The sequence below is a fragment of the Microtus oregoni genome, unplaced genomic scaffold (genome assembly GCF_018167655.1).
Source record: "Microtus oregoni isolate MIOR12 unplaced genomic scaffold, Mior012 000002F_ref0000024, whole genome shotgun sequence".
NCBI classification, from domain to species: Eukaryota; Metazoa; Chordata; class Mammalia; order Rodentia; family Cricetidae; genus Microtus; species Microtus oregoni.
Genome location: NW_024543061.1, coordinates 64,704,242 through 64,977,350, shown reverse-complemented (window position 1 = coordinate 64,977,350; position 273,109 = coordinate 64,704,242). Strand labels below are relative to the sequence as shown.

The 273,109-nt window shown below is 47.8% G+C and overlaps 11 protein-coding genes, 2 long non-coding RNA genes, 3 other non-coding genes and 1 pseudogene across 36 annotated transcripts in view; 7 read left to right on the top strand and 10 right to left on the bottom strand.

Annotated features, from left to right (window-relative positions):
* The first annotated feature begins 7,748 nt into the window (after positions 1-7,748).
* Ltbr (lymphotoxin beta receptor) lies at positions 7,749-14,794 on the top strand. Of its 2 annotated transcripts, none has more exons than XM_041638433.1 (10): positions 7,749-8,113; positions 8,206-8,302; positions 8,546-8,671; positions 8,768-8,920; positions 9,263-9,359; positions 9,529-9,608; positions 11,642-11,749; positions 11,987-12,012; positions 12,745-12,961; positions 13,343-14,794. In XM_041638433.1, the coding sequence occupies exons 1-10, from the start codon at positions 7,991-7,993 to the stop codon at positions 13,582-13,584; spliced, it is 1,269 nt and encodes a 422-aa protein (XP_041494367.1). In that variant the 5' UTR covers positions 7,749-7,990; the 3' UTR covers positions 13,585-14,794. The 2 variants fall into 2 exon arrangements, with proteins under 2 accessions (XP_041494367.1, XP_041494375.1); XM_041638441.1 differs by having other exon boundaries at positions 7,751-8,083; positions 13,343-14,793.
* A 30,155-nt stretch (positions 14,795-44,949) lies between these two features.
* Positions 44,950-54,117, bottom strand: LOC121465871 (tubulin alpha-3 chain). Its single transcript, XM_041679291.1, has 5 exons — positions 54,097-54,117; positions 49,210-49,432; positions 48,809-48,957; positions 47,359-48,039; positions 44,950-45,332 (listed from the first exon to the last, which is right to left on the bottom strand). Exons 1-5 carry the CDS (start codon positions 54,097-54,099, stop codon positions 45,036-45,038), a joined length of 1,353 nt encoding a protein of 450 aa, XP_041535225.1. The 5' UTR covers positions 54,100-54,117; the 3' UTR covers positions 44,950-45,035.
* Positions 53,448-65,775, top strand: LOC121465860 (annotated as a pseudogene).
* A 9,155-nt stretch (positions 65,776-74,930) lies between these two features.
* On the bottom strand, positions 74,931-80,897 carry LOC121443473. The gene is made up of 4 exons (XR_005973669.1): positions 80,685-80,897; positions 80,027-80,273; positions 76,846-77,003; positions 74,931-74,972 (listed from the first exon to the last, which is right to left on the bottom strand). It is a non-coding gene; the product is annotated as an uncharacterized LOC121443473 (long non-coding RNA).
* A 1,309-nt stretch (positions 80,898-82,206) lies between these two features.
* On the top strand, positions 82,207-82,343 carry LOC121443914. The gene has a single exon (XR_005973725.1). It is a non-coding gene; the product is annotated as a small nucleolar RNA SNORA70 (small nucleolar RNA).
* Positions 82,344-93,907: 11,564 nt separating this feature from the next.
* On the top strand, positions 93,908-110,384 carry Cd27 (CD27 molecule). The gene is made up of 9 exons (XM_041678758.1): positions 93,908-93,933; positions 94,195-94,378; positions 99,645-99,861; positions 102,872-103,429; positions 103,583-103,714; positions 108,868-109,047; positions 109,271-109,348; positions 109,825-109,944; positions 110,134-110,384. Exons 4-9 carry the CDS (start codon positions 103,294-103,296, stop codon positions 110,253-110,255), a joined length of 768 nt encoding a protein of 255 aa, XP_041534692.1. The 5' UTR covers positions 93,908-93,933; positions 94,195-94,378; positions 99,645-99,861; positions 102,872-103,293; the 3' UTR covers positions 110,256-110,384.
* Positions 110,385-111,504: 1,120 nt separating this feature from the next.
* Positions 111,505-119,731, top strand: Tapbpl (TAP binding protein like). Its single transcript, XM_041678624.1, has 7 exons — positions 111,505-111,999; positions 112,714-112,944; positions 113,078-113,350; positions 115,633-115,971; positions 117,407-117,712; positions 119,123-119,206; positions 119,377-119,731. The coding sequence occupies exons 1-7, from the start codon at positions 111,936-111,938 to the stop codon at positions 119,385-119,387; spliced, it is 1,308 nt and encodes a 435-aa protein (XP_041534558.1). The 5' UTR covers positions 111,505-111,935; the 3' UTR covers positions 119,388-119,731.
* A 2,415-nt stretch (positions 119,732-122,146) lies between these two features.
* Positions 122,147-129,283, bottom strand: Vamp1 (vesicle associated membrane protein 1). Its single transcript, XM_041643736.1, has 5 exons — positions 129,130-129,283; positions 125,804-125,930; positions 125,447-125,605; positions 124,939-124,990; positions 122,147-124,527 (listed from the first exon to the last, which is right to left on the bottom strand). Coding segments are annotated over exons 1-5 (357 nt in total). The 5' UTR covers positions 129,132-129,283; the 3' UTR covers positions 122,147-124,510.
* Positions 129,284-154,411: 25,128 nt separating this feature from the next.
* Mrpl51 (mitochondrial ribosomal protein L51) lies at positions 154,412-156,369 on the bottom strand. The gene is made up of 3 exons (XM_041637339.1): positions 155,911-156,369; positions 155,710-155,820; positions 154,412-155,144 (listed from the first exon to the last, which is right to left on the bottom strand). Exons 1-3 carry the CDS (start codon positions 155,987-155,989, stop codon positions 154,948-154,950), a joined length of 387 nt encoding a protein of 128 aa, XP_041493273.1. The 5' UTR covers positions 155,990-156,369; the 3' UTR covers positions 154,412-154,947.
* A 295-nt stretch (positions 156,370-156,664) lies between these two features.
* Ncapd2 (non-SMC condensin I complex subunit D2) lies at positions 156,665-181,444 on the top strand. Of its 2 annotated transcripts, none has more exons than XM_041637330.1 (31): positions 156,665-156,881; positions 158,169-158,315; positions 161,407-161,482; positions 161,744-161,802; positions 162,266-162,447; positions 162,726-162,868; positions 164,785-164,912; positions 164,989-165,112; positions 165,293-165,440; positions 167,909-168,106; positions 169,217-169,351; positions 169,445-169,532; positions 169,623-169,797; positions 171,901-172,016; positions 172,233-172,457; positions 173,158-173,332; positions 173,552-173,636; positions 175,209-175,342; positions 175,630-175,762; positions 175,854-176,103; positions 176,311-176,483; positions 177,448-177,559; positions 177,633-177,756; positions 177,840-177,995; positions 178,329-178,506; positions 178,595-178,689; positions 179,222-179,302; positions 179,414-179,597; positions 180,537-180,663; positions 180,778-180,933; positions 181,127-181,444. In XM_041637330.1, the coding sequence occupies exons 2-31, from the start codon at positions 158,189-158,191 to the stop codon at positions 181,210-181,212; spliced, it is 4,173 nt and encodes a 1,390-aa protein (XP_041493264.1). In that variant the 5' UTR covers positions 156,665-156,881; positions 158,169-158,188; the 3' UTR covers positions 181,213-181,444. The 2 variants fall into 2 exon arrangements, with proteins under 2 accessions (XP_041493264.1, XP_041493269.1); XM_041637335.1 differs by lacking the exon at positions 156,665-156,881 and adding an exon at positions 156,929-156,983.
* Positions 161,872-162,188, top strand: LOC121443676. Its single transcript, XR_005973684.1, has one exon. It is a non-coding gene; the product is annotated as a small nucleolar RNA U85 (small nucleolar RNA).
* A 2-nt stretch (positions 181,445-181,446) lies between the features above and the next one.
* Positions 181,447-182,897, bottom strand: LOC121437472. Of its 2 annotated transcripts, none has more exons than XR_005972970.1 (3): positions 182,825-182,897; positions 182,117-182,270; positions 181,447-181,615 (listed from the first exon to the last, which is right to left on the bottom strand). It is a non-coding gene; the product is annotated as an uncharacterized LOC121437472 (long non-coding RNA). The 2 variants fall into 2 exon arrangements; XR_005972969.1 differs by having other exon boundaries at positions 181,451-181,599.
* A 5,032-nt stretch (positions 182,898-187,929) lies between these two features.
* On the bottom strand, positions 187,930-203,777 carry Iffo1 (intermediate filament family orphan 1). Of its 11 annotated transcripts, none has more exons than XM_041643090.1 (10): positions 202,998-203,777; positions 199,370-199,430; positions 199,142-199,237; positions 197,968-198,108; positions 197,690-197,698; positions 196,714-196,898; positions 196,376-196,496; positions 196,021-196,119; positions 190,471-190,601; positions 187,930-188,892 (listed from the first exon to the last, which is right to left on the bottom strand). In XM_041643090.1, exons 1-10 carry the CDS (start codon positions 203,774-203,776, stop codon positions 188,787-188,789), a joined length of 1,728 nt encoding a protein of 575 aa, XP_041499024.1. In that variant the 5' UTR covers position 203,777; the 3' UTR covers positions 187,930-188,786. The 11 variants fall into 11 exon arrangements, with proteins under 11 accessions (XP_041499024.1, XP_041499051.1, XP_041499033.1 ...); XM_041643117.1 differs by having other exon boundaries at positions 187,930-188,888; XM_041643099.1 differs by having other exon boundaries at positions 196,021-196,116.
* A 520-nt stretch (positions 203,778-204,297) lies between these two features.
* On the bottom strand, positions 204,298-214,809 carry Nop2 (NOP2 nucleolar protein). Of its 2 annotated transcripts, none has more exons than XM_041636969.1 (16): positions 214,720-214,809; positions 214,373-214,482; positions 213,280-213,325; positions 213,039-213,127; positions 212,055-212,239; positions 210,424-210,479; positions 210,177-210,331; positions 209,882-210,081; positions 209,664-209,753; positions 207,807-207,894; positions 207,593-207,733; positions 206,734-206,873; positions 206,514-206,603; positions 206,276-206,398; positions 205,925-206,153; positions 204,298-205,007 (listed from the first exon to the last, which is right to left on the bottom strand). In XM_041636969.1, the coding sequence occupies exons 2-16, from the start codon at positions 214,476-214,478 to the stop codon at positions 204,385-204,387; spliced, it is 2,361 nt and encodes a 786-aa protein (XP_041492903.1). In that variant the 5' UTR covers positions 214,479-214,482; positions 214,720-214,809; the 3' UTR covers positions 204,298-204,384. The 2 variants fall into 2 exon arrangements, with proteins under 2 accessions (XP_041492903.1, XP_041492909.1); XM_041636975.1 differs by having other exon boundaries at positions 214,698-214,760.
* A 1,100-nt stretch (positions 214,810-215,909) lies between these two features.
* On the bottom strand, positions 215,910-252,681 carry Chd4 (chromodomain helicase DNA binding protein 4). 7 transcript variants are annotated; one of them, XM_041631695.1, is made up of 40 exons: positions 252,530-252,681; positions 251,534-251,712; positions 247,626-247,747; positions 247,217-247,432; positions 246,886-247,004; positions 246,504-246,745; positions 246,171-246,298; positions 245,833-245,968; positions 245,518-245,696; positions 245,083-245,322; positions 242,047-242,250; positions 241,730-241,935; positions 241,287-241,418; positions 241,113-241,209; positions 239,926-240,117; positions 238,795-238,995; positions 238,466-238,603; positions 238,089-238,210; positions 237,789-237,962; positions 237,159-237,300; positions 236,936-237,067; positions 236,707-236,824; positions 233,146-233,270; positions 232,596-232,833; positions 231,712-231,887; positions 226,463-226,643; positions 226,292-226,378; positions 226,116-226,204; positions 225,872-226,005; positions 225,481-225,625; positions 225,205-225,370; positions 224,856-224,953; positions 224,595-224,760; positions 224,267-224,338; positions 223,662-223,799; positions 223,234-223,342; positions 223,000-223,132; positions 217,641-217,839; positions 216,618-216,781; positions 215,910-216,523 (listed from the first exon to the last, which is right to left on the bottom strand). In XM_041631695.1, exons 2-40 carry the CDS (start codon positions 251,631-251,633, stop codon positions 216,506-216,508), a joined length of 5,778 nt encoding a protein of 1,925 aa, XP_041487629.1. In that variant the 5' UTR covers positions 251,634-251,712; positions 252,530-252,681; the 3' UTR covers positions 215,910-216,505. The 7 variants fall into 7 exon arrangements, with proteins under 7 accessions (XP_041487629.1, XP_041487645.1, XP_041487670.1 ...); XM_041631711.1 differs by having other exon boundaries at positions 226,463-226,640; XM_041631736.1 differs by having other exon boundaries at positions 245,518-245,657.
* On the bottom strand, positions 225,026-225,161 carry LOC121443951. The gene has a single exon (XR_005973734.1).
* Positions 252,682-267,606: 14,925 nt separating the features above from the next.
* Positions 267,607-273,109, bottom strand: part of Lpar5 (lysophosphatidic acid receptor 5) — a 12,764-nt gene continuing 7,261 nt past the window's right edge. The window contains exon 2 of the mRNA XM_041641410.1: positions 267,607-270,048. Coding sequence (XP_041497344.1) covers positions 268,716-269,873 — 1,158 coding nt within the window. The 5' untranslated portion in view covers positions 269,874-270,048 and the 3' untranslated portion in view covers positions 267,607-268,715. The remainder of the gene's footprint in view (positions 270,049-273,109) is intronic.

Below are 273,109 nucleotides of genomic sequence, written 5' to 3'. Positions count from 1 at the left end.
GGCACACTGTCCTAGAAGGGAGAAAAGACTACTTCACCAGGGATGTGTTTTTCTCCAAAACCCCCCTCTCCACCTAACCCAGCAATCGGAGAGAGATGCAAGCATCAGGTAGTAAGCAGACAAGTTTGAAACCTCAGATGCTCAGACCCCAAAATAGGAGGTGGGAGGAGTCGTAGGAGAGCCTTTCGCATGGTGCAGGCTCTGCACAGTTTGCTGGTGATAACCAGTGAGAGCCAAGCTTGAGCCCTGTGGAAGGCAGCCCCGGTGCCCCGGTGCCCCGGTGCCCTCACATACCCTCTCTCCGGCAGCACCAGATGTAAGTGTTCTCTGTGCCGCAGACCTGCAGACACAGACCTGAGCGCCCACAGAAGCTCATGGGAGAGCTGGGTCTGCAGAACAAGCAGTTGAAATACGGTGAGATAAGGACTCTGGGGGCAGAGATAAGAAGCAAGGGCTGGGAGACCCTGGGGGAGGCAGGAGGAGGGACACATTTCAAATGATGCCCTGGCATAGCAGAAGGATCTTGAAGAACAAGGGGTTTACCAGACAAAGAAGAGGGTCCACCTCCCCTCATCCTTAAAACAAGAGCCTGTGGACCAGGGTTCCACCTGCTAGCTAAGCTGTTGGACAGGTGGCTTGAGACACGTTCATGAAACCTCCCGTAAGAAGAGGGAGGCTGGCTCTTTCTTCATTTTTCAGTTCATGAAGAAAGTGACCCTCCAAAACAAGAACCCAGTTCTCTGAAATCTCAGAGCCAGACAGCAGCAGTGATAAGCAGAATCCAAAAAGCTTCTCGTCTGAGGTTGCCTCCTGCCCTTTACCTTCTGAGACAGACCAGCCGTAGACTCCTAGGGAACCAGACCTCCAGGAGGGACTCAGCCATTCCCACACAAAGCCCATGGATCCATCAGCTCGTGAGGCACTGTCTCCTTGGCTGTGTGTCCCTGAACTGGTCCCACCCCTCCACACCCTCAGCTACCCTTAGGAGAAACTCCATTCTTCCTTGCATCGAGCCCCTAAACTAGTGTCCTACAGGCAAGCTGCCCAGGTGCCCTGGCTGTTTGATCTGTGAGGTTCTGAGAAGCTAACTCCTCCCTGCCTCTTCTGTTTGCTAACTGAGCCTGAAACCCGAGTACTGGCTGAAGGCAGCCTGACAAATAGTTTTCCTCTCAAGGACTCTGTGAGAAAGTCTGATCTGAAGAGCGTGGTGACTCTGGCAAGTCCTGACAGAGTCCAAGAGTGGCTTGGCTTGGAGACCACAGTATTAGGGATCTGGAATGGGCCAGGGCAAACCTGTTGTGAAAAACGGTATTGAGGACTATACTTTGGTCAGAGCCCCATCTCAAATATTACACACACACACACACACACACACACACACACACACACACACTTTCCCTCCCAAACCAGGGGATCCTTCTGTAGCCTATGCTATCCTGGAACTCACAGTGGTGCTCCTGCCTCAGCTTTCCAAGTGCTGGGACTGTGGATACATTGTTGTCATGGTATGGTTTCCCAGCAGGGCAGAAGTACCTAAAACAGCAAAAGCTTCCTGTTGTCCCATTTCTTTCCTTCCCCAGCCCAGAGGGGACCCATTATGACTTGTTCATCGGTTCCATCTCTTTCTATGTGTCTTTTAGACTTACATGTTTGTGGTGTTGTATATTGAGACAGGGTTTCAATGTATAGCCAACCTAAACTTGCTTTATAACTCAGGCTGGCCTTGAATTCATGATCCTCCTGCCTTGGCCTCTTAAGTGCTATGATTACAGATATATATACCTTGCCGGTTTGCACGTATTTCCAAAAAAGAAAAAAAAACTTTAAAAGATCCTATGTGTGACTTATCATATCATAGGCATCACTCTTGGACTTCCATTTTTGTTTGTTTGTTTATTCATTGGTTTGGTTTTGTTTCATTTTTTTCTAGACAAGGCTTCTTTATGTAACAGCTCTGGCTGTCTTGGAACGCCCTTTGTAGACCAGGCTGGCCTCGAATTCACAAGGGATCCACCTTCTTCTGCTTCCCGAGTGCTGGGATAAAAGGCGTGCACCGCCACAGCCTGGTTCCATTTTTGTTTTTAGACTGTTTGTCTTTGAAAGGCACTTTAAAATATATATATATATATATATATATATATATATAATGTATACAATATTCTGTGTGTATGCCTGCAGGCCAGAAGAAGGCACCAGATCCCATTATAGATGGTTGTGAGCTCAGGACCTTTGGAAGAGCAGGCAATGCTCTTAACCTCTGAGCCATCTCTCCAGCCCCTGAAAGGCACTTTTAAGCTGGGCATAGTGGTGCATCCCTTAGAGGCAGGTGAATCTCTATGAGTGGTGTGTCAGGCTGCCTCTTTACAAAGGCCCTGCCCCTGTCTACATCCACCCCGCGCTGGGTACATGGGGGATCGAAGGCCTCAGGACCACCCACGGTTGAGGTGAGTTGTTTCCCAAGTCTGAGGCTCCTTTCCTGACTTCCAGAAGAGTAGACTCTTGTCTGGCATGTCAGGGACATTTTTTTTTTTTTACCTTGTCTCAGAAAGATCCACTTCCCAGGGCTTCCTGTTGCCTCTCCCAGAGCTTCCAAACCATCCCTTAAGTAAGGGGCTGCCTTCCCTGCCCCATGCCAGCCACCCACCAACAGTTAGTTTGGCCATAAACTATGCTGTGGCTAAAGGGGAAGAAGTGAGCCTTCAGGGTCTGCAGGGGGTGGGCATTAGGATTGACAGCTTGTCCTGCCTCTTTATCCCAGAGACAGAAGACTAGATGGAATCACTGTCTCCTCCACACTTCCAAGGAAAGCCTAGCTCAACACCTCCTGATGTTTACTGTTAAGGAACTGGCCCACATGTGCTCCTGTGTTTACATGCACATGCCTACATGTGTGTAGATCATTTCACGAGTTCTTCCAGGACAAGCACCAGGTTAATTTATCTCAGTGACTTCTGTGACTTGTGATTGTTGTTTTTGTTTTGCTTCTGAGATACTTACCGTGGGGCCCACACTACTCTCAAATTCCTGATCCTCCTGCCTCATCCTCCAAGTGCGAAAGTTACAAATGTATGCCTCCCTGCCCAACTTAATGGTCACTACTTGTTGACCCACTCTGCAGATCTTGGCTAGGATCCAAGGTTTATCTTTGACAGAGAGGCTTGTGCACTGGAAAACATCAAACACCTTGACTTCCTCAGATAGCACATTGATTTGTGGTATTTTTTATTGTTTTTATTGAGCTATATGTTTTTCTTCCCTTATTCCTAGATGGAATCACTGTCTTCACTCCCCTCCCTTATTCCCCTCTCCCCTTCTACCCTCTTCCATGATCCCCACGCTCCCAATTTACTCAGGAGATCTTGTCTTTTTTTCCTTCCTATGTAGATCCATGTATGTCTCTCTCTTTGGGTTCTCTTTGTTGCCTGGGTTCTCTAGGGTTGTGGATTATAGGCTGGTGTTTCTTTGCTTTATGTTTAAAAACCACTTATGAGTGAGAACATATATTTGTCTTTCTGGATCTGGGTTACCTTACTCAATATGTTTTTTTTTCTTTTTCTTTTTTTCAAGACAGGGTTTCTCTGGAGCTTTTGGAGCCTGTCCTGGAACTAGCTCTTGTAGACCAGATTGGCCTCGAACTCAAGAGATCTGCCTGCCTCTGCCTCCCAAGTGCTGGGATTAAAGGCGTGAGCCACCACCGCCCAGCTTCAATGTTTTTTTTCTAGATCCATCCATTTGCCTGCAAATTTCAAAATGTCATTATTTTTTACCTCTGTGTAATACTCCTTTGTGTAAATATACCACATTTTCTTTATCCATTCTTCAGCTGAGAGGCATCTAGGTTGTTTCCAGGTTCTGGCTATGACAAATAATGCTGCTATAAACATGGTTGAGCACATGTCCTTGTGGTGTGATTGAGTGTCTTTTGGGTATATACACAAGAGCAGTAGTGCTGGGTCTTGAGGTAGATTGTTTTGATTTGTGGTATGTTAATTTATTGAAATTTCCTCTACTTTTCCCTTTTCAGCTTTTATGCTTTCTAGTATAAAAACAAGTCATTTAAGAACCCCTTTACTCTTAGATTTAGTTCTAACTACAAGGCTGTCTACTATGGCAAAGAGCATCCTTTTTTGCTCCATTATGTGTATAAACCCAATGTGATGGTCCAGAAGATTTCTCTCTGCCGTCCTCAGTTTAGTGACCTGGAAAGATGCTTAGGAGTTCCCTTCGGTCAGTACAGGGCTTAACAACTTCAGCGCTGCTGGCATTCCTAGCCGTGCAACTCCTTGCTGTCTGGGCCTGTCTTGCACTGCAGGTCACAGCAATACCACTGGTCTCTCTGCACTAGGTGACAGTGGGAATTCCAAGCACCTGCAACCTAAGATGTCTTAAGATATTGCCAAATGTCTTCTGGGGAGCAAAGTTACCAAGACTGAGAATAACTAGGTAAGGCTTTGTCCAAACACTGAGACAGTCCACTTCTATGTGCTACATTCATTTCTCAGTGTCTCCCAGCCCAACTGGGTTGACTAAGGGCATCAGTTGGCTAATGGAAGTGTGATGAAGAAGACAGGAGTGTTTGGAGGGACTCATGGGCTGCGGGGAGAAGGGTAGTTCAGTAAGCCTCCGTGAAGAAGGCCTGGGAGAAGAGCCCTTCATGCCTTCTGGGAGTCTCCCCATCTGGTGTGTCCAGTGGACATCGATCAAAGTTTCCAGGAGGTAGGAAAACGCAGAAGAGGAAAGAACAAAGATGATGCGGTGCTCGCTAAGAATTGGAGGGTTTCTCACCCTGAAGTCTCCGCCCTCCTGAAGAAGGTCGGAGGGGCAGTGTAATAACCATTTTGTATTAAGTCCCTGTAGGCTGCCAGGTCTGGTAGCATCTCCCCACCTTTCCGAGTTCTGATTGGGAAAGTGTCCATAGTCCCACATTTACTTGTAGTGATAATTTGTTTGTGTTTTAACAAATCAAGCTTCCCTGGAGATCAGAGTGCAGAGTTAAACCACTAGAGGCCAGCCGTGGTGGCACACACATTTAATCCCAGGAGTTGGGAGACAGATGCAGGTGAATCTGTTTGTTCTAGGCCGCCCTGGGCTCCACGAAATCGATCCAGTCTTTAAGAGAAACAGCTCACAGAAAGCTGGTTCCAGCACTTGGGATCCCGCGGGAAGAGACAGGAGGAGTTCTTTGCAGTCTGAGGTAGCAGTCTGGGGAGGCAGTCTGAGGACAGCATTGCCTGTTTGGTTTCAGGATTCGGAAGAGGTAAAAGGTCTCTAGTGGCTGGCTGCACAGCGTCTCTGATCTCTCAACTTTCACCCCTTAATACCCAACTCCGGTTTTTATTATTAAGACCAATTAGAATTGTGTTACGCTTGCTATATACACATACAAATAAATAAGTAAAAAAATTCAAGTGAAAATCCACTCATCTGTATGTGAAGACTGACAAGCTTTAAGATGCGCACACTATGTGAAGGAGGAAGACCGGCCGTGAGTTAAAGCTAGGTAATGACCACAAGGAGAACCCCAATACTATTTGATCTCTTTTTGGATAGTACATGGGAAGTTTTCTTAATAAAACATAAAAAGAAGAGTGGAATTTACCTAAGACTGCTACATACCTGTTCCTTTATGTTACAGAGAGATCCAAGTGAGTCTAGTCCCTACCCCAGCTCCCTTGGCCTAGAAGGAAGAGAAGCCAGAGCTGGTCTGCTATTAGGTATCTCTTCCCTCACGCCTGGTGGCCTTGGTCTTGGACTACTTGCTAACGGCAGTTGCCAGCAGAGTGTAGCTACTGGGCCTACACCCTGTGAGGAGACAGGGTGACATAAATCCCAGGTAGGTTCCCTCAGTCTTTTCTTTCTTTTTAAATATTTATTTATTTATTATGTATACAATATTCTGTCTGTGTGATCAAGGAACTCAGGACCGCGAGGGGTGCACCCACACACTGAGACAATGGGGATGTTCTATCGGGAACCCACCAAGGCCAGCTGGCCTGGATCTGAAAAAGCCTGGGATAAAACCAGACTCGCTGAACATAGCGGACAATGAGGACTACTGAGAACTCAAGAACAATGGCAATGGGTTTTTGATCCTACTGCACGTACTGGCTTTGTGGGAGCCTAGGCAGTTTGGATGCTCACCTTACTAGACCTGGATGGAGGTGGGGGTTCCTTGGACTTCCCACAGGGCAGGGAACCCTGATTGCTCTTTGGGCTGACGAGGGAGGGGGACTTGATTGGGGGAGGAGGAGGGAAATGGGAGGAGGTGGTGGGGAAGAGACAGAAATCTTTAATAAATAAATAAATTTAAAAAAAAATTCTGTCTGCGTGTATATGCCTGCAGGCCAGAAGAGGGCACCAGATCTCATTACAGATGGTTGTGAGCCACCATGTAGTTGCTGTGAATTGAACTCAGGACCTTTGGAAGAGCAGGCAATGCTCTTAAGAGCAATGGCTCTCTGAGTCACCTCTCAGCCCCCCCCCCTCCCCCAGTCTTTTCTACAACTCACTCCTGTTCCCGAGTCACATGTCTCCCGAAAGCCTGTCTGGATACCTGATCTGCCATGAAGACAGCCAGTTCTCAGGTGAAGACCTCCCCTCGTCCCAAGGAAGTCAGGATGGATGCTGACCTGAGCTGGGATCTGAAATTCAGGCCTGACTGCAGGTAGGTTCTGCCAGAGTAGCCTAGTGTGGACAGCCTTCATTTATTCCCTGAATGTGGACCTGGCATGTGGCCTAAGCCAGATCATGCTAACCTCTGTGAGCCCAGACTCAACATCCTAACCAGGCAATAGGCCAGTCCATAGCCTCACAGGGAGCAGACAGACGGCACAAAGCAGACATTAGTCTTCCTTGAGGGCTCTGTAGCTGCTTCCTGGAAGCGCGGACTGGAATTTGGAGAGTGTGTTGGGTGGGGCTTGGGGGTGTCAGCCAGTGGAAGGGGGAAGAGGGGGCCTCACAAAACTGCAAGCAGCTCTGGGCTAATAAGAGTGGGAAGAAAAAGCCACAACCTTGGAACTGCACTCCTCTGCCTGGCACCCTGAGCAGGTCTTCTCCAGAGGGAAGGCTGGCCTCTCAGGTACAGGCTTATGGGCATGCAAGCTGGAATTGGGCTACCCAGCCCCAGCCCAGAGGTCCCCAACTCACCAGGACCTAGGTTTTCACATCTTTCCCCATTCTCCCTTTAGGAGAGATCCCCAGAGGACAGAAGGACAGGTCCAGGGCCAGCTGCACTCTCTCCAATGTCTTGTGGTGTGCCCAATAGTGTGTGATGTGGGTGGGCCAGCAGGGTGGAGGCCCAGCGGCTTCTTACTGTGGTAGCTTTTCTCTAAAATACAGAGTGGAGCAGGCCCTCAGTTTCTGCCAAGTGGGATGATGGGCCAGGCTCTGCATCTGCTAGCCACCTCTGGGTGTCTCCACCGGGTGCTCTGTCAATCCCTGGTGCATCCGCTTTGCAAATCTGGCACCCAGCTGCCCACTGCTCTGCCTCAACATCCATGTGTTCCCAGGTCAGCTCTGCCCCAGGCTGTCGGTGGTCGGCTTGACAGACGGCGGCTAGTTACGGACTCTGCCGCCCCTTTTCCGCCAGCGGGTGTTCCTGATCTGCAGCCCCTCTGAGGGCCAGGCTTAAGAAGAAAGGTGGAGGCCCGGGTTCCGGGCCTGCAGCTCTCACGTGCTTTCCCGGCCACCCCCCTCCCGCCCTGCGTCGAGGCGGCCAAGCCTGTTCCTCTTCCCCGGTCGCGATTGCGACAGGCCGGCCTCTGCTCCCAGAGCTCCCTGCCCCCGCCCCCGGCCGGCTCTCTCCACTCCCACTTCCTGAGCCCGGCGCTGGAGCCCTGGAGGCCAGGCCCGGCCGCTCCCGGCCCCCGGGGGCACGTCGGCCCAGCCGCCAGGCTTGGGAAGTCGTGGCCAACGCTGCTCAGGACGTCCGGGCTTCCCACCTTCCTCCCAGGCCTCCACCCGGTCTGGTCAGCCGACCCGAAAGGCCGCCATGCGCCTGCCTGGGGCCTCTCCCTGCGGCCTGGTCTGGGGGCCACTTCTGCTGGGACTCTGCGGGATCCTGATGGCAGCCCAGCCCCTGCTGGTGAGGGAGGGGCTAGGTGGGATGGGCCAGGTGAGAAAGAGGGCCTGGGCAAATTTCTCTCCAGCCCTTCTTCCCACAGAGCTGACCCTGCCTTGTTCTCTGTCTCCGCCTCCCCCTGGAAGGTGCCCCCGTATCGCATAGAAAACCAAACTTGCTGGGATCAGGAGAAGGAATACTACGAGCCTAAGCATCAAGTCTGCTGCTCCCGCTGTCCCCCAGGTGAGAACAGTGGCCCCAGGAAGCCCGGGTGGTAGAGGTGGGTCCGAATGACACCAACACTGGTAAACCTAGATGGGAGAGAGAGACGGGAGAAGCATTAGCCATTGTCACACGGCCACTGAGACTTGAAGAGGTGGCTGCATAGCCATGAAGACGGGATGGGGACAAAGAGGCCAAGGAGGGGCTCTGTGGCGTGCAGCGAGTGGCGGAGATAGACTCCTGATACCCCTCTTCCCCTCCCAGGCAAGTTTGTCTCCGCTGTATGCAGCCACAGCCAAGACACAGCTTGCGAGACTTGCCCCGATAATTACTACAATGAATACTGGAACCATCTCTCCATCTGCCAGCTCTGCCGCTCTTGTGACGCTGGTGAGTGGGGATCCACCTGGATGATGGATACAGCTGCGACCCCGGCCCCTCTCTGCCCCAGTCCCTCTCTGACTCTCCCTCTCCTCTCCCTCCCAGTGCTGGGCTTCGAGGAGGTTGCCGCTTGCGCCAGTGATCGAAAACCTGAGTGTCGCTGTAAGCCAGGGATGACCTGTGTGTATCTGGACAATGAGTGTGTGCACTGCGAGCAACCTGTAGTGTGCCAGCCTGGCACCGAAGCCGAGGTTACAGGTCAGAGGTCACTGAAGGCAGCCAGTGAAAGGAGGCTAGGAGCTCTGCAAGGTGTCCTTTGGGGACTCCCCACTGGAGTTCTCTTTGACAGAAAATATCGTTCCTTGCAAAAGGCTCACAGGCTGGGGTCTGCCAAGTCATGAATTGGGACAGGTGTGAGGTACTTAGAAGGTGGCTCCTGTCAGCATTGGGGAAGCCTGGGGAAATGGGCAGGCTAAAGCCAAGCTGGGAAGGTAACAGTTATATTGGCATGAAGGCTTGGCATGAAGGAGGCATCAAGAAGCCCACAGCTAGGCTCACACTTGTCCACTCACTCTGACTGGCCTGCCTTTCTTTTGCCAGATGAAGCTATGGATACTGACATCGCCTGTGTCCCCTGCAAGCCAGGATATTTCCAGAACACTTCTTCCCCTACAGCCCGCTGCCAACCCCATACCAGGTGAGAGTGCCCCTTCCCAGACTTCCACCCAACTCCAGGAAGCCCTACTGTTGTCATTCCCGTCATCTTTGGCTTCATATGCTCGCCTGGCCATTCCCACACCATGTGTTCCTAGAGCACCAGGTACCAAGGAGAACAGCAAGAGCTCACAGTCCTGTTTCCTCCACAGATGTGAGACCCAGGGCCTGGTGGAGGTGGCTCCAGGCAGTGCCAGCTCTGACACCATCTGTAGAAATCCATCAGAGCCAGGTGAGAGGTGGGGCTGAGGTCCAAAAGGCAGGATCTGGGGGAAACGCCTCGTCTTCCTCATCCAGAAAAACGGGGAAATGTGCATCTTTCCTCCCAGGATTAGGTCAAGAAAGAAACATTCCTTCTAAAGCCATTGGAGGAGGCTGGCATAGTGGCAGGGTGCTTGCCTGGGATGCATGAGGCCCTAGGTTTGAACCTAAGTGCCACCTAAAGAAGAAACAAGACTTGGAAAGCTAGGTGTGGTGGCATACCCATTTCATCCCCAGCACTTAGAGGATCGAGGCAGGAGGATCAAGAGTTTGGGGGCAGCCTGGGCTCCTGAGTGAGACTGTCTCGGGGGTGGGAATAGACTATATTCTTACACACTATAAAAATTACATCTGCTATGCTAGGAAACGCCCGTGTGCTGCGATGTAATTCCGGCTGACTCTGTCATTATCCTGAAGTCCCTTCCATTCTCGGCCTCCCCGCAGGATTCCTTTCCTAACCGAATACCTCATTGTTCAGTTACACACGATGAGGAGTCATGCTCCTCATCTGACTCTTTCTAGGTTTCTCTTGGTTTCCCGTCTTCTAGGAAGCTCACGGGTTTCCCAGCCTGGTGGCTGACTGAGGGTTGTTCTGAAGACTGTAACCATTGCTAACTGGCAGAATGGAGTAGCATTTCTGAATGGGCAGAGATTTGTGGTTATAGCTTCCAGGTATTGCGAGCTACCCCGAGCCCCTCAGTGATCCCACTTACTCTGCTCAATAATTCTGTAAAGTGGAGTTGTTCACCCTCACCGATGGGAAGAGGAAACTGAGGCATTAAATGGTTTGCCTGAGATCACCCCCCGGGGTAGGGGTGGGGTGTAAATCTTGTGATTTGCGTCTGTGTCTGAGTCTTTCTCACATGGGGCCCGTTTATAAGGTACACGTGCTATAAAACTTTTTGAGAATGTGTCCCAGGTGTGGTGGCACATGCCTGTCACCCCTGCACTGGGAGGTGGAGGCAGGACTTTGAGGTTGGGCCTGATGAGACCTGATCTCTGAGAGAGGGAGCAGGGAGAGAGGATAAAAATTAACTAAACTTCACCCACTGAACTTAGAGCCCTTCTCCTCTTACGTCTCCGTCTGGCTCCGTTCCTATGCATTTCTAGTTGTATATTTTTTTTTCTTTACTAAGAGTGGAGTAATAAAAGTGTTTATCATGTGACATTTTTTGAGGGGGGAGTTGACACACGTTGAGTAGATGCGAACCGCTGAGCTATCCCCCATCGCCTATATCCTAGCCTTTTAGTTAACAGTGATCATAAATATTTTCCTATGACCTCTCAGAAATTCTCAACTCTGCATCAAATGTCAAGGACAGACATCACTGTCACTAGCATTCCAGAGCTAGGGTTTTAGCCAGTGGGTCTGTTAACTGCTTCTTTTACATCTGACAGACCAGTGCTTGAATAGGCAAACTGACTTAAAAGACAGGCTCCTAGGTGTGCAGACTCCTGGTTCAGTTTCTCTCCGTGACTTGGCATTCTTCCCTCCCTTCAGCCACAGCTGTGGGTGAATCAGTGTGGGCAAGCCTGGGAAACCAAAGTCCTCTCTCTCTGCCGCTTTCCTTCCTGAGCCCCGCCATGTGCAAAGGAGTGGGCAGCTTGGAACTCTTACTCTCCCCGAGAGCCATAGACTGGGCTCAGAAGTAAGGTTCTCACAGGCGCAATCTCAGGTCCGGTTACAGAACCGGGGCTCTCCCCCTTAGACCCAAACTCCACCTCCCCTCCCTGCTGCCTTTCACATACTTCTGGCCTTGAAAACCAGCAGTCAAAGCATCCTTCATGTACTGACTGCAAGCGTTCTAGACATCACCACTCAGGGCAGTCCCTCATGTGGTCAAGAGATCCTTCCCGAAGTCAGCCTCCGTCCCTTGTCACAGTAAATGGCTCCAAAGAGGGAAAAGGCTGCCTGATGTCTGGGAGAAGCACCCCCCATCCTCACCCCCTACCTCCCCCACCCCCGTCCTCTGGTGGCCTCACTCTTGTCTGCCTTCCTGGCAGGAACAATGCTGCTGCTGGCCGTTCTGCTGCCACTGGTCTGTCTTCTGCTCTTCAGCACCACCCTGGCCTGCACCTGGATGAGGCACCCCTCTCTCTGCAGAAAGCTGGGTAGGAAGGAGACACGTGGAGGTGGCAGTGGAGGGGAGGGATATTCAAGGACAAACTCTGGTGCACAAGGCTCTTGGGTGCTGGATACTCTCTCTAGCCTCTCATGCCGAGGCTAGAGATGAGGGTAGCTGTACTGACTTCCGCTAGGACCCTAGGGTTGGCAGCACACGGTGGTGGGGACAGGGGTTGAAGGTTAGGAACTGCAGGCCTCTCAACCCGTTTTGGTTTTCATTTCAGGTACTCTGCTCAAGCGACATCCAGAGGTAAAGGAGTAGAAGAACTCAGCAAGGAGGGGCGGGGCGGCGAGGTCAGGAAGGTGTACTCCGTTCATTCCACTGATTGCTTGCTGAGAGGCCTTGTTCCAGCCGCCATGCCTGGCACCAGCATACAGGCTGAGGAAGAGCCTCCCTCCCTGGAGTCTGCGAAAGAATAAAATTCAAAGGCTGGGATGTTAGGGCCCTTAGCTAGCATGTACAAGGACCTGGGCTCCGTTGCCAGTATCACCGAGGGGTGGCACAATCACAATTGTACCATCACGGCACTTGGAGACTGAGACAGAAGGCTCACCATGAGTTTGTGGCCAGCCTGGGGTTCTATAGTGAAATTCAGGGCAGCCTGGGCTAGAATAAGAGCCTGTCTCAAACACAACAAAACCATGACAGCAATAATAATGATATATAAAGAATAATTGTGTATCAGGTGGCAGCCGTAATGAAAGTGAGCTGGCCAGTGAGTGGCAGGTGGGCAGGGAAGGCCTCTCGGATGCACTGGTGACTCGAGCAGGGAGTTGAAGAAATAAGGGAGCTAACGAGGGGACTCTTGAAGAAAGTGCTCTAGGAACTGGAGAAGCATCGAGTGCAAAGGTCCTGAGGCATGGTGAGGCACAGATGCAGACAACGAATGCATTGCCAGAACACAAGGGAAAGGGCGTGGGGACTAAGGTACAATGAAGTCTAGCCTCTGATGTCGGCTGCTTCTCTCTTTCTCTTCTACAGGGAGAAGAATCTCCCCCCTGCCCCCCTCCAAGAGCCAACCCAGATTTCCCTGACCTGGCCGAGCCACTACTACCCACATCTGGGGACTTGTCCCCAGCCCCTGCTGGACCCCCAGTTACCCCAGTCTTGGAGGAAGTGGTGCTTCAACAGCAGAGTCCCCTGGTCCAGGCTAGGGAGCTGGAGACTGAGCCCGGGGAACACAGCCAGGTGGCCCACGGTGAGCTGGACAAGCCATGGGGAGAAAGGAGTGTGGGGAGGAAGGGAGGGATGGCAGTGGTTGACAGGGAAAAAGAATAAGGTCCAGATGAAATAAAAAGATCCAGAGGCAAAACAGAAGGGAAGAGTCTGAGAGAAACAGAGGAGTGTGTTCAGCACCTCAGAGAGCTATAGAGAAGCTGGGATGTGGGCACACCTGCATCCCCAGCACTGGAAACAGGAGGACCAGGATATCAGAGCCATCCTTCACTACACAGCCATTTTAGGCCAGCCTGGGCTATGTGAGACTCTGACTCAGAGGAAGGAATAGCAAATGAGAGGTGGAATTGCGAGGAAGGAGAATTCCGGAAATACCCTTCTCATTTCGCCTTCTCTCCCACAGGTGCAAATGGCATTCATGTGACCGGAGGTTCCGTGACTGTCACTGGCAATATCTATATATACAATGGGCCAGTGCTGGGGGGAACACGGGGTCCTGGAGATCCCCCCGCTTCCCCTGACCCTCCATACCCCACTCCTGAAGAAGGAGCCCCTGATCCTTCTGTGCTCTCCACACCTTACCAGGAAGATGGCAAAGCTTGGCATCTGGCTGAGACAGAGACACTAGGGTGCCATGCCCTCTGACAGGGCCGAGGAACCTACATGCCGCCTGATGCCTGATGGTATCTGAGAAAGGCAAGGAGGACAGAGAGTCCAGCACCTTCTCCTCGAGGCTGCTCTACCCACCAGAACTCACAGGGTCTGGGGAGGCTCTGAGAAGCAGAAGCCTAAGAGACTAAGCCTCAGACACCTCTTCAGAGCAGAACCGGACACTGGCAAGGCACAGTGCCTGCCCAGGACTGACTACTGTCTGAGCGAGACTGAGACTTTGTGGCGGACCCACCAGTCCCAGAGGCTGCACACATTCAGCCTCAGACACAGGCAAGGCTTGTGACCCTAGCCGCTGCCCACCATGCCTCCCTGCCCCTTAAACATGGCAAAGGAGGGAACAGGTCACAGGGTCAGTGGCAAGGACATCCCCGGGACCTTGCAAGGCTTCATGGTGCTCATCCTCAACTTTCACAGGCCTTGAGGACTCATACCATGTGGACCAAGACAGACCCTGGGTGAAGATAAAGCCACGTGGAGGAGCATCCCTCCCTTGCTCCTGGGGGAGAGGATGGTGAGACAGTGAGAGTGGGGGGTTGGGTATCGTTATCAGGTATCCAGGAGAACAGGAGAAAAATGGCAAGTGTATTTATAAATTGTAACCACCTGCAAATAAAGTCAAGATTGAGAGCCTTTCTCGGGTTTTATAGAGAAACACTAGACCATTAGGACAAAATCAACGGCAAAGTTGAAGACACAAAAATATCGTCCTTCAAAGGTGCTCCTGGAAGGGGTCCCTAGGATTGGTTCAGAGAGTGTCCATATTAAGCACCAGTGTCTGAGTATTTGCAGAGAAATATTGTAGGCATTCAAAACACCTACAATATGGACCGACTTGGTCCTCTCAGAAACCGAGGCATGTACTCCCTTGACACAGGAGAAGACAGACTCAGAGGGAGTCATTTGTGCAAGTCAGCTGCAAATGGCAAGGGGTTTGTGCCCAAGTAGCCCTGCATAAATGTCTTTCAGTGGTCCTGTCTTTCACAGGCAGCAAATCTCAGCACACACCCAAACATCCAGCTGTGCACAGTGGAAATCAGGGTTGGCGGAAAGGATTAATTGGGTGCTCTATATCCACCGTGAGGGAGGCCAACTTCAGCTCAATTGGAGAACAGAAATCTGGGCTAGCTGAATCCTTTTAGCTCAGAGGGAGCAGTCAGTGTGTGTGTGTGTGTGTGTGTGTGTGTGTGTGTGTGTGTTTATTAAAAATTAATAATAAAAAACTGTAATGTCTCTTGCCCCTTCATTGGTAAATGCTTGCTGCTCATGTATGTATCCACCATACCACCCGGCAGAGGTGACCCAGAGCCTGACAGATTGCTCAGAGCTGACTGTTCCTTCCATAAAAGGCAACTCTTGTGGATCCAAGTGTTAGGAGCTCAGTGGCTGGCCTTCATCAAGACGGTATGGCAAGAAAACACACATCCCAGGAGTCTGAGTGGATGGGTTATTTAAGGTTGACTATGAGAACTGGATCCAACTTCCTTCTGCACAGAGCAATGCTTGGCCACATCGTCACCAAGATAAATCTCTGTCATGCTGGAGCCGGATGACACTGATCCTTAATAATCATTCCAATGTGTTAGATTTTTAAAATTACTACAAGCTGTTCAATAAAATTAAGTGGGGGAGGACTCAAAGAAATAGTATTCCTGGGCCATCAGGACGGCTCAGCAGGTAAGGGCGCTGGATGCCAAGGATGCCAAGCCTGATGACCAACTCTGATCTGCAGAACCCGCATGGTAAAAGTAGAGAAACGGACTCCTAAAAACCGTTCTCTAATCTCCATGTTCTCTCTCTCTCTCTCTCTCTCACACACACACACACACACACACACACACACACACACTGAGGGCTACACACACACACACACAGAGGACTATGCCTGTCTACACTGTACTAGTAAGGAACAAACTCTTGTTGGTTGGTTTCCGAATTGAGTATACAGATTGATTAGGAAAAGCCGACATCTTCGTGGGGTTGGCTCTTCCTGTCAGAAATGCAACACACCTGTCTGTCTGCTGGTTCTTTTCTGTTTGCATCCGACAGTAGCACCTCGGTCCTTCCTCACCTCCTCTTGTCTTGTTCATTCCTAGGTGTGTTTATCATTATTAAGTACTATAGAAATGAGACAATTCAATTTATTTTTTGTTTTGACATTTTGATTGATTGATTGGTTGGTTGGTTGGTTGGTTGATTGGTTGGTTTTTCAAGACAAGGTTTCTCTGTGTAACCCATGACTGTCCTGGAACTCACAGAGATCCTCCTGCTTCTGCCTCCTGAGCGATGGAATTAAAGATGTGCACCTCCACCACCCTGTTTGGAAAGAGGGAGTCTTAATTGAGAAAACGTCTCCATAAGATTGGTCTGTAGGTAAGTCTGTGTGGCATTTTCTTAGGAGGGCCCAGCGTACTGTGGGCGGTACACCTTTGGGCAGGTGGCCCCGGAGAGCATAAGCAAGCAGGCTGTATTGGCCATGGAACAAGCCAGGAAGGCAGCGCTCCTCCATGGCCTCTGCTCCAGATCCTGCCTCTAGGTCCCTGCCCTGAGTTCCTGCCCTGACTTCCCTCAAGGATGGATTTATGAGCTGTAAGTTGAAAAAACCTTTTCCTCCCAAGTTGCTTTTGGTCATGATGTTTTATCAAAGTAAGAGAATCCTAACTGGGACAAACAACAAAAACAAGAATAAACCAAAACCAACCAACAAAAAGCATATACTTTGGGACTACCGATAAGGCTCGACTGTTGAGAACACTTGCTATGCTTGCAGAAGACCCAGGTTTAATTCCAAGCACCTACATCAGGCAGCTCACCACGGCCTGTTACCCTTGCTCTAGCGGATTGGATGCCTTCTTTTGGCCTCCATGGACACTGCATGCACATGGGACACATACAGACAAGCAAGCACTCAAGCATATACATAAATAAGAAGAATTTTTTTAAAATGTAAGCACACACTTATGTAAGCACATACTTGTTCATGTTTGTTCCACCACGACCCTCGCGTTTAGCATGTTCTCATTCAATGGGAATTTAAACAGATGTATTGGTTTTGCTATATTAAGGAAGTATCCATGTCTTAGCATTTTATCCAAATCAGACGGCCAGCGAATGAGGAGAGACTGGGCAGAAGCTACTGGATCAGGGGTGTTGGTGAGAGGAGATTTTGGGGTGCCCTGTGCAGAGAGAGTCAGCAGGACGTGCTGATGAGCTGGCATCCCGGCTCTCTCTCACTCACGGACTGGGCCTGGTGGATTGTTAAACGAATCTGAGCCGCACTTTCAAAGTTCACATTTGGAAAGCATTAAGTGCTTTCTATGTAGCAGTCGTTTTAAGATAAAATAGCCAACAAAACAAACTTGGTTGAGGACTTCCTGGAGTTTGTGTAATAACTGCAGAGAGATAAGCACTGAGAAGCACAGGACTGGGATTTGATGGAGGCCGGAAGGTCAGGAAATGCCTGGTAGAGCCTGCTAGAGGCATGAACCCGAACCCGCATCCCCGCAACCCCGAGAGTAATGAAAGGGCTCACCGGGGAGAGCCATGAAGGAGAGGAGGGAATGGCTGGTGAAGGCCCTGGGACGGAAGGAACCATCTGCCTGGCGCTGGGGAGCTTGGTTCCAGGGAGCTGAAGCGGGAAAGGTAAACAGGAAGCAGGTTGCCCAGACAGACAAACTGTAATAAGAGTTTGGGACTTTACCCTGGGAGCAGTAAGAAGACACTGAACTTTTCCCCCAATGTAGTAAAATGTAGAAAGTGTACAGTGTTCAAGTTAGAGCCTGAAAGGCTGCTGACACTGGTTTAGGCAGCTAAAACACTTGTTTTGTATCTTCCTAGCCACTGAGCCGTTTCTCTAGCCCCTCATAAAAGAAAATGTAATGTAAAAAACTATAAAGACTGTTTCAAGGTTATATTCATGTAAGTATTCTAGAAGATACGATTTCATGCCCCCTGATACCCAGTAATTCCTTTTTTCCCCCAGGCAGAGTTTTTCTGTGTAACAACTCTGGCTGTCCTGGAACTTTGTAGACCAGACTGACTTTGAACACACAGAGATCTGCGTGGCTCTCTTAGGGTGTAAAGGCATGTGCTACCACTGCCTGGCTCAATAACTCTTTTAAGATTAAAAAAATGATGATTTTTAATTCTGTGTAGGTGTGTGTGTCTGCATGTGGGCACCCACTTAGACCAGAGACCCTGGATTCCCTGGGCTGGAACCACAAGTGATTGTGAGCCCCCTGACATGGATGCGGAGAACCAAACTTGGGTCTTCTGGAAAAGCAGCCAGAGCTCTTACCTTCTGAGCTGTCTCTCCAGCCCAATCCCTCAATAGTTCTCATTGCTGGGACCCCAGTTTATATTCCAGCAGACATGTGATATTTGGGATTTAGGGTAGCCCACAGAGAGATCTGCTTTCTCTCTTCATCTAGTACTGAGGATGGAATCCAGGTTGCATGCTAAAGAAAACATTCCACCACTGAGTTCCAACCCTACCTTGGCGACTTTTTAAAGTTTTAATATTATCATTAAATTGCCCAACTAGTTTCAAATGTGTGGTCTTCCTGCCTCGGTCTCCTGAGAGCTAGAAAGGTGTGCCACCCCTTCAAGGTTTTAAAATTCATTTCACTTATTTTTATTTATTATTATTTTTACACACAGTGTGGTCATTCGACAACTTTGTGGATCTGGTTCTCTCCTACTTTTTTATGCGGGTTCCAGGGATGGGACTCAGGTTGGCAGGCACCAGGCATATTCGGCAAGTGGTTTAACCTGTCAAGCTATCTGCTGGCCCTTTATTTTCATTTTTTTATTACTTCAAAAACTATTTATTAAGAAACCAGGGAGATGGTTTAGTGGGTAAAGGCACTTGCCACCAAGACTGGTGACGAGGCTTTGATCCTTAGAACCCACATTGTGTATAGAGAGAATCAACTTCCATAGGTTGCCCTCTTATCTCTACATGCACGCACACACACACACACACACACACACACACACACCAAACAAATGGGTACTTTTTTTAAAGGAAAAGGAAAAAATAGGTACTGTGTTGCTGCAGACTGAAGAGATCCTTGTGCATGAAAGAAAGCAGTCTGCAGCCGGGCAATAGTGCACACCTTCAACCTCAGTGCCCTGAGACACAAACAGGCGGATCTGTGAGTTCAAGGCCAGCCTGGTCTACAGAGTGAGTTCCAGGGGAGTCAAGGGTGCACAGTGAAACCCTGTCACACACACACACACACAACCCACAGCCGGGCAATAGTGCACACCTTCAACCTCAGTGCCCTGAGACACAAACAGGCGGATCTGTGAGTTCAAGGCCAGCCTGGTCTACAGAGTGAGTTCCAGGGGAGTCAAGGGTGCACAGTGAAACCCTCTCACACACACACACACACAACCCACAGCCGGGCAATAGTGCACACCTTCAACCTCAGTGCCCTGAGACACAAACAGGCGGATCTGTGAGTTCAAGGCCAGCCTGGTCTACAGAGTGAGTTCCAGGGGAGTCAAGGGTGCACAGTGAAACCCTGTCACACACACACACACACAACCCACAGCCGGGCAATAGTGCACACCTTCAACCTCAGTGCCCTGAGACACAAACAGGCGGATCTGTGAGTTCAAGGCCAGCCTGGTCTACAGAGTGAGTTCCAGGGGAGTCAAGGGTGCACAGTGAAACCCTGTCACACACACACACACACAACCCACAGCCGGGCAATAGTGCACACCTTCAATCTCAGTGCCCTGAGACACAAACAGGCGGATCTGTGAGTTCAAGGCCAGCCTGGTCTACAGAGTGAGTTCCAGGGGAGTCAAGGGTGCACAGTGAAACCCTGTCACACACACACACACACAACCCACAATCTGAGCTATATCCAGGCTGGCCCCAGTCCCTACTCCCACCCCACCTCTTTTATTAAAACTATTTGACTTCTATCTCATCAGTTTTGCTTACATATGAAGTCCAGATAAATAAAATCATAAATTAGTTATTGTATTTATTTTTTATTTTTATTTTTTAGACAGGACCTAAGATTCAAACTTGTAACCACCTTTTTGTTTCTGCTGGGACTATAGAGGTGTGTGTGTGTGTGTGTGTGTGTGTGTGTGTGTGTGTGTGTGTTGGTGTGTGTGTTGCTGAGATTACATATAGGTCTCAAACATGCTGGGCAAACTCTATCACTGAACACTGCAGTTCTATGTATTTTACTTTATGAACCTTTATAACTTTTATTATGTTTATTTATTGGGAGGTGTTCGTTGTGTGATAAGACTTTTCCTGGAGAGACACAACACACAGGTCTACTCACCCCAGACTTGAGTCCACCGCAGACAAAAGTACAGCTATCACCAAAGTCCAACTTGATGAATCAATGAGTTTTATTGGGGTCACTTACAGGAGCAGAAATGACTGAAAGACAGCCACATCTGCAAAGCCTACCCCAGGATGAATGACAGCTCACAAAATCTGGAAACCTGGAGCCCAGTCAGCTCAACAGGCTGTCCAGGGTCCTTTCCAGACGGCACTGTTAGGCTAAAGCTCTTCTTTGCAGCTTGACGTACCCGAGAATGACTTTCAGCAGTCTTTACTGTTTTCTCTGGGAGCGAGAGGCCTAGTGAATCTGGTCAGGTTCAGGGTCATCCAGAAGCTATTTTGAGTTGTTTACCTTCTGCTTTAGGGAGCTTCCCTGCAAGATGGAATGTTTCAATCACAGAGAAAAGAGCTACCTAAGTGTGCCGAGTGCCTGTCATGGCGTAGATATGGAGGTCGGCCAACCACTTGTGGGAGTCACCGCTCTTCTTCCACCATGTGGGTCCCAGGGACAAAACTTAGGTCATCAGGCTTGGCAGCAAGCCCCTTACCTGCCGAGCCTGCTCACTGACAACTTTTATTATGATTATTATTTAGCTCTAAAGTGCTGCAAAATATGAAAGGAGTTTTAAGATTTATATTATTTTATATGTGTGAATATTTTGCTGGCATGTGTGTCTGTGCACTATGTATATACCTGGTGCCCTCGGAAGTCAGAAGAGGGCACTGGATCCCCTAGACCTGGAGTTACAGGTGCCTGTGAGCCACTGTGTGAGTGCTGGGAATCAAATCAGGATCATAAACAAGAGCAAAAAGACTTTTTTTTGAGACAGTTGTATTTTTATTTTGGAGGTGTTGCTGAGGGCAGAAGCCAAGGACATGAGTACACTAGGCAAATTCTCTACCACTAAACAACAGTTTTAGGCTCTTGTATTAATCCTACCTCCATTTTAAAAAAGATAAGCCCTTGCTGTGCTCAAGATAAGTCAAGCTGGCTCAGACTCTCGCTGCTGCAGCCCCCACCTCCCGAGTGCGGGGATGAAAGATGTGTACCACCAAGCCCAGCTTCAGGTTCATCTTTGGTGAGTTTAACTTTCAGCCCTGGGCCAGAAGGCCTAGAAGATTAGAGGAAGAAAATTTTTTTTCCTTCTCTTATAGAAGGAAGTCAGAAAAGAAAAGATACAGCATAGTTCATTCACACAGTTGGAAACGCCTAAACTATACTATTTAAAGGTTCGTATGTAAGCAGTGGACAGATAACAACACCCCAGGGAATAGAATCATTCAGGTCGCATAGCTTCAGGAAGGAGGAAGTTAGTTATGATCCCAGAGGGCTGTGGGGGTGAGTTCTGAGCTTCAGACAATGTCCCTTTCTTGGTCTAGGTAGTAATTGCAGTCATTTCACTTCACCATTGCTCCGTGAACCAGACAACTGTCAGCAGGTTCAGGTTTACTGCTAGGGTGTACACTCTTTACAGACACTAAAACAAAGAAGACGGACTTGAACTAAACGGGGAGAGGTCTGAATGAGTCACTTCTGAGCGTGGAGAAACAAATGGACGAGAGACATACCTTCAGAGTGCTACACACTGTGGGGATTTGAATAGGAATGGCCCCCGTAGACCCGAGTGTTTGAGTGCTTGGCCTGTAGGAGACGGCACTATTAGGAGGTGTGGCCCTTTTGGAGAAACTGTTTCACTGTGGGGCAGGCTTTAATGTCTCGTATGCTTAGCTATGCCCACTGTGGGACACAGTTCACTCTCTTCCTGTTGCCTGTGGATCAAGATGTAGAATTCTCCAGCACCATGTCTGTCTGCACGCTGCTATGATGATAATGGAATAAGCCCCTGAAATTGTTAAGTCTGCCCCAATTAAATGTTTTCCTTTATAAGAGTTACCATGGTCATGGTGTCTCTTCAAATCAATAGTAATGAGCTGGAGAGGTGGCTCAGTGGTTAAGAGCATTGCTTGCTCTTCCAAAGGTCCTGAGTTCAATTCCCAGTAACCACATGGTGGCTCACAACCATCTGTAATGAGGTCTGGCGCCCTCTACTGGCCTGCAGGGACATACACAAGCAGACCATTGTTTACACAATAAATAAATATTAAAAAAAAAACAATAGAAACCCTGACTAAGACAGACATCTAGGTGTTAAATGAAGGACCATAGATAAAGCTACCTACAGAATATGAGGGTGACAAGAGAAAGGCCTGAGCTGAAGCCATGTGGATCCCCACATTCAACAGATGGGCAGATGGCAAACTAAGAAATGATCTTGAGAAGGAAAATAGAAATAGGTTAATTTAACATGTAAAAGTTAGTTAATACGAAGCCTGAGCTAATGGGCCAAACAATGTTGTAATTAATATGGTTTCTATGTGATTATCCACGTCTGGGTGACCGAGAAACAGGGCATGGCCTCTGTCCACAGAAAAGCCAAACATGGAGGAAGAAAAGCTGGTTTCTGGAGGAAAAAAAAAATGCTTTTGTAGAAGGGAGTGGTCAGCATCCCAACAGCTCTGAGGGGAAAGGTTTCCCCGGTGGAAGGGCTGCAGCTCTGAACGCACAGGTATCCTGGCAGTCTGGAGCCAAGGAATACCACAACGTCACGACACACAGCAAACCTCACACAAGCAATTTTTGGGAAAGACACAAAGAGCAGCTGCCTTGCTTGGGTAAGAAGCAGCAAAGAGCTAGTGGAAGGCAGGCAGGAAGAAGATTTCTTGGGGGCAGAGTTTACCAGGGTGGAAATTTGCAGGGTGGGGACCAGTGGGATTTCAAGTCCTGAACGTGGCTCAGGGATTGGTGGGTTTGCAAAATCCAGAAGTAAGCGCAGACTTTTATCCTACACCAATATTACCGAGAATTCAAACAGGATGAAGATGGACGAGTGTCGTCAAGGCTCAAAAAATGAGACCACTGGCCTTAGCCAGAGGTGTTGGATGAAAAGATGGAGACGTAATGGGGTGAAGACTTGCTGGGGGGCAACCTGGACTGGCACGCTGCACGATTCCAGAAGGCAGCTTTCAGCTCATGGACCAGGAGGCATCATTAAGAAGGCAGTGTCAGTCCGGCCTGGTGACAAATGCCTGTCATCCTAGCACTCTGGAGGCAGAAGCAGGTGGGTCTCTGTGAGTCTGAGGTCAGTTTTGTCAACACAAGGAGCTCCAGAACAGCCAGGGTTATGTAAGAGAGTGTCTCATCATCATCATCATCATCATCATCATCATCATCATCATGAAATAAACACAAAAATAGAAATAAAAAGGCTGCAGTGTCCCCAGAGCCACACCACAAAGAGAACCTGGTGAGGACAAAACGCCCCCGAGTGGAGCAATTTAGTAGCACCGCCTCCAGAATGGAACCGCTCATGCTCAGACTCTGGTTCTGCTTGTAAATGACAATGTACACTTGGGCTGAGGTTAGCTCAGTGGCAGGGGATTTGCCCGGCAGACTGCCTGCACCCAAAGGATGTGAACTTGATCAAGTTACTGCAGCCTTTTACGTGTCCAAATCTGTAAAAATAGGAATTTTTCTTTTTATAGGAATTTTTTCTTTTTAAGATTTATTGAGCTCGTGTGTGTGTTTGTGTGTGTGTGTGTGTGTGTGTGTGTGTGTGTGTGTGTGCCCAAGGAGGTCAGAAAAGGGCCTCAGGTTCCCTGGAGTTTGAATTATAGGCAATTGCAAGCCATGTGAGTACTGAGAGCTGAGCGCCAGCCCTCTGGAAAAGCCACAAATGCTCCGAACCCTGAGCCATCTCTTCATTTCTCTCTTCATTCCTTAAAGACAGAATCTTCCTGTGAAGTCTTCCTGTGTCCTCGAACGCATGAACCTTCTGCCTCAGCATCCAGACAGTGGGGTTAAAGGTATACGCCACCATATGCAGTTTGGCAACAGTAGGAACCTTGTGGGCAGCAAACAAAACAGACTAACTGAGGCTGGGACCGCGGCTCAGGAGGTTGAGGCAAGGGGCTGATAAATTAAAGGCCAGCCTGGTGGATTTAGTAAGGCATTCTCAAAATCAATAAAAAGTGAACAGAAGGCTGGGGTGTAGCTCGGTGGTGGTCTAGCATGTTCAGGCCCTAGGTTTCAGCACCAGAAGAATTTTTAAAAGTCTCCATCAAGTTTTTGCTGCACAGTAGACATCCAATAAATAGAAATCATCTATTTCTGTTTGACTTAGATATTTTTTCTATTGTTGCTAGTTATTTTTCATTGATTCTGTTTTGGTTTTCTTCTCTCTCTCTCTCTCTCTCTTCTCTCTCTCTCTCTCTCTCTCTCTTTCTCTCTCTCTCTCTCTCTCTCTCTCTCTCTCTCTCTCTCTCTCTTTTAGAGACAGGGTTTCAGGGCTTCAGGGTATCCCTGGCTGGCCTAGAACTTACTATGTAGACTAGGCTGGCCTTATACTCACAGAGATCCCCCTACTTCTGCCTCCCAAGTGCAGGGATTAAAGGCGTTTGTCACCATGCCTGACTGAGGTACTTTTAAAAGCATCTACCAAACAAACCACTTGGTATTCACTCTGCGAAGAGAGTAAGAAGCTTGACGGTGACATAAGTAACGGCTGGCGTCGGCTATGGAGAGAAAGCAAAGCGGGATATCCGTGTTTGAGGTTTGTTGTTTGATGTTGAGTTTGACAGTGTAGAGACTGAACCAGGGCCTCATGCATGCTAGGCAAGTGCTCTTGGCCTGTCTGTATCCCCAGGTCTAGTTTTTCTTTTCTTAAATGAAAGACTGTGCCAGGTATGGCGGCCAGCCTGGTCTACAGAGTGACTTCCAGGACAGCCAGGGCTACACTGAGAAACCCTGTCTCAAAAAGCCAAAGCTGGGGGGAAAAAAGAAGAAAAGAAAGACTGTTGCTGGGGTTTGTTTTCCATAGAAGCTTTAGGCTCCTGGAAACTATGCACAGAGTACAGCGATCTCTCATGCTCCTTCTGCTCCGTCTCCACACAGCTTCCACATTTACTAGCTTGGTCCAGTGATGCAAAACATTTGCTCCAGCTGACACACGGCGGAGTTTACACTAAGGCTCTTATGCTGTGCAGCTCTGAGGATCTTGAAACACGTATAATGTCATGAACCACAGGAGTCGTTTCGCCACCCGAAAAATCCCTTCTAGCCTCCGGTTTACTTTCCCTTTCTCCACACTCTTGGAAGTATCTAATTTTTTTAAAAAAAATGTTTTTTAAAGTTTTTATTTATGTGTATATGTATGTCCGTATACAATACTCATGCAGGCACTCTTAAAAGGCCAAGAGAGGCCTTGGATCCCCTCGTGCAGGAGTTAACGGTCAGCTGTAAGACAGGCATGGCAGATGTTGGGAGCCAAACCAGAGCCTCTACAAGAGCAGCTGGGAGCTCCTAATGTTGATGGAGGAAGGTCATTGGCTAATAAAGGCACTGCCCTGGCCCATTTTATTGGTTAGAGGATAGGTGGGAGGAGAAAACAGGACAGAACACTGGGAGGAAGAGGAAGTGAGGTCGGAGTCTCCACAGCTTTCCTCTCAGGAGCAGACGCCTGAGAGAGACGCCATGCCCCGCTCCCGGCATGAAGACCCAGGATGGACTAGGCTAGAATCTTCCCGGTAAGACCGGTTCTCACAGATTATTAGAGATGGGTTGATCGGGATGTGAGAATTAGCCAGTAAGGGCTAGGGCTAAAGGGCCAAGCAGTGATTAAAAGAATACAGTGTCTGTGTAATTATTTTGGGCATAAGCTAGCCGGGCAGGCGGCCGGGGGTGCTGAGAACGCAGCCACCGCTGCCCTAATTATTACATATGGCGCCCACAAGGACAACTGAATCCACAGAAAGCCTGAAAAAGCTTGGGAAAGAGTAAAGCATGTTTTCTTGATAGTGACAATTTCTCGGATCTACTCTGCTTGCTAGAGGCAAGCAAGCGCCTCATCTGAGAGAGGCTTCCTGACTCAGCTTTAGCTGCAAAACCCTGCAGCTCATCAAGAGGTCCTGCCACGAAACACTTAAACTGTGTTGACGAAAAGCTGAACGCATGCTTTTCGGTTTTCAGCCATAGCAGGAAAAAAGCTGCGCCGTTTAAAAATGCCGGCTTTCTGGGCCATCCTGCCAGGGCAAACTCTGACTGTTTGAGGCAGGAGGGCCGGCTACCGAGAGAGGACTTGAGTGTTGTCTGTTGTAGCTCACTTGCTGGCAGGGACCTTGAAATGCCATACACAGTTGTTGCAGTAAACATGGCTACAGCCTGTATATCCGCCACGAGGCTGGAAAGCTAAGGAATGGACTGGATCCAGCCTGCAAAGCCACGCCTTTAATCCTACTGATATTGCTTGGTAAATTAAAGACTCGTGTGGTCAGAAAAAGAGAGATATACAGTAAAGAGAGATTCAAAGACAGAGAAAATTTCTGAATGGTTTACAGTGTGTTAAAAATATATGCAGACTAAAAGTTGAAGTTCTTGAAGTAAAAAACAAAAAAAGGAAGAGAGTTGTTATGTGTGGTAGCACACGCCTTTAATCCCAGTACCTAGAAGGCAGAGGCAAACAGATCTCTGTGAGTTCGTTCAAGGTGTAGTAGTGTACACCTTTAATCCCGAATGCCTGGGAGGCAGAGACAGGCGGATCTCTGAGAGTTCAAAGACAGCCTGGTTTACAGAGTTACTTCAGGTCAAAGATACAGAGAACCTGTCTCAAAAAACAAAGAGTTAAAAGTAAAAATAAACTAAATAGAGGTTAAAACAAAGCTGCACAAAGATGGAAAATACACAGAGACTTTTGATACTGTATGCTATTATGCTCTCTTTGAATTGTTTAAATGCTGAGGAAGGAGCAACAGATGCTAAAAGATATTTATTTATAAATGCTGCTGAGCTAATCCAACATAGATATTTTGATGCCTTGAATTTGAAATTTGGATCTAAGGACATGATGCTTTGGAAAGGAGTTTCTTATTTTGTTTTCACAGAGGATGAGACCCTGTTCATTTCTTCTATTCCGATTTGGTATGATGGACCACGCCCTCCTGAAGGGTTGCAGTGAACATCTTCAGAAAATTTACTTCGCTCAACTGCCAACTGAGATGAAACTAGCACACAGGTTATACCATGAAAGACCTAATTAACAACGCCCCCATTCAGCAGGAAGCAGTTTGGAGAGAAATAACTGCGCCCATGTTCCCAAATATGGTTTATAAACGTTCTTTTACATTTAAAGGGGGATATGATATAGGTATGAATAATTTGCATTAGTATAGATTTTGCTTTATTGATAGAGATTTAAGGTCAATTTTGTTATATGTATAAGTATTTCTGATTTTGATTAAGGTATTGTGATTGTGTAGTTCATTTAAATATGTACTGTATAATTAAGAAATATAGGTTGTTAATGGATAATCATCGATAATAGTAAAGATTATAGTCATGTTAGTTAGATTTTCTAGATATATAGAGATATATTTTAGATAGACATTCTTCATGTCTTTCAAAGATTACAGAATAGGACATTTAATGTTTTAATAACTGAGGACTTTTCATGACAATGAGACACGTCTGCTCCTGGCAGCACCAATCTACTTCAAGAGGAAGATGGGCATCGAAGAGGCACCTTATGGAGTTTGATAGCCATTTGGGCAAGAAACTGCTCTTGCCTGGACTATTGCATAAACTGGACACAGAGAACCCGCAGAGAGAGGACTACTGAACTTGCCTAAGGTGAGATGATCTTTCGGGGTTCCTGATTCATTTTGAAAGAGTCTGCGAGACATTCTGCAGGACACAACAGATAGTGACTGAACTGACTTTGAATTTTCCTGCTTTATGGAAATGTCTGCTGGATACCATGGGCCTGAAGGCTGAAGATGGATGCCCCAACGGTACAAAAGAACGTTGGGTGACTGTCCAGGCAGCGAGATGTCTTTGTCATTTCTAGAACTAAGTTTCTTAGTTCTTGTTTACTTAGGTAATATATCTTTCTGGAGTCTTTGATGGAGTTAAGAATAGTTAGTTATAGTTATAGTTTTCCTTAGTTATGATAAAGATTATTGTAACTTTTACTTGATAACTGTTTTGTTATATGTAATTTTGCTATGTTAAAGCCTTTTTTTTTTGTTTAAACCGAAAAAGGGGAAATGATGGAGGAAGGTCATTGGCTAATAAAGGCACTGCCCTGGCCCATTTTATTGGTTAGAGGATAGGTGGGAGGAGAAAACAGGACAGAACACTGGGAGAAAGAGGAAGTGAGGTCGGAGTCTCCACAGCTTTCCTCTCAGGAGCAGACGCCTGAGAGAGACGCCATGCCCCGCTCCCGGCATGAAGACCCAGGATGGACTAGGCTAGAATCTTCCCGGTAAGACCGGTTCTCACAGATTATTAGAGATGGGTTGATCGGGATGTGAGAATTAGCCAGTAAGGGCTAGGGCTAAAGGGCCAAGCAGTGATTAAAAGAATACAGTGTCTGTGTAATTATTTTGGGCATAAGCTAGCCGGGCAGGCGGCCGGGGGTGCTGAGAACGCAGCCACCGCTGCCCTAATTATTACATAATGTGTTTAGTGTCTGTATAGTTTTGCTTTTTCCAGAAGGTCCCAAAGTCGGAACCATAGGGTATGTAGCCTTTCAGACTGGCTTCTTTCACTTAGCAATACACATTTGTGGTTCCTTCCTAGTTCCCATTGCTTGTCAGCCATTTCTTTGAGCTGAATGGTCTCCCGTCACCTGGACAATTCACAGCTCACCTCTCGAAGGATATCTTGGTTGCTTCCAAATTCATAATTCTCAAAATTATGAATAAACCTGATAAAACTTGTATGGGTGAGATTTTGTTCAGACTTAGTTTTCAATTTATTTGGGCAAATACCAAGTAGTGCAGTTGCAGGGCAGAGGGTAAGGTGATGGTGACCGGCAAGCTGCCTTCCGGAGAGGCTGCATCCGTGTGCATTCCAGCAGGCAGTAGATGAGAGCTCCGTTAGCTCCTCCCCCGTTAGCTTATGGCAGTGTCAGCTCTCTGGACTTTGACGCCTCTGATAGATGTGCCGTTGTGGCTCACTGTTTTCATCTGTACGTCCCTGATAGTCTACGGTATGAAGAGACTCTTCCTTTCGAGTGTAATGGTACGGGCTTTGATCCACTTTCCAGCCAGGCTGTTTTCTTATTGTTGTTCTGAGAGTGCTTTGTGTGTCCTTCAGTGTCAGATCCAAGAAGTCATCTAGAGTTTCTGTTGTCCTTCAGTTCTATACTTTGTGTCTCAGAATGTTCGTTAGTGTGCCACTGTGAGGTTTTCATTAAGAGTCAGTCCTCGTGAGTGCCCAGCAGATCTAACAGTTGAAAGGCTGGCTTCTCCCCTCATGCTGCTGTTGCTCCTTGGTTGAATCGTGTTTCGGTGAGTCTGCTCCCGGGCTCTGTGTCCCGTTACCACCACTATGCTACCATTTTGATGACTACAGCTTTCTACAAAACTTGGGTCTTCTCGGTCCCCCAACCTGTCCTGTGGTGTTGTATCAGTGCTTGTATTTGCCACTTTTCTCATTGCTATGATAAAGACTTCTGATAAGAAGCAGCCTAGGGGAAGAGAGATTTCCTTCAGGCTTACTTACAGTCAGGGGATACAGGCCATGATGGCAGGGAAGGCATGCTGTCACGAAGGTGACAAAGCTGACCACGATGCCTCCAGTCGGGAAGCGGAGTGCTGAATGCTGTGACCTGGCAGACTTGCTTTTTTTCCCCCCTGCAGTGCAGGACTCCAGGATCTTCACAGATAAGGTGAGTCTCCCCACTAGTTACCTGGGACAATGAGGGAGGTGCCCTGAGAGCAAGAGTCCAACCCATAGAAAGCTCAAACTTGTGAAGATGCAAATTTATTTGAAAGTAGAAAATCCAAACTAAGATGGGTTGAAGGGGCTCCCTGCTGAAGAACCCAAGAGAAGATTACAATAGCCTTAGACTGAAGTGGGCCGGCTCCTTCCGGATCTGGCAGAACCTGGGAGTGTCAGCCACACGGTACTGGTTAGGGTGCACGCTTGAGGGGTCATGAAGTCAGGCCACAATTCCAGAGAGGCACTGAGGCCGGGAAATAGGGAAGACAGGGCTGGAATCCCTGCAGAAAGGCCATGAGGGGCTACTGCATGAAGTCTGTGTAGGGGGAAGCTTCTGGAAACACCAGGATGTTAGCTATTCTAAGATCATGGGATATCCATCCAAGAAAGCAACGAATGAAGCTGGCCCAAGGAAGAGGCTATGTTTACCGTGGGTAGCAGAGCTAGATTGGCAGGGCTACTCCAAGCCTTGTGAAGCCTAGATAATCCCATCAGGAACCCCAGAAGCGAGACATGGAGCTACAGGAATCAGTACGATGTCTGCCTGCTGGGTTTCAGTCTTTCTTTAGCCTGAAGCCTGGCTCCTTTGCACCACAGTTGCATCAGCTTCTGCGTAGTGACTCCGGGTCACTGGGCTCCACCTTCCTAATGCTGCGACCCTTTAGTACAGTTCCTTTCGCTGTGGTGACCCCCAACCGTAAATTATTTTATTGCTACTTTGTAACTACAGTTTTGTTACTATTATGAATCATAATGTAAATATCTGAAATGAAGGATATTTGATATAAAACCCCCAAAGGGGTCAGGACCCACAAGTTGAGAACTGTGGCTCTAGAGAAGCACTTGCCCAGGAGCTGCTGTCAGGCAGGGAAGCTTTTTAGCGGCCTTTTCAGTTGAGGCTCTCATTTCGATTTCAATTGCATTTTCACATAACGGCGTGGCGGGGGGGGGGGGGGCGAGACTTGCTCTAGCAGACTGTTTTCCAGGGTCCTGGGACAGAGCCCCAGGTTTCTCTTCAATGGGAGCGACCTCTTTAACAATTACAACTGCTTTCAAATCTGACTCGTCTGCCACGTTAAAGTCGCAGTCTTTCCCAGACTGCACGCTTCGTCTCTCTGCCCCACTTATTCTCTCTCCTTCACTGTGGAAAGGGGCCATCATAAGGAAGAGAGGCAGAAGGGAGAGGGTGCAGTAGGGTGATTTATGTTTCTAGAGTGCGGGGAATTGAGCATGCCCACACTGAGTGGGGTAGAGGGCGGATGGGGGAGACGATGCAGAGAGCAGTCCCGAAGGAAACTGGGTATGAAATAGCACAGAAATGCCCACAGCTGTGCAATCAGATAAGAAAAGGAACAAAGTCACAGGAGGGCACGAGGTCCACACGCTCACAGATAAGAGCTGGAGAAACCAGAAATGTAAAACACACGTGCTTTATTCTTCAACGGAAGGAACTGACACCTGTTCACCGGGAAGGCTGCAATGAATGCTGGTTAGTAACCTGCTGATCTTTTGCTATTCTATGGAGCCAGGCTTTGCCCGAATCCCCCAGGCTTCTTCACAGTCAATATAACCCATGCTTATGCTTATAGCAAACTCTTCCTCCCGCTGGAGAGATGGCTCGGCCGTTAAGAGCACTGATTGCTCTTCCAGAGGTCTCTGGTTTAATTCCATGGTGGCTCACAACCATCCATAGTGGGATCTGATGCCCTCTTCTGACATAAAGTACCACACAGATAGAACACTCATATACATAAATAAATCTTTTTTTATTTAATTTGTATACAATATTCTGTCTGCATGTATGCTTACAGGCCAAAAGAGGGCACCAGAACCCATTACAGATGGTTGTAAGCCACCATGTGGTTGCTGGGAATTGAACTCAGAACCTTTGGAAGAGCAGGCAATGCTCTTAACCACTGAGCCTTCTGTCCAGCCCCCATAAATAAATATTTAACACAAACCCTTCCTTCCTAAGCTCTTATTCTGAGGATTATTTTTTAGTCATCAGAACCCATTCTTGTGGAAGATGTCACATGTACTTTGCAAAGGAATTTCAATTCAGTCATGCCTTAAGCCTTATTGTGATAATTGTCATGAGCTGTAGAAGGGGACTGATCATTCATTCCCAGGCACCCAAGACCGGAATAATCACACAGAAACTATGTTAATTACAACAGTGTTTGGCCAATGACTCTAGCGTATTCCTAGCTAGCTCTTACATCTTAAATTAACCCATTTCTATTGATCTGTGTATCAGCACAAGGTTGTGTCTTACTGGTAAGGGTCTGGCATCTGTCTCCTTTGGCAGCTACATGATGTCTCTCCTCTACCTACTTTCTCTTTATATCTCTGTTCAAATTTCCTGCCTGACTTTACTAAGTCATTGGCCAAAAAACTTTTTAAATAACCATTGGTAATAAAACATGTTCATAGCATACAGAGGAAACTTTATCATATCAATGAGGAAACTTTTCCCCAAAGTTTTACTGTGTTTAAATATGTAAAAAATAAACCACTTGGACCCAGACTCCAGAAGTTTGAATCAGTCCAGCTAACTAAAGTGCTCCTGAACCGACTTCAGTCCTACCTCTCTGAAGATCATTTCACTGCCAGCCATGACACTTTCAAGGAACCCCAATGCTAAGTCTGGAGAGTAGCCCCAGCCCCTGGCATCCATCCCAGTCCTCTAGCATGGGAATTGCATTAGTCTGGACTCCAAATCCCAGCATGCCTCCTGGGAGAGGGTCAGGACCATTCCCACAGGGTATTTAAGTGGGTTCCCAGAGGAGAAACACGTGGTTCCAGGTTTGCATGTGCTCCCTGCTTTCCTGTCTCCCGGCCATGTGCTCAGCAACCCAAGATCACTGTATTTAATAAAACAATGGACATTTTAATTTGGTTTGATCTGACCTAATTGGATTTCTTTGTGCCGACGCAGCCGCCCCTCTTATTATTTTTTCCTAACACCGAACACAAAGTCCTTTCGAAAACACAAGGCCTTGCAGAACCAGGATCCCTCTGGCGTGAAATCAACCTGGCACTTCTGGAGTCAGCAGCTCATGGCCTGCAATATCTCTAGAGGGGTCCCTCTGGGGACACTGAAAGTTCTGGTGACCTTGGTAGACAAAATACAAAGAGACGTGTCAGAGGCCATGGGAGTATACAGCAGGTGACAACTAGCGTTCCACAGGCCGACCTACCAGATGAGTGACTCTCTGGTGGGGAGCCCCACCTGGGAAGGCTGTGGGATCACTGGCTGTAGATAACTGTTTATCTCTGTACTTTTTCTCACGTGCCACTAATGGCTCTGGGTATTATTCCCACTGCTTGTGTGTTTATCTCGTGAAACTATCCCATCGACTGGGCACACATACAGCTATGGATGGCCAGGAAGATTATTTCTGCTTAAGTTTTATGATTCTGGTGAATAGAATAGGATATTTTTCATTACTCAGTTTGACATGAGAAAGCAATAGTATTCTCAGTCACTAAGACAGCTGATTTTAGACTTCAGAACAAATTCAAAGCAACCTGGCTGCCCCTGGAGATGAATATCTGGTTGTCCTATAGACAAACACATGAGGTCAGTTTCCCAGATGATTATTGTTAATCCAAGGTCAAAACATGCAGCAACTTTAGCAGACATAACTTTCTCAGCAATGGGCTTTCTGCACCTATTCCCCACCCTCAAGGATCAGCCAGCTGTTTCAGTCCTGAATGTCAACATCACTTTCTGTCTGGGAACCCTGACTACTTACTTTACTCCCTGGCTGGTCAGGGCGACCTCCTTAGCCTGAGAGAAACTGCAGTCAGTTTGGCTCTGTTTCTTGTTGTTCATTCAAGTAGCGCTGTGACCCTGGAGATGTGGTTCATAGCTGTCCAGAGGCTTTGGCTGTGAGGAGAAGCAAGAGAGATGATGTGGGAGTGATTTCTTATTAATAAAGAAACTGCCTAGACCCATTTGATAGGCCAACCCTTAGGTAGGCGGAGTAAACAGAAGAGAATGCTGGGAGAAAGAAGCTGAGTCAAGGAATCACCATGATTCTCCCACTCCAGGCAGATGCAGGTTAAGATTATTCCTGGTAAGCCAGCTCGTGGGCTACACAGATTAATAGAAATGGGTTAGATCGATATGTAAGAGCTAGCCAATAAGAAACTGAAACTAATGGGTCAGGCAGTGTTTAAAAGAATACAGTTTCCGTGTAATTATTTTGGGTAAAGCTAGCCGTGCGGGTGGCCGGGTGCCGGGGACGCAGCCCCGCTGCCCTTATTACAACAGAGTGGTGCCCACCGTGGTAATGAACTCCACGTAAAACCTGAGAGAGCTTAATTTTAATCAGAGAAAAAAAACAGAGTTTAACACAGATTTTTGCTGTTTGTTGGTGGCATGCTGTAGAGAGATTTCCTGATTCGGCAACAGCAGCAGAAAAAACGCTGTGTCATTTTAAAGCGCAGCTTCTTGGGGCTGTGCTGCCAGTGTAAACTCTGGCTTCAAAGCATTTCAATGGATTTTATGGGACTGGATGTTTGTGTTCCCTCTTGGGATGGAAAGGAGAGTGCTCTGAGACCGTGCCAATGGCTCAGCGCTCCCCGCCTGCACCTGGGCAGACTGCAGAATCAGGCTCAGGCAGGCGGCTCTGCGTGTCAGATTTGGCTGTAACTTGGATGAAAAGAATTTCTGTGCTGCACGCTCAGTCTCAGAATTAAAGTGCTGAGTGCCGCTCCTACCTGGCGGCCCCAGAGCTAGCACAAAATGGTACGTCCTCCATTTTGAAATTTTCCTGACTCAGCAGCAGGAAAAAACTGGCTGTTTTAAAATGCTGGCTTTCTGGGATGTGCCGCCATTGCAATCTCTGTCTGGCTCCTGCGGGAGACAGAGCTTTTGAATGGAGCATTTGGAGTAAAGTGCTACGATTTGTTTGATGGCAACTAGACTGCTGTGTGCCTAAAAGGAGGACATTGTGTGCTGCAGCTCAGAGGCACAAGCAGCTCCGCCATGCTAGTGGTGCAATGTGCAAGGATCAGAGGCACGAGTGGCTCCGCCATGTTGGACTGGGCGGGACAAGCAGGCAGTACCTGTTTTTGACCTAGGAATGTCACAGCTTAGATTCTTAAGCACCTAGTGATTTAAAGGCACAAATCAAAAGTGCTCCTGGATAGTAAAAAATTGCAGAATCACAATAGGACAGATTCAGACCACTAAATGAGTCACACTGTTGGATGAATGTACGTAGGCTTGGGAGAGAGAAGAAAAAGAATATAGAGAATAAAGTTAATGGTTTAAAAAAAAAAGGTAAAGTCTTTAAAGAGACAGAGTACAGATAGTTAAGAGATTAAAAGAAATAAAGAAAAATAAGCCATGTAAAATGGAAAATTCACAGAGAGTCTGGATTATGTGCATTGTGTTTTCTTTAACATTTTTGACTGTGAAGGAGCTAAGTACAGAGAGACATTTCATTACATGGGCTGCCAAGCTAAACCAGAATGGATATAAGGGTATCACGATTTCAAAATTTGGGTCTAAGGATATGATGCTTTGGAGAGGGTATTCTTTTGTTTTCACAGAGGACCAGACCCTGTGGATTGCATCTATCCCGATATGGTATGATAGACCACAACCTCCCGAAAAGTTCCTGTGAACACCCTCAAAAAATTACTTCACTCAACTGCCAACTGAGATAAACCTGGCACACAGGTTACACCCTAAATGATCTGATTAACAGCGCCCCCATTCAGCAGGAAGCAGTTTGGAGAGAAAAAACTGCGCCCATGTTCCCAAAAGATTGTTTATAAATGTTCTTTCACATTTAAAGGGGGAAATGATATAGGTATGAATAATTTGCATTGGTATGGATTTTAAAGTCAATTTTGTTATATGTATATGTATTTCTGATATTGATTAAGGTATTGTGATTGTGTAGTTCATTTTAAAATGTACTGTATAATTAAGAAATATAGGTTGTTAATGGATAGTCATTGATAATAGTAAAGCTTGTAGTCATGTTACGTAGATTTTCTAGATATATAGAGATATATTTCAGATAGGCATTCTTCATATCTCTCAAAGGCTGCAGAATATGGCATTTAAAATATTTTAATAACTTAGGACTTTTCATGACAATGAGACATGTCTGCTCCTGGCAGCACCAATCTACTTCGAGAGGAAGATGGGCATCGAAGAGGATCGTTATGGAGTTTGATAGCCATTTGGGCAAGAAACTGCTCTTGCCTGGACTGATGCATAAACTGGACACAAAGAACCCTCAGAGAGAGGACTGCTGAACTTGCCTAAAGGTGAGATGGTCTTTCAGGGTTCCTGACTCATGAAAGAGTCTGCGAGACATTCTTCAAGGACACAGCAGAAAGTGACTGAACTGTCTTTGGAATTTCCTGCTTGATGAAAATGTCTACTGGATACTATGGGCCTGAAGGCTGAAGATGGATGCCACAACAGTACAAAAGAACTTTGGGTGACTGTCCAGGCAGCGAGATGTCTCTGTCATTTCTAGAGCTTTGGATTTCTTGTTTGCTTAGGTAATATTATATCCTTCTGGAGTCTTTGATGGAGTTGAAAAATGGTTAGCTATAGTTATAATTTTCCTTAGTTATGATAAAAGATAAAATAGATATAAATATTGTAACTGTAATTCTTGCTTGATAACTGTTTTGCTATGTGTAATTTTACTATGTTAAAATGAAAGCCTTCTTTTTTGTTTAAACAGAAAAAGGGGAAATGATGTGGGAGTGATTTCTTATTAATAAAGAAACTGCCTAGACCCATTTGATAGGCCAACCCTTAGGTAGGCGGAGTAAACAGAAGAGAATGCTGGGAGAAAGAAGCTGAGTCAAGGAGTTGCCATGATTCTCCCACTCCAGGCAGACGCAGGTTAAGATCATTCCTGGTAAGCCAGCTCGTGGGCTACACAGATTAATAGAAATGGGTTAGATCGATATGTAAGAGCTAGCCAATAAGAAACTGAAATTAATGGGTCAGGCAGTGTTTAAAAGAATACAGTTTCCGTGTAATTATTTTGGGTAAAGCTAGCCGTGCGGGCGGCCGGGTGCCGGGGACGCAGCCCTGCTGCCCTTATTTCAACAGAGAGATGTAGGAGAAAACGTGAGAGAAGTGTGTGTGTGTGTGTGTGTGTGTGTGTGTGTGTGTGTGTGTTGGTAGGAAGGTGTAGCTGAGTGTGCAGAGAGAGAAATGTGAGGGAGAAGTAGGGGAGATGAGAGATTGTATGGGTGCGTACATGTGTGTGTGTGCATGTGTGTGCACGCGTGTGTGCATATGTGTGTGCGCATGTGTGTGTAGAAGGAATGTGAAGAGGGAGAAGTGTGAGGGAGGAGTAAGGGAGATGAGAGGTTGTATGGGTACGTACATGTGTGTGTGCATGTGTGTGTGCATGTGTGTGTGCATGCGTGTGCGCTGAAGGAACGTGCAGAAGGAGAAGTGTGAGGGATGTGAGGAGAACTGTGAAGGAAGTGTGGAGAGACGCAGCTGAGTGGGTGGAGCTACAGAGACGCAGAGTATAGAGAGAGGTGTGTGTAGGAGAGACGCGCGTGACGAAGAAGCACATGGCTGTGTGGGGAGAGAGATGTGACTGTGTGAAGAGATTATCAAGTAGGAGATTATTTAAGTTGGAGGGAAAGAGAAGGTTAGCATTGGGAAAGCGTGCGCTTGTTCCTTTAGGTTACCACTGGAAAGCCTGTGTTTTCTTGTTACCCTCAGATAGAAAAAGTCTAATCTTCAGAGAGTGGATTTTCTTTTTTTCTTTTTTCTTTCTTTTTTTTTTTTTTTTTGGTTTTTTTGGTTTTTCGAGACAGGGTTTCTCTGTGGTTTTGGAGCCTGTTCTGGAACTAGCTCTTGTAGACCAGGCTGGTCTCGAACTCATAAAGATCCGCCTGCCTCTGCCTCCCAAGTGCTGGAATTAAAGGCGTTTGCCACCACCGCCCGGCTCAGAGAGCGAATTTTCAAGATGCAGTAATAAAGAAAGTTACCTTCAGAACATGGGACCGTTTTCCTAAAGATCCTTAGATAGAGAACCCTCGCTACTTTGAAGAATTCCTTACTGCAACCCTGGGTGCAGCCTGGGAGCTGGTATCCCTGGGCTGAAACATTCTGGCCCCGGAAACAGGAACTGCAATGGTATTCAGAAGACTTGCAACTGGCAATCCCAGACTCTGCTTTCAAAAGGCAAAATGTAGCCTCATTTTTGGAAGGTAACTTCTCATTATTCACTAGCTAAAAAACTGCCCAGACGATTGACTCACCTGTCTACAGAAATAACCAGAGAAGCACGGGTTCCTGCTATCGCTGTGACAAACACCTTGACCAAAAACAACTAATAGGAGGAAATGATTTATTCAGCTAACACTTCTGGGTCACAGTCCATTGAGGAGGAAAGTCAGGGCAGGAACCCAAGCAGGAACTTGAAGGAGAGACCAGGAAGGAACACTCCTCCTTGGACACTCATACTTTGCTCTGCTAGATTTCCTTATGCAGTCCAGGACCCTTCTGTCCTGGGAAATAGTTTCGCAAATAGAGGGTGGGGCCCTTCTACACCAGTCATCCATTAAGACAGTCCCCCACAGGACCCCTAGCAGTGGGACCAGGACCTGCCCTTGGTACATGGACTAGCTTTTTGGAACCCATTCCCTGTGGTGGGATGCCTCGCTCAGCCTTGATGTTGGAGTTTGGTCCTGCCTCAACTTGATATGCCTTGCTTTTTGTTGATTCCCATGGGAAGCTTGACCCTTTCTGAAGGGAGATGGAGGAGTGGATGGGGTGGGTAGAAGGGAGGTAAAGGGAGGGAATATGAGAGGAGGGAGGGGAAACTGTAGTAGGTATGTAAGATAAATTTTAAAGTTTCATTAAAATTATAAAAAAAAAGATAATCCCCCACAGGTATGCTCATAGGCAGATCTGACCTGAGCAATCCCTAGATTGACATTCCCTTCTCAGGTCACTGTTAGGACACATGGGAAGATGGCTGCCTACTGACCCAGAACATAGGTCAGAAAGTAAAGTGCTTGCCTGCTGTGAAGGACGCACTGGGTTTGATCCCCAGCACCACAGAAACTGAGCCTGGCTATACAGCTTCATATTACTAGCAATTGGGAGAGAGAGGTAAGAGGATCAAAAGTTTTAGCTAACCTGGGCTGCATAACAACTCCAAGGCCAGCCTGGACACATGGGACCCTGACTCACAAAACATACATACACACATACATACATACACACATACATACATACATACAAAGCTTTCTCATCAAGACAGACTGTACCTTCAAACTGTGAGCCAAACCGGATGCTCCTTTCCTTAAATGAATTACAAATACGTTGTGGAGGCACAGCTGTGGCCCCAACTATTCAGGAGATCAGAGGAGGAGCCCAGATTGAGCCCAGAAGCACACATTAAAAGAGGTAAATTATAGAGTAGGGCATTAAATCTCAAGAACATGGCTTTAAAACCATGTTTGAAACATGGAAAACTGTTGAAATTGCAGGTCAAAGACAAGTTGACCCAGCGATTACAGAAAGTGCACAGCAGACTCAGCCTTCAGAATACCCAGGAGCAGAGACTCAGGAGACTGCAGCTGGCTTCAACACTGTGTTCTAAAAGAGCCAGTGAGGTGAGAAGCCTGCGGCTGGCGGCGAGCACAATAAACCATGAGCCAGGGGCTTCTCTCCCTCAGAGCCTCCCTTAGCCCAGCACCCGGAGGAGACAGAATTCCAGCAAGGCCAGCAGGCTGCCTCGTTCACGCCGCTGCTCTCTCGCAGCTGTTATTAACTGAAAGTTAACTAACACGGCACCCAAGAACAGAAGCCTAGAAGAGTTCTTGGAATGTCACAGTTCTGGTGGTTCAAGCCATGCCCAGAATCCGGGACCCTCTTCAACAGTGGGAAGGATGATAGTTTGAATTTCTGTGCACTTAGTATATGTTAAATGTGCTCTAGTAGTTTCTAAAGTTTTATGCAAATGAAACAATTCAATAGCAAGCAGTTACATCATTCTAACCCCCCAGAGAGCGGCTCCTGCACCATTAACTAATCTCATCGAGTATGTCTATTCCACTATGTAGACACATTATTCTTATCTTAGACTTAAGACAGTCGGGCTCATGGAAAGTAACATTTCCTAAACTATGAAAATAGTTGTGATATTTTGTTTGTGATCTAACACATAAAGCTTGCCTGAAGACCAGAGTGCAGAGCTAAGCCACTAGTTAGCCATAAAGGCCAGGCAGTGGTGGCACACACCTTGAATCCCAGCGCTCAGGAAACTGAGGCTGATGGATCTCTGTGAGTTCAAGGCCACCTTGGGCTACACGAGATTGAATCTGTCTAAAAGAGAAACAGAGCTCACACAAAGATGATCCCAGCAGCTGGGATCACATACCTTTAATCCCAGCACTCGGGAGGTAGAGACAGACATGATATGGCTGGGCATCTAGAGGAAAGTAAGCCGAGAGGAGACAGGAGTTCAGATGCAGTCTGAGGATTCATAGAGATAGAATTTCCCCTTTGGTCTGAGCATTGGTAGAGGTAAGAACTCTCTAGTTGCTGGTTGCTCTGCTTCTCTGATCTTTCAGCATTAACCCCTATATCTGACTCAGGGTTTTTATTATTAAGAACAATTAGAACTCACGCTACAAATAGTTATTGGGATTAATCCTCACATGCGTCTCATTGCTAAGCTACGTGGATCTCAACACCTACCTGTCAGGAGAGACTGCCATTTGGGGTATATTAACAGGGAAAGGTAGCTGCTATAGGGGTCCCAAAGGGCAGCCCTGCGCCCCTCTAGAGCTACTGCGGGCAAGCTGCTGAGGGCTCCAGAAGAGCTGAGTTGACCACGCCAGAAGGATCCTGCTTCTGCAAGGACTTTGTTTTTTTTTCTGTCTGATTCCACGGCTGTGGACATCTTCGTGTTGCTTTTATAGCTAATTTCCTTCAGGACTGTTCTCTGCATTGGTCCTTTGCTTTTCTCTATTCTCCCTCTCCACCCACCCTCTTTTCCACTCCATACATGCATACTCAACCACAGTCTATTAAAAAAATTCAGCCACAAGCACACTCTAGTTCTGGCTCTCTTCCTCATGGTGGCCCCATTTCTGTGCTAATTATGTGCAGCCTCTTCCTAAGACGTGGCTGCCTCCCTGTTCATAAATCAGCTCTTTACTTTGTTCTTCTTTGTTTCCCTTTTTTTTTTTTTTTTTTTTGGGTTTTGGTTTTTTGAGACGGGGTTTCTCTGTGTATCTTCCTGGCACTCACTCTGTAGCCCAGATTGGCCTTGAACTCTCAGAGATCCCCCTGCCTCCCAAATGCTGGGACTAAAGGTGTGGGCCTCCACTGCCCAACAATCATTATTTTTCATTTGTTTTTGAACTCCATTGTAGTTGGTCGTTCTTTATTTTTTTTTTTTTTTATTTTACACACTCTTTACTCTTTTGGTCTTTGCCACCCAGATCCCAAATAAATCCCACAGGGGCTTATTACTTATGAATGCCCAGGCTTATCTTGGATTTTTCTAGCACCTTTCCTTCCTTACATTACCCATTTACCTTTTGCCTCTGGGCTTTTTTCTTTCTCTATTTCTGTATACCTTCCTTTCCTTTTTACTCCGTGGCTTGCTGTGTAGCTGGGTGGCCCCTGATGTCCTCCTCTCTTCCTTTTCTTGCTCCCCAAACCTTTCTTCCCAAATTTCTCCTCCTATTTATTCTCTCTGCCTACCAGCCAGCCCTGCCTATCCTTTCGTCTGCCTAGCTATTGGCTGTTCAGCTCTTTATTAGACCAAGCAGGTGTTATAGACAGGCAAAGTAACACAGCTTGACAGGGTTAACCAAATTTAATATAAAAGAATGCAACACATCTTTGCATCATTAGATAATTACCCCAACATAAACAAATGTTACACAAATTCAGCTGATATTCCACAACATTTCATTGCTATGTTTTTCTCCACAGTTGACTCTTGTTGTGGGAGCTGCGGGCCTGCTTTTCATTCCGCCCGGCTCCCGCACAGCTAGCTTTACCCGAAATAACAACACACAAATTGTATTCTTTTAAACACTGCTTGGCCCATTAGCTCTAGCCCTTACTGGCTAATTCTCATATCCCGATCAACCCATCTCTAATAAACTGTGTAGCATCAGTCTTCAGCATGTCTGACCTGGCAGCTTGCTTCATGGCATCTCTGAGCTCACTTCCTCTTCCTCCCAGCATTCTGTTCTGTTTACTCCTCCCACCTATGTTTTAACCTATCAGGGCCAAGCAGTTTCTTTATTGCTTAACCAATGAAATCAACAGATTGATATATGACATTCCCACATCAGACTCTAAATATTCTCAATAATTTTCATGATGTGGGATAGTAATTGCCTTTGTTTGGAGGACAATGGGCATGAAAGGGACTACACAGCATTCACCATGGAAACCGTGTTGCAAGTCATCATCCACACACATCCCTGTTTATTTTCTCTCCTAAACCTCATATTAACCTTGATATGTGTGCCTGCCACCAGAAGGAGGCACCAGATCTCATGACAGATGGTTGTGAGCCACCATGTGCATGCTGGGAATTGAACTCAGGACCTCTAAAAGAGAAGTCAGCACACTTAACTTCTGAGCTATCTCTGCAGCCCACGATATTGTTTTTGTCATCAAAATTATCACTGTCAATTAAAATTTAGGAACCAGGTTGAGGATAGTCAGTTAAAATAGCTTATCTAACTGAAACTTAGTTCTAAAAACTAAAAAAAAAAAATTAATTATATAAAGAGGTAATGGTGAGATAGAAGAAAAGAGGGGGGCACACACCCAAGGGCCAAGGGGCTCCTCATTTCGGATAACATGGATAGGGCAGCCCTATTCTCACCTCCAAGGGCATGGCTCCATGGAGAATGCGGTACTATGGGTTAGGGAAAGGAAAGGAGTGAGCACTGAACGAGAGTCCACTTGGCACAGCTGGCCCTTGAACTCCCTGCCGAGCGGGGAGACAGAGAGATGTGCATTCACGCCGGGTAACACTCAGTGAGAAAGTAGATCTGTTGGGCCTAAACGTAGAACGTCTGAGTGAGGATGAGTGGAGAGGTGGGCAGAGCTGAGCCTTCGCTAGGGGCTGCAAAACCAGAGGAGGAAAACAGCATTGTGTGTGTGTGTTTGTGTGTGTGTGTGTGTGTGTGTGAGAGAGAGAGAGAGAGAGAGAGAGAGAGAGAGAGAGAGAGAGTTCACGTGAAACTGGGGACTTAGAAAACAGTGGCAAAGCCCACATCATGTGCAAAGTTTGTATTTATTAGAAGTTTCAGGTGAAGAGTCAGGGTTAGAAGAGGCAGGGTGGTTTGCACCTGAATCCCAGCACATGGAAGAAGCAGGAAGTAGAGTTTAAAGTCAGGCTGGGCAGATCACCCAGCTCCTTCTATGCTCTCTCTTCCTCCTCTTACTGCCTCAGATCTGGGCCACTTTGTGCCTGCAGCCAGTCTTACATAGTGCTGACTGGAGAACTGGCGGCTAAATGCCTGCCTGCCCCTCGCTAAGAGGCTTCCTCTTGTAATACAGGGAGTGAGCTTTACAACTGGAAAGCAGAATCAGTGCCCTGGGCTCCTAGGGCATCTGTGCTCACCCTGGGTGCTCGAGGCCTTCCTCATCAGGACACAGCGCTGCCTTCCAGTTGCGTGCCCACCTAGTTAAGGCAATTCTCAAGGTGCTGAGCAGAGGTACTTAGAAGCCAGGCCTGAGTCCTGATCTCTGACAGAAAGGCAGCCAAGAGCAACCTCGGCTTGCTTGTCTTGGGAAGTCTGCAGAGGCACAAATCTGTGCTGATAAAGAGGGAAGACAAACTTCCTGCAGTTCCTTCAAATATGCCACCTGCTTGAGAAAGGAGAAACTGAGGCCTGGAGAAGGAAAAGCCGTTTGACCAGCATTAGCTCCACCTGGAGACACTGGTCTTCTGCTGAGCCCGAGACCACCTGGACCCTCTCACAGAAGCTTCATTTTGACCCCAAGGAGGCACCAGTCATTCTGGAAGATCCAGGCCATCATTGTCTGTGTGGTTCATTTGTGCATCTAAGCCTAGCTGCTGGTTGACTAGGACGGAGCCACTGCATGTGGGTCTATGTGGGCCGGTACCAGAATCTTCTACAAGGTTACGTTCCTGGGAAGCCCTTGGCTGAAAAAGAGCCTCCACCAAGAAAAGTCTGGGTTCTTGCATAAAAGAACCTACCAGACCAGTGCTCACTCAACACTCAGTCCACACCAGGAACAAGGGTTTGACAGACGGTGACCGGAGCACAATACAGCCATGCGATGGTGGGTGGTTCTGGTTCCCTCCAACAGCAAAGCAACACCAGGGGAGGACAGCTAATAATTCAGTGGAAATGAAGCCTCAGGCACTGAGCCCCCACAGCCCCAGGACCACACCTGAGGCCCAGGGGCCCCTTCCCCAGCAGCCCAAGGAAGGGTCCATTCCTCAGCCGCTTGAGCACCACTGGAAAACACCTTATCCTGATGTTCTTAGAACTTAAGACCAGACAGACAGACACATTTGCCATTTCTTAGGGAAAACTGCTATGTTTTCCCCAGAGAATTTACTTGGGAAAGGCTGGTATCTAGAATGTTGTTAGAAAGTACAGCACATTGTCCTTGGTGTCTCATCAGCCCTCATTGTTCGCCATGTTCAGAGAGTCCGGTTTTATCCCATGCTTTTTCGGTCACAGTCCAGCTGGCCTTGGTGAGCTCCCCGTAGATCAGCTCCACTGTCTCAGTGGGTGGATGCACGCCTCGTGGATCCTACTTAATGTGCTGGCTTTGTGGGAGCCTAGCCAGTTTGGATGTTCACCTTCCTAGATATGGACGGAGGGGGGAGGACCTAGGACTTACCACGGGGCAGGGAACCTGGACTGCTCTGTGGACTGGAGAGGGAGGGGGGGAGAGGAGTGGGGGGAGGGGGAGAAGGGTGGGAGGAGGGGGAGAAGGGTGGGAGGAGGGGAAGGGAAATGGGAGGCTGGGAGGAGGTGGAAACTTGTTTTTTGTTTATGTTTTTTTTCTTCTTTTCGCAATAAAAAAAAATTAAAAAAAGAAAAAAGAAAAAAAACACCACACAGGTGTGCCCAGAAAGTTGGGTTTAGTTCATTCCAGATGTAGTCAAGTTGACAACCAAGAATAGCCTTCACAGTAAGGTGGATTGAACAAGCCATATAAGAAAAAAAAAAAAAAAAAGGACAGCACACAGGGAAGGCAATGCCTCAATACAGAAATTTTATTAAGTAAATAGACCCTTCAGTTTCAATGGTGGGGAAGAGATAAATGCCCGGCTGCCAGCCAGACCCATACACTCAGTATTCTTCCCCTTCCTCTGCCTCTGCTTCCACGGAATCCACGCCCACCTCTTCATAATCCTTCTCCAGCGCTGCCAGGTCCTCCCGGGCCTCTGAGAACTCCCCTTCCTCCATGCCTTCTCCCACGTACCAGTGCACGAAGGCCCGCTTGGCGTACATGAGGTCAAACTTGTGGTCCAGGCGGGCCCAGGCCTCTGCGATGGCAGTGGTGTTGCTCAGCATGCACACGGCCCTCTGCACCTTGGCCAGGTCTCCCCCAGGCACCACGGTGGGGGGCTGGTAGTTGATACCCACCTGCCAGAGAAGGAGAACACCAGTCGAGTTTATAATAGCCTCAGAAATACGACAGTTCACTAGCTCGGGAGCTGCGGGCCCAGGTCAAGCTGCAGATACTCACGCCGTACTTCGGGGAATAATCAACTACACAACACATATAAGATCTCAAAGTCCTTACTTAAACACGAATGGACAAACTGGAACAACAAGGGCAAAGAACGAGAACCCTACCCACGGTATACTGTGTGCTTAGCTAAAACGAAGCCGGCTGGAATCCTTGTATTCGCTATAGGAAACCCTGTGTAGCAGTGACCTCTAGCAAGAACTCTTGGAGCTGAACGAGGATAAATTTAGGAAGGCAGATTCTTTGCTGCTCTCTTCTGGCCTGTCACCCAACATCACTCGTGTTAGAGGCAGAATATATCTGTAATATGCAGAGACTGCCTCCTGTTTTGTAGGAACAAAAAGCTTCGGGGGCAGAGAATTCAGCTCTCCGACTTCCACAGTTAATATATTAATATTATTTAAATTATAGTATTTAGATATTATTAAATACTATTATTTAAAGGTAAGTTAATATTTCAGCCTTCCTTTAAAATATTTGGTATATTTTCTTATAATTTAAAGGCTCTAAAAATTATTTCAAAATACCACTGTGGCCACAAACTCTGCGGCCAAGGCTGAACTTGAACTTACTTTGGTGCTGTGAATGTCCAGATAAAACAGTTTCTAAACATGGAAACTAGTGTGGCCCAGCCATGGTTGTAACCAAACCCATGCTGACACAAAGAGACCCATAGCACAGAGACTAAGCAGGTGCACATGGAGTTGGCAGACTCTGTAGGGCCAGAGCTGCCCCTAACTTAGGCCTCCGCACAGGCCTGCTCTTTACTGCAGACCTACAGGTGCAGCAGGGGACATTTGGGAGAGGCACAGCGTTCCCAGCCCCTTTCCACAGAGACCCCTCCCTTGGAAGTCTTTGTCTTCTTAGTGTCTCACTGATGCTTGAGGCCAGGTGGTGGTGGCGCACACCTTTAACCCCAGCCCTCGGGAGGCAGATCTCCGTGAGTTTGAGAACTGCCTGGTCTACAGAGTGAGTTTCAGGACAGCCAGGGCTACAAAGAGAAACCCTGTTTCTCAAAACCAACCAAACAACCCAAATCAAAAACAAGCAAGCAAGCAAACAAACAAGAAATAAAGTTTGGCCGGGCGGTGGTGGCACACATCTTTAATCCCAGCACTCGGGAGGCAGAGGCAGGTGGATCTCGGTGAGTTTGAGGCCAGCCTGGTCTAGATGAGCTAGTTCCAGGACAGGAACCAAAAAGCTACAGAGAAACCCTGTCTCGAAAATAAATTTAAAAAGAAAAAAAAGAAAAGAAAGAAAGAAATAAGGTTTGGTACTTGGTGATTGTAAGAATAGAGTTCCCAAACCAAAGCAAGCTGGACTGGGTCTGAAAAAGCATGAGATAAAACCGGACTCGCTGAACATAGCAGACAATGAGGACTGCTGAGAAGTCAAGAACAATGGCACTTAAAAAAAAAAAAAAAAAAAAAAAAAAAAAAAAAAAAAAAAAAAAGAACAATGGCACTGGGTTTTGATCCTACTGCACGTACTGGCTTTGTGGGAGCCTAGGCTGTTTGGATGCTCACCTTACTAGACCTGGAAGGAGGTGGGAGGTCCTTGGACTCCCCACAGGGCAGGGAACCCTGACTCCTCTTTGGGCTGAGGAGGGAGGAGGAGTTGATTGGGGGAGGGGGAGGGAAATGGGAGGTGGTGGCGGGGAGGAGACAGAAATCTTTAATAAATAAATAAATAAATAAATAAATAAAAATTTTTCAAGAAAGATTGGAAAAAAAAAAAAGAATAGAGTTCCCAGTATCATTTGGATACTAGGAAGCATTAAGTCACTTAGCAATTTAACTCCTTACTGTACATGCATTTTTGGAACCTGACATGGAAAGGGGGATTCTTCCCAAAGCTACGGCCCTGAGACAGGAGCTGTTGCTTGCTGGCAGATACGACTGTCCCAGCACCCAATCCTACCTTAAATCCAGTCGGACACCAATCCACAAACTGGATGGTGCGCTTGGTCTTGATGGTAGCAATAGCCGCATTGACATCTTTGGGAACCACATCCCCCCTGTACAACATGCAGCAGGCCATGTATTTGCCGTGGCGAGGGTCACACTTGACCATCTGATTGGCTGGCTCAAAGCAAGCATTGGTGATCTCTGCCACGGACAGCTGCTCATGGTACGCCTTCTCAGCTGAGATGACGGGGGCGTAGGTGGCCAGCGGGAAGTGGATGCGAGGGTATGGCACCAGGTTGGTCTGGAATTCCGTGAGATCCACATTCAGAGCCCCATCAAACCTCAGGGAGGCTGTGATGGAGGACACGATCTGCCCGATCAGACGGTTCAGGTTGGTGTATGTGGGGCGTTCAATATCCAGGTTGCGCCGACAGATGTCGTAGATGGCTTCGTTGTCCACCATGAAGGCGCAGTCAGAATGCTCCAGTGTCGTGTGTGTGGTCAGGATGGAGTTGTAGGGTTCCACCACGGCTGTGGAAACCTGGGGGGCTGGGTAAATGGCGAATTCCAGTTTGGACTTCTTGCCATAGTCCACTGAAAGCCGTTCCATGAGCAGAGATGCGAACCCAGATCCTGTGCCCCCTCCAAAGCTGTGGAAGATGAGGAAGCCCTGCAGTCCTGTGCACAGATCTGCCTGTGGGAAGCCAGAGTATGTAAGCCAGTGCCTACAGCGTCACGCCCCAGCCTCCAAGCCCCACACTCACCACTTCCACTTCTGCAAACTGAGACAAATCAGACTGTCTATAACACACACTCTGCACTTTGACCTTAATGACCCATGGCTTCATCTCAGCAGCGTCCGCGTAGTAAGAGATTTTGGTAAACTCAACTAGATTCCTGATTCTAAGAATTGTCAAAAATGACTGGGCTTGAAATTTTATGTCAACTTGACACAAGATAAAGTCTTTCATCTGGGAGAAGGAACCTCAATTAAGAAAAGAACTCCTAAGGTTGTGGTAGCTTATGCCTTTCATCCCAGCACTTGGAAGCCAAGACAGACAGATCTCTATGAGTTTGAGGCCACCCTATTCTACAAGAGCTTGTTCCAGGGCAGCTAGGACAGTTGCACAGAGAAACCCTGTCTTGAAAAACCAAAAACAATAAATAAATAAATAAATGAATGAATAAATAAATAAGTAAATAAATAAATAACCTTCATAAGACCAGGTTGCAGGCAAGCCTTCAGGGAGTTTTCTTAGTTACTGATTGATTGGCCCCAGACTGTTGTGGGTGGGGCCGTCCCTGGGCTGGTGCTTCTGGGATTTGTAAGAAAGAAGGCTGAGCAAGCCAGTAAGTAGCACCCTCCAATGGCCTCAGCACCAGGTCCTGCCTCCAGGTTCCTGCCCTGTTTGAGTTTCTCTCCTGATGTCCACCACAAGAAGCCTCCTCTGCAATCCACTTACCAGTTTTCGGATCCGGTCCAGGACCAGGTCTACTATCTCCTTGCCAATGGTATAATGACCTCTGGCATAATTATTGGCCGCATCTTCCTTCCCAGTGATCAGCTGCTCTGGGTGGAAGAGTTGCCTGTAGGTTCCAGTGCGCACTTCATCTGGAGAGAGAGTATTCACACCGTGAGTCTTTAGGGCAGGGACATTCAAGTCCACTGAGCGTGTTGGTCGAGAGCATCTTCTAAGCATTGTCTGTGCACACACAAACCACCCACACAACCCTTTCAGTCTCTTCCCCAACAGAGTCACAAGCACACATTTAGACATCAGGTCTACTCTGCAGAGATGTCAGCAGGTTTTCCTGAGAAGCTCTGCTATCCCAGGAAAGCTGCCACCCTGGCCCAGGCACCTACCGACCACAGTGGGCTCCAGGTCCACAAACACTGCTCTGGGCACATGCTTGCCAGCTCCGGTTTCACTGAAGAATGTGTTGAAGGAGTCGTCCCCGCCACCGATGGTTTTGTCGCTTGGCATCTGACCATCAGGTTGAATGCCATGTTCAAGGCAGTACAGTTCCCAGCAGGCATTGCCGATCTGGACACCTGCCTGCCCCACGTGGATAGAGATACACTCACGCTGGAACCCAGAACAGAGACATGGCATTCGTTCAACTGAAACCGCATGGAATACCAACGTATCTTTGTGTCGTGCCAAGTGTCTATTTCCAAACTTCATCCACAATCGCAAGAGAGGGTGGCAGAGTGGTTTGCGGAGAGGAATTTTGTTTCCTTTCTGACACCAGTGAGGAAAGTGCCAGTGACTGAGCCCAAAGAGCCTTCATTCAGAATTTTAAGACCATCTCATAGCTCCTGTTAGTCTCATGTTGGTCCCGAGCTCTCTTTGGGAAGAGGCCCTTGAACTCCTGGAAGACCCGCCCTGCCCCCTGAGTCGGGGTCACAGGAGTTTGTCACTAGCTTCACCCCGTTTCCCAAAGAACTTTCATGGGGTTTGCGACTCCTGCCAAACCTGACGACCTGTGTTGATCTCTGGGACCCGTTTAGTGGAAGCAAAGAATCACCTCCAGCAAGTGGTCATCTGATCTCACTGGCTGCATGTACACATTTGTGCAAATAAATGTAATTAAAAAAAAATAAAGCCAATAAAGTCCCTTACTTGAGCCATCTTGCCAGCCCCATTTTTGCTTTTATTAAAAAAAAACTCGTGGCTAAGCATAGTGGTGTATGCCTTTAATCCTAGCACTTGGGAGGCAAAAGAAGGTGTGTATTTGTGAGCTTGAGTCTGCCAGAGTTATGAGGTGATGCCCTGTCTCAAAACAGAAAGGCTTCAAAGATAAACAGAATTCATCAAAAGCAAAATTATGGAGATTCTTCAAGGAAACAGATGATGGATTTTTGAGGCACAGAGTAAGATGTTACTTGCTACTTAATCTGCAGGTAAATTGCCAATGTTTTCAAAGGTTAATTTGAAAAGACACATGCGAAACATTCTGCTGGTTAGCCAGGTTCACCTGACAAACTGGAGTCACCTGGGGAGAGGTGACATGTGTGTCTGCAGGCATTTTCTCCATTTATGATTGATGTGCTGCAGTGGGATAATCCTTCTGTAGACTGGGAATACGTTTTACTCTCATTGGTTAATAAAAAAGCCGATTTGGCCTATAGCAAGGCAGAATAAGGCTAGGCATAAAGCCAAACTGAAAATCAGAGAGAAGGGCAGAGTCAGAGAGATAGGAGTCACCTCTCAGAGGGTCAAGACATGCTAGATGCTTGGTGGCTAGCTTAGGAGAGCTGAGGACCCAACTCAGGGCTTTATGCTTGCTGGGCAAACACTCTACTATGGAGCTGAATCCCCCGCCCCCGGAGGGCACTCCTCATGCCAGACCAGAGTCTCCTGACCAGACAGACTCACAACTGCCTGTGAGTTCTGCTCTCTTGTGGCCTCTCTGGGGAACTGCACTCAGGAACACGCACCTCTCACTGACATACACACACAACCATGTCAGACAATGAAAAAAACTTAAAAGAGTTTCTTAGTTTTGCTTTTTTTTTTTCCTGAAGACAAGTTCTTGTAGTAGCCTATGCTGGCCTCAAATTTGCTCAGATTAGTCCTGAAATCCAATTTTCCTGCCTCAGCCCACCTGGGGCTTGGGACTGCAGCTTGGCAAGGCAAGTATCTCAGATTTACTTTCTTGTGTGAACAAACTATCCCACGTAAGCACACAACATAAAAAACAGCGCTAGTCACAAACCACATAAAAGTCCTTGGCAAACTCCCGTGATCCCCACGCGGAAGGGGCAGAGGGCGGGCCTTCCACGAGTTCAAGGGCGTATCCCCATAGACAGCTCAGGACCAACACGAGACAAACACGGGCTACAAGACTGTCTTAAAATTTCAAACGAAGGCTCTTTGGACTCCGACACTTTCACTTTCCTCACTGGTATAGGAAACGGAACAAAATCCCTCTGCACAATCTAATCCGCCACCCTCTCTAGTTGTATTTTCTAGAGACCAGAGTCCTATGAGGCTGGGGTTGGCCTCCAACTTCTGTCCTCTGCAGGGCTAGGACTCCAGACGGGAGCTCTATCCCACCATCCTGGATCTTCACTGCGAGCTAAGACAAGGGGCATCTCTCTCGCACTTGTCTTGTGAGGAGTCAGGAGGAAACTGCGGCCTCAGAGATGGCTATGCCCCCACTCACCCTCGCGGGAGCCTGGTCTCCGAGGAAACAGCAAGTCTCTCTCCCGTGGAGCCCACCCTCAGAGGTCCTGAGCCCCGCCACCCCAGCCCGGGCCTGCTCTCACCATCCTCCACTCTGCAGACCAGCTCAGCTGTTCCTCAGCACTGGTCCTCAACTGCCTCTTGCCCGCACTCAACTGTCCAGGCCGGATACGGAAATAAATGCAAATATCTAGGGGCTTATTGGTCCAGAGTGTTTCCGGGGCGGGCCTAGGCTCCACACTCCAGTGATGATTGGATGGTGCTCAATTTGAAGTGCTGGCACTTTCTGATTGGACGTGGCTTTGGCGGGAAGGCTCTGGAGTGGCTGGAGGGGATTAGCATCTGGAGACTGGGGAAGTCTGCACTCCCTGGACGTCCAGCTCAGCAGGACAAGTTAGATTGACATTCCAGTCTCAGGTCACTATAGGCCGTGCTAAGTTGACAGTTAAAGCTAGCTAGGATGCATGGGAAGATGGCTGGTACTGACCCAGAACATAAAGTGCTTGCCTTCCATGAAAGACGCACTGAGTTTGATCCCCAGCACCACAGAAACTGAGCCTGGCTATACAGCTTTATGTTACTAGCAACTGGGAGGGAGGGGTAAGAGGATCAAAAGTTTTAGGCTAACCTGGGCTGCATAACAACTTCAAGGCTAGCCTGGACACATGGGACCCTGACTCACAAAACATATATACAGACAGACAGACGGACATAATACATACATACTGGGAGCCAAGCCGAATGCTCCTTTCCTTAAACAAATTACAACTGCAGTGTGGAGGCACAGCTGTGTTCCCAGCTACTCAGGGGACCAAAGGAGGAGCATAGATTGAACTCAGAGGTTCCTGAGTTAATGTAATCACACACACTAAAAGAGGTAAATTTTAGAGTAGGGCATTAAATCTCAAGAACGTGGCTTTAAAACCCTGTTTGAAACATGGAAAACTGTTGAAATTGCAGGTCAAAGACAAGTTGACCCAGCGATTACAGAAAGTGCACAGCAGACTCAGCCTTCAGAATACCCAGGAGCAGAGACTCAGGAGACTGCAGCTGGCTTCAACACTGTGTTCTAAAAGAGCCAGTGAGGTGAGAAGCCTGCGGCTGGCGGCAAGCACAATAAACCATGAGCCAGGGGCTTCTCTCCCTCAGAGCCTCCTTTTGCCTGGCCCCAGAGGAGACAGAATTCCAGCAAGGCCAGCAGATGGCCTCGTTCACACTGCTGCTCACTTGCAGCTGTTATCGGTAGCTGAGCTTGCTTTCTGTGTGCTGAAACTGGCATACATGAAGGAATATATTTATTCATTATGATATGGATAGAAATCAACCAATTTTCAAATGCATAGAGACCAAATCAGATCCTCAACAACAAATTGCAGCAAGAGGGATGGAGAGATGGCTCAGTGGTTATGAACACTGCCTGCTCTTCCTGAGGATCCAGGTTCAATTCCCAGCACCTTCATGGCAGCTTACAACTGTAACTTCCACAGACATATATACAGGCAAATCACCAATGCACATAAAAAATAAAAATAAAATATAAAATTGCTGCAAAAGATACTTTTAAAATATTTATTATAGAATACAAAAAAAATCTTGTTTGATTGTAATTGCAGAAAGCATAAATGTAGCTGGCCTGTGGTGGTGTGCACCTTTCATCTCAGTACTTGGGACGCAGAGGCAGGCATATCCCTGTAAGTTTGAGGCCAGCCTGATCTACAGAGCTAGTTCTAGGACAGCCAGGGCTACACTGAGAAAACCTGTCCCCCAAAAGTAATAAATGTATGCATAAATTGAAGAAAGGTGCAGCTGAACAGATTCTCTCTAGCTTTTACAGCTGTTGACTTTCCATTTCATTTCTGCCTTTCCCCACTTTTCTATTCCGAGTGTGTTAATTTTATAATCAGAAAAAAAAATGTTTTTTAAAAACACAGTATTGGGTGCTAGGTTGTAGCTGGGTTTGGCAGAGTGCTCACTGATGTGGGATTCCCTTCTGTATGATGTGAATACCACTGGTTAATAAAGAAGCTGCTTTGGGCCTGTTGATAGGACAGAACTTAGGTAAATGGGGAAAACTAAACTGAATGCTGGGAGAAAAGAGGCAGAGTCATGGAGAAGCCATGTATCCCTACCAGAGACAGACATGCTGAAACTTTGCCAGTAAGTCACTACCATGTGACGATATACAGATTAATAGAAATGGATTAAATTAATATGTAAGAGTTAGCCAATAAGAAGCTAGAGCTAATGGGCCAGGCAGTGGTTTAATAATATGGTGATTTAAATAATATGGTTTCTGTGTGGTTATTTCAGGGCTAAGCAGCCTCCTTAGTACAAATTGGTGCCAACGTGGTGGACTAAATCCATGTAAAACCTGAGAAAGCTTAAAAAGGAATCCTAGACACAAAAGAACAGAGTTAAGCATGGTTTGGTAGCGGCATTTTCTTGGGTGGACTCTGTTTGCTAGAAGCAAGCAGAGGCATGGCTCCTTTAAGAGAGATTTTCCTGATTCAGTGGTAGCAGGAAAAAAAGCCACATTGTTTTGAAATACTGGCTTTCTGGGCCATGTTGCCAACCCCTCTGGCTCTTTCAGGAAGCTGAACATTTAATAGGGTTTGTAAGCAGTGATGTTACAAACTGCTAAATGGCTCAACATAGACCTGCTGCATACCTGGAACTGGGGTGTTGTGTATGGCTCAGAGTCAGTGAACAGACCTCCTCTGCCGTGTCAGACTGGGCAGAACAAGCAGGCAAAGCCATATATACCCTAGTAATGCCAAAGCCTAAGTTTTTTAGAAGTGCTTAGCATTTTAAGAAGCATTCCTGGACAGTAAAGAATTACAGATCTACAATAGGACAGATTCAGACATAAAAGACCTCTAAGTGAGTCACAGTGTTGGATAAATGTACGTAGGCTTCAGAGACAAGAAAAATAGTATAGACAGTAATAAAAAGAAGTAAATGGTTTTGAAAAAAGGTAAAGTCTTTAAAAAGACAGTCATCGATTAAAAGAAGTAAAAAAGAATAAGCCACATAAAGATGGAATATACACAGAGAGTCTTATTATGTATATTATTCTGTTTTCTTTGAATTTTTGACTGCAGAGAGACATTTGATGCTGGGGACTGATAAGTCAAGCCAACATATATATTTTAAAGATTTCTTGAATTCAAAATATGGGTCTAAGGATATGTTGCTTTGAAAAAGAGGTTCTTCTTTTGTTTCTACAGAGAATGAGAACCTGTGGATTGTTTCCAGACTATTGTGGTTTGATGCACCAAGACCTCCTGAAATGACACCTGTGAACACCCCTCAAAAATTACTTCACCCAACAAAATCAGGAAGCAGTTTGGAGAAAAACTATGCCCATATTCCCAAATATTGTTTATAAATGGTTGTTTATCTTTAAAGGGGGATATGTTATAGAGATTTGCATTGGTATGGATTTTGATTTATTGGTACAAATTTAAGTTCAATTTTGTTATATGTCTATTTCTGCTCTTGATTAAGATATTGTGTTTGTATAGCTCATTTAAAAATGTAATGTATAATTAATAAATGTAGGTTAATAGATAATCCCTTTAGCTAGATTTTCTAGAAGTACAGAGATGTATTTCAGATGGAAAGGCTTTCTTCAAACATCTCAAAGACTACAGAATATGGCATTTAAAATGTTTAAGGACTGATGTATGTGGACCTTCTACTTTCATTGGTTAATAAAGAAACTGCCTTGGCCCTTTCATAGGACAGAAAATGTATATAGGTTGTTAATGGATAATCATTAATAATAGTCAAGTTTATAGTTATGTTAGTTAGATTTTCTAGATATATAGATATATATTTCAGTTAGATAGGCATTCTTCATATCTTTCATAGACTATGAAATATGCTACTTAATGTTTTAATAACTTAGGGTTTTTCATGACAATGAGACATGTCTGCTCCTGGCAGCACCAATCTACTTCAAGAAGAAGATGGGCATCGAGGATCCTTATGGAGTTTGATAGCCATTTGGGCAAGAAAACTGCTCTTGCCTGGACTATTGCATAAACTGGACACAGAACCCGCAGAGAGAGGATTACTGAACTTGCCTAAAGGTGAGATGATCTTTCGGGGTTACTGATTCATGAAAGAGTCTGCAAGACATTCTTCAGGACAAGCAGATAGTGACTGCCTTTGAAATTTCCTGCTTCATGGAAATCTCTGGATACTATGGGCCTGTAGGCCAAAGATGGATGCCCCAATGGTACAGAGGAACTTTGGGTGACTGTCCAGGCAGCGAGATGTCTCTGTCATTTCTAGAGTTTGAAAGTTGCTTATTTCTTGTTTGCTTAGGTAATATTGTATCTTTCTGGAGTCTTTGATGGAGTTGAAGAATAGTTAGTTATAGTTATAGTTTTCCTTAGTTATGATAAAGATTATTGTAATTTTTACTTGATAACTGTTTTGTTATATGTAATTTTGCTATGTTAAGTTAAAGCCTTCCTTTTTTTTTGTTTAAACAGTAAAAGGGGAAATGATGGAGGAAGGTCATTGGTTAATTATAATAAAGAAACTGCTTGGCCCTCACAGGTTAAAACATAGGTGGGAGGAGTAAACAGAACAGAATGCTGGGAGGAAGAGGAAGTGAGCTCAGAGGCCATGCTCCCCTCTCCCAGGCAGACACAATGCAGCCAGCCACCAGGTCAGACATGCTGAATCTTTCCTGGTAAGCACACCTAGTGGTGCTACTCAGATTATTAGAAATGGGTTAGGCAAAATATGAGAATTAGCCCATAAGAGGCTAGAGCTAGTGGGCCAAGCAGTGTTTAAATGAACTATACAATCACAATACCTTAATCAAGATCAGAAACACATATACATATAACAAAATTGACCTTAAATTTAAATCACTAAACAAAATCCATGTCAATGTAAATTATTCATACCTATATCATATCCCGCTTTAAATGTAAAAGAACATTTATAAACAATATTTGGGAATATGGGCACAGTTATTTCTCTCCAAACTGCTTCCTGCTGGATGGGGCATTGTTAATTAGGTCTTTCATGGTATAACCTGTGTGCTAGTTTCATCTCAGTTGGCAGTTGAGCGAAGCAATTTTCTGAAGGTGTTCACAGCAACCCTTCAGGAAAGCGTGGTCCATCATACCATATTGGGAGTTCGAGGCCAGCCAGGCGGTGGTGGCGCACGCCAACAGAATGGCGCCCAGACGTGTGGACAACTGAATCCATAGAAAGCCTGAGAAATCTTGGGAAAGAATAGAGTAAAGCATGTTTTCTTGGTAGCAGCAATTTCTCGGGTCTGCTCTGCTTGCTAGAGGCAAGCAAGCGCTCTCGTCTAAGAGAGGCTTCCTGACTCAGCTTGAGCTGCAAAACCCTGCAGCTCTTAAGAGGTCCTGCCACGAAACACTTAAATGGTGTTGATAAAAGCCGACTGAATGCTGAATCTTTCCCGGTAAGCCACCACCTCATGGTGCTACACAGATTATTAGAAATGGGTTAATCAAGATGTGAGAGTTAGCCAGTAAAAGGCTAGGACTAATGGGCCAGGTAGTGTTTAAATTAGTACAATTTGTGTGTTGTTATTTCGGGTGTAAAGCTAACCATGCGGGAGCCGGGCGGGATGAAAAGCAGGTCTGCTCGCTCCATCACTACAAAGGACTTAGAACTTTTCATGACGAGACACATCTGCTTCTGGCAGCACCAATAACTTCAAGACGAAGATGGGCATCAAAGAGGCTCCTTATGAAGTTTGTTAGCCATTTAGGCAAACAAACAAACAAACAACAACAACAAAAAAAAACCTTGCTCTTTCCTGGACTGTTTGATGAACTAGACATGTAGAACCCACAGAGGAATGACTACTAAACTTACCTAAAGGTGAGACAATCCTTCGGGGTTCCTGCTTCATGAAAAAGTCTTCCAGACATTCTGCAGGACACAGAAGAAAGTGACTGGCAAACTGCCAATATAGGCAGAACTGTCTTTGAAATTTCCTGCTTTGTGGAAAAGTCTTCTGGATACTATGGGCCTGTAGGCTGAAGATGGATGCCCCAAGGGTACAGAAGAACTTTGGGTGACTGTCCAGGCAGCAAGATGTCTCTGACAATTCCAGAGTTTTGGAAGTTGCTTACATGCACTTCCTGTTTACTTAGGTAATATTATATTCTTCTGGAGTCTTTGATGGAATTAAAGAATTTATAGTTATAGTTTTCCATAGTTATGATAAAAGATAAAGTAGATATAAATATTTTAATTATAATTATTGCTTGATAACTGTTTTGTTATATGTAATTTTACTATGTTAAATAGAAAACCGTCCTTCTCATTTAAACAGAAAAGGGGAGGTGATGTGCTATTCCCCTCTGTATGCTGTGAATAGCATTGGTTAATAAAGAAGCTGCTTTGGGCCTGTTGATAGGGCAGAACTAAGGTAGCTGGGGAAAACTAAACTGAATGCTGGGAGAAAGGAGGCAGAGTCAGGGAGAAGTCATGGAGCCCTGACAGAGACAGACATGCTGTAACTTTGCCAGTACGCCAAATAAATTAATATGTAAGGGTTAGCCAATTAGAATCTCGATCTAATGGGCCAAGCAGTGTTTTAAATAATATGGTTTCTGTGTGATTATTTCGGGGCTGAGCAGCTGGGAACAAAACAAGTGGCCTCTTTACTACAGTTCGGCACATATATCCAAAGAAGTGGGTTTGGCCCTCAGTACTCTAATGCTGGGTTTGAAAGGCACTTAGTGGGTAGAGACCAGAGAATCTGAAGTTCAAATCCATACCTGGTTACAAGAGCAGTCAAACCAAGATGGGATACACAAGACGATGCAAAAATAAATAAATAAATAAACAAACAACAACAATAATAATCCACAGTATGGCACAGCCTGCAATTCAATTGCGTGCAGTCAGATATCCTGAGGAAGTAAAACTATGTCTATTATTCTGCAAAACTGCAGATTGAAGGAAGGTCTGATCCCCACCACGCACTGTGCATATCGATAGCCTCAGCTCTGAGGCATGCTGAGACAGGGCTTCTATTTGTGCAAGCCTGGGCGACAAAGACTTGGAGGTCACCTGAGCTGTATAACCAACAGCTTTCAACACCCTCGGAAAATGATTTCATGATAGATGACTGTTCACATAGACTTCCAAAAGGAAGTGCCCAGATAAGGATGTCTGTCTGAAGAAGGGCTATCTGCAGGCTTCCTAACGCAGCTGAACAATTTTTCTGCACCAAGTGAGGTAAGGTGGTGGGAGGTGCCCTGAGCGCTGAGAGATGCTGAGTGTGCAAGGCACCACCCCACTTGTCCTGCTAAGCTGCACCAGGGAGGTACAGACAACCCCAGGATCCAGATGCTCATCCCTTCCAGCCACTCCAGAGCCTTCACGCCAAAGCCACGTCCAATCAGAAAGTGCCAGCACTTCAAATTGAGCACCATCCAATCATCACTGGAGTGTGGAGCCTAGGCCCGCCCCGGAAACACTCTGGACCAATAAGCCCCTAGATATTTGCATTTATTTCCGTATCCGGCCTGGACAGTTGAGTGCGGGCAAGAGGCAGTTGAGGACCAGTGCTGAGGAACAGCTGAGCTGGTCTGCAGAGTGGAGGATGGTGAGAGCAGGCCCGGGCTGGGGTGGCGGGGCTCAGGACCTCTGAGGGTGGGCTCCACGGGAGAGAGACTTGCTGTTTCCTCGGAGACCAGGCTCCCGCGAGGGTGAGTGGGGGCATAGCCATCTCTGAGGCCGCAGTTTCCTCCTGACTCCTCACAAGGCAAGTGCGAGAGAGATGCCCCTTGTCTTAGCTCGCAGTGAAGATCCAGGATGGTGAGATAGAGCTCCCGTCTGGAGTCCTAGCCCTGCAGAGGACAGAAGTTGGAGGCCAACCCCAGCCTCATAGGACTCTGGTCTCTAGAAAATACAACTAGAGAGGGTGGCGGATTAGATTGTGCAGAGGGATTTTGTTCCGTTTCCTATACCAGTGAGGAAAGTGAAAGTGTCGGAGTCCAAAGAGCCTTCGTTTGAAATTTTAAGACAGTCTTGTAGCCCGTGTTTGTCTCGTGTTGGTCCTGAGCTGTCTATGGGGATACGCCCTTGAACTCGTGGAAGGCCCGCCCTCTGCCCCTTCCGCATGGGGATCACGGGAGTTTGCCAAGGACTTTTATGTGGTTTGTGACTAGCGCTGTTTTTTATGTTGTGTGCTTACGTGGGATAGTTTGTTCACACAAGAAAGTAAATCTGAGATACTTGCCTTGCCAAGCTGCAGTCCCAAGCCCCAGGTGGGCTGAGGCAGGAAAATTGGATTTCAGGACTAATCTGAGCAAATTTGAGGCCAGCATAGGCTACTACAAGAACTTGTCTTCAGGAAAAAAAAAAAAAGCAAAACTAAGAAGCTCTTTTAAGTTTTTTTCATTGTCTGACATGGTTGTGTGTGTATGTCAGTGAGAGGTGCGTGTTCCTGAGTGCAGTTCCCCAGAGAGGCCACAAGAGAGCAGAACTCACAGGCAGTTGTGAGTCTGTCTGGTCAGGAGACTCTGGTCTGGCATGAGGAGTGCCCTCCGGGGGCGGGGGATTCAGCTCCATGGTAGAGTGTTTGCCCAGCAAGCATAAAGCCCTGAGTTGGGTCCTCAGCTCTCCTAAGCTAGCCACCAAGCATCTAGCATGTCTTGACCCTCTGAGAGGTGACTCCTATCTCTCTGACTCTGCCCTTCTCTCTGATTTTCAGTTTGGCTTTATGCCTAGCCTTATTCTGCCTTGCTATAGGCCAAATCGGCTTTTTTATTAACCAATGAGAGTAAAACGTATTCCCAGTCTACAGAAGGATTATCCCACTGCAGCACATCAATCATAAATGGAGAAAATGCCTGCAGACACACATGTCACCTCTCCCCAGGTGACTCCAGTTTGTCAGGTGAACCTGGCTAACCAGCAGAATGTTTCGCATGTGTCTTTTCAAATTAACCTTTGAAAACATTGGCAATTTACCTGCAGATTAAGTAGCAAGTAACATCTTACTCTGTGCCTCAAAAATCCATCATCTGTTTCCTTGAAGAATCTCCATAATTTTGCTTTTGATGAATTCTGTTTATCTTTGAAGCCTTTCTGTTTTGAGACAGGGCATCACCTCATAACTCTGGCAGACTCAAGCTCACAAATACACACCTTCTTTTGCCTCCCAAGTGCTAGGATTAAAGGCATACACCACTATGCTTAGCCACGAGTTTTTTTTTAATAAAAGCAAAAATGGGGCTGGCAAGATGGCTCAAGTAAGGGACTTTATTGGCTTTATTTTTTTTTAATTACATTTATTTGCACAAATGTGTACATGCAGCCAGTGAGATCAGATGACCACTTGCTGGAGGTGATTCTTTGCTTCCACTAAACGGGTCCCAGAGATCAACACAGGTCGTCAGGTTTGGCAGGAGTCGCAAACCCCATGAAAGTTCTTTGGGAAACGGGGTGAAGCTAGTGACAAACTCCTGTGACCTCGACTCAGGGGGCAGGGCGGGTCTTCCAGGAGTTCAAGGGCCTCTTCCCAAAGAGAGCTCGGGACCAACATGAGACTAACAGGAGCTATGAGATGGTCTTAAAATTCTGAATGAAGGCTCTTTGGGCTCAGTCACTGGCACTTTCCTCACTGGCGTCAGAAAGGAAACAAAATTCCTCTCCGCAAACCACTCTGCCACCCTCTCTTGCGATTGTGGATGAAGTTTGGAAATAGACACTTGGCACAACACAAAGATACGTTGGTATTCCATGCGGTTTCAGTTGAACGAATGCCATGTCTCTGTTCTGGGTTCCAGCGTGAGTGTATCTCTATCCACGTGGGGCAGGCAGGTGTCCAGATCGGCAATGCCTGCTGGGAACTGTACTGCCTTGAACATGGCATTCAACCTGACGGTCAGATGCCAAGCGACAAAACCATCGGTGGCGGGGACGACTCCTTCAACACATTCTTCAGTGAAACCGGAGCTGGCAAGCATGTGCCCAGAGCAGTGTTTGTGGACCTGGAGCCCACTGTGGTCGGTAGGTGCCTGGGCCAGGGTGGCAGCTTTCCTGGGATAGCAGAGCTTCTCAGGAAAACCTGCTGACATCTCTGCAGAGTAGACCTGATGTCTAAATGTGTGCTTGTGACTCTGTTGGGGAAGAGACTGAAAGGGTTGTGTGGGTGGTTTGTGTGTGCACAGACAATGCTTAGAAGATGCTCTCGACCAACACGCTCAGTGGACTTGAATGTCCCTGCCCTAAAGACTCACGGTGTGAATACTCTCTCTCCAGATGAAGTGCGCACTGGAACCTACAGGCAACTCTTCCACCCAGAGCAGCTGATCACTGGGAAGGAAGATGCGGCCAATAATTATGCCAGAGGTCATTATACCATTGGCAAGGAGATAGTAGACCTGGTCCTGGACCGGATCCGAAAACTGGTAAGTGGATTGCAGAGGAGGCTTCTTGTGGTGGACATCAGGAGAGAAACTCAAACAGGGCAGGAACCTGGAGGCAGGACCTGGTGCTGAGGCCATTGGAGGGTGCTACTTACTGGCTTGCTCAGCCTTCTTTCTTACAAATCCCAGAAGCACCAGCCCAGGGACGGCCCCACCCACAACAGTCTGGGGCCAATCAATCAGTAACTAAGAAAACTCCCTGAAGGCTTGCCTGCAACCTGGTCTTATGAAGGTTATTTATTTATTTACTTATTTATTTATTCATTCATTCATTTATTTATTTATTTATTAATTGTTTTTGGTTTTTCAAGACAGGGTTTCTCTGTGCAACTGTCCTAGCTGCCCTGGAACAAGCTCTTGTAGAATAGGGTGGCCTCAAACTCATAGAGATCTGTCTGTCTTGGCTTCCAAGTGCTGGGATGAAAGGCATAAGCTACCACAACCTTAGGAGTTCTTTTCTTAATTGAGGTTCCTTCTCCCAGATGAAAGACTTTATCTTGTGTCAAGTTGACATAAAATTTCAAGCCCAGTCATTTTTGACAATTCTTAGAATCAGGAATCTAGTTGAGTTTACCAAAATCTCTTACTACGCGGACGCTGCTGAGATGAAGCCATGGGTCATTAAGGTCAAAGTGCAGAGTGTGTGTTATAGACAGTCTGATTTGTCTCAGTTTGCAGAAGTGGAAGTGGTGAGTGTGGGGCTTGGAGGCTGGGGCGTGACGCTGTAGGCACTGGCTTACATACTCTGGCTTCCCACAGGCAGATCTGTGCACAGGACTGCAGGGCTTCCTCATCTTCCACAGCTTTGGAGGGGGCACAGGATCTGGGTTCGCATCTCTGCTCATGGAACGGCTTTCAGTGGACTATGGCAAGAAGTCCAAACTGGAATTCGCCATTTACCCAGCCCCCCAGGTCTCCACAGCCGTGGTGGAACCCTACAACTCCATCCTGACCACACACACGACACTGGAGCATTCTGACTGCGCCTTCATGGTGGACAACGAAGCCATCTACGACATCTGTCGGCGCAACCTGGATATTGAACGCCCCACATACACCAACCTGAACCGTCTGATCGGGCAGATCGTGTCCTCCATCACAGCCTCCCTGAGGTTTGATGGGGCTCTGAATGTGGATCTCACGGAATTCCAGACCAACCTGGTGCCATACCCTCGCATCCACTTCCCGCTGGCCACCTACGCCCCCGTCATCTCAGCTGAGAAGGCGTACCATGAGCAGCTGTCCGTGGCAGAGATCACCAATGCTTGCTTCGAGCCAGCCAATCAGATGGTCAAGTGTGACCCTCGCCACGGCAAATACATGGCCTGCTGCATGTTGTACAGGGGGGATGTGGTTCCCAAAGATGTCAATGCGGCTATTGCTACCATCAAGACCAAGCGCACCATCCAGTTTGTGGATTGGTGTCCGACTGGATTTAAGGTAGGATTGGGTGCTGGGACAGTCGTATCTGCCAGCAAGCAACAGCTCCTGTCTCAGGGCCTTAGCTTTGGGTAGAATCCCCCTTTCCATGTCAGGTTCCAAAAATGCATGTACAGTAAGGAGTTAAATTGCTAAGTGACTTAATGCTTCCTAGTATCCAAATGATACTGGGAACTCTATTCTTTTTTTTTTTCCAATCTTTCTTGAAAAATTTTTATTTATTTATTTATTTATTTATTTATTAAAGATTTCTGTCTCCTCCCCACCACCACCTCCCATTTCCCTCCCCCTCCCCCAATCAACTCCTCCTTTCTCCTCAGCCCAAAGAGGAGTCAGGGTTCCCTGCCCTGTGGGGAGTCCAAGGACCTCCCACCTCCTTCCAGGTCTAGTAAGGTGAGCATCCAAACAGCCTAGGCTCCCACAAAGCCAGTACGTGCAGTAGGATCAAAACCCAGTGCCATTGTTCTTGACTTCTCAGCAGTCCTCATTGTCTGCTATGTTCAGCGAGTCCGGTTTTATCTCATGCTTTTTCAGACCCAGTCCAGCTTGCCTTGGTGTGGGAACTCTATTCTTACAATCACCAAGTACCAAACCTTATTTCTTTCTTTCTTTTCTTTTTTTTCTTTTTAAATTTATTTTCGAGACAGGGTTTCTCTGTAGCTTTTTGGTTCCTGTCCTGGAACTAGCTCATCTAGACCAGGCTGGCCTCAAACTCACCGAGATCCACCTGCCTCTGCCTCCCGAGTGCTGGGATTAAAGATGTGTGCCACCACCGCCCGGCCAAACTTTATTTCTTGTTTGTTTGCTTGCTTGCTTGTTTTTGATTTGGGTTGTTTGGTTGGTTTTGAGAAACAGGGTTTCTCTTTGTAGCCCTGGCTGTCCTGAAACTCACTCTGTAGACCAGGCAGTTCTCAAACTCACGGAGATCTGCCTCCCGAGGGCTGGGGTTAAAGGTGTGCGCCACCACCACCTGGCCTCAAGCATCAGTGAGACACTAAGGAGACAAAGACTTCCAAGGGAGGGGTCTCTGTGGAAAGGGGCTGGGAACGCTGTGCCTCTCCCAAATGTCCCCTGCTGCACCTGTAGGTCTGCAGTAAAGAGCAGGCCTGTGCGGAGGCCTAAGTTAGGGGCAGCTCTGGCCCTACAGAGTCTGCCAACTCCAGGTGCACCCGCTTAGTCTCTGTGCTATGGGTCCCTTTGTGTCACCATGGGTTTGGTTACAACCATGGCTGGGCCACACTAGTTTCCATGTTTAGAAACAGTGTTTTATCTGGACATTCACAGCACCAAAGTACGTTCAAGATCAGCCTTGGCCGCAGAGTTTGTGGCCACAGTGGTATTTTGAAATAATTTTTAGAGCCTTTAAATTATAAGAAAATATACCAAATATTTTAAAGGAAGGCTGAAATATTAACTTACCTTTAAATAATAGTATTTAATAATATCTAAATACTATAATTTAAATAATATTAATATATTAACTGTGGAAGTCGGAGAGCTGAATTCTCTGCCCCCGAAGCTTTTTGTTCCTACAAAACAGGAGGCAGTCTCTGCATATTACAGATATATTCTGCCTCTAACACGAGTGATGTTGGGTGACAGGCCAGAAGAGAGCAGCAAAGAATCTGCCTTCCTAAATTTATCCTCGTTCAGCTCCAAGAGTTCTTGCTAGAGGTCACTGCTACACAGGGTTTCCTATAGCGAATACAAGGATTCCAGCCGGCTTCGTTTTAGCTAAGCACACAGTATACCGTGGGTAGGGTTCTCGTTCTTTGCCCTTGTTGTTCCAGTTTGTCCATTCGTGTTTAAGTAAGGACTTTGAGATCTTATATGTGTTGTGTAGTTGATTATTCCCCGAAGTACGGCGTGAGTATCTGCAGCTTGACCTGGGCCCGCAGCTCCCGAGCTAGTGAACTGTCGTATTTCTGAGGCTATTATAAACTCGACTGGTGTTCTCCTTCTCTGGCAGGTGGGTATCAACTACCAGCCCCCCACCGTGGTGCCTGGGGGAGACCTGGCCAAGGTGCAGAGGGCCGTGTGCATGCTGAGCAACACCACTGCCATCGCAGAGGCCTGGGCCCGCCTGGACCACAAGTTTGACCTCATGTACGCCAAGCGGGCCTTCGTGCACTGGTACGTGGGAGAAGGCATGGAGGAAGGGGAGTTCTCAGAGGCCCGGGAGGACCTGGCAGCGCTGGAGAAGGATTATGAAGAGGTGGGCGTGGATTCCGTGGAAGCAGAGGCAGAGGAAGGGGAAGAATACTGAGTGTATGGGTCTGGCTGGCAGCCGGGCATTTATCTCTTCCCCACCATTGAAACTGAAGGGTCTATTTACTTAATAAAATTTCTGTATTGAGGCATTGCCTTCCCTGTGTGCTGTACTTTCTAACAACATTCTAGATACCGGCCTTTCCCAAGTAAATTCTCTGGGGAAAACAGCAGTTTTCCCTAAGAAATGGCAAATGTGTCTGTCTGTCCGGTCTTAAGTTCTAAGAACATCAGGATAAGGTGTTTTCCATTGGTGCTCAAGCGGCTGAGGAATGGACCCTTCCTTAGGCTGCTGGGGAAGGGGCCCCTGGGCCTCAGGTGTGGTCCTGGGGCTGTGGGGGCTCAGTGCCTGAGGCTTCATTTCCACTGAATCATTAGCTGTCCTCCCCTGGTGTTGCTTTGCTGTTGGAGGGAACCAGAACCACCCACCATCGCATGGCTGTATTGTGCTCCGGTCACCGTCTGTCAAACCCTTGTTCCTGGTGTGGATTGAGTGTTGAGTGAGCACTGGTCTGGTAGGTTCTTTTATGCAAGAACCCAGACTTTTCTTGGTGGAGGCTCTTTTTCAGCCAAGGGCTTCCCAGGAAAGTAACCTTGTAGAAGATTCTGGTACCGGCCCACATAGACCCACATGCAGCTGGTAGTTATGCTTAGATGCACAAATGAACCACACAGACGATGGCCTGAATCTTCCAGAACAACTGTTCCCTCCTCTGGGTCAAAATGAAGCTTCCGTGAGAGGGTCCAGGTGGTCTCGGGCACAGCAGAAGACCAGTGTCTCCATGTGGGGCTGAAGCTGAGCAAACGGCTTTTCCTTCTCCAGGCCTCAGTTTCTCCTTACTCAAGCAGGTGGTGCCTATTTGAAGGAAGTCTGCTTCTCTCTTTACCAGCACAGGTTTGCACCTCTACAGACTTCCAAAGACAAGCAAGCCGAGGTTGCTCTTGGCTGCCTTTCTGTCAGAGATCAGGACTCAGGCCTGGCTTCTAAGTACCTCTGCTCAGCACCTTGAGAATTGCCTTAACTAGGTGGGCACGCAACTGGAAGGCAGCGCTGTGTCCTGATGAGGAAGGCCTCGAGCACCCAGGGTGAGCACAGATGCCCTAGGAGCCCAGGGCATTGATTCTGCTTTCCAGTTGTAAAGCTCACTCCCTGTATTACAAGAGGAAGCCTCTTAGCGAGGGGCAGGCAGGCATTTAGCCGCCAGTTCTCCAGTCAGCACTATGTAAGACTGGCTGCAGGCACAAAGTGGCCCAGATCTGAGGCAGTAAGAGGAGGAAGAGAGAGCATAGAAGGAGCTGGGTGATCTGCCCAGCCTGGCCTTAAACTCTACTTCCTGCTTCTTCCATGTGCTGGGATTATAGGCATGAACCACCCTGCCCATTCTAAACCTGACTCTTCACATGATGTGGCTTTGCCACCATTTTCTAAGTCCTCAGTTCTTCTGCACATACACACACACACACACACACACACACACACACACAATGCTGTTTTCCTCCTCTGGTTTTTCAGCTCCCAGCGAAGGCTCAGCTCTGCCTGCCTCTCTGCTCAGATGTTCTACCTCTAGGTACCCTCGAAAATCTCTACACTCTGTGCTTACTCCCCTCTTTAGGTTTAAATCAATGTGATTCTTTCCTAGCGTGACAGTGATTGTAACATCAACAAAAGCACACGCCCAGACATTCAGAGGATGTGCAGAAAGAACGTCACAGAATAAACTTATTGTTATCATCATTAATTTAGCTGCCAATCTTAATTAGGCCAATCTCATTAAGAATACATTCTAGAGAGCTGGGGAGTTGCCTAGGCAGTCAAAAGCACTTGTTGCTCTCACAGAGGACCCAGATTGAATCCCCAGCGCCTACATGGTGGCTCAAAGGCACCAAGAGCTCCAGTTCCAGGGGATCCAGCGCCACCTTCTGACCTCCTCAGGCACATGAAGCAATCCATATATGAAAGCAAAAATACACACACAGAAGCATTAAATAATTTTTTGAGACAGGGTCTCACTATGTATCCCTAGCTGTTCTGGAATTCACTATGTAGACTAGGCTGTCCTCAAATTCTCAGAGATCTGTCTGCCTCTGACTCCCAAGTACTGGGATTAGAAGTGTGTGCTGCCAAACCTGGCAATGTTAAGTAAATCTTCTTTGTTGTTGTTAGTTTTTGTTTTGTTTTGTTTTGTTTTTAGAGACAGGGTTTCTTTGTAGCTTTGGAGCCTGTCCTGGAACTAGCTCTTGTAGACCAGTCTGGTCTCGAACCCACAGAGATCTGCCTGCCTCTGACCCCCAAATGCTGGGATTAAAGGTGTGTGCCACCACCGCCTGGCTAAGTAAATCTTTTTTAAAAAATGATTTTAATATAAAGAAAAAACAGGGTTCTTTAATTCATGAATACTTGTATTTTCTTAAGATTTATTTATATTATGCATATGAGCACTCTATCTGCATGTATACCTGCATGCCAAAAGAGGGCACCAAATCTCACTATAGATGACTGAGCCACCATGTGGTTGCTGGGAATTGAACTCAGGACCTCTGGAAGAACAGCCAGTGCTCTTAACCATTGAGTCTTCTCTCCCTCCTGAATACTGGTGAGTAAATTTAGCATATGCATCCATCCTAGCTACGTGTTATTTAATAGGCTAATAAAGAATATCTGGAAGGAGTGGGATGTGGTTCAGTTGGTATTGCGCTTGTCTGACATAAAGAAGGCCCTGGATATGATCCCCAGCACCACACAAGCCCAGTGTGGTGGTGCTCACCTGTGATCCCAGAACTCAGGAGGTAAAGCAGAAAGACCCAGTTCAAGTCATCCTCAGCTTCAAAGGGAGCATGAAGCCAGCCTGGACTAGAGACCCTATCAAAAAAATTGACTCTATGTGGAATGATTTAAAGGAATAAGGTAATCATAAGAATGAAAAAGGAGATGCTGTACTCCTATAGACCAACAGACCCCCATCATCACAGGTTGGACGCAGCTTGCTGTCCAGAACTTGACAGTAAGACCCTATTGCTGAAGATACTGTGTATCTGAGCCATAGAACATGAAGTTAATAAGCTGGTACTGGCTTGAAAGTTTCTTCCCTGCTGGTAGCTTTTGTGGTGTTGGAGGAACTATACATGCTACCAGAGGAGAAGAGCAATCATTAATCTTATCCATCTGTGAACCTTGCAAGCTACAATAATTACTGGCCTGACAAGACACGCCCCTGTAATAGTGGCATGAATACAGAAGGAACCAATCACTTTTTTTTATTGGATTTAAGTCCTGCTACATAAGATAAAACCCATACCTGGTATCATTTGTTGGGCTAAGAATCTATGGCTAGACAGGTCACAGGCACTAGGAGAGAACTTCCTACTGCTAAATGGACAGAGTATTAAACTGACTCCTAATGACTTATCATGTACCCGTATGTTACTGAATACTTGTTTACACTATGTGAAGATGTGTCACTGTGATTGGTTCAATAAAGAGCTGTGGGGCCAATAGCGAGGCAGGAGAGAATAGGCGGGACTTCCAGGCAAAGAGAAAAAATCTAGGTGTGCGAGACACCAGCAAAACACTTGAAGAAGTCAGACATACAGTACAGAGGAGAGGTGACCGAGCCATGTGGCGGAACAGAAATGAACAGAAACAGGTTAATTTAAGCTGTAAGCACTAGCTGGGGGGAAAACCCTAAACCGAGGCCAAGCTTTCATAATCAACAAGTCTCCATGTCATTATTTGTGAGCTGGTGCCGCAGCTCTCATTGAGAAGCTTCTATTTGCTGTGGATGGTGATTAAGACAGACCCACAACTGGCCAAAGTGCGAAGAATCAGAGACCGTGGAATGCCCAGCCTGCAATAAAACATCTATACTGTACCCATCTCCAAAAGCTCAGGGGCGGTTACAGAAGGGGTGGAAAGACTAACAACAGCCTGAAGCAGTGAATAAAAACAAGGAACGCGTCCTCTAAATGCAACAGGACAGCTCGCATAAGGACTTACACTGGCCAAGACTGCGTGCATAATCCCATGCAGGCCTAAGCCACATCAAATCACTTCATGGAGAGGAGATCGGGACTAGAAGTCTCAGTCCTAGCTGTGAATAGCTGCTGAGACCGGGGAAGTCGGCTTCCTTCCAGAGTGATACAAGAAGAAGAAAGACTAAAGAAGAAAGAGGGGACTATGGATAGATATTTTCTTGGATATCTAGAGGAGCAATCACCAGTCTGAACGTCCCCCTCACCAAGCTTACTCCTGTAGGTAACCCCTCAACCACGCTCCTGTAACCCCTCACCCACGCTCTTATGGGTGGCCCCTTGGTTATGCTCCTGTGCATGCTCCTGTACGCGACCTCAATAAACCATTAGTGCACCAAGCTAGATGGATGGCGTGTTCCTTTGCTCTGTCGTTGCCTGGGGTGACACAGAGCTGAAAAGAGGTAGGCTCCCCTGGAAGAGCCAATCAGCATTCAAAATGGCCCTTGGGGAAAATCGTAATCCACCTTTCTAGCGTCAACCGGCATGGGATGTAAGTGAGATTGTTGAGTTAAAGAGTGTGAACATTCTTAAGGCATTTGAATCTATGGGTACACCAGAAGCCACACAGACCCGACCTTAAATCCTGGTTTATGGCGTATGGCTTAAGCAAATCCCATCTAGTCCAGGGTGTGTGCTCTATGAGCTGTTCCCCTGTTTGCTCACTCCCCCATTCCACTCCACTCTGTTTACCTGCAGCCTTATTGTACCCCTGTAAACCCAGTGGGAGGACGGTGCGTATGCACCGCTGTGTCCTCCCAGCACGGAGCACCTAGGCTAGAGGCAGCTGGTGCTGCTGAAGCAGTAACAGCCTGGAGAGACGTACCCAGGTTTAATTCTTCACGCTGCTACAGTTTAAAAAAAAAAAAAAAAATCCCTGAAGGACCAGGACCCACCTACCTGTTCCAAACTCGTCACTTCCCAACCTGTCTGTAGAACTCAGGGTTCTTAGAGCGCTTTTCATATTTATTCCAGTTCCTTCCAAACATCGCAGAACTGGCAAGCCAGGAAAAGATGCTACATCTGCTAGACAGGTGCCCTCCCCTCTCTCTCCCCTCCCCCTCCTGTTTTGTTTTGGTCTCATTCTGCAGCCCAGGCTGTCCTGGAACTCCTTACAGAGCCCAGGCTGATCTCAGCCTTGTAGGAATCTTCCCATCTCTGCCTCCCAGAGCGCCAGGATACTGGAGGAAGATCTGATATTCATTCCTACCTTTGGCCCAGTACCATTTGCGCTGTCCAGCCTGAATACCACGTACATAGCCTGAAACAATCGCTGGCAGACCTAGTAAACCCAGACTCATTGACCAAGGCACAGCTCACTGTCACCACCTGCGGGATGTCACCTTCAAATACAACAGTATGGCGGCACACACTTGTGAACTCAGCACTATGGAAGATGAGGGAGGAGGATTGCCTTAAGTTTGAGGACAGCCTGGGCTACATAGTAAGTTCAAGACCAGCCTGGCCTACATAGAGAACCTTGTATGTTTGTTTGTCTGTTTGTTTGTTTGGGGGGGTTTGTTGTTTCACTTTGTTTTGATTTTCTGCTAATCAACCTCTGCTTTCTGAAGAGCTATACTCGAACCGTTGTCTCTACTGCGTTCTGGTTATTTTTTCTCTACCTGTAGCATGATTAATAAAAACCCAGAGACAGATATTGGGGTTCAACTTGAGAACCAGAAAAACAAAGCAGTCAGTCACTGGCTCTTACCTCTACCTCAGTCCAAAAATGGTGATCCTGCCTCCAGGAATCTCAGAATTAGATTGAGCCTGAAACCTGTCTCCTCCCACTTTATTATTCCTCTCTAGGACTGGGATTAAAGGTGTGTGTCACCGCTGCCTGGTCTGTAAGGTTGACCAGTGCCGCTGTTTCACTCTCTGATCCCCCGGCAAGCTTTATTTATTAAAATACAAATGAAATGCCACTATGTCTACCTCATTCACAGTGGTCCTCCTCCTCCTCTTCCTCCTCCTCCTCTTTTTTTCTCCTCCTTCTTCAATTTCACTTACCAAGCCCAGTTCCTCACATAAAGGAAGTACTGACTGGACTTTATAAAGGAGTGACTGCTGACTGACTGAAGGCAGTTTAGCTCTCTGGCCCTCATGTTGCTCTCCTGAAAACAAAGGAGACAGAGTAAGGGCTCCCAACTCTACCACTCCCTTTCCAGCATTTACTTGAAGAGTACCTGACCAAAAGGAAATCCCTTCAAAAGTGGGTTCAAGGGACCCAGATCAACTGTGGTTTGCTTCCTTCTAGATGGATGTCAGCCTGGTGGTGAGAGCATCTTAGATGCTTTGCCTCTAAACCGTCACAGACATTTCAAGCCACCTGAGATCCATCCAAAATGGAGTTTAAGAGCCAAGGCCTCAGGAGATCCCTCCAGAGTGTGGCCTGCCTTTCGTCTCAGTCAAAGTCCCTCAAATCCAGCAACATGGAGACAATCTCTGGCTTAGGATTACATAGCACCTGTCTTTGTTTTCTTAGGCATTTTCTTAAAAGAAACATCTCTTCCCCAATACAGAGTCCTCTTTACACCCTTCTGGTTGATACCACTTATCTCACGAGACGAAATTCACCTGGGTCCTTGGTCCTCCTCTAGGGAACCAGTGCTGAAACATGCCTTGCCCACCTCCTCAGAGGATAGCAGATCTATCCGTGAGCATCACATCCTGAGAGACTGACAGGAGCAGAGACCTAGAACGGGGAGATGTAAACCCCTATGAGTTCTGGTTCCCCGGAGACCACTAGATCCCCCAAATCCTAGTTGCAGAATTCCAATTAAGTCATTTTTTAAACAAAAGCCCCAACACCTCTCTTAAGCTGCCAAAGGGATGCCTGATACCCATCTCTTCCCTACCACCCGGAGAAAACTACCCTAAGAACCACTGGCCTAGAGTCTAGGTGAGAAAAAACGAGAAGATCAAATAAGGCTCTGGTGAGCTCTTCTGGGTGTATTACAGTCAGCCATAGACAGATGTCTTTGAGACCAATCACTCTGCACCAATGAGTGGCCTTCCCTACCTGTTGGGAATGTCCCCGTGTTGGGGATGTCCCGTAGCCCTCAGACTTTGATTAGTCTGTTCTGTAGACAAAGCTAAGCCCTGAGAGGACAGTGGGCTCCCAGCGTCTCTGCCAGTCTGATTCTAGGGATTGAACCAGAGCCCACACGGGCTAAACAACACACTCTCTACCCTTGTCCCTTCCCCCTTAATAGCAGTGACCTTGAAGGCAGAGGATTCAGGAGGGCACAGGACACAGTGAAAACCCCAAAACAATATTCCACCACCAGAGGGCACCCAAAGCCCAGACAATAGAGACTTGGTCGTGTGCGGTGTCGTCGTCGTCGTGTCCCCCCCCCCCCCCCCCCCCCCCCCCCCCCCCCCCCCCCGGGTGAATGCAGTTTACTTCATCTTCATAGCCTGGAAAGTTCTGTCTAGTGCTTGGGGTCATTGGCATAATTCCAGCGTTGAGAGCCTCTTTCAGAGGTTTGGTTTTGTTTTGTTTTGTTTTGTTTTGTTTTTTTGGTTTTTCGAGACAGGGTTTCGCTGTGGCTTTGGAGCCTGTCCTGGAACTAGCTCTGTAGACCAGGCTGGTCTCGAACTCACAGAGATCCGCCAGCCTCTGCCTTCCGAGTGCTGGGATTAAAGGCGTGCGCCACCATCGCCCGGCTTCTTTCAGAGGTTTGCAGGCACCCAGGGGACATCACAGACCTGAGCTCATCGAGAGTGGGGACTTCAACAACATCAGTTGTCTGATGTTGAGCTCAGTTTAAAGCTTTAAGGAACTCTAGTACTAAATTTACAAGACTCACTGTGTTGGTTGCTTTTTGCTAAAATGTCACAAGCCCAGGCATATATGGGAAGAGGGAATCTTACCTGAAATAAATAAATAAATAAATAAATAAATAAATAAATCTCCATAAGATTGGTCTGTAGCCAAGTCTGTGGAGTATTGTCTTAACTAATGACTGATGTGGGAGGCCCCAACCCCCTGGGAGCCATCCTAGAGTGTGTAAGAAAACAGGATGAGGAAGCCATGGAGAGCTGGTCAATAACCATGGTCTCTGCTTCAGTTCCTGCCTCCAGGTTCCTGCTTTGAGTGCCTGCCTTGACTTCCCTCCATGACAGATTCATAAGCTGTAAGATGAGATAAACCCTTTCCTCCACAAGTTGATTTCGGTCGTGGTGTTTGATCCCAGCAATAGAAACCCTAACTAAGATGTTCACTTAGGTGCACAGAGCCCAAGCCTGGCAACTCTGCCAAGGAGAACACTCAGTTACCTGAGGTGGTAACTGCAGATGCCCCAGTGGAAGGGCTCTGTTATTGGGCATGGATCCTTTAACATTCGGAAGATTTGGAGCCCTCTCGCTAACTTCATACCATCTTAGTGAAGATAAGACCACATTTCCTGGAAATTCCTCCTCTTACGGGTTATGGCTGACCGCACGAGAAATGTGTAGAAGCCCCGAGAGGCAGATGTAGGACCGAATCGGTGGCCACAGGGCTCTGCGAGTCTGCGGCGGTGCAGGTCTTGCTCACCTCGTCACCCACGACTGGCTGACCCTTGGCTGCAGAAACACAGCGGCTGCCAGACTTCTGTCCCTCCCAGGCCCAGTCGGGATCTCCTTCCCTCTCTAGCGCCTGGATGGCGCTCAGTTACCCAGCAACGAGGGCTGGGACCTGTGGAGGACAACTCCCCTTATCACAGTTGGAGGAGGTGCGGCCCGGGTTCCAGCTGCTTCTTGATTGTCTCCACTTCACCCTCGGCGTTTCTCCTCCCCTGAGAAGAAACCCCAACAGCGACCCCTATAGCGGTCTTCAGGCTCACCACAGAGGCAGGCAGAGGTCCCAGCCTTCCTCGGCCCCTCTCAGGGTTATGTAAGATCTAAGCACTAAAATCCGCGTCAGAAGCGAAGCAAAGGAGACTCAGGCTAGACAGCGATTCTTATTCACAAGAACTACCGCGATGTTTGCTAAAGTTTCTGCAAAGGTTTTTACAAAGGATTTCACCTGGAGAGCTATAGATTTGCCTCATTGTGCTTTGAAAACGTGTAATTTAAAGATGTCATCATTTCAATATTAGTGATGGTACTGTCTAGTTTTATGTCACCTTGACACAAACTAGAGTCAGCTGAAAGGAAGGATCCTCAGTTGATAAAATACCTCCGTAAGATCCATCTGGAGGGCATTTTCTTAATTAGTAATTGATGTGGGAGGTGCCACCTGCTAGTCCTGCATTCTGTAAGAGAGCAAGCTGAGTAAGTCATGATAAGCAAGCCAGTAAGCAGCTCCCCTCCATGGCCCCTGCATCAGCTCCTGCCTCCTGGTTCCTGCCCTGTTTGAGTTCCCATCCTGGCTTTCTTCAGTGATGGAGTACAGTGCGGAAGTGTAAGTCAAATACACCCTTTCCTCCCCAGCTAGCTTTCCTTCATGGTGTTCATCACAACAATAGAAACATTGGCGAGGACTGTGATTCTAAGTTGGAAAGGTTTACATGCTGACTGTAAACAATTATAGTATTTCAAGGAATTGTGATTGCTAAATGTAAACATGTTGGGCTAACAAGAAGCATCTAAGTGGTTAGGGATTTTTTTTCTCATTGGAGTTGGTTGTCTGGACTAATGGTAATATACACTTATAATGCCAGCACAGAGGAGGCTGATACAGAAAGATCAAGAGTTCGAGGATATCCTAGGCTACAGAGCATTGAGGCTAACCTTGGCTATGTTGCAAGACTCTTTCTAAAAAGATATCTGCCCCATCATGCATCTAAATGCTTAAAAAGAAAACCAAATATATTTGGTGTTAAATTTAGACAAGCACTTTAAAATATTTAGAGGATCCAATGGGCTATATTTATAATGGAGTTTAGACTGTTCAAGTTGACTTAATAAAATTTTAATTTCAAAAAGGATAAATGGGAGCTAAGCACAGTGGCAAGTTACGGGGCCCATCAGGACTACCTGGTGAGACCCTGCTTCTAAAAAGGAAAGAAAGAAAAGGATGATGGGTCTGGAGAGATGGCTCAGTGGGTAGGTGGGTTACTAAGCAACCTCAGTCCCCAGCATACACATGCGGAGAGCTTCATAATAGCAAGATGTGTAATTTGAACTTAAAAGGCATAAGGAATACTAGACCTTTAAATGGATTAATAAGCTAAGATTTGTTTACCATATCAGTAATTGTTCACAGACCCTTTTTCTGTAACCTCTAATACAAAAATACACAAACAGCTGGGCATGGTCATATGAATCAGTGCTTGGGAGGTGGAGGCAGGAAAATAAAGAACGTGAGGCCAGTTGTGACTGTACAATAAGTCCTATGTCACTAGACTACGCAGAGAAACCTTGTCTTAAAATAATGAGGAGCTGGAGAGATGCTGGCTCAGAAGTTAAGAGCACTGACCGCTCTTCCAGAGGACCTGGGTTCAATTCCCAGCACCCACAATGCAGCTCACAGTCCCAGGGGATCCGACACCCTCACACCAATGCACAAAGAATAAAATTAAATAAATTATAAAAAAAAGAAATCAACACACTCACACCATCCTACCTCTTATTCTAGCCCTTTGCCAGTCTGTCTCATTCTTTAGCATGGATATGTGCTTGTGGCTTCTCAGTCTCCGAACTGCCTGCCTAGTCCAGGTCTCCTGGGGTCTCCACACCGACGACCCTGGGGTCTCCGCACTGCCGACCCACGCTGCCGATCCTGACGTTCCCATTTTACTACTCCAAACTCTAAGAAAGGTGATATCCTCTCCCGTCTGCCTACTCTCTACCTTGTCCTCCTGGGCTCTTGATTACTTCCCTTCCATTCTGAGTCCTGCTCTGCCTCAGGCACCCCGAGTTCTTACACTGAGCTCAGGCCTGGCAGAGAAGCAGCTGGTGACTCACTGTTCCGGTGCGCATTCACCAGTACCGCTCGCTGGACGGCTACCTCTACCCGATACTTGCTCACATTCTCCCTCTGAGGCAAGCATCAGTTCCCACCTACCCATCCACTCATTCTCCTCACCTACACCCTCCCTGCTACAGCAGAGACAGACTCATTCACAGACCTTGAACAGCAAACCCACCACAAGGGATGGATTCAAGGGATGGTCTCGGGAAGGGCAAACAGACATTTACCTCAGAGGGTCCAATACTCCTTCAGAGCTTTGCCATCTCCCTGGTCCTTGGGTTTGCCCTAGGACTCCGTCTTCAGCCTCCTCTGGCCTTCCCTTGCCCGTGCCTGTCATTCTCAACATCTCTGTAGGCCATATGTTCGTGGAAATGCCAATTCTGACCTAACTTTTACATAAAAGAGAAGAGTTAGGCGTCAGTGTTGACATGAGCCAAGTCCGTGACTAAACATACCTACAGACAGTACATACAAAAGGCTGAGAAACACAAAACACAACAGTGGCCGGGTATGGTGGCCACACCTGTATGTCAGCTCTTGGCCGTCCTCAGCTCTACATACTGAGTTGGAGGTTAGTCTAGGCTACATAAGGCCCTATCTCAGAAAGAAAAGAAAAATCACCACAACCCTTGCCCCCTCTAGGAGGAGAGGCATCTAGAAGAAACAAGGATTCTCTAGACACAAGCTCATAGTTCTCAAACTTTCCTGGCCCAGGAAGCCACCCGACGTGATGGGAGCGTGGGAAAAATTAGTCAGCCACGTTCCCTTCATGTCACAGAATCTAACGCTCCATCTATGACTTCAGATAAGTTACATGCAGAACCCCAGCAACAGCACCCAGGCTGCCATAGCAACACACCTACAGCCCTGGCTATCATCCTGTGCTATGTAGAAAACATTTGCCCTTCTTCCAAAGGCGCCATGCAGCCCGGCCCAGCAGCACTCACTGGGGCTAGCTGGAGCTCCAGGAGACCCTCTTAAATAAATGAAGAAGCAGTTTACACAGTGGATAATTGAAAACAAAATTAGTTGGATGTGGTGTCACGTCTGTAGTCTTTTTTTCTTTTTTGATTTTTTTTTTTTTTTTGAGACGGGGTTTCTCTGTGTAGCTATGGAGCCTATCCTGTTGCTCACTCTGTAGACCAGGCTGGTCTTGAACTCACAGAGATATCTGCCTGCCTCTGCCTCCCAAGTGTGCCACCACCACCCAGCCAGATCTATAGTCTTAATACTTAGGACATGGAGACAGGAGAATCAGCTGTTCAAGGTCGTTCTTAGCTACAAAATCAATCTGAGGCCATCCTGGACTACATGAGACACTTCCTTCTTTAAAACAAATGAATAAATGAATGAAATAAAACCAGGGAGCCAGGCATGGTGGTGCCACTTTAATCCTAGCATTCAGGAGGCAGAGACAGGGGGATTTCTGTGAGTTTGAGGCCAGCCATGTCTACAAAGGACAGCCAGAGCTCTGTTACACAGAGAAACTCTATCTCAATAATTCCAGTTACGATAGCATTGGAAAGATTAAAACCTTATTAAGAAATTTAGCAAATAAATTGTAAGACTTATACAATGAAAACCACAAAATCTTTAAAGGCACTAATAAGAACTAACCAGATCCAAAGACTTGGGAGTCCACGGAGTAAAGACCTGAAAGGGTTCGGATGCCAAGACTGCCAAGTTCTACCTGTGTATCCAATATGATGCCTATGAAAATTCCAGTTTTCCCTTTATGCATAAGTTAAACTAATCCTAAAATTTATACGGCAATTCAAAAGGCATGGAATTATTTTGGGGAGGCCACAAAGGTGGCTCAGCAAATACAGGCATGTGCCACCAGCCTGACAACCCGAGTGTGACCCCTGGGACCTACGATGGTGGAAGGAGAGCGTCAGCTTCTCCAAGCTGTCCTCCGACCTGCACACGTGGATACACTCACACCCACACCCAAAATGAATCAACAAATTAACGTAAAAATATGATTTCAGAAAAGAACAAAGGCAGATGACTCAGACTTTCTAATTTCCGTTTTCTTTTGAGAACAGTCTCGCCATAGCCCAGGCAGAACTTTGGTTTACAGTAATCCTCCTGCCTCAGCCTCCTAACGGCTGGGATTATATAGGCATGCACTACCAACCCCAACTTCTATTAAACTACAGTACCCAAAACTTAGGATTGACATAAAGATGGACGTAGATGAACGGAATAAAACTTAGAGCCCAGAAATCAAACCATATCAACTGATTCCTGTGAGGGTATCAAGACTGTCCTGCGAGAAAATAATAGTTTTTTTCTGATTTGAGGTGCTGAGACAACTGCGTACCCACCAGCAATGGAATGTATATTGACTTCTACCTGAGATTCTATTTTTAAAAACTTAAAAACTCTGCTTGCGGGTGTAACACGGAAGAGAGCACTTGCCTAGCATGTACGAAGCCACGGGTTCAACCCCAGCGTTTAGGTAAAAAGGAAATTAACTCATATTGATCCAAGAACGAAATACAAGAATTAGAACTATAGAACCGTTAGAAGGAGGCAGGTGAAAACCTCTGTGGCCTCGGCTTAGGTGGCAGTTTCTAAGTGCATCATCAAAAGTGTAAGGAACAGAAGAAAAAATAGAAATTCAAGACTGAAAGCGTTCACACATCAAAAGATAACAAACAAAGAGGAAAGGAAGATGACAGATAACTGAAAGGTAAGAAATACTATTTGGGGGTGTTTTTTTTTAAAAATAAATTTGTTTTTATTCAATGTGTATTTGTATTTTCCCTGCATGTATGTCTGTGTGAAGGTGTAGAATCCCTGGAACTGGAGTTAGAGACAGTTGTGAGCTGCCATGTGGGTGCTGGGAATTGGAACCCAGGTCCTCTGGAAGAGCAGCCAGTGCTCTTGACTGCTGAGCCATATCTCCAGGCCTATGTTTTATTATTATCATTATTTTTAGTGTGCATTTGGATGTCAAAACATGCATGTGAAGGTCAGAGAACAACTTCTACACTTTTAATTTTTTTTCCTCTGAGACAAGGTTTTTCTGTATATCCCCGACTATCCCGGAACTCACTCTGTAGACCAGGGTGTCCTCAAACTCAGGGAGATCCGCCTGTCTCTGCTTCTCAAGTGCTGGGATTACAGGCATGCGCCACCACCTCCTGGCTTTAAAATTTATTTTTATTTTTGTGTATCCGTGTGAGTCTACTTATAGTATGTGCCCCACATGCATGCAGTGCCCATAGAGGCCCTAAGAGGGCATTTGGCACTGGAGTCACAGGTGATTGTGAGCCACCTCTTGCAGGTGCTGAGAACTGAACCGAGGTCCTCTGCAAAAGCAGCCGGCACTCTTGCTGCTGAGCCATCAACCCTCCAGCCCCAGAGAACAACATTTGAGAGTTGATTCCCTCTTTTCACCTTGTCACAGTCGTATCTTTCGTTTCTGTTACTCTGTGTGCTCCCGGTAGCTGGCTGTGAGTTTACAGGCAATTCTTCCGTGTGTCCTGCTGTCTCACCCACAGGAGTGCTGCGGTTCCAGATGTGCACATAAGTCAGACATTTTCACATGGGCCAGTGACTGACATCTGCTTATTAGGTTTGTGCTGACCCATCTCACCAGTCCAGAAGGCACTTCTAAGTTGAATACCCAATAAGGATGTAGTACCTGGCATACATTAAGGAGAAAAAAAACTCCTTATTACTCAGTAATATAAAGGACAAATAACACCGAGCGGTGGTGGCGCACGCCTTTGATCCCAGCACTCGGGAGGCAGAGGCAGGTGGATCTCTGTGAGTTTGAGGTCAGCCTGCTCTACAGAGGGAGTTCCAGGACAGCTAGGGCTGTTACACAGAGAAGCCCTGTCTCAGGGTGGGGCGGGAGGAGGTGGACCATTGCTATGATAAACCTGACTGCCTGGTTCTTAGCCTTTGGAACAAATTTGCCAGAAGAACATGGAAGCATTTGAAGCTTCAAACTAGAAACCTCTAGAATATTGGAAACAGACTTTAATGTGCCATCCTGGTGGGCGTATAGGAGACCAGAGTGCCAAAAGCAATCCAGACACTGGGAACTCACTCGTGAGCTTTCGGAGGGGAACAGGGACTTTGTCAGAAGCTCAGTTGGAGTCTGTTGATGTTGCATTGGGGCTGTGGCAAAGAATCCGTCTCTAATCTCCCTCTGACTTGAGAATGTGAATGAAGCAGAATTCAAAAGAAATTGAAATTTCAAAACAGGGGCTGGAGAGATGGTTAAGAGCATTGCCTGCTCTTCCAAAGGTCCTGAGTTCAATTCTCGGCAACCACATGGTGGCTCACAACCATCTGTAATGAGGTCTGGTACCCTCTTCTGGCCTGCAGAGATACACACAGACAGAATATTGTATAATAAATAAATAAATAAATAAATAAATAAATGAAATTTCAAAACAGGATAACATTCAGACCGTGTCATGGTTACTGCTTTCTGCCCTTACCCAGTAAGCAGCTGGGGGAAAGGGAAAGGGAAAGAGAGAGGACCCTTGTACTATGGAGCACAGGAGAAAAGGTGCTACCCATTGAAGTCTCCACCTTGTGAAAACTCATCTGAGTAGTGAAAGCCTAACCTATGCAGCGGAAGTTCCCTGTCCCAGAACAACCCCGTAGGGAACTGTCTTCCCGGGGCTACACAGAAGTCGGTGGACACAGTGGTCCAACCAGGCTGGCTACACCTTGAGCTGGCAGCAGAACTTGGCACAGTACTGCCTGGCAGCCGTGGCACCTGCCAGAATAAAGGAATGGTAGAGGCTTGCACCAAGGCTCCAGAGAGCCACTATGGACAAGTAATCTGTTTCAGAGTTAGAGTCCCAGCTAGCAGGCTCTGAGAGGACGTCAGGTGAAACTGTAAAGGCAGAGCCTATGCTGCCTGAGACCACAGGATGTTGAGTGTGCCCGCGCTAGAAGACACCTGCTGACGAGGGCTGTGACGTTACCGGAGTTTTGAGGGTCAGAGCCTGAGCTCTGCTAACCTTAACGATCTGGACTGGCCGCCTGTCCAGCGGGACAATTAAACAGGTAAGTAGAATATCAGGTTTAGTCAACGGGGCCACTTGAAGATCAAAGAAATTTAGTGGCTCAAGTCCATCTTCACAGTCCTGACAGGAGGTGTTGGCTTGTTGCTTTTTAAATTGTATTTGTTTATTAGTCTCTCTCTCTCTCTCTCTCTCTCTCTCTCTCTCTCTCTCACACACACACACACACACACACACACACACACACAGCATGCATGCATGCAAGAATGCATGTGGAGGGCAGAGGACATCTTGCAGGAACTGGTTTTCTCCTTCTACCCTGTGGGTCCCCAGTATCCATCTCAAATTGTCAGCTTGGGAACAAGCACCTTTACCCACTGAGCAATCTTGCCAGCCCTCTTTTTAATTTTTTTTTAGGTTTAGCTTAAATGGAGAGCAGAAGCAGTAAGTGCTCTTAATCACTGAGCCATCTCCCCAGTCCTAAAGTGGCCGTTTAAAAACCTTTAACACACACAGATACATAAACCAACCCTGACCTCGTTTTCCAAGTAGTCAAAGTCCTGAAAAATAGCAAGAAGCATAAGCAATTATCTTAGGAAAATACAGAAACTTGTATATACACTTTCCCACGGGAGCCTGGTACTCAGTGGTTGCCAACAGCAACCTCATTGGTGGTGTATGCAGCCTGTTGACTGTATGGGTTGCCCAAAGGGATCTTGGGGACAACTTTCTGGCAATTATTCAAGTCTCTGATCTCAATGTTGTCCCCAGTCTAGGCTCCGGACAGGTATGCATGGGGCCTTTGGGAAGCCACAGGGCACAGTGGCTATGGTTCACACTGGCCATGGTTCACACTGGCCATGGTTCACACTGGCCATGGTTCACACTGGCCATGGTTCACACTGGCCATGGTTCACACTGGCCATGGTTCACACATCCATCTACATCAGGGCGTAGAGTAAGGACGAGTGATTGAGGCTCTGTGTAAGCCAAGTTCCTGTTCCCTGGCTGCCAGACGATCCACATCTGAAAGAAGTTGGGACTTCACTAGGCTCTATACGGGTGACTTTGGAGACATGGCCGCTGAGAAGCAGCTTATTCCTGATAGCTGTGGGGTCAAATAGATCCCCAATCGTGGTCTCCAGGACAAGCGGCAGGTTCCACGTTATGGGGCTTCCACGGTGCTCTCCTATCCCCTCTTCAGAAATAAATCTCACATGCAGTCTAAAAAATAAAATGTACATACACAAAAAGTTGTTGGTAAAATGCACCATCTCATAATACTATTTCCCAAAAAAAAACGGCCAAAAATCATTATTAATTATCCCAGTAGCAAAGTTAGTTCATTGAATATTGACAAAACATATGGCTATTTCATATGGACAAGGCCCAGAAATCATTCAAAAGTATCTAGACATACAGGTCAATTATCTTTTGAGTGTTTGTCTTAAGCTTACCTGGCAGGAAGTGTTTCAGAAGATCTCAGGACTCTTGGACAATACGGTCATCTCTGCGTCTGAACGACAGCGTTCCTCCAGCCGCACCAGGTGCTGGCGGGTCTGACTACCGTTCTGCGGTGTTTCCTTTCTCCTCTCTCTTTCTTTAAGATACTGCCAGAGCCTCTGTAGCTTTTTCTGGTACTTGAGCTCCTTACTCCTCCTCTAAAGTCCCCTCCCTGCCATGTGGTCATTTAGCCACTTGTCTGCCACGAGGCTGTCTGCCTGTCTGTCGTGCGGCCAACCTCCACGCCGCTTACCTCAGACCACACGGTGTGTTCTTTGCTTTCCTATCTCCCTCCTCTAGGCTCTGGTCAAGATTTGCACTTGGCTTGCTCTGGAGTTTTTCCTTTTAAACTATTAATAAAATTCTCCTTGAGCCTCAAAAAAAAAAACATTTTTTAAGCAAGACGTTAGTTACACATCTTATACATTCTGTAACAATTTTCTCAGCCTCAGTTTTCAGAGCTAACACTTGAGAATGTCAGACTGTCACACCCTTCCCCACCAATGAAAGAGACACAGTTGCCACCGGCTCTCACCCTGGTGTGCTTGCTCGCCTGGTTTAGGTTACTGCACACATTTTGCAAAACTAAGAAAACTGCCTTGTCGAGTGACTTTGGTTTGTTCACGTGCCGCTTACTCTTTCCCAACACTGACGACTTCAGCTAACCAGGTTTGGGTTTTGGTTCTTTGCTCTTAGTCCCAAATATTACAGTTCACTATTAAATTTCTATATTTAATTATTATTATTATTTGCAAAGGAAGAGTGAAAGAGGAGACAGAAGCGCGGTCCTTCTGTGTTAGCCCTCAGAGCAGACACTCCTCAGGCTATGACTGTTCACAGCTCACACAGAGCTGATTCTGCACCCTCACCTCAGGCTGACAGACTCCGAGCTGTCGGTGGCTGCCTGTGACACCCATGTGGTGGTAACACATTAACTTACCGGGCCTCCTCCTTCCTACTTCCTCCACACCTTCAAAGTCTTCCATTCCTTTCTCAAATGCAAACTCCCTCTCTACCCCCAGCTGTTCAGGAAGCAGAGAGACAGCCTGTTTGCAGGAACAGGCCATGGAGGACTCACCAAGCACATGACATGGAACCTCCTCCCTTCCTGAGAAAACTAAAAGAAGCCTCCATTCCTTCCACCTGGGCCTGCGTGCTCCTCAGAGTGCCCCACCTCACCCCCTCCATGCCATCTCTCTGGCACTGGGGCCTGAATTCTCCTCAGAACTCTTGTCCTGTTGTCTCCCTGTGACAGTCACAGGTCTTCTCACAAACCTCTTACCCATAAGACAGTCTGTCTCAGGGTGCTCTTGAGCCCCTGTCTCAGTGTCCCCTTAGATCCCAAACCCAAGACTGTGGAATATTCCTTTACACGGAGTGAACATATGTCACTGTGACTTGCTTAATAAAGAAGCTGACAGGCCCACAGCTAGGCAGGATAAGGTTAGACAGAGAACCAGACTAAGAGTGAGAGACCCAGGCCTCAGCAGAACTACAGCTATAGCACAAAGACCTGAGCAGTCCCGCCCAGTCAGCAAAGTGGCAGCCCCTGACCTTCCCTTGACCACCGGAACCAAGAACTCTATGCCCCACAGGGAGGGGCCAATCAGAAATGGATAATACCTCACCCTACCAAGAGAGACCAATCAGGGATCCTATGGATTCTGTCTTTTGGTGGTATTTTGGGGTTCCAGACTTTGAGCATAACAAGAGGATGCTGGGAAGAAGAGAGGAAAGAATTTCAGGGGTCACATGGAGACATGGAGAGAAGGAAGATGAGCATGCTGTGCTGAAAGAAGGTACCACCATGTGGCAGAGGGCAGATAAGAAATATGAGTTAATTTAGGTTGTAAGAGCTGGTTAGTAATAAGTCTAAGCTAGCAGCCAAGAATTTATAATTAATAATAAGACTCTGTGTGGTTATTTGGAGAGAAGCTGGTGAGACAGAAAAGTTCGCCTACACAAGACTTTTCACTATATGTGTTAATAGAGCCCTCAAATCATTCTTAAACTTTTGCATTCATGAACACACAGGCATACATTTCAAATTAAGTATGCCAAAAATATTATTTTAGAGTTCAATGAGTTTAAAAATATCCAAGAGGCTGGAGAGGTGGCTTACTGATTAACAGTACTTGCTGCTCTTTCAGAGGACCCAAGGTCTGTGCCCAGCATCCATACAGGGCACCACAACACCTCTGTCTTCAGTTCCAGGGGATCTAATGCTGTCTTCTGAACTGAACTCCATGGGCACCCATACCCCCATCACACACACACACACACACACACACACACACACACACGAATAAAAATTCTTTTTAAAAACTTAAAACTGAAGTGACCAGAGTTTTTCAGCTCAACTGTTTTCAGAAATTTTAGGAGAAAATTAATTTTTGCTCCTTACAAATTAATTTAACTATCCTAAGTTTACAAAAAGTAAGTCAACTTGAATTCTCCTCACGAGGGAGAATAAGGATGCTACAGATTCATTGTTTCCATAGCTACACAAATCACAATAGAGATGGCAACACCCTTATTCTATGTTTCAAATGGTTCAACAGACCTCCAAGGGCTCAACAGAGCAGAGCCCCAAAAGACCAACAGACTTCAATTCCCTGTAACGTGGTAAGTGCCCAGATAGTTCAAGAGGACTCCTAATTTGCTCAAAAGAGCTGTCAAAATAACAAGGACAGTCATACATAGAGCACAGTAGCCCAAATACCTCAGCAAAACCTCAGCAATAGAGAACTGCCGAAGGCAAAGCCAGTCACCAGAGCATTGCTGAAATGGCACAAAACCAAAACAGTTCAAAGGAGACCCAAAACTACAAGAAGACACTACCAGGGAGAGGCTCACCAAAGGTCAAAATTACTCAAGAATCCCAAAGAAAATCCGAGCACCCGTGTCTGCGCTTTACCAAACAGAGGGAAGAGAAACTGATAGTGAACGATGTGGGAAGGTATGGAAAATCCCTGAAATGTGATGGTTCCAGAAACTGTGTGGGACTAGTTCACGTTTCTTCTCTGTCTGGGGTCAAGTGGCTGCTACCCTGTGGTATAATGTCCCCCTGACCTGGCACCAGAGCGATAGCAAGCAAAACCTCCAGTAGCCATGATACCCCGCAGGGTGATACCTGGCCTGGCTCAGAGTTTTCATACAGCCCCTGAGCCTTCCTTTGTGTTATAAAACCCTTCGCTGTCCTAAGTGAGTTTCCCAAGGACACAAAGCCTGAACAAAACTCGGGTCAGAGGAAACCCAGAAAACCGTGGGACCTCACGAATCAGGTATTTGCACCCGGCATTGTACTGTTGGAAGCCTCAATCAATTTGTTTGGAGATATGGAAATCTACTAGCTCAAGTGTAAATGCATGAAAAATAAAGCTGCCTTGAGGCGAAGGGACAGTGCTTCAGTTCACCGAGACTGAGTCCCCTGCAGCCACAGAGGTGAAGTTTATTCTCATGTGTCTCCGAGTCTTCATTTCTCGGACCCGCATGAACCCACACACCAGTGACCAGTTACACGTGACAGTACCCAAAATGTCTTCTCTCCTGCCGTGGCTAATGAGAGCCTGAGTCATAACAACCCAGGCTGGCCACTCATCCTCAATGGGCAAAGTCATAGTGAAATGCAGGAAACGGTGATTGATTCAGTGTGTGTAACTGGAGGTTTCTTTCCTGCCCGCCAGTTTCTGAATAACCACCCTGAGGCTTAATATTAATTACAAACTGTTTGGCCTATTAGCTCAGGCTTATTATTAACTACCTCTTACATCTTGCTTGCTTCTCTGGCAGCAGCTGGCATCTCCCTGACTCCATCTTCCTTTTCCCTTTATCTTTCCTTGGATTTCCCACCTGGCTCTATTCTGCCCGGCCACCACCAAATAAGCTTCTTTATTAACCAATGATAATAAAAATATATTCACAGCATACAGAGGGACATCCCAATCAGGTGTGGCCACATTAGGAAGAAGAACAAAGAGTTCCAAGTACAGTCAAGTCTATTTCTGTGGTCCTGATGTGAGGTCCGGGTTGAAGTAGAGAAGCGAGGTCCTGCTCAAGACGTCCCATCTATCACTAACAAATCATGGTCTCCAATCTCCCCTGCAAGGCCATCTAACAAGTTGTCAGAACTGTGTGAAATCTCTTTCCCAGAAACACATTCCTCCTCTGGCTGGTACCAGCCTTCCTTCTCAGGCATGGGATTTGTGGGAAATTCCAGTTTCTTGGGGAGCCATTATTTATAGTTCGATAGCCAAAGAGAGGGGAAAGTGTCAGTCTTTTTAGAATATCTTTGTTCATATCAGGAAGATTACATAGACATGAGGAGGGGCTGGATCAAGAGGCAGTGAGTGCTACAGACAGCACTGGAGGGAGAGGGGAGGCAACCCAAGCTATCTGGAGCTCCATGAACCCTTGGTGTCTACCATGCTACACTTGAGTCTTGCCTTGGTCTGATTAGTGCCCACTATGTCCCCATTCCTCCTTCTGAAGAGGACTGTTTGTTCTGGGCCATGTAGACTGGAAGCTTGTAATCTTTTTATCATATAGGCACTCACAGTTCAGAGAACAGACTTTGGACTTTTGAAAAGTGTTGGGATTCTTACAGACTATGGGGACATTTATTGATTCATTGAATTTATCTTGTAAAATGGCTTTGTAATTATGTGGATGAAGATGGAAGGTTCTGGCTTGAAAGCGATGTCTTGGTGTCATTTCTTCAAGGGGTGGACTTGTAACAGAACCCGATAAGATCTAGAATTCCCTTAAAAGAAAACTCTCTGAGCATGTTCTTGAGAGGACTTTAGATTGGATTAACTGAGGTAGTGTGGCGGTTTAAATGGAAATGTCCCCCATAGGCTTAGGTGTTGGAATACCTGATCTCCAGTAGGTGGTGCTATTTGCAGAGGACTAAGAGGTGTGGCCTTGCTAAAGGAAGTATGTCAGGGTTCGGGGGCAGGCTTTGAGGTTTAACCATTTCCAGTACTTTTCCCCTACTGACTGCATTTCATGATGTGAGTCCTTGGTTCTCAGCTTCTCCCTCTGGCTGCCGTGTCTGCTGCCTGCTGCCATACTGTCTCTGCCCTTATGGACCCCAACCCTTTGGAACCATAGGCCCCAATTTATCCTTCTGTCTGTAAGTTGCCTTAGTTATGGTATTTTATCACAGCAATAGAAAAGTAGTTAATACAGGTAGAAAGACCTTTCCTGAATGTGGGTGGCACCACCCCATGGGCCGGGGTCCTGGACTTGATGAAAGGGCACAGAACCCACCTGCTTCTGCCTCCTGACAGCACAGAGTGACTGGCCACCTTCCTCCCTTAATTTGCTTTTGATAAGTGTTTGATCTTGGCAATAGAAAAAGTGACTCATATACCTTATGAGTCAGCGATTCCGTCAGTGGGTACAGACTAACAAGAGAGTGAGAAACAAGCTCACACAAAAACCTGTGCATGAATGAATGTTTACAGCATCATGGTTTCCTTCTTTAAAGGTTTCTGCATGGCAGTACAGGGTTTGAACATGGGACCCCATGCACGCTAGCTATCATGGTTTGTTTTTGCCAGCTTACACGAACCTGGACCTATGTAGGGAAAGGAATCTCAGTTGAGAATTGTGTCCATCCGTTTGGCCTGTGGGCCTGCCTATGGGACATTTTCCTTTTTTCTTTCTTTTCTTCTTCCACTTAAAATATTTTATTTTATTTCTGTTTTTTGTTTGTTTTTTCCCAGACAGGGTTTCTCTGTGGTTTTGGAGCCTGTCCTGGAACTAGCTCTTGTAGACCAGGCTGGCCTCAAACTCACAGAGATCCACCTGCCTCTGCCTCCTGAGTGCTGGGATTAAAGGCGTGCGCCACCCCTACCCGTTATTTTATTTCTAAAACAATCTTATTTTACATACCAATCCCAGTTCTCTCTCCCTTCCATCCTCCCACTCCCCCCATCTTCTCCCCACCCCACCCCATCCACTCCTCAGGGCGAGGCCTCCTATAGGGAGTCAACAAAGTCTGTAGCATCACTTGAGGCAGGACCACAGCCCATCCCCTGTATTTAGGCTGAGCAAGGTATCCCTCCAAAGGGAATGGGTTCCAAAGAGACAGTTCATGCACTAGGGATAAACTCTGGTTTCACTGCTAGTGGCCCCAAAAACTGCCCAAGCCACACAACTGTCACCCTCATTCAGAGGGCCTAGTTCAGTCTTATGCGGGTTCCCCAGCTGTCAGTCTGGAGTTGGTGAGCTCGGGACATTTTCTTACCTGCTAACTGATGTAGAAGGGTCCAGCCCTCTGTAGGAGGTGGCAGGCCTGTGCAGGTGGGGCTGGGCGGGACTAGAAAGGTAGTTGAACTAGCCATGGGAAGCAAGCCAATGAGCAGCATTGTTCCTGGTCTTTGTTGCTGTGCCTGCCTGGCGTTCCTCCCTTGGCTCCCCTGTCCACCTCAAGTCGCTTTTGGTCATGGTGTTTATCCCAGCAACAGAAAGCAAACCAGGACATGAAGAAAGGTTCTGCAGCTGGCCTATAACCCCAGCCCTTTGGTAGTATTATGGGTAAACAAAGTTAAGTATCCACACAATGGAATAGTATCCATGCATAAAAAGAAGTAACATTCTGAGACTGAACCCAGGGCCTAAAACATGTAAGGTAAGTCTCTGTTTGTAAGCTGTATCCTCGAACCATTTGCCTAGCAAATGTAAGGCCCTAGGCTCCCTTCCTACACACATATACACACATGCATACACACCACATACACACACACCCCACACACATATACACATACCATACATGTACACCACACATACACACACAAACACACATGTACACACATACATACCACACACATACACATACCATATACACATGCACACAAACACACATACATATACACCTCACTCATATACACCACACACACATACATACTCTGCAATACACATATATACACCACACACATACACACACACACACACACACACACACTCATTTAATCTCAATAAGAAAGTCAGAACGCACAAAGGAGCCCTTCCACCTGAACTGGAAGCTGGTACAATCTTAAGGAAGGTATCAAGATTGAAGTATGAGGCTGGGAGCCATCCAAGTCCCAACTGTCACCTAACAAATGAGGTAAGGAATGCACCTACCAGGCAGGGCTGAAGTCTTTGTGCTTGCTATGAGAGAAAGGAAAAGTCCATTGCCCAGCAGAGGCTTGTTTCAGACTCGGGGCAGATGGCAGACACCAGAAGGCATTCATCCACATGACTGACAGAGGCCCTGCTCCCTGAATCAGGACAGGACTTTTGTGGAGGAAGACCCAGAATGGTCCTCAGGATACTTACAGTGACCCAAGGATAGAAAGATATCAGTCACGACAAAGGAGCCACAAACAGTCTCCCCATACTAAGAACGGGCACCAAAACAAGACAGCATTTTCCTCCAATGAAGCTGCCAGAAACCATTTTTAGTATGCAAAGTTGGGGGACACTGAGTTCTGTCATTGTCCAGATGGTAGGAACGGGAACTGGTACAGCCACTTTGGGAGGCAACTTGCCAGTATCTGTCCAGAGAGATGCGCAGCCTATGATTCAGCAAGTCCTGTGCCTGGTTTTCATTGCAAACACACCCCCGAGTGTACAGGGAAAGAGTGTGTTTATGGAACACCGTGTGCAGTGGTGAAAGGTTGAGAAGCCTCAGTGTTCCCGAATATGTGAACACCTACAGAACCTCTACACATAGCTGGTCAGGTGACACTCAACAATATCCAGCACTTGGGGAGTGGAGGCCAAGGGTTAGGAGTTCAAAGCTAGGTTCATAGCAGGTTTGAAGGCAGTCAGGCTACATAGGACCCTATCTCAAAAAAGAGATAGAGAGAGAGAGAAGAGGGGGGATGGAGGGGGAGGAAGGAAGAAAGAGAAAGAAAGAAAGAAAGAAAGAAAGAAAGAAAGATTTCTACAGAGACCAGTCTCCTCTGACAAAATAGTAATTGTGGGTATAAAGTGAATTGAAGTGTGGGACATAGAATTGAATTTAAAAAGGAACCTAGAGGAGCATATACTGTGTATATCATTCATGATAAAAAGGAACCTAGAGGAGCAGATACTGTGTATCAGTCATGATAAAAAGAGCGCAGGTGTGTTGGGCCCTTGAACCCCACCTGGCAGAAACTCCGCCTGGCAGGCTGAGATGCAAGACCAATAAAAGAGAAGACTTTTCTGTTACTGGTTTTGCTTGTTTGTCTTGTTTTTTGTTTTGTTTTTGTTTGGTTGGTTAGTTTTGGTTCTTGGTTCTTGGTTTTTCAAGACAGGGATTCTCTTTGTAACCCTGACTGTTATGGAACTCTCTCTATAGATCAGGCTGGCCTCAAACTCAGAGGTCCACCTTCCTCTGCCTTCCCAGTGCTGGGATTAAAGGTGTGCGCAGCCACTCCTGCCCAGCTCGTTCTCAGCATTTCTATGGCAGCTCGCAACCATTATAACTCAATTCCAGGGGAGAAACACTCTCTTCTGGATCCAAGCACTTCAGGCACGCACGTAGTGCACAAACACAGATGCAGGCCAAACATTCGTACAAATAAAATAAATAACTCTTTGAATCTTTTAAAGGACATCTTTTTTAATTCTTTGAAAGTTTAATAACATTTACAACATATTTGATCATATCCACCCCAACTACATCTTTCTACTCCTATACTTTCCGAGACACACACACACACTTTCATGTCCTTTCTTTTCCCCCTTTTTTTAAAAAACCCACTGAGTCCAGTTAGTACTGTCTACTGGAATGGTGACTAGGTTTAGAAGTGTGATCTCATGCAGAGAATAGATGGTGTAAAGACCATATGTGGTGGTTTGATTGAGAATGGCCCCATAGAGTGCTTAGTCGCTAGGGAGTGGAACTGTTTAAGAAGGCTTAGAAAGATTATGGCCTTGTTTAAGTAGTTGTGGCCTTGTTGAAGGAAATGTGTCAGTAGAGGTGGGCTTTGGGGTTTCAAAAGCCCACACCAAGCCCAGGAAAAATATGTAATGTAAGGGTGGCTTACATTTTTAGAGGTTCAGTTCATTATCATCATGGTGCTACGTGGTAGCGTGCAGACAGACATGGTGCTGGAGAAGGAGCCAAGAGTCCTACATCTTGATCCACAGACAACAGGAAGTGAACAATGTTTGAGCAAAGGAGACCTCAAAGCCCACCCCAACAGTGACACGCTTCCTCCAACAAGACCACACCCTCTCCAGCAAAGCCACACCTCCTAATAGTGCTGCTCCTTATGAGGTTCTGAGAGCCAAGGACATTCAAACTCCCACTGCTGCCTTGGCCATGGTGTCTCTTCACAGCAGAACAGTTACTAAGACACCTCACCATCTCCAGAGGACACTGTTTCATAGCCTCCACCCTATCCTCCAGCTCCTACGTTCTTCTGTCTCCTCCTCCGCGATGCTCTGGGGGAGAGGTGATTTAACTGTCTCATGTAGGGCTGAACTCTACACACTCACTTATTCTCTACACTCTGACCACTCCCAAATCTCTGCATTAACTGCTGCCCACTGCCAAAAGAAGCTTCTAGGGTCAAGGTGGACAGCAGTGGCAACCCATTCCATGGGTATAATCATAACTATTCAGCAGTTTGACAACATGAAGCAGGCTGCCCTAGGGTTTATGGCCTCTCAAGCCACGGGCTTTTGATCTTTTAAATTTTATTACAGTTTTATTATTTAGTGTGTATGTGTGTGATGTGTACGTGTGAGCACAATCATACAAGAGCACAATGTTTGAAAGTGGACTCTCGTCTTCTACCATGGATCCTGGGGCTCAAACTCAGATCATCATGAGTGTTCTACAAGTGCCCTTACCAGCGAAACCATCTCACAGTCCCGGCATGTTCTTTCCCTTGATGTCTCTAAGCTTTCTGCTTTTCTTACATGTCTATTTACTGATCTGTGGTTTTCTTAGGACTCGTGGGGACCTGAGTACAGAGCTTCCTGACATCCCAGGAAGCTCACAGCTAGTAACCCATAGCACAGGAGGAACCACAAAGCATGCCCTGCTAAAGAAAGCAGGCAAAAGAAAGCAGTTCCGCGGGGACCACCAGAGCTGATGGGGACAATGACAGCAGAGACAGACTCTCACGCCTAATCGCGAACTGTTAGCAACTTTGGGGGGGGGGGGCTCAGATTCTCCCTCCTTTATCAGATTTGATCACATCTTCCATGATTGGTTCTATTTTTCACCCTATTTTCATGCCCACATTCAGCCTATCAGGGCCCTCTATAAATCTAAGCTTCAGAACACAGAATGAGTCAGAGTTCAGAGGAGAAAGCTCTTAGCTTGAGAAAGCCAGCCTCCGGACCTCATTCCTGCTCTGCCTCCTAAACTCCAGGCTTTGGCAGATGATGGGAATTCCTGCAGCAGTTTCCAGACCACAGACATCAGACTACAAACTCCTCAGAACTACAGACTTACTCCACGAGGGTGGCTCTTGATGGGCACCCGGCACCTTCAAAACCTTTGTATGTAATACTTCCAGGGTGCTAGCCTGGGACCTAGCATCACTAAAGTATCCCATGTTGCGATCGGCTTTAACTTGTTTTACCCCATTTAAAGTTGTCCACCCCGAACTGTCTATAGGAACAGACAATACAGTAACTCTTATTGCTGTCTGCCCACTCCATTCTTGGAAGAGGACTGGACAGGAACCCAGTCTTCACACACTGTCTTGATTGAAGTACACAATGTGCTCTCTGGAGTGGCGACCCGTACCTTTAGTCCCAGCACTTGGCATCAGAAGCAAGAGGATCTCTGTTAGTTCAAGGCCAGCCCTGGTCTACATGGTGAGTTCCAGGCCATCCAGGGCTACACAGTGAGACCCTGTCTAAATAAAAATAAATAAACAAATAAGCCAAAAAGTAACCATAGTAAATATACATTTAGAAATAGCTAAAATGATGACCATTATGTATATTTTAAACATAACCTGTGGTTCAGATACTGTAAAGAAGAGGGTGAAGCACCTTTTGGGCTACCAACCAGCTCCCAAATCATGACACAGAGATTTCTTATTAGTTATGAATGTTTGGCCTTCTCTCGTCCAGTTCTGCCAATCGAGGATCCTCGGTTGCTCAGCCCCTGAAGACGGGAGTTTCGCACGCATGCGCATGTCATCCAGGGGAGGCCTGCTGTCCAGACAGGAAGAAATACTGGCTCTCTAGGATCCAAACATTGAAGAGGAGCAGCCATCAGTTCTCATCCTTGCCAGCCGGGAGCTGGAGCAGAAGGGTCAGTATTTAACAGCTGGCTTCCGCTGTGGGTAGCATCTCATGCTTCGCATTTGCTGGTTTACACTGTCGGTCATAAGCATCCTGCCACGGCCGGTTCGCCAGTTTGAAGCTGCAGCACAGCCTCTCGTTTATAACATTCCTGAAAACCTACCCACCTGGCTTTGGCTCCGCAGCCCGGCTCTTTGCAGTTCCACCCCAGGAAGTGAACTCATTCAGAGGACACTCAGAGGACAGAGGGGGAATGTAGGCGTGTGGTAGGTCTCCCAGCACTTCGGTCTCAGAGAGCGTCGGGTGTGTGCGTGTGGAGGCTGGTTAGATCTGCCATGCGTTGCCTGTCAGCAAGAGGAGTCACTCAGACACAGGAGCAAGTCAGGAGCCCCTGAAGCCCTGTGAAGGGGGGCGGTACCCCTCCTTCAAACCCCTTTCCACATTGTGAGGAATGAAGAGAGCAATACCTGGGGCCTGAGTGCTGTGAGCCAGGCTTCTTCTCGGGGTGGGGCCAACAACCAGCTCCCAAATAACGACCCAGAGGCTTCTCGTTAGTTCTGAAAGCTTGGCCTTATCTTATGCTTGTCCCATTATCTGTTTCTCTTCTTGTATGTTTTGCCTTGGGGGTTTTTACCTTCCTTCCTCTTTTCTTCCTTCCTTCCCTCCTCCCTCCTTCTCTCCCTCCATTCTTCCCTTCCTCCTCCCTCCTCCCTCCCTCTCCTCCTTCCTTTCAATCTTACTTTCCTGCTGTATCCATGTCTGACTGCCTGGCTTCTGGCCCCTGGCGTGTTCCTCTCTTTCTCCCTCATTCTCTCCTCCTTCTTCTCTCCTGTTTTCCTCTTGAGCCTTGATTTCTCCTCCTCCTCTCTGCCTGCCAACCCTGCCTGTCCCTTCTCTGCCTAGCTATTGGCCATTCCGCTCTTTATTAGACCAATCAGGTGCCTTAGGCGGGCAAGGTGAAGCAGCAACACATCTCTACATAATCAAACAAATGGAGCATAAACAAAGGTAACACAGCTCCACATAGTTAAAACAATATTCCACAACAGTGCTGCATACTGTAGTGTGTTCACCTCGGTGAGCCACCTCTGTCTCGTCATACGCCATTGGTCAGTTTCCAGGTTAATTGCTGTTCCTTCAACCCCATGCTTGGGACTTGCCATCTCAGGCACCAATGAAGGGGAAAAAGGCAGAAGTATCTATCGAGTACCCAAACAAGGGAAGGTAGTTCACTTATGCTATTCCCAGGCAGATGAAACTCAATTTGGGGGCTCTTGGACATGCAGAGATGATTCAGGTCATGGAAAGTGTAGAAGCATTTGCAATACTCACCTATCCGGTTCTGAAAGTCAACCTCACTGCCAACCCCAGGATCTCCCAACACAGAGGCTTCAGGGCTCCAGGAACACTCCTCAGATCCAGCTCAAGACTGCTCCCTTGACAGCCACATCTTTCTCTCATCCCTTGCCTGGCATCTTTGAGGATTTGCTTTCCTGCTCTTACTCTTCCCGGACAGACTAAAAACTTTAATTCACGTGATGTCTGATTTCATAAATTAGCTTCACTTCACATCAGCATTAACTCTCTAAACCATGCATTGCACGCAGTCCCAAGTGTCAACAGGCCCTAAGACAGAAAGCGAGAGAGAAAACCACAAAGACAGCCCCCAGAAGATGTGACTTTAACTCCCACAAGAAACATCCTGAAATGTTGCACCGCATTCTTGCACATCAGCGTTCAGCTCTCCAAAAAGAAAGGGGCACAGGGGACATATGTAGCCCAGTTAATGGTGAAGCAGAATTAACAAAAACTCAAAGAGAGAGAGAAATTGGGCTTCAACTTGAAGGACAGAAAAGCAAACTAGTCAGCCACTGACTCTTACCTCGACCTCAGTCTGAAATGACGATCCTGCCTCCAGGAATCTCAGAATGAGCCTGAGCCTGGGAGCTGTCTCCTCCCATTCTGTAGTCCTCTCTAGGGCTGGGATTAAAGGTGTGCACCACTGGGATTAAAGGCATGCACTGCCCGGTTTCTGTGGCAAACTATTGTGGCTACTAGGATTAAATGTGTTTGTCACCACTGCCTGGTCTGTAAGGCTGACCAGTGGGCCTGTTTTACTCTCTGACCTCCAGGCAAGCTTTATTTATTAAAATACAAATGAAGTATCACTACATAACAGATTGCTCCCTAGAAAGCCCTCAGTGCTAGGTTTGATATTCAGCACTTTATAAACTGAGCATGGGGGTAGATGCCTATCATCCTATCTTTAAAATAAATTGCAATTAAAATCAGAAAGAAATGTCGAGTACTATGGAAAATAAAGGTTTGCTGCTTATTCATTCCCAAGTCGCTTTTGGTCATTGTCCCATCACAGCAATAGAAAGCAAACTGAGGCAAGCTCTGATTAATGGGTATAAATTTGTAGATCAGAGGGCAGCTTGACAACATGTCCATTCAGCGAAACAGTGGCAGGCTGTCCTGTCAGGCCTGTGACCTCCCGATCCATTTGTCACACCAGGCATGAATTGCCTCTTGTGGAATAGGCCTCAAATCAAATCGGAAACTGGTTGGTTGGCCCCATAACCTTCACGCTGCTGTTAGAGCAGCAGACAGTACCCTGTCAGGCAGGTCAGTATCGTGGCATTCAGTAGTCATCTCTGGGCAATGCCATCGACGGTGTCTCTCCCTGGAGGACTGCAAAGACCTTCCAACACTGTGGGAACCAGCCCGGGGAGTCTTCAGTTAGTTCCAGCTTGATTTTTTTGAACATTTTTGGTCTTAAGTAGCATTTATAAAATAATTTTCACACATAGCTCCAATTATACATTTTTATTATACATTTTATTAAACTATACTCACAAATTTACATATTCAAGTACAGATTCTATATAAATACATAGAGATCTTAAAAAGTGAGACAAAATTACATGTTCACAATTCAAAAACATAAAGATGAGGTAACTGTGAGAAAAACAGTAACAATAAAACATTTGCTTGTTTGCAATATAAAAGATCTATTTGTTGTCACTAAAATATTAATGTATAACAACATTTTGTACAACTTGAGAAAACATTAATACTAATATATTTAGTAAGAGCAATGAGTTTCAGTGGGTTTCGTTATATTTTAAAACTCTTACCACAATACTTTTTATACTGTGATTAGTAGATTTGGTTGAGTGTAGGTATTGGTTTTAATGACCAGCTCAGATGAGAAAAGCACCCTCGCCAAACTGCTTGCCTGCTTCCTAATTTCTGGGGTCAGAGCTCTGAATGGAGCCCAGTGTTTCGAGCATGTTAGATAAGAATTCTGCCATTGTGAGGGCTAACATTGGTTTTCAATTCGACTTACCTGAGAAGAGGACACCTCCGTCAGATTATATTGGTCTGTGGCCATGTCGCGGGGCATTTTCTTGATTGCTAATTGATGTAGAAGGCTCCAACCTACTGTGGGCAGTGCCACCCCTAGGAAGGCAGTTCTAGGTTGTATAAATAAGCAGGCTGAGCAAGCCCTGAGGAGCAAGCCAGTTAGCAGTGTTCCTCTATGACCTCGGCTTCAGTTCCTGCCTTCAGGTTTTTTTTTTGTTTTTTTTTTTTGGGGGGGGGGGGGTTGGTTTTTTTCGAGACAGGGTTTCTCCGTGGTTTTGGAGCCTGTCCTGGAACTAGCTCTTGTAGACCAGGCTGGTCTCGAACTCACAGAGATCCGCCTGCCTCTGCCTCCCAAGTGCTGGTATTAAAGCCGTGCGCCACCACCACCCGGCTGCCTTCAGGTTTTATAAGACAGAAGTCGAAACTAGGCATCAGGCAGGGATGCAGCTCAGAGATAGAATACTTGCCTAGCATATGTGAGCCCCTGACTTCAGTCCCCAGCGTGGCAAAACAGGACAAGATGGGTTTCTCTTGGCTCGTTCCAGCTGGGGTCACTGGGTGGCAACTGCTTCTTTTTCCTGGACATCCTGAGGCTCACAGATCTCATCTTTCATCTTCCAAATCAGCAATGTTGGGCTGAGTCCTCAGGCGACCACCTCTTTTGCTCTTCTATTTCCATATAGAAACCATTGAGATACGTCCAGCATGACTCTAATCCCAGCAGTGGAGAGGAGGGGCAGGTGGAGTCTGGATTCGAGGTCAGCCTGGTTGACAAAGTGAGTTCAAGGACAACCAAGGCTACACAGAGAAACTGTCTCAAAATAAATGAGGGAGGAGAGAGAAACCTGTACGATGAGGTCGGGTTCACCTGATGATTCGAGATAAGCATCGCATCTCAGGGACACGTGATTAGCACCCCTGACTCCACAGTGATTTTAACTGACCTTTTCCATCTGACACATTTAGTTCTCTAGATGTGAGTAACACTGGGAGGCTAGACCCTCCTCTGGCTGACACAAGCTTCAGGCTTTTCCTTCTTCCAGCATGCGATTCCTGGGGAAATTCCAGTTTCTTGAGGACCAGTTTTGCAATTATTTGTGTAGACAAAGGATATCTTCATTCCTGCCAGGGGAAGGAAAAAGGCATCCATACACATTAAATGAATTATTAATTAAAAATTTTAATTATTAAAAAATTTTCAAAAACATTTTCCAATAAAATATTGGTATCTAAAATAATAACTAAAATAAAAATGATTAAACCACAAACAAAAAACTTAATAAACATTTCTCCAAAGAAGAAACACAAATATCAGTAAGTATATGAAGAGCTAAGAAGAAGGAAAATTAGAATGTTATCATTTAATAGGTATGGAGTTTTGGTTTACATATGGGTATAGGAGAGAGGGAGACAGGGTCTCACTATTTTGGCCAGGATGGTCTAGAACTCCCGGACTCAAATGGTCCTCCAACTCAGTCTTCTGAGGACCTAGGGCTCTACATGGATATGCATGATCATGTCCAGCTTCAGAGTTCCAGTTTTATGATAAAAAGAATATGGAGATGAAGGTATGTTGGTTCTCAGGGTTGTGGCAAAATACTTGAGCAAATGACTTCAGTGGAGAAAGGACTTACTTGTTTTGGGCTCACAGTCTCAGAGATGTCAACTATGGTTGCCAGTGCCATTGTTTCTGGACCTGTGGTAAAGCGGTACTTTATGGTGAAAGGGTGAGGCAGACCAAAGCTACTTACTTCACGGCAGCTAGATAGAGACACACAGAGGAGAAAGAGGGGAGGAGGAGGGGGAGGGAGGGAGGGAGGGAGGGAGGAAGCTGGGGGCAAGACACAGCCTTCAAAGGCTTGATCCCAGTGAGCCACTAACTCTGACTTGGTCTACTTCCTATTTAGTCATGAACTCATCAAAGGAGAACTCCATAGATAAACTCCTAATAGCATGCTTGGGCTAAAGTCTTCAATGAATGACCCTTGTGGGGACACTTCACATCAAAGCATAATACCCGAGATACTGCAGGAGAACCAGGCAGGCCCTGTTCTTATCCTGACCCTTGTGGAGGAAGACATGGAAGAGGAAGTCAGCCTTTGACTCCAGGAATGGAAGCCTTAGGTGAGTACGCAGTTTGCAGTTTACTGTCCGTCCCCGTCAGGATGTTATTCTCCATGCGCTCCAAGCCCCCTTTCCGCAACGTTCTCTCTGAAGTCCCTCAATGCCAGGGTTGCACCTCTTCCTGAAGGGCCAACTATTAGCTACCCACCCCCACCACATCTGCCTTAAGGTTTATGTTAATGGGGATGATGTTGGAGCCTGGGAACCAGGAACCAAATTCCTCCAGTCCCAACGTTGTCACGGTCTATGACGGGCACGTGGTGGAGGGTGGCTTCCCTGGAGCAACTGTATAAATCATAACACCCTGTGGCTCCTAGCTTGAGTGGACCCTTGAAGGGCTTGGCGGGGGGTGGCGGGGGAAGAAGGAGGGTGGAAAAAATGAAGAGACAGGAAACTGAAGCGCAAGATAGAGAGAACAGATCTAGCGTCCCCCCGGTGCGACCACATGACAGCGACATTTCACCAGCAGCTCGGAAACAACTGTGAAGCCCCCAAATGAGAAGCTTGAGATAAGTCACCGAGGAAAGAGTGGGGGAGTTCAAAGGTTCAAACAACTCAAGAGCAGAGACTCCAAGAGTCTCAAATCAGATTACCCAGAGGCCCACATAGGAGCCCACCTTCAACCCCAGGTGTCCTAGGCCATGAGGGGATATGGTTCAGGTGCCTGAGAACACCAGTGACCAACCCAGCCAGAAGCAGGAAGGAAGGATAAAAATGGGATTAAGTCAAGCAGGAGAGTTGGCAAGGGTCTTGGCAGGCAGTGGGTCGTATCTATGTCACGGGCTAAAAGGATAAAAGTGGGATTAGATCAAGGAGGATGGTTGGAGAAGGTCCCACGGCCAGTGGGTCACATCTGGGTCAGGGGCTGGCATGAAAAGGAAAGGAAATCTGGGTGGAGTGGCAGCAGGAAAGCATAAGGGCCTGAGTTTGACCCCAAATCCCATGTTTTTAAAGACGACTGTGTACGGTGGCATGTACTCATCTTGTCTCTGTGCGAGAGGAGTGGAAAAATGAAAAGCCAAGGTTTGATGGTTTGCTGGTCAGCCAGCCTCCTCTATGGGCCAGTGAGAAATCCTACCTCAAAATAATAACAATAATAATAATAATAATAATAGATGTGCCTGAGGAACGAAAACAAGGCTGTCTCCTGACCTCTACACACATGCACACGTATGTGCATCCACATAGACACAAGTACCTGTACACACACACGTATGTGCATCCACATAGACACAAGTACCTCTACATACACATGCACACGTATGTGCATCCACATAGACACAAGCACCTGTACATACATGCACACGTATGTGCATCCACACAGACACAAGCACCTGTACACACACATGCACACGTATGTGCATCCACACAGACACAAGCACCTGTACACACACATGCACACATATGTGCATCCACACAGACACAAGCACCTGTACACACATGCACACGTATGTGCATCCACATAGACACAAGCACCTGTACACACACACACACGTATGTGTATCCACATAGACACAAGCTATGTACACACACACACGTATGTGCATCCACACAGACACAAGCACCTGTACACACACATGCACACGTATGTGCATCCACACAGACACAAGCACCTGTACACACACATGCACACGTATGTGCATCCACATAGACACAAGCTATGTATACACACATGCACGTATGTGCATCCACACAGACACAAGCACCTGTACACACATGCACACATATGTGCATCCACATAGACACAAGCACCTGTACACACACATGCACACGTATGTGCATCCACATAGACACAAGCACCTGTACACACACACACGTATGTGCATCCACATAGACACAAGCACCTCTACATACACATGCACACGTATGTGCATCCACATAGACACAAGCACCTGTACACACACATGCACACGTATGTGCATCCACATAGACACAAGCACCTGTACACACACATGCACACGTATGTGCATCCACATAGACACAAGCACCTGTACACACACATGCACACGTATGTGCATCCACATAGACACAAGCAAGCACCTGCACACACACATGCACACGTATGTGCATCCACATAGACACAAGCACCTGCACACACACACGCATACACCCAAGGGCTACAGGGTGATCTTCCAGCACAGAAGGGGACATGGGAGACACTGGGCTAACCCTTGACCTTTAATTACAAGCAATGCTGGAAGAACCTGTGTGGTCATAAAACCAAACCTCAGTGATGCAAGGTATACAAGGCTGGTTGTCGTTATGACTCCTCCCCTCTGTACATGCAACAGCTTTGCTGCATGTGTGTTGTGTTCAGGGAGGGGGATATAGTTCAGATGGTAATGTTTGCCCAGGATGAAAAAGTCTTTGGGTCTCTCCTTAGCACCACATAAACCTGGTGTGGTGGTGCACCCCTGTAACACCAGCAGCAGTGACATGGTGTGCACCCCTGTAACATCAGCAGCGGTGACATGATAATACACCCCTGTAACACCAGCAGCGGTGACATGGTGTGCACCCCTGTAACACCAGCAGCGGTGACATGGTGTGCACCCCTGTAACACCAGCAGCGGTGACATGGTGTGCACCCCTGTAACACCAGCAGCGGTGACATGGTGTGCACCCCTGCAACACCAGCAGCGGTGACATGGTGTGCACCCCTGTAACACCAGCAGCGGTGACATGGTGTGCACCCCTGTAACACCAGCAGCGGTGACATGGTGTGCACCCCTGTAACACCAGCAGCGGTGACATGGTGTGCACCCCTGTAACACCAGCAGCACTCAGGAGATGGGGGCAGAAAGATCAGAAGTTCAAAGTCATCCTCAGCTATAACACAAATTTGAGGCTACCTTGGGACATACAAGACCACTGTGTCGCCCCACCTCTAATGGAGTGTTTTGTGGCACCAGTTTTATGCAGAGCAGAATCCGAAAGTGTCATGATTCTAAACCTGATCTGACCTCCCTAATCTTCAGAAATAGCCTGCAGTCTCCTTTACTCTTTTCAGCTGGTCATCTCTGAAAGGGACGTGTGTGAGCGAGGAGACACGCCCGGGACGGATGAGGGCAGCTAGTGTCCAGCCCTGTGTACAGGACAGGCGGCTGCACGTGTGTGCAGCACCCTCTCCTGTAAAAGCAGCGTATGCAGATGGGCTAGCCACTGAGCTCGGGTGGTGGAAGCCAAGAAGGGCACGTGTCTGTGAAGAACAGCAGCGTTGGGTTTGCCCCTTCACAGCCTCTCCAGGTTGCGGAAAAGAAGAGGGGGTGGAGGCTGCTGTGAGAAGGGAAAAAAAAAGAAAAAACAAAACCCAGCCACAACTGCTATTAGAGATTGGCTCACCACCCGAGTGGAAGTACTGTGGCTGCTGCCCAGAGCACACAGGAGGCACCAGCGGCTGGGGCTCAGGAAAGGTCTCTCTAGGCAGTAGCCATGGCTTGGCCACCTCCCTACTGGCTCTGCCTGCTGGGGACCTTGGTAGGGCTCTCGGCTACCTCAGCTTCCAAGAGCTGCCCAGCCAGACATTACCGGACTCCGGGAGGACTCTGCTGCCAGATGTGCAAGCCCGGTAAGAGTGGGGGCTCAGCAGGGCTGTTGAGATGCTGTTTAAGATGAAGGGGGGAGTACAGGATTAAGACTGAGCTCAAGCAAAGTCAGGCAGCCTGCGGAGCCTGGAGGAATCACCTTGCCTGGACCTTGATTCTGGCCCCTCTGCTCACAGGTACTTTCCTTGTGAAAGACTGCAGCCAGAACAGAACAGCTTCTCAGTGTGACTCGTGCCTACCGGGTGTCTCCTTCTCTGCAGACTACCATGCCCGGCGCCACTGTGAGAGCTGCAGGCATTGTAACTCTGGTAAGAGGGGCGCGGAGTGCAAAAGGTGGCACTGAGCACATCGGGGCTGCGATGCTGGTGTAGCTAGTGCTAGAGAGCTTCAGCTGCTTTGAGGCACATGGGAAATGGAATTAAGGCTGAAACAGGGTGTGTGTGCCTTGGGCAGGGCGGGTGGGGAGACAGCGGTTCATGGAAGACGTGCAGTTTTGAAGGGTTGGAGAGAAGGACTCTGTAGATAGGACTGAGACAATAAAATGGCGTAGTGTCATATGCCCACAATCCCAACTACAAGGCTGATGGATGCGGGAGGATCACTTGATCACAGGAGTTCAAGACCAGCCTGACCGTGTCTCAAAAAACAAAACAAACAAACAAAAAGGCAAATGAGATGGCTCAGTAGGCAAAGATACTTGGCACCAAACATGGCGACCTGACTTCATTCCCTGGACCATATGGTAGAAGGAAAGAATCAACTTGTAAGCTGTCCTCTGAGTTCATATATATGCATGAGCACACACAGAAATGAAAAGGTACAATTTTCTCGGTGTAGTGGCGCATGCCTTTAATCCCAGCACTTGGGAGGCAGAGGCGGGCAGATCTCTGTGAGTTTCAGGACAGTCATGACTGTTACATAGAGAAACCCTGTCTTGAAAAGGAGGAAAAGAAGGAGGAGGAGGAGGAGGAGGAGGAGGAGGAGGAGGAGGAAGAAGAAGAAGAAGAAGAAGAAGAAGAAGAAGAAGAAGAAGAAAATATATAATGTAAGAAGGGATAGTTCCAGAAACCAAGGTCTCAAAAAAGCAACTTCTAGCCAATGAACCACCCATGTTCCTGTATTCCCACAACACTTGCAGGACAGCTGTTCAGAACTTGGAGTTAGGAAATAACATCAGAAGCCAGGTTCCCCCTGGCTTTTTTGCACAAAAGGCATTTTGGGGAAAAGGCAGATAGACCTGTCCTTTTTGATTTATAAATGTCTGCTCTCTACAAATGAAGAGGTAGGGTATCTATAGCTCTCTTTTCAGACTCCGCTGTCATTTCCCCACCTCTGCTGCGGATCCAGGAAGTCTGTGTTAGCGTACACTAGACGGGGCGCACTTTAAAGAGGCCCCTTTGAAATAACGGTTGCTAGCGAGACACTTTTTCACATGCATAAAAAAAATTTAATTGCTATTGAAAAAAACCTCTGTAGGAAGTATAAATTGGTTTTAGTAACGTCAGAAGACAATGTGTTCTGGAAGCAGAGGCAACTAGAGAGTAAATTCTAACGGCAATTTGTTTGTTTTGTTTTGTTTTTTGTTTTTCAAGACAGGTTTTTCTGTGTAGCTTTGGAGCCTGTCCTGGAACTCGCTCTGTAGACCAGGCTGGCCTTGAGCTCATAGAGATTCGCCTGCCTCTGCCTCCCAAGTGCTGGGATTAAAGGCATGTGCCACCACTGCCCTGCTGGCTCTAACAACAATTTAAGAGGAGCATCCCAGAAGGCTATACTACAGCAAATATAATAACGAAACCTTGTCTGTGGGGATTTCAGATAATTCCTACAAACATATTACACTGTGTCTAAATCAAAGAGAGTTATGTGTCCAAGTGGTAACATTTTATATAAGTAGTTTGTCCTATATCCCAGCAAGTCTTAGATGTGACTTAAATGTGTGACTTCACTAAATTGTCTTTTAATTTTTTTTTCAAGACAGGGGTCTCTGAGTAGCCCTAGCTGTCCTAGAGCTTGCCCTGTAGGCCAGGCTGACCCGGAACTCACAAAGATCCACCTGCCTCTGCCCTCCAAGAGCTGGAACTAAAGGTGTGTTCCAATACCTCCCAACTTAATATTATACTCTTTTAAAAAAGCAAAACCTTGAGCCAGGTTTGGTAGTGTACGCCTTTAAACCCAGAGGCAGGTGGATCTTTGTGAAATTGAGACTAACATGGTCTACATAGCTAGTTCCAGAATAGCCAGAGATACCCAGAGAAACCCTGTCAAAATTTTTTTTTGTTTTCCACAACTCAACAGTTGGGCTCGATCCCCAGCGCAGCCTTAAAGGGTGTTTGTTAGTCATAGGTCATAGTCAAGGGTTCTCTTCAGCAGCATATTGCTAAAACTGAAAAGATACAAAGATTAACACGGCCCTGTGCACCATAGATTCATGAAACATCCCATCTTCTTATACACCAACAAGAACAAAATCATAATAAAAGCAACATGGTTTTGTTGTTGTTGGTTGGCTGGTTTTGTTTTTTGTTTTTGTGACAGGTTTTCTCTATATAGTCTAGGTTGACCTGGAGTACTGCATAGACCAAACTGGCCTCTTCCAGGATCCATCTGTCTCTAAATTCTGGGATTAAAGGCATGTGCCACCATGCCCAGCAAAGCAACAGAAATATTCCTAAAGAAACTTAGAAATAAGATTCTCTCTCTCCCCGGCAGCAGCCTCCTCAGGGTTGGGAATTCCTTAATCAAACAAAGCTCCTGGCTCACTCTGTAGCCTAGTCAAAAGGCCTTCTGCTGTCTGCCCTCAACCCCTCGCTGTGTCCCAGGTTGGCTCCAGCACCTTTGTCTGTCGGTCTCAACCTAATCCAAGAGATCAGGCAGCCAGCGGAGGCAACAGAGAGCAGGTCCACTGGGTCTGGCCTTCCCTAGGGGAAGTCTGTGGTCAGTTCAGGTACAGTCCAGACCCCTAAGTTCCCGGTACTCCCAACTGAAGACAAGAGCACTTCCGTCCAGTGTCAGCAGCCCACCCAGCGGTATCCCGAACCATCCCCCTCCACATTCGTCCCCACCACTTCCCAGGCTTCTCCCACTCTCCCTAAGCAGATCCTGGTCCAGGCTGACTCACAATTCCTAACAGGCCACAGAGGAACTAAGGTTTTATAGCAACTTGATCAGAATTCAGAAGAGAGGCCATAGGACCATAGAGGAATTGTCCTTTCTGTCCTGATAAGCCAAAAGCAGAAGAAAATTGTCAGAGTTGATGTAGGCCTTTGCCATCCACTGCTTCTACATCCCTCTTCTACCTGCAGGAATTCCCAGAGTGCTGTCCCACATCCAGATGTTGCTGCCTTCCAGGGAGTCACCCCACCCCCACCCCCACCCCCAACCCCAGGTCTAACCGGCACTGGTCCTACATTAGACTAAACTTTCTATTTTAAGAGCAGTGGAGGCCTACCATCAAGCTAGTCTGATAAAGTTAAAAAAACGAATGGGAATCATAGGGACGCTGTCCCTAACGGCTAAGAACGAGCGACTCCTCAAATGTGCACTGGCAGTAGATTGGATGGATACAGGCATGGCGGTATAGCCACACAATGGAGTACTACGCAGCCTCGAGAAAGAATGATCTGTAGTTAGAGCCAAGAGCATAGGTGAAGTTCACAAAGGGTTAAGTAAAAGAAGCCAGACAGAAATGAGGTCACATGGCCTGATTCCATTCATACCACACAGAAGGCTCAGAGGCAAGCACAGTTGTCCTGCGGTGGCAGAAGTCATGGTAATGGCTGCTTTGTGAGGGCTTTGTGGTAAGAAGACAAAAGAGGACTGTGTTCTGTCTTTAACGTGCTGCTGGTTGTACCCATGCGTCTAATTTGTACTTTTAAAATTATTTTTTTAAAGAGATCACTATGTAGCCCTGGCTGTCCTAAAACTCACACCCAGCTGGCCCCGAATGCATAGAGTTCCTCCTACTCCTACCTCCCGAGAGCTGGGATTAAAGGTGTGCACCCCGACACCTGGCAGGTTTTTTAACTTTTAAATTACATTTGTTTGTTTACTTGTGTGGAAGGAGGGCATGCCAGCCACAGTTCTCTGGTGGAAGTCAGAGGACAACTTGAAGGAGTCGGTTCTCTTCTTCCAACACGTGGGCCCCAAGGACTGAACCTAGGTTGTCAGGCTTGGCACTGGGCACCTGCTGAGCCATCGCTCTGCCCTTGTCCTGAATCTTAATTAAGCTTTGCACTTATGATGTGAATATTGTTGGGTTCTCACATCACACAAAGATGGGAGACAGACCACCAAAGTCTATTAAACTAGAAGCAAATTCTAGAAAAAGAAGAAAATATCTCCATGGGGCACTAAAAGCACTAAAACTTCTCAGCTATACCTGTGAGCACAGCCAGAGACTGGGCTTCTGTAGCTGTGGTCATGGGCAGTTTTCAAATTCCCTTTTTATAATAAGAAGCAAGCGTTAGGCATGAACAAAAGAATTTTTACAATCTCAAGGTAAAACTCAGATACAAATTACTTTTTTTTTTTTTTTTACAATTTCTGTTAACAGGGTTTTTCAGTTAAACTAGTGTTTGTATTTGTTTCTTTCTGGCACTTTCTGATGGTGTTTACCAAAGCTCCACACTCCCCTGATATTGCCAGTTTCACATAGCCAGGAAGGGTACGGGACAATGCACAACCAGAAAGTCACGTACGTCCCGTCATTTAAAAGTTAACTCAGGCCGGGCAGTGGTGGCGCACGCCTTTAATCCCAGCACTCGGGAGGCAGAGGCAGGTGGATCTCTGTGAGTTCGAGGCCAGCCTGGTCTACAAGAGCTAGTTCCAGGACAGGAACCAAAAAGCTACGGAGAAACCCTGTCTCGAAAAGTCAAAAAAAAAAAAAAGTTAACTCAGCTCTTGTCAGTTGCTGGTCATGAGTAGCGGCGGGGGGGGGGGGGGGGGGGGGGATCTAAAAGCTGACCCTCACTTTGCAGAGGACCCTGAGTCTTGCAGACAGAGCTGCCGGTGTAAAGCAAAGTAACCCACGGTTAATAGTTGATCCTTAAGCTGCTGAGACAGCTGCTGACAGCCTGCTCTCATTCTCCTAAGCTTACAACTTTATATTTCGTTATTTCTCCATTCTTATTTCTGGGACCTCCATTTCTGTGTTCTTATTCTTGGACGCTCCATATACCTCTACAGAAGTATATGACATGCCAATCAAAAGCTGTAAAGTAGAGGAGAGTAGGAAAGGAAATCATACAATCTCCGACTTTCAGTTCCTGTTTCTGAGCCCGTGAATTGTCTGTCAACCATTCTTCTTCAAAAACAATAGCAAGGTAGCAGGTGGCAGTGAGGGAGGGGCGGGGTGGGCAAGGAGGAGGTGATGGAAATGGGGAAACATTCGCGTCCTTTGAACAGGTTCAGGTCCCTGAAGGCCTGCTGTACCCTGTTTCTCCTGGCCCTCCCCTCTCCCAAGGTCCTCTCATTCGCAACTGCACAGTTACTGCCAACGCCGAGTGTGCCTGCTCCAAGGGCCTGGAGTGCAGGGACAAGGAATGTATGGAGTGTGACCCTCCTCTAAAGCCTGCGCTGACCACACAGCCGTCGGAGGCCTCGGGCTCACACCCTCCACCCACCCACCTACCTTATGCCCAAGGTATGTAGCAAGCTGCCCGTTGTCCAGTTCGCTGGGGGCAGTGGGGCAGCCCACCTAGCACTACCCGATCTGCACTTACACATAACTAGGCTCTGGGCCGGCTTGTCTTCCTTCTGTCTCCCTCCTGCAGAATCATAGGCTTTCGGTCCAGTGCATCCTCCGGAGGTTGGAGGGGAAGGAGGGCAGGTTTTCTGCTGTGATAGATTCTGTCTGTTTCTTCCAGTGATGCCGGAGCCCAGGACGATCTGGCCTGCACACACCAGTCAGCCTCCTGACTCAGCTCTCTACACCCACTGGCCATGTGAGTTTCCTCCCTGCTAATCCCCATTCCTCAGAGAAAGGGAAGATGAAAGAGGCCAAGGGAGCAGCGACTGGGAAACCCCTAAGCATGGGTGAAGAATAGGGGTACAGAGCTGCAGGAAAGTTCCGTGGATACGGGTGCTTGCTGAGCATGAGTTAAGGACCAGAGTAATATGTGTGTAACCTCAGCATTCAGAGGCAGAGACAGAGCCACATTTCCAGTTCAGAGAGGGAGCATGCTGGACTCTGAATGCACACACGAGTACTCACTACACACAAAGGAGAAGTGTGGGGGGGGGGCAGACAGACAGAAAGACAGAGCGGGAGGCAAAGAAGGGGAAAGCATGATCTAGCCATGGATTAGGAGATGGGGGACTGGTCGAGCAGAAGGCTGATAATGGAGGGAAAAACAGATTGGGCTGAGGGAGTCCAAGGTTAGACCCTCCCGCAAAGCCTGGGCACCCATGCCTATCACAGCCCGGAGACCCCTGTGCAGTTCAGACTGTATCCGAATCTTCGTGACCTTCTCCAGCATGTTTCTTGTCTTCATCCTGGGAGGAATCTTGTTCTTCCATCAAAGAAGGAATCACGGATCAAGTAAGAGATCAGCCGCCCCTCCTTCCCCAGCCCACCATCTCAGCCCTGCTAGCCTCACCTGAGACCCCATCCCGACTCCACCCTACTCTCCCCTTCACGGTCCCTACCTTCCACCCCGCTTTTCTCTTCTCAGCTTCATCCCCACCCTCCCTACTGCTGACCATGCCTTGGCCCGTTGTCTTTCCACAGATGGAGATGACCAGGCGGAACCTGAAGAGACCTGTCCTTACAGCTGCCCCAGGGAGGAGGAGGGCAGTGCCATCCCCATCCAAGAAGACTACCGGAAACCTGAGCCTGCTTCCTACCCCTGAGCCAGCACGGGGTGGGGTCCTTTCCACTGAGGCACCATCCAGGGGGATCTCCCCTACCATCTACCATCGTCATCAGAACCCTTTCCTGTGTACACGTGACACACCGCCCTTCTGAGACTGAGAGTGACGAGAACAGGATCCCCAATGTGTGGTCAGCAATCTTGGGGAGGCCCAGGCTCTAGCTGGAAAACACACTTCATATAAATGAAGCCCTCTGGCTTGCAAAATTACATGCTAAGGGTGAAAACGGCCCACGAAGGACTGGAGAGATGGCTCAGCGGTGAAGAGCACATATTGTCCTTCCAGAGGACCAGAGTTTGATTCCCAGAACCAGCAGGTGGCTCAAGACCACCTGTAACTCCAGCTTCAGGGAATCCGACACCTTCGACCTCCTCTGCCACCTACAAGCACAAAACATTCAGACACACAGACACAAGATTAAAAATAAAATAATAATAATAATAAAAACTTTTTGACCAGGCCACCAGCAGAAGACCCGCAGAAGCCCTGGGGCCGGAAGGTCTCACCTGCCACAAAGGACACTATCTGCAGACACACATACTTCCTGCTTTGGTTCCGTCTTCTCGGGAAGTTGTGACACTGCCGTGGGCAAAGCAGAGACTGAGACGTTCTCTCCGTTTAAGCCCAAGCTGTAAATAAATTCATTTTCTATTTCTGTATCCACTGTCCTTTTCTCTCAGTGTAGACAGGCATTGGAACCCAGAGTCAGGCCTCATGGCCAGGGGCTCCAGTAACAACTGTGAACGTTCTACAAGTCATTTCCCTTCCTACAAAAAAAAAGGGGGGGGGAGGAAAAGGAGGAAGGGATGACAGGGGAAGAAGTATGAAGGGAGAGTTCTAGCACCCTTCACCAGAGAAAAAGAAAAAGCCAGTCCTTACATAAGAAAATAAGGGAAAACAAACAAAAACTCTATGTGGCCCTGTGTGCTTGTAATTCAAGGGGTGCCAGGAGGGCAGGGCAGGGGTTGGAGTGGAGACAGGACATCACTGGCACTTGTTGGCCACCAAACAATCCCAGGTTCAGAGAGAGCCCCTATCTCAAGAGAATAAGGAGGAGTCGTGGAGAAGGTGCACAGGTCACACTGACCCTCCACACACAGGTGACTGTGCACCCTCACCCCACACATGAATACACCACACACACTAATACAATTGAAAGTGAAACTCCACACACTGTAGCTCTCCAGCTTCCTGAGACGGCAATCCCACAGCCAGGCCACACCCCACCTCACCCGTGGAGTCAAGGATCTGAACAGCGAGTTGTCACCTGGGCAGACCAACAGGATTCCACAGGGACCTAAAAGAATGAAGGGTCCCGAGTCCTGCAGATCTCTCTTCTGACTCCATCCCCTCTCCTGCCTTGTCTTAGAGTTGACGGGGAAACAAAACAGGTTTTGAAATCACCTGGGGATTTCTTGGGTGCAGGGTGGACAGAAGGACAGCGAGGAGGGTTCTGGCCGCTGCTGCTAATGGTTTCAGGCGACAAAGACAGTCGAAGTGAAAGCGAAAGAGAAGCGGACTGAGATCTAGTAGGGGAAGAGAGCACAAGCGGCTAGCCAAGAGAGGGGCGCTCCAAAGAATCCTCTCTTCAGCCCGGGATCTGTAGCAGAGGAACCGTGGAGAAGGCAGCCAGCGAGGAGGAGCCTGAGAGCAGCCTCCATGGGCTCGGAGCCCAGCTGGTGTCTGCTGCTCTGTCTGGCTCTCTCTGGGGCAGCTGGGACTGGTGAGTGCCGAGGTCTGGCTCCGTGGTGGGGGAAGGAAGCCTTGAGCTAAGGGAGTCAGAACAACAACTTCCTATTGCCTTCTAAGCCCAGCAGATGAGTGTGGCTTAACAAGACGACATGAGGAGCCAATTTGGAGAGGGGTACAGCTGAGAACTCACAGAAGGAGTAGAGGGACTTTCTCTGTGGAAAAGGCAGGGTGCCACCATTTCATCGGAGACAGCACTGCACCCTAGAAGGAGAAGGGGCTTCCCAGACTAAAGAATCACTGGGGAGGTGACTCTGGAGCAGGAGGCTAGAGGTCACAGCAATGGCAGAATGCAGAGGACTCTGGGCAGGTTGGGAAAATGGCTGTCAGCGTCCCTAGGAACAGCAAGAGCCCAGCTCCTCTCCCCCGTGGCAGGATTTGTTCCTTTTTGTTTTTGTTTTGTTTTACTGGGAACACCTTTCAAAAATTTTTTCCTTGTATTCCACAGTTGGACTGTAAAAATTTAGAAGCATAAATCCCCGACTCTGAGCAGGACAGATCCCGAACTTAAATAATTCCCTGAGTAGCTGCCTGAGTGGCAGGTGCCTCCCTAGAAGTTGGGTTTTTGGATGAAATGGCACCAAGACAGCAGGACCCAGAAGTCCTTACCTGGTGATCAGCCCATGGTTTGGAAAGGGGTGGGCGGCAAATATGGAGGAAGAAGGTGTTCATCTCACTGTTCCTGCAGAGCCCCCCACAGCAGAGAGACCGTGGCAGCCCACTGACATAGTCTTGGACTGCTTCTTGGTGACAGAAGACAGGCATCGAGGGGCTTTTGCCAGCAAGGGGGACAGGGAGAGGGCCCTGCTTGTGCTGAAGCAGGTGCCAGTGCCGGATGATGGCTCCCTAGACGACATCACTGATTTCCAAGCCAGCACAGTGGACAAAGACGACCAGCCTGTTATCTTCGAGGCCTCAGGTAAAAGCCTTCTTCCTTCCTAGGCTTCCTCCGTGGGGACAGCTCAAGTCCCTGTCATATCTACCCACCCCTACTTCCCACCCGCCTAGGGGTGTCTGTCTAATATCACTTCTGTGACCACCCTTCTCCCCAGTGGACTTGGTACAGATCCCTCAGGCAGAGGCCTTGCTCCATGCGGACTGCAGTGGGAAGGTGGTGACCTGTGAGATCTCCCAGTACTTCCTCCATGCTAGACCAGAGGCCACTTCAGAGAGAGCAGCTTGGTTCATGAGCAACGTGCAGGTATCTAGAGGGGGACCCAGTGTCTCCATGGTGATGAAGACTCTAGAAGATGCTGAAACTGGAGCTGTCTGGCACCCTACGCAGAACCTACCCCTGAGTCCCCAGGGTACGGTCAAGGTTGCAGGTGAGAAAATCAAAAGCAGCGGCACGAGGTTACGAGGTTTCCTTTTATGTTTTTATTACACTTTGCGTGTGTGTGTGTGTGTGTGTGTGTGTGTGTGTGCGCGCACATGCCACAGCCCATAGGTAGAGGTCAGAGAACAACTTGTGGGAGTTGGTTCTCCCCTTCCACCGTGCGGGTTCAGGGACTGAACTCTGTTCACTAGCCTTGGCAGCAAGCCCCTTTACCCACTGTGCCATCTCAGTGGCCCCAAGTTTCTTTCTTTTAGTTGTGAGAGCTGGGATAGAAGGAAGAAATAAAGTCTATAATCTATCACATAGGTCCTCTTGGGGTACCACAATATAGACCTTCATCTTTTCCTTCTAAAATATCCTGAGTCCCAGAACAGGGGACCCTGGGAGATTCTTTTTTTTTTTTTTTAAATATTTATTTATTTGTCATGTATACAATATTCTGCAAGCCAGAAGAGGGCACCAGACCTCATTACAGATGGTTGTGAGCCACCATGTGGTTGCTGGGAATTGAACTCAGGACCTTTGGAAGAGCAGGCAATGCTCTTAACCTCTGAGCTATCTCTCCAGCCCCCCTGGGAGATTCTTACTTGATTAAGGGTCAAAATATAAAAACCATCAGGTATTTTCTCCAAAATGGAGATGACTTTTCTCTCACTGGGCTGTCGTGGGGAAATGAGGCTCTTCTGTCTACACCTGTGGCCACCGCTCTCTTCTTTAGCCAAACACCTGTTTTCTCTCACTGAAAAGCCACACAGCTCTGGTTTCTCACAGCACTTTCAACAGAGCACAGGGAGACAGAATTTGTTCCCTACCTCTTATTAACAAAGCCCAGCCCTAAGGGAGGAGCTTGGTCCTGCTTCAACTTGCTGGGCCATGCTTTGTTGACACCCAAGGGAGACTAGACAGATGGGGAGTGGATGGAGGTGGGTAAAGGGATGGGGGAGGGAGCGGAAGGAGAGGAGGGAGAAGAAGCTGGACGGGATGTAAAATAGTTGAAAAAATTTAATTAATAATGATAATAACCAGTCCTTGTCCTCTCCCATTTAGCACCACCTACGAGGCGCAAAGAAATTAGGAACATGGTAGCAGGTATCTGAAGAGTCCAGTTCAATATTTTGCCTCTAAAGGGAGACATCCAAATCCACAAAGGATGGAGATGTGGGGGAGCTCCTCTCCGATCCCTGGAAAGCCATAAGACATTAACCTTTATAATTACTTTGTCTGTGCTGAAGATTGAGCCTAGAGCCTTGTGCATGCTAAACAGCTACTCTGCGCTGGCCTACAGCTGCGACTTCTTTTTCAGTTTTATTGTGAAATGGGAACTCTCAGCAAAGTGCCCAGGCAGGCCTTGAACTCATGATCCTGTTATGCCTCCTGAGTCACTGACAGTCCAAGTAGGCACTACCATTTCCACTGCCTCTACAGCCCTATCTAAATGAACCTTGACGCATCAGAAAAGATGTCCAGCATCGACCACAGGTCTTGTGTGGCTCAGTGCTTCTCCCTTTTTGAGATGATTTAAACCTAAAAATAAAGCCACACTGTGGTGGTGCGCGACTGTAATCCCAGCACTCAGGAGGCAGAGGCAGGTGGATCTGAGAGTTCAAGGCCAGCCTGGACTACAGAGTGAGTTCCAGGACAGCTAGAGTTACACAGAGAAACTCTGTCTCCAAAACAACAAAAACAAAAAACCCAACAACAACAATAACAAAACCAAACCGACCAATAGGTGAAATAGCATAGACCCACACGGTCTTGACCAGTCTTACCAGAGATTCATCTTGTCCCACTTCCTCTCTGCCTCTGCTAAAATAGACATTCTCCCTTTGAACTGACTAGACCATAGGGACCACAGCACTTCACCCCCAGATGTTCCTTCCTATGCACAGCTATAGCTTAGAGCTGAGAGTCATAACCACCAAACAAGGATCCCAGAAGCGTATCAAGGCTGGGCAGTGCGCTACTCATAGTAACAAGGGATCCGGTGCACAAAGAACTTAACCGTATTTTAGACACGGAAGAATTAAGTAGTAAAGCTGGTGGGGCTGTGTACACCTGCAGTCCTAGCACTGGGGACCTAAGCAGGAGGACCCAGAGTTCAGGCTCCCACGGGTGCCCTGGCAGAGCCCCATTTATTTGCAGGACAGGAAATGAACTCAATAGGTGCCACTGTTCGAGGCAGGGAGATGGAGAAGCTGTCTGCCCACTGCTCAGAGGCCATGTGACCCGGGGAGGAAACAGTCCACAAGTCACCTTTTATTCTCTCCACAGTGGAGTTCCAGGTGACGTCAGAGACCCAAGCCCTGAATCGCCTGCTGGGGTCCCCTGTGATCTTGCACTGCAGTTTCTCCATGGCACCCAGCTTGGACCTCATTGGGGTGGAGTGGCGGCTGCAGCACAAAGGCAGCGGGCAGCTGGTGTACAGCTGGAAGGCAGGGCAGGTGCAGGCTATGCGCAAGGGCGCAACGCTGGAGCCTGAGCAGCTGCACGCGGCTGGAGATGCCTCGCTCACCTTAGCCAACCTCACTCTGAAGGATGAGGGAACCTACATCTGCCAGATCACTACCTCTCCTTACCAAGCTCAACAAATCATCCCCCTTGACATCCTAGGTAAGGCCTGCTGGCCTGGGTTATTCTGGGGAAAGGGGAAAGAGGGGTGCCTATGGGGAGTCTTTCCCAGACTAGAATCCAAACCCAGAGGGAATCTCCTGAGAAAAAGAATGCCGTTCCCACAGCTCAAATACAGTCTTCATCCTGGAGGCACAGATGGCATCTGATAAGGAGTCCCCACTGAATGCCGAGATAACTCCCCCAAGAAATAGTCCTGAATCTTGCAGCCCTGGCTGGCCAGCTGTAATTTCAGTCCCTCACCACTTCTTGAGGGGACCCTGAGGGTGTCTAGGCAGGGAAGCGAACCATGAAGAGGTAAGAATGAAAACTCAGTTCACACTGACGTTGTCAACTTGGGTCAGACTTGCAGAGGGTGACATCAACAAATTTAAACACGGTGTCATCTGGGAAGAGTTTCCTGGTGTAATACAGTCCCCCGTAATTACATCAGAACTGTCACTTCTCCCAAGAAGATTGGTTCTAGAGATAGGCTACCTGTACTAGCTTAAGGGCCTAGAGAAGGCTCTGGCCTGGTCTGTCATACTGGAAATGTAAAAGTCATTTGGGCTATTAGCCACCTCGACCTGGTTGCGGGAGCTTGGAATTGTATAGCTCTGGCTATACAGAGACTGTAAGGGCCATTTAGACTATTAGGTATCTCTGGAGCTGGTTATGGGAGCTTGGTGGAGCCTCTAGCCATAGGGTCATTTAGACTACTAGTCTTGGTTGTAAGAACTTGATATGGCCTGGGCCAACAGTTGACACGGATCACCAGGCTGTCACTCCTAATTCTCAGCTTTCTGGATGTCAGAACAGGATTTCCATCTTTCCCATTGGAAAGACAGTCCTGTGTGCTTAACGTTCCTGGCTTCTCTGGAGATCTGTGGGCTCAAGGAACTCCATGCTTTGCTCCCAATACTTCCTGAGGGGGCGGTAGTCAGTCAAGGGCAGGCAGAGGGAATGCTCTCATCACAAGGAGCAATCACTGCTTGCAGGGATGATAAGGAGCAAACCAAGGAGGTTGCCTGTTGTGGCTCAGTGGCACAGCACTTGCTTGTACAAGACCCTAGGTGGAATTCCCAGCTCTATTTAAAAGGGGGGGGGGCTGGGCAGTGGTGGTGCACGCCTTTAATTCCAGTGCTTGGGATGCAGAGACGGGTGAGGTGATCTCTCTGAGTTCGAGGCCAGCCTGGTCTACAGAATGAGTTCCAGGACAGGCTCTAAAGCTAGAGAAACCCTGTCTGGGAGGTGGGGGTGGAATCATGCTGGCCTGTCATTGACTTTAAAGTTCCAGAAATGATTGCACTCATGACCCACATCCAGGTTGAGCCCCTGGAAGATGGAGATGTTTCTGTCTCCACAACCTACCTTCACTCTCAGAGGCTGCAGGCTCCTCTGTGGGCCCTGATCAGCCACCTCTACAATCTTTCTCCAGCTCCCCCCAAAGTACAACTGAACTTGGCAAACAAGGATCTGCCCCCCTCCCTGATCTGCAGTGCCGCTGGCTATTACCCTCTGGATGTGGTGGTGACATGGATTAGGGAGGAGCAGGGTGGAATTCCAGCCCAAGTCTCTGGGGCCTCCTTCTCCAGCATCAGGCAAAGCATGATGGGGACCTACAGCATCTCTTCCACCGTGACAGCTGAGCCCGGCCTGGCAGGCGCCACTTACATCTGCCAAGTTACCCACATCTCCCTGGAGGAGCCGCTGAGAGTCAGCATGCAGGTTTTGCCCGACACAGGTATTGGGAGTGTCCTATCTCTTCCTCCACTTGAGACTCCCCTACTTCCGGGTCATCTTCAGCCTCGTGCAGATGCCCATGCTCTTGCTCGGTTCCACCCTTGACTTACCTCTCCCAGAGGGGCAGCCACTATTGCTACAAATCCCCAGTCTCCAAATAATAAGCTTGGGCTGGAGAGGAGCGTGCTGCTCCTTCCCACTAGGAGCTAGTTCAGCAAGAAGGGAGCCCTTATGACCAGAGCACAGCCCATGTGAACACCAGATTGTACAATAGCCTACAGAACTTAGGGAGCATGGCTATAGCCGAGGGCATATGAGAAAAGGAGCAAGAGACAATGATACTTCAAGGTAGTTACATCTGCACATTTACGTGACCAGACATTGGAAACTCAACTCTCTAGACTGTTTTTAATATTTCATGAGTTTGAGCGTTTTTCCTGCATAGAAGTGCACCATGTGCATGTGACGCTCATGGAGGCCAGAAGGGGTCATCAGATCCCTTCGGACTGGAGCTACAGATGGTTGTCAGCTACCATGTGGGGCTTGGAATGGAACCCCTAGTCCTCTGCAAGAGCAACAAGTGCTCTTAACTGCTTAGCCAACTCTCCACTCCCAATATTCTCAACTTTTAAGTATGATATCACACATTACACCTATTTATTTTTGGAAATGGATCTTACTGTTATTCAGGCTGGCCTCAAACTCCTCTGCCCAAGCAATCCTCCTACTCAGCCTCCCAAATAACTGGGACTACAGATACCATCGCCATGCCCAACACTTACAGATGATAAGCTGGTATTTGCAACACTGAGCAGTTTGCCCAAGGTTCTCCACCAGTAAACAGTGAAAGAGAAAATGTGACCAGCAGGCAAGCTGAATGCCCTTACAAGCTTACGCCCTATAATCTCAATGGACCACATGCTAGAACTTCATCCCAAAAGCCACAGAATGTTGCAGTTTTAAGCAGAAAAGGATATGAACCTCAAAATGAAAGTATTTGAGAGCCCAAGACATCATTTGGTTTCTCACCAGACTATGAGCTTTCCCAGAGCTCAAATTTTGTTAGAGTTCACATTATTCCCAGCTATTTGCTGTTAGTCACTCAGTCTCTTTTGTAAAACATTTTCAAATGTCTGAGGTGGAATGGGGGATTAGTGGTGTGTGTGTGTGCCCATAATCAGACTAGAAGCCTGCAGCAGGAGCCTAAGTTCAAAGCCAGTTTGGATGTCAGGGAAACCCTGTCTTAGAACAAATCCTGATGTGAAAAGAGGCAGAAAACAACACACAAATCTGAGAGTCTTGAACAAGTGCAGGCCTGCAGCGTGGGTGGGCCCAGGGCTCCCGTGAAGATGCACAAGCACCCACAGCAGTGCTCGCTTCCTAAGGGGAGGGTGCTCCTTCTCACCCACAGAGCCAACAACAGTCTTTGGAGTCTTTTTTGCCACCGTTCTCTTCGTTCTTGCGCTGTTGTTTCTGAAACTCTGGAGACAGCAAGGTGAGTCTGTATATGAACCCCACTCCTAAGTACTTGCCCTCCCCCCGCACCAGAGTTGAAGCCCAAAGTGCCGGGTTCCAGGTATTTCCACTGTGTCCCCAATTCCTGCTTTTGGAAGTATTCCATTTGAAACCAATCTTCTTCTGTTTTCTCTCTGTTTCTGTGTCAAGACCTGCCATGACTATGAGGCACTCCAGGTAGCTGCTCTCTTGCTTCCAAGGAAAAAGCAGAGTACCAGTGTTCTAGCTACTGTGAGGACTCTGTGCTGAGCTGTGGGACTGAAAAAGGCCTGAAGGAGGCACCATGTGTGGGAGTGAGGTGCTGGTCTCTGCCTTCCTTCCCTGTCGAGAAGACTGACCCTGGGCTGATGAAAAGGGAGGCAACAACAGGAGGGCAGACTTGTCTGAGTGGAGGCTAACACCACAGTCAAAGGGAGCAAGTGAAGGGAGAGGGGAAGAGGGCAGGGCCGGCCACTGCTCACAAACTCTTGACACTGTCCAAATAAACGCACTTTGTGTCTACACAGCCAAGCTTTTCTACTTTCTTGTCTTTCTCCATTGTCCCAACAGATCCCTGCGCCCTCATTTCTTACTGCTCCAACTTGCAACTTCAAGGTGTGAAGCAGGGGCCCTCAGAGGCCTGCCAGGGCTACACCCCACCGTGGTATAATCAGAAATTAAGGTTTGGACCCTTCAGACAGTTGCCAGGGGTTTGTGATTCTTAGGTGACACTCCCTCAGCTGTAGGAGACGTCTCCTGTGTTCGTTTCTATGAGGTATGTTATGGATACACACAACTCAGCATATAAAAATTGTGGATTATGAAGTCTACTATCAAAAATACAAAACAGGAATGCTGGAGAGATGGCTCAGTAGCTAAGATTGCTCTTCCAAAGGACCTGGACTTGGCTCTTGGCACCCACTTGGCAGCTCATAACCATCTATAGCTTATCCCAATACCCTCTTCTGACCTCCTTGGGCATCAGGCGCAGGCATGTGGTACACAGACAAACATGCAAGAAAAGCAAGAATGCACACAAAATAAAAACAAATATATCTTTTCAAAAAAATCTGTGAGGGCTGGAGAGATGGCTCAGAGGTTAAGAGCACTAACTGCTCTTCCAGAGGTCCTGAGTTCAATTCCCAGCAACCACATGGTGGCTTACAGCCATCTATAATGAGACCTGGCACCCCCTTCTGGCTTGCAGGCACACGTGGAAAGAAAGCTATACACATAATATAATAAATAAATAAATAAATATTTTAAAAAAAAATCTGTGAGCCAGGCGGTGGTGGCGCACGCCTTTAATCCCAGCACTCAGGAGGCAGAGGCGGGCGGATCTCTGTGAGTTCGAGGCCAGCCTGGTCTACAAGAGCTAGTTCCAGGACAGGAACCAAAAAGCTACAGAGAAACCCTGTCTCAAAAATCAAAAAAAATAAATAAATAAAATAAAATCTGTGTTTGTGCATGCCTGGGTGTGTGTCTGTGCACCACATGCATGAAGAAGCCTGCAGGGGTTAGAAGAGTCGCTGGAGTCATCCACGGTTGCAAGCTGCCATGTGGATGCTAGAGAGAGAAGCCAGGTCCTCTGGAAGTCCTCTTCAGATGCATCTACTTTATTGTTTTATGTGTATAATCATTTGTCTGCATGTATGTGTGTGCACCACCTGCATGCTTGGTACCAGAAGAGCATCAGCTCACCGGGGGCTGGAGTTACAGGTGGTTGTAAACCATCATGTGGGTGCTGAGAATCAAACGTGGGTCCTCTACAAGAGGAACAAGTGCTCTTAACCCCAAGCCAACTCTCCTGCCCTAAACAGAATTTAAAAAACAAAACAGGGCCGGGCGGTGGTGGTGCAGGCCTTTAATCCCAGCACTCGGGAGGCAGAGGCAGGCGGATCTCTGTGAGTTCCAGGACTGGTCTTGTTCCAGCCTGGTCTACAAGAGCTAGTTCCAGGACAGGCTCCAAAACCACAGAGAAACCCTGTCTCGAAAAAAAAAAAAAAAAAACAGGGGTGGTAGTATATGCATTTAATCCCAGCACATCAGGCAGATCTGAGTTTAAAGCCAGCCTGGTCTACAGAGTGATTTTTCAAGACAGCCACGGCTACACAGAGAAATCTTGTCTTGAAAAAAACAATAAAAATTCCCTGGGCTGACAGGAATGTGCCTTTAATCCCAGCACTGGAGGGGTAGAAGTAGGCAGAGCTCTGTGAGTTTGAGACCAGCTTGCTCTACAGAGTGAGTTCCAGAATAGCCAGAGTTGTGATACAGAGAAACCCTGCTTCAAAAAGAAAAAACGAAGAGAAAAGAAGAGAAAAAAGAAAAAGAAAAAAAAATTCCTGGGCTTAGAGCCACAGAGCAATGTCTGAAGGTGCTGGAGGGGCTGGAGAGACCACTACTTCACAGAGCACTGGCTGCTCTTGGAGAGGTTTGCTTCCCAGCACCTCCACGGTGGCTCGCAACCATGTGTAAATCCATGGGATCCAATGCCCTCTTCTGGGTGCCAGGCACACGTGGTGTAAATAAATAGATGCATGCAGGCAAACGCGCACATGCTTACAATAAACAGGAATCGGTCCTAAGGCGAACTTGCTATTTCAGAAGACCTTAGTCTGGAGAATGCACTTAAGAGACAAGCACAGTGGTGCACACTGGAAACCCCTGTCCTGAAACACTAAAAATAAATAAATAAAAATTAATTAGAAGGGAGGAGCAAACTATGCATGAGGACGAGAAAAAGGAGGTAAGGGCTGGAAGCCTCATCTAGGCACAACCCGTAAAAGACGATAAGCAGGTGGAGGCAGCCGGGGGAAGCCTGAGAAAGCCTGCAGTTGTTTGCCAGTGTGAGTGCCCACTCCGCTTCCTGTCATCACTTCCTCTCACCAGCACCTGCATGGGCTGGGCTGCTTCATGTACGAAGGCTAAGAACACAGACCACTTCCTCTGCCAACACAGAGACTTTAATTTCCAGGAAGACCGAAGAACACACACCAGGCAGCCCTTCTGGCCTACAGCCAACCTAGGATGACACCCTCTTCTCCCCTCCCCGGCACAACAACCCAAACAACAACCAAAATGATGTTGTGGAAGGAATTTGTATTTTTCGCCGTCATTGAGAATACATGAAATTGGTAGATATGTCACATGCCTTTGGTGGAAATACAACTCTTACTACTTTATACATAAACTATGAGACTGGGTTAGGAAAAAGACAGAGGCAATGACAGACACAATGGAAAGAAACCCCACATCATCTCATGACAAACCAAAGAAGGGGATGTGGGAAGCTTGGCTTCACTGGCTGCAAAGTCCCAGGGTTAGAGGCTTACTGCTCATGCACACGGGTGGTGGGAGCAAAGAGACTGCAAAGACACAGAAGTGGGCTCGGGTGGGGTGAGAAAGAAAGTAAAAGGCTAACACCCCAAAAGAACAAAACCAGCTACACCTGGTAAGCCTTAGCGGGACAGAAACCCAGGAATGAATTCCCGTGCTAGGACTGGGTGGGCCAACCGGGTAAATTTGCTCCAGGCTCGGAGTACATCGAGGACAGTGTCGGTTCTTCTCCAGCGATGACCCCCCCCTGCACTAGGCAAAGAGAAGCCCAGAGGATAGTGGAGAGCTTCGGGGGGACGTTGGGAGAGTACACTGACTGCTTTCTTCAGCTCTTCAGTCCCACTCTGAGGCAGGACGAAGGGAATGTGGGAAATGGGCAAAGGGAAAGAAGGATGGTTTTGCAGAGTGAAATGCTGCTGCGTGGAAAGGGGGCACGCAGGCTGGTACGGCCCCAGCCTCCTCCTGCTTGTTGACCAGAGGACAGAAGTAATAAAGTCCTGAGAGCACCCCCTCCTGCACTCCCCCCTAGCACCTGGGTTTATGGCATGCGCATCCTCTGTGAGGCTCAGCAGCAGCTCCCATCCTCAGGTTTCAGCCTCTATTCGCACAGGGCATGCAAAGGGAGTGGAGGAGAGGAGGCAATGCAGAATTCAGATGGGGGAGGATGGTTCCAGAGAAGATACTGAAGGAGGAGAAGCAGACAGCTCCAGATGCAAGGCCCCATGCTGGGACAGCAGTGCGCAGCACACCCGTCACGGGCGCAGTGCACAGCACACCTGTCACGGGCACAGTGCACAGCACACCTGTCACAGAGCATAGCACACCTGTCACAGAGCACAGCACACCTGTCACAGTGCACAGCACACCTGTCACAGAGCACAGCACACCTGTCACAGAGCACAGCACACCTGTCACGGGCACAGTGCACAGCACACCTGTCACAGAGCACAGCACACCTGTCACGGGCTCAGTGCACAGCACACCTGTCACGGGCACAGTGCACAGCACACCTGTCACAGGCTGGCACCCCTCCCATCCAAGACTGAGCTGCGGGCTTTGCTGGAAAGGCCTTCCTGCCACATCCCTATGTCAGGCAAGAATGAGAGAAAGGTGTGGAGAAGGGGGTTCTGTGGGAGCCTGGGAGTCTCACCATTTCACACCCAGTTCCCATTATCAACAGCAAGGGAGGCTGAACTTCAATAATGAGATGGCAAGAAGCATGTTCTCAAATGCTTGCTATTTCAAAGCTGATTGGAATCATTTGGTGCCCTCATGAGCAACATAGAACAGTTCAGAAAAGATGAAGAGACAGCGGCTCCTCCTAGACAGAGGCATGTGGGATGGCTTCTAGGAAGATGTAAGAGTCTCCTGCTGTTTTTATAATCAGTGAGTACTTGTTTTCTAGGCCCACAGAGAACAATGTCTAAGGCTGTAAAGTTCCCCAAAGACACAGAACATCTTACACTGACAGACAAGCAGTAACTACAAAATTCCAGTTTGACTTGTGTCTTTACACAGACCTCTGGGACCCGAGACCGGCCTGGTATGAAGGAAAGATTCCAGGGTAGTGGTTACCAACTATTATATAAAACAGGCAGCAAGTCATTACTTCCCAAGTAGTCTGGGTCCCTCGTGCTGAAGGCCAGCCTAGCTGGAGACAAACACCCTTCTCCTTCCCTCGGCCATGCCAGCTTCTCAGACACCCTGGCCACAGCACTTTTAAGCTCTGGGGTGAGGAGGGGGTGCCAGCTGTTGCTCTTTGGGTAGTGACGTCACGACCGGCCACGCGCAGCATTTCTGGTGTGAAGGAAGAGTGCAAACGGTTGCAACAGAAAAGGAGGCATGGGTGACGGAGAAGCCTGGGCTAGAATGGGGACAGGCAGATGAAGGAGTTGGCTGAGAGAGCAGACAGGAAGAAAAAGACATGAACTTGGATGGCAATGGAGAACAGAGACGGGATGGCACATTCTCAAGTAAAAAAGTAGACTGGACACAGGAATCAGGAAGTCCCAGACGAAGAAGAAAAAAAGAGACAGGAGAAAACAAGAGGGCAAGTTACATCACGTTACTAGACAACCAGGTCTCTCAGTTACAGGCAACCCAGTCCCAAGGTCTCCCTGGGACACAGGCAGAGACAAACAGCACAGCTACACTTCTCAGCAGAAGGGGCCATCTTCCCACAATTCTTTGAAGGGGGAGGCTTGTCCGTCAAGGAATCTCCTTGTCTTTGCCCTCCCTCCCCCCACCAACCAGGCAATGGTCCCACAGCAGCGGTCTCCATACCTCATTCAGAGCAGCCCCACTCCCCAGCAGGCAGGCAGGCAGACAGGCAGGGCTGGGAGAAGACTCCAGGACCTTCCCACCTCTTCACCCCATGGCAACCTCAGGGATACTTACTTACAATAACGACCACGATGATGGCACAGATAGCTCCCAGCATGATCATCATCTGAGGAGACATGACAGAGCATGAGCCCTTGGACTCAGGAAGGAAGAAGGGAACAGGACTAGAGACGAGAAGACATCCACAGGCTTCTGCTTCTCCCAGGCTCATAAAGACAGAGCACAGACACTCAGCCTTGTTTCTGCTTAGCTCCCGATGCCTGTTCATTCTTTCTTGGAATTCCAATGAAAAGGCAAATTTTGTGAAGTGTTAGCTACGTCTACAGACATTGTAATACATATACTGAGCCAGGGTGTTGCTGTTGGGGGTCTGAAGAAGAGCCAGGCGAGAATTTCTGGAAAAAAAAGCTACTTCACTAGCCTAAATTCTAAATTCCTCTACACAGGGCTTTCTCTGTGGTTCTGAATACTCTAGCCTACCCTGGTGGCCAATGCAGGTAATGCATATCAAGGAGGTGTGCAGACCTCAGAGGGAAAAGCAGGCGAGGGCAGGGAGGCGCACCTTGCAGTTTTTCCACCAGTACTTCCTTTTCAGCTTGGCAGCGCTGCTCTCAAACTGTGACGCTCCGGCCTGCAAGGCGTCAGCTCGGTCATCCAACTCTGACAGCTTCTGGTCCCTCTCTAGGACCTTGTCCACATTCACACGCATGATGTCCACCACCTGAGGGGGTGCAGGAACAGAGCTTCTGAGATTTCCCTACTAGAGACAGAGGAAATGAGCAATGCCCGGGAGATCACAAGCCAAGGCCTGTGAGTCCAAGGGCTGTTTGGCCCTGTATAGAAGAGAACAGATGAGATGATGCTTTCTGTTCCCGAGATTCTCAGTTTAGAAACTCTCAAGGATTGGCCAGGTACCTACCTCCTCCACTTGTGCCTGGGTTTGCTGTAGTCGTCTATTACTGGTCAAATTAGGAGGAGGACCAGGAGGACCTCCACCTGGGGCAGCCCCTTCTGTTCCTTCAGCGGGTGGCTGAGCTGGAGCAGACCTGTGGAGAGAAGCAAACAGTACAGTGACTGAGACAAGGAGAGACTCACAGGCATTGGCACGTACCGCCAAGCAAAGCGTGAATGCAAACAGAGAACTGTTTAGCTCCTCTGCAATCCCAAGAGCTGAGATACAGCCTAGAGACACGGGGCAGAGGCCGAAAGATCTCCTGCCATTCGGATGAGGGTCGCAGTGCCATTAAGAGATCTTGATTAGGGCTACCCTGTGATGTAAACTCAGGCACATCCTCTGGCAAATGGCCATAGGGACAAACACGCCAGCCTTGACCTAAATGGAATTTGCCTGGCCATTAGAAGTTCTTCCCACAAAGCCAGGCAGTTTGGATGCTCACCTTACGAGACCTGGATAGAGGTGGGCGGTCCTTGGGCTTCCCACAGGTCAGGGAACCCTGATTGCTCTTCAAGCAGATGAGGGAGGGGGACTTGATCGGGGGAGGGGGAGGGAAATGGGAAGCGGTTGCAGGGAGGAGGCAGAAATCCTTAATAAATAAATAAATAAATAAATAAAATAAAATTAAAAAAAAAAAAGAAGAAGTTCTTCCCATGAAATAAAACAGGAAAACCCAAGCCAGAAGAGAAAAGATTTGTAGAAAAGACTAAACTGTGAGGACAGCTGAGCTCTGGATGGAGTGTGACAGGGCCAAGCTTGTGGGGGTCCGGCCACAGTTAGGTTTTCTACTATAATTGGTGCATGCCAGCTGCTGTAAAAACAATCTGGAGACTCACCAAAGGCAACGTCTGCATAGACGGAGTGAGTCAGGGATATTTGCGTTATTTTTGGCAGAGAGAAGACAGGGGTTTCATTTAAATTGAATCTGGGGCTTAAAGCAATTACATTAATTGTTCCAAGAGCACAGACCCAAAGTAAAAACGCTAGAAATACTCTTCCCTGCACATGCAGCACTGTCGTCCCGTCCTTCTTCAGACTCAGCAGAGTCTCAGGGTGCTGCCCTGGGCCGGGGTCCGGAGAGAAAGCTTGAACTGCACTACTGTGCAGCATGTGAGGACGAGCCCCTCTTCCCGCACTGACGGCCAAGAGCACTCATGGCCTTGGAGGGAATGGTTCTGAGTGGGCTTGGTCTTGTCTTTGGTTTTGGTTGGTTGGATTTTTTTCTTTTCTTATGTATTTATTATTTAAACAAATTTAGAGGCAGGTTATTTCCTGTTCCCTAGCTGTCCCAGAACTCTCTCTGTAGACCAGCCTAGCCTAAAACCGAGATCCACCTGCCTCTGCCCTCCCAAGTGCCAGGGTTAAAGGAGTGTGTCCACATGTGTAGTAAGTGCGAGGTCTTTAAGATAAGCTTGTCTCTGACACTCACCAGCTAACAAGTTCCCAAAATCAAACCTACAAAAGGAGATTTTTTTTTTCCCTGCCATGTGGAGGCTTCACAAGCAAGGTAAAGAGAGATATCTAAAATTTGATGGAGAATAGAAATTTCTTAAACTCCATAAAACATCCTTGCCAGAGAAGTCCAAGAATAAATAAGGTAGAAGTTAAGCCATCATGAAGTTGCCAAAAAAGGAAATTCCTTGATTAATCACATAGAATTAATACCCTGAATCTCCTTTTCCATAAGTAAGTAACTTTCTTCTAGACAAGATGCTCTCGCCCCTAGAGAGGCCATATTCAGATTACATTGGCTTCTTCCACTTAAAGAGTCACTTTCCCATGTCCTCCCTAGACACTGAGGAAGGAAAGGAAGATGCAGAGCCGTGGGAGCCACAAGGCTTGCGCTGCTATTGAGCGAGCTAAGCAATCTAGTTCTAGACTGAGGGCAGGGATTCCAATGAGTTGGTAGCAGCTAGTGTTGGAAGGAGTCCAGGATGGTGGCACCAATGACAAGACTAAGGTCAGAGACCTCGTGATTCCCGGCTAGCCATCATGCTTTCCCTTCCTCCTCCAGCCTCACACATGAAACCACCTGGAGAGAGTCGGCTACAAAGGGCCCCTCCCCAAATAAAGTAGCTTGTCAAAAATGCACAAAATGTTAAAACCACAAAACCCAAAAAGAAAGAATGGGATGACTGTGAGCTTTTAAAGGGCTCACTTCACTTACTACTTGTTAGGAGCTGGAAACACTCCACATTAACCTACCCAGGGAGTTATAATCCTTATGTAATACAAGTCAATCCTTTTTTTTTTTTTATCATCAAAAGAAGCAACACAAACCGAGTGGTGCACACCTTTAACCCCAGCACTTGGGAGGCAGGGGCAGGCAGATCTCTGAGTTCGAGGCTAGCCTAGTCTATAGAGGGAGTTCTGGGACAGCCAGGGTTACACAGAGAAACCTGGTCTGGAAAAGCCAAACAAGGGAGGGATGGAGAAAGGGAGAGGGAGAGAGAGGGAGGGAGAGAGGGAAAATGTAAGCAAGCAAGCGCACACACACACACACACACACACACACACACAAATACATCTAGCACCAGGCAAGCGATCCAGGCAATTCAGAAAGGAAATCCTTCATTATGTGTATGTGATCATGAAGGGAGTTCTTAATTTATCTAGCCACAGATCTTCAGAAGACGGTGATGCTGAACACAACTGGAGACGAACTATGTGTTTTGGATGAAATGAAGAATTCACTGGCCTCCCTAATTCTCCTCCAGTACTTGAAAGCACCTTAGCATAAACGGCTGCATCTCTTGCCACTGTCCCCTGAGACTTTCTGAGCGGTTCACAAGGCGCCACAGAACTAGCAAGTAAGTTTCTGCAGCTTTGCTCGCAGCCATGGGGCAGGAACATCACACTTTTTTTGGGTGAGGGGCATGCAGAAACCCAGAGACTGCAGGCAACCCGAGTTACTACGGATGGGTGCACCAATAAGTCTTCTCAGAGGCAGATTCTGTCAAACAAGAAGGGTCTCCCAGTTCCCTGCCCATTATCTATACCTCCCCCAATTCTTCCCCTTTGGGCTTCCACGATATAAAGACGAGAGGAGAGGATGCAATGAACGTGGGACCCCCGCGCCCCTGCCCTGCAGAGGAGTGCCGACTGCAGTTGGTGCGGGATGGAGCGCTGCCCGCATCCCGGGGTGGCCCGGTCTGGGGGCGGCGCGAGCCGGTGGTTCCCGGCGTCGCTGCAGCTGCTGCAATGCGCCATTTTCCGTCCCGCAGAGTTGGACACTGCGGAGGGAGAGTCCGTAAGGAGGTGTCGAGGACCCTAGACCAGAGTCAACTCACATTTTTCTGATAGAGGAAGTGGAGGTCCGTCCCTCTCTGGAGAATGCAACGAGACAGACAGGGAGCCGCTGCGGATGAAGCAGACGGAACTGCGGAGCTCCGCCTCACACGCGCTACCCGGAACTCTAACTGCTGTGGAACTTACTGCAGGTGCGGCGCCGACTCCGGGCTTTATTAGCGATGACCACGCCTCTCGGGTGACGTTGACATCTCTAGATCCAATCCACGCGGGGCATGTCCTCCCAGCCCCGCCCCTGCAGCTACACCAATCACAGTTTTCCTCTCATTCATTGCTCCTCCTTCACCGGCCAATACAACGGTGGTTGTTTAACGTCCAGATCAGACTCAGCGCTTGAGTTAGGCGGTTTGTGGCGCCTGCCAACCAATCGCTGAGCCGGAGGCTCCTGCCACTCTTACTGCTCCCGCCCACAGCACCTGGCGAAAGGAAACCCAGGTGACCTGGACCCTGGAATCCTCCGGGCTGCGGTGGCTCAGCACGGGTGCAAATTCATGGCGCATCCGCTAGACGGCCCTCCTGCCACCCTCTCCGCTTGAGAACGTAAAGCCAAATTTTTTTGTTTTTTTTTTTTTTTGTTTTTAATATAGCATCTCCTAAATGAACTTCGTCCTAAACTGCTCCGTCTAGGTTACCACAGCGACTTAGTTAACCCAGCCCAGAAACTAGACTTCCCAGTTTTGAGGTTTGGTTGGCTGGTTTTGTTTGTTTTGTTTTCTCATGCCTTTTTTAAAAAACTTTTTTTTCTCATTTATTTTTACTTTATGGTACAAATTTTTGCCTGCATGTATGCTTGCCTAGTGCTCTTGGAGACCAGAAGAGTACTTCCCTGAAACTTGAATTACAGATGGTTTTGTGTGCATGTGGGTGCCTGAGTGCTGAGATCTAAACCCTCTGCAAAAGCAGTATGTTTTCAACCACTGAGCCGTCTCCCTGCAGCTCCAGCCCTTCCTCTACACCACCTCCAAAAACTCATTAAGGAGTAGATTTTTCATTTGTGGGGAGGGGGCTGTGAGGTTTCTCTATCCTGGCTGTCCTGGAACTCGCTTTGTAGGCTGGCCTCGAATTCACCGAGATCCGTCTGCCTCTGCTTCTCAAGTACTGGAATTTAAGGTGTCCACCATTAGCTCCTGGGCTGATTTTTCTTTCTTACTATTTAAAAAATTTTTCTTTTTTTTTTTTATAATATATTTATTATGTATACAATATTCTGTGTGTATGCCTGCAGGCCAGAAGAGGGCACCAGACCCCATTACAGATGGTTGTGAGCCACCATGTGGTTGCTGGGAATTGAACTCAGGACCTTTGGGAGAGCAGGCGGTGCTCTTAACCACTGAGCCATTTCTCCAGCCCCTAAAAAATTTTTCTTCTTTCTTCCAATAGTATCCCTTTCCTAGACATCAATTGTAAAACTCAACATTATTTTATGCCTCACATCTTAAAAAGCAGTTATACATGTGATTTTTTTCTTTTTGTTTTTTCTAGACAAGGTTTCTCTGTAGCTTTGGAGCCTGTCCTGGAACTCGCTCTGTAGACCAGGCTGGCCTCGAACTCACAGAGATCCACCTGCCTCTATCTTCGGAGTGTTAGGATTAAAGGCATGCACCATCACCGCCCACCGTGATGCATTTTCTTAGCCCTGGAATTTTTAATTTACATTTATTGAAAGCTTGGATTTGTCTGCAGTGTAAATTTTTATCTCACCCTTGGGCATTCATACAAAGGAAAATGGAAAATAATAACATAATAATGGAACACCTACAACTTCACATTCAGAGGCTTTTTTGTTTATTTATTTTTTAAAGAGGCTTGTGTAGTCCAGGATGGCTTGGAATATGATATGTAACCAAGAATGACACTGAAATTCTGGTCCTCCCTACTTCCACTTTCTGAGTGTTGGGATTACGGACGGACACGTACCACCTTTCTTGCCAGAGTGTTTGGGTCACACTCAGTTTCTTTTACACACCAGCAAATCACTCTGCCAACTGAGCCACGGCCCCACCCCAAGCCCAGTTCTCAGCAATTCATAGTTTCCCCTTGGGTGGATGTTCACATGGTAAGTCTTTAGTGGTGCAGCATTTCCCAAGCGGCTAAAGATAGCTCTCCTCTCCCTCTGGAATGTTCTTTCAAGCCTCTGGCATCCATTTTCCAAGGTTTAGTGCTCTTGAGCAGGTATGACAAACACAGTGTGGTTACTACCTAAGAGCTACAGCAAAGCACCCCAGTTTAATAGATGCCAAAAAGTCAAAAGAAAGAAAGGAAAGGGGGACACGCTAGGCTCAAGCCTGTGCCCAGTCTTGTTATCAGGGTACCTATCTAAATACCATAATCACCATGCGTGGCATTTATTTTTCTTTTTTAAAATTCTTACTTTAAATCCTATTTTTGGTTTGTTTTTCGAGACAGGGTTTCTCTGGCTGTTTTCAAGCTCAGAGATTCAATTCCTCTGCATCCAGAGTGCTGGAATTAAAGGCGTTCCCCACCATGCCTGGCTTTTAGATCTTTTCGCGTCAGGCAGGCTGTGACTCAGTTTGGTTTTCTGAGCTGGATCAAACGATGCTCAGGCTTCAGCCCGCCCAGTGCTGGGATGACACTAAACGTCTTAAAATGATGTTCTTGAGCTGACAAGAAAGTCAACATGGTCTCAAGACCAACACGAGCAAAAGCTGATGATCCTCCAAGAGGCAGCTGAACATGGAGCACGGTGGCCTCGTGGGTGCCACTGTACCATAGGAAACAACACGAAGGTCTTTCTCAAAGTTAGAAATCTAATAGCAAGTCCCTGTGTGAGGCGGGAACCCCTATGTTGGCAACTAAGAGGTTTTAAAGAGATGCCACTCAAGTGTTCTGCAAATGAAATTATTGGCAAACTAGGTGCCCGTTTAAGCTTGCTCTCTCCCTCTCCCTCTCCCTCTCCCTCTCCCTCTCTCTCTCTCTCTCTCTCTCTCTCTCTCTCTGCCTCTTCTTGTCCTTTTGAATATCTGAATTCATAACCTTGAACTGTTTTTAATACTTTTGCCTGAAATACTTGTTTTAGTCACTTTTGAAAGCTTTAGCGCTCCTCTTCCTAAAACCAACATGGCAAGAATTTCCAAGTGCTCTGGGGTTGACAAGCACCCAGCACCAGAAGGAGCAACACACACCTCCCTGGTGAGCTCCCTTGCAATAGAGGCCTTGGGGAATTTTCACAGAGACAGTTCCAAGAGAAATAAACTGTGGTCAGATGCTTAAAACAAATCAGGGAAGAAATGCCAAGAATCAGGGAGGCAGACACAGGAATTAAGGAAATTAAAAATATCATGCCAAGCAGTTCAATGTCTGAGTAGTAAAGGATCTAAAAAGGAGAAAACAGGATATATGAGAAAAGAAAATGAATGGCTATGGATTTAATTATAAAATAAATGCAACAAAAACTTTCAGAATTAAATGAGATTTTCAAACTAAATAGTGGCTTCTAGCTACCACAGTGAAAGAAAAACAATCATACCAAAGACACATCTTTCTGTAATCTCAGAACAAGGGAGGAAAACAGAGGGTCTTAAAATCTTTCAAAAGGAGAATACAAATGGAACAGAAAAGAAAATGGCACCCCAACATGGCAGTGGCTCTTTTAAAAGCAACAACTTCCAGGGGCTGGAGAGATGCTCAACAGGTAAGAGCTGCTCTTCCAGAGGATGCAGATTAGTTCCTAACACCCACATGGTGCCTCACAACCATCTGCAACTCCAGTTCCAGGGGATCTGACACCCTCTTTTGGCCTTACAGGTACTGCACACGCATGCACATACATACACAGAAGCAAACATGCCCACACATATACATAAAATAAATACTTTTACCTGGGCAAAATGATTATTAGCCTAGAATTCTATAACATCTCAAGTATTGATGAAAATGAGAGGAAACGGGCTGGAGTCATATCCCTGTAATATCACCACATAGGAGAGAATGGATAAGAGAATCACTTGAGGCCAGAAGATCAAATCAGCACCACCTGCCCTGACTAGATTAGGAGGAAGTACACCCTATGATGAACAGTTCCCAGGCAAGTATCTGACAGCTTAGATATTTGAAAGCTGTTTTGGCGGTTTTCTAAAGCCATTACAAAACACTATGACCAAGGCAACTTATAAAAGAAAGCATTTAATGTTTGGGCTGTGGTGTAAAAGATATGTTACATTGTTTGTGTTGTGAAATACTGCTTTAACTACGTAAAGGTGTGTTACATTTGTTTAACTATGTAAAGATGTGTTACATTTGTTTAATTCTGTAAAGATGTTGCTGTTTTATCTTGCCTGCATAAGGAACCTAATTGGTCTAATAAAAAGCTGAATGGCCAGTACTTAGGCAGAGGAGGCATAGGCAGGGCTGGCCAGCAGAGAGAATAAGTAAGAGGAGGAATCCAGGCTCCAGAGAGTGAAGAAAGAACGAGTAATAAGCCAGGGGTCAGTCAGGCAACTGCCAGACAGAGAGACATGGAAGAAGCCAGAAAAGTAAGACATACAGAATGAAAGAAAGTTTAAAAAAATCCCAATGGCAAAACATAGTGGAAACAGAATAAAGTAAGTTATACGAGCTAGTGGGACAAGCATAAGACCGAACATTCAGAGTTCGAGACCAGCCTGGTCTACAAGAGCTAGTTCCAGGACAGGCTCCAAAACCACAGAGAAACCCTGTCTCAAAAAACCAAAAAAAAAAGACCGAACATTCATAATTGATAAGTCTTTGTGTCATGATTTGAGTGACCCAAAAGGAAGCGTGCTACAGCGGTCTCACAGTTCCAGAGGGTGAAAATGACAATCATGGCAGGGAGCTTGGCAACAAGCTAACTAGATCCTATGTCTGGCCCACAAACATGAGGCAGAGATAAGGAGAGAGCTAAATGGGGATAGCTGGGTTTTTTAAACTGCAAAGCTCACCCCCAGTGATATATCTCCTCTAACAAGGCCAAACCTTCAAATAATTCCCAAAGAGTTCACCAACTGGAGACCAAGACTTAAAATACATGAGCCAGTTTTGCCAAGAAGAAAACAAGCTCCAAGTGTAGTGTCTTCAGTGCCCAACATTCTCTTAGGAATAGATTGGTGCTGCCCAGAGCAATCGTGTCTCATGTCAACAGAACCCTAAGTTATTTAAATGCCATATTCTACAGTTCTTTAAAGTGATTGAAGATTGCCTATCTATGCAGAATACAATTTATATGTATCTAAAGAACCTGATTATTCTAACTATAAGTATGACAAACATGAATGACTATTGACCTATAATTATTAATACCTATATAGCTTAAAGACTAAGACTTCCTATTAGAATATTAGATAATCCTAAACAAATGTGCAGCAAATGAGGACAATGACCTCAAAATGTAAATAATGTGGAGCCGGGCAGTGGTGGTGCATGCCTTTAATCCCAGCACTCGGGAGGCAGAGGCAGGCGGATCTCTGTGAATTCGAGACCAGCCTGGTCTACAAGAGCTAGTTCCAGGACAGGCTCCAAAACCACAGAGAAACCCTGTCTCGAAAAACCAAAAAAAAAAAAATGTAAATAATGTATAAGTATCTTGATCAGAGGTAGAAATATATAATGCAACATGATAAATATATCCTAAAATTGTATCAATAAACAGTCTTAAGCAGAGGTAGAAACATGCATGCACACAATATGACAAAAATAACTTTGCATAGGTGTACAAATATTGTAGACAGAAATAGGAGCAGATTTAATATAACAAATATAATTTGAATTTATAGTAATATACAAGAATCTATACCAATGTAAATTGTCTATAAATAATAGCTCAGAAGTATTCACTCTATTACTCACTATTATTATTAATGTGAGTAAACTCACACTAATCTACATATTATCCCATCCAATTTTCTATTTTTTCCCCAAAGGAGATCCATGTGCCTACATAATTTCCATCCCAACCCCCAACCTTATACCAGTAATAATCAATCCCTAATTGATGTCCCTAGCCCTGAAGACAAACTTTGTTGGGAGAAGGGACGTCATCTTCTAGAATTACTTCCAGCTGTCATGGGGCAATGTTCTTTCTATGGGATCCTGTAAAATGAAAAGATAGTGAAATTTTAGGATTACTGTCTTATATAATTTTGCAAATAGTCTCTGAGTAGTTGATAGGGTTTTTCTGAAGTTCTTATTTGAAGTTCCATTCCGGCCAGAATGTTGTAAGAATGTACACCATTTCAGTTAACCAAGTTGGAGTCACTTTGAGAAGCTGGTACCCAAAACCGATCTTAAAGTAGTGCTATCAGCATCATGATGTCATATCAACCAGGTAGAACCATTGTTGTGGGGCCCCATCTTCTTCCTGGAAACTTGGGCGCCAAATGTAGAGGATTGCATAAGTATTCCCACACTAGCTCAGAATGGAGTATAATAAAAGGTTCTTTATTTAGGGATAGACTCATAGATCATCAGTCCTCTGTATGAGTGTGGAACAGGAACCAAATCCAGCAGCCAAGCAAGAGAGCACACACTTCTACATCTGTTTTTATAGTACCTAAGACCACGCCCAAAGTGGGCCAGCATCTCAAAGGCCATTGGCTGAAGAAGTTCCCCCCAGCAGCATAACTTGAGGAAAATGTTACCTTATTAGAAATAATAAGGCTAATTTGTAAAAAATTTTAAATTGCAATGATGTATTGTTTTTCTTTATTGTTATTTTATGTGTATAAGTGTTTTGCCTGCATCTGTGTCTATGTACCATGTGAATGCAGTGCCTATGAAGGCCAGAAGAGGACGTTGGATCACCTGAGGCTGGAGTTACACACAGCTGTGAACTGCTCTGTGAGTCCTAGGAATTGAACCCAGGTCCTCTAGAAGAGCAATCAGGGCTCTTAGGGACTGAGTCCTCTCTCCAGCACCAAAACTTAAAACTTCAGTCTTTCAGACATAGGAATAAAAAGAAAGTTATTGAGTAGGAAAAACATTTGCAGATAATAGATCTGATAAAGAACCACCTCTGCCTCCCAAGTGTTGCAACGGGATTAAAGGCGTGTGCCACCACCACTTAGGAAAGTTATTAATGTCATAAAAAGGCATCATGGTGGGCCTCTAAGGAGCACTCAAGCCCTAGAAGGTTTTAGCAGGGTCGCCTCTTATAGGTTTCAGAGATGGGAGGAGGCTGATGAGTAGCCTATGGTATTACAGTCAGGTCGTCTCTGATTCCTGGGCAGCATGGGTGGTGGGGAAGGTCCGGTCCTTTAGTTAATGTGTGCCCATCCTATGGGAAATGGAGTGGTTTGAATGAGAAGACCCCATAGGCTTATGTATCTGAATGCTTGGTCCCCAGTTGGTGGAGCTGTTTGGGGAGGATTAGGAGGTGTGGCCTTGTTGGAAGAGATGTGTCACTGGGGGTGGGATTTGAGGTTTCGAAAACCCACACCTTTCCCAGTTAGCTATCTCTCTGCCTCCTATGTGTGGACCAGATGCAAGTTCTCGGCTATTGCTGCAGCGCCATGCCTGCCCTGTTTCCATGCTCCCCACTGAGATGATCATGGACTCCAAGCCTCTGAAACTGTAGTCAGGCCCCAGTAAACTCTTTCTCCTGTAAGCTGCCTTGGTCATTATGACTCTTCACAGCAATGGAAACATAGTTTAAGACAGGAGGTGTCACTTACAGCCCCTGATAGCTTAGAGTCCTTGTTAAACTTGCTTTCGGGAAATTAGGGTTTCAGAGTCACAGACAGTCACGGTATTGTGCCTGCCATTTCTTTCACAGAATCTGTGAGAACAGAGACAGAAAGAGGCTGCTGCAGGTGACCGTGATCTGAATATCCCTTAGTCCAAATCAACACACAAATGTTCACAGTACTATTTAAAATATCCCCAAATTGGACATATTGTCTGTCTACCGAGACGTGGGTAAATCATATAATATGACATATCCATACAATGGAATGTTCCTTGGCATCAAAGAGGAATGAATTATTATTTGTACATGCTAGAGCATAGGCGAGCCTTGCTGAGTTAAAAAAAAAAGTCCCAAGTGGTCATATATTTATGATAAATTTACATAAAATTAAATATCCATAATACATGAGAACGGGGATGGTAATAGTTATGGAAGGGAAGGGTAATTGGAAGTGATGGCTAAGAGAGAGACCATGAAAAGTGTTTTAAAATCAATTATGGTGATGGGTACACAGCTCTAAACAGTCCTTCCTTTCTCTTTGAGGTCTTTCCTCTCGCAGTCAGGCGGCCCTCACCATTAAGGCTTCAGCAGATGTGAGATCCAACCTGAACAAGGGCCAGGCTGCCCGAGGACTGACGGGAAGGTTTTTTTTGTTTTGTTTTGTTTTTTTGTTTTTTGTTTTTTGTTTTTCGAGACAGGGTTTCTCTGTGGTTTTGGAGCCTGTCCTGGAACTAGCTCTTGTAGACCAGGCTGGTCTCGAACTCACAGAGATCCGCCTGCCTCTGCCTCCCGAGTGCTGGGATTAAAGGCGTGTGCCACCACCGCCCGGCACGGGAAGGTTTTCTTAAGGCAAAATGCGAGTGCAAGCTCCTTGGCATTTAAACTGCCGAGGAGTCCTCAGCAGATAAAACTGGGCTGTCCACTACAGAAGAAAAATGTTATGCCCAAATCCGTGGGTCCCCACAAAAGCCAACAAAGGAGACAGAGTCCCGTATGTGAAAGCAAAGAGCCTTTTTTTTAATCAAGTTTGCAAACTCAGTCTCTCCGCATGTCCAACATATTGGAATATCCGGAGAGCCCCAAGCTCAATTAGAATTGGGGTTTTATAGTAGTAAAGGTGGGGGTGAGGGGTCTCTGAGGTCCAGGACCCCTGATTGGCTGACATTTGTCTAAAGGTGTCCTGGTGAAGTGCTGGCAGGTGTTTCTATCTACAGTGCTTGGAATGCCAGGAATTTCCTTTGAATGGTCTGCTCTTGGGTGGGGGTCAGGTAATCGTGGCCTGCAAGGCATTGTCTCAGGGTAAACTATTGAGACTCCAGACTCCATTTAAGTTTATCGATGGCCAGAGTCCCAGGTGATAATGTTTGGAGGAGGTAAAGAACTTTCTTTCTGCCCAGACTTAGATTATCATGGCTGGCTCTCACAGAAAACACACAAACAAAAAAAGGAATAGTCGGAGCCGGGTGGTGGTGGCGCACACCTTTAATTCTAGCACTCGGGAGGCAGAGGCTGGCGGATCTCTGTGAGTTCAAGGCCAAGCCAGCCTGGTCTACAAGAGCTAGTTCCAGGACAGGAACCAAAGCTACAGAGAACCTGCTTGAAAATCAAAAAAAGAGAAAGGAATAGTCGGATGAAATTTAAAAGAACCAGCTGCACAGTCAAAGTGCTGCAGCCATCACTGGTGCATCTCATGCAGATATGATGGCCAAGAGGGATCAGAAACCAGAACTTAGAAAAGCTCAGCTTGAGCAGGCTCTCGGAGCTGCCAAGGATGCAAAAAAGGGCTAAGCAGACATCAAATCAGACAGCGCCAAAGCAGAAGGCTGATGCCAGGAAGATCTAGGCTCCTCGAGTTGGAGGAAAATGTTAATTAGGTAAACCAGTTTCAAATAAAGATCCATCTGTGACTAAAATACAAAAACTAACAAACAAGTTTTAAGAACATAATTATTCCACTGAACACTACTCAGCTCAAAATAACATTTATAAATTCCTAATCATTCAAACACTGCTTGCTGATGGAAGCCAGAAAATGATACAGTAAAATGAGGAAGAGAGAAATGTGGAGCGAAGGAGAAAAAGAGAGGGAGGGGTAATGTGGTGTCCTGGCAAAGATGAGGTCTCTTGTAAAATCGTGCCTGGGGTTGGGGAGATGGCTCAGTGGATAAAGTTCTTACTGTGCAAACACAAGGGCTTGAGTTCAGATCCCCATGACCCACATAATAAGCCATATGCTGTAACCCCAGTGCTGGGGCCGCAGAGGGAAGGGAATCCCGGGCCCTCGGTGGCCAGCCAGTCTAGCCAAAGCAACAAGCTGCAGCCTCAGTAACAGAGGTGGAAGAGTCAATATGGTGGTGGCATATGCCTTTAATACCAGCGCTCAGGTGGAAGACACAGACAGATCTCTAAGAGCTTGAGGCCAACCTGATCTACATAGTGACTTTCTAGGCCAGCCAGGACTACCTATACAAAGAACCTGCCTCAAAAAAAGAAAATAGGGAGATTAGATGACTCAGCAGTTAGAGTACTGGCTGCTCTCGCAGGGAACCCCGGTTTAATTTCCAGTACCTATGCTGCAGCTCAAAACAGACTGGAACTCCAGGTGCAGGAGATCCAATACCCTCTTCTGGACATAAATAAATAGGGGCTGGAGAGATGGCTCAACAGCCAAGAGCACCAGCAGCTCTTCCAGAGAACCCACGTTTGATTCCCAGACCCCATATAATAGTTTACAACCTTCGCCGGGCGGTGGTGGCGCACACCTTTAATCCCAGCACTCAGGAGGCAGAGGTAGATGGATCTCTGAGAGTTCGAGGCCAGCCTGGTCTACAGAGTGAGTTCCAGGACAGGCTCCAAAGCTACGGAGAAACCCTGTCTCAAAAAACAAAACAAAAAATAGTTTACAACCTTCAAAACACCAGACCCAGGGAATCCTACGCCCTCTTCTGGCTGCCAAAGGCACTTGCATGGTGCACAGACAGATAAGGAGGCAAAACACTCACACACATAAATAATAAATCTTTCTAATTTTCTAGGCATTTGCTTTTCTATGTTCATTTTATTGTCACTGAATTTTTGTTTGGTTGGTCTTATGCGCTGCTGAGGATCAAGCCCAGAGTCTTGTGCAGCCTAAGCAAGAAGTCTGCCAGCTGAGATAAAACCACAACCCTACTACATAAATCTTTAAAAAAATAAAAAAGTTATATATGTTTATGATACACAGCTCAAATGATATGTCTCAAAGATATATACATTGAGGATAGCAAAATAATAATAATAATAATAATAATAAATGGCTAAAATGAACATTGCCTTATGTTGCGGGAGGTCCTCCCGCTCCTTCAGCCAATAGCCGTTGAGATACCAGCCCATTGGGGTGTGGTCTCCCTTTAAAAAAGCAGCCACTTCCCTCTCCTCTCTCTTTGCTTCCTGCTCTGCTTCCAACAACTAGACTCCTTCCTGATTGCGCAGAGGGCTGTTGTCTGGGACGGTGATCTGTAAGTTTTTTCCCCTTTAATAAATACCATCCTATTAATCATAATTCCAAACTGGTGTGGGATTGTTTGTGACTTACGCCTTCATCAGCCTTATATATGTCTTATTTACGTTTCTGTTGCTGTGAAGAGACCATAACCAAGACAAAGAACATTTCATTGGGAGAGTTTTTATGGTTCAGAGGTTGAGTCCATGAACAGCCTAGCAGAGAGAATGGCAGCAGGCAGGCATGGCGCCGGAGCAGTAGATGGGAGCTTACATCTTGTCCACAGCAGCAGGTAGAGACACACATACACATACTGGGCCTGGCATGGGCTTTTGAAACCTCAAACCCACCCCCGGTGGCACACTTCCTCCAACAAAGCCAAACCTCCTAATCCTTTCCAAACAGTTCCACCAACTGGAGACCAAGCATTCGAACATATGAGACTGTGGGGGGGGGGTTGTCATGCAAACCACCACAGTATATATATCTTTAACTTTTTAAATTACATTTAGTTATTGTGTATCTTCATATAAGCGAGCCTATGGGGGCTGTTGCCATTTAAATCACACACACACACACACACACACACACACATATATCTTTATAATCTATTTAACTGCATATGAGGTTATGGGAACCATTGTCATTCAAACCACCACAATATAGTTAAATTTTAAAATTACATTTATTTTGTTAGTGTGTGTGTATCTGTGAGTGTCCGTGTGGTCAAACTCTTTTTGGGAAGGAGTAGGAGGTGTGGCCTTATTGGAGGAAGTGTGTCACTGGGGTGCTGCGCCAGCGCGGGCTGGAACCAAGAGTCTCAGCGGAGGATGTCCAGGTTGAATGAATCCACAGAGCACGAGCTTGAGGTGGAACAGCTTTTTTTATTGTCTGCTGGGCTGGTTTTATAACATGGCACCAAATGAGGAGGGGGCTGCGAAGGGACTGTAACCTGACCCTAGCAGGGATCAAGGACTGGTCACCATGCACTTAAAATTCCTTCCTTCCCAGCTCCAGGAGCAGAGGGAATTTATTATATTTTCCTTTCAGATAAGCACCTCAGATGGGGGCAGGGATATCAACTCGGGGCTGCAGTTCCCACAATTCCCCCTATTTTATTTTATAATGAGGGTCCTGTCTTAGGTCCTGCGAAAGAAGTACCTTCCCTTGCCCATCATAGGGCCCCCGATGCCCTGTCTTAGGTGGGGGGTCTCCCCACAGGTTGCCCGTCCTTGGAGACCCTCATTTTTTCAGCATCTGTAGCCACACTTCATGACTTCCGGAAGAGTCATGCGCCAGACTGAGTAACACCTGACGGTGGACAAGCTCAGTCAGAGTGAAGATATTTAAGACTCGTTTTAAGAGGAGCAGGCCTACTGCCACCCCTACTAGTCCCAAGATCCCCAGGGATAAGGCACCCCCCCATCGCTGTGCCCAACCCCCAATCTGGGCCATGGTATTCCACCATCCCTCAGCAGATACAGGTTCAACACGAGTTTCATTAATTGCAATAACTTGATGTACCAAAGAGTGGGTAAAGTTTACAAAGGAATCATTCCAAGGCCCCCTAAGGTAAGCATTAAGGCATTGCACCTCAAAGGACATATTTTTCACTTCCATAAGGGCAGAATGATAAAAATGAGAACAAGAGGCTTGTTGCACCATCCACAACACATTAATCTGTTCCTGTAATAAGGCCGTTTGCTGGTTTAAATTTAACATCCCCAACTGAATATGTGAGTTAATGGTATTTTGAGTTTCTAAGGCCTGGGTAACACGGGCAGCAAGAGTGTTAACAGTCTCTGCAGTAGCTGCACTCTGGGACACGGTGATTCCTGCAATGGTGGCGGCTGTGGCTGATATGGCGATAGCCGCGATGACTGCGGCGGTGATCCCAAAGTCTCTTCTTGCTCTATACAAGATAAGCTCTCGTCCATCATGTGGGTCTTCTACCACCAGGGGAACCAGGGCAGGAATTCTCACCATCAGCACGGACTCATCCGTCGGGGACCAGCAGTTGCTCAAAAAGCAGGAGCTGGAAGAACGATTTGGACACCATCCTCCCCGACCGACCCATTAAAGGCAACAAACATAAAGGGAGGTAGAACACAAGCTAGGCTGACAATAGAGAAATTCATTCCTGCTGCATAATTAATCTGGAGGGAGGTTTCGAAGATGTCCGATGTGTTCCATTGGGCTGTGGCATTGAAGGCCAAGCCCTTTTGAAGGGCTAAAGGTCTAATATCTGTACGTGCACGAGGGCCACAGAGAAGCATGCCTGCGAATGTAGGTGAAACTCCTGCCATATTTGGATTTCTATAGGAATAATGAAAGGCCCCTCCCAAGGAGTTTTTAAAGGTAGGTCGGTGACCAAACCACCATAAATATTTATCTCCCTCCAATTTCCATGGTTCCTTAGGAGCACAATTTCCCCAAGGCAATGGTAAATATAATTTGAAGGACTGTGGCATCTTCCAACATAAGGTCTCGGAGGGGTAGGGAGTCCAGAAACATTTTTTTTTAAATTTATTGGGTAAAAGATATCTCTCAATCCAAAACAGGGATGCCCAGAAGAATTAGAAGAAAAGTCTCCCAGAGAATAATTACTAAGGACCACACATGGTCCAGAAAGGGAGATACTAGGCATCGCTGAAATATTTATTGTTAATCCTCCAGAAGCAGAGGGCATGGGATATATCAAACATTAAATTACCCAGTGAGGATCTTTCTAATGCTGTATTTGCTGCAGGAACTCCCAAGGTATAATTGGTGGAATAAAAGGATGGAAAAATAGAGCTTATTTTACTTACCGGCATCAGTATGGGTGGATTCCTCACCAGTGCCCATCTCAGGCCTCCCTCGATGTTCTTCACTTGAACCCATATTATCAGGGCCAGTAGGGCCTGACTCCACTGGCCGAACATTCTGCTCTGGCACCCAGATGGGTTTTTTTGGTTCCTGGAGGGAAAATACAAATGGCTCCCCCGGCCCTAGCCAGCATGGGTGTGGGTGATTGCCATTGTCCCATGATACTGTCCTTCCATATAACCCAGCCCAGAGATTGAGAGGGTTTCTGCCAATGTCTTTCCATTGCTGATAGACCTTGTTTATCTACTGTTAAAAAATTTAAAATGTATAAAATTGTAGATAATTGGGTATTTGGGGAGGTGATATACTCGCCCTTCTTTATTTTACAAAAGAACTGTTTAAGGGTAGCATGTGTGCGCTCCACTATAGCCTGTCCTGTAGGATTATGTGGAATTCCAAAGGTATGTGTAATTTGTTGTTCTTGGCAAAATTTTGCAAACCGTTGGCTCGTATAAGCTGGTCCATTGTCTGTTTTGAGAAAGTCTGGGATTCCCATATAGGCAAAAGCCTGTAGGCAATGGGCAATAACATCCTTAATCTTTTCCCCTGAATGTAGGGAGGCATAAATTACCTTGGAATAAGTATCTACAGAGACATGTAAAAATTTAAGTCTGCCAGCTTGGGACAAATGGGTGACATCCATCTGCCAAAGGTGGTTAGGACGGAGGCCTCGAGGATTAACACCTTCGTTGGGGGCATTATGAAATGGAGCACAAGCTGGACATTGGGATGTGATTTGAGTAGCCGTGGCTAGAGAAGAGCCAGAGTGAAACTTTAGAGAAGAGGCATTTAAATGATACTTTTCATGAAGATGACGGGCTCGTTGTTCCTCAGAAAGGAACAATGCCATTGGGTGGGTGAGGGAATCAGCAAGCTTATTTCCCTCTGCCAAGGGCCCTGGCAGATCAGTATGGGCCTGAATGTGGCCAACAAAGGCAGGAAACACTCTTTGGCATATAAGACTTTGTAGCTGAACCAAAAGGTGGAAAACCTGAGAGGTAGGTAATATGTATGGTGAGGTTTCCAATGGCCCAACAATCCTTGCCACATATATACTATCAGTATACAAGTTGAAGGGTTGATCCTTGAAAAGAGAAAAGGCCATAAGGCAGGCCGTGAGTTCTGCAGCTTGGGCAGAAATCGGACCTAGGGGCTGCTTTTCTTTAATTGAATCAGAGACTACCACTGCATAGCCCTTGGAAGAACCATCAGTGAACACTGAGTGCACTCCCTTAAGGGGGGAAGTTTTAATAATTCTTGGAAAAATAACAGGATGATTCTTAAAAAAGGAAAATAAACGGGAATCAGGAAAATGGTTATCAAAAATGGCTCCAGTGGTGGCGATGAACAAGGTCCATCCATCTTGAACCCTCTGTAGCCTTGTTATTTCCTCTTTTTGATAAGGGATTAGAAATTTATTTGGGCCGGGTGGTCGTGGCGCACGCCTTTAATCCCAGCACTCGGGAGGCAGAGGCAGGCGGATCTCTGTGAGTTCGAGGCCAGCCTGGTCTACAAGAGCTAGTTCCAGGACAGGAACCAAAAGCTACGGAGAAACCCTGTCTCGAAAAATCAAAAAAAAAAAAAAAAGAAAGAAATTTATTTGGGATCCTACCAAAAACTTGTAAACTAAAATCATATGCCTTCCGTAGGAGCTGTAGCACCATTTCATAATATGGAGTCACCACCTTCTTAGGGGAAGCGGGTAAATGCAGCCAATAAATGGGTCCCCCTTGCCAAAAAACTCCAGTAGGAGAAAATTGTGAAGAAAAGACCATGAAATAAAAAGGGTGGGCATAATCAAGGCGGCGGAGATGTGCTCGCTCAAGAGCATTAAGCAAGGCATACAGGGCTTCTTTCGCCGCTGGAGTCATGATCCTGGGGGAGGCAGGGGAAGGGTCCCCAGGTAGCATGTCATACAGGGGCTTAAGAGTTCCCGTAGGAATGGAAAGGGAGGAACGGATCCACTGAACATCTCCCAATAATTTCTGCCAGTCATGGAGGGTCTGTAAATGGGAGCAATCCAGCTGCAACCTCTGAGGCTGAAGCCCAATGGATTGGATTTGAAAGCCCAGATAGGAATAGGGGGACTGCATCTGCACCTTCTCTGGGGCCAAAATGAACCCATGTCCCTCTAGAAGGGTCTGTAACTCTGTAAACATTAATAAACTTTCTTCTTTTGTTGGTGCTGCCAGAAATATATCACCCATATAAAGGACACTATGGAAGGAGGAAAACTTAAGCCGAAGTGGATCCAAACAAGCTGCAACATACATTTAACAAATTGAAGGACTGGCAGTCCTGTCCTGGATTGTTAGGGTTAGCAATCACTGGGCAGCACTTAACGCCCCCACAGGGAGCCTCCTCCTAGAAGAGCCTCCTCAGAGCCCAACCAAATGGGAGGGGCCAGAGAGGTCCCGAACTGGTCAGAAAGAGGATAGGGAGGGGGCTTGTCCTGCTCCCCAGAGGTCCCCTTTGTCTTTTCTTTTAAACGAGCCCTGCGTAATTCTCGCTGCAGCGCTGCGATTTCTCCCTCCAAAACTTCTTCTTCTGAACCTGTTGATTCCCCCAAGCTCTCTTCAAAATCAGACAAAGAAGGGTAGAGGCGTGTTTGCGCCGAAGAATTTTGCTTGGGACGAGCCCCTAAGCTCTCAGAGGAAACTCTGTCCCAGGATTCACTTCCCTCCCCCTTGTCTGGAGGTTTTCGCTTTCTTTTAACCTTTCTCTCTTCTACCTTACCAGGCTTCCCCTTAGCTGGCTGAGAGAGCGGTTCGGCCTATGCTTCAGAGGCAATATCAGAACAAAGGGAAGCCTTAGTCTCACTGTCTTGAATCTCAGATAACACCTCTTTTGTTGCTTCCAAAGCCTGCTTAACCCGGACTTTCTATGTAAGCAAAGCATCCCTGATCAGTCTCCAAAGGGAGAATGTGGCCATTGGCAGGACCTCAGGCCCCTCCTCTCTCAACGTTTTCTGAAGATCCCCGCGGACCTGTTCCCACTCAGAAATATTGAGGGCTCCACTGGTGACGAACCAGGGACTCCACGTCTCTATAGTCTTAAGAAAATCTTCTAAAGTCTTAGTTTTTACAGCTGTTCCCTGCTCTTTCAATAATCTCTTTAACTGAAACTTTAACTCCGATTTACTCGTAATATTTCCCATATTTCTTAATTAATTAATTAATTCTATATAATTCCCCAATGCGTCCCGGCCGGCTTACAGGACGACCCAGTCCACTTACCTCACTTTCCGATCTCGGTTGGGGCCTCCAGATGCCGCGCCAGCGCGGGCTGGAACCAAGAGTCTCGGCGGAGGGTGTCCAGGTTGAATGAATCCACAGAGCACGAGCTTGAGGTGGAACAGCTTTTTTTATTGTCTGCTGGGCTGGTTTTATAACATGGCACCAAATGAGGAGGGGGCTGCGAAGGGACTGTAACCTGACCCTAGCAGGGATCAAGGACTGGTCACCATGCACTTAAAATTCCTTCCTTCCCAGCTCCAGGAGCAGAGGGAATTTATTATGTTTTCCTTGCAGATAAGCACCTCAAATGGGGGCAGGGATATCAACTTGGGGCTGCAGTTCCCACACTGGGGGTGGCTTTGATGTTTCAAAATCCCATGCCAGGCTCAGTATCTTTCTCTATCTGCTGCCTATGCATAAGATGTAAGTTCATAACTCTATATATGTATATATGTATGTGTGTATATGTATGTGTATGTATATAGTATTGAGGCCCTGTCATATGTATATACATGAATACTGAGACAGTGTCTGGTGTGTTCCAGGCTGGCCTCTGGCTCACTTTGTATCCAAGGATACCCTGGAGCCTCCAGGAATGCTGGACTCCTGGTGTGTGCCCATGCCCAGTTTACTCAGGGCCGTAGAGTGAACTCAGAGTTTCCTGCACGCTAAGCAAGCAGTCTATCATTTGAGCAACACACTCAGCCCCAACCTGACATGTTTTCTTCATTTTTGTGGTCAGGATGTAAAAATATTCTCTTAGCAATCTGGTATAGTGGCACACCTGTGTAATCCCAGCACTCGGGATAGAGAAAAGAGTTTAGGCTAAACTCAGCTACATTGTGAGCTCAGGCTCAACCCACTCAGCCACCTTCACACATAATAACCTGTTGCTGTTAACTTCCAGGGCACCTTCACGCCGTCCCTGGAGACCTTGTGAATGCTAAAGCCACTCCCCAATGTAATCCCAGCCTCCAGCCTCCATTTTTGGAAACCCCTCCCCTGTGTCCATTGAACCTTGACCCCTCCCCAGGAAAGGTCAAGAACACTCCCACAGGCTATTTAAACTGCTCTGCAGAAAATAAACAAATAAACACCCGTAGGTTTTTTGGTTGGTTTTCGGTTTTTCAAGACAGGGTTTCTCTGTAGCTTTGGAGCCTGTTCCAGAACTAGCTCTTGTAGAGCAGGCTGGCCTCGAACTCACAGAGATCTGCCTGTCTCTTCTTCCCGAGTGCTGGGATTCATGGCATGTGCCACCAGTGCCCGGCTAGCAAGCTTTATTTATTAAAACACAAATAATATAGTACTATAGTAAATGAATAATGCATTCTGTAGCTGTATAACATCTTGGTTACTTGTTTATCAACTGATGAACATTTGTCTTTTTTAAAGGATTACATTTATTTATTTGGGGGCCTTTTTTTTTCTGTCAGCTTAGTGGCAGTACTGGAATCTACTGATACTTTTTTTTTAATTTTCGAGACAGGGTTTCTCTGTAGTTTTTGGTGCCTGTCCTGGAACTAGCTCTTGTAGGCCAAGCTGGCCTTGAACTCACAGAGATCCGCCTGCCTCTGCCTCCGAAGTGCGGGGATTAAAGGGATTAAAGGCATGCGCGACCACCGCCCGGCCAGACGGTCATTCTCTTGGATGACATCTAGGAGTGGCATTACTAAATCACATGTATCTCCGTATTTAACCTTTGGTGCAAATGTGGATTTTCCAAAGACGCCACACCGTATTACTAAAATGTTAAAAAGTCCTTTAATTTTCTTCAGGACCTACCTGACTCTTACCTCCAGCTCTTGGCCTGTCTTTAGATATACAAGGTAGCTCCCTCCGCTAACAAACACCACTCCCTCTCACAGCTTTGCTAGGTATGCAGTGACTCCATGCTATTTCTCTCTTCTGGGCCATTTTTCTACATTGTTTGCTTGAAAAGCCAGTTACCCTCTACTCCTTAGCAGGCTGTCTTTTGGGCCACCAACCAGCTCCCAAATCATGACACAGTATTAGTTATGAATGCTTAGCCTAACTTAGGCTCATTTCTTGCTAGCTCTTATAATTTAACCAGTTTCTCTTTAACTATGTTTTGCCTTGGAGCTTTTAACCTTTCTTCCCTTCCCTTCCTTCTTCTTTCTCTTTCTTTCTTCCTGTATATCCTACTGTTCTGCTGTCTCTATGGCTGGTTGGTGGCTCCCTGTCTTTCTCGCTTGAGCCTAGATCTCTCCTGCTTACTCTGCCCATCAGTCCCACCTATCCCTCTCCTGCCTAGCTACTAGCTGCTGAGCTTTTTTTCCTTCTTTTTTCTTTTCTTTTCTTTCTTTTTTTTTTTTTAATTTGAGACAGGATTTCTCTGTGGTTTTTGAAGACTGTCCCTGAAACTCACTCTGTGTAGACCAGACTGACCTTGGACTCAGAGATTAGCCTACCTCCGACTCCCGAATGCTAGGCTTAAAGGTGTGCGACCCACCACCCCTGGCTACCGTTCAGCTTTTTATTAGACTAATCAGGTACCTTAAGCAGACAAGGTGAAAACAAATTAATCTTTTTTTTTAATATTTATTTATTTATTATGTATACAATATTCTGTCTGTGTGTATGCCAGAAGGCCAGAAGAGGGCACCAGACCCAACTACAGATGGTTGTGAGCCACCATGTGGTTGCTGGGAATTGAACTCAGGACCTTTGGAAGAGCAGGCAATGCTCTTAACCTCTGAGCCATCTCTCCAGCCCCCAACAAATTAATCTTTACATAATTAAATATTCCACAACACTCCTTTAACATTCCTTTCCCTTCAGGAAATCTTCCCTCCCTTTCCTGCTCCCCCAGGGTGGGATGCAGCCTGCTCTGTTGCGTCTATCTGCTAATTCCCCTTTGAGCTCCTAGCACTGAATCTTTCCAAGATCCACTCCAAGCATTGTGTCAGCAAGTACCTTTTTAGGGCTGAGGATAATCCTCAGTGGGAGGACACATGACTGACACACGTCAAGCCCTAGGTTTAATCCACAGTAACTCTCGTCCATGTACACACACACAAACTCTGACCCCCTTAAAAATGTCTCATGCAACTTTTTAAAATTTTTTTAATTGATATTTATTGAGCTCTACATTTTTCTTTGTTCCCTCCCTACTTCTCCCCTCCCCACTTCAACCCTCCCCCAAGGTCCCAATTTACTCAGGAGATCTTGTCTTTTTCTACTTTCTACTTCCCATGTAGATTAGATCTATGTAAGTCTCTCTTAGTGTCCACATTGTTGTCTAAGTTCTCTGGGATTGGGGGCTGGAGAGATGGCTCAGTGGTTAAGAGCATTGCTTGCTCTTCCAAAGGTCCCGAGTTCAATTCCCAGCAACCACATGGTGGCTCACAACCATCTTTAAAGAGGTCTGGTGCCCTCTTCTGGCCTGCAGACATGCACACAGACAGAATATTGTATACACAATAAATAAATAAATATTTAAAAAAAAAATAAGTTCTCTGGGATTGTGGTTTGTAGGCTGGCTTTCTTTGCTTTATGTTTAAAAACCACCTATGAAGCCGGGCGGTGGTGGCGCACGCCTTTAATCCCAGCACTCAGGAGGCAGAGGTAGGCGGATCTCTGTGAGTTCGAGACCAGCCTGGTCTACAGAGCTAGTTCCAGGAGAGGCTCCAAAGCCACAGAGAAACCCTGTCTCGAAAAAACAAAACAAAACAACAACAAAAAAAAAAAAACCTATGAGTGAGTACCTGTGATAATTGTCTTTCAGTGTCTGGGTCACCTCACTCAAAATAATGCTTTCTAGCTCCATCCATTTTCCTGCAAAGTTCAAGATGTTTTTTTTTTCTGCTGTGTAGTACTCCATTGTGTAAATGTACCACATTTTCCTTATCCATTCTTTGGCTGAGGGACATTTAGGTTGTTTCCAGGTTCTGGCTATGACAAACAAAGCTTCTATAAACATAGTTGAGCACATGCCCTTGTGGCACAGTTGAGCATCCTTTGAATATATACCCAAAAGTGGTATTGCTGGGTCTTGAGGAAGGCTGTTTCCTAATTTCCTGAGTCGCCACACTGACATCCAAAGGGGCTGTACCAGCTTGTGTTCCCACCAGCAATGCAGAAGTGTTTCCTTTTCCCCACAACCTCTCCAGCATAAGTTGTCATCAGTATTTTTGATCTTGGTCATTCTTTCAGGTGTAAGATGGAATCTCAGAATTGTTTTGATTTGCATTTCTCTGATGACTAAGGATGTTGAACATTTCCTTAAGTGTCTTTCAGCCATTTTAGATTCCTTTGTTGAGAGTTCTCTGTTTAGGTCTGTACTTCATTTTTTTTTTAAATTGGATTATGTGTTCTTTTGGTGTCCAATTTCTTGAGTTCTTTGTATATTTTGGAGATCAGACTTCTGTCTGATGTGAGGTTAGTGAAGATCTTTTCCCATTCTGTAGGCTGTCATTTTGTCTTGTTGACCGTGTCCTTTGCTTTACAGAAGCTTTTCAGTTTCAGGAGGTCCCATTTAATTTTCTGCTGGGGTTATATTTAGGAAGTGGTTCCCTGTGCCAATGCGTTCACAAGTGTACTACCCATATTCTCTTCTATGAGGTTCAGTGTGGCTGGCTTTATGTTGAGGTCTTTGATCCATTTGGACTTGAGTTTTGTGCATGGTGATAGATATGGGTCTATTTTCATTCTTCTACATGTTGATATCCGGTTATACCAGCATCACTTGTTAAATATTCTTTTTTTTTCCATTTGATATTTTTTGCTTCTTTGTCAAATATCAGGTGTTCAAAGATGTGTGGATTGATATCCGGGTCTTCTGTTCAGTTCCATTAGTCCTCCTGTCTGTTTTTATGCCAATACCAGGCTGTTTTCAGTACTGTAGCTCTATAGTAGAGTTTGAAGTCGGATTGTGATGCCTCCAGAAGTTCTTTCATTGTACAGGATTGTTTTGGCTATCCTGGGTTTTTTGCTTTTTCCATATGAAATTGAGTACCGTTATTTCGAGGTCTTTTAAAGAATTTTTCTGGGATTTTGATGGGCATTGCATTGAATCTATAACTCTACTTTTCTTATGCAATTACCTTATTCAACTGTGTGCCTGTTTACAAACACTCTACACCAGAAGTATGAAGTCTATGTGGAGGCAGAAAATAGCTCTGCTGTTGTGGTTTATATGCCTCCAAGATTCTTACACACAATGCCTCAGTGTTTACTGAAGGAAAATGTTGCCTACTGTTCTGTACCAAAAACAATACAGCTCTGTGTTTGAAAATGAGACCTTTTGTATCTTAGAGCAGGAAGTCTTTTATACAGTCTTGTGGAGTTGAATTGTTAATTTCCTCTTCTCTAAGAAGCATAGATTCTATTAAAACAGTTTCTTCTTCCTTTCCTACCTTTTTTTTTTTTAAAAAAAAAAGTGGGGGGGTGTTTCATTGTGCATCCCTGCCTGGACCAGAACTTGCTCTGTAGACCAGGCTGGCCTCAAACTGACAGATCTGCCTGCCCCTGTACAGGGATCAAAGGTTTCTATTTTGCTACCATGGTTGTTGACACCATGACTTGTTAGACTCATGTTATCAACCCTTGTCACTTCCATTTTGCCCTTTGGGATCAAGTCTTTAAGTAAACAAGGCCAAGAGAGACTGAATAATAAAACCTTGTGCAAAAAGAACCTCAGCTGGGGCTGGAGAGACAGCGCTGACTTAAGAGCACTTGCTGTTCTTGCAGTGGCCCCAATTTGGTTCTCAAAAAGGATACCAACTGACTCAGTGTGAGTGAAGATGCCTTAGGGAAGCTCCCTGCTGAAGATATGGCCTCATGACAACAAAACAGAATTAACTAGCTGAACCCAGAAGAAATGAACTAATGCTTTCAACCACATTTCAGAATGGACTGCTATGTAATAAAGATCATTGAATTGACACAAGACTTAATAATTTCAATAAAATAAATCAGCCTAAAACCGGTGGTAGTGGTTGTTATTCCTTTAATCCCAGCACACTGGAGGCAGAGGCAAGCAGATCTCTTTGAGTTCCAGACCAGCCTGGTCTACAGAGGTAGTTCCAGGATAGGATAGCCATGGCTACACAGATAAACCCTATCTCCAAAAACAAAAATTACTTTTATGAACTCAAGTTTTGCTTGCATGTATGTCTGAGCACCGTGTACATGCCTGTCTCCATGGGAAGCACAGGAACTGGAGCCAGACAGCTGTGGGTCCTCTGGAAGATGGCTCTTTTTGTGTGTGTGTGTGGTTTTTTGAGAAAGGGTTTCTCTGTGGCTCTGTGGCTTTGGAGCCTGTCCTGTCACTAGCTCTTGTAGACCAGGCTGGCCCTGAACTCACAGAAATCCACCTGCCTCTGCCTCTCAAGTGCTGGGATTAAAGGCATGTGCCACCACCACCCGGCTGGAAGTAGGCTCTTAACTGCTGAGCCATCTCTCCAGCCCCCAGATTCTGTCCCCAGAAACAAAACAAAAACCAAAGGGAATTACCTTTTTGGGGTTTTTGCTTTTTGTTGTTATTGTTTTTGGTTTTTTGAGACAGGGTTTCTCTGTAGCTTTGGAGCCTAGCCTGGAACTAGCTCTTGTAGACCAGGCTGGCCTCGAACTCACAGAGATATGCCTGCCACTGCCTCCTAAGTGCTGGGATTAAAGGCCTGCGCCACCACTGCCCGACTGGATTACCTTTTTGTAATTTCCAAACTTCTCACTGAATTGTTTTTTATTTAAAAAAAAAGTATGAAAAATATCATAATGAGCCCAAGCATGGTACCACAAGTCTTAAATCGCAGAGCTAAAGAGGCAGAGGCAGGTGGATCTCTGTGAGTTCAAGGTTAACCTTGACTACATAGTGAGTTCCAGGACAGTTGGGATTATATAGAGACCCTGCCTTCAAAAAACAAAAATAAATGAAAGAAAAACATATTTTTTTTTGTAATTAATATATACTAACAAAAACAAAATCTAGGCAGAAGGTACAGTTCACTGTGGAACAAGTACTTGGTATATTCAAGATCCAGCACTATAACACACGTAAGTCTTGAAGAAGTCCATTCATGCTTTTTAAGAGTTTTACTTTCATCTGATCATCTCTCTCATAACCCTGGTGCTTACACCCATATTAAAATATCTTTAAGCCGGGTAATGGTGGCGCACGCCTTTAATCCCAGCACTTGGGAGGCAGAGGCAGATGGATCTCTGTGAGTTAGAGACCAGCCTGGTCTACAGAGCTAGTTCCAGGACAGGCTCCAAAGCCACAGAAAAACCCTGTCTTGAAAAACCAAAAAAAAAAAACTTTATTAAGTGCCACATTTTTTTCTTAAAAGAAAACAACAAGAATAACAACAAAACATGCATGGTAGCACACACCTGTAATCCCTGCATTGGGAGGTGGTGACAGGATTGGGAGCTCAAGCATAGCCTCAGCTACATCATAAGTTCTAGGCCAATCTAAGCAACGTGAGACTTTACATCCAGAAAACAAAATAAAGCCACATATGAAAGTCCAAGATTCATCTCTGCCAATGGATGAAGCTTCTGATGACTTCAGCTTCACATCCCGTGTGCTCTAATGTGGCACTTACTATTATTAAAAAAGTTAGAAAGCCAGGTGTGGAGGCACATACATCTATCTCAGCACTCAGAAGACAGAGGCGGGAGCAACTCTGAGTCAGAGGCCAGCCTGGTCTATACAGTGAGTTCCAGGTCAGAATTAGAGAAACCCTGTCCATTCCGTTCCCCCCACTACACACACATTTTTTTTTTAAGTAAGGAAGAGGTACTCCGTTGGAGGAGTGCTTGCCTAGCACATAGGAAATCCTAGTGTGATCTTTAACACTCCATAAAACTGGATGAGGTTCACCAGGTGCTGGTGGCACACACCTTTAATCCCAGCACTCAGGAGGTAGAAGCAGGCGGATCTCTGTGAGTTTGAGGCCAGCCTGGTGTATAGAGCAAGTTCAGGACAGTCAGGGCTACACAGAGAAGGCCTATCTTGAAAAAACAAACAAAACTGGATGTGGTTAAGGGTCATCGTCTGAAATACTTCTCTACTCAGAGAAGTTAACCTCATTTATTTTGATGAGCGCAGTACAAGTGTAATTTCACTTTCCCACTTCATTTTGGTGTCACACTCTTTAGAGACAACAGCATCATTGCACTTCCAAGGGGCCGGGGAGCTCAGTGGCAGAGCATTTCCCTAGAATGACAACGTTCCTGGGTTTTGTCTCTAAGATTACATAAAAAAAAAAAAAAAAACCACCAAACATGAAGGGCCAAGGTCAGAAAGAGCCAACAATAATGATTCTAATTGTCGTACTTCTAAGACGTAAAGTATGATTGGGTTGTAAATAAGTAAGATCTTAACAGAAGAGCTTACGACTCAGGAATGAGAAACTTGAGTCTGCAGGAGTGAGCAGAAGTAGCACTGAGGGAACACACAGTGTGCATATCCCATCCCAAAGACAGCCCATTTTATCAGAGAAAGCACACTGCGTTTCCTCGCAGGGATAGGTCCTGTTCCCCTTCTCCAGGGTGACAAGCGCATCTCTTCTCGAGTTCCCAGTTCTCTGTTCTAGCGGTACTTCCCATGCCGGTTAAAGTGTTTGTAGAGATAGCGGATCCGTTTGTTGAGGTTGTGCAGGTCCTCGGCGAACATTCTGCTTCCAACCATTTTCTTCTTTCGGATACAGCGCTGCAACTCATTTCCTCTCCAGCCTCGAAGCCATACCGGGCCCTTGATCAGTTCCTTCGGGTGCTTTTCGAAGTTCCCTGTAATGCGAGAGAATGTTAAGCTTGCAGAGAAGGGAAGGCAGCCTAGGCCAGCTAAGCCTCCACCCCACGGCTGCAGTTCCCTGAGCAGAGCTTACAGACCAGGCACGCCCGTAATGCTACTAAGAACAGTCTTCGGGGCTCAAGAGATGGCTCTGCGGTAAGAACATTTGTTCCTGCAAAGAGCCCGGGACCCAGCACACACATCTAGAGGTTCACAACTGTGTGCAAGGCCAGTTCTAGGGAGCCTGACATCCTGTACCTGCCGGCTTTGCTTGAATAACACATGGCACATGTACAGTAAAACAGGCAAGCGCGCGCCAGAATGCTTGGGATTCAGATACTGACACTACCGTCCAGCTCTGGGCACTCAGAACAACGCACAAGTGTGTTAGTCCGTCTCATCACCACACAATTCTCTGTAACTTAGACTGGTCTTGTCTGCCTTAGTCCCCAGCTTATGCCACCAAGCCTGGCCTGAACACACTACTATTCTCCAAGCAAATAAAAACAAAGTAGTCAATACAGCCTACCAGTCCTTCTGAAATTAGCAATCAAGTCCTACCCAGGATCCCGATGTTGTCGTAGACACCAAACAGAGCCCTCTTCTCGTTCCAGCGGTCAACCACTCTCGGGGGCGGCAGCGTAAGCCTCACACGGGTCAACAGCGGTACACCTAGGAATGGAAGGGAGAAGAAAGAATCAGCACCGCCTATCAACAAGCAGTTCGCGGGGCGCCTGTCTTATCTGTACCTTAGCCACTTACCCAGAGAGAAGCTTCTGCACGCCAAGGGCATCCAGCCCCACAGGCTCCTACTTGCCACCCAAGGGAGACTCCCTGCCATTACTCTAGCGCCCGTCTACCTCGACAGGGCCCAGCACTAGCCAGAAAAATAGGGACCAGGTGTATATTTCAAAGACCAGGTAAAGGACACAGTCTCAGCAGGGGCTCACGCGGAACAGACAGCAGGAGACGCCATCTTGGGCTTTACCCAGCTAGCTTTGGGAGCGGACGCCCCTCGGCTCGCACCGCCCTAGCCACAATCTCCGCCCCCCAAGTTCTGGCCGAGCATGCGCGCCCAGCTCAGACACTTCCGGTTTAGCCAGGGGACGTTTTTAGGGCTGCGGCACATTTTCTTGTCGCAGGGTAGGACATCTCCAACCCGGAACTCCGTGTCCGTGCAAATAAACCCTCTCCTGTTTCCCTGGGCGTCCTCCACTGTGAGGGAGGTGGAGGATGGGAGCCCGGCGCCGCGACAAGATCCCCTTGCACCTCGCCACACGGTTTTGCTGAGACAGTATACTCTAGCAGTTTAGAGGGCAGGGATTTGAGGTCCGGGGCCTCCCGGTGGGATATCCGGGTCGCCATTCCGGGGACGGGGCGTTGTGGAGGAACTGGAGAAAGCGCAGACCCATCTTGCTCCGCCTCCGGTGCTGTGATTGGCCGGCCTCTCCCGGCCTCCCGGCGCTGTGATTGGTCGGCCTCTCCAGCGCGTCACGCTCCGCCTCCTGGCAGCCGTTGAAGTTTGAACTCCGATTCGCGGGCTCTGCGAGCGCGACTCCTGACTCCGAGGCGGATTTCCGTCCCAGCCTGCCGAGGATTGGCTGGTTTCTCCGCAAGCTTGAAAACCATCTAGCTGTTTGGCGCGGATGGTCCGCTGGTGTTTTCTTCCTTCCTTTTCAGCGGGGTCGATCTCAGTCGAAGAAGCGGCGGGTGAGCGGTGTCCAAGTGTCCAGGTGAGGTATGGCAGGGGTAGGAAGCCGGAAGTGAAGGGCTGAGAAAATCAGGTCCGGGACAGGACGCAGCCTTTGCCTGTGTGCAGTCGGCAGCGACGTCTGGTAGGGATGCCCTTGAAATCCAAAGTAGCAGTGAGTGATATAGATCAGAAACGGAACGTGTGATGTGGGCAGATCGCATAACCTTGCTACTCACTCAATCCGTCAACTTAGTTGTTTCGTTATGCACCCCGAGCGGCCAAGATTGGAGACTACAGAATAAGTAAACGCTAATGTTCTCTCATCCTGCATCCAGGAACCCCATGCCGTAAGGATCGTTTGAATTTAAAATGGAATTAGTAAGGCTGTTTGTACAATTGATTGTCACTTACGGGTTCATTAATATTTAAATTTTGTTTTGTTTTGTTGAGCTAGCTCTTGGCAGCCTAGTACTCACTGCAGCCCCGCCTGGCCTCAAACTCAGCAGTTCTCCTGCCTCAGCCTTCCTAGTGTTGAATTTATAAACCTGTACCACCACACCCGGCTCTTTCCGAATTTTTTAACCCTTGATTCATTTGAGCCCCAGAATAATATCATTTTAGAGATGAAACCGTGAGGACTCAGTGACCTACCTAGTGGCAGAGTAATAACAAGAATTAGATTCTCGTCTGGAGTTGCTTTTATATTGGGGACTGGAGGTCTTATATAGCCCAGATCATGTAGAAGAGGCTGTCCTTGAACTGCATCCTTCTGCCTCCCTAATGCTGGGATACTAGGAATATAAATACAACCGTGTACTACTTTACTTGGCTCTGATATTATACCTCACAAGATGTTAGTAGCTTGTTGTAAGACTGAAAAACATATTGTTGAAAGTGGGGGACATAATTGAACCAGATAATTTCTGAGGCAGGGGTTATATAGCTCAGTGGTAAAGTACCTGCCTACCATACAAAAAATGCTAGGTTTAATTCCCAGTACCACCACCACCACCCCACCCTCCCCCAAAAAAAAAGAAGAAAAGAAAGAAATGCTCTTACTACATAATAAAAACCACAACACTCTTATATTTAAACTCGTGGTTCCAACCTTCTTAATGCTGTATTAAATGCTCTTTAAACACAGTTCTTCATGTTGTGGTAATCTTCAATCATAAAATTATTTCGTGGCTACTTCATAACTGATTTTGCTACTGTTATAAATTATAACGGTGTTTTGATGGTTTTAGGAGACCCCTGTGAAGAGGGTCAAGACCCACGGATTGAGAATTTCTGGTTTAGACTGAAGTTTTTGTTGTTTGTCTTCTAGGCCTGTGAACCGATAGAAGGATGTCTCCCCAAAACTTTGAATTCCATCTGCCCTTAGCCCCAGAGGAGTTGCTGAAGAGTAGAGGCGTGAATCAGTATGTTGTTCAGGAGGTGTTGCCCATCAAGCAGCTTCCGTCACAACTTAGAGGTAAGACACCATGGCTACCAGTGAGCTCCAATAGAGAAACACCCCGTGTGTAATTAGCGTCTCTGTTCTATAGCTCTGTGACATTCCATCGGGGCAGGGAATATCTTTCCTACTAGTCCCTAATTTTATTTCACTTGTTTATTTGTTTGTTTGTTTGTTTAGTAGCTTTGCGCGGGATTCATGACGCAAATGGCTGTCCTCCCTGGATTATTGGAGAAACAGTGTTGCTTAATCTAGTTACTCTAGATTTTTGGGGGGGGGGGGGGGCTGGGGATGTTTTGTTTTTCTGTTTTGTTTTATTGTTTTTTTGATTTTTCGATTTTGGCTTCTCTGTGTAACGGTCCTTGCTGTCCTGGAACTCACTTTGTAAACCAGATTGGCCTCGAACTAAGGCATGGACCACCACCACTTGGCTGTATTTTTACCCTTTACCATGGTAAAATTAAGAATTGTAGGCTAGGGACTGGAGAGATGGCTTAGAGGTTAAAAGCACCAACTGTTCTTCTAGAAGACCCAGATTTGATTCCCAGCACCCACATGGCAGTTCACAACTGATTGTAACTTGTGCATGTAGTGCACAGATATGTATGCAGGCAAAACAGCAACCTACATACCATACATGAATAAATTAAAAAATAAAACATGCCGCAGTTGTGAACAGTATTTGACTTGCCTTTTCTTAGGGAGTACTCTTAAATCTAGATCGTGTTTCCAAGAAGTGTAATAAAGGAGAAACATAGCTGTAACAACACACAAAACAGTCATCTGTCACTTAACAAGTGGGAGACATGTTTTGAGAAGCCTGTTGCTAGATGATTCATTATTATGAAACCTCATCATAGAGTATACATGTACAAGTTTTTAAAATGGCATTGTCCACTCAGGAGGCAGAGGCGGGTGGATCTCTGTGAGTTCAAAGCCAGCCTGGTCTACAGAGTGAGTTCCAGGACATGCTCCAAAGCTACACAAAGAAACTCTGTCTCAAAAAACCAAAATAAAGGGAGCTGGAGAGATGGCTCAGTGGTTAAGAGCATTGCCTGCTCTTCCAAAGGTCCTGAGTTCAATTCCCAGCAACCACATGGTGGCTCACAACCATCTGTAAAGACGTCTGGCGCCCTCAACTGGCCTTCAGGCATACAGACAGAATATTGTATACATAATAAATAAATAAATATTTAAAAAAAAAACAAAATAAAATAAAATAAAAATGGTGTCATGTACTCCAAATTACTTGTCTAGTATACACAAAGTCCTAGGTTTCATCCTCACCGCCAGATGAAGCCAGATGTAGTAGTGCACACCTGTAACCCCAGCAGTTGGGATGAACAGAGCAGGAGGATTGCTGAAAGTTCAGGAGCAGACTACGGCAGAGTAAGACCTTGTCTCCAAAACAGAAATCAAAACAACAAGAAAAAATAAGAGACGGATATATAAGGCTACTGTTAGAGTAACCCAGCATTAGCATTTTATAGTAAGTTACCAGGAGGAATATACCCTAAATAACAGCTACAGCACTAACTAGCCAGTAACATAGTCTTTTATTGTCAAGAATTATCTACTGTTCATAACCGTCTGTGCCATGCTTTACGGGATTTGAAGTGTAGAGTGAGTGTTTGCACTGCACACCTTATAGATGCAAACGTAGCAGTGGCTAAAACGTCACTAGGCAGTAGGAAGTTTTCAGCTCCATTGCAATAGAGGAGGATACCGTATATGTGGCTGTTCACTGGCAGTGTGGCACCTGTGATTGGATGCACAGTGTAGTTCCTCCTGACGTCTATGAACAACTAAAAACAACTTGTACTTCTTGGAATTGGTTCACACTGGGTTGCTTTAGGGAATTACATGTAGACCAAACTGCTGGAGCCAGACTTGGGCTTGTCTCCTCTGCCACCCTGAGCTTGAACAAGTGACCTCCTACTGGAGATGGCAGCTCCTGGATATAAGGTTCAAAAATGGGAAAAGGCATTTCTGTCTTGTCCTTTTTCTTTTTTCAATTTTTTTTCTAAGTTTTTTTGAGACAAGGTCTTAATTTGAGCAGTCTCAAACTGAATACATAGCTAAGGATGATTTTGAACTTCTGCTCTTCCTTGCCTCCTTCTCGTCGCTGGGTTGGTTTCTCCTTTTTCAGGACTGGGGATTGAACCAAGGCCTTGCATATGCCAGATAAGTGCTTCTCTGAGCTACATGGCTACACCTCCTTTTTATTTGTATTTTCACATGGTCTTGCTAGTAGCCCAGGCTAGCCTTGAATTCACTTTGTAGCCGAGTGAAGCTTTTGAGTTTTTAATCCTCCTGCCTCAGCCTCTCTAATGACTGGTACTATCGGCCAGGACCAACAGTTAATCTATGTAGTGCCGAGAGTTTGGGTTTTTTTGTTTGTTTGGGTTTTTTTGGTTTTTGGTTTTGGATTTTCGAGACAGGGTTTCTCCGTAGCTTTTGGTTCCTGTCCCGGAACTCGCTCTTGTAGACCAGGCTGTCCTCGAACTCACAGAGATCTGCCTGCCTCTGCCTCCCAAGTGCTGGGATTAAAGGCATGCGCCACCACCGCCCGGCTGAGAGCTTGGGTTTTTATAAACTGTTCTTTCATACTACTAAGAATTATTGATTTCAGCACCAGGCCACGGAAAGTAGAAGGTAAACCTGGAGCATCTTGTGGTGTGAGAAAGTAAGAAAATAAATGCTCACTCTAGCAGCACATGTACAAAGTTGGGGTGACACAGGAAGAAGTGTGCCCCGTGAAACATTGCTGCTTTTTATGACAGAAATGTGGTGCATGTGACTAAAGTCCATGATGTTTGTGTATGAACAGGGAATGAGCCGGGTGTGGTGGTGCACACCTTTAATTCCAGCACTGCAGGAGGCAGAGGAGTGGTCTACAGAGCAAGGAATCCCCAGGACAGCCAGGGAAACACAGAGAAGCCCTGTCTTCAAAAAAAAAAAAAAAAAAACCAAACAACAACAAAATTATGAAAGGCAAAGATTGAAGATTCAGGAAACATGTCTGCAAAATGCCTTCTACATAGAAATAGAATTTACAAAAAAAAAATCTGTCTTTCCTCTAAATTAAACAGCATCCTTCATTTTCTAGCATTTCAGTCTGCTTTCCGGGCTCAGGGGCCTCTCGCTATGCTGGAGCACTTTGATACAGTCTACAGCATTTTACAGTAAGTGAGATACGCAGCTGGTGCTTTTAAACACCTGGTGGCTGTTTCTCTCATTTTTGCATGTTAGTTTTGAAATTCCAAATTATAGGTTCACCGATTATTGGTTCTGGGTACTGACATCCATAGTGAGCATTGATCCAGCTTCCACCATGTTTATTTGACAATTGTGGGGTATTTTCACGTGTTGGACCCTTAGATCTGGTCTAGGAGAATGGGCTCTGCAGGCTCCTGTCTCACTCCCACACTTTCTTTCCCTCATAGTCACTTTCGAAGTATAGATCCTGGCCTCAAGGAAGATACCCTGGAATTCCTGATAAAAGGTGTCTGGGGGTCTGGGGGTAGGGGGCTGGAAGGTGCTTGTTGTGTATAGCATTTCCTCCCTTCTCTGAGCCATGTGATGATATCAAGGCTGTTGTGATTCAGTTGGTTTGGCTAAGTCTGGGGACCTCTGGCTTATCCAGGTCTGTAATCTTGGTGGTCGATACAGAGTGATGTGCGATCGCTGTAAGGGCGGACCAACAGAAATTTTCCTGCTTTTGAACCACCTCCCCAAGTCGGGGTGATTCTCCATTGCCTGCGAGGACTTGTCATTGGAATGAAAGTAGGAACAGGCTCTATCTCGATACAGGGGTCAGGGGTCCCAAAGGACTTAGCTGTGTCATGGCCACTGAGAGATGATACACAGATCTTTGGTAATCTGATGGCTACACGTGCTAAGTGTTTAGAAGTTGGGGTACCTGAAGAAAGTCAACGAAACCAACTCCCAGATTCTGCCCCTCACAGTGGTATCCTGCCACTCCCAGGAACTTCCATCCATTCTGGATGATGCCACTTTGAGTGTATCCGATAGAACTGCCCATCTAAACACCCTCAAGATGAACTGCTACGCCCTGATCCGCCTCTTGGAGTCCTTTGAGAATATGACCAGCCAGATGAGCCTCATCAACCTGGATGTGGGTGGGAGGGTAAGTGAGAATGCCTGGCCATTTTATATTGATGGGGAAGAAGCCCAGGATTCTAGGATGCTTTATGTCTTGCTTGGGGTTTTAGGAGAGAGTCCCCAAGTACTGGATCCCCTTCCCTGGCGAGTATTTCTTTTGCATCCCAGCACCTGTAATCCTCTATGGCCTTGCCTAACCTTGTCTTGATCCTGGATAGTGTGGGCACACAGACTAGATGATCTTTACTTTCTGATCCACACTCCACCCCACCCCACCCCTGAATGTCTGTATGATCACTTTAGGGTAAGAAGGCCCGGGCCAAGGCAGCCCTTGGCTTTGATTGGGAGGAAGAGAGGCAACCAGTTCTTCAGCTCTTAACACAGCTACTCCAGCTGGACATTCGTCACCTATGGAACCACTCAGTAATTGAAGAAGAATTTGTCAGGTGGGTGGTTAAGATGGCTGGAGATAATCTTAAACTCTGAGGAATGAGGTTCTGGCCTTTTTGCTTTGTTTTGTTTTCTTATTTTTATGAGACACTGTCTCATTGTGCAGCCCATCTGGCCTGGAAGTTTCTATGTAGACCAAACTGGGTTTGAACTCACAGAGGTTCACTGCCTTTACCTCCCAAGTGCTGGGATTAAAGGTATGTGCCACTACAATGAATTTCTCATTGCTAATACCTATATTTGTGGAAATGTATTTACTAAGAATCCCCTAGGTGGATGGTGGCATTATTATAGACACTTTCTATTTTAGTTTTGGGGTGGTGGTTATTCTTGTTGTTTGTGATTTTAGGGGGGGGGAGTTGTTTTTTTAGGTTAGTCTTGCAATGTAGCTCAAGTGGTCTTGAACTTACTATTACAGTCCACGCTAGCCTGGAACTCAGTCTTGCCTCAAACTTCTCAAATGCTGGAATTACAGCCATGAGCTATCACCCTTGACTGGCAATGTTTAAGTAAGGAAAATATATAGCATGTATGGTGATATGGGTATGAAATTCGAGAGAAGGGTACAGTCAAGGATGACTGTTCCAGGGATGTGGCCAAGCGTTTGGCGAAAAAGAGTTGCTGATAATGGAGGTATGGGGAAGTTGGGGTATTTGGCAGGGAAGATCAGAAGTCCTGCTTTGGACATGCACTTTGAGGTGCTTGTTAGACATCTGAGTAGAATTAGATTCAGCTGTTGAAAGGAAGGCGCGTGTGGACTAAAGAGACACCTTTGGGGATATGATGGTGGTTAAACCCTTGAAATCGAATGAGGTCACTAAATCAGGAACTACAAGAGAGCGTAGATCCAAGGACTATATACTAAGGTACACCATGACCAGTAGAGTGAGCTGAGAAGCAGCCAGGGAAGCTGAGATAGGGGTCCAGAGTCCAGAAACCAAATGAAGTGTGTGTTTGAAGGAGAAAGTGACCAGGCATTGTGGTACATGCCTATATATCAGAACTTAAGAGACTGAAGCAGGTTTGCCAGGAATTCAAGGTGAGTTATGCTGTACTGTGAGCAGCCAAGATTACATAGCAAGACCTTATCTCAAAATATAAGTAGCCAGGCATGGTGGCACACATCTGTAATCCCAGCACTTAGGAAGCAGAGTCAGGTGTCTGAGTTCAAGAGTATCTTGGTTGACAGAGACTTCCTGGTCATCCTGAGACCTGTCTCCAAATAAATAATGGCTGTAGAAGTGGCTCAGTAAAGTACTTACCATGCAATCATGAGGACTTACGATCATCAACACTGATGAGCAACACTCTTGTCAAAAGCCAAACATGGCGCAGTGTTGGGGATGTGGAGACAAGCAGATTTCTGGGATTGAAGACTGCCAGCCTAGCCTATTCAGTGAGCCCCAGGTGAGAGGCCCTGTCTCAAAACTAAGGCAAACAGCTCCTGAGAAATGAAACCCAAGGTTGACCTCTGGTCGCCACATGCACATACAGGGAAACACACACACACACACACACACACACACACACAGAGAGAGAGAGAGAGAGAGAGAGAGAGAGAGTAAAACCAAAGTAAATGATCAGTCACAGCAGATGTAAATGAAAAGTCTCTTCAATAAAGATTCAACTGGCCATTTTTAACAATGAGAAGTCTTCAGTAATCCTGCCCTACCATCTTGATCATATGTTCAGGTTTCTTATTGGCATGGTACCTAGCTGAAATTTGATGATCAAAAGGTAAGAATTTCTTCCAGGATTGCTTTCTCCAAAGCGCCTTGATGTGGAAGGTGCTTAGACAGAAAGAGCAGGGCTCTAGAAACCTCAATTCGAACATGGTAGGGACAGAATGAATAAGGGGAGCTGCTGGTGACTCCAGAACTGATTGCTTTCTGTCCATCTCTTTTCTTTTTAGTTTGGTTACTGGCTGTTGCTACCGCCTTTTAGAAAATCCCACCATTAGTCACCAGAAGAACCGCCCCACGAGAGAAGCCGTAGCACACCTGCTTGGGGTGGCCTTGGTCCGTTATAATCATATGTTCAGTAAGTTGCCTTTCGCCTGGCGCCTGCTCCCTGCATTGCCCTTTCTCTCTGAATGCCACATATTGGTGCTTCCCAGGTGCAACTGTGAAGATCACCCAGATGCTGCAGCACTTTGAGCACCTGCCATCAGTGCTAGTCGCTGCTGTGAGTCTGTGGGCCACAGACTATGGAATGAAGAGCATTGTGGGCGAGATTGTAAGGTGACTCCTGACCCTCCAAGCTTCTGTTTTCTTGGAGGTGTGGGTGGGGTAAAGGAAAGTTAGAGGCCTTTTCTCCATGTGATGTTGGGTTCCTTCATGTTAGCTGCCTGTCTTGGCTTCCCTTATTGGGAACTCAATAATTAACTTTCTTGCCATATCTGTGTTTTCTTCCCTCTCTAGAGAGATTGGGCAGAAGTGTCCACAGGAGCTGAGTCGAGACACAGCAGGGACAAAGAGCTTTGCAGCCTTCCTCACTGAGCTAGCAGAGCGAATCCCTGCTGTCCTTATGTCCAGCATGTGCATTTTGCTAGATCATCTGGATGAAGAGGTGGGCAGTTCAGATTTGTCTAGGCTTTAAGCCCATTTCTGAAGTCTGTCTCTCTCTCCCTTCGCTTTAACGTGGTTCTGGGTAACAACGCAAGGACTTATACATGCTAATAAGCACATGCTCTAAAAGTTGAAAAATTTGTTTCCTTAAAAAAAACGTATGAGCTGGAGAGATGGCTTAGCCGTTAAAGGCTAGGCCTACAGCCAAAAATGTAAGAGTTCGGTTCCCAAGCACCCATAGCTGTCTCTCCAGCCAAAAAAAAAAAATGTTTATGATTTTTGTGTGTTTTGCCTGCATGTAAGTTTGTACAGAGAAAAAAGGGCAGAGACTGACATCCAAGGTTATACTTTGAGTTCTGCAAACGTTCCATGGTGCATGCACAACATGCAACATATATGCACAACAAAATAAGAAAGAAAAGACTGGCTCCCAGGTTCCAGAATTATAGGTGTCACCATGCCTAGCCAAGGTGCAGATTAAGGTTGTTTCTTTATTTTTGTTTTTCTAGACAGGGTTTCTCTCTTTGTAGCTTTGTAACCTGTCCTGGAACTTGCTGTAGACCAGGCTGGTCTCGACCTCACAGAGATCTGCTTGTCTCTGTCTCCTGAGTGGTGGGATTAAAGGTGTGCACCACCACCGCCTGACCTCAAGGTTGTTTCTTGAGAAAGAAAGTAGCTTTTAGTTAAAATGAAAGTGTACCCTGGAGTCTGAGACCCAGAGGGCCTAGACTACAAAGTAAGACTGTCCCCAAAATACATTTTCACACAAAGAAGACAGGTTGTCTAGATTTATCACTGTGGCAGTTTGTACAGAGACCCCCCCCCCCCCCCCCACAAGACAGGGTTTCTCAGTAGCTATGGAGCCAGTCTTGGAACTCACTCTGTAGAGCAGATTCGCCTTCCTCTGCCTCCCAAGTGCTGGGATTAAAGGCATGCACTACCCATGCCCAGCGAGAAACCCTTTTATGAATCTTGTTTTTATATCACTTGGTTTTATGCAGTTCTGGTAGAGATGACCATTCTATACCAGTCTAGTGAGAAGAACTCAGCTTTGGTTCGCAGTCCCATCCAGTCCCTGGGCTCGAGCCTCTTGTTCCCATCTGGCTAGCATTGCTTTCTACAGACAATGAGCTTTCTCAACCAACCTGCTCTACTCCTCTAAGTTCTCTTTCCTGGATGCTTGCTTGGCCTCTTCCCAGACTAGTGTTGGGGCTTCCTAGAGAAATGTCAAAAACAGTCTATTCATTGATCGAGTTTTCTTTAACTTCTTTTATGAGACTAGTCTCTGGCTCTTGGCCTAGGCAGAGGGAATCCCCTGCCCTGTTTTCTACCAGGTTGTATAACAGACTTCTTGGCTCCAAAGCTAATTAACCCATATTTTTAAATCTGTGGTCTGCCACATGGCTTGTTACCTCTCCTTTATACTGCCCCACCCATCCTGCTTCCTCCTCATCTCACTGGTGATTTTTTCACATGCTTAGCTTCCTTCTCCCAGTTTCTCTCTCTGCCCAGAAGTCCTGCCTAGCTATTGGCCATTCAGCTCTTTATTTAACCAATCAGAAAGTCAGTGTGATCAAATATCCTGCAACATTTTATGGCCTTATAGATAAAGGATAATAAGAAATGTTTCTTGCCAGGCAGTGGGAGCACACACCTTTAATCCCAGCACTCGGGAGGTAGAGGCAGGCAGATCTCTGTGAGTTTTGAGGCCAGCCTGGTCTACAAGAGCTAGTTCCAGGACAGGCTCCAATGCTACAGAGAAACCCTGTCTCAAAAAAAAAAAAAAAAAAGATAGAAAAAATGTTTCTCAAGTTTCTCAAATGTGCCTTGATAGACAGATCTGATTTTCTTTTTAATAATATTATTTGCCAGGCATGGCACATGTCTTTAATCCCAGCGTCCAGGAGGCAGAGACAGGTGGACCTCTGTGAATTGAGGCCAGTCTGCTCTTCATACTCCTAAGCCAGACAGTGCTTCATAGTGGGACCCTGTCTCGAAAGAAACAATTATATTCACTTACTTTGTGTGTGTGTATAGTATGTACAGATGTGGAAGTCGGTTCTCTCCTTGCACTGGTCCTGGGGACTGAACTCAGGTCTTCAGGTCTGGTGGTATCTAAGATTACCCTGAGGCTCTGAGTGTGATATATTTGAAACATAGATGTCTTTCACATTTAGATTTAGTTTCCATCCCTACGATACTATGTATACATAGATAGACAAAAAAATACTGTGTCCCAAGCATTTCAGACTAGGAATCACAACCCTTTGATTTTGACTCTTATTTACTTTCTGACATTCTCTGAGCCAACAAATCCCCTTGGGATTTTGTATCTTCCTGTTACCCTGGGGATTAACACCTAGGCAATTGGCCAGGAAAGTCAGTTTAGAACAAGCAATCTTCACCTTGACTAAGGGCAGGAGAGTGCGGGAAAGAAATGAGAGCCGTTCCAATTGATGTCTCTCTCAGAACTACATGATGCGCAATGCTGTGCTGGCAGCCATGGCTGAGATGGTCCTGCAGGTTCTAAAAGGTGACCAACTAGAAGAAACAGCCCGAGAAACCAGAGATCAGTTCCTGGACATCTTGCAAGCTCATGTCCACGACGTCAACTCCTTTGTGCGAAGCCGTGTTTTGCAGCTCTTTACCCGAATTGTCCAACAGAAGGTAAACAACCTTCTCTATGCTAAAACTCTGAATATTTCTCTGTATACTTGGCAAAGTAAAGAGAGAATCTAGCTGAGCACTGTGGCATTGCCCATGATACCAGACTTGGGGAAGTAGAGGTAGGAGGGTCAGTAGTTTGAGGTCATCCTCAGCCACATGGAAAGTTTGAAGACAGCTGAGCTATATGAGACCTTGTCGCAATTTAAAAAAGCAAGGAAAGATGTTTTCCTTTATTTTTATTATGTGTGCATGAATGTGTTGCTAGCTTGTACTACATATGTACAGTACCTGTGGAGGCTGGAAGGCCTCTTATTCCATGGGTTTGGAGTTACAGACAGTTGTGAGCTGCCATGTGGGTGCTGGGAATTGAACCCAGGTCCTCTAGTTGAGCAGCCAGTGTTCTAAACCTCAGAGTCATCTCTCTAATCCCTGAAAAAGGTGGCTTTTGTTTGTTTGTTTGTTTTTTGTTGTTGTTGTTTTGTTTTTTTGTTTTTTGTCTTGTTTTTAAATAGACACAGAATCTGGTAACTGCCCCCAAAGAAGAGTCTAGACTTGAGATTTTTACTACCAGTAATAAAGTCTGCCATGGGGGCTGAAGAGATGGCTCAGCGGTTAAGAGCACTAGGTGCTCTTCCAAAGGTCCTGAGTTCAGTTCCCAGCAACCACATTGTGGCTTACAACCACCTATAATAGGATCTGATGCCCTCTTCTGACATTCAGGTATATAGGCGAGCACTCATACATACAATATAAATAAATAAAATGAAATGAAAGTCTTCCCTTTCTAAGGACCAAGGTGCCTGCTCCAGTTAAGGACTGCAGTGTGGTGTTGCTCACATAGTTTATAATCTCACAGAGAAGCTGCTTTACAGTGAGGCTCAGGTTAAACTCACGAGTGTGTCCAACCTTTAGACATTGCAACTTAACACTACCATCTACCAAGTTCATACCCATTACAATAAGAGAAATCACCGCAAAATATCACAGTATTTTAAGTAGGGTAAGGATCTTGTGTTGAGCCACATACATAGCTACCCTCCACTGGAAGTGACCCATAGGCTGTAGTTGGGTGGTGCTGAATTTATGCTGATTCTCCTTCTGCTCATCTAGGTGCTCCCCCTGAACCGTTTCCAGGCAGTGGTGGCCTTAGCCGTGGGACGTCTGGCAGACAAGTCGGTGCTAGTATGTAAGAATGCCATCCAGTTGCTGGCCAGTTTTCTAGCTAATAATCCCTTTTCCTGCAAGGTAAGTCAACATGGTGCATGCAAAAGAGGAGTGAAACGGAGGCAGAGATGGCATTATGTCACTCAGTGACCTGACAGTCATTCCACCTGACAGCTCAGTGATGCTGACCTTGCTGGACCACTGCAGAAGGAGATCCAGAAGTTACAAGACATGAGAGCCCAGAGGCGACCCGCTGCTGCTCGTGAGTATTCAGCTGCCCCAGGAGTCTGAGCTGCTTTTCCCCGAGGTTGGTCACAAAGCCTGAGAGAGACTAAACAAGACTCCCTTACAGCTACAGCACTAGACCCAGAGGAGGAATGGGAAGCCATGTTGCCAGAATTGAAGTCTACCCTGCAGCAGCTTCTAAAGCTTCCCCAGGAAGAGGAAGATCAACAAATCGCTGGAACAGAGACTGTGGAAGAGGTGAAAGGACGCATCTGCCAGCTGCTTGCCAAGGCTAGTTACAAGTATGTACAAGATTAGGATGTTCTCTGCAGGTCTGTGCAGGTGAATCTTTCTTTGGGCTGCCAGCTTACAAAAAAAAAAAAAGACAGAGACTTATTATTAACAATGAAAGTTCAGCCTATAGCTTAGGCTGGTTTCTAATTAGCTCTTCTAACTTAAATTAACCCATCTGTTAATTTACTTTCTGCCTCATGGCTTTATTGCCTCATCTCCATATTCCCCATCCTGCTTGCTCTGCATCCGGCTGGCAACTCTGCCTTCTTCCCAGCATCCTCTCTGCCCTGAAAATCCTTCCTAGCTATTGTTGTTCAGCTTTTTAATAAACCAGAGTGACCCATCTTCACAGTGTACAAAAAGATGATTTCACAACAGGTCTGTGAGGATTTAGAGTTAACCTTTGAGAGACTTATGATGAGTCCTTAAAAATGATTAGTACTAAACAGGCAATGGAGGCAAAGAGGTGGATCTCTGTGAGTTCAAGGCCATCTTGGTCTACAGAGCGAGTTTCGTGGGTGGACAGCTACACAGAGAAACCTTGTTTCAGAAAACAAGAAAAAAAGAAAGAAAGAAAATGATTTGTTCTTAAGTATTGCTGCTCCTAGAGGTGATAGGCATTTTTACTGTAGTAATATGAGACCAAAAGCATAATCCACAACTGCTTTTCTACTTTTTAAAATGTTTTTAAAACTACTCCAGAGGCCAGGCGGTGGTGGCGCACGCCTTTAATCCCAGCACTCGGGAGGCAGGGGCAGGCGGATCTCTGTGAGTTCGAGACCAGCCTGGTCTACAAGAGCTAGTTCCAGGACAGGCTCCAAAACCACAGAGAAACCCTGTCTCGAAAAACCCAAAAAAAAAAAAAAAAAAAAAAAAAAACCTACTCCAGAGCCCAGTCTATGGCACAGGCCTGTAAGCCAAACTACTTGGGGAAGCTAAGTCAGGAACAATTACTGAGGCCAACTTAATGAGAGTTTAAAGAATGGGAATGTGTCAGTGGTAGAACACTAGCGTGTACAAGGCTCTAGGTTCAATCCTCAGGGCCCAATAAGCAAAACAAGACAGAAAGTTACTCTCAGGCCTGGAGGTCTAGCCCAGTGGTAAAAAACATTTATTTGGTCCCTAGCACTTCACAGACAACTAAGTGAACCTGGTATGGTGGTGCTTGCTTATAACCCTGGCACTCCGAAGGCAGAAGCAGGAGGTTGCTGCAAATTTAAAGCTAGCAAGGTCTAAACAGCAAGTCTTCCTCACAGCCAGAGCTGTGTAATGAAACTTCATCCAAAAGGTGAAAGGGGATGGAGATGTAGCTCAGCTGCACCTGAGGTGGGTGCTCAATCCCTAGCCCTATATAAACCAAGTGTGGTACCACCTCTTGCTTTTTTGTTTTTCCTGCAAGACTTGGTACCCAGGAGCTTTGGTTTGCTCAGCACATGCTCTACTGCTAAACTGCGCCTCCCAGCCATGGCCTGGCTACACACATGTTACTATGGGGCAGCGGCACTTGTTTGCAACCCCAGGATTTAGGGAGTCTAAGGCGGGAGGATTGGGATACATAGTGAGTTCATGGTCGTTCTGAGTACATTGTAAAACTCTGTTTCAAGAAAAGAACCTCATTGTGTGGTTATGTCATAAAAGTAACAAAATATCGAAACTCTGTTGACTACAAACACAGAAGGTTTTTACACAGGTGTTTGGAGTAGGCTTTTATATATATATAAATATATACTTATTTATGTATTTATTTATGGGAATGTTCATGGGATATAGCACATGTAAAGATAAAGGACAACTTTGGGGAATCAATTCTAAGTCGTTAAGCTCTGTGGTAGGTACCCTTGCTTGCCAAGCTCTCTGGCTAGCCCTGGGTTTATGATTTTAAAAACTTTTTAAAAAAAGATCCAACTTCTTTGAAGACTACAGTAAAGGCCTGGAGTTTGGGGCCTGATATCCTAGTAGGTACTGCTCAGCTCTTGAAGCATGAGACATATCCCTTTTCTTTAGGGTACCGCTTGTAGGGGCTGGATGGAATCATAAGGTGGGATCCCTAACAAGGGCTTCGGTGACATTCTTCTGGGTGCTGAATTGGTGACAGACTGTTATTCTTTCAGGCAAGCTATTATTCTCACTAGAGAAGCCACCAGTCACTTCCAGGAGTCCCAACCTTTCAGTCACACAGACCTGGAGGAGAACAGCTTCCTGAATCTCCTGGGAGTTATCTTCAAAGGTAATCCTTTCAGTCAGCAAGCACAGCTTTGGGTTGAAGGAGGCTCAGGGAGGGGTTGACACTGCTGATCTGGAAGGGGAGCAGCTCAGTCATAGGGATCTACTAAGAAACGAACCAAAGTGTGTTAGAATAGGTTCTAATTTTATGCCTTCAAATTGTTGAAGGAAATATCCAGGGATGTTGGTAGCCACTGGCCTGTACCTCTCTAATTCCTAGGCTCTGCAGCTCCCACACAGGAGTCTCATGGGGACAGTGTCCCTGTGCTAACTAACAGTAAAGACACTCCCAGTGCGTCTGAGCCTGAAGGACCCCAGAGGGACGATGAGCTGGTGAAGCAGGAGATGTTGGTGCAGTATCTGCGGGATGCCTATAGCTTCTCCCAGAAGGTTACAGAGGCCATCGGCATCATCAGCAAGATGATGTATGAAAACACAAGCACGGGTAAGCCAGGGCTCTTCAGAAGGAATTGGTCGTGGGGTTGAGAAATAGTTCTGCCGGCTCGTAGTTATTGATGCCCATACCTTTCTTTTTTTTTTTTTAATATTTTATTTATTTATTATGTATACAATATTCTGTCTGTGTGTATGTCTGTATGCCCAGAAGAGGGCACCAGGCCCCATTACAGATGGTTGTGAGCCACCATGTGGTTGCTGGGAATTGAACTCAGGACCTTTGGAAGAGCTAACTCTCCAGCCCCCATACCTTTCTTATTGCTATATTTTTAAGATTTTATTGTTCACGTGTATGAGTATTTTGCCCTCATGCATGTGTATCACATGCATGTTTGGTGCCTGCAGGAAGCATAAGAGGGAATCAGATCCTCTGGAACTGGAGTTAGGATTTGTTGAGCCACCACGTGGACACTGGGAATTTGAACAAACAGCGAGTGCTTTTAACCACAGAGCTATCAGTCATCCCCTGGTGCCTGTACCATTAAAAGTCAGGGGTGTTTACCACTGGTAGCATTTTGCAGTTTACCTAGTTTAGCCAGTGTCATGAGAAGGCATCATAGCAGTCATTCTCTGGGACAATGACAGTGACCTCACATCAATGTTACTGTGTTAGCAGGGGTCCCATCTATGGGTGTTGTGATATTTGTCAAGTTGTCAAGTAGATGGGTGACATTTGTATTTGTTCTCAGTGGTGCAGGAGGTGATTGAATTCTTTGTGATGGTATTCCAATTTGGGGTACCTCAGGCCCTGTTTGGGGTTCGCCGCATGCTGCCTCTCATCTGGTCTAAGGAGCCTGGTGTCCGGGACGCTGTACTTAATGCCTACCGCCAACTCTACCTCAGTCCAAAAGGGGACTCAGCCAGGTATATGGGGTTCCTTGTCTTTGTTAACTTTTCTGAGGTCAGCTTCTCAGAGGATTAATCCTAGTATCCTGAAAGATATTTGTCTGGGGGAGTCTGAACTCATGGATGGGTCCATACCAGGCTTAAGGTGGATTTCTGCTGAGGCCTCCTACTCCACGCAGTCATTTAACCCAACAGCTTCCCGGTCATAGTGACCACTGATCTCTGCTGTTCCCACAGAGCCACGGCCCAGGCCTTGATACAGAACCTCTCTCTGTTGTTAGTGGATGCCTCCGTCGGGACCATCCAGTGTCTTGAGGAGATTGTAAGTCTGCTCTGTCCTCTTCTCATTCAGCAGGGTATAATTAGTGGCTGTTTCCTGTGTGCAGAGATCTATTCAGCCCCACAAAGAGACTGAAGATTAGTTGCTTCCCATTCTCGACTTTATTTTCATTTGCTTGTTTGTTTGCTACTGTGTTTGGGGCAATTGTCTCACTGTGTAGTCCAGGCTGGCCTCCAACTCACAGTCCTGCCACCGCTTCCTCGGTGTTGAGATTCCTGTGTGCAGCAGTGCTCAGCTCGCATGCCCAAATTTAAAGACGCCAGTAGTTTGCTTAGAGTAAAAAACCAAAACATGTTTAAAAAAATGTAGCAAGTAAATATTCACCTACCCTTAATCCCAGCACTCACGAGGCAGAGACAGGCGGATCTCTGTGAGTTCGAGGCCAGCCTAATCTACAAGAACTAGTTCCAGGAGAGCCGGGGCTGTTACACAGAGAAACCCTGTCTTGAAAAACAAAACAAAGTTCACTTGTAGAATTGGTGGCATAGGTAACAACTGTAATAGCAGTAATAACACATGCTGTTTACTATGTGTTGGGCGCTGTTGTTAACACCACTGGGTGACTCTGGAGTAGAATGGGGTCTGTGAGGGAGGCTTAAGGAGAGGCTCGGCAACTTGCCTGGCTGCAGCAGTTACACTGTATATGCGCCAGAAAACATCAGCCTCCGTGCTGTAACAGACCACAGAGCTGCTTACGGTAGAGGTCAGGGATGTGCCCCATCAAGGTGGTTGGTGCTAGTTAGCAGGGATCATGGAAGTTCAGTGAGATTGAGAGATAGAGAGAGAAGAAGAAGTTTTGGCAAAAATCACGGAAAGTCCACTCTCCCAGCCCGAGAATGAAGAGTTCTGTGTTCTCTCTCGGAGTCATTACCTGCACAAGATAGTCAAGTTGGGAGCATAGGCTGGTGCCTTCAAGTCAAAGGGACTCCTGCTTTTTAATGAGTTGAATTTGCACTGTAGGAAGTGTTGTCCCTGCCAGGCCTGTCTCCTGGTTGCTACTTTTGTTCCTTTCTGTGGAAAAAGAACCTGGGGGAGGCAACTGCCTTGATATTTTCCAGGCTGCCTGATGCTCAAAACTTCTACAGTAGGCAGAGAAGACCTGGAAACAGATGCTGAGGAGACGCCCTGCCTGTCACACAAGCCACCTGAGAGCTGTGGGCAGGGCAGAAGTACTGCCTGCGGCTCCTGTAGGTGGGCAGGGATGAGAGGACAGGAGTGAGTGGCTAAAATGGATGCACATGTAAAGAAGAGGAAAAAGGACAGTGACCCTCTCAGAGATGGGTTGACCTTGTTCTCACAGTAAGAAAAATTACCAGAAATATCCAGAGTATAGTCAGAACGGTGGTCCACACAGAACTCAGAAGACCCATTTGAATGTGTTACTTTCGGAAGTGTAGCCTTGAAGAAAGACATGACATAGGAAAATAGAGACTGGAGCGAGAAGTGCCTCCCCACACTCCTTCCTCTTCTGTTTGCCAGCGTTAGTTCCATCCAGATAAGTAGACCAACCGGAGCTGTTATTCTGAAGCCGAGTTCTTTGTCTTTCCTCCTCAGCTATGTGAGTTTGTGCAGAAGGGTGAGATAAAGCCAGCAGTGACCCAGCTGCTGTGGGAGCGAGCCACAGAGAAGGTCGCCTGCTCTCCGCTGGAGCGCTGTTCCTCTGTCATGCTTCTTGGCATGATGGCACGGTGAGGCTCAGACCGTGGGGAAGGAAAGGAGGGTCTGAGAGGCCTTCCGTCCAGTCACAGCCCATTGAGCTTTCCTGGTCGGCTGCCTGGTAGAGAGAGCACCCGCCTGTGTAGTAGAAACAGTCACTAACACAAGTGGTCCAGGGACCTGGCCCTGAGTCAGGACCTTTCTGTAGTGTTCCAGGGCTCTAGGAACCCCAGGGCGGGTTCTGGGGCTTTCCCGCACTGCCCTCGTCTCCCTGGAATCCTGCCCAGGGCTGCCTTTAACTCTGTTTTCCTTTCTCTAGAGGAAAACCAGAAATTGTAGGAAGCAATTTAGACACGCTGGTGAAGGTAGGGCTGGAGGAGAAGTTCCCACAGGACTACAGGCTGGCCCAGCAGGTGTGCCTTGCCATTGCCAACATCTCGGACAGGAGGAAGGTAGGTGATCTGGCATGGCCATGGCTCAGCTGAGAGAGTGGAGAGCCTCTCTGTCTGTCTTCCCCACCCTGGCATTTTGTTTTCTTCTCAGCCTTCCCTGGGTGAACGTCAGCCTCCCTTCCGGCTGCCTCAGGAACACAGGTTGTTTGAGCGACTTGGAGAGATGGTCACAAAGGGGTTTGCACATCCAGATCCCCTCTGGATCCCATTCAAAGAGGTGGCCGTGACTCTGACCTACCAACTGGCAGAGAGCCCTGAAGTGATCTGTGCCCAGATGTTACAAGGCTGTGCAAAGCAAGCCTTGGAGAAGCTTGAAAAGAACACCACTGAGGAGGACCCCAGTAAGTGGGCAGAGGTTTGAGTGTTGGGGACGGAGTGGGCAGCCGGCTTCTGTTGTTTCCCTAAAGGGTAAAGAGCCTCAGCCCACGCTCTTGTTTACCCATGTGTCCACCCCACCTCCTGTTCCTGCTTTGAGTAGCACATGAGGAAGGAGTAGGGGTTGATGGAACTTAAGTGTGCCTTTGCTCTTTCCCTTCCCTCTACATCAGAGGACAGTGTCCCCATGCTCCCCACATTCCTGCTGATGAACCTGCTGTCACTGGCTGGGGACGTGGCCCTACAGCAGCTGGTACACTTGGAACACGCAGTTAGTGGAGAGCTGGGTCGGCGGCGAGTTCTCCAGGAAGAACAGGAGCACAAGACCAAGGACCCCAAGGAGAAGGTGAATGAGTGGCTCGTGTCCCCAAGCGTTTCCCAGATTTTCATAACCTCAGCTCAGGACATTTCCTAGGGAAATCTCTGCTTTATTAGTAAGTGAAGACCCTGCCTCTTTGTTGCTGCTTCCCTGGGGAAGATTAACATCAACAGAGATGGCATGGTCTCCCCATGCTCATCCAGTGGTGGGGTGTTAGTACACACAGACTGACTTGTATATCTTGGTCTAGGATACAGGCTCCATCTGAAGTACTGTTTGTTTGAACACACACAACACCCCCTCTTTTTATCAGCCTGTGTTACTAGCCTGTCACCTGGTGAGATCCTTTGTCCTCTCTGCTAAAGCTTATTTGCTTGTAGACAAAGAAGAGAGTCTTGCAGGTGGAGTAAAGTGACCTTGAGCCAAATTTACCATTTAGAGTCAATTATGTTTTCAGAGGAAGAGGTGTAGGGATCTGGTTATTCTCTCCTCCACTCAGGAATTCTTTCTCTTTATGGACATACTTGGCACTTCTGTGGATGGTCTTATAAACCTCATCTTTAGATCTCTTCATGCAAATGAAGTGTTATGCTAGAATCAAAAAATGCTGTCTTGTGAGTAGAGAAATGGATCAGAGGTTAAGAGCACTTACTGTACTTGAAGAGAACCTGAGCAGATCTCAGATTGTACACAGTAACTCTAGCTCCAGGGGAATCTGATGCCCTCCTCTGGCCTCCATGTGCAATGCACACAGATGCTGTGCTTATATACATGCAGGGTAAAACACTCAAAACCAAAAAAAGTTTGTTTCTTTTTCTCAAAGCAGGGTGAAGTGACATATGCCTTTATCCCTGCTTAGGAGACTGAGGCAGGCAGATCTCTGTGAATTCATGGCCAGCCTGGTCTACATGGAAAGTTTCAGGACAGCCTGGGCTACATAAGAGCCTGTCTCAAGAAAGAAAAGTGATCACCCTGGCTTCTTTCTCTCCAGAGTACAAGCTCTGAAACGACCATGGAGGAGGAGATGGGGCTGGTCGGGGCCACTGCTGATGACACAGAGGCAGAGCTAATCCGCGGCATCTGTGAGAAGGAGCTGCTAGACGGTAAGAAGCACTGTTGTGTGCCTTTCTCCCCACTTGTTCCATCTGCCCCAACCCGGAGCTCTTCTTCCAACAGGCAGTCAGGTGCTAGCTGCCTTTGTTCCGCTGCTGCTTAAAGTCTGCAACAACCCTGGCCTCTACAGCAACCCAGACCTCTGTGCGGCTGCTTCGCTGGCCCTTGGCAAGTTCTGCATGATCAGGTAGCCCCGTTGGTCTCAGCTCTAGGAAGATGAGATGACACAGCTCTCCTGCTTCCCTGATGATTTTCTCTCTTTGCCCTCAGTGCCCCGTTCTGTGACTCCCAGCTTCGTCTTCTGTTCACCATGCTTGAAAAGTCTTCACTCCCCACTGTCCGCTCTAATCTCATGGTTGCCACTGGGGATCTGGCTATCCGCTTCCCCAACCTGGTGGATCCCTGGACTCCTCATCTGTACGCCCGGTAAGAGATCCCTCAGACACCTTGAGAGTTCACTCTGCAGTCCATTACTGCAGCGAGCCACAGCTCTTCCCCTGACTCATGGCAGAGTTTAGTATCTGCTGGCTGTTCACCTTGTACGAACGAGCTCCAAGTGGACACTGGGAGCTGAAGTAGCCTTCTGAAATCTGCCTACAAGCCTTCCATTGTCCCTGACTCCAGTCTTCAAATCAGAATAGCCTTCGAGCTGCTTCCAGAACGGCATACTGTAGAACAATAGATCCTTACATCGGGCCTTCATGTGGGCCTTAAGGTATAAAGGAGTTCTTGATCTCTGACTAGAGCTTTTATTCCTAGTCTCCGAGACCCAGCTCAGCAAGTGCGGAGGACAGCGGGGCTGGTGATGACGCACCTGATCCTGAAGGACATGGTGAAAGTGAAGGGGCAGGTGAGCGAGATGGCGGTGCTGCTCATCGACCCTGTGCCTCACATCGCTGCTCTGGCCAAGAATTTCTTCAATGAGCTCTCCCACAAGGTGACAGAAGCAGCTTGGAGCTTTCTGCAGAGGAAGTGGGTGGGTCGCACTTCCCGCCCCCATCTCATCTCTTTGGTCTCTTCTACAGGACAACGCAATCTATAATCTCCTCCCTGATATCATCAGTCGCCTTTCAGACCCAGAGGGTGGGGTGGAGGAGGAGCCCTTCCACACCATCATGAAGTATGGCTTTCTACATAAACTTACAGGGATGTAGTGTGGTATGCGGGGGGATGCAGCACACAGACTGGTTAGGAACCAGACATGCTTTTTATCCCAGCTCTGGTTGGTTGGTTGGTTGTTGGCTATGATAGGCTAAGAGTGAACAAGAATGAACCCAGGGCCTTGTGTACGCTAGACAAGCACTCTTGCCACTGTTTTCAGCCCTAAGTGTCCATTTTAGCTGTACCTTCTCCAAAACAGCTTGGCCCATTTGCCTGTTTCCCTCTCTGAGAGTGCTAGTACTTGCTTCACAGTTCTCTAGGCTCCCAAATGGGTATGACTCCCAGGTTGTCGACACATAGCAGGAGTCACCGGATAGCAGCTGTTCTTATCTGCATTCTCAGTAAATGGAAGGGGACAAGAGGAATGGTGGGAGGCCTTGGCCACGAGCATTCTTCTAAAGCAAGGACAGAAAAGGTGGGGTGGGGTGGATTCTGTGTAGTGGTTGAGAACTTTGCTGGCTAGTCACACACTCCCTCCCACCCCCTCTCAGGCAGCTCCTTTCCTACATCACCAAGGACAAACAGACCGAGAGCCTGGTGGAGAAACTGTGTCAGAGGTTCCGCACAGCCCGGTATGCTGCCGTTTCGGGAGGTCTCTGTGCCTTAGAGGGGCTCTTCAGAGGGACCCAGGGAGACTGACGCGGGAGGACATGCGAACCTCACGTTGTCCATTCCTTGTGCAGAACTGAGCGGCAGTACCGGGATCTGGCCTACTGTTTGTCCCAGCTGCCCCTCACAGAGCGAGGCCTCCACAAGATGCTGGACAACTTTGACTGCTTTGGGGATAAGCTGTTAGATGACTCTGTCTTCACTGCTTTTTTGACAGTCGTGGGTAAACTGCGTCGGTGGGCCAAGCCTGAGGGCAAGGTGAGTGGCATAGGGTCACTGGCCCTACTGGGTAAACACAGTCTACTCTCCTGTGTGCTGTGGGACTCGTACTTCCTGCCTCACTAGCCTCACTACAACCAAGGTGACTTGAGGCCAGATCTCTCTGTCCAATTCCTGGTCCTTTCTCCCGCTCCCGTCCCTTTTTAAAAGGTCATTTTTTTTAAAGACTTTTATTTTCATTTTTTGTGTATTGGTGTTTTGCCTATATATGTGTGTGTGTGCGTCTGTGTGTGTCTGTGTGAAGGTGCCAGATCCCTGGAACTTGAGTTAAGGAAAGTTGTGAGCTGTCGTGTTGGTGCTGGGAACTGAATCCAGGTATTCTGCAGGAGCAGCAAGTGCCATCTCTCCAGCCCCCAGGAAAAGCCAATTTCTACTTGAGACATTGTCTTTCTGTGTAGCTCTAGCTGACTTAGAATTTGATATGTAGACCAGGCTGGCCTCAAATTCATAGAGATTCCCCTGCCTCTGCCTCCACATGCTTGGCACTAGACTTCTTTTTTAGAGCGGTTTCATGTTTAAAGAAAAACTGAGTAAGTAGAGTTCCTGTTTGCTTCTGTTCCAGTCCACGTACGTCCTCTACCCATCAGCTCCTTGTCCTCAGTGCTGTGGTCTTACAGTCTCCACTAACCTGCATGAGTGGCTATGATTGACAGATGAGTACCCAAGGGCCACAGTGTACACTGACACTGGCTTCCCTGAATACAGTGACGTGTCACTACAGGGTCATACTAGACATTCACTGCCCTCCACACCTCACTCCTGTGGTGCTCTCACCATATACTATATAAACAGATGGAGGTGCATGATAGATATAGGTCACTTAGAATAAACATTTCAAGTCTTTCTGTTTCTTTCACGGCTGTTTTTAAACAGGGAGACAATATCTCCAGCCCTGTTTTTAACTTAATTTTCCTCTAGTCTACAATAGATGAATTTGAGCAGAAGCTTCGGGCCTGTCACACCAGAGGCATGGATGGAGTCGAGGAGCTTGAAGCTGGCCAAGAAGGCAGCCAGAGAGCCCTGTCTGCCAAGAAACCCTCTGCCGGTAGGAGAGGCAAGCCCACACGGGGCTTCCCACAAGCAGTCTCCACCATCTTTTATGTTTTTCCTTTGTGGTTTGTTTTTGTTTTTTGAAATCCCGTCTCCCTTCCACCTCTAGTCTCAAGGCAACGGCCTCTGGCTTCTGTAGATTCCAACAATGACTTCGTCACGCCCAAGCCTCGACGCACCAACCGTCCTCGACCAAACACTCAGCAACGGAAGTCCAAGAAGAAAGCCAGAGTTACCTTTTCAAGTGATGAGGCCAGCGAGGACGGTATGACTGCCCTCCTGACAGCCTTGGGGGTCTCAGTGGGGCTTGCCTGAGTGTAATCATTCCTCCTGGTAGTGCCACCCCGCTGTGCAGCCTGGCTGGCTTCTGCGGTGTGCTTTGCAGCTCTGGTTATGTTTTAAGATTGTTTTGCGCCATCTTGGTGACTCAGTTTTTGTTCCCATGATTCTCTGAATAGAACTTTCAGCAGAGATGACAGAAGAGGAGACACCCAAGAGAACCACCCCCATCCGCAGAGCATCTGCCCGGAGACAGAGGTCCTAGGAGTTGCCTTCACCTATTCCCATCCCTGCCGTGCAGGGTATCTTGTTGGATGCCTTTGAATTCAGTTCCTCCCTTGTAAAAATGTTTGTTGCCTCTTTGTTTTTAACATCTAAATGATCTTTGCATTCAGTGTCTTTCTCTGAGAGCCCATCTAATGGCTGCTTTCACTTCCCAAGAGATACTTAACCAATCGTCATGTTTTTTAAGAATAAATGTTTTTATATACGTTTAAGTATTTTGTCCTCTGCTGGTCTCTGTTTCATCTTTCACCTTCGCCCAGGTTCAGGCAGCAGATTACCAGTCCAGAGAGAAGATAAGGAAGCCCAGGTACCCTCAGGCTGTCTCTGGATCTTCATGATCGGCATTGCATTGCTTCATCTTGCACAACTAGTGAGAGATTCCACTGTAGAGAATTACATGGTCTAGGTTCGTATAAGCACCTCTCAGTACCCAAGACAACATTTGACAATACCCAGAGACCTATTCCTGTCATGGCCTTGTGGGACATGGAATAAGCACTCTTTCAACAAAAGCCTTGGGAGGAGGGTGTTGACTAACATCCTTCATGCACAGGACACCCCAACACAGCGTGCCAGCAGTGCCAACTTGAAAAATGCTCTAGACCTAAGGATTGTTTCCTCCATGTGCTCCAACCCAGGAGAGATCATGAGCTGTGCCCCCTCCCCGCAGCTCTGTGGGTGGCAAGGTCTACCTCCCCTGTCCTTCCTTCCTTCTCACTATAAAGGGTCTGCAGGAGGTCCAGCCCCTCCCCTTGGCTGCAAACCCTGCTGTGTGCTGCCCACCCTCCCCAACTCCTTCATCTGCTGAGTCACTTGGAACAGGAAGCACACTGATGTTTCTGCTGCCATGACAACAGCACATTGCCTCTGAAACGGTCCCCTACCTCTTATGTGTGTGGTGGGGGAACAGTACTGGCAGATGATAGGCATGAGGAAAAAGGGGAGATGGCTCCTTGGAAACATGCTTTAGGTTAGGGCAGGACTGTGGAGGGGCTCCTGAGACCTGGGGGAATAGGGTCAAAGCCGCTTGTGGAGCCTCTGTTGGAAGAAAGGCAGAAAAAGGACGGGGCTGAAGATGCCTCTGCTCCCAGCACAGCGCTATGACCACGCTCCCACTCTCCATCGCCCCACCCCCACCCCGTTCTCTAGGCCTGGTCTCTGCTCATGGAAAGCCTGGGCATGGCCCACACAGTTGTCAGTCCTACAGCCTTGGCTCTGAGACCCCAAGGAAGTAGGGCAATCCCAGAAGGGCAAGGAGCCAGGACTAGGACTGTTATTTGGGGTGCAGTCAGCATGCTCCCTGCCTTTTAAGCAAAGGTTATCACCAGGCCAGCTAAACTTAGCAACTAGGCTCTTCAGCTAGAAGAGCAGGGGGCTGGCTGGTCTCATGTTGCACTGGCCTAGTAAAGAGGCCCCAGGATCCCCCTGTCCCGCACCTGTTGATGCGCTCCCAAGCCCTTCCAAGCGCTCAGAACCCGCCCTTTCCACCCTCCCTACCCTTCAGATGAGTGAGGAACCCCGGGCTGGGGGCCTGCCTGCCTGTTCTGGCTCAGGGCATAATACCTCCCCTTCTACTTTCCCCCGTCTCTGACCTCACCCGGCGTCCACGAGGGCAGCCAAGGAAGGAGAGAGAGTCCCTGGCTGCAGGGCTAGCAGGCACGTCCCAGGACGGGGAGGGACTTCCGTCCTCACGTCCAGCACTCCACCCTGGGGCTGCAGTGGGTGAAAGGGGCAGTGTCTCAGCCTGGGCGGCAGGTTCCGAGGAAGGACACTGGAAGGCCTCTTAACCTCCTCCAACCCAACCCACAACCAGGGTACTGTCCTCATCCCGGAGCCCCAACCTAGACCTTAGTTGGGGAACACAGAGGCGTATTTGTGAGTCTCAATGATCAGGTCTCCAGGCTGCAGGGCATCCCGACCTATGGCGTAGGGACCGCCCCTTCAGGCCTCTTCCCTTGCTCTCTCACAATTCAGTACACAAGCCTGGCCTCAGGCCCAAGAAATGGAAGCCAGGAGGTGGAGGGGAGGTGGAGTGGGGGTGGGACCGCAAATGCGAAGGGCCCCCGCAGGAGGCAAAGTGGCCCCTCCCGGGCCTTTTCTTCAGCTTTGCTGCTTTAGTCTGTGTCACTACCGAAAAACAATGAGAAGATCCTCAACTTTTCAGCACCCTTTTCAAAAAGGGGAGAGGGTCGATGGTGCAGCTGTGGGCAGACCCACACTTCTGCTCTGTTTCCCCCGTTCCTGCAGCTCCCAAGGTCCTCCCACTTTTTTCCAGCGACAACTTTCAGGTCTCTGGGTCCTGGATGTCCTGGGTGCACACTCCACGTCCTTAAGTCCATAGTCTATATTCCCTCGGTCTTATCCTGGGACCCATCACCAGGTCACCTCCCCAGCGAGGCAATCTCAGTTCCCCTCCCCCTCTCAGCCCCGAGCCCACACGTTTGGTGCGTGCACATTTCAAAAACGAGGCGGGTCCAAAGAGAGGGGGTTGGGAGGAAACGAGAGAGGCCCAGCTACTCGCGGCTTTACGGGTGCACGTACCTCAGGCCTCAGCGCCCTTGTGCTGGGACTGGTTGAGCGGGGCGGGAGGCGGGGCGCGCGTCATCATCTCCCCCCGCCCCCACTGCTCCTCTCTATAAATACTGACTGCAGCCCTCCCCGGTGCTCTCTGCTCCTCCCTGTTCTAGAGACAGCCGCTTCTTTTCGTGCAGTGCCAGGTGAAAACCGCGGAGTGGGCCACAAAAGGCCTGGGACGGTCGGAAACCGGGAAGGGGGTGCGCGCTGTCCGGGTCTGGGAGCGCAGGTGCGAGCTCCGCTGTCCGAGCCGGAGCTCCGCATTGCAGGGGCTGGAGGAAGACGTGATGGGGCGAGCGGCGGGAATGGTGGCGGGTGGGGGAAGGTCGCCTGGTGCACCAGGCCACGCTGATCTCACTTTCTTCTCCCGCAGCCTCGTTCCAGAGACACGATGGTGAAGGTCGGAGTGAACGGGTGAGTTCGGGGCTGGGCTAGGGTGGGGCTCCGGACCCCACTCCGTGGCGTACGCAGTTCTACCTGACCCGGGGACTTTGCAGTAGTGTGGGGAGGTGGAAAGGTGGCCTTAGCACCCAAGGAGACCTCAAGGTCAGCGATCTGACCGGACGAAGGCTCCGGCTCCGCCCTCGCGGGGGCTGAGCAGCCCAGAGTCCTCACTAGGAGGACCACCCCACCCCCCACGCGCACGCCTGCTCAGGATCCATCCCCTAATCCCCTGGCTGGGGCTTCTTTCTTTACTTTCGCGCCCTGAGTAGTCACGTGTCTGAGGGGAGCCCCTCCCCCCCATCACCCCCTTCCTCCCGTTCGGTAGCACGGGGATGTGAGGTTCGCCCTTCTTGGCGCATCATCTCCCAAGGGCTTGGCTTCCCTTAGGGTAACTGGCCGCCGCCATGTTGCAATCGGGAAGGAAATGAATGAACCACCGTTAGGAAACCATCCTCGGGCCTTCCTCCCTTCTAGCTTATGACTAACCTTCCCACTCCCTCTTGCCGGGTGGAGTCACCTCTATCCTGTAAGCCAGGTGATGCAAGGCTTCCGTGCTCTCGGGAGAGCTCTGCCTCCCAAGCCGACTCATCTTATTAGCCTCCAAGTAGCCTGATTCTCCTCGGGCATAGGATGCATTTTCTAGATTGTTCTCTGAGAATCTAAGCAGACTTAGGTCCGCTTGTCCTTATCCCAGCTCCAAAGGTGTGGTAGCGATGGCGTAGTGCGGGGGGGGGGGGGGGGGGAGGCGGTGGCTGAGTCATGGTGGTTCCGAAGAGAAAATTTCCACCAGAAAAAGGCTCCAGAGCTGGCAGCCCCTTTCCCCCCATAACCTCGACTTCCCAAACCCTATAGGCCAGACTGTAAAGGTCACTAAGCGGATTGGGTGTCTCTGAGCCTGGGGATCCTGTCCTTCTCCCTATTCCATCCTCCAGAAACCAGATCTCCCCACTCCACCCTAATCGGAGGTTAAATTTAGCCGGCTGACCTTTCTGTGTCTGGGGTCTGGGCTCTTCCACCCTGTTGGCCCCTACACACATCTGTTGCTCCTGCTTCTGATTTTTAGCTAGCAAAGACAGGTGCTGGGATTAGGGGTTGGAAAGCCCAGTGGTTTTCTCGGTCTCTTTCCCTTTAGGAGGAGGGACTTGGGGGAAGCAGGTGGGCTGACCCTGTGCTGTTCATTCTGACCTTTAACCTTGCCCTTTGAGCTTGATGATGCTGAGTGCACAAGTCCTTCCTGTCCAGGGGTGTAGCCTGAAGCCAGGCCAGGCTGGAACAAACTTCCCAGAGCCTGCTGGGTAGTGGGGGTGATGAATGCCATGTGCCAGGCTTGTACCCAGACTGGGGTGTAAGGAGGGGGGTGGGACAAGGCTTTGAGCCTGATTTCACCTCTTGGACAGGAAAGAAAGCTCCACTTTATGGCTGTGCTGTAAGAGCCCAACCGGCCCTCAGCTGCTCACGGAAGATAAAATTAGGCCTCGTGGGGCTTTATTAAAGGAAATTCTAAACAAAACTTGAATTTCCTGCTTCTTATATTCCAATACTGTACTGAACCTCCATAGAAAGAGCCGTGCCTTTGTTCTTAGAGCCGCACAGTAGGCATCCGTTGACCCAGCGCTGGCTGGCGACCCCTGACACTCCCCTTGTTTTCTTGCCTCAGATTTGGTCGTATTGGACGCCTAGTTACCAGGGCTGCCTTCACTTCTGGCAAAGTGGACGTTGTTGCCATCAATGACCCTTTCATCGACCTCAACTACATGGTGGGTGCTGCTCCTGCAGGTAACGGGGGAGGGGGGAACCGTCTGCTGAACCAGTCCCTGATGCCCATGCTTGTTTCCCCAGGTCTACATGTTCCAGTATGACTCCACCCATGGCAAGTTCAAAGGCACAGTTAAGGCTGAGAATGGGAAGCTTGTCATCAACGGGAAGGCCATCACCATCTTCCAAGAGCGAGATCCCGCCAACATCAAATGGGGGGATGCCGGTGCCGAGTATGTTGTGGAGTCTACTGGTGTCTTCACCACCATGGAGAAGGCTGGGGTAGGTGCCTACTAGGCTAGAGATGAGGGGAACCCTGCAATTTGGTGCCTTAAAAATTAGGAAGAACCGGGTCTGAAACCAACTTTCTCTTACACAGGCCCACTTGAAGGGTGGGGCCAAGAGGGTCATCATCTCCGCCCCTTCTGCCGATGCCCCCATGTTTGTGATGGGTGTGAACCATGACAAGTATGACAATTCCCTCAAGATTGTCAGCAACGCTTCCTGCACCACCAACTGCTTAGCCCCCTTGGCCAAGGTCATCCATGACAACTTTGGCATCGTGGAAGGACTCATGGTATATAGTTCATTTGTTTCACTCTCCAGGCAGTGGAGCCTTCTATGGGTGCCCTGCAAGACCTCACTTACTCCATGTTTTCCAGACAACAGTCCATGCCATCACGGCCACCCAGAAGACTGTGGATGGCCCCTCTGGGAAGCTGTGGCGAGATGGCCGTGGTGCTGCCCAGAACATCATCCCTGCGTCCACTGGCGCTGCCAAGGCTGTGGGCAAAGTCATCCCAGAGCTGAACGGGAAGCTCACGGGCATGGCCTTCCGCGTTCCTACCCCCAATGTGTCCGTCGTGGATCTGACATGCCGCCTGGAGAAAGCTGTATGTCTGCCGTGGGCCGGGGGTTGTCGCTGACTGTAGCGGTGGGGTTGGGGCTTGTAGTCACCTTGATTTTTGCCCTCAACAGGCCAAGTATGATGACATCAAGAAGGTGGTGAAGCAGGCATCCGAGGGCCCACTAAAGGGCATCCTGGGCTACACTGAGGACCAGGTCGTCTCCTGTGACTTTAACAGTGACTCCCACTCTTCCACCTTCGATGCTGGGGCTGGCATTGCTCTCAATGACAACTTTGTAAAGCTCATTTCCTGGTATGTGGGGATCAGAAACTGGGCAAAGCAATGGCACCCCTGGTAGCCAGCCCAGAGAGTAACTCTTAACTGACTGTCCTCCCAATGTGCTCCAGGTACGACAATGAATTCGGCTACAGCAACAGAGTGGTGGACCTCATGGCCTACATGGCCTCCAAGGAGTAAGAAGCCCGCCCTGGACCACCCATCCCAGCAAGGACAGAGCAAGAGAGAGGTCCTCGGCTGCTGAGCAGTCCCTGGCCTAACTAACCCTTAACACTGAGCATCTCCCTCACAGTTTCCATCCCAGACCCCCAGAATAGCAGGAGGGGGCTTAGGGAGCCCTACTCTCTTGAATACCATCAATAAAGTTCATTGCACCCCTCTTCCTTTGGTGTTCTAAATACAGGGTCGGGGGAGGGAAGCAATGTTGGGAAAGTTTCAGTCTTATTTGTGCATATGGCTGTCACTTGTCATAGCCAGCCCAGGTGGCCCTTCCTGAGGTGTCTGGCACAGTTATGGGTAGGGCTTGACAATGGAACCATAGGGTAGGGTCTGGCCTGAGTTTCAGGGCTGTGTGTGCCTTTTATCAGCAAAGGTCAGTTGTACCTGGCTCTCCAGACAGATTAGGCGAAATTGGAAGGGTGCCCAATACAGTAAGAATGTATCCGTCAGGGGAGCCTGACACAGCTGAGCTGGATATTCGCCAGGAGTCTCATGACGCCCCCTGGTGGGCACTTGAGGGTGCTTTGGTTCTAAGGCAGTGAGTGGCTTATATCTAGCACCTCGTTTCCTTTAATGAAGATCTCAACATCAGGCCTCTGGGACAATGGTGGCCCACACCTTTAATCCCAACAATCCCAGCACTGGAGTGGCGGAGGCAGGAGAATCTCTGAGTTCAAGGGCATCCTGTGCTGTTAGCAAAAACCTTGTCTCAAAAAATCAAAGTGCTTAAAACAGCAACACGAAGTGCTCAATAAATATCCTTCATTAGATGAAGATTCCACGGCCTCTCCCGAGACATCCTGACTGTCCCCTGCTTTCCAAGGTCAAGAACGTCTTGATCTGTGGGTTTTGTGAGACCCTCCCTCAGCTGATCCCTAGAGAGAAGGTGTGTGCGCAGGCCAGGCCGGGCTTCACCTTCGCCTCTGAGCAGAGTCTGCCTCCTGGACCCCCTCTCAGCTCAGGCACTTCCCAAGGCCAGGTGCCCTGCCTCCCTCTGAGGCCTTACTGGTAAAGTAGAGCCTCCTCCAGATGTACAGGATGCACGAGCCCTCAGCAACTCCCAGATGAACCTGCTTCACGAAAGTGCCTGGGCCAGTTAGCACCAGTACCAAAGTCCAAGATGCCCCAGGAGAACAGGCAGGTCCCAGAATCGCATTCCTTACAAAATGGGGAAGGGAGGATCACAAGTGGTCTGGCAGCATTTCAAAGATGGACAAGTAGACAGCCACAAGTGAAGGCAGCAGTGTCCCCACTGAGGAGAGCTGTCCAGGAAGGGTGGGGTCAAGCCTAGCTCCAGACACCCCGGGAACCCTGGGGAGGAGACAGCTCAGGGCCAGGCTTCATGCAGCAGCACAAAACAGTCCTCTGCACACCCCACCCCTGCCTCAGTGAGCTCTGGGGAGTCAGGCAGTGACCCCTATCTCATGGAGCTATCAGATGAGACATCGCGATCGGAGTCCTCAGTTTCGCTTGGCGGTGGCGGCGGGTCGCTAATCGGGACCGCAGTGAAAGCAGGAGACTTTCTAGAAAAAAACAGCAGATGTCACCTTGGAGCATGCAGGAAGCCTAAGGAGGCTTGCACGCTCTCCGGCTCATGGCCTTATCATTTGGGAGGCAGCAGCTGGATGCCAGGCAGGGAAGCAGGGAAGCGGGGTAAGAAGACTGGTCCCTATTCAGCTTGATGGGGAACAACTCCCCTCTTAGAGGCTCTGAGAGACTTGGAGATCAGAAAAGTCTCAGAACACAGCCCGGAGCCCATACTTACTGACACTAGTGCCCAGCCTCTTGTAATGGGGGGGGGGGGGGGGGACACACACAGATATCTCACTTTTGCCAAGGCTGAACCCAAACTCCTGGGTGCAAGCAATTCTTTTGCCTCCAAAGTAGCTGGGGTGACAAGCAAAGGCCACTGAACCCAGTAAGCACACACACTGTGCCATGCTTAGTGGAATTCGAGGGAGTGGGCTGGGGTTTTTGATTTCTCTGAGACAGGGTCTCAGTATCCATCCCTTGCTGGCCTGGAACTCTATATAGAGGGGAGACTGGCCTAGTACTTGTGGCAATCCACCTGCCTGGGACACCTATGCACTACCACACCTGCCTGACTGTGGTTCCGTAGGGTAAGCCTGATCGTTACTGTTGCTTTTTGTTTCCTTTTGTTTGAGACAAGGTTTTGCTACTGTGGTCCAGGTCAGCCTCTTGACAATCTTTCTGCCTCAACCTTCCAAGACTGGGACTGCAGACGTGGGCCACCATGTCTGAGTTACAGATTTATTTTTCTTTTCTTTTTATTGAGCTCTACATTTTTCTCTGCTCCCCTTCAACCCTCCCCCAAGGTCCCCATGCTCCCAATATACTCAGGAGATCTTGCCTTTTTCTACTTCCCATGTAGATTAGATCTTTGTAAGAAGTCTCTCTTAGTGTCCTCATTGTTGTCTAAATTCTCTGGGATTGTGGTTTGTAGGCTGGTTTTTCTTTGCTTTATGTTTAAAAACCACCTATGAGTGAGTACATGTGATAATTGATGGAGGGAGATTTATTTTTTATAGAATTTATTTTTGTGTTCATTGGTGTTGGCCTACATGAATGTCTGTGTGAAGGTGTCAGAAGTCCTGCCTGGAACTGGAGTTACTGACAGCTGTGAGTGTCATGTGGATGTTGGGAACTGAACCCAAGTCCTCTGAAAGAGGAGTCAGTGCTCTTAACCAGTGACCCCTCTCCAGCTTCCATATTTTTTTAAGTCTCTCTCTCTCTCTCTCTCTCTCTCTCTCTCTCTCTCTCTCTCTCTGTGTGTGTGTGTGTGTGTGTGCATGCACAAGGCCTCAGACAGGCTACATAAGTACTCTACAACTGAGCTATATCTCCCAAACCCAAATTTACTTGTACATAAGGTCAAGTACACAAATCATGATTTTGGCTTTGCAGAAAAACCTGCCTCTGTATCTCTTCCTTCCTGGCCAGGTTTTGGCTCTCAGACACTCAGAGTTGGGGCACTGGTAGGCTTCATCTGACCACCAGAGCAGGGAGAGGAAGCTATCAATCCGGGCCACGCCTACAGGTGACCCAGTCACTGCCCACAGGTCATCAGGGCAGCTCCTTACCGGTCCCCCGACTGTGTGATGAGCCGGCGGCAGGTCTCCATCTGAACATCCAGGCCCCGCTTCATGCTGCACATCTCCATGTACTCATGCAGGTGGCGGTTCATGTCATTTTTGGCTGTGGCCAGCTCCAGCTGCAGTCAAGTAGGGCAGGGCGGGATGAGGAGGTTAGCGAGCCCAGGGCAGACGGGATTAGAGCACCAGCTGGGCCCCTGGATGGAGCAGTCACACAGGTGGCAGAAAGCATCCAGTACACCACAACTGCCTGTCTTCCCACCTGCGGGGTGGGGCAGCTACTGGCAATCTAACTCCAGACCTTCACTCTGGCTAGGCGAAGGCACAGGCACGCGGGACGGGTGCTCCACGCTCACCCCTTTCCCGGGGATCTCTACTCTCTCTCCCACTCCCAGAGTCAGATGCCTCAGTTCTTTCTAAGGGAGCAATAAGAACATAGCACAGTGAGCATGTCCATAGCTCCACCCTCGGCAGCCAAGGCAGGAGGACCTTGATTTCAAGGACAGTTTCATGTAAACCTAAGACTAAATAGTAAAACCTGGTCTCAAAAAGGGGAAAGAAGCTGAGCATGGTGGTGGAGCATGCCTTTAAGCCCAGCACTAGGGAGGCAGAGGCAGGCAGATCTCTGCAAGTGTGAGGTCAGCCTGGTCTACAGAGCTAGTTTCAGGACAGCCTTAGCTGTTACACAGAGAAACCCTGTCTTGAAAAACCAAAACAAACAAACAAACTAAAACCAAAGAAAGAAAATACTGGGGATGGCGGGGACACGGGACAGGAATAGCCAGACGCTCAGTGGATAAGGCACCTGCTGCACAGGCCTGGCAATCTGAATTTGATACCAGGGACCCATAGGGTAGAAGGACAGAACGAAGGCCATATTGCTCTCTGACCTCCACACATGCACCATGGCATGTGGACATGGACATATAATAAATTTAATTTTTAAAAAAGCATTTATAGGTGTGGAGAGGCTTGCAGAGTAGCTCAGTTGGCAGTGTGCTTGCCTTTCACGCAACAAAACCAAAGGTTTGGTCCCCAGCACATTAAACTGGACCTGGTGACATGTGTCTGCAATCCCAGCTAGGGAGGTGGAGGCAGGAGGATCAGAAGTTGAGGATCAGCCTGGTCTATAGCAAGTTTGAGGCCAGCTTGAACCACAGGAGAGGCTGTCTCAAAAAACAAAAGAGTCAGGAGATGTACCTCTGGAGAGGAGTTGCCTCCGTTAGCGCTAATTCACTGTGGAGTGGCCCAGAGTCACCGCAGTGGAGCAAGGCTAGCTTGTGTTGAGAGAGTTCAGTCCATTTTGTTTCTCACTCATAACCCACTCCCCCACAACAGGAGAGACATCCACACTGAGTGGTTACAAGATCTATCTTGATTTCAGAAGTTTCGCGTGGAAGAAATGGGATACCTGCACCAAGAAAAATCTTCCTCCCAGAGCTGCCTCAGCAGCCAATGTTGGAGGCAGAGGAAAAGTGGGCTGAGGAGGAAAAGAATCTAGGCCAGAGACAAATCTGCTGCCTCTCTTTGTTTTGTGTGCAAAGGCCAGGGGCCAGAAGGGTAGGCCCGAACACCATGGGGTGATTTGCTTGGCTGCCTGGGAGCCAAAGGAAGGCATGCGAATAAGGAGTGGGGAAGCCACCCGCAACAAATGCAAACGGGCCAGAGGGTGGGAATGGGCAGAAAGAAGGAAACGAGGCACAGGAGCAGACAAAGGGGCAGCCAGGACACTGGCATTCTGGGTCATCTAGTGGACAGCTGGCTTGAAAGGCGTGCTTGTTCCCACAGGAGTCTGTGTACCAGTGAGGAAAATACGATACTCCAGGTCAGAGGTCAGCTGCCCTGTACACACGCGTGCATGCACGCACGTTCTCTCTCTCCCTCCTTCCCCAGGAAGACTGCAGGGGACAAGGCTAGAACCCATTCTTCTAGGCAACGGAAGTGAAACACAAATGGCCTCTCAACACCCAGGCAGCACTACCAACAACGGCCTCTGTGAGTCCACACTTCACCCTAATTTAAACACTGAAGGGGGAGATGCATATTACAGAGGACGTCTTCAACAGGTCACACACACACGCACACACACATACGCGCGCACACACATGCACACACATACGCACACATACACACACACACATACGCGCGCACACACACGCACACACATACGCACACGCACACACATACGCACACATACACACACACACGCACACACACATATGCGCGCACACACATACACACACACGCGCACACACACGCACACACATACACACACACGCACACACACATGCACATACGCACACACACGCACACACATACGCACACATACACACACACGCACACACACATACGCACGCACGCACACACCCCGCAAGTCCAGACTCAGCGTGGGAGATCAGAGCAGTGGAGGTAGATGGGAGAGATGGGAGGAGCCAGGGCCATGGGAAAAAACTCCAACCTATCATGAGTTTACCATCCAGTAACCGGGCTGCTCTTCCTCAGTAACAGGGATCAAGGGTCACAAAGATAAGCTACTACAGATACCCCAGGAGCAGCCCTGCCTCAAAGCCACCAAGTGAGCTTTCTTCACCTTTCTTCCAGGAGAGGACAGAAGTCCCACAGCTTAGAAACAGCTCCAGATCCATGTTTCCCCTTCAGATTTTTTTTTTCTAAGACAAGGATTATGTAGCCCAGGCTGGCCTCAGACTTGTTACGTAGCTGAGGATGATGCGTGTGGACCTCTGGTCACGCCCCTGCCTCCCAAATGCTTGGACTACAGGCTCGCACTACCACATCCGGTTCCATGTGGTGCTGGGATTAAACTCAGGGCTTCACACGGTTAGAGTCCCAGCCCAGGAGGCTCTTGTTTGTCTCACCAGGTCATGTTGACAACTAGGCATCTGTGGCCCAAGGGCAGCCCCAGTCACTGTGCTCAGAGCCCTACCTGGCTGAAGGCCTGGAATCCTGAAAAGGTTGGCATAAGTCAGGGAGGGAGGGCAGGGAAGGGGAAGGAGGAGGCAGGCAGTAGGAGGAGTATACAGGAGTAACCTGTCCCCACACAAACCTCAGCTAGGGGCAGAACACTGGCTGGGCCTCTGAAACTCAGAATTTCCCTGGGTTTGCTTAGAAGAGTACGACCATTTGACATGCGCTGGGACATGAGAACACAGGAAAGCACCTTCCAAAGTTCATTCTCAGAAGGCACCCTATAGGCATGGGAATGCCCCAGAGGACCTCCACGGAGGCTGGACGCACAAGTCTCCAGCCTCATTCATAGAGAAGCCCCACCCGAGGCTCCTCTGCCAGGGACCTCCTCTCTACAAACCTACCTCAGCAGGCCAGTCCAACCCCTACTCTATCACCATTTATAAAGGACTCCCCAAGGCTCAAGACCAAAAGAGAGATTCCCCCAGGAGCTCAAGGCTGAGCAGGAGATCCTCTGAGCAGTACAGGACTTAGGGTGTTCCCAGTAAACAGTGCAGTGCGACACACCAGGCTGCCAGACCCTGCCCTATGTGCCACGTGTCTCACTCTATCTGATCGTCCTAATAACCCAGCCTGCAGGGAGAGACATCCATCTCCATCTGACAAATCAAGAGGCAGGCCCAAGCTCAGCATGGCAGCAAGCGTCTGTAACTCCTGCACTCAGCAGGCTGAGGCAGGAGAATTGCCTCCAGTTTGATGCCAGCTTGGCAGCACAGAAAGACCCTGTATGGGAACCTAGAAAGGTGGCTCAGTAGTGAAGAGTACTCCCTGCTCTTGCAGAGGACCTAAATTTGTTTGCCAGCGCCCATGCCAGGCTCGCGGTCACCTGTGAACTCCAGCTCCAGGGGGGCTGAGGCCTTCTTCTGACCTCCAGGGGTGCGCGCGCGGGCACACACACACACACACACACACACACACACAGTAATAAAAAAAGACACTTAGAAAAGAGGAGAGAGAGAACAAGTGTGTGCACGCATGCATGTGAGAGCCTGTATCAAAGAACTAAAGAGGAACAAGAGCTGGCTAGCTAGTACACCTCACCCAACAAAGCGCTTATCTGATGAGCCTGAGTGGATCCAAAGCCTGTATGAGAAAAGCTAGACAGTGCAATGCACACTGTAATCCTGCAGGAGGCACAGACAGGTGGAGTCTAGAGTCTAGAGCTCCCTAGCCAGCCTGCATAGCCTACTCGGGAAGTTCCAGACCAGCAAGAGACCATCTCAATTTTTTTTTTTGTCTTTTAAAGTGAACCGCACCTGGGCTGGAGAGACAACTTAAGAGGTTAAGAGCACTGGCTGCTCTTTCAGGGGTCCTAGTTCAGTTCCAGGCAACCACATGGTGGCTCCGAACCACCTATAGTGAGATCTGGCGCCCTCTTCTGGCCTGCGGCCATACATGCAGGCAGAACTGTATACATAATAAATAAATCTTAAACAAAAAAAGGACAATGGCACGGGGGGTTTTGATCCTACTTCATGTTCTGGCTTTGTGGGAGCCTGGCCAGTTTGGATGTTCACCTTCCTAGATATGGACGGAGGGGGGAGGACCTAGGACTTACCACAGGGCAGGGAATCCTGACTGCTCTTTGGACTGGAGAGGGAGGGGGAGAGAAGTGGGGGGAGGGGAAGAAGGGTGGGAGGTGGGGGAGGGAAATGGGAGGCTGGGAGGAGGCTGAAACTTTTTTTTCTTTTTCTCAATAAAATTAAAAAAAAAAAAAGCTAACCACACCTAAAGCACAACATTAGGTTTGTCTTCTGCTCTCCACACGCATATGTGTGCACATATGCATGCCCCCCCCACACACACATTGCAAAGCTGAAATGTTGTAGCTCACACCCATAATCCTAGCAAATGGGGATTTGGGGCAGAAGGACCAGGAGTTCGAGACCAACCTAGACTACAAGACAAGAACTTATAAATAAATACATAAATAATGAAACAGGTACTCAAAAAGAACAAGGGAGCCAGGAGTGGGGGTGCACACCTTTAATCCCAGACCCAGGAGGCAGAGGCAGGTGGATCACTGAGTTCAAGGTCAGCCTGGTCTGCAGAGGGAGTTCAAGGACAGCCAGAACAACAGAGAAACCCTATCACAGCCCGCCCCAAAATTAAGAAAGAATAAGGGGCTGGTGAGTGATGGCTCAGCAGGTAAAGGCATAAGCCACCAAGTCTGACAACCTAAACTTGATCCCTGAGACCCACACGGTAGAAGGAGAGAACTCACTTCCTCAAGATGTCTCCTCCTCTGACCTCCACACACACCCACTGGCAAACACATACATACATAAGTGTAAAGTGATCAGAAAAGAAGGAAGGAAAACAAAAGATCTGTTCCAAGTGGTGATGGAGCCAAGACTTGAACCCACATCTATCTGCCTCTAGAGCCTGAGGTCTCAAGGATCCAGCAGAACTACCACAACGGGGGGTTTGCACGCCGCCTGTCAGCAGTGGGGGGGTCCTGGTTGTGGGGTCTAGCAGGGAGGAGGCCAGCAGCACACCTACAGCCTGGCTTGTGAGTCCCAGGAACGGAGCCCCCACTGCCGACACCCTTACCTCTATCTGGTCAATGGTCTCTTGATATTCCTTCTCCCGGGTTTTGAACAGGGATTCAGTATCCTTAATCACCTTCTCCAGACTATCTTCCTGCTGCTGCTGGAGAAAGAGAAGTGGGGGGCAGCCAGCCAGGGAGGGACAGGAGCGGGGCATTCCATGGGCCAAGGAGGGAAGAGAGAAAGTCTGGTTAGAGGAAAAGAAGAGAGAGAAGGATACAGAGGGGAGTGGGGAGGAGCCAAGGGAAGAGGAAAGCCACACTGGGGACATGGCATGAGGCGAGGCAGGGAGGGAGACAATGTGGCAGGACACAGAGGCAGAGCCTGAGGGGCCTAAGGCCAGTAGGGGAGGAGGTTACCTCTCCCTGGGCCTCTGTGGCTGCCATGGCATAGCCTGAGAAATCCTCCCAAAGCAGCAAGGTCTCCTCAGTCTCCTCCCAAGTCAGGCTGTCACAGTCGTCCTCAAAATCATACTCCCTCCTAGAGACAGGGAACCTGGGTGTCAAGGGCACTGGGGCCTCTGAGCAGGCGGGCACAGGGCACTAGGGGAGCTCCGGCCTCGGGGGACTGGGGACATCTGGTAAGGGCAGCTGGGATGGACCTGCCGGCTGGCTTCAGGGGCCTGGGAGGGGCCTGGGGTATATGTGATGAGGGCAACTTCTGGTGTGGGCAGCTGGGATGGCCCTGCGGGACTCACAGCTGGCTGAGCATGCGCTGCATCTCCTCGTTGATGCTGAGGGCTGTGCTCTCCTCCTCGTCCCCCTCGGGCTGGCGGGGGGGCCCATCACTCTCCGACAGGGAGGTGTCCTCCTCCACAGCGGCCTTGCGCTCCCGCTTCCGCCCCCCCATGGACGGGACCTTGATGGGAGACAAGTGTAGAGACTACAGAGGCGAGGCCGGGTGCATGAGGAGAGGGTGGGCAGGGAGGCCGCAGGGTGGCGCAGGACCAGCAGGAAGGGAGGGGCAGACAGAGAAGACACACAGTTACATGACAGGAACAGAAACAGGACAGTCACCGAGACATGGACAGACACACACAGACAGGGCAGGGCTGCGGACAAAGAAGGAAGGAGAAACAGAACAGAGCAGTAAGCTAAGGAGAGAAATGGCTTGTGGTGACTACATTGTGTTTAATGGGGGCTGGAGAGATGGCTCAGCAGTTACGAGCACTGGATGCTCTTCCAGAGGACCCAGGTTCAATTCCCAGCAGCCACATGGCGGCTCAGAGCCCTCCATAACTCCAGTTCCAAGGGATCCACTGCCCTCTTCTGGCATCCTGGGGCACTAGGCACTCCCCTGGTGCACAGACATGGAGGGGAAAGACCCATACACATACAGTAAGTCTTTACAAAAAGAGAAGAGGGGTTTAATGACTAGAGGAATTGGGTTTGCTTAGTTTTGCAGTCTTTCTCATGAAAGGACTCCAGGGAAAACAGTCTGGGTTTCGAGGAAAATGCTGAGGTTTACTACGGAGAACTTGAATCACATCCAGATCCGAAGGGCCAGTGGGTGAAGGAAAGGGAAGAAAAACCAACGAGGAGGAGACTAAAAACGGGAGGAGCAGGGAAAGCAGAAAGAAGACATCTAGCTGAAGAGCCTAGTGGTTCAAAACTCAGGGTGGGGCGGCTTAGAGACGGGACCAGGACAATAAGCTTGCGTGAGTTCACACTAACCAGCTTCTTCTATGGAGAAAGCAAGAGAAAAGATGAGAGGAACAGAGAGGAGAGAAGCAGACAGAGGAGGGGGGAGGGGGAGATGGCGTTAGAGACGGCTTCCGAAATCTCTCTCCTGAGGCTGTCCCTTGCCCCCCAACCTAGTCCCCACCAAGGGCCCCAGGGGCCAAGATGTGTCCCAGCGGTGAAGGGTAGCAGGGCCTGAGATTCAGGCCAGCTTTGACAGAGGCCTCTCTGCCTGCCCAGCCCCTAGGAGCCGTGGCCTTCAGGCCTCTCACCTGGAACATCTGGATCATATCCTCACAGTTGCGCTGCTGAGCCAAGTCACATAGCTTGGCCGTGATGTCGATTCGGCGACAGATGTCCATGTCGACCTTCATGGCCTTTTCCTGGATCTTGGTGTCCAGCTCTGTCAGGTTCTGTACCAGGAACACAGGGAAGGAAGTGTGAGGAGATGCTCAGCACCCTCAGTCGGGACAGATAAGACCTCAGCAGGATCTTTGTCCTTTGTGGTACACCACTGCCCCCTCCTCCACAAAGTCCCTGACCCCAGGGACCCATCCTACACCGTGCATGTCCACAGGGCAGCTCATGATAATAGCCCCCAAGGCAGTACAGACATGGGAGGGCTAGGCTGAGGCTGGGATGAGTGGGGCCTCCCCTTGAACCAACCACGGTTTTCTCTCCTACAGAAACATAAGCTCCCACAGATGAAAGACACCACTGGGGTAAGAGTGACAGCCAGGTGGTATGCACACCTTTAATCCCAGTACAAAGACAAGCAGATCTCTGTGAGTTCGAGGCCAGCCTGGTCTATAGAGCGAGTTCCAGGACAGCCAGGGCTATTATACAGAGAAACCCTGTCTCAAACAAAACAAAACAAAAAAGAGTGGAGAAAGTACTGGCAGATGACACTCATCTGAGCACCAGCCAGGGCACTATCCTCATCAAGGTAACCCTGAACAGTCTTTCCTTCTGCTTTCCATTCCTCAGATGAGGCCAGAGAGGAGGTACAGGGAAGGAGGAGGAGGAGACTAAGGGCCACAGAACTAGCAAGTGGCAGAACTTGGAAAGGAGCCTAGGCAGCTGGCTCCAGATTTGTGCATATTCTTTTGTTCTGCTTTGATGCTGGCCTTGAACCCCTCATCCTTCTGACAGTTCTGTCTCCACCTCTCAAGTGCTAGGGTTACAGGTATGAGCCACCAGAGAACGCAGAGTTGTGCTTTCATTAACTCCTTAACAACCTCTTGTAACAGCGAGGCCACCCACCCTGCTTGTGACGCGACAACAGCTTCTTTGTCTGCTGGAAGAAGACAGTGACAAAGAGCAGAACCCCGAAAGGGTGGGAAAGTGAGGGGAGAAGGTTTGCACACGGGGACACCAACCACCGACGGGCAGGGGTGGCAGGCCACTGGAGGGTCCCTGAGAGCCGAGAGGCAAGTCTGCACTCACATTACTCATGAGGCCCTTGAAGACCACCAGCTCGGCTTTCAGCTGTTCCACCTTCATGGCCAGCTCCTCTTGGCAGGCATCAGCCTCTTGGGCCTCCTACAGCCAGGAGGAAACGGGGGGCACGATGTCAATGTGGGAAAGTATGGGAGGGGCAGGGCTCAGGCTCAGTGGTGCTGCGGGGAAGCAGGGGCTGTGGGGAAGCAGGGGCTGCGGGGTGGCCGCCCTCACCTCCTGGAGCTCGTTTACTCGCTCCTGCAGCTGGATCCGCACTGTGTACTCCTCTTCCCACCTGACAGACATGGGGAAGGGGGAGAGAACAGACCTGGAGTCCCTCCTGCCACTCCAGCTCCTGTCCCCCCACCCCAGGCCCAGATCAGACCCCAGTCTAGCTTCCTGGATGGGAATTCGTGGAGACGAGAATACATGGGCCACCAGCCAGTGGACAGCTGCAGCTGCTGGGTGGCTCCATACTTCCTGGCAAGGGCCGAGCTCACCAACTGTCTGGCCAGAACCTCCGGACCGTGTACCAGGAACTATATTTAAGAACAACTGCCACCACTTTGGCTCTCTGCAGTACCCATCCCCACGTGGGCCCAGTTCCACCAGCTGCCTGGCTGGACTCATCCCCCCTCCTCCTGCCCACACCAGTCTACCACGTCCCCCGCCTCAGCCCAGTCTCCCACCTTCAGTGGCACAGATCTGGTCTCCCGCTCCTGCCCGCACAGAACAGAGCTTGCTAGCCTGCTGCCCTGCCTCCTGGGTACCACTTAAACCTGTGAAGCATCTGCAGGACATAGGCGGGATCAAGAGATGCTCAGCAGTCTTGTGGGGGACAAAGTCTTTCCCCACCCAGCCCCTTGAAGTGAGCTACAAGAAGGTCACAGGGCTGGCGTGATGTCCTCCCAGCAGTGTGAAAGAAGTGGCTATCAGAAGCTAGGGGTGGCTAAGTAGTCACACCCAAGGGGCAGGGAACCAGAGGGTACGAAGGCCCCCATAAACAGCATAGCATCTCTCAAGCCTGGGTTCAAACCAGAGATCAACAGGAGCTTGGAAGACACACTTGCCATGGGGCAGAGTCTGCGGGGCATTACCCAGGGCTAAGTGCACGTTCCATCCTGTCATAGAGATGGAAGGTGGGGCGGGGTTTGGCTCTGTAGATTTAGAACCCGAGGTTGGCTGAGTCAGTGGCTGGGCTAAGCCTCAGTGCGTGAGCTCATCACTTCCGGCTGTTTTCCGCATAGAATCCTTCTGGCCTCAGAAAGGAGGGCAAGGGAGCTGAAGGAGAAGGCTCAGCATAAGATAGGGAAGGAAGCAGCGGAGGAGAGCCTCTGCAGTCTGTGGCCCTTCACTCCTCTCCCTGCCCCTCACCCTCTCAGGTTCCATGTCTCCGCTCTCACAGCCACAGCCGCACTGCAGTGTCCCTAATAATAACTCCGCAGCAGCTGCCCCTCCCAGCTGGCTGGGGGAAGAGGCGGCCAGCCCAGTACCACCCTGCTGACCATGCGGCTCAGCTCTTGGCCTCCCTCAGCTCCTATCCCCTTCCCCGCCAGCCCTCATCTGCTTCTGCTTTCGTCCTAGCGATGACAGACTGACAGCCTTATGCCATACACTTTCTTAGATGAGACCTTCATCTTTGCTGGGCCTCGGTTTCTTCATCTATAACATGCAGGTATGGGAAGGGGCCTCCCATGCGCCCAGAGTCTGTGCGTCTCTGGAGGAAGCCCACCGGACTGACAAGAAGTTAAAACCCTGGCCAAGACCCATCAGGGAGCGCCAGAAATCCTATTTAATAAGGAACTCAATAAATCCAAGTAAGATATGTGAGCGTTAGGCAGGATGCTGAGTAATGAGCTGGACCACACAGGAGAGATCTGAAAACGACTCATCTGGGCGCTCAGGAGGGTTCTCCTTGCTCTCCACCCAGACACAAATGCGTGCAGTCAGACGGCCATCCAACTCTTGCCTTTTTCTTTCTTTCTTTTTTTGCAAGGTTCCCATAACTTGGGTAGAATTTGGGCAATTTCTGTACATCCTGCATTTACCAGAGGCCTCACTTGCAAATAAACCCTATCTCTGCGTTAAAGAGAAAAAGTGAGGGTCTCCTCTTGTCTTGGAAAAACTGAACCCCAGGAAAAGGACACACAGGCAGAGGAGGTAAAAACAGGACTTGGGGTGAGGCTTCCCGCCTGCCCTGTCTAGAACTCGAGCTCCCCAAGCTGTCCAGGCTGAAGATGCGGAGCCCAGTGTTGCTATAATGAGCCCCGAAGGAAGGCAGGGGCTCGGGGCAGAAGGCTGTCGCATACCTCGCAAGTGTAGCCACGGGGCCCTGCTCGTCTAAGCAATGTGCTGCAGGGCGATGAGACAGTCAGTCCCCAAGGGATAACTCTGCTGCCCTGAACAGCTGCACCAAGGACAAACACCCTCTGTTTTAAAAGCTGCCCTGGGGAAGAGCAGCTGTTCCTAGGATGATGGCAGAACCCCAGAAATACCAGTGTTCCATTCTGGGTTAAGCTCTACGGGGGCAGAGGCAGGCACAGCCTAGTTCTGGGTGGTACTTAGATGCTGGGGCAACTAAAAGACCAAAGACGAGTCAAAGTCATGGACACCAGCGTGAGGGCTGAACTTCAGAGAGCCTGCTGCTGCGTGTAACTGGGTGGATGCTCACAGGTTACCAAGCCCTGAAGGCCATCCCAGACCCAGCACAGTGTTCTCAGGGCCTCCAGATGGTCCCCACACACAGCTGACCAAGAACAATCCCTGCCACGCTGGCCTGCACAAGTAGTGCAGGCTAACCCCAAAAGGGTCATATTAGATAAGAAACTGGATAAGCCTAGGTCTCTCTAGCTGCCATCTCCTTCCTCCTCAGTCACAGCCTGGTCAGTCTTCCAAGCACTCGCTCTGCCTGTGATCCCGTCCTATGGCCTGGTTACCAGCCACCTAGTGAATCCTCCTGGTATACAGTCAACATTCCAATGTGACATCCCTTCCTCCTAACTCTTGTACTAACCTGTTGGGGGCGGGGTTCCTCTCTGAAAGCCAAACCTTTACCCTCTGAATACACTGGGCTGGCCCTGAGACACCCTTATTACTGTAGGGTGTGCCCATGTTCCCAACTTTTTTTTATTCCATCCCCCTGCTGGCTCTCTGTTCCCGATTCTTCTGAGATGACCTCTCTACCAGCCCTATGACGACAGCCATCCCTTCTTGTCCTAGGACAGTCTGTGCCCCTTCCTTCTCTCTTTTCCTGTCTGTTTGGTCCAAGCAATCAATGCCTTTAGGCTCTGGAGCCCCTGAATCTCTCATACGGAACCAAGGTGAGACCTGGTTTTGCCTTATGGGAAAAGTCCTGGGCAGATGATCCCTTCCTCACTACCACCTTCCGGTTTCACTTAATCTACCTCCAAAATTAAAACTACATCCCTCGCCTCAAGTGTGGAGTTTATATTCTGAAACTGTCCCAAGGTCTGAGGCTGTCCAGACAAGACCCACAGAGGTGAAGCTCTCTCGGCTCTGTCTCCCTTTCAGACAACACAACACCCCACAGTTAGCAGAGTCATGCAAACACTGCAGCCTGCATGAGACAGGGAGACGTGCCAGAAGGAAGAAAAGTAGCAGATCCCAAGGTCCTTCTAGAATGCTTCTAGTCAGGAGTCTGATGGGAACTGTCTGTGGACTGCAGCCCCTGCATCCAATTCCTTCCAAGCTCCTCGCTCTCACAGCAGGAACTTCACTCTTGTTGCCATGACTGTTGGGCCCCCAGTTCCCGGGTCTGGGACACCCCCCCCCCCAACTCCCTGCCCTTTCGTGTCTATATGTGGCATGTCGTGAACCCTGTCCCTACTTTTCAGATCCCTACCTCCGCTTGTATTCGTCCCGCTCCCGCTTCACTTTGGCCAGCACGTTGTACAGTGCACGTATCTCAGGGGTGATGGTGTCGATCTGAACGCCCACCCCGTCGGGGTGTACCCACGACAGGCCAGGCCCTTGTACCAGCGTGGGTTCCAGTCCCGGTCCAAGCCGGCGGGCGTGTGAGAAGGACCAGATAGTGCCGGGCATGAAACGGGTCGACGAGGAGAAGGAGGTGGAGGTAGAGGTGGAGGTGGAGGATGATGTGTGGCAGGCCGCAGAGGATGCGAGGGGTCCGGCTGGCGAGCGGGCGGGGGAGCCCAGCAACCGCGCTGACGGGGGGCACACAGCAGCCGGCCGGGAGCTCAGGGGCAGCCCCAGGGGCCGGATCGGGCTGATGAAGCCGGTCTGTACCGCCTGGTCGCGGCGGGCCAGGCCCCGCCTGCCCTGCTTACCCTCCTCCAGAGCCTGCTGCAGCTGCTTCTCCAGCAGCCGGTTCCGGCGCTCTAGCTCGTGTACCTTGGCTAGGAAGCAGCGAAATCGGAGGTTCAGGGTCTTGAGTACATTGATGTTGGAGCCCAGGTCGTTGCGGAGAGCCATGGCTGCAGGGGGCGCCGGACCAGGCCCGGGAGGCGAATAGGCAGCGGGACCCGCCGAGGCAAGCGGAGGCGGGGGCAGGTCCCCTCCCCCGGCAAAGTGGTCACCTCCCAGGGGTTCCCCCAGCGGCCCGGGCAAGCCCTGCTGCTCCTGCTGTAGGAGAAAGAGATTAGGACCGAATAACGGATTCATGGCTGCGCCTACTGCTGGGAGATGGAGACCAGTGCAGCAGAGGGAGAGGATAAGAGCCAATAAGGCGCCTGCGGGATACAATCAGCCAATCAGACAGGCCGGTAGGAGGGCAGAGGTTATGAGGGCGGGACCAGCGGAAGCCAATGAAAGGCCCTCACTAGAGGTTTAGCCCTGGACCTTTCCGGGTCTGAGTCTGGGCGGGCGTGGAGTCAACACTAGAAGGAAGCCTGACTAGCACTTCCCTAGGGAGCTGGCCACAGCCTAAGATTTCAGCTCTGGTACCCAGTAGGCACCATCCGCGGAAGATCGTCTTCCCTACATCCCTGCTGTCTTCTCCCCAGTACCCTGGATATGATTTTTTGGCTTTTCCTCCGGGAAACCAAGAAATACAAGCAGCCTATCATTGACCTATATAGACCTATGATTCAAGCAATGCCCAGCTGTTTCCCTCTCAAGAGACTCCCAGGCCCACAAGCTGCCAAATACCCAGCATCTTAAAAAACACAACAGTGACTAGTGGAGAAAATATGTATATTAAATTTCATATGTATGCACGGTAGGGAGGCCATCACTGCAGAAGGATGTAAGAGTCTGCTTTGCAAGTCCATCTAAGACAACAGTGGCTGGCTGCTGCCCTTTGTCACAGATTTCCTCCTTTTTGCTGGTGGGGGCCTGGTGGAACTGTGGGGGGACCCAGTGGGGACTGAGGGTCCCTTGGGGGCACCATCCTCTTTTAGGGAAGCAGCTCTCTTGGCAGGCTGTCCTGGAAACTGTTGCTTTCCTTTTTCAATCGTTTTGGTTATCCCAAGGGATTGACTGCAGTCCTTACGCCTTGGGGCCATGGAATTCTCAGAGGGTGGCGGCACAGCAGGTGAGTCCACACGGTTGGGAGGGGCTTTGTGCTTTGAGAGAGCAGCTTCCTTGGAGGACTTTGGTTTAGATCCTCTTCGCTTTAGTTTCCTCTCCACTCCAGCTTTTCCACCAGGCTGGCCACTCTCCTGGGGCCTGGCAGACACTTGGGCTTTTGGGACAGAAGGGACAGTGGATTTTGAGCTTGGCCCTTTGGAGGTGCCATTCATCTTGTGGAAGGGCTTTCTGGAACGCTGCTGTTTCCCCAGCTGCTGCTTTGGTGCCCCACCAGCTCTCTTGGCTGGCTGACTACTGTTCTCAGACGTGGGGGGGACTTGATCCTTCAGCTCAGGCTCCGTAGGGGTAGCTGCTGCTGTGTTTCCTGAGGTAAAAATTAGAGATGGTTTGATCATTAAGAAATAGGGAGGTTGTTGGGTGGTGGTGGCGCATGCCTTTAATCCCAGCACTTGGGAAGCAGAGGCAGGTGGATCCCAGGGGTTCTTGTTGCAGACAGTTTAACTTAAAAAAAAGAAAGAAGGAAGGAAGGAAAGAGTGAAGTGAGGTGTGTGTGTGTGTATGGCAGGGGTTATGAAGTGCTATTCTTAGGAGCTCCTGGCAACTGATGGCTGCTGGGGATGGAGTCTGGCTCCAGGAGATGGCCTCATACCATCCATATATAGTCAACACTAAATGGATTCAGGGGAGAGAAGGTGGTGAGGAAAGAATTAAAGACTTGATCTAAAACACATTATACGAATAAAAAAATATTTTTTAAAATAGTCTTTTTAAAAGTAGGGGTGGGCCCAGCAGGTGCTTTTACCTGCTGGCAAGCCTACGTTGGGTCAGGAGCCACACAGTGGAAAACAGAGAACTCACAGAAATTATTCTGACCTCCACAGGTGTTCTGTTGCATGCACATGCCCACACATATATCCACACACAAAATAAATAAATAAATCATAAGTAAGTAAGGTGGAGAACAGAGGCCAATGGCTGAAGTGAGCTCCAGCTTCCCCACATGCTCAGGGGCACACCTCCTCCATACAGGCATCAACTGTGCACACCACACAGGCATCAACTGTGCACACCACACAGGCATCACACCGCACACCACACAGGCACCACACCGTGCACACCACACAGGCACCACACCGCACACCACACAGGCACCACACCGTGCACACCACACAGGCATCACACTGCACACCACAGGCATCACACTGTGCACACCACACACACGTACTAAGGAAAGATAGAAGAGCAAAGGAGATGATGGGAAAAGCAGAGCGAATTAATTACCTGCGTGGGGCTGGGGAACAGAATTGGAAAACTTCTTGAACTTGGCAATAAAAAAACCATCCATGTTGTGAGTGTGAGGGTAGAAGCGTCGGGTGGAACGCAGAGTCGGGTGAAAGCGCCTTTCTCGAAAGCGGGTAAAACCTTCCTGGCCAAAGTCCAGGCCAGTGGGCACCAGTCGCACATTCCTCTTTTTCAAGGCGTAGTCTACCACCCACTCATTCTCCTCCACCTGGATGAGGGGGAGACAAAGCAGGAGTGGAGTCGGATCCAGATCTGAGACGCTTGCTCTCAGAGGCAAACAGCCTTCCTTCCCACCCAATCTCGGTTAATCTGCCCCTGCAGAGATCTCACCGTAATGGAACAGGTACAGTAGACCAGGTAGCCCCCGGTCTTGGAGGCCGCATTGACAGAGTCAATAGCACTGAGCAGCAGTTCCTTCTGAAGGTGGGCACAGCGTAGGACATCCTTCTCATCCTGCCCAAGAGAACAGGAGTGGAGACTCCATATGACAGCCTCAGGGAGGGACCTGCTGCCTACGGGTGTTCTGACTTCAACACCCCAGCCCACAAGATCAGCCAAGGCTCCTCACCTTGTTCGTCTTCACTGCAGGGTCCTTGGAGATGACTCCTGTGCCACTGCAGGGAGCATCCAGCAGCACTCGGTCAAAGCCCCCCACCACCTGGGGAAAGGAAAGGTCAACCCGATGCTTGCTGCAAAGGGCACTACCAACTTCCCGAGGACAGCACTAAAACACAGCAACATTGCCAAGGGCAACGTAACCCAAAGCCTCAGGAAGACAAGAGGCCCACCTTGGGGAACTGGCGTCCGTCGTAGTGGCTGATGATGGTGTTGGTGACGCCCAAGCGATGCAGGTTGCCCACGACACTCTTGAGTCGCTCAGCACTGACATCATTGGCAAGGATCACTCCGGTGTTCTTCATCAGCTGAGCTGTGGGCAGGAGAGGGGAGCACTAGGGCTCAGCAGCAGCTCCCCTGCCTCACACTTGCTACCTACCATCCAGCACAGAGCCTGCAGGCCAACTCCCCTCTGCTTATCCAGCCTGTCCGGTGGGGACCACACCCACCCACGGGGCTTCCACTTTTGCTGACCAGCTTTCTGGCCCTACATATAAAATTACTTTTATTTCTTTCCTTTTCTAAGTAAGGTTCTTCTATAGCCACGGCCTGCCTTGACCTTCTAGTGTTCTTGGAGTACAGGATTACAGACTTACAGTACCACACCCAGCTCAGAGTGCCAAGGGCTTCTACAGGCATTATGTTCACCTTTTAAAGCCAACCATGGTAAGAGACGATGTAACCAAAATTACTATCCAAGTCAGCCAAGGTCAGCTAAAGGGTTAAAAAACAGAGCTGAAACCGGAGCCTAAATCCCAGAAAACGCCATGAACCCTATATTCTTTCTTTCTTTTTAAAAAAATATTTGTTATATATACAATAGTCTATCTGTGTGTATGCCTGCAGGCCAGAAGAGGGCACCAGACCTTATTACAGAATGGTTGTGAGCCACCATGTGGTTGCTGGGAATTGAACTCAGGACCTTTGGAAGAACAGGCAATGCTTTTAACCACTGAGCCATCTCTCCAGCCCCTCCTATATTCTTTCTAAAGCGTAGTCAGATGACACCCACCCAGCCTGCCCTTTCCATACCTATGTAGCTGGTCTTCCCTCCAGGAGCACAACACATGTCTAAGATCCGCTCATGCTCCTGAGGCGCCAGGGCCATGACAGGTAACATGCTTGAGGCTCCCTGCAGCATATAGTGCCCGGCCAGATACTCGGGAGTAGCGCCTGTAAAAGAGGACCTCTGTGGAATGTGTTGGCACAGGGATGCAGAGCAAGGGCTACTGCCGGGGACACTTACCAATAGGCACCGAAGAGTCATAGACCACAAGTCCAGACTTTGACCACTTTCCCAAGGGATCCAGATTAACTCCACGATTGATTAGAGCCTGAAAAAAAGAACGAAGATGTCAAAACCATATATTCTACCCAAAACCAGTCAGGCATGAGAACCTGTCCACGCAGGTCCATGTCACTGCAACGCCAAGCACGCCCACTCAACAACCAGCAGACTCTCCTCAGACCATCCAGTGCCTTATAAAGACTGGACAGAGAAAGGGACGGCTGCTAGCTATTCTAGTCCTCGGCTTTCAAGTCCCTTTGTTTTGAGACAGGGTATTGCAATGTAGCCTGAGCTATCCTGCCTCAGCTTCGCAAGTGCTGGCATTACAGGTGTAAACTACCAGATCTAGCCACACAGCCCAGTTGGGGATTGCTGTGGAATAATTCTTCTGTACACTGTGAAAATTTGTTGCTGTGATTGGTTTAATAAAGCAGCTGACCAGCCAAGAGCTGAACAGGATAAAGTTAGGCAGGAAAGCCATTGAGAATGCTAGAAGAACGGCGGAGTCTGAGGAGGCTGAAGCAGGAGGAGGGAGAAGCAAGATGGACATGCTGTACTGGGAAAAGGCACCAAGCCACATGGCAAAGCATAGGTAAGAACTATGGGTTGGGGGGCTGAAGAGATGGCTCAGTGGTTAAGAGCATTGCCTGCTCTTCCAAAGGTCCTGAGTTCAATTCCCGGCAACCATATGGTGGCTCACAACCATCTGTAATGAGATCTGGTGCCCTCTTCTGGCCTGCAGATATGCACACAGACAGAATATTGTATACATAATAAATAAATAAATATTAAAAAAATAACTATGGGTTAATTTAAAAGTAAGAGTTAACTAGTAGGGCTGGAGAGATGGCTCAGAGGTTAAGAGCATTGCCTGCTCTTCCAAAGGTCCTGAGTTCAATTCCCAGCAACCACATGAGGTCTGGTGCCCTCTTCTGGCCTGCAGGCATACAGACAGAATATTGTATACATAATAAATAAAAGAGTTAACTAGTAATATTAAGCCTCCGTGTTTATTAGAGAGCTGCTGGCAAGACAGAAACTTCCGCTTACAGGGACTGTGGCTAGGACTTGTGACTGCTAAAGCAGAGGGCTCTAGCACAAGCCGCATCCCCAGCCCCTCTGCCCCACTCCCGTTTTTTTTTTTTTTGGTTTTTCGAGACAGGGTTTCTCTTTGGTTTTGGAGCCTGCCCTGGAACTAGCTCTTGTAGATCAGGCTGGTCTCGAACTCACAGAGATCCGCCTGCCTCTGCCTCCCGAGTGCTGGGATTAAATGCGTGCGCCACCCCACCTGGCTTCCCACTCCCATTTTTTAACTCCAGGTTTCTAACTCAGTCAAGTACATTCCAAATAAGCAGACTACTGTCTTCTGTTAAATAACAGCTACAGTATGCATCACTGGAGAGATGGCTCAGCAACCATGCTGTTAAAGAGGACCAGGATTCAATCCCAGCATCCACATGTGGCTCACACCAACATTCCTTTAATTCACATGGTGCACGTTCATAAATAAAGATAAATCTTCAAAACAAATAAACAGTATACAAGATAACACTGATTCTGGAAGACTAAAATTGTATGGCTGTGTTTTACTGGGGGCTTCTTGTGGCCTCCTGCATCCCTTATAAGGCAGCAGTTCATCCTGACGCAGATGTCTCAGCCCAGTCACAGGGAGCAGAGGTGGCAAAGACAAGGCCCTGCTCTACATGGCCTAGGCCCTTAGACCCGAGACAGAGAGCAGGTTTTCCTAGCCCACTTGATGGGGCCAGGTGAGCAAAAGCTGGTCCAGTCCCGAATTAAACGACACTGACTCCTCACCTGAGCAAGGTCTCTGCGACGAGTTTTCAAGGTGTTGGTCCGAAGGGTGACTGGCCGGGGCACCTCATTGGCTTCTAAGAACTCTATCAACTGCAATGGAGACAGTGTTTGGGGACTGGGTCAAGAGAGCCACGGGTAGAGTTGGGGGTGGGGTCCTAGATGCCTTCACACCCTACAAAGGTGAGAAAAGCAGAAGGAAGAGACTGGCAGGCGGGTACCTCAGACAGAGGGAAGATCTCCATGAGTTTGCCCAGCAGGAAGTCTCCATATGAATAGTAAGTGGCCAGATCCTTCTGAAGCTGATTCAGATACTCGGAACGAGACCGTCCTTCTTCCCGCTGAGCCCCAAAATTCCGAAGCACCTCCACTATATCCTGGATCCGCTTGTGAACTCCTTGCAGGTCTGGAGCCTGGGCATGTGGGCCCATTAAGGAAATGTTGCCTCACGTGGTAGGCCTAAGAAACCCTCTTCTGGTGCCTTCCTCCAACCCTCACTCTGCACTCCAAGGATATCCTGCTCCACTTTCCCAGCAGGGGGCAGCACAAAGGCTTCCTCATCCTCCACATTGATCTGCAAATCCCCCTCTGCTCTGCCAGCCTTTGGGGGACCGGACTCAGGGGGAACATCATCTTCCTCTTCATCCGTCTCCTCCTCACTCCACTGACCCCTAGAAACAAGCCGGGAACAGAGGTTCAAGCCAAAACAGATACCTTCCTTCCTCACCTCAAATCTCTTCCACCCAGCTGCTGCCAAACTCACCCAGCGGCAGCCTCCCGCGACTTCTGCTTCAGAGCGGCTCTTTCGATGGGCAGCAACTGCAAGGAGAGAAGGGCTAAGGCGAAGGCTCCCTTGTCATCCTGCCTCACTCGTCCTTCCCATAATCTAACACTCTCTCAGAAGCAAACAGAGAAGCTAAGAACACGAGTAAGCTCTGACAGAGAATCTATGTTACATGTATTTCCTCTCCAGTTTTCCATTCTTCTGAATAAACACATCCTAGTCATATAATCGCTGGTACCACAGAAAACAAACCTTTACCCTCATTATATACCACCTCCCTACCAATAAATATAAATAAATAAAAAGAAATCTTTTTTCTCTGACAGGATCTTACTATACATCCAGGCTGCTCTTGAACCCCTGGGTGACTGGCCTGTCCCATCTGGATGGGAAACTTCTTTTCCGTGCTGGGTTCAACTATCACGGCCTCACATGTCAGGTGAGTGCTTTTACTACTTCAGCCCTGCAACAACTGCTTCACTAAAAATGAGCATTCAATGGGGCTGGAGAGATGGCTCAATGGTTAAGAGAACGGGCTGCTCTTCTAGAGGTCCTGAGTTCAATTCCCAGCAACCACATGGTGGCTCCCAGCCATCTCATCACTGTCATGAGATCTAATGCCCTCTTTCTGGTGTGCAGATGTACATGCAGACAAGAACATACATACATAAAATAAGTAAATAAATCTTTTTTTAAAAAATATTATTTAGTATGTATACAATATTCTGTGTGTGTATGCCTGCAGGCCAGAAGAGGGCACCAAACCCCATTACAGATGGCTGTGAGCCACCATGTAGTTGCTGGGAATTGAACTCAGGACCTTTGGAAGAGCAGGCAATGCTCTTAACCTCTGAGTCATCTCTCCAGCCCATAGTAAATAAATCTTTAAAAAAAAAAAAAAAAGAGCACTCAAGCTGGGCAGTAGTGGCGCACACCTTTAATCTCAACACCTGGGAGGCAGAGGCAGGCAGATCTTTGAGTTCAAGGCCAGCATGGTCTACAGAGCCAGCTGAGGCTACCCAGAGAAACCCTGCCTCAAAAAACCAAAAGAACCTTCAAGGACAGCAGGATAGCACTCATCCCCAAATTAAATAAGTAAATAAAAAGTGAGTAAGTAAAGAGAGACAGCTTGGTGGAAGAACTCCTGGAAAGCTGTTCTCTGACAGCCACACGTGTGCTTTGGCGTGTGTAGACGTCTGCACTCACACACTCACAAGTAGATAAAATTTAAAAAATACTTAGGGTCAGCGGGCAAAAGCACTTGCTGCCAAGCCTGGCAAATTCAGTTCAGTCCCGGGGACCCAAATGGTGGAAGGAGAGAACAGACCCCAAATTATTCTCCAACCTCCACATTCACAGCATGTATGTGCATATACACACTAAATAAATGTCTAAAAAACTTCAAAATGTGTGCGTGTATTTACACTCAGCAGGATATCCAAGTATCTATCGTCTTACATCTTCATCTGCCAAGATCCCTCTCTTTAATCCCATCATTCAGAAAGCAGAGGCAGGTGGATCTCTGAGTTAAGGGGCCAGCCTGTACTACACAGTAAGACCCTATCTCAAACAAACAAAAAGATCTGAGAACACACAGAAGTGATTCTCACCTTTCCCTCTTCATCCTCCGAGCCAGAGTCCGCTCCATAGTCATCCACCATATCGGCATCACTGTCCTCAGAGCCCCAGAGGTCTCCCTGGTTTGCCACAGCCTCCTCCTCAGATTCTTCCTCCTCATCCCCATCACTGTTTTCAGCTGGTGCTGGGCGCTTCTTACCTCGAGCCTGAACTGCTCCTGAGAACAGTAAAGGGTTTGACACATCCTGAGCAGATGGCTGCCACACTCCCTGTCCCACACCTCTGGGGCCTGTCGTTATAGCCCTGAGAATGACCTCTGGGGGCTGGAGAGCACAAACTAACCTTGTCCCGGACCCAAGTTCAGTTCCCAGAACCCACATGTGACAATTCACCACGACCTGCATCTCCATCTCCAGTAGAATCAGCATCATGTGCACACACCCACACCCTCCCTCCCACCCACACACGTAATTAACAAATAATAGAAACAGAAATAGGACTGGAGGAAAGGCTCCGCGGTTAAGAGCAGCTGTTGCTCTCGCAAAGGACCCAGGTTTGGTTCCTAGCACTCACATGGTGGTCCACAACTACTGTAATTCTAGGGGGATCTGATACCTTCTTCTGACCGCCATGCGCATCAGGATACATGCGATACACACTTATACATGCAGGCAAAACACTCATGTACATAAGATAAATTGAGACAGTTTTTTTTTTTTTAAATAAGTAAGATAAAAAGCAATCTTAACCAGGCATGGCAAGACACACCTTTAATCCCAGTACTAGGGAGGCAGAGGCAGAGCATCTTTTTGAGTTCGAGGCCAGCCTGGTCTACAGAATGAGCCCAAGGACAGTCAAGGCTACAAAAGGAGATTCTGCCTCAAACAAACAAAAATAGATTTTATATTAAAAAAAAAAAAAAGCAAGCTTTTTGTTCTTCCTTCCATTCTAGAAATCCTAGCCTATCTAGGGTCCAGAATGTTCTTCACACAACAACTGATCCTGTTTTCACTGACCTTTCGATAGCGCTCCAGGCAATGTTTCGATTCTAGGAGACTTATTTGACTTAGAGACTTCAACAGACCTGAACCGCCTCTTGGCTGCCCTGTAGATACAGAAAGTGAAGACATGGGAACACGCCTCTAGGTTCTGCTACCTCCCACCTTAACAAGGAGACATGGCAACGCACAACTGGCCCTCTTCATCCATGTACCAAGCAGCTCCAATTTCTGCTAAGCCTGGGCATCCAACACTCACCTTTTCCGAGCACGACTAGACAGCCTCTTGAAATTCTCATCACCAGCTGTTAGAAAGGAGCAGATTAGGAGTTTAAGAGAAACACACAAAAAGGAAGCACAAATGTAACTAGGAAGAGGGCTGCTACACTAACTAAGGTGTTACAGAGAGAATTAGTGATGTGGCTCAGTGGTAGAGTGTGCCCTTGGCAGGTACAGGCCCCCCCAGCGACAGGAAAGACACAGGGCTACAAAGTATAGTCAGTGTGCAACACTCTGTAACACTTTCCTGGGAGTTAAGGGGAGATATGGAGGCGGGGCTGATGGGACAGCTTGGGCCAAGAATGGGAAAAGCCCAGGGTTCCATTCCATAGCCTCCAGTAAAGGGGGGGGGGGGGAGGAGGGAGGGTGTAGAGGCGATGAAGCAACCAAATCAAACCAAAAGGGACATTCTGATGACAGCAGAACCTCAAAACCTTTTCTCTGCCCTTTCCTTTATTCTCAGCTCATTCAGTTATCAACTACAGCAGAGTTTTGCTAATGTTATTTTATATATATATATACTCTACAAGAAATTGCAGCGCTTTCCATTGTGTGTAAGACACCCAACTACTCCTCAGCATCCATTTCCTAACGAAGCCTCTCTCCCAGAATGCGTCCATGGAGTTGAGGATCTCTTTCATGGGGCTGTGACTGGCCAATGCTTCAATAAACTACACCTTCCATTCAAAACCGGACACCAGCTCCCTACGCAGTCTTTTCTCCCAAGCAGTGTTTCACTACACAGCACTCAGACCCCTGCTTTTCATCCCTTCTTCCAGACAATTCATGACTGGCCTGTCCCGTTTCCAACTCCTGCTTGCTAAAACCAGGCTCGGCAAAACCTTTCTAAATTCTTCATGAGAGCCCCCTTTCTGGAAACGGAGAACGGAACCTCTCCTCGCACACCCGGGTACCCGTGCCCCAGTGGCATCTACCCTATCTTCCAACACGGATGACTTCTGTCCTAACAACTCACATCTACGCAGCAGGTGAAGGCGGACGCGCAAACGGGTCGAGGTTATGATACAAAATGGACCAGGGGCCAGGCGGGGTCAGGGAGCTACGACCCTCACCTGCAGGCAGGAACCTAACCAGTTCGGTCTCTGCACCCTTCTGTTTCCGGGCTTTTCGGCCAGGTCCACGCTTCTCCTTCTTCGTAGGGTCCAATTTACGCCCCATGGTGCTAAAGCAAGAAAAACGGGGGAGGGCAGCGTTGTGGATACTGAAAGGGGAACGCAGGCCACACGGCGATATTATCCGGGAAGGAGACCCGCCCGGCCCAGAGCCATGCTCGCGACCCCTGATGGGCCCCCTCAAGGCACTCCCACCAAACCCTGGCACCGCGCCCCTCTCGGTGCGCCCAGGTCGAAACTCTTTTCCGGGATACCGCACAAGCACCTGAAGCCTCCGCCTGGCTAACCTGGCTCCCGGAGACTAAGCGGCTCCAGCAAAGGCCCTCTCCACGTGCACTCGGGGAAGCGGTCCCAGACAGCGAGCCGACAAAGTGTACTGCGCACGCGCAAAGGTCCTCCGGGCAGCGCCCCGCCTTTTCCGGCAGGGGCGCCGGAACGGACCAAGTTTAGGAACACACGCGTCACCGGCTCCAGCGGTTCAGGGAGGGAAACGTGCGGCAGCCTGCTCCTATTCGCTCCGCCCTCCCGCCGACGTCGGCTTCCCTCCGAGGGTTCCAGTTTAGGACGCCCGAGGCCGCCAAGCTTCTATCTAGAACCGCAGCACGACCCCTTGCCCTGGCATCCTGCGGATTGTCTTAGATCTCAAGATCAGGAGGTTCCACGTCTCCGCACTCCTGCTCCCAGGTTTTGATTAGAACCGCTTTCCTTAAGGAAGCTAATCTTCCCCTCTTCATTTAGCCAGAAATACGTACTCGCCCTCCTCCAAAGCAGTACTAGATAAGAGTAAAGAACTTTCCAGGCGGCTAAGCCTGACAACCAGAGTTCATTACTGGACACACTCATATTGTGGACGTCGGGAACTAACTTCTACAAATTGCCCTTTGACCTCTACGTGTACAGTAGTCCTCCCCACAATTGTATGTAATACAAAAAGAAAAGTTATGAACAATAAGTTGGGTGTGGTGGTGGACTCCTTTAACGTTAACCCAGCTCTCTGGAAACAGAATTTGAGGGCAGCCTCAAACACACCTCCTTAGTGCCCACTCAAGAGGCAGACAGGCAGTTCTTAGTTCAATGCCAGCCTGTACAAAAAAAAAAAAAAAAAAAGGCAGGTGGTGGCTCACATCCACTCGGCACTAGGGAGGGAGAGGCAGGTGGATCTCTGAGATCGAAGCTACAGAGAGAGTTCCAGGATAGGCCCAAAAGCTACAGAGAAACCCTGCCTCAAAAGACAAACACAAAATGTGCGTGCATATGTATGTATTACACATTCCCATATAGAATGCTTCCCTAGCACTTAGGTGGTCATTTTGGCCTTATTTCACAACTACCAGGCAGGTAACTATTGCATGGAGGACTCTGCGGGAATGCATTTGCTCCAGGTTAGAGGCTACAAAGGGACAGTGCAGCAGCCTCTTGTTCTCTATAATAGCAGCACCTGGCACCCACTCACCCACACTGAACCAGATCACTAAAATACAAGGAAACTTTTATTTTCAATTCTCATGAAGAAATTTGTTGTGGTTTTTTTATGCTTTTGGTTCTTTTCCTTTTTTTTCTTTTTTCTTTTTTTTTTCTCCAACTTTATTTTAGCCGCTCAGTGGCTGGAGCCGCTGGGTTCCTGGTATTAAAAAGATGCCAACAGAGGTAGCTGTGTCTCGCCCAGGGGCTCGGCCCACTCTGAATACCCCCCAAAAGGAGAAAACACAAAGTAAACCAACAAAATAATAAAACCAAAAAGAGGAAGAAATTCAGATCATTTTCTTCAAGCCTGGCAGAACCCACAACAGTTTGTAACAGGTGCGCGGTGGGGAGAAGCCAGGGTCCAGAAGGCAGCCAGCCTGCAGCTCCTTGCACATGGCGCCGCGCTATTGCTGCTTGTCTCTCCAGCAGGAAGGGCACCATTGCCCCTCACTCCCTCCCTGCCCCCAGTGCACAGGGCTGTTCCTTTACAACTCAGAAGATGGGCAGAAGGAAGGCGAGGATCTCTCCGGCTCCCCAGGGGGCAGCCGGGACAAGAGAAAGTGAGGAAGGTCACTGCTCAGTGGTGGAAGTGGGATCATCGCTGGGTCTTCACTGCTGTTGGGCTACCTAGAAGGATAAACAGCCAAGAGTCAGAACACAGAGCCGAGGTAGGAAAGCCAAGGACACAAGCAAAGAGCTGCAACTAAGAAACTGGTCCTACCTGCTGTGGGGGAGGTTCTGGTGCCCTGTTTGCCAGACGGCTGAGAATGTTCCGCTCTGACATCTGTAACCTCACAGCAACTGGGGGGATTCGGGCAATGGTAGCTGGGAGTCGAGTCACATCTGCTTTCATGTCACTCAACAATTCTTCCAGCTGTTTCAGGACTGCAGAGGGGAAATAAAAGGGAGGGGAGGCCGTGAGCTGTGGTCGTCAAGGGCACAGTTCTAAGCACTAGCTGCTCCCCAGCATACACCAGGATATGCTATTGCCTCTTGACACTCACTTAACCGGCCTGGCCCAGATCCCTACTCTTCATATTCTAGTTCCAGTTGGCTTTTGTGGCCCAAGCTAGGCCTGGAACTTGAGCTCAGGTGAGATTCCTGCCTTGTCTCCTAAGTACCTGGGGCTCTAAGCATAAGCCACCACAGTTGGCTGATTCTGATCTGTTTAGTGCATCCTTTCTATTCTCTCCATTTTTTTTTTTTTTAAAGGTTTGCCTCAAACTCACCGTGGCCAAGCCTGACCATGATTTCCTCACCCTCTTGCCTGTGCCTCTCTGTGCTGGATGACAGGTGAATGCCAACACAGGGCTTTATTTCTTACAGCTTTTCTTCTCAGCATCAGGGATCAAACAGCTAACGCCTATGATCTCCTCTTTTACACGCATGCTTTTCTACTTTCTGGATGTCTCCTACCACCTTTATGACACCCATCCGTTCATATTTTACCCTCCACCCCTCATAATGTTTTACTGTAATCAGAAACACAATACTGAAAGGGGTCTAGAATTTGAAGGGATCTAAAAATCAACTGAAGTCACCTCTAAAATATCCCAGGTGACACTATTATTCTCAAGAACCCGAATATACTAAGAGTTCAAAGAGCAAACTGTTATCCTTGATTGCCGCAAAAAAAAAAAAAAAAAAAAAAAAAAAAAAAGATCCTCAGTAAGAAATTATGGATGTTGGGGACGGAAGAGTAGAGAGGGAGGCTGAAGGAGCAGGAGGCAGGGGAGCCACTGGCGACCTTTGTGTAAGACTGCATTGGCTGGCTTATTTCCTGCCATCGACTCCTTGGAGAGGTGCTGGTGACTTTCTGCCAAACACTCCACCTCAGCAAAACGAGTGTTAAGGGCCATAGATGGGTGAGAGGGGTCTTCTGACATGTTCAGGTAAGCTGCTCTTCGAAGCTGCTCCTCGATCACCAAGGCTTGCTCCAAGAGCTGCACGGGAGGGAAAAGAAAGAGGTTGGACTAATTGCCACTTTCTCACTGACGGGCCTCTCAGGTGAACTTGCGGCTCCTCAGCACTACCCCTTCCCCACGTTGGATCACGGCACACCATCTCCTTCCCATTAGAGGCCCACACGTTTTACAATTCCTTATTCTTTAGAACCTCATAGAGAAGTAATAAAAACTCAACTTAGAAAAATAAAATAAAGTTGGGTGGTAGTGGTGCATGCATTCAAGAGGCAGAGGCACTTGGATCTCTGTGAGTTCAAGGCCAGCCTTGTCTACAGAGTGAGTTCCAGGACAACCAGGGCTATTAGAAAGAGAAACCCTATCATGAACAATCAAAAACCAAAAGAGAAAAAAATAAAACCATAGGTAATCCCCCTGCTAGAGAAAATGTTAGCTTTTTGAGAATTTTCTTCCAATATCTTCCTATGTATACATCTTTTACAGCAGTTAAGTCATATATTGATGACCATGCACATTTAAGTTATATACCAGGCACTTCCTTTGCTCCTCAAAACCATAGGATGACTAGTTTCACTTTCAATTTTTTGTTGTTCTTTGACAATGGGTGGTGGTGGCGGCACACACCTTTAATCCCAGCAATTGGGAAACAGAGGCAGATGGAGCTCTGTGAGTTCAAGGCTAGCCTAGTCTGCAGCAGAGCTAGTTAGAAGGCAGACAGGACTACAAAGAGAAACCCTGCCTAAAAAAAAAAGTTTGTTCTCTGACAGGGTTTCAGGTAGACTAGGGTAGCCTTAAACTCACTAGATAGCCTAGGATGACTGCACTCCTGATCCTCTTACCTCTACTCCCCAAATGCTAGGGTTACAGGAATGTGCACCATTTCTGGTTTGAGGGGACAAGAGGTCAATGAAACAGAATACTGCTGTGTTGCCCAGACTGGTCTTGAAATTGCAACCCTGGGGCTGAAGAGGGCTTGCTAGACAATCACAAGAGCTGGAGTTCAGATCTTAGCCCTAGGGTAATAAGCATGTGGCCTGAGCTCTCAGACAGGGAAGATCACTGGAACTTGCTGGCCCCAAGTTCAGGTAGAGACTGTCTCAAAGTAAGAGGGCAGTGTGAGAGAGCATCAGATGCCTGTGCTAGATGCTGGGACACTTGGAGGCACACAAATACATTACAAGTAAGTAAATCTTAAATTGCCTCTCAAATACCTGGGAGCAGATGGATGGGCCTGCAGGCAAAAACCAGCACCACCATTACCACACCTTCCAAAAATAGCTTTGTTTTTTGAGGCAGGGTCTCGTTCTGTAGCTCTGGGTAGCCCTAGAACTCACTTGCAAATCAGGCTGGCCTCAAACTGGCCACGATCCATTCTCCCAGGTGCTGGGATTAAGGAAAAAAATAGTTTTGTGGCACAGTAATCTATCCTATGCAGATAGGAACTGTACCAATCTGGTTATCTGGATCTCAGAAACAAACAGCAAAGTTTCATAAACCCAAGACTGGCCATGAATTCATGATGTAGCAGATGACAACCTTACATTGGCTAGCCTGGAACTCACAGAATTACACCTGCTTCTGCCTAAGAAATTTTTTTTGTTGTTGTTTTTTTTTTTTTTTTTTGAGATAGTGTTTCTCTGTAGCTTTGTGGCCTGTCCTGGAACTAGCTCTTGTAGACCAGGCTGGCCTCAAACTCACAGAGATCTGTCTACCTCTGCCTCCTGAGTGCTGGGGTTAAAGGCATGCGCCACCATCGCCTAGTGAATGTTAGTTCTTTTTTTTTTTTAAATATTTATTTTATTTATTATGTATACAATATTCTGTCTGTGTGTATGCCTGCAGGCCAGAAGAGGGCACCAAGCCTCACTACAGATGGTTGTGAGCCACCATGTGGTTGCCGGGAATTGAACTCAGGACCTTTGGAAGAGCAGGCAATGCTCTTAACCTCTGAGCCATCTCTCCAGCCCCTGAATGTTAGTTCTTAAATTACAAAACGTATCCATTGTTTGAAAGTTCTTTCCGTAGTACTCAAGATCAAGCTCATGGCCCAGTAAAGTGCTGTGTGACTAAGCTACATCCATACCCAGCCTTATATACTGTTTTGCTGTTGCTGCTGTCAAGCAGGTTGGTTTTTATTGTTTATTTTGTTTCGAAGGCAGGGTTTCTCCCGCTTTAGCCTCCTAAGCACTAGAATTACAGGCAGGAGCTCCCAACATGCTGTTCCTGTTGGTTCTTACACAGACCCACTAGGGATAAAGGATGTTATAAGAATGGGCCTGTTTACATATGACTTGTGTTAGTCAAGATGTACGAATTTATGCCCAAATAGACATCTACTTCTAGTCTATATACCATACCAACTCACTCCCCCACCTCAGGTTATAAGCATTCCAAATGTTTAGTCTTGCCTTTTAGGAAGGGTTGTTTAAGATAGATCCAACTGTGACCAAACTTAGCTAAGGATAACACTAAACTCCTGATTCTCCTACCTCCACCATCCAAATACTGAGATGACAAGCATGCATCGCTGCAGTTTTTTTTTTTTTTTTTTTTGATTTTCAAGATAGGGTTTCTCCTTAGCTTTTTGGTTCCTGTCCTGGAACTATCTCTTGTAGACCAGGCTGGCCTCGAACTCACAGAGACCCCCCCTGCCTCTGCCTCCCGAGTGTTGGGGTTAAAGACGTGCACCACCACTGCCCGGCTCCGCTGTACATCTTTTTAAGTTGTCTTAGTTTGCCCTGTACTTAAACTCCTGCCTCAAATTCCTGAGTGCTAGCTAGGTGGCAGGCATGTGTCAACACCCCTAACTACTGCCACTCTTTTCAAACTCAAGTGATGTCCACAGTAGCGGGCAGTACTGCTATGCAGGTGACTGATGTCACTCAATGTGCCTCACACTGAGGATGTGGGCAGTGGTAAGGAAGGTAGCTGAAGGGTGTCAATTGTGAGAAATGCTAAGCAGCTCTCCTCAAACTGAACATCTCTGCTCTCACAGGAGCACCTCTCTCACTGACTCAAGGTCAGTCGGCTACTTTTGGGTCTTACTATGTACACCAGACTCAGCACTCACCAGTGCTCATGGCAAGCTTTGGTATAGCCCAAGAGTTAAGAATTAAGTTTTGTTATAGATAAATGGCTGTGGGGAAATTAAAAAATAAGAATACATGCTTTCTTTTGAAAATTACCTGTAATTCCCACCTCAGCATCCACAAGTAGAATTGGAACTAACTATGTGTCCCTATTCCCACTGCTTTCAATGCCAAAGCTGTGGATTCACAACAGAAGCCATTAGGCCCACTAAGCATTACTCACAGGGATTCACCTGCCTCTGCCTCCTGAGTGCTGGGATTAAAGGTGTGCGCCACCACTACCCAGCTCTCTCTGGCACTTTGACAGAAAAGTTTTGCTAACCCCACAGTAAATCACAAAGTACAGAAACCCTTTGATGTTATTTTCTTCCCTTTAACCGTCACATGTCCACAGTCAGCATCACAGGTCAAGCTCTTAATATCTCATAACTATATAATTACAATCTTGTCCATGTTTTCATTTCCCTTGGTCCTATCTAAAGACCTTCAATGGTTGCCTATGAACTAGAGGAATAAAATCCATACTCTGTTTCTGGTACAAAGACCCACTGGCCTTCTGGTATGATGCATACTGTCCTCTAATTCCTAACCTCTTTCTAACCTATCTCCCACCACTACTCAACACAAATCTATAAGTCCCTCTGCTCCTACTCAATAATCTCTATTATATATATATCAAAACTTTTATAGTCATTCATGAGCTACCTCCCCAACTGCCCTGTAGAACTTCCTTAGGGCATTAAGTAGCCTCTTCCCCCTAACACACAATGTCATCTATGTGAAACTAAATGCTGGAAAAACAAACACATTGCTTATCTCTCTTTTTTTTTTTGTTTTGTTTTGTTTTTGTTTTTTTTTTGAGACAGGGTTTCTCTGTGGTTTTGGAGCCTGTCCTGGAACTAGCTCTTGTAGACCAGGCTGGTCTCGAACTCACAGAGATCCGCCTGCCTCTGCCTCCCGAGTGCTGGGATTACAGGCGTGCGCCACCACAGCCCGGCCTGCTTATCTCTTACGTCTCTGTGCAACTCACTGCTTAGTATATAACACCTAAAGGCAAACAATTATTAGTATAATTTTTTTCTTTCAAGATTAATTTATCACATATACAGTGTTCTGCATACAGGAATTCCTGCATGCCAGAAGAGGGCACTAGATCTCATTATAGATGGTTGTGAGCCACCCCGTGGTTGCTGGGAATTGAACTCAGGACCTCTTAAGCCCTGAGCCACCTCTTCAGGCCTAATAAACATTTTCTTTTCCCTCAAATACACTCAACTTAGGAGAACTGCATCTTATTTCCATGGTATCCTATTTGATATCTACATACAAGATATACCAATAAATAGTTGCTAAATACCTGAATGAGGCTGTCTTAGTGGAATATTGAAAACAGGGTTCACCCTGTATCTTCTCTTTGCACTCAGCTTTCCGTTTGTCCATACAGAAAAAAAGAGACCCCAGTCTACCCACAGCCCTACTTCCTCAGGGATCCAATTCAATCCCTTCCTAACTTTGCTGAACCCCCTGAACCTATAGAATTCGGCACCAAACCCACTGAACTAGTCTGTGTCACTCATTAGGTATAGCTACAACTCTTGTACAAATCAATAACTTCAACTCTGTATATGTCTCCTTTGTTGGTATTTGTTTGAGGCAGGGTCTGTGTAACATTGGTTGGCCTGGATAAAGCTCGCTATGTTGACTAGGTTGGCATCAAACTCACAGAGACCTGCATGTCTCACTCAGCCTCCAAGTCTATATATCTTGATCCCTGTGTCAAGTCATGACTACAAAAAGACAAAATATAGGGCTAGGAAGACGGCTAGGTTAAAAGCACTGGCTGCTCCTGCAGAAAACCCAGTGCAGTTACCAGCAAGGACAGGGTGGTCACTACCTTCTGTCAATCCCAGGGGATTTGATGCCCTCTTCTAACCTCTGTAGACATCAGGCACAGAAACAGTACACAAACATGTGCAGACAAAACATGCATACACATAACATAAAAATAAGTATCCTGGGGCAGGGGTGGCACAAGTGGTTGAATGAATGGACCTTACAGAACCTTCAGTCTCATTTGTCCCATCCTGCTCACCTTGAATCTTCGAGCTAGAAATTTATTCTTGATCTCTAGAAAATTGCCACGGTTCATTTCACCCTTGAAAGGCTCATTGAGGATGGCATACCGTGGGTCATTCTGGATATCCTGCCATCGGGCATAGCCATGGCTAGTGGAAAAGTGCTCAGGAAAAACAAAGGAAATAAGAGCCTCAAGCTAAAGCCTTAAGATCCCTGCACCTAGACACAGTCTTGACTCAGGCAAGGATACTTTATAATGCCAGCTAGCAGCCAGTAGTCATGTCGGCGGTGCCAGATCTCGTAGGTCTTCTTAGTGACTGTGGCTGCACGCTCCTCATTCTGCCAAAGCGAGTGCAACTCTGAGAAGGAATTGAGAGGAAGGTTAGAGAGTGGAGAAGAAGGCAAACACCCGTGAGAATTAAAACCACTGAGGTGTGCAAGAAAGGTGGGGCGCACTATCGTCCATATACTAAGTCCCAGGGCAGCCAGGGCTACATAGTGAGACCCTGTTCCAAAAAACACGAAAACAAAAGCAAACAAACAAACAGTTATTCTTGTCCTGTCCTACCCCATCCATCTTGGTATGGTCTAGTTCTAGCTCCCTAACACAGAACCAAGAGATGTTCATAGCATGTCCCCACCACACACTGACTTCACCTCAGGTCCCCGTTCCCATACCAGTAAAACCCCCATCTGCGATGTTGAACATGAAGCGCTGTTTGACATTTTTCTTCTGCTTCTCATCACTGAGATCCTTGGGGGTTTCTCCATTCTGAAGCATTACCTCCTTTTTCTCTTCTTCCTCTTTCTTCTCTTCTACAGGATACCACAAAGGCAAATGTCAGGACTACAGCCCTTGTATGCTGTATCTGTCTACATCCACCTCCACACTCAGGTCTCCCAGACCCAGAAGAAGTGTCACCAGCCAGTTCTCTAACAAGTCATTTATCTTAGAATAAAATGTCTATAGTAATAGGTAATGAGGTGAGGGTGGGTTACGATTTTGTTTCTGGTTTTAGTACAAATTTAGTCCAAGTGATAATCAGCTTCTCAGAGGTTAAGATGGCTCAAAGGTTAAGAGCACTGGCTGCTCTTCCAGAGGTCCTGAGTTCAATTCCCAGGAAACACATGGTGGCTTCGAACCACCTATAGTGAGATCTGGTGCCCTCTTCTGGCCTGCAGCCATACATGCAGGCAGAACACTGTATACATAATAAATAAACACTATATACATAATAAAAAAATAAATCATAAGAAAAAAATCAGCTTCTCTACACACTGACCTTTGTCTTCCACCACGATAGGGGTCAGGTCTATTGCAGACTTTTCCTCCACCTTCTCCGCCTCAGCAGAGCCTAAAGAAGAAGGCACTGAGAACACCCTAAAGAAAGACAACTCCACTCTGACCCCCATAAAACTTGGACAGTGTTACACATCTATACTGCTATAAATAGAGTTTCAAAGATGTCAGAGGCTAGGGATAATTTAGAAGCAAGGGTCAAGGGTCCCAGGTCTATCACTTCTTCCTGATACTCCAAAAACTTAGAAAAGTCTAGAACTACACAGCAACCTGGAGTGCTTGTAAACATATATATATATAAATATGTATACCTTTGGGCTCCGTCTCCATAGGCTCCTCTGTTCTCTCCTTCACCTCTGCCTTCTCCACTTTCTCCTCTCCCTCAAGAGGCTCAGCAGGAGCCTTATCATCCTCGGAGGCAGGGGCAGGGGCGGAGGCAGGGGCAGGGGCAGGGGCAGGGGCAGCAGGCTGTGCACACTTCAAAGGAACAGAAGACGGAAGGTGAAGCAAATGGGCCTGAATCTCAAGAGCCATCTGACGTTAGCAGAGCATCCAGTCACCCCATCTCTCACCTCCACAGTCACCTCAGGGGCTGTAGATTTCGCCTCCTTTTCTCCTTCTGCGTTCTCTTCTTCCTTAAGGCTATTTTCCTCTATTTTTATCCCATCCTCTGCAGACCAATAGAAGATAGTCAATTAGGGAGGTCTCAGGATCAGAGGTCAGACTGTTTGTTTCTTTCTAAATTGTCCTCTCGTGCCTTTAAGAGCCAGCCCTATTCTTAGGACAGCCCTCCTAAACTGAGAGGGAAATTGCTGTGTGTCCGGCCAGACTACCCTGTTAAGACTGAGCACAGGGGAGCAGAAAAAGGCACAGGACAAAGTTTTTAAAAAAGGACAGAAATGACATAACAGGCCGACTTACCAGCAGGTGGTGCAGGTGCAGGAGTATTGGGTTGTGTGTCCCCTGGTGTGGAAGGTGTAGGAGTCTTTGGAGAGGGTGACCCTGGCTGCGACATTTTCTTGTTTTCCTCTACTTCAGCCAGTTCGGGCATGCTCCAACGCCCATTCACGTGTTCAAACTCCTGCACCTATAGCAAAGGATGGCAAGTTAAAGACTCCTTCCAGCTTCAGATTACTTTCCTATTGGCCCCCAATTTCTCTAGAAATCCTTAAAAATGAAAACAGGCTTGGCACTTACCTTCTTGCGAATCAAGGACATGACACCAATTCTAGTAAGAACGTGCTGCCGAGACAGGCCTTCACGGGGGACGCCATCAGCAAAGGTTTCCGCCCCATCTGCCCCAGGCTCACATAAATGCCGCATGAAGAGTGACACGTAAGCCCTGTAGGAAGTCAAACAGAGAGCCCGTCAGACACTGGGGGCCCATAAACATTGCTCCATCTCAAGGTAAGGCCCTGTAATGTTCTGGAATGCTGATCTCCAGATCCACACTATAACCCAAAGTCTCTTTCAGGGAAGCCAGGAACACAACTCTCATGAATAACAGCTTCACTTAGCCAACACCTCTTTCCTTGCACAACATGGGTTAGGCCCTGGTTCCAACTGGTATGCCCAGCCCTCAACTTACTTAAATTCTTTCTCTGACTTGCCTCGAAGATCTCTCACAAGCCACTGAGTGGTAAAAGCATCCTGAGGTGGCATGCCATATCGCATAATTGCATTAAGAAATGCTTTTCGCTGACGAGCATTAAAACCAAGTACCTAAGGAGAAAGAACCACCATAAGAGAAAGCAAGCCTCTTCCCACCAAAGACCCACTGAATGACATTCTCTCGCCCCCTTTCATCCCACTAAAGGATCTACGGTACTTACTTCAATATTTCCACCAACACGAGCCAGCAGAGGAGGTAATGGTTTATCTTTATCATTCCGCAGGCCCTTGCGACTGGGCCTGCGGGGAGCTGTAAGCAGAAACGATGGATGAGTGACACTGAGGACAGTAAACACTTGCAACAGCTACAGAACTGGCAAGATGGCACCACTCTCACCTTCTGATCGTTCATCAAAGTCTTCATCACCTTCCTCTGAGGCCACTGAGTAATCGGACTGGTTGTCGGACTGGTCGTCCTGCCAATCTGGAGGGAGAGAGGGCAGATGAGCGGGGCCCACTGCTCTAGTAGAACGGCCCGTGGGTGGGGGGCGGGGCCGGCCACACACACCTCGGTCCTCCTGTGAGCCATCATTGTAGTTGACCTGTTTACGGATTCTTTTTCCTTTGCCCAGATTTCGGGCTAGATCTTCTTGCTGCTGCTCATAATGGTGCCGCAGCAATTTCTCCCAGTAGTCAGGATCCACACTTTCTTCCTGTTTTATGATTTCCCGTTCTACCTCCTCTTCCTCCTGGGGCAGAGGGAGGGCCAGGACTCAGGGGTGCTGAAGTCAGCACCACCAGCTACCCCTGGTCCTCACAGTTCCCATTCAGATAGCTCCTTTGCATGGCTGGATTTGTAAACCCTCGGTGTGCCTGCTTGGACCTAAAAACTTGGAAGAAATTTAACAGACAGGAGAGAGCTCCTCAAAGGTTATGTGTAGATTAGCAGTTAGCCTGATTAAAGAAAAATGTGAGAAGGAGAACTATTCTGACGAGACAAAAGACACTGTGCAGCTTCTATCCCTTCCTACTGGCAACATCCAAAAGCAGGAGAACAAAGAGAGGAAGGTTACACCTTAGCCGGCAGGATGGAGGCTTCCAAACACTGCAAGAGATCTTCAAAGCACAAACAGACCAGAAAACAATCTGGTCTTAATTAACCACATGAAAGTATCAACTGTTTGAGAAATTTAAAAAACAAAAAAAGAAAGTCGCGCGCGTGCACATACACACTTCCTCACATGCACATATACAGAAACACACTTAAGTATCTTCTAAAGCTCGCCAGATTGTTTTAGTTTTTGTTTTGTTTTGTTCTTTGAGCAGGGTTTCTCTGTGTAGTCCTGGCTGGCCTTGCACTCATAGTCATCTATGTACCTCTACCTCCTGAGTGCTGGGGATTAAAGGCTTGTGCCACAACTGCCCAGCTTGGCTCTCTACGTCTTATTACCCAAGTTACTTTCCCCCTTAGACACTTCAGAAATACTGATTAAATACAAATCCTGGGCTGAGGATACTTGCTTAGCAAACACAAGGCCCTAGGTGTGACCCCAGCAATGCATAAGTCATGCAGAGCAGCATGTGCCTCTAACACTAGCCTTGAGAAATCAGAGTTCAAGATCAACTTCAACTACATAGTGAATTCAAAGCCAGCTTGGAATATATGAGACCATGTCTCAAAGAAAAAAGCAAAATCCAAGTCCCTCAAGACAGAGTAAAACCATTATTCATAGCCTAAGTACAAACAACCTACATGTCAGAATTGACCCTGGGATGTATATGGAAGGAGAGAACCAACTCTTGCAACTTGTCTCTGTCCTACACACACACACACAAACTCTCTCTCTCTCATATAAATGTACAAAGAAATAACCTAAATCCCTATGCAACTAAATTATAGAATAGGGTGGTCATCCCTAATGAAAGAAAACAAAATCTAAGAATGTAAAACTGAAATACCCCAAAATCATAACTGCCTTTAAAATTTTTATTTCCAAATTTTTAATTTTATGTATATCCTTTGGCTGCATGTAAGTCTGTGTGCCACAATCACACCTGGAACCCAAGGAGACTAGAAGACAGCATCAGAGCCTGGGTAAGACAGATAGACACACACACCCATATGTACTTATGTATGCATACAACACACATACCCATATGTACATATGTGTATGTATATATATGTATACAACACGCACGCATGCACACACGCGCAGTCAAAGTGAAAACAATTGTCCCAGAAGAGAACTAGACAGGACAGGGTGGAAGAGATATTTTTTTCTTTTAAAATTTGAGCCACGTTGCTCAATGGCTTGGATAAGCAGTCCGTGGTGTGACTGAAAAGTGGTGGAATCTCCATGGAATAGAGACCTAATGGGAAGAAGTCAGATCACTGAAAGCATGTACTTGAACGAGACATTAAGACAGCAGCCTTTTCTCTTTTGGATCCCCCCTTTTTCTTCTTCTTTTTGGTTTTTCGAGACAGGGTTTCTCTGCGAAACAGTCCTGACTGTCCTGGAACTAGCTCTTGTAGACAAGGCTGTCCTCAAACTCACAGAACCCACCTACCTCTGCCCCCTTGAGTGCTGGGATTAAAGGTGTGTGCCACCACCGCCCGGCTTTCTGCTTGTCCCTGCCCTCGAGCAGTTTCCTCTGTGCAGTCACACTACTAGGATAGACCCGTTGCTCATAGCAACAGTACCTACTATCCACTAAAGCTGCTGAAATGTGGAAGACAAAATAAGCTTTCTTAAACTCCTCTTCCCTTCCAATCTGACTTTTGACATACACTCTAACTTTGTAGTGCTGAGATGCCAACTCCCTACTAGACCAGGATGGCCTTGAACTGAAGAGATGTTTGTTTCTGCCTCTTGAATGCTAGGGGTTAACGGCATGTGCCACCGCTGCCCGGCATTAATATTTATGTATTAAATTGATCACCACACACCTATAATCTCAGCACTCAGGAAATCTGAGGCAGAAGAATTGAGCCTGAGGCCAGCCCGGAACTGAATTTCAGGTCAGAGTGGGCTATATAATGAGGCCTGGCCATTAAAATAAAATTTTATGCCTAATAGTACAAGTCTTAGCCAATACAGAAGCTGAGGCAAGAGAACCAAAAGTTCAAGGCCAGTTTGGGCAACAACTTATAGAGGGGCTAGGGATATGGCTTGGTTGGTAAAGTGCTTGCCTTGCATGCACCAAATCTCAGACTCAATTCTCAGCACCATATACAACCAGGTGTGATGACAGATGCCTATAATCCCAGCACTTGGGAGGCAGAGGCAAAGGGGTCAGAAGTTCAACATCATCCCTGGCTGCCTAAATTCTATCTTAGGCTACACAAGACCCTACCTCAGGAGGACAGTGGTAGTGCACACCTTTAATCCCAGCATTTGGGAGGCAGAGACAGGCAGATCTTTATGAGTTTGAGGCCAGGCTGGTCTACAGCCAGTATGAGTTCTAGGACAGCTAGGGCTACAGTGAAACCCTGTCTCAACAAAAACAAACAACCCTGTCCCCAGAAATATTTTTAAAGTACATAGTACTATGTATAATGAATATACATAATAAAAAATTTAAAAGAAGGGACTGGAGAAATGACTCAGCAGTTAAGAGCACTGGCTGTTCTTCAAGAGGTCCTGAGTTCAATTCCCAGCAACCACATAGTGGCTCACAACCATCTGTAATGAGATCTGGTGCCCTCTTCTGGCCTGCAGGCATATATAAAAACAAAACACTGAATACATAATAAATAAATCTTTTAAAAATATTAAAAGAAAACAAAAATTCTTTTAGTATGGTATATAACTCAGTAGCAGATTAACTGCTTAGCCCCAGGTTCCATCTTCAACAACCCCACCAAAACAGTCTAAAAAGAAATACCCAGGTGTGATAGTTGATGCCTTTAACCAACACTTGGAGGCAGAGGCAGGCACTCTGTGAATTCCAGGCCAGAGCTATATAATGAGACCCTGTCTCCAAAACAACAACAACAACAACAACAAAAAACAGAAAAAGGAAAATAAAAATAATGAACAGAACACATATACTTGCATATATGTATGTAAGTATCCTTGCATATACTTGCATAGGTCACCCCCTAACACGTGCTCTGCTAGGCAATTTCACTCTCTGCCACTGAAAGGAGTAAGATTTCCTATGAAAAAGCAGTTTTTGGTTGAATTTACTGCTGATTTATATAAAATTTCCTCACCGGTTACACATAAACCATGACTAGAAGCAATATCCCAAGAACAAGCTGGAAAGAAAGCACAGTGCGCAGTGCTTTTTCATGAGGGGAAAGGTCATAGTCAACCCCAGCACCACATGAACAGGACACAGCAGTTGCACACCTGGCACAGGTCCATCATCCCAGCACTTAGAAGGTAGAGGCAGGAGGATCCGAAGCTCAAGGTCATCCTTGATGAGTTCCAGGATAGCCTGAGATATATGGGACCCTGTGGTTAACATGTGTAATCTTACATTTGGGAGGCTAAGGTAAAAAGGCCATGAGTTCAAGACCAGGCTGGGCTACACAGGGAGATCCTGTCTCGAAAAAAACATAGCCAAAGTAAAACTGGGAAGCAGTGGCACACACCTTTAATCCCAGCACTTAGAAGGCAGAGGCAGTTGGCTCTCTCTAAGTTTGAGGCCAGCCTGGTCTACAGAGTTCCAGGAAAGGCTCCAAGAATAGCCAGGGCTGTTTGTTGCAGAGAAAGCCTGTTTCAGGGGTGGGAGGGTGAACAACCCAAAACTAACATATCAGGCAGAACTGATCTTAGTTCTATAAAAATCACAACAAAAAAAAAAAGCCCACAATAATCCTGCTAATCAAGATTTGATAGACAGGGGTAGGGCTATGAGTCAGATGGACAGAAAGCTAGCCTAGTATGCAAGAAGCTTTGGGTTCAATCTCCATCACCACACACACAAGGCCCATGCATGGAGGCAGGTTATTTTCAGTACATAGGAAGGTCAGGCCAGTCAGGATACCCAAGACCCTGCCTCTAAGATAAAATAAACAACACATACACAAAATATTAATAATAATAAAAATTCTGCCAGATAATCAGACATGATATGGTAGCCAGCACATGCCTATAATGCCAGCTCCTGGGAGGTAGATGCAGGAGGATCAGGAATTCAAAATCAGTTTAAGCTATAGAGTTCAAAGTCAGTCTAGGTTTCAGCTAAAATAACACCCAAGCCTGTAATCGTAGCAACTGGGAGGTGTATGGAGGAGGAACAAACAGCAAGACTTTGTTTAAAAAACAAAGGGGAAAAACGCTATACTACCAGAATGCAGGAAGAGCGTTATTCTGATGAGAAAGCATGGTAAAGACATCAAAAACCCATGCCAACTTAACCCTGAGCCAAGTGGTTTAAAGAGAACCAGCAAAGAAATCAGCATTTTAAAATTACTTAAAGGATGAAATATATTACAAAAACTCCACACATTCTCTTTTGGGAGTTTTTACTTCTTAGTGTAAGACCAAGGAGGAAAAAGGAAAAACAAAAAGAATTCTTACTTTGAGAAAACAGCTACCTAATAAAGTATGTATCTCATCTGCTTTTTCCAAGCTAGCATTCCAAGATTTATGTGGAGAATTAATAAGCTACATAAAAGTAAGACTCTAGGAGAGCACATAATGGCTATGTGAAATCCGACTGTGGAGCTCCCTACAGTCAAGGCGAAGATGATAATGGAAACTGAGCAGGTGACATTCTTTTCTGTTATTTCAAGTACCATCCTGATCTCAATTCCAATTTTTAGACCAATAAACAAGAACAGCATTGCCTTGGACTCATACTCACCCCCATTTCTTCTTCCCGTACCACATACTGGGCCACTTTAAATGAACTCAAATATTCATTCATGCCCTGCAATTCTGTGTCTTCGGTCTCATCCTGGTTGCGATCCAGCAGTCGTTCAATGGCCTTATCATCATAATGGATAACACTGCTATCTTCTCCCTCTTTGTTGTCTCCTCCTATGAAGAACCAGGGGGCCACAACCCTAAAGTCAATTCAGGTGCTGCAGAAGAAAAACAGCTCCTAGCCAGGCTGTGGTGGTGTACGCCTTTAATCCCAACATTCGAGAGGCAGAGGCAAGCAGATCTCTGTCAAGGCCAGCCTGGTCTACAAAGTGAGTTTCAGGACACGCTCCAAAGCTACACAAAGAAACCCTATTTTGAAAAACCAAAAGAAAAAAGGAAGGAAGGAAAAGAGAGAGAAAAGAAAAACCAGTTCCCTGTGTCACGATTAATAAAAAACCAGAGACAGAAATTGGGGTTCAACCTGAAGACCAGAAAAGTAAAACAGTCAGACACTAGCTCTTACCTCTACTTCAATCTGAAATGGCGATCCTGCCTTCATGGTTCTCAGAATGAGACTGAGACTGAGAACTGTCTCCTCCCGTTTTGCAATCCTCTCTAATTCTGGAATTAAGGGCATGCACCACTACCGCCTGGTTTCTATGGCAACTAGTGTGGCTACTGGGATTAAAGGTGTATGTCATTGCTACCTGTAAGACTGGCCAGTGTAGCTGTTTTACTTTTCTGATCCTCAGGCAAGCTTTAGTTATTATAATACAAATGAAATGCTACTACAGTTCCTATGGGACCCTTGCTATCAAAAGTACTTCTCTACCCTCTAGGAAGCCAAGTTCCACTTAAAATTTAAGATCCTGATCAGCTCACCTCCATCTGTGGCTTCATCCTTGAATAGTTCCTCAGTGCCAAACTTGAGGATGTCATCAAGCTCCTGTTTAGACATTGAGCCAGTCTTGGAGCCTAGCCCAGGCCGCACCACTAAATGTGTCAGCATCATCTTCTTCTTTGCCACCTGCGTGATGCGCTCCTCCACTGAAGCACGAGTCACAAAGCGGTAGATCATCACCTTCTTATTTTGCCCAATACGGTGGGCTCTACTAAAGGCCTGGATTTGATCAAACAAAACCAGCAATCTTATGTCCTACCGTCTTTCACAGAAATCAGAGACGATACTAGTCAGAAGCTGAAGCTAGTCTTCACATAACATTTCTTTTTGCACCTCTCCCTCCAGATATACCACCTCTCATCACATCACCCAAAAGAGGACTATAACTAATCCCAATTCTCAGATAATGACATTCGAAAAAAAAAGAAAATTAAGAAAAAAGTCAAAGTCAAGTATTAAATTTCAAATAACAGAACATTTCCTGGAGGGCAGGTAGGGGCTGCTGGGATCTCCTAGAGTTTCTCTACTCACCTGAATGTCATTATGGGGGTTCCAGTCAGAATCATATATGATAACTGTGTCAGCAGTGGCCAGATTGATCCCAAGGCCTCCAGCTCGAGTGGAGAGCAAGAAGCAGAACTGTTGAGCACCCGGTGCTAAGAAACAGAAAACACTATGAGTTCTCTCCTGAATTACAACAAATAAGTAGAGAAGGAAGGTAAGAAACAGCCTGTAAAAAACACCAAACGATTGTCATAAACAAGATACCCTGAAGGATACTGAAATCAGCATCAAAATCTATAGTCAAAATGACATTAGCATAAAAAATATCTGCTGTAATTTATTTATAATCAGCTGGAAAGGAGTAACACCATACAACAGGGCTCACACAGGAGATGTACTGGAAGAGGAGTGAGAAGAGACAGAGAGGAGGCAGAGAAGGGAGCAAAGAAATAACTGATCAGAAATCCAAGCACTAATATCATAAAGGAAGGGGTGGGGGATGAAAAGTCAGTTAAGAAGTTTCCTATCTAACCATGGTGTAAAGAGTAGGATCTAGGGGCTGGAGAGATGGCTCAGTGGTTAAGAGCACTGGCTGCTCTTCCAGAGGTCCTGAGTTCAATTCCCAGCAACCACATGGTGGCTCACAACCATCTGTAATGAGATCTGGTGACCTCTTCTGGTCTGTAGGCATACATGCAGACAGAATACTGTATATATAATAAATAAATAAATAAATCTTTTAAAAAAAAAAAAGAGTAGGATCTACCCTTGGATCTCAGTGTGCACCTGGGACTGGATCCTCAAATAGAAAAAGAACATTAAGAGAAAAACTGGTGACACTCAGGATCTATAGTTCTTTGACAGTATGACTCAATATTAACTTCCTACCACGGTCACATAAATTCTTTGATTTTTGTTGAGTTTTTGGGGTTTTTCCGTTTGTTTTTTTGGGACAGAGTCTCATGTAGATCAGACTGGTCTTGAACTCTCTAGACAGCCGAGGATAACTGAACTTCCTGTTTCCACCTGCCTCTGCTTCCCAACACTGAGATTACAGTTAAGTGTCACCATACTTTAAGTAGTGCTGGGAATGGAATCCAGGGCAAACATTCTAACAATTGAGTTACATCCCCAAACAGCCCCTCCCACCTCTGTTTTGTGTGCATTTGTGTGCCAGTATATGTGAGTGTACTCTTCAGCACCTACATGGAGGTCAGAGGACAAAGCTTGTCTTCCCCTTCCACTATGTGACTCCTAGACATAGAAACTCAGGTAAACAAGCTTGGCACCTTTACCTACTGAATCATCTCACTGGCCTTTTATAAAAGTATTTTTAAATTACACTTATTTTGTATATATACATGCATGTGCACATATGTATAGTCAGAGGACATCTTGCAGAAGTTGGTTCTTTCTACCATGTGGGTACCAGGATAGAAATCAGAGAGACATGCTTGGTAGCAAGTACCTTCGCCTGCTAGCCATCTCACTGGCCCTTTTTCCCCACTTCTAGACAGGGCTTATATACTACATGTAGCCCAGATATCCTTGAATTATTTTTAAATATTTTTACTATTATTTATTTATTTATGTACTTGTTTGTTTACTTTTGGTTTTTGAGACAAGGTTTCTCTGTAGCTTTGCAGCCTGTCCTAGAACTAGCATTCGTAGACCAGGTTGGCCTCAAACTGCCAGTCCAGATCTGCCTGTCTCTGCCTCCTGAGTACTAGGATTGAAGGGTGCACCACCATTTCCCAGCTATTTTTTTATATGCATGTTTTCCCTTTGTATGTCTGTGTACAGCATATGTGCACTGCCGGGAGAAACCACAAAAGGATGCTGAATACCCCGAAACTGGAGTTAGAGAGTTGTGAGCTGCCACACGGGTGCTGAGAAATCAAACCCAGGTCTTCTGGAAGAATAGCCAATGCTCTTTATCAAGTGCTGAGATTACATGCATATGCCACCAAGCACTGGAAGTTGTTATTATTAAGAGCAGCAGGTTAATTCTGTATTGTTTTACAACTTTTAAGTCTAAAATATTTTAAATAACCAGGACAGCCAAAGACCCTGTCTCAAAAAATAACAATTAAAGTTTGGGGAAGGGGTAGTTGCATCTACTGAGATAGAGAAGTCTACCACATATTTGAGCTTCAACAAATCTGACCCTTGGGGCTAGAGATAAAGAGCACTCTCTGCTCTCACAGAGGACCTAGGTTCAGTTCTTATCAGGTGGCTCATAACTCCAGACACCTCTTTAGGCACCTGTACATACACGCTACACATACAGACAAGTAGGTAAACATATACATAAATAAAAATAAATTGAAAAATAAAACTAATCTATCCCTTCTTTCAGTCTTGGGATATAATTAATAGAGAAAAGACTCCAAGGGGAAGGTAAGAAAATAGAGCTAATCCAATTCTTTCTTCAAAAGCTTTCCTCCTCCATATCAATTGACCAAGACCCAAAAGAACTACTGAGAAAACAGGTGCACAAGAATAAGCTGGCTCCACAGTTAAGAGAACTGGCTGTTCTCCCAGAGGATCTGGGTTCAATCCCAGCATCCACATGGGAGTTCACAAACAGCTATAACTCCAGTTCAAGGGGATCCAATGCCTTCTTCTGGCCTCTACAGGTACTACATACCTGTGGTACACAGACACACATGCAGATAAAACACCCACACACAAAATAAAATCTTAAAAAACAAACCAGTAGGGGGCCAGTGAGATGGCTCAGCAGGCAAAGATGCTTTGATATCTGTGTTCAATTCCAAGGACTCATATGGTAGAAGGGGAGAACCAATTCCTGTAAGTTTTCCTGTACTCCCACATCTGTGCCATGGTACACAAGTGTGCAGACGCAGTTGTAAGCACACATGAATGCATGTACACATTACAGAAAATAAAGTGATCACTCCAGAGATACAAGAAAAATGATTGAGACTGGACGGGTACATGCCTTTAATCCTAGCACTTAAAGGCAGGTTCATCTCTGCATTTGAGTCCAGCCTGGTCTACAGAGTTTCAGACCAGCAAAGGATACATAGTAAGACTCTGTTGCTCTTACAGAGAGAGGACTTGGGTTCAATTCCCAGCACCAAGATGGTAGCTCACAACTGTCTGTAACTCCAGTACCTAGGCACACACATGGTGTACATACTTACATGCAGGCAAAACACTCACACACAAAAAGTAATCTCTGTTGTTTTTGGGGAGGTTCTGAGAGAAAGGATTTCGACATAATCTACCTGTTTTGAAACTCACTATGTAAACCACCTGGCCTGGTACTCAAGAATTAAAGGCATGTGCCACCACCACCCAGCAAACATATATGGTGGCACATGCCTTTATTCCCAGCACTTGAGAGGCAGAGGCAGGCAGATCTCTGTGAGGTCAAGGCCAACCTGGTCTACAAGAGCTAGTTTCAGGACAGGCTCCAAAGCTACAGAGAAACCCTGTCTCAAAAAGCCAAAAAAAAAAAAAAAAAAAAGAAAGAAGGAAGTTAGGAAGAAAGGAAGAAGGGAGGCGAAGAAAAAGAAGAAAAGAAAATGATTGCCTGGAAATAAGCCATTCCTCTCTTACCATTGAAGCGATCAATAGCCTCCTGACGCATATTCCCAGTGATCCCACCATCAATGCGTTCATATTTATAACCTTCATGTTCTAAAAAATCCTCTAGCAAGTCCAACATCTTGGTCATCTGTAAAAGGAACAGGTGAATTAATTATAGAGCTGGTAGGTGATAATCCCTCTTCTCAGTCACTAGGGCTGTCCCACCACTGTCTCTGCACTTCTAGTTGGGCCCACATACCTGGGAAAAGATGAGTACACGATGCCCTCCCTCCTTAAGGTTCTTAAGCATCTTCTGTAGCAGCAACAATTTCCCAGACGCTCTGATTAGGGCACTACCATCATACATGCCATTGGGCATCTTAGGGGCTTCCTGATGACAGAAGCAAAGGAAAGCATATTGAAAGAAAGCTCACAAGGAGGAGTTAGCAATCGAGGGAAAACAAAGAGGTGGTTCATCTTACCATTGCCGCCACAGGGAAGAGGTAAGGGTGGTTGCAGCACTTCTTAAGATCCATTACCACATTCAGTAAGGAAACCTGGTTGCCACCACCTCGAGCATTAAGTGCTTCAAAATTCCGCGTGAGAATATACTTGTAGTACTTTCTATATGAACAAGACACAAGGACAGGTTGGACTCAAGGCTTTAAATGACTGCTGCAACCCAACAGCCTGAGCTCATCTTTCAGCACTCCTCCCTGTGGGGCTAAGTAACAAGCACTAGCCACACAATCATCATGTTAGACACAGGAAGGTATAACTAAGAACTACAAATGCCAGCTCCCAGGAATCAGGTTTCTTCAGGCCCTGCTTGCTCCTGTCACCAGATGCCTAGAGGTTACATGGGAGAAACCCTTGGCAAAATGGCAGCGTCTAACTGGATTACAAGACTGAATTTGGGCCGGGCGGTGGTGGCGCACGCCTTTAATCCCAGCACTCGGGAGGCAGAGGCAGGCGGATCTCTGTGAGTTCGAGACCAGCCTGGTCTACAGAGCTAGTTCCAGGACAGGCTCCAAAACCACAGAGAAACCCTGTCTCGAAAAAAAAAAAAAAAAAAAAAAGACTGAATTTGGGCTTCCACACTTCACACTCACTTCTGCATAGGGCTCAGCTCCACGCGCACAATCAGTTCTGTCTTGGATGGCATATTCTTGAATACATCAGCTTTGAGCCGCCGCAACATGTGAGGCCCCAGCATGTCATGTAGTTTTTTAATCTGGTCCTCTTTAGCAATGTCAGCAAACTCCTCCAAGAAGCCTTCCAAATTGCTTCAGAAAAAGAAAAAAAATAGAGTTATCGGTGAGAGAGAAACGAAGAAATGAAAATAATAGAGGAGATGGGCACCAAGAAGAATTGAAGCAGAACCATGGACTGACTATGATAAACACACTTACTGGAATCTCTCAGGGGTGAGAAAGTTGAGCAGATGAAACAATTCCTCCAGATTGTTTTGTAATGGAGTCCCAGTTAGCAACAGCTTGTGCTGTAGTGAGTAACCATTCAAAACTCGAAAGAACTGGTGAAGAGAGATGAAATCAAGAAATCAGGGTACCAATATACCGACAAAATCCCAAGCTGTCTTACTGTTCGGTGAAATGAGTCTCTCAGCCCACAGCCAGCCACAATCTTAAAGGCCTGGCCACAGAAGTGCTACCACAGGTAAGGAAGGAAACAAAGACCATTTTTCCTTTCTTCTTTACTTAGGTTTTGTTCAAAGAGATGATGCTCCCAAAGACTAAATCTGGAGACTATCACCTCCCTACCTACTTACCTTAGATTGATTATTCTTCAGACGATGGGCTTCATCCACAATGAGGCAGGCCCAATCAATAGAACCTAAGATGGCCATATCAATGGTGATCAATTCATAGGAGGTCAGTAAAACATGAAACTTCACAGATGCTTCTTTCTGCAGAAGATGAGTTGGTTATTCATTACTGTCCACTCCTCCAGTATCAGCACATCCAGGGACAGGTGAGCTTTCCCTGGTCCCAGAGCTATTGTTTTTTGCCTTACCCAGAGATCAGGTGAAGCAGCAAACTAAGCCCAAAGCACTGAATCCCTCTCACACACTACCCTCTTCCTCCCCCACTGAAATACCTTCATTCGGGAGGCCTTCTTGCCACCACGAATGGCATTGTCTTCAAAGGAAAACTCATTCTCCCTGATGATAGCACGGCTGTCCTTGTCACCCACATAGGTTACCACGTACATATCAGGAGCCCACATCTCAAACTCTCGCTCCCAGTTGATGATGGTAGAAAGAGGAGCACTAACTAAGAAGGGGCCTTTGGAATGACCCTAGGAGGAAGAAAGCAGACAGAATCAGAACTAAGAGAACCATCATCTTAAACCCCAGACTCACATCTCTCCCTGACCCTCAGTCAAACTGAGGCCTGACACCTGCACCACTGCCCCACCCATCATTCTTATTACAAAAGATATCTGATCCTCTTTTCCAAAAAGCAACGGCTCACCTTGACCTTCAAAGTCACACTCTTCCACCAAGACTTTCCCTACCACTAAGTCCAACCACAATTCTGTTTACCTCAAAACACATGCATTCCCCATTCCCCAGGACAGCAGATATACTAAGTCTACCATGGCTCCATTCCCATAATATTTCCGCCGTAGGATCTAAAGAGATGGTTCACTGGTTAAGAATACTGGCTGCTCTTGCAGAGGACCCCTGTTCAGATCCCAGGACCCACATGATGGCTCACAGTCTGTAACTCCAGCTTTAAGAGATCTGACAATCCTCTTCTGGCCTCCACAGACACTGCACAAAGGTGGTGTACAGACATGAATGAGTGAAATGAAATTCATGCCCTGGCAATGCTGAACTTGTCCATATTGGGTTTCATGGTCTAAGTTGATAAGGGCGACTGACCAGGTCTCTTCCTCAAGAGGGCACCAGATCTCATTACAGATGGTAAGCCATCATGTTGTTGCTGGGAATTGAACTCGGGACCTTTGGAAGAGCAGGCAGTGCTCTTAACTGCTGAGCCCTCTCTCCAGCACAGATATACTAAAGGTACAACACCCACGCAAATAAAATTTTTTTAAAAAATATTAAGGAAAAATTTTCCATTGCAGACCTATATCTTCTTATCCCTGAGCAGTGTTCAAAGTCAGACTCCCTTCTTCCCTTCCTCTCTCTCCTCAAAGTACAAGAAAAGAATACAGCCACAAAATCCCCACACTAAAAACTAACATCTCTGCTGTCCTCACCTCCTTGTAGAGGGAGTAGAGAAAGACTGCTGTCTGCACAGTCTTCCCAAGGCCCATCTCATCAGCCAAGATGGTATCAGTGCCCTGAGCCCATGAGAAGCGGAGCCAGTTTAAGCCTTCCATTTGGTAGGGGTGCAGGGTTCCACCTGTGGCATCCAGGTACTCCGGCTGTCGCTCATACTTCACTGTTGGCTGTAGGACGAGAGAGAAGACAAGAGCTGGTAAAGAATTCCCTTTTTCCCATAAGACAGCAGCTACTTCTTCCTTTACATGGCCTCACTAGATTATTTTTTCCCCAAGAGCTAAAAGAAAAACAACAACAGCAACAAAAACCCTTAATGAAGCCAGGCATGGTAGCACCTGCCTGTATTCTAGTACTTCGGAGGCTGAGACATAAGAACTGGGTTCAAGCCAAATGGTGGTGGCGCACGCCTTTAAATCCCAGCACTCAGAAGGCAGAGGCAGGCGGATCTCTGTGAGTTGAAGGCCAGCCTGGTCTACCAGAGCTAGTTCCAGGACAGGCTCCAAAGCTACAGAGAAACCCTGTCTCAAAAAAAAAAAAAAAAAAAAAAAAAAGGACTGAGTTCAATATGAAAAGCAGGGCTGGAGATATGGTGAGCAGTTAAGAGCACTGGTTGCTCCTCCAAGACCCAGGTTCAACTCCCAGCACCCACATGGCAGCTCACAACTGTAATTCCAAGATCTGACACCCTCACACAGACTTACATGCAGGCCAAACACCAATACTATTAAAAGAATAAATTATTAAAAAATACTAGTATCAAAAACTCACTACCCATACACTAATTCCATTAGATCTGCCAGATAAGTAGGTGTGATGGCTGTACACATCAGCAATCACTTGGAAGGTGGAAACAGGAAGATCAGGAGTTCAAGGCCAGCCTCAGCTATAAGAGACCCTGTCTTTCTCAAATAAATAAACCCTTGTGTATAAGATCACTCCCTAGATAATATTTACCCTCACACACAATATCCCTTTTGTGGGTTTTTTTTTCTGATGGTGAAGAAAGAAATCCCAGCGTATTCTGGTTTATACACCTGTGCAGAGGCAGGATATGAAGCCTCTAGAACACCAGAGCTAGAGCCATCTGTATACCATGAGACTATAGCTGGCAAGACTTCTGCCACCCAACAAATGATGCCCTTCCTCTTCCACACCAACTCACATCAACAGTTGGAGTCTCCGGAGGCCTCTCCAGTTTCCGAAGCTTTACCTTCTTGAGCTTCTTTCCCGGCCGTCCTTCCTCACCCCTCATTAACTCCCTGGGAATGAGAACATACCACAGCTGCCTAGGGGTCCTTGCAGGAGAGCAGCTCTACTCTTCTCTCCAATCACCTACCTGTGATTCCAGTAGCTCTGCTTGAACAGGTCATAGTCCTGTATCTCCACATCCTCACTCTCCCAAGATGCCTGGTCATAGGGTAAGTCTCGCCACTTGATTAAGTAGTGAACATGGCCCTTCTTGTCCACACTACAAGGTCAATAAAGAAAAACTCCTCAGAGCCAGAAAGCAACTTTCCTCACCTCTTCAGTCAGCTCTTAAAACACTGGCAAAATCATTCTAAATGTGCAGAATCTACAGGTCCTTGGAGCCTCAATGATATCTGTCTTTGTACCACTAATCTCTAATTTATACTCTCCCTATAGGCCAAATTCCAGGACTCAGTCACTGAATTATAGAATGTCTCCTGAGCTTAAGTCAGGGGCAATGTCCACTCTTAACCCCTTTAGTAAGAGCCACTCCTCCATGGGCACACTACCTCCGTGGAGCCAAAGTAGTACCTGTGGTTGAGGATTCGGTGGATCATCATCCATTCCGGTTTTATTCCATAGCGATAGAAGCGCTCTTCCATTTCTGCAAACTTAGGGTCCTTGTTCTTTCGCTTTCGGCTCTTTTCTTCATCTCCACCAAAGTCCCCAGAAGGTGGCTCATCCATATCATTCTTCCGCTGATAGTTTCGGAACATCACCTGACAGTGCAGCTCCAGCTGGGAGCAGAAAGAGAAAGTAAACCATCCTGCATCTCTATCTAGTCTGCTATTAAAAGGCTGTTTTCTCACTACTTCTGCCCCCACATGGACAGCCTGTCCCAGGCTTACCTGCAGTTCTGATACCCAGGAACAGTGCCAGTAAGACATGCCTTGCCATTTCACAAAGAACTGCCTCTCTGGCCGCCCCTCCAAAGGTTTGGGAGAGGGAGTATTAGGATCAGCATCTGGAGGCCGAGGCACTGGAGTGGGAGATGGTGGCTGGCCCCACTTCCAAATTAGGATCTTCTGCACTTTGCCCTTAAGAGCTGGACACTGAAAAAGAGACCACTTTATCTCACTTTAAAACCACAGAGAGATGTATGAAATTCCCCAAGAATTAATAAACATTAATGTTTATGGGTGGATGGGTAAGAGCACTTGCTGCACAAGTAAGAGAACATGAGTTCAAATGGCCAGCATTTGGAGAGATTAAACTTGCTGGTCTTCCAGAGGAACCAGATTTGATTCCCAGCATTCACGTGTGGCTAACAATCACTTGTAACTTCAGTTCCAGGGGATCTGACACCCTCTTCTGTCACATGGCATATATACACACACACACAGCAAAACGCCCATCATAAACAAGTCACCAGCACCCACATCGACAGCCATACATAGTCATGCACTCCAGTACCAGGGGAGCAGAGACAGAAGGATCCCAGGAGCTTGGTGGCTGCCAGCTAGGCTTACCAAGATTCTTTTCAAAGGAATAAGTGGAATAATAGAGTAGAACACTGCAGCTCTCCTGACAGGCAGAGGCCTGGATCCCTACACATACACACATACACACACACACACACACTGACTTTTTTTTTCTTTTCAGATAATTCTTAACTGTAGAGCCCTAACTGACCTCAAATTCAATATATAGACCAGACTGACCTTAAACTCAGAGTTCTGACTGTCTCTGCTAGAATTAAAAGATTGTACCATTACACCCAGAAAATAAAAATTAAAAACTATAGGGAGTCTGGTGACCTAAGTCCTTTATACCAGGACAGGGAAGGCAGAGGTAGGTAGATCTCTGTTCATTGAAGATCAGTCTATCTGTTTTACAGTGGGCTTCAGGTCAGCCATGGCTATAAAGTGGGACCCTAACAGAAAAAAACTTTCTAAATAATTAAAAACAAATTAGCAGTCAATCCCACAACTTTAATCTTGTCAATAAGTCATTAAGACCTCATGTCAAATAAACTCTAAACCCATGACCCTCCCTAGGTAAAAAAACTCTAGAATTTTCTCTCCCTTTCTGGATATCACAGAGCCTTAAAAATAAACAAACAAACAAATAAATAATAAAAAGCCAAGGGCCTGGTGGTGGCAGCTTATGCCTTTAACCCTAGCACTTGAGGGGAAGAGGCAGGCCAATTTTTAAATTCGAGGCCAGCCTGGTCTACAGAATGAGTTCCAGGATAGCCAGGGCTGTTACAAAGAGAAACCCTGTCTCAAAAAAACAAAAACAAAAACTAAAAAACCCAAAACCAACCAAACAAACAAACAAAAGGCCAAGAAACCATACTTTAAACAATAACCCAGAATAGCTGGGCAGAGAAAAGTCACAGAACTGGAGTCAAGCAATTCCCCATCTTAAACAACCTAAATGGGCTCTCGAAAAGTCTATGTCATCAAGAATTGAGGTAAGACATTAGGACTGAAATGAAGCTGGGCATAGTAATCTGAGCTTTACTCCTGATACTCAGGAAGATGAGGTAGGACAGTATGAGTTCAAGGCCAGCTTGGGATACATAATGAGGTCCTTGTCTCAAAAATAAAAGTTTAATGCAGCACTTGTGTACCAGAGCCAAGTTATGGGGCCAAACTAGGCTCTCATCAACAGAAGAATGAAGAAAATGTAGCATCATTTATACAATGCCATTCTTTTAGCTATAAAGAATAAAGTTATGTCATTTACAGGAAAATGGGTAAAAATGGCAATCATATAGTCAAATTAAGTCAGTCTTAGAAAAACAAGTTTTCGACGGGCGGTGGTGGCGCACGCCTTTAATCCCAGCACTCGGGAGGCAGAGACAGGCGGATCTCTGTGAGTTCGAGACCAGCCTGGTCTACAAGAGCTAGTTCCAGGACAGGCTCCAAAATGACAGAGAAACCCTGTCTCGAAAAACCAAAAAAAAGAAAAGAAAAAAGAAAAAAAAACAAGTTTTCTCTAATCTTTGAATCCTAAACTTAGAGGTACATAAATCCTGTATGTACAGAGGACACAACAGTAGACACAATCCTATTAAAGAGGAACAAAGGGCTGACGGGAAGGGGAAGAAACTTCAGTGCAGCAGGCAGGCAAGGGGCAATGACAGGCAGATCTGAGTTCAAGGCCAGCCAAGTCTCCATAGTTAAGTTCCAGGACAGGCAAGACATATAAAAACCCCTTCTCAAAACAACAATAAACAAAACAGGGTCCTGCAAGAGTATCAGTGCTCTTTATCACTCTCTCCAGCTCCCAAAATTAAAGTTTTTAAAGACAGGATCCCGTGTAGGGTTCATACCTATCATCCAGCACTCAGGAGACACCACGAATCCAAGGCCAGCTTGAGCTACACATAGTGAGTTCAAGGCCAGCTTGGACTACATCACTTCAAAACACCACCAAAACAAAACAAAAAAACAGGAATGATTACTCTAAACAAACTAGAACAGTACTTCATCCTGCTTCAGAGGACTATCAACTAAGACACTATCTCTTCTCTTCAGTTAATTTCACAGGAAATGGGGTCCCAAGACTAACTGAGAAAAGAAATTCCTGCCTCAGCTAGAAAATGTGTAGCAGGGGCTGGAGAGATGGCTCAGCGGTTAAGAGCATTGCCTGTTCTTCCAGAGGTCCTGAGTTCAATTCCCAGGAACCACATGGTGGCTCACAACCATCTGTAATGGGGTCTAATGCCCTCTTCCGGCCTGCCGGTATACATGCAGACAGAATATTGTATACATAATAAAGAGATAAATATTAAAAAAAAAAAAAAAAGAAAGAAAATGTGTAGCAGGTCTCCAATAACCTCTCCCCAACCTCAGTCTCACCATGCCTACAGAGAGCAAACCCTTGTGAGATATATGATACTGCTCCCACATCCCACCTTCACTGAAGTCACTTACAGTACAACGGGGACAGAGCCATTCGCCATTTGGGATCTCTGGCAGTGGGGGGTTCAGGCAGTGGATGTGGTAAGAAGAAGGGCAGGTGTCACAGCATAGCAGCTCCCCGCCATCTTTGCAGACTCGGCAGAACTCCATATGGTGGTCATCTTCCTCTTCTGGGTCTCCTCCAACTTCCTCAAGAATCTCCTCACCCTCAGAATTGTCCTCTTTAGCTTCCCACTGGATGCCCTCCTTCTCCTGCAATAAAAAACCAGAGATCAGATTATTACCACCCCCACCCCCTCCCCAAGCCAGAACCTACTCCATTGTTCCTTTAAATGTTTCCCAAAGCCAAAGACACTGCCATTTCTATTTCTACTTAGGCTTAAGGAAGCTTATCACCCCACCCTTTTCCTTAGGGGTACCCAGGGGCCACAGCAGCCAGGTACTCACACAATGTGGGCAGCTCCACTTGCCCTCGGGGGCCTTCTCCATGTCTGGGTCCAGGCACACCATATGGTAGGCTCGGGGGCAGGTATCACACAGGATGATCTCACCGCCTTGCTGGCACACCTCGCAATAGTCCTGGTGGTCTGTCTCATAACCATCCACAGCAGTCACCTCCTCCTCGCCTGGGCAAGGAAGAGGGAAAGCCCAATTATTAGAACAAAACCACCTCCCCCCAGCCCTGATCTCCTAAGGGAGATTCTTCCATGGCCATTCATTCCCACCTGTCCCATCACACATAAGTACAGAAAAGAAACACACCTTTCTTTTTCTTTTTAGTGGTCCGGAGTTTCTTGCGGCTCCGACTACTGCGGCTGGTAGAACCATCCGAAACAGAGTAGCTATTGATGCTGGCATCATCGAAGTCAGATTCCACATCTAAATCATCATCCTCACTCTGAAAAAAATGAGAAAAGAATAAAGTTAAAAGTCCAAGCCCAGGAAAGAATGGAAAGAACCCCAGCAAGAACTGTACAGAAGGAGCCTAGTCACACCTGTCTAAGGCAGTAAACCCCCCATTCTTACGTACCAGACAGAAAGCAACATCCTTTCCACCACACAACTCCCTCCTTCCCCAGTGGGATGGATCAGGTGCTCACCGAGGATCTCTTACGCTTGGAGCCGAAACCTCCCAACTTGATTTTCAGAGGAGCTACCTTCTTGGGTTTAGGCTTCTTGGCATCAGGCACTCGAGGGCTGCCTTTGGGCTTCCTCCGAGCGTTAGGACCTACAGTCAAGATACAGCCAAATGTGCAGCGTAAGGCAAGTGATGGGAGAACAAAGTCTTCACCTAAGCTTGCTCTACCCTACCTTATCTTCTAAATCTGAGGCTTACTCCTGCCTCTTGCCGCCTACCTTAGGGGCAATACAGCATTCCTATGCTGTCTTTTGTTTCCCAAGCCCACCCTGGACTCTTCATTAAATTCTTTTACCTTTGCCCTCCTTGGTCTTGGCCTTGCGAATAGGCACCTCCACAGGCGGAGGGGGAGGTGCAACTTCAGTAGCAGTCACCATGCTTTCCACCACAGCCACAGCTGCTGCAGCTGCAGCAGCCACTGAAGCTCCAGAGCTGCCTTTGAAGGGGTTGTTGGTACTGAACTCCCTCCACTTTGCACCCAAGACCATCATCATCTTGGAGACAGCAATCTTGGGATTTTTAGCAGCAATTAGGGGTCTGGTAAAGAAATGAACAAGAATAAGATGGACAAGAGTAAGAAAGATGGCCATGTATAAAAATAAAAGAGAAAAGGAAACAAAAAGAAATTCTAAAAGGAATCTTCTCCCTTTCCATTCCCTAAGATCCTCCTGACTTACCGGACAAACTGGCTGAAGGCCTTGTAGTTGGTGAGGGTACGGTAATCTTCCTCTGAGAAAACATGGTCAATGTCTTCCATGCCCCAGTCTTCCAAAAGCTGGGCAGATGATTTCGGTTCCTGCAGAGAGAACACAGTCAAGGATCTGCCTCCTACTACTGTCCACACTTGCTAAGAGAATGTGAGTTGAAACTATGACTTGCAAGAGCAGGGTAAAAGAGGGCTAGGATGAAATAATCACAACTATATGGAGAGATTGTGTTCTGAGGGCAGGATCTGGGAACAAGGGACAGGCACTAGCAGGAAAGAGGACAGGACAGCAGTCTTGGCACCTTTGAGTCATCGTCATCATCCTCTTCTTCTTCCTCCTCCTTCCGCTTGGACTTGCTCTTCTTTTCTTTCTTAGGTCCGAGCTTCTTCTTCTTCTTCTTGCCAGGAGTGTAGTCGCTGCCCTCACTGTCTGATCGCAGAGCCACCTCCTCCTCCTCCTCCACAAACTCTGGCCCTTCCCCAGAGCTGTCCCCCAGCTGCCGGCATAAGAGTAAACGCTGGAGCAAGGAAGGGGGAGAGGGAGACAGACACACATGCTACACACATGCTGACCTCAGGATAGTCCTGCAGCTCATCCCAGAACCTGACCCACAGCTCCAGAAGGAGAAACACCCTCAGGCCTACAAGGGCTCTCGGAGTACCTCCTTCTTCCTTTCTCTCACTCCCCAGAACACTCAGTCACCCACTTACCTCCTTCTTTTGGCGCTTGCTCTTAGGGATTTTAGGGTCTCGAGGTTTCTTAGGCTTTTTCTTCTTCTTAAGCTTTGGAGTCTCCGCTTCTGACAAATCTTCTTCTGGGTCTTCTTCATTTTCTACATGCATTTGGCAAAGTGGGGCAGACAGGGAAAAGAGCAACGGCAGAAGATTAAGGATCTAATTCAGAGGGTTAGACTGTCTCTGCCCATTTCTCATCACAGACTCTCCTAAAGAGAACTACTACACTACACAGAAAGGAGCTGACAGCCAGCACAGAGACAGACAGAGAGAGCTGGCTAGCCCTGAAACAAACCTGCCAGGCTAGAGCAGGCCCACCTCGGCAGCTGTCCAGGCCCCTACCTCCTCTCCTCACCACAGAACTGCCTACAGAACTAGATCCAGGTCTCCCACAAAGTGGCCAAACGGCCCATACAACAGAGGCAAGGGAAGACTAACCAGAGGCACTGAACACAAACTCAGTTCTCACCACATCACCCCAGATCAAATACCAGGTTCAGGGTCTGAGAAATCACACCTTTACCAAACCCCTTTGAGATTATCACTGCTCAGAACCACCAGAATCTCCCCAGTCCAGATTCAGTTTCCAGTTCAACTTCATACCCATTCCCAGTTTCCTTTCTCCATCTCTAGTTCTACTGTTTCTTTCCAGCTTTCTCCTGGGTCAGGCGACTCTTCTCCCTAGGGGCCCCCGGAATCAGCCCAGCTGTCACCATCTCCCCTTCCCAACCCCCCTCCCATCTGGCTCCACCTCCTTCCCTGGCTAGAAGCACACACAAAGCCTGGGTAACACAGGGGCTCCTGGACAAGGATAGGTAGAAAGGGGCACAGAGGGAGACGGCTAGGAGGTAGCATTCTTTGTATCAGACATGTACACCAGCTACCAGTTCCCTCCTCCCTCTTTTCGCTCTCTTCCCAAGCCACCCCCGCCCAAGAAGGGGGGAGTAGGAAAGAGAGGAGAGAGAAGGGAGTGCCTCACCCACTGAAGAGAAGGAAAATGGCTCCTGACCGCAGAAGCCAGCCCAGGGCACCTAGTGCCAACATAGGACAGACAGGAAGTGGCGGGGAGGGGGTGGAGCCGACAGAAGTACACAGAGCAAAGAGTACCCTCAAAGAAAACTTCTCAAATTATTACCTGGCCCTAGGTCCAAAGCCAATGATCTCTACTACCTACTCAAGCACGGCACCGTTTGTAAGTGTTCACCCTAAAGCTCCAGGCAAGCAAACCAAGACAGCATGAAGAAGGATACTATTTGAAGGACTGTACTCAATCTTAATTTTTTTTAAGACATTACAACTAAGAAATAACAAGGACTCAGTGGAGGCTATCAAGCTATATGACCTTTTTCCCTTGAAGACACCTAAAAGCTTTAGCCTGAGGAATGAAGCCTACAACCAGTCTCAAAGTTCAGATCCCCAACAAAAATCCTATCCAATATATGGAAATCATGTTCAGACCACCAAAAAGTAGTAGGACCAAGAGAATAGCGCAAAAAAAAAAAAAAGTTCCCTTTAATCCCACACATACTCTTAGCTCATGAGCCCAGAAGTAGCCCTAAAATGATCCTGGCTCTTCCCTTCTGGAGTAAGGCAGCACAAGCCTCTGGTGTGCACTCATCCCAGGGTCAAGACCGCTTAGAAGGTCCCTCTCACTCTCCAATCATTGTCTTGGAGGCTCCTCCCCCAAGACCCTCACACTACCCTCTATCAGCCACATTTCCCTTCTTCATCTTTGCCTATAGAGAAGGGAGACAAGGACAAATTCATGGAAGCTGAGCAGATACCTTTCCATCCATACACAACCCTCAAACTCCTCAGGCAAATCACACGCCGAAATGATAAGCAACATGCTGTGTGAGATTGAGGGAGATTTGGGAAAGGGGCAGATTGGGTGTGTCAAGTGGAAAAACTGGGTCATGCTACATATTGGGGCAGAGTTCACACTGAGAGCCTGCAGCGCTCACACTAGACTTGGGAGGGAGGCCCTAGACCAGTGGGATAACAGAAGACTAATTTGGGGACCAACACTAGTGGGATAGCACTACTCATCTCGCCCTCACAAAGAATAGGCCTCCTCCTTCCCACCACCATCCCAGAAAGACGCAGAAATGTGCAGCCTTATGCCTCAGCGATGTGATGCAAATCTAAGTCTCTTATCCCAGTGGCCAAAGATATGAAGACTATCAGCTCTTGCTGAGAGTGGTGGCACAGGCCTTTAATCCCAGCACTCGGCAGGCAGAGGCAGGCGGTGTCTGTGAGTTCGAGGATAGAGCTAGTTCCAGGACAGCTCCAAAGCTACAGAGAAACCCTGTCTCGAAAGATTAAAAACAAACAAACAAACAAAAAAAAAAAACAGCTCTCTTAAATGGTCTCAGACTGAAGTGAAGAATTCCAAGTTAGAAAATGTCAAATTTGCTGGGCAGTGGTGGCAAACACCTTTAATCTCAGTACTCGTGAGGCAGAGACAGGTTGATCTCTTTGAGTTTGAGGCCAGCCCAATCTACAAAGTTAATTCCAGGACAGCCAGAGCTACACATAGTGAGACCCTGTCTTGAAAGAAAAAAAAAGGAAAAGGCAAATTTGAAAAGCATTTCTTCTGGAAACCTCAAATTCCAGTTGGATCTAAGGAAAAGGCACAAGTGGAAACCATGTCATAAAAAAACAAAAACAGGCCAGACTGTGGTGGTGAATGTCTTTAATCCCAGCACTTGGGAGGCAGGTGGATCTCTGAGAGTTCGAGACCAGCTTGGTCTACAGAGCAGATGTCAGGACTATTACACTGAGAAAATCAGAAACAACAAAAACAAAATACCAGGACCACCAGACTCGAGAATGATGCAGCTGTGTGTATAAAGAAATGGTACTAGTGGAGAGAGGCTTGCTTTTTTTTTTTAATTTAAATTTTAATTTTTTAAGTGAACAGAGAGTCACAAATAAAACAATAGGTATCTTAACTAAGGGGCTCTGAATAAGGAGACAAGTGGAAGACATCCACTTAAAAGCATGACATCAACCATCACTTGAGGACAGGCACTCAGGCAGGCTAGTTATAACTATACGGGTTTGGCCAGTCCAGGGAGCCACCCCAAAACACTGATAGTGCAAAAGCCCTAACACACCCACACAAACACCTCACACCACAAAGCCAGACCCCAAACTACCTCAGAGTGGCCAAAGCCTCTGGGGAAGAGGCCAGGCTTATGTCCACACCAGGGAAAAGGAGTCCCTTCTCTCTGCCTCTCCTCACTAGTCTACTGCATTCTCCCTTAACCCTCCCCATCCTTTCCCCACTTAAAAAATTCCAATAATCTGCCTAGCTCAAAGTTCTCTAGATCCGATAAGGAGCGAGATTCAAACTTCACACTCTTGAAACAGCGCAAAAAACCGGTAACTGATTACAAGCTAAAAATAATCGGACAGAGAACAACCAACACTCCCCACTTTCTTTTCTCGAGAACAACCGCGGGATCACAGGCGCCTGGCAGGGCTCCTACAACAGAAATCTTAACGCACCCCATGTCACCAGCAGAGTCTCCAAGAGTCCGGGCCACCTGCATTCCTAAGAACCTGCACCAGGTACTGCCTGCTAACCCAGAGAGCTCCCTCAACTGGGAACTGCAGAGTATTCCAGACAGCCTTGAGTACAGCTAGCTTACATCTGGGTCCGCGGTGCCCAAGAGGCACATGGCTTCCACCCCCCCAACGCACCCCCCCCCCCCCCCCCCACACACACACACGAGCTCCGCAGAAGAGAACCACTCCCTTCGGATGCCCTCCACCCTGGGCTCTGCACACAGGAGACAAGCAACGCACTCAGCCTCACTAAAGTCTCTAGAAAGATCAAACACCTCCTTCCTGCCCTGGGCCCTCTGGGAAGATGTTACCTGGATGGGGTGGGGGCAGGCTGTTGTTCAGAAGTGCATCCATATCCTCCTCCTCACTGCCCGCTGAGCAGGGGGACGGGGAGCCCAGGCCCGACGCCATCCCCTTCCGCTCCCCGGCCAGGGAATTGGCCCAGCTGCTCCTGCCTGCGGCCTGGGGCCCTCTACACTGGCCCGAGTCACTGTGCGGGGGAGGGGGGAGAACAGTGAGTGACGCGCAGTCCCCCTCCCCCACCCGCTCTTTCCGCCCCCCTGGCCCTGCCACCTTAGCCGAGCACCCGAATCACTCAGGCTGAACTTAGTTCCACACTCTTCGGGGACAGCCTGTGAGCAAGCTCCCCAGCAGAAGCCCCCAAGAAGAGGGAGCGATGCCCCCGAGGTCGGGCTGGTGCATGGCGGGGAGGGGGACAAGCAGGGCAAGACTAAGCAAGGAGTGACTGGGGAAGGGGTCCGAGCGGCGAGGCGCAGCGGGGGTCAGGGGAGGCGGCCGGCGCTCGGGGACACAAGGTCACTTGGGAGTGGGGGGGCACCTCTCTGAGCCCGGGGAGGGGCCAGTCCCCAGACAGGGCAGCTCTCCAAAGGCTGTCCTCTGGGACAACTCAGGTTCTCTTCCGGAACAGCGGGGACCAGGGGGCGTGGAGGCTCGGGCGCTCCGGGGTCCCCAGGAGTCGGGACGCCGGCGGAAAGCGAGCTCCCACCGAGAAGGGGGCCGGGCCACGTGTCCCGGGGGGCTAGTGAGGAAAGGGCGAGGGGCGGGCGCCCGGCATTGTGGGAGGCCGAGCTCGGGAGAGGGGCGCGGGGAGCACGACTCCCTCAGGGCAGGGCGACGCCTGAGGGCAACCCGGACGCCTCAGGAGAGAAGGAACAGGGTCGGCTCCCTGGCCGGGGGACGGCCCGCGGGCCCCGGGACGCCTGAGGAAGGGACAGGTGAAGGAACGACCCCCTGGATGATGTCGGGCTGTGAGAGACGTCTCTCCCAGAGCCTCGCGCTCTCCTCACCCTACAGCCGCCTCAGGTCGCGCTGGGTCTCGCCGGTGTCACTCCCGCTCCGGCTCCTCCTCACAGCGGCCGAAGGGGGGAAAATGGCTCCGGCTCCGGCGTCGCCTCTTAAAGGGCCCGAAACACCGGCCGGGAAATCCCACCGCACAGGCCCCGCCCCCCGGACAGCCCATAATAACCTCAACCAACTCCAACCCCCCCCCCTCCACTACCGCCACCCTCCTCCCTAGGTCTCCCGGGCAACCCCCGCCCCCTCGTCGCTCAGGCAACCATTGGCCACGCCCCCGTCGAGCGCGCGCGCGCGTCACCCGGGCAACCGCCCACCTCCTGGCCATCCCATAATACACACGGACACCCCACATACACACACCCCGCCCCCAACACTCCATGCATATATATGCCCGGGGGCTACTGACATATACTGAAGACCTTTTACAAACTAAACCTGCTCCCCACCTCAGATATCCCATAATAACCACTCTTTGCCAACTTCTTCACTCTTGGCCCTACTGCTAACATCCCATAATAACTCGTTACCCCTCCCTCCCCTTGGCCATCCCATAATAAGCACCCCTCCCAGTACTTCAGCCTCATATCCCATAATACTCAACCCCATCCCCCACTAACATCCCATAATAACCACCCTTCATCCACCCCCAGTTTGATATCCCATGATTGTCAGAAGCTCACCCACCCCACACTACAACAACGGACACTCGGCCTCCTCCCACACACATCCCGTAATAATGTCTCCCACTTTCTATACTGATATCCCATAATAGCCAATCCCCTAGAGCTGCCCTCAGTCTGCACACCAGGGTCTAGATTCTAGATGCTCATACCCCAGCCTTTCTGGTCTCTTCCTAGCTCCATGGCCCATAAATCATACTCCTCCCTATCAAAGAGATACTAATGACCAGCAGCTCTACTGTCAGTCACCCCACAAATGGACATCTAAATCTCCTCCCCCCAACAGTGGGGAACTGTCCCATCATTTACTCCATCTACTCGGACATCCCATAATTGCAAGAAGCCCATGATACCATAATACTCCCAACACAACCCAGTGCCACATCCCATAATACTTCTGCTGTACTCCACCGTCTCACGCAGGTCTTCTGGCCAGACATCCCATAATATTCACAACCTCCCCCATCTCTAGAAGTTGTCAGTCTCTTCCAACACCCAAGAGCAGAGAGGGTGTGGCAAACTTCTAACTGCCCTGTCCCCGCCCCTATTAGTACACACCTTATTCCCTTTCTGGGCAAAAGGAATATTCTGGCCAGAAGTCTCCCAACCATCAGGACCTGGGGCTCCCTAGCTCACCATTTCCAGACTCTCAGGAACACAGAGCCAATCTAGAGCCCCATCCAAGCCAATCAAAATCCAGGTATATTCTAGATGCTTACCTCCAGCTCTGAAATTTTGTGTAAAATCAAATAAAGAATATGCTGACTAGATGAAAAACTTGCATGAACTTTAACTGACCCAGAATATCTCATACTAATTATAAACCCCCATCCAAAAACTATTTCTCAACATTCCAGCAGTCTCCACGGCCTCTCTCAAGCCCAGGCAGCCTCTATGGATAGATATGCCATCATACCCACGTGAACTGAGGATGCTCCATAGTACCTTGCTCTCTCTGGACTCCCATCCCTCATGGTCATCCATTCAAACATACCTTGGACAGAGTACCTAGCAAGGCACAGAGCTGGCATGACTGAGAAAGACAAAGACACAGGTGCCTTCCTGCAAGAAACAAACGGCAGCAGCCGGGCGGTGGTGGCGCACGCCTTTAATCCCAGCACTCGGGAGGCAGAGGCAGGCGGATCTCTATGAGTTCGAGGCCAGCCTGGTCTACAAGAGCTAGTTCCAGGACAGGAACCAAAAAGCTACGGAGAAACCCTGTCTCGAAAAATAAAAAGAAAAAAGAAAAAAGAAACAAACGGCTGGGGATGGTGTCACATACCTGTAATCCCAGCACGCAGAAGGCAAGATGATCAAGAGTTTAAGGCCACACTCTACTACTTATGAGCTCAAGGCCAGCCTGGGCTTCAGTAAAAACAAGTATCAAAAAAATATTACTATCAACACCCATGCTCTAACCAACTGCGCTAACAAGGCACCAATAAATAAATAATTTTAAAAGAAGCATTAGGGGCTGGAGAGATGGCTCAGGGGTTAAGAGCACTGGGTGCTCTTTCAGAGAGCTCGGGTTCAATTCCCAGCACCCACACGGCAGCTCACAACTGTCTGTAATTCCAGTTCCAGGGTACCCGACACCCTCACACCAAGGCACATAAAATAAAATTAAATAAAAAAGAAGCATTAAACTACCAAAGAGACCATGATACAATATAAAAATATTTGGCCAAAGAATCACTGCTGATCAGCATTTCCCAATGTCCTGTCATAGAGAATTGAACAAATCCTAACTGCCCCCAGGAGAGAGATCACATCCCCATATAGGTCTAGGGAGATGGCCCCAGGGCAGTGGTTCCCAACCGTCCACTTTAATACAGTTCCTCATGCTGTGGTGACCCCCAACCATAAAATTAATTTTGTTGCTACTTCATAACTGTAATTTTACTACAGTTATGAGTCATACTGTAAATACATGTGTTTTCCAATGATCTTAGGCGACCCCTGTGAAAGGGTCATTCAGACTCCCCAAAGGGGTCACTACCCACAGGTTGAGAACCACTAATCTAGAGGATTTACAAGAGGTTTGTCAAAACAATCTGCCGAGCCTGATGATGCATGCCTTCGAACCGTGCACTCTTGAGGCAGAGACAAGAAGATCCTGAGTTTGCAGCCATTCTGAGCTAAATTGGCGACTGTCTCAAAACAGCAGCAAAGGTATCAGCTAGAACTGGAGCTGTCACTCGCTGGGAAAGGGCTTGCCTAGGACATGCAAGGCCCCCAGTTTGATCCACAGCACAAGAGGAAAGAGGAGAGGCCAGGCTGGTCCCACTTGCTAAAGGATTTTGATTGGTAAGTGGCATCCATCCATGCTCCCAATGCTGAAATGCCATAAAGTTATCATGTTTCCTGGAGCACATCACTGTGTGGCACACGTGCTACCCTCATTCGTCTACTTGTTTGCTTGGAGTTATTTTGGTTTTGTTTTTAGTTATTAGGGGTGAGTGTGTGTGTGTGTGTGTGTGTGTGTGTGTGTGTATGAGGCAGAGGTTGAAGGGGTATTATCAGATCCCCTAGAGCTGGAGTCACAGACAGTTATAAGTTGCCTGAGGTGGGTGCTGGGAATTGAACCTGGGTCCTCTGCAAGAATATCATGTGCTCTTAACCACTGAGCCATTAAACCATTTTGTTTGTTTTCCAAGACAGGGTTTCTCTGTGTAGCCTAGGCTGTCCTGGAACTCACTCTGTAGACCAGGTTGGTTTTGAACTCAGAGATCTGCCTGCCTCTGCTCCTGAGTGCTGGGACAAAAGGTGTTTGACCCATACCCAACTGCCTCTTTCTTTTGAGATAGGTTCTCTCTTTATAGTCTCGAATCACCCTCCTGCTCTGTTTCCCAAATCCTAGGATTACAGGGATTATAGGTAGGGACGACTACACAAAACTTTTTTTTTTTTAATATGTGTGGGAGTATTTTTTTTTTTTAAAGATTTATTTATTATGTACACAGTGTTCAGCCTCCATGCCAGAAGAGGGCACCAGATCTCAGTACAGAAGGTTGTGAGCCACCATGTGGTTGCTGGGAATTGAACTCAGGACCTCTGGAAGAGGAATCCGTGCTCTTAACCTCTGAGCTATCTCTCCAGCCCCCGTGTGGGAGTATTTTTACCTGCACATATGCCCCTGTTATCATGTTAGTGCCTTGCACCCATGGAGGCCACAGGAGGGCACCAGATCCTTTGGAACTGGAGTTACGGGAGGTTGTAAACCACCATGTGGATGCTGGGAATGGAACCCAAGACCTCTGGAAGAGCAGCCAGTGCTCTTAACCCCTGAACCATCTCTCCAGCCCCTACCTTGATTTTTAAATACTAAATTCTGTTGATGTTCAGTGTCCTACATTTTTTTTCAGTCATTCCCCAATTGTATATCCTGAAGCCTCATAATACCACTAATTGCTTCCATCCTCATTTTGTTCGGACCCAATCCTCCACTTCACACACAGAATTAAATACATACATACAGAGAGAGAGAGAGAGAGAGAGAGAGAGAGAGAGAGAGAGAGACAGACAGACATGGCATGGTAGAGGGTGTTTCTAACACCAGCACTTGGAAAGCAGAAGCGTGTTAGTCTCTGAGTTCCAGGACAACCACTTTTCCCTCTTTCTGGGTTCCAGAAACTATGGCTGTCAGAGAAAAACCAAAATCCCAGCTCCGCTACCTAGCTGCCTCTTTCCCTGTAGCCGGAGCGAAGGTGTCTTCCTCAGCTCTGATCTGCCTGTTTCAGGAAGACCAAAGATCTGTGGAAGCTGGACAGGTTGAAAAGGAACCAGAACTTCGCACAGGAAGAAGCTTTCCTGATCCGAAGTGAGCTGGCAGGCCCTCGTGCTATCTCTCCTTGTGTGGCTCATCTCACTCCCTAGAAAAGGGGCCCCAACACATAACACTCTCCGTGAAATTCAAAGGACTGGGTTATAGTGAGTGCTGGAGAAGCGGGGAAGGCTCTACTCTGACAAATGCATCTCCTTGCTCCCAGACTACCAGTGCTACCTTCTTTCCATCAGATCCTGTGAGCGCAACCACGAGCATTCCACATTTAAGTATCTTCTCATCTCGAGACTAGAGTCTGACAGGGCACGATGGTAGAAACCCCAGCACTCAAAACACAGGTGGATCCCCGAGTTTGAGGCCAGCCTGGTCTACACAGTAAATTCTGAGCCAGCCAGAGAGAGACATGGTGAGATCTTGTCTCAAAACAAGCAAGCAAATCTCCTTAAGTTTTTATCAAAAGCTCCCAACATCATCTTTGAAGTTCACGTTTTCTTTTTCCAAACCTTACCTGAACTCTCTGGACCACCCTCTGGCTGTGTTTACTGTGGTGCACGGGCCCGTTCCCTCCACCCCACAGTCTTCCATAGTCTCTCTCATTCATGCTTCCATTTATTTATTTATTTATTTACTTACTTACTTACTTATTTACTTATTATGCATGCAGTGTTCTGCCTGCATGTATATGCCAGAAGAGGGGACCAGATCTCATTACAGATGGTTGTGAGCCACCACGTGATCACTGGGAATTTAACTCAGGACCTTTGGAAGAGCAGTCAGTGCTCTTAACCTCTGAACCATCTCTCCAGTCCCTGGTTTTTGGGTTTCATTTTTGTTTTTTGAGGCAGGGTTTCTCTGTGTAGCTCTAGCTGCCCTGGAACTGGCTCTGTAGACCAGGCTGGCCTTGAACTCAGAGCTCAAGAAATCCACTGCCTCTGCACTCCTGAGTGCTAAAGGTGTGCGCTAACACTGCTCAGCTAGGATATGGCTCTTTTAAGACACTATAACGTATGTATCCCTCCTTTCAGGAAAGCTGTTCCTTCCTACATAGTGCTGCTGGATACCTATTAGGTCCTCTTCTAATCCTGTTTTCTTCCATCTACCATGTCTCTGGGCCTCAAATTCAGTTGTGTGATAAGTATCTCCAACTTCCTCAGATCCTACCTCTCCTATGTACGCCACATCACCACATGTGGGGGAATATAAACCAGGGAGGGTTTACAAGTAGGTAGTCACAGACTCTTGTCTATGCCTTAACTATTGATATCATTCATCAGCCACACCCATGCTGCCCCTGCAGATTCTACCCACTTACCCCTTTGCTTCTCTCACTCCCCACCTCTCCCTGACACCATCACAAGAAGATGCAAATCCCTCCCTATCTTTTAGTTGAATCTTTCTTTTTAGATTTTTATTTTATGTGCATGAGTGTTTGTGCACATGTATGTACGTATGTGCACCATGTGCATGCCCAGTGTGTGAAGAGAACAGAAGAGAGTGTCATAGCCCCTGGAACTGGAGTTATGGGCAGCTGAGCCACCTTGAGGGTGCTGGGAACCGAACCCGGGTCACCAGTAAGAGTGGTTTAACTGCTGAGCCAAATCTCCACCTCCACTCCCTGTCTTTTGAATGCCAGAGAGGTGTAGGGTATGTTTTTGTGCTGCTGCTGTGGTCCTCCTGCTTCTGTGCCTCCCCTCCCTGCTCTGCCCCATCCTCACCTCCTTGATCAATTATAAATAAGCCACTAACATGATTGGCCCACAGAGACTAAGGATGGTATAATCTCCTAATGAATGCACCCAAGGGGGCAGCCTCTCTAGCCAGTTATCTAGAATTGTTTCCACCCTATGGTATACAAGAACCCGGAATAACACCCTGAGGAGGGTATCCTGGAGCGTTTAGCACACAGTCCTCTCCTCACACCTCTGCCCAGAGATCCCAGGGGCTAGTGTTCTGCCCTGGCAGAATGAGAATTTGGGAAGACTAGACAGCTAGACAGGATGCAGCCCGTACGGGGCTTGTGGAGGGACATTTGTCCTTCAGGAGCCCACCCAGCCTCTACATTTTCGGCGTTCACAAGTCTGTGTTCAACCCCCTGCATAAGACATAGTCCCCAGGCTATAGGCGGCACAGGTGGAAGGGAGTGCTTGAACCACGTAGCAGGGAGCTCTTCCAGCTCTACCCTGCATACCCTGTACTCCGCAACCCCCAAGATGTGAAGAGGACCCAGGTGTCCTAGGCTTTGGCTCGATGGAGCCTGCCCTTGGGGCCTCTTCCAACAGCTGTCACCAAAGAAACCTCTCTATCCAGTTACTCCTGCCAGGCCTCAGGTCTGGCTCCAGGGCTCACCCCACCCTCCCCAGCTTCTTCCCTCCCTCTTCCTTCCTTTCCTTCCCCCCTCCCTGCCCTCCCCTGAGCTTTACCTACCCAGGACAGCCCCACCCAGCTGTGCTCGGTCCATCCCATAATACTTCCCCTCCCTAGCCCCCACCCCTCCCCGAAGAGAGGCGGCCATCCCATAATAGCCACCCACAAGAGACATTCCGCGGTGACCGCCCCCTCCCTGCAGAGCTGCTGGGAGCAGCCATCCCATAATAGCCGGCCGCCTGTTTTACTGGTTACGGCTGTGGAGGGAGGTGGAGAGGAAATGGAGGGGCGGGGGAGGGGAGACCCAAGGGCCCCCACTTCGTGGACCCGAGGGAGGAAAGGGAGGAGAGTGGCATGAGAATTTGGGGGTCAAAGGTGACATGCAGGTGGGAACCACTGGCCACCATAACCTTGCTATGAGGCTTTCTCCCCATTATCCAGGAGTTACATTTTCCCCTCCACAGTCCGGAGGTGGCTGCTAGACAGGGGAGATGCCTAGGATGGGCTGAGGTGCCCAGTATGGAGGCGTGGAGTGGCTGTTGGTGTGTGTGGGTGAAGAGTGTAGAGAGATGAATTTCAGGTGTTCCCATTGGGCTCTTGGAGGGAGGCTGACCTTAGAACCACCGGTGAGAGAGTAAGGGGTGAACTGGCAGGGGGGTTGGAGAAGAGCTCCTCAGGCCCTCCCAATTCTGCACCACCATCCCATAATAATCCCCCAGCCCCCCTCCCCCTCCCACACACGACATCCCATAATATCTTCTGGAGAAGCAGTCCCCGCAGTAGGTACAAAGAGCTATCCCATAATAAGCTCCCCCACCCCCACTCATCACCCCCCAACTTGGCCCCCCCTCAGTCACATGCAGCCGGTGCCATCCCCCGCTGCTCCCCCCTCTGGCCACCGAAGGCCTTGCCAGCCCATAATACTCTTGCCTCTGGTCGCAGGAGGCCTCCAGCCCATAATACTCCCTTCCACCACCACCCCCCCTTCCCGCCCCGCACCCCTTCCTCCCGCCTCCAGTTGGAGCCGGGCCTCACCAGCCCATAATATTCCCCAGTCTCCTAAGGCTGTTCCAGCCCATAATACTCTCCCTGTCTCCTAAGGCCTCTCCATCCCATAATACTGCCAGACGCCTGACCTGTGGGCCAAACCCCAGCCCGTTCCACACATCGAGGCTGTGTCAGCGCTGCTGGTCTCCCTCCCTGTCCCTCCTCCCTCCCTGGGTCGGAGCTTTCCCTCCAGGGCTGGCGCTGCCCTCAGGGCCACAGGCCCCTCTCCCAGCCCCACCCTGTGCCTGCCTGGCCCTTACTTCCCCTCCAACCTTCTCCCCGGCCCTTTCTCCACCGTTGACTCTTCCTTCTCTTCTCCCTCCTCTGCCTTTCATGCACTTCTCCACCTCCATATTAGTCCATAGGATTGGACATCAGCCTCATGGGGAGAGAGTGCCCCCAGAGGGCAATGGGCCAGTCGCTGCCCCAAGGCTGCCTGCTTGACCCAGCACCATGGAAACGTGCCCAGCCTGCCTATCGCTCCTTTCCCTGCCTCTAGTTCTGTTGAGTAGCAGGGCTCATCTGGACGAGATGCACCTGGTCTCCTTGCTGGCTTTCAGAAGAGTCCCGCCAGCAAGCCCAAAACCCTACCGAAGAGCCTGATGCTTGAAGGAGCTCCCGTTTATGGGATTCTAAAGTGCCTCTCAAATTGCATTGGCCCTCAAACACCCAATAAGTAGATACTATGAGCCCCATTTCTCAGGGCTGGAAACAGAGGCTCACAGCGGTTAACTGGTCAATGTCACATTGCTAAGAAGTGACAGCTGACATTGCTAGCCAGGTCTGTTTGATTCCAAAGTCCTGGAAGCCTTTGGTTTTCTCAAAACCCAGCAGGAGAAACTTTTCTTTCCAGTTCTTGAAGAGTTCTGGAAAGCACAGTGGGACAACTGTCTTAGCTTCTGGTCTGTCTCCAGGACCTGCTGAAAGAGAAGGAAAGCCCAAGTGAGGTTTACCTCTCTCTCCTCTCCCAGTCCTCACAGAACTCCAGTTCGCAACCCTTGCAGGCCTTTTCTGGGAGACAGTGCGGGGCCAAAACGGAAGCAGCTCCGCCATCCTTTGGGACGCTCACCTCCGTCCTGAGTCTCCTGAACTGTTTCTCAAGACTGCTACCTGCATCCCAACTCTCCTGGCCATCCGCTAGAGGAGACAGACCTGGAGGAACTTAAGAACTGAGGAATTATCCCCTCCTGCTGAGTTGGGGGATGTAAGAGTACTGACTGTCACAGAAATGCATGTATCTCAGCCTTGGGGAGAGCATCACAGCCAACTGCAGGAAGTCTAGGCCATTCTGTGTGCCACTGACAAAGACCAGCTACTGTGGCGAGGATGTGTTCGGTCCAGGTCTCAGCCCTCATTCAGCCACACAGTGTGTAGTGCGCGGGTCCAAAGCAAGCATAAAGGGAGGCTTCAGGAGAGCTGGGAAATGGTCCAGGGTGGGGAGAAAGATCTGGGAAGAGCAATGCAGAGATAATCATTGCAGGTGGGACAGCTAGGTGGTTCGTGAGAGGAGGGAGGAAAGAGGAGGTAAGGAGACCGAGGATGGAAGCACGACAGAACTTCCCAGGGAGATGCAGACACACATCTACTCACCCCAGATAAGGAGCCCCGGACAGAACAAAGTGTGGATGCCACCAAAGTCCAACTTGGTGAACCTCTGAGTTTTATTGGGGTTACTTATAGGAATATGGGTGAGAGGTTACTTAGAGGAGCAGATGTGACTCAAAGACAGCTGCATCACCAAAGCCCACCCCAGCCTGGGTGACAGCTCCCAAAGCTGGGGACCTGGAGCCCACTGCACAGCCTGCAGGCGGCTCAGCAGCTTGGAGAGCATCCCTTCAAGTGATGACTCAGTAAGTCTAAACCTCTTCAGCTGATTTCTGTTTCTTTCAGGCAGCTAGCCTGATCTGAGGGTCTTTAGAACTTGGCTCCCCTTAGTCCCTCTCTGCTTTTATTGCTTACTGTGAGGGGCCTCGTAAATCTGATCAGTTTTAGGGACTTCCTGAAACTCTTTTGTGCTGTTGACTTTCCTGCTTAAGGAGCCCCCCCCCCCGAGATATAATAGAGATAAGAAGTATTATGGGCCAGGAAGGTGGCTGGAGGGAAAGCAGCTGGGAATGTCATTGGCTGCATGATTGAGGGAGGGGGTGGCAGTTTTCCTAAGTCTGGAAGTAGAGTGAGAGTTTGGGAAACTGAGCCACTTCCTGGTTGTGTGACCTTCAGACCTCAGGTTCTCCATTTCCTCTGTGAAACGGGCCAATCATATTCATATCTCAGAGGCCATTATACTAACTAAATAAGATGAGGCACCCTAGAAAAGCAGGGCGGGGCAGTGGTGGAGACTAGGCAAGAGGAGCTTTGTGAGTTCAAGGTCATCCTGATACAGAGTGAGTTCCAGGACAACTGTAAAGAGAAACCCTTTCTTGACAAAATAAAAGCACAGTGGAGCGCATACGTGATCTTAACACTTCAGGAACTGAGACAGGAATATTGAGAGCTCAAAGACAGTCTGGGAGGGACAGGCGAGAGCCTGTCTCAAAAAAGCAAGCCAGGTATACAGTGGTGCTTAGCTTTAATCCCAGCACTCCAGGAACAGAGGCAGGCAGATCTCTGTGAGCTAGAGGCCAGCCTGGTCACATAGTGAGTACCAGGATAGCCAGGGCTAAGCAGAGAGATCTGGAATCTTGTCTCAAAAAAAAGAAATAAGGAAGAAAGAAAGAAAGAAAGAAAGGAGAAGAAAAGAAAAAGAAAAATTAGAGGCAATATATATAAACATTATATTGGGGCTGGAGAGATGGCTCAGAGGTTAAGAGCACTGACTGCTCTTCCAGAGGTCCTGAGTTCAATTCCCAGCAACCACATGGTGGCTCACAGCCATCTAGAATGAGATCTGGTGCCCTCTTCTGGCATGCTGTATACATAATAAATAAAATCTAAAAAAATAAATAAATAAACATTATATTGAAATCCTGGTGTACAAAATATTTATTTGCTTGTATATTTATTGAGAGACAGGGTCCTTCCTTCCTTCTTTCCTTCCTTCCTTCCTTCCTTCCTCCCTCCCTTCCTTCCTTCCTTTTTTCTTGTTTGTTTTTCAAGACAGGGTTTTTCTGTGTAGCCTAGCTGTCCTGGTACTCACTCTGTAGACCAGACTGGCCTCAAACTCAGAGATTGCCTGCTTCTGCCTCTTGAATGCTGGGATTAAAGGCCTGTACCCCAATGCCGGATTTGGATCTTTTCTTTTTTGTCCAGGCTGGCCTTGAATTCTAAATTCTCCTACCACAGGCCCCAGAGTAGTTTGGAGCCTCAGATGTCTGTCGACACTTCTGTCATGGGAATAACAGTTTATTTTGTGGGGGAGGGAGCAGGGATACTTTGTTTCTACCTTTAATTCATTCTTTTTTCCATACTGGAGGTTGAACTCAAGTCTTTACACTACACATGCTTGGAAAAAAAAATATCTTTAGCCCCCTGTTTATTTTGAGACAGGGTCTCACTCACTTGCCCAGGCTGGCCTTGAACAAAAGATCCCCCTGCCTCAACCTCCTGAGTAGCTAAGATTACAAGCCTGTACCAACATACCTGACGATTGTTCTTATTTTCTGGGAAATTTTTCTCTTCTTTCTCCTTGGAATGCCCCTTGATGTTAAATGGGGCAGGCCCAGAGAGCATGGGTGTGCTGATTGGACTGGGGTGGGGGGTGGGGACACCAATGGCAGCGACCTGGGCTTTCTTCAATTTCCACAGCCTGTTACTTATCCAGTGTTCATTCCCTCTGCCTATAATACCTTTTTATTTTGTTTTGTTTCTCAAGACAGGGTTTCTATGTGTTACCCTGTCTTGTCCTGGAACTCTCTGTAGACCAGGCTGGCCTCTAACTGGCAGAGATCCCCCAGCATCTGCATCCTGAGTGCTGAGATTAAAGGTGTGTGCCACCACCACCGGCTACAGTACCTCTTTTATCTAGTCTTGCCTCTGTTCTCACGGTGGTGAAATGTGTAGGAACAGTTCTGGATCTGACACCATAGGTTCCAGGCTAGAGACAACCTGCTTCTGTTTACTTCTTCCAGGGACCTGACCACACTTCCCTGTACTGCAGCCCTTCCTACAGCTCGCTCTCTTTTTTAGAGTCTCCCAGCCTGATTTCCCTACAGTTCTCGCCAGGCGGGCAGTGGTGGTGCACACCTTTAATCCCAGCACTCAGAAGGCAGAGGCAAACAGATCTCTGTGAGTTAGGGGCCAGCTTGGGCTACAGAGCGAGTACCAGGACAGGCTCCAAAGCTACAGAGAGAAGCCGGTTTCAAAAAACAAACAAACAAACAAAAAAAAAAAACAGGGGCTGGAGAGATGGCTCAGCGGTTAAGAGCATTGCCTGCTCTTCCAAAGGTCATGAGTTCCATTCCTGGCAACCACATGGTGGCTCACAACCATCTGTAATGAGGTCTGCTGCCCTCTTCTGGTCTGCAGACACACACAGACAGAATATTGCATACATAATAAATAAATAAATAAATATTAAAAAAAAAAGAAAAAGGCATTTAAAAAAAACAAAAAACAAAACAAGCAAACAAAAAAGTATGTCTGTGGGCAAACCTCCCTGGGCACCTTTCAGGCCCCCCATCTCAGTTAACCGCCAGTACCTTCCCTGCTTTCCTTTACCTCCCGTCTTCCATTAGAGTTACTGCTCATCTGTAGATGGCCAAGGACGTCACAAGGTCCGACTGGTCATTCAGTGAGTCTTTATTGAGTGCTTCCTCTGTACCAGGCACTGTTCTAGATGCCAATGAATACATCAATGAACCAACCAACCAAATCCTTGCTCCCCGGCCAGGGAGCTTACATTCTACCTGGGAGATGGAAGAAGAGAGGGAATGCATACAAACACTGGAATAAGTTACACGGTCCATGGGGTGATGCATGCTGTTTTAATTACTCTAGAGTCTGCTCAGTACCTGAATATGAAAGTACTCATATTGTCAATGTATTTGCTCTTGATTTAGCTTTATAGTGCTAGAGATCACACCTAGTGACTTGCAGGCCTCAAATGCATGCTTCTCCAGCCTCAGTATCCACAGAGCTGGGGTTATAGGCATGCACACCAGACTAAGACTCAGAGGCATAGGCCCCCACAGCGCAGCTGGAAACTTTGTGGGGTTTTTTGTTTGTTTGTTTGTTTTGTTTTGAGACAGTCTTATGTATCCCAGAGTTGAGAACAACCTAAAACTCCTGAGCTTCCTGTCTCCGCTTCTTTCTTTCTTTTTTCATTCTTTCTTCCTCTCTTTCAGACAGGGTCTTTATGTAGCCCTGACTGTCTGGAACTCTTTTTATGTAGATGAGGCTGGCCTGAAACTCACAGAGAGGTGCCCATCTCTGCTGCCCCAGTGCTGGGGTTAAAGGGGCGTGAATCCAGAGGAGCAAGGGACAGATGTTAACAGCGGGCCTCTGTAGAGCAGCTGGTGGTAAGGGCCTGGTGGGACTCCCATCCACCTGGACTAATACTAGCCTATCATTGAGGAAGCGAGGTTAGTTCCCTGGTTTGGCCACCAGAGGTCATCTTACCCTTGTGAATCACCAACCGAAACCCTTGTAAAGACACAAAAGGCCCAAATCGTAACTGAAACAGAAGCTCTTGGGAAATCTCTCTGTAGTGGGAGACACAGGGTCACAGTGCGTAAAGGACACATATGTGACCACAGTTCTCAATGTCAGGATCTAAAACTGTCGCAGAACCAACTCTGCAACCTTCCCAGCAAACCAACTGCTACTTGGGTAAAGAGGGAAGAAAACCATTTTGCTGGCCGCCTGCTTGCTGTAAAGGCAGGCTCTGCTTGCTGAGAGCTCTTCCTGTGTTCCTGTCCCCCTTACTTCCCTGTACAGTCTTCTCTCCTGCTGAACACTATGTCTTTTCCTTCCTCAGAAATGCTCCACCCTGGCCCTGCATTTGTGTGTCTGGCTGTACATCCGACCTCCAACCCTCACTCCCCACCTTCTTAAGAACCACAATTAGCAATTAGCTAATCAATGCCCTCATCCCAGAGTCAAAAAAACAACATTTTAGAGGAAGTTAGATGTGAACTCTAATACTTCAGAGCAAGTGATGTCAAAGTGTGATCCAGAGCTTTCTGAAGAAGTCCTTGAGGTCAAAACTATGTTTGTAACACTAACATGTCCCCTGTTCTTCTAATGCTGGTTCTCACCCCAGTTTATACAGAAGCTTCCAGAAGGTTTATGAAACGTGATTTCATCACTGCTCTTGGCTAAATGGAGTATGTCCCTCTGTATTGTTTAACACGTTTAACATGTTTCAAAAACATAAGAAAAAAGAAAAAACAAAAGCTCTCTGGTCTCTCAATTTTTGCATAAAGGGATTGGAGACCCAACAGTTTGAGGACTGATGCTTGATTTAAAAAATGTTAAGACTGCCGGGCGGTGGTGGCGCACGCCTTTAATCCCAGCACTTGGGAGGCAGAGGCAGGTGGATCTCTGTGAGTTCGAGGCCAGCCTGGTCTACAAGAGCTAGTGCCAGGACAGGCTCCAAAGCTACAGAGAAACCCTGTCTCGGAAAAACTAAAAAAAAAAAAAAAAAAAAAAAAAATGTTAAGACTAGCCAGGCGATGGTGGCGCACGCCTTTAATCCCAGCACTCGGGAAGCAGAGGCAGGCGGATCTCTGTGAGTTCGAGACCAGCCTGGTCTACAGAGCTAGTTCCAGGACAGGCTCCAAAGCTACAGAGAAACCCTGTCTTGAAAAACCAAAAAAAAAAAAAAAAAAAAAAAGGTTAAGACTTAGGGAGGGAGAGAGGAATGAGAGGAGAGAAGTGAGGAGAGGGGAGGAGAGCAGAGCAGGGGGAGGGGAAAAGAGAGGGAGAGGAGAAAAGAAGAGAGGGAGGGAAGATGAAGGGTCAAGGAAGAGGGGGAGGAAGGGAAAGGGAGAGGGACAGGGTATGGAGAGAACGAGTGAGGAGGGGGTGAAGCAGAGTGGGGGTTGTGTAGAGAGAGCCTTCCTCAAATAAAAATTCCATAAAATATTGACTACAGCTGAGCATGGTGTACCTACATATAATCCCAGCCCTGAGCGCTGAAGCAGGAGGATCAAGAGTTTAAGGCCAAGTCTGGCAGTGGTGATGCATGTCATTAATCCAAGGATGCAGAGGCAGGCAGATCTCTGTGAGTTTGAGGCCAGCCTGATCTGCAGAGTGAGTTCCAGGACAGCCAGTGCTACACAAAGATACCCTGTCTCAAAAACAAAAACAAACAAACGAATAAAATAGACCAAAAAAAAAAATTAAGGCCAAAGCTGGTTTTAGTGGCACACACTTAAATCCCAGCACTTTGGTGACAGAGGCAAGCAGATCTCTGTGAGTTCAAGGCCAACCCGGTCTACAGATTGAGTTCCAGGATAGCCAGGGCAACAGAGAGAACCCCTGTCTCAAAAGAAAAAAAAAGAATTCAAGGCCAGCCTCTACTACATACCCAGTTCAAGGTCAGCAGCACAGTCTATTGGGGGGGGGGGGGGAATGAGGCTGAATACTAAAGGCACAGAATGGAAGAGGCCCAGAGAGTGGCAGAAGGAGAAAATGTGCCGGGAAAGGGACAAAGAACCAGGATTTGAGAGGGACTCAACCCATAGCTCTGCTCTGCCCCACCACCTCATACTGGGTGTCAAGTCTAAACTGTTCAGGTCACAAAAGAGGTCAGTGCATATCAGATAAACCTGTGTATTCTGCCTCCCACCTGCACAGGGAAGCCAAGTGAATGTGAGTGCAGGTGGTGTGGCACTCATGGCCCTCAAGTCAGCACAGAAGGCCACATGGGGACTGGTGGCATGGTGCCCATGGCCCTCACATCAGCACAGAAGGCAGCAGGTAGGGCTGGGATGGGGTTCAGTGGGAATGAGGTGGCCCAGCATGTGCAGACAGTGGGTTCTAGGTCCCACCACCAACCCTGAGTTTTGTATTTGAAGATGGATGAATTTCTGTGTAGTTGATTCACCAAGGTCAGGGAATCTTCAGTTCTCAGACTGATGACCTAAATCCAGGAGATCCAGCTTCTCTTCCATGTATCAGCTCTTAGCCATGGGCATACGCACCACATGGCTTCCTACTTACTGGAGCAGACTTTCTCTGAATAAAAACCAGAGCTAACACTGTCACCAGCAACACTCTGGCTTTCCTGTCCTTGCTTACACACTTATCTCCTTCTGCACATTAGGACTGCAGTTGCTTCAAAGTCCAAGTCCCCAGCCCACCTCGCTGAAATGTACACCCTAAGGGAGGCCTGAGAGTACACTGTGACGCTGTGTCCTTTCAGAGGGCTGAATCCTGGGGGCTCTGGGTGATGTGTGTTTCCAGATTGCCAGGCTGTAGTAACCCCTGACTGGTGGCGTCCTGCCCGGTGTTTTGGGTGGTTTCTGAGGGTGGTTCGGTGAGCACCCCTCGAGCCCCATTGGTAGCCAGAGGCCTCGTCTGGAGCGCGGTGCCCAGGTTGCGAAGGGTGTTTCGGAAACCCTCGGCACTGAAGTAGTACACCAGCGGATCCAGCACGCAGTTGGCACCGGCCAGCAGCACCATTACCATCAGCACACCGCGCACCTGATCGCGGGCCTCAAGGCTGGATTCCACCAGGTTGGCCCGCAGCAGCCCGTACACAGCCAGCGTGGCGTTGTAGGGCACGAAGCACAGCAGGAAGATGATGAGGTTGATCAGCAGGAGGCGCACGGTCTTCTGGCGCCGATGGCTTTGAGTGGCGTCGGGCCTCGCCAGCGTCCAGAAGACCCGGCCCGACGAATAGACGACAGCCGCCAAGGGCAGCAGAAAACCCAGGGTCTCAGCCAGCAGCAGCAGCGGCAGCAGCCCGCCCTTCCACAGCTGATCGCTGAAACTCTCGAAGCACAGGCTCACGGTGCTGTTCTCGTACCTGCAGGAGGACGGGCTGTGCACGCGGGCGGCGGGCACTGCGCACAGCAGGATGAGCGCCCAGACGCCTAGGCAGACCCGCCGCGCCACGTGGGGCCGCCGCAGGTGGCGCAGTCGCAGCGGGTGCACGATGGCCGCGTAGCGGTCCACGTTGATGAGCATCAGAAAGATACAGCTGCCGTACATGTTCATCTGGAAGATGGCGCCCGATGTCTGGCACAGGAAGTCCGGGAAGGGCCAGTGGTGCCGTGCATAGTAGGAGAGGCGCAGGGGCAGTGACAGGGTGAAGAGCAGGTCGCTGGCTGCCAGGTTACACATGTACACGCTCACCACCGAGTTTATGCGCAGCACACGCAGGAAGACCCATAGAGCCAGAGCGTTGAGAGGGAGACCAGTCGCCAACACCAGGCTGTAGACCACCATATGCAGACGATGCGTGCCCCGATAGTCACGGCACTGGGGCACAGGGCTGTTGGTAGAAGAGGCATTGGCTGAAGAATTGGCAAACATCGTGTCCAAGTGGGAAGAGAAACTAGGCTGAGGCATCATGGGGAATGCTAAGGTACGAGCATGGCTTTCACCTCCAGGGTGGTAGCCTGGTGGCTATGCAGAGTCTGTCCCAAAGCAAGCAGAGGCAAGACATGGGAGTGGAGTCTATGACCTCAGGGGCAGACGACTGGCCAAGGCTGGAAGCCTTTGGTACCACAACTTCAGCAGTGGATACCTGGAATAGGAAGGCAAGGCAAACATAAAGTTAGAAGAGACAGAACCGTCCTCTAAATACTTAGCTAACAGGACTGTCCCCTCTGGGTCCTTTCTCAGCCTCAGGGCTCTTCGCCATCCTTCTGCCAGAATGACTTTATAGCGCCCAGGTCCTGCAGTCACCGGTCCCAGACAGGCAATGCTTGAGTGCTGGCTTTATCACTTGCCTTGCTTTGTGACCCCAGAAACGGCATTCTCTCTGAATTTCACTTTCCTTATCTGGGTGCATTGTGAAGGAGTCTGAGTGCCTTCTACTTCAAGACGTTGTTTGGACATTAAGTAAGATGAAAATGCTTCCATCGCTGTTCTTAGAACCTGCCTTCCCTCCTGCTCTTAAATGCTTACGGAATCCTTAGAAAGTTCCAGCCTGCTCCAGCAGCGAACAACAAAATGAAGGCCTTGTCCCACCCACCTACTTCACAGTCCATTAGAGGAAGACTACCAACAAACAGCATGAATAGGTCTGACCAGCGGGAGAAGGGTTGCTGCACACTTCCTCTGGGCCGGGGGCTGGGTTGGTGCCCTGCTATCTAGGGATAAAGTTCAGACTCTCAAGTCCAGCACAATCCCAGTTCTGTCCATTGTATTCACCTGTCCCTTGTGGGCAGGCTTTGGTCAGAGAGACCAGCTGGATTCAGTTTGACTGGCCTAACCCTGCATTTCTTCATCTACAAAATGAGAATAAGAATGTACCCGTGTACTGCAAGGCAGTTGCCAGCAGCCCTGGTCAGAGGCACATTCAGAGCACTTTAGCGTTCCTGTCAGAAAGGTGGGGGAAGGCTCCAAGGCAGTGGTTCTCAGCCTTCCTAATGCTGCAACCCTTTAATACAGTTCCTCATTGTGGCGACCCCCAACCATAACATTATCTCGTTGCTACTTGATAACTGTAATTTTGCTACTGCTATGAATGTAAATATCTCATATGCAGGATACAATATGTTACCCCCAAAGGAGACACAACCCACAGGTCCAGAACTGCAGCCCCAAGAACTGTGAGCCCTCCTTACTAAGCCATGGTGCACTCCCTACCAGAGAACCAATTAGTGCACCACAGAGAGCCGAGAGGTAGATAATGAACAAGATAGGGCCTTAGGGCCCCACCTCCCTCATAGGCAAGAGGCCACAGGAGCCACCTCCCCATCGCTGCCTCATACCCAGGTGTGTGTGTGTGTTAGAATAAATATAACTTGATCTTTACCTTTTTTTTTTTTGAGACAGGGTCTCATGTAGCCTAAGCTGGCATTAAACTTGATGTGAAGTTGAGGCTGGCCTTGAACTCTTGAGCCTCTTGCCCCAGCCTTCCAAGTGCTAGGGTTACAAGTGTGTGCCACCATCCTTAGCTCCAGTTTCACTTTTTACATTTTATTTGACTTCTCTTCCTGGAGCCATGGTCTGACTATGCTGCCCAGGCCGTGTGGCCTGAGTTCCAGGGTTGAAGTGTTCTGCCTCAGCTGGGAATGCAGGTGTCTCCCACTGCACCCGATTCTAACATCATTTTATTTCATTTAAAAATAGTTATTTTTTAAAATTTTATGATTATGAGCACTCTGCTTCAATGCACGGATGTGAATCTTGTGTTTGCCCAGTGTCTTTGGAGGCTAGAACTTTTTCATCAGGCTCTTTAGACCTGGAGTGGCAGAGGCTGTGAGCAGCCATGTGGGTTGGGGTAACTAAACCACAGTCCTCTGCAAGAGCGACAAGTGCTTTCAACCTCTGAGCCATCGCTCTGGGGTTTGGTTTGGTTTTATACAGGATTTTTCTGTGTAGCTCTGGCTGTCCTGGGACAGAATCTCTCTTTAACCCCATCTGGTCTGGAACTCACTATGTAGACCAAGTTGGCCTCGAACTCACAGAGATCCTCCTTCCTCTCTGCCTCCCATGTACTAGGATTAAAGGCGTGCACCACCTGGCTCTCCAAGTCCTTGTTATTACTGTTTTAATTATGTGTATTTGTGTGTGTGTGGGGGGGGGTGCATATGAGTGCAGTGACAGAGGAGGCCAGAATCCAGGATCTCCTGGGGCTGAAGTTACAGGCAGTTGTGCTGGGAGCAAAAGTTGGGACCTCTGGAAGAGCAGCAAGTACCCTGAGTACTTGCTGAGCCTTTCGCTATCCCTTAATATTATTTTAAAGAGGGTATAACATCATGCTGTTAATATATGTCTTACCACAAATCATTTCCAGAAACGAATTTTTTTTTATTATGTCCAACAGTGCTATACTCATAAAGCAATACTCCCTGCCTCACCCCTTCCCCGGTCTCTGGTACCCTCTTTCCTACTTTATGTCCCTGAATTGTCTGTTCTAGATACCTCACAGGAGTGGAGCGATACAGTGTTTGCCCAGTGTCTGGCTTATTTCATGTAGCATCCTGTTTCCAAGATCTGCTCGTTCTTCCATCCATCCTTCCATGCATGCAGCCACACTGTAGCGTGTGATGGTAAGGGGTGGAACCCAGGGCCTTATAAACTCTAAGTACACCCACATGTGATGGTACACACCTACAATCTAGTGCTCGGAAGACTGAGCCAGGAGGAACCGGAGTTCAAGGTCATCCTCCTCACACTCGTAATCCCGGGGTTTAGGAAGATTGCCAAGAGTTCAGCCTAGGTTACCAAGTGAAACTTTGTCTCAAACCAGCCAAACAGGTCACATCTAGCTGCTGGGGATGCTGAGGCAGGATTGCCACTTGAACACAGGGGGTTAAAAACAGCCGTGGAAACACAGCAGGACCTCATCTCAGAAAAAAAAAAAAAGCTTCTGTCTTGAATATTTATACGACTTTTCCCTTGTCATTAGTCCCTCAAAAAGTGCAGTGTGGAAGCACTGGTCTGGGATGGTGGTACTCACAGCTCTCAAAGAGCAGGAAGATCCCAAATTCAAGGTCACCCTGGGCTCTAGAGGAAGACCCTACACCATGAGTTCAAGGCCAGTCTACACAGCATGTTTCATGATAGCCAGAGCTACATAGAAAGACCCTGTCTAAAACAAAACAACAAACAAAGATCTTTTTAAAAAAAGAATT

Coding starts and splice junctions, on each gene's coding strand:
- Ltbr (XM_041638433.1), top strand. CDS start 7,991: ATGCGCCTGCCTGGGGCCTCTCCCTGCGGCCTGGTCTGGGGGCCACTT. Junction 9,360..9,528: donor CGCTGCCAACCCCATACCAG/GTGAGAGTGCCC, acceptor TTTCCTCCACAG/ATGTGAGACCCAGGGCCTGG. Junction 12,962..13,342: donor ACACAGCCAGGTGGCCCACG/GTGAGCTGGACA, acceptor TCTCTCCCACAG/GTGCAAATGGCATTCATGTG.
- LOC121465871 (XM_041679291.1), bottom strand. Junction 48,040..48,808: donor TGGACCGGATCCGAAAACTG/GTAAGTGGATTG, acceptor GGCTTCCCACAG/GCAGATCTGTGCACAGGACT. Junction 45,333..47,358: donor GGTGTCCGACTGGATTTAAG/GTAGGATTGGGT, acceptor CTTCTCTGGCAG/GTGGGTATCAACTACCAGCC.
- Cd27 (XM_041678758.1), top strand. CDS start 103,294: ATGGCTTGGCCACCTCCCTACTGGCTCTGCCTGCTGGGGACCTTGGTA. Junction 103,715..108,867: donor CTGCAGGCATTGTAACTCTG/GTAAGAGGGGCG, acceptor CCCTCTCCCAAG/GTCCTCTCATTCGCAACTGC. Junction 109,349..109,824: donor TCTCTACACCCACTGGCCAT/GTGAGTTTCCTC, acceptor TGCCTATCACAG/CCCGGAGACCCCTGTGCAGT.
- Tapbpl (XM_041678624.1), top strand. CDS start 111,936: ATGGGCTCGGAGCCCAGCTGGTGTCTGCTGCTCTGTCTGGCTCTCTCT. Junction 113,351..115,632: donor GGGTACGGTCAAGGTTGCAG/GTGAGAAAATCA, acceptor TTCTCTCCACAG/TGGAGTTCCAGGTGACGTCA. Junction 117,713..119,122: donor GCAGGTTTTGCCCGACACAG/GTATTGGGAGTG, acceptor TCTCACCCACAG/AGCCAACAACAGTCTTTGGA.
- Vamp1 (XM_041643736.1), bottom strand. Junction 125,606..125,803: donor CCCAGGCACAAGTGGAGGAG/GTAGGTACCTGG, acceptor GCACCCCCTCAG/GTGGTGGACATCATGCGTGT. Junction 124,991..125,446: donor ACTGGTGGAAAAACTGCAAG/GTGCGCCTCCCT, acceptor ATGTCTCCTCAG/ATGATGATCATGCTGGGAGC.
- Mrpl51 (XM_041637339.1), bottom strand. CDS start 155,989: ATGGCAGGGAGTCTCCCTTGGGTGGCAAGTAGGAGCCTGTGGGGCTGG. Junction 155,821..155,910: donor GTGCAGAAGCTTCTCTCTGG/GTAAGTGGCTAA, acceptor TTCCATTCCTAG/GTGTACCGCTGTTGACCCGT. Junction 155,145..155,709: donor CGACAACATCGGGATCCTGG/GTAGGACTTGAT, acceptor CTCGCATTACAG/GGAACTTCGAAAAGCACCCG.
- Ncapd2 (XM_041637330.1), top strand. CDS start 158,189: ATGTCTCCCCAAAACTTTGAATTCCATCTGCCCTTAGCCCCAGAGGAG. Junction 178,507..178,594: donor TCAATGAGCTCTCCCACAAG/GTGACAGAAGCA, acceptor TCTCTTCTACAG/GACAACGCAATCTATAATCT. Junction 180,934..181,126: donor TGATGAGGCCAGCGAGGACG/GTATGACTGCCC, acceptor TTCTCTGAATAG/AACTTTCAGCAGAGATGACA.
- Iffo1 (XM_041643090.1), bottom strand. CDS start 203,776: ATGAATCCGTTATTCGGTCCTAATCTCTTTCTCCTACAGCAGGAGCAG. Junction 199,238..199,369: donor GAGTAAACGAGCTCCAGGAG/GTGAGGGCGGCC, acceptor TCCTGGCTGTAG/GAGGCCCAAGAGGCTGATGC. Junction 190,602..196,020: donor AGACCATTGACCAGATAGAG/GTAAGGGTGTCG, acceptor ACTTGACTGCAG/CTGGAGCTGGCCACAGCCAA.
- Nop2 (XM_041636969.1), bottom strand. CDS start 214,478: ATGGGGCGTAAATTGGACCCTACGAAGAAGGAGAAGCGTGGACCTGGC. Junction 207,734..207,806: donor TGACTCTTCGGTGCCTATTG/GTAAGTGTCCCC, acceptor CCTCTTTTACAG/GCGCTACTCCCGAGTATCTG. Junction 206,604..206,733: donor ACGGACGCCAGTTCCCCAAG/GTGGGCCTCTTG, acceptor TCCTTTCCCCAG/GTGGTGGGGGGCTTTGACCG.
- Chd4 (XM_041631689.1), bottom strand. CDS start 251,633: ATGGCGTCGGGCCTGGGCTCCCCGTCCCCCTGCTCAGCGGGCAGTGAG. Junction 237,301..237,788: donor GAGCTGAGCCCTATGCAGAA/GTGAGTGTGAAG, acceptor TTGTTCATATAG/AAAGTACTACAAGTATATTC. Junction 224,339..224,594: donor TATGGAGACGGAGCCCAAAG/GTATACATATTT, acceptor CTTCTTCTTTAG/GCTCTGCTGAGGCGGAGAAG.